Consider the following 263910-nt stretch of genomic DNA (forward strand, 5'->3'; position numbering starts at 1 on the left):
TCCACCAGGGAGGCTCCTCTATAAATCACGTGGCAGCAGCAGTTGGTTCAGGAGTTGTTCCTCCTCTCAGGGAAGAGCAAACGGAAGTAGCTGTGATTGTTTTACTCTCCTTCAATCCTGCACTGTTTCTCAGAAAGTGTTAAAAAAGGAGTCCCTACAGGAATGTATAATATACTCGGTCTCTTTTGCCTGCCAAACTCAGATTTCATTTGGTGAGATTCTTCTCCCACATAATTCCACTAGGGCTGACCCTCTTCAAGATCTCCAGGGGCACACTCCAGACCTGCCATTCAGACCCATAGCAGGGGTTTAAGGATGGGAACACAGTACAAGCCAAGCCAGTTGATGTCAGACCTGGGACATTTGCTAAACTGTTAGAAGAGGTACTCTATTTGCATTGAGTTCACTCAGATGGTAGAAGGTAAGCTAGAATGTCTAGTAATTATTGTTACTACTTCCTGGGTGCCTGAAAGGAAGTTCATACATAATAAGGAAGATCTGAAAGATGGAAATGGTATTATGTGAGGTCCTAGACCCAATCATGCTCATTCTGGCCATAAGCCAACAAATTTCCTTTTTTTCTCAAACTAGTGCTATTTTCTCGAGTTCTTGAGTGATATTTCTGTCACTACAACCCACAGAATCCTGATCACACAGCTATACCACAGAATAGCCTTTCTTTGACAATTAGAATTTCAGTAAACTATGGGCAGGGAGAATTGGGTAAGAGGAGTTATGCCAGGAAACAGATTAAGACTCATAATAATTGAATGCTGGGTGCTTTCGTATACAGGCAATTTGTGAAATATTGGAGATGTTGTAGGTTTGGTTCCAGACCACTGCAATAAAGTTAATATTGTGATTCAAGTGAGTCACTTGAATTTTTGGTTTCCCAATGTGTATACAAGTTATCTTTATACTCTTCTGGGATCGAGGCTTTCCCAGTGACTCAGCAGTGAAAGAATCTGCCTGCAATGCAGGAGACCAGGAGATGTGGGTTCAATCCCTGGATCTGGAAGATCCCCTGGATGAGGAAATGGCAGCCCACTCCAGGATTCTTGCATGGAGAAGCCCATGCACAGAGGAGCCTGGTGCACTACAGTCCATGGGGTCAGAAAGAGTGAGACACTACCAAAGCAACTAAGCCCTTCTGTAGTCTACATGTGCAATAGCATTATGCCTAGGAAAAAAAAAAAAAACTTTCCTTAATTAAAAAAAAAAATTTTGTTGTTGTTAAGTTGCTAAGTCATGTCTGACTCTTTGTGACCCCATGGACTGTAGCCCACCAGGATCCTCTGTCCATGGGATCCCCCAGGCAAGAACACTGGAGTGGGTTGCCATTTCCTCCTCCAGGGGATCTTCCCAACTCAGGGATCAAAACTGCACCCCCTGCATTGCAGGTGGATTCTTTACCACTGAGCCACCAGCAAATTGCTAAATATTACTGTCATCTGAACCTTTAGTGCATCATAATTATCTTTTTGCTGGTGGAGGGTCTTGTTTCAGTGTTGATGGCTGCTGACTGATCAGGGAGGAGGTTGCTGAAGTTTGGGGGTGACTGATGAAGTTTGGGTGCAGTTTTTTCAAATTCTCAAAGTAAAATGGTCAACGGTTGTCATCAATTCAGAGTCAGGGAAAAAGGAGAAGGAGATGCACTGATGGCAAGTGGATTTTTAGGATAGTTAAACTATCTATATGATTTTTAGGATAGTGAAACTGTTCTTTAATAATGAATATATGTAATTACACACCTGTTAAAACCCATAGAATATGCAACACAGAGAGGAACCCTAATGTAAACTATGGATTTTAGTTCATTAATAACATATTAATATTGGTTCATTAGTTGTAAAGAAAATTACCACACAATGCAAGCTGTTATTGAATGAGGAAATTGTTATGAGAATGGAAGATAGACATATGAGAACTCTGTACTAACTACTCATTTTTTCTGTTAATCTAAAACTGCTGTAAAGAATAGTTTATTAAAAATAATTTTAATGTGGCTCATGAGAACATATTAGGGAAGTCAAGTTTTGTTTTTTATTTAGTTTGCTTAATTTTTTTGGCTTTAAAGTAGTTCTTGGGGCTTCCCTGGTGGTCCAGTGGTTAAGACACCACAGTTCCATTGCAGGGAACATGGGTTCAATCCCTGGCACCGCTGTGGGGTATGGCAAAAAAAATTTTTTTTTAAGTATTCCTTTTGTAATATTCTTGTAAATTTTATGGCAAAATTATGTAGAGCAATGATTATTTTCAGGCTTATGTATATCTTAGAACACTTTATAGAAACATTCTTAGTTAACATTTTACTTTTAGCAATTTTTATTGCCTTTGAGATAGAATTTACTCAAAATTTGATCTCTGTTGAAATATATTGGTGAGTGAAATGGCAGGTTTTACTTAAATCTATATTCATTAAATTTTTAAATGAATGAAAAAAACCTACCTGTAAATATATTAATGGCTTCATAAAGCCTGCTTTTTAAAAATAATTCCTTTTTTCCTTCCCTTGAGTTTCATCTCATTCATTTGTAAAAACATCATCCACATTTTTCTATGGATCCTTATAGAACTGATATTGCCTACTCAACAAAGTCCTCAGGATCAAAACGTGATTGCCTTTTCCTTAGGCATTTTAGTGTTTCCATTTACTCTTTTTTTTGTTATTGCCAAGTTCTTTAGGGGAAAAAAAAAATGTTCTTTGGAGACTGTAGATCTTTCTGAGAGCTAATGTAAGGATCTATCATTGCCCATAAGAGGTAACCTACCAAGGTAAAAATATCAATGTCTAGGCAGGTACTAAAGACCTAGCTACTAACATTTAAATGAAACAAACATAAAATAAGCCAGGAAATAAATTGATTCTAGAGACAGGTAACATGAGAAGTATGAGATATAATGTAATAAACTATTCTTGACTGAAGGCAACTATTAAAAAATTAATAGCTTAATGATATTTCCCTGATAACTCTTCATTCATACATGCTCTAATTTAATTTTAAAAATTAATTAAATAGCAGCTGTTAAGGCAGATGAGTATGTTGGATCTATATACTTAATTTTGAGCTCAATGGGCTTGACGTTAATTTATTTGGTGGTCTGCAATTAGCGACCTAGGTAAGGGAAGGTGTTGGCCCCTTTCAACACCACCTTAGTGTGATCAGGTTCTCTGGCTCCTTCTAACCAATAGATTTAAGGTGGCTGCTACACCAGGTCCAGCACGCCTGACTCCAGCACTGCGCCCTCTGCTGGACACTGTTCTCCCATTTCCAAATCTGTGGGAACAGGAAATGAATGCGACTCACACCTTGGAGAGGGGCAAAGAACTCTTGCCTTGTTGCCCTGAACTCCTCCACTTATCCATTTCATTTATATCCCACCAATACTTCCAGAAGAAAAGATACCAGATACAAGAGATCTAAGTAAATCCCTACAACTGTTTCTCAACTTATCTTGAGTTTAAATACATGAAATGTCTCTAGCCTTCTCTGGGGATACCCCTGCACATGTTGTTAAGATAATAACATAACTGATTATCTTCAATGCCATACTTTGTTGCTCTACCTTTGATGACATAGTCCTTTGAGACTTGTGACCTGCAAAAAATGTATTCTTCTAAAAAACAATTTTTATTCCTATTTCCACTACACTTTGAATGGTAACAAACTCGTCAAACGAAAAAAAAAAAATCACTTGAATGTATCATACTTTTTGTAAATTCACCACTGTTTGAAATTTTTCATCCCTTTTTAAGATAGTGCTGCCACTGTTTACTCACTGTCGTGTTTGACTCTTTGGACTGTAGCCCGCCAGGCTCCTCTGCCTATGGAATTCGTCAGGCAAGAATACTGGAGTGAGTTACCATTTCCTTCTTCAGGGGATCTTCCCAACCCAATCTCCTGCATTGCAGGTGGATCTTTTACCACTGAGCCACCTGGGAAGCCCTTTTTAATAATACTGATTTCATTATTGTTTAAATAATTCCCAAATGAACAATATTAATTTTACCAATATCTCTAAAAAAAAAACTCATAAAACAACTTGATAAGTGATTATGTGTTTACTTTGTAGTAAAGGAAAACAAAGTCTTTTGTGAAACTTTTATTTGGGGATCATGAACATTGCCCTGTAATACTGGTTTCATATTTAAATGTTGTACATAAGCTTACGCAGAAAAGCCCATCACTTCCTTTTCCCATGGTAGATCAAACTGGTCAAGGACAGGGACTGGTAACTTAGGTGCCATTGCGAGGACACTCTTCAGACTGAATTGTCACAATACAAACAAACAAACAAAAACCTAGGTACTACTCCTCAGAAAACCAGGGAATTAATCCAGTCCAAAGTAATCAATTGCTCTTCACAGAAGTCAATAAGCAAAGCCAAATAAAGAATGAAAGTTTCCACAGCCCTTGTCCTCTTCCTTTTTTTTCTCCCTTATTCTTCCATTTTCTACTCTCCATCTTTATTCTCTAGCCCAACTTTTCCTCTATTACAGACTGAATAATTTGAAATATGTCCCACTAAATACTGAACAACTGGTAGTTATCACTCTATTAAAGACATGTGTTTACCTCTCCCAGTTCTCTCAAAAATTTTTAATCCCTCATTCTCATTTCTTTTCTCACAGTTTATTCTAACCTTCTGCTGCTGCTAAGTCGCTTCAGTGGTGTCTGACTCTGTGCAACCCCATAGACAACAGCCCACCAGGCTCCCCCATCCCTGGGATTCTCCAGGCAAGAACACTGGAGTGGGTTGCCATTTCCTTCTCCAATGCATGAAAGTGAAAAGTGAAAGTGAAGTCACTCAGTCGTGTCCAACTCTCAGCGACCCCATGGACTGCAGCCCACCAGGCTCCTCCGTCCATGGGATTTTCCAGGCAAGAGTACTGGAGTGGGGTGCCATTGCCTTACTCTCATATATTCTTTTCTCTCCTAAGTCCTGGCTGTTGATGTGAACAAAATTTACATTCAAATAAAACATAAAGCTTTTTCTTTCTTCAGATTTTTCTACCAGTTGACTGAGATTGTAAGCGTACCACTAGGGAATTAAAATATACCTGCTTTGAGTTTTTTAAAAGCCTGTTGATTTCTTGCCTTTACTCCCAGCGTCCCTCCAGAGAGGAGGATGGACTTTTCGAAACTGGTTTGAATTGATAAAACATTTTGCCCTTATTTAAAGAGCTCGTGTTGCATCAACCTCTCTTTTCATTCACTAAACAGATTCTGCAGCCCTCCTCATCAGAGAAAATTAGACTCCCTTGTCTGCTTTGATCCAAAATATCATGCTTTCATTAACACAAACATCTCCTGATCTCTGCCAGTGCAGTTTAGATTTTCAAATTATGTATGTGCATCATTTATCAAAATGCTGTCAGGCTTCAGGTCTGCCAGACATTCAAACAGGGAGATCCCATGACATATATGTGGATTCATTTTAAGGGAGGGATATTGTGATTGCAATCTTGGTCCCTAAAGTAGCTACAGTTAGCTGTGTAATCTTTAAGGAAAGAAATGTGGTAGTAAGGACCAAGGATGAGGTCTCACATCTTAAAAAGCAAAATGCAGATTCCCATCTACTCTTTTAAGCTACAGAAGAGATAAAACAGCATTTTGTATTGATAACAGTGTGACTTTGATGACTGAGTTGAAAACAGAGTAGTGTTATAAACATGCAGCAATGTACCAGTAACAATTTTTATATTTGGCAAGTGGAAACACATAGAAAGTTCTTTAATCTTAATGGAAAATGCCCTGAATCATTTGGTCTGTGTGCATGCCTTTTGACAATTTTTTTTCAAACTCAAGTCTTCAAAGTTATCTTCACATCTGTTTTCTTTGTCCATTCTAACCTTTTCTGAAACAGAGAAAGATAAATACCACCATAAAAAGTAGCATTTATACCACCCAGAGACTATAATTACAGACTGTGTCCAAAATTTCAATTTTAAAATTCTAGAGAGTAAATAAACAATATATAAAACTAACAGATGACCCAGATGCTAGAACTATCTAACATGGACTTTAACCATATTTTCATATTTTCAAGAAAACACATGACAAGTTGGAGGACTCAACCAGATAACAAGAACCTATAATAATGACCAAATAGAAACTCAAAGATTGAAAAAAGTACAATGACTGAAACAAAGGACTAAGTAGATAGGTTTAACAACAAGCATGAAGACCAGATACAGCAAAGAACTAGTTAACTAGAAGCTAAGTATAAAATACCATAATGGAAGCCTGAAGGGCCGAAAGAATAGAAAATTCATGTAAGAGTGAAAAGGACATGTGAGACACAACAAAAATCTCTAACATGTGTATAGCATCATCTCCCTTCAGAAGGAGGCAAGAGCAATATTTAAGAGTAAACGTCAAAAATTTCCCAGTTGATGAAAGATATCAAGCCATAGATTCAAGAGATGTCCCAAACTGCAGACAGGGTAATGAAAAGAAAACCACACCAGCATACATTACAGTAAAAAAGCTGAAAACCAAAAAGTAAATTACAAAAGGACCCTAAAAGAAGGGTACTTTATTTTCAAAGGAACAACCATGAAGCTGAAAAATGAATCTTCAACAGAAAAGACACAAGACAGGAGATAATGGAATGATATAAATATGATGATGTGAAAAAAAATCTGGCAACCAGTGAAAATATTTTTCAAAAGTAAAGCAACATAGAGATTTCTGGATCATCAAAGACTAAACACATAAATCAAGCAGCCTACATGAAAAAGCATGCTAAAAGTAGTCCTTCAGGCAGAAGGAAAAGTATTCCAAAGGGAAACACGGCAATATAGGGGAAATTATCTAGGCTAAATTTCGGGCACAGCTAAAAGAATACTGACTATACAAAGTAATAATAATATTTTAAGGGCATTAAAATATATGTAGAATTAATGACAGTAATAACATTAATGGCACCTGGAGGGTTGAGGAAGGTTCATAGAGTTCAGTGTCATAAAGTCAGCATTTGCTGGATTATGGTAAGGGAACTAATTTATGTTCATCCCAATAATCCAAGAACACATGTTTATTTTTGAGGTCAATTACTAAAAGAGGAGTGAAAGGATGTGCAACAAACATGGAAATAGAAGAAAAATAAATGAAAAAAAAAAGAAAAATAAATGGAGTGTTCCAAAATGCATTAGTTCAAACTAAGGAAGAAGGGGGAAAAGGTATCATAAAACAATTGGGAAGCATCAAGTTGAAAATAACAAATAATGTGATAAATACTAAATTAGTTTGTATTTGTGCATTCATTGATTATTTAGAAGTAGCTGGGAAGTGTGATGAGCGAACAAAATCTGTACTGTGCGCTTAGTCGTGTCCGACTCTTTGTGACCACATGGGCTGTAGCCTGCCAGGCTCCTCTGTTCATGGAATTTTCCAGGCAGGAATACTGGAACAGGTTGCCGTTTCCTACTGCAGAGGATCTTTCCAACCCAAGGATCGAACTCATGTCTCTTGTGTCTCCTACTTGGCAGGCAGATTCTTTACTACTGAACCACAGGGAAAGCCCAAACAAAATCTAATTGACCTCAACTGAAAAATTTGCTGTTGCTAATTCATGAAACAGTTTTTCTATAAGGAAATTTTAAAGAGTATCAATAGCTGAATTTTGCATAATTAATTATAATGTGAGAAGCATTATGTTAATATATCCCATTTTATCCTTTTGTTTTATAGACAAATATATATTTCTTTAAAGTGAGTTTCAGACAAGTTAAATACCAGCTCACACTGAAACAGCAGATCTGGGAACAGAAAACAGTTTTTGTTATTTTTATTGTTTTGTTTGATTATACTCCATAATTGATACCCCCAGTAATCACCATATATGTCAATTTTCTGAGAAAGAAAAACTTAATATTCCATGCAATATTCCATGCAATATTCCATGCAATATTATTCCATTCCATACTATTATTATTATTATTCCATACTATTCCATTAAGTATGTGTTATGTGTTATTAAGTATGTGTTTATTTAGTATGTGTTATTATGTTATGTGTTACTATGTTATGTGTTATTATTTTTGATTATATTTGTTTGTTATTTGTTTGATTATACTCCATAATTGATACCCCCAGTAATCACCATATAACATAACACATTAAGTATGTGTTATGTGTTATTATGTGTTATGTGTTATGTGTTATTGTGTTATGTGTTATGTGTTATTATGTGTTATGTGTTAGTATGTGTTATTATGTTATGTGTTATTATGTGTTATTATTTTTAGTATATGTTATTATTAGTAGTAGTAATAATAATAGTATTATTAGTAGTAGTATGTGTTATTATGTGTTATTATGTGTTATTATTTTTAGTATGTGTTATTAGTAGTAGTAATAATAATAGTGTTATTATATGTGTTATAATATGTGTTATTATGTGTTATTTAGTATGTGTTATTATTATTAGTAGTAATAATAATAGTATTATTATTAGTAGTATGTGTTATGTGTTATTATTTTTGATTATATTTGTTTGTTATTTGTTTGATTATACTCCATAATTGCTACCCCCAGTAATCACCATATAACATAACACATTAAGTATGTGTTATGTGTTATTATGTGTTATGTGTTATGTGTTATTGTGTTATGTGTTATGTGTTATGTGTTATATTATATTTGTTTGTTATTTGTTTGATTATACTCCATAACTGATACCCCCAGTAATCACCATATACCATAACACATTAAGTATGTGTTATGTGTTATTATGTGTTATGTGTTATGTGTTATTGTGTTATGTGTTATGTGTTATTATGTGTTATGTGTTAGTATGTGTTATTATGTTATGTGTTATTATGTTATGTGTTATTATTTTTGATTATATTTGTTTGTTATTTGTTTGATTATACTCCATAATTGATACCCCCAGTAATCACCATATAACATAACACATTAAGTATGTGTTATGTGTTATTATGTGTTACGTGTTATGTGTTATTGTGTTATGTGTTATGTGTTATGTGTTATATTATATTTGTTTGTTATTTGTTTGATTATACTCCATAATTGATACCCCCAGTAATCACCATATAACATAACACATTAAGTATGTGTTATGTGTTATTAAGTATGTGTTTATTTAGTATGTGTTATTATGTTATGTGTTATTATGTTATGTGTTATTATTTTTGATTATATTTGTTTGCTATTTGTTTGATTATACTCCATAATTGATACCCCCAGTAATCACCATATATGTCAATTTTCTGAGAAAGAAAAACTTAATATTCCATGCAATATTCCATGCAATATTCCATGGAATATTCCATGCAATATTATTCCATACTATTCCATTCCATACTATTATTATTATTATTCCATACTATTCCATTAAGTATGTGTTATGTGTTAAGTATGTGTTAAGGGTTACCCCCAGTAATCACCATATATGTCAATTTTCTGAGAAAGAAAAACTTAATATTCCATGCAATATTCCATGCAATATTCCACTGCATTTTTAAAATGCAGTCATAATGTGACATGGAGTAATCACAGCAAATGTGTGAAACAAATTTTCAAAGAGAACAAAAAAAGTATTATTTACATTGCTTAAATCCCAATAATTAGTCCAAGTGTTGATTCATTGAACAAACTTCCATTAAGTATGTGTTAAGTGTCAGGCTTCATCCTAAGCCCTGATGATATAATATTTATTAATGCAAAATGGCAGAGATTTGGTCCCTGCTGCATGGGGCTAATAATAATAGTAAATATAAATTAATATATTTCCTTCATTAGATAATACTAAGAGAAAACAAACATATAATCATACATTTGCTTGTTTTATAAAGACCTCAAAGAGATGCTCTGATAAATAATTATTTGTGAGGGCTCTTTTAAGTGCTATGATGAAGGAAAATTTCTCTGAGAACATGACCCTTAAGCCAGCAGATCTTTATAATTAGGGTAACTATTTTATATTAGGGGTTCCCTGGTGGCTCAGACAGTAAAGAATCTGCTTGCAATGCAGGGGACCCAAGTTCAGGAAGATCCTCTGGAGAAGGGAATGGCAATCCCCTCCAGTATTCTTGCCTGGAGAATCCCATGGATATAGGAGCCTGGTGGGCTACAGTACATGGAGTCACAAAGAGTTGGACAAGATAAAGTGACTAAGCATGCACAATCTTGTATTGCTCAGTCTGGAACATTATCGAGAATGAAAAGGGAGCAATTCTGATATATATATGCAGGGTGCCATGGCAAGTCAGAATATGTATTCATCCTCTTTCTAAACCAAAGAAAGGAGTGTGTTATGTCCTAAGTGCAATTGCAAGACACTGAAAGGTTTTATTGGGAATACTGATTGTCTGAGTTACATTTTTAGAAGTCCTCTCTAGATGCCAGGAGGAAAGTTGATGAAGTAAGGGGCAAAATGGAGGAAAAGAGACAAATTCTGAGAACATGGCACCCATCTAGATAGGACAGTATTAGTAGCTTGGATTGATGAAGCATAAATATAGAGAGTAGTAGCAAACTGAAAATGAATTTTACAGTGCATCAACAGCTAAGGTGAAGTTGTATAAAATATTACATTTGCATTTTAATTAATATTTTAATAAACACACATTATTTTAAATACTGTCAAGTGATCTGGAAACAGGGTTCCTAACAGTATTAACAGAGATATAAACATGAAATAAAAATTGTTCACTTGTAGCGAAAAACCATCAAGTTAAAAAAATTATCCACTAGGTAGTTTCCCCTTCTTCCCTACCAACTCTGTTTTTGAGTTTTTTATCTAATTCATAGCCACTTGTAAGTTTCTATACATCTGTTTATAAAAACTATTAATCTCTTATGCAGCAATATTTTCCCAGGCTATTGTATGTATTTTCACTTTGGGTTATTTTGGGGGATCTTTTGTCATTTAAAATACTAATTTTTTAATTTGTATATAAATTAAATATAAATTTATAAATATTGTATATAAATTTATAAATACTGTTTCCTAATTTAGAAAAGTCTGCCCCATCCAAAATATTGTATAAATGTATACAAAAATGTAATCTATTATTTTATATATTTACTTATATATGTCATTTAAATCTCTAATCCATTTGAAATGTATTTTTGTATATGATCTGAAAAATCTAGCATTATCTATCACATTAAAATGCATCATATTTTCCAATCTGAAGTTCCACCTTTGTTTTTATATAAAGTCCTCATTGTCTTAAATCAATTTCTGTATGCTCTGATATGCTCCATTATGTGTCTATTTCTGTCCCAATATATTTTACTTTTATTGGAATGACTTTAGAGTAAGTTTGGTAAAGGAAGTTCCCTGTACTCATCCTTCTCCCACCCATTTCTCTTGAAAAAGCTTTTTCATTACACACACTCACAGACACACGCACACACACACAGAGCAATAGCTACTTCTTTTAAATAAAACACACTGCAAAATGCATGACACAAATTGTTATAATCCCCATCCTCTAATTCCTCCAGTTAACCACTATTAGTATGTCAGTGCATCTCCTTCCAGTTTTTTGGCTAAGCATTTTTGTACATCTAAATACATTCTAGACTAATCTTTTTTTTTTTTTACTGATAACAGTTTAATTCAGGCCTACATTATCTATGACCTAAAATATTTATTACAAAGTCATGTCATAGACTCAATAATGGAACTGAATCAAGCATTAGGTAATTATCATAAAAATTTTCACAGTATCTTTTTTTTTCAGTCAAAATTCAATGGGTTGGTTTTTTTTTTTTTTTTTTTTTTTTTCTCAATGACCTCTAGCAAACAACTGAAATAACTAGCTTCAGTCCTGGAGTGTGTGAGCATGTGGTACTGAACAGTGGACAAGAGTTCAAATGCTGATTTTGTCATTTACAGGCGTACTTTTAAGTAGCACTATTTGCGAGGTAAGATTCTAGATTCTATCAGTTTGGCACTGAGAAAAAATAAAATCAAGAAAGTCCCTGCACTCAAGGAACTTACACTTTAGTGACTGTATCTGGGCTTGAATCCTGAATCCAGCATGTTTAGATTCGTCATCTTACACAAGTTGCTTAACTTTTCTAAGCCTCTATTCCTGTGGTGGTGTTGTTAATTTGCTAAGTCATGTCTGACTTTCTGCAACCCCATGGACTGTAGCCCACCAGGCTCCTCTGTGCATAGGATTTTCCAGGCAAGAATACTGGAGTGGGTTGCCACTTCCTTCTCCAGGGGATTTTCCTGACCCAGGGATCAAACCTGTGTCTCCTGCATTGCAGGCAAATTCTTTACCACTGAGCCACCAGAGAAGCTCATTCGCTTATCTAATTTAAAACAATAACAACAACAACAACAAGAAAAACATGGGGGACAGGAGGCAGGTGATATAACACGTATCATGTAGGCGTTTGAAGAAACAGATATTTGAAAGCCTGATAGCTCATGAGACTCATTCAGTATTAGCTTTTTTATTGACCTATATGGACCTGTCCTCTTTTTTAACTTACTTATTACCCCACATATTAGAGTTCATTTTGTTTTGGTCCGTAACACTTTTTCCAATGTATTCCTCAGGGAACAAGCTAAACATTTTTAACATTTGTTTTTTGTTTTTTTTTTTCCCATTTTGAAAACTTGTTGAATTTGTATCCATACTTAAAAATGAAGCAGAAATTGAAGTACTAAAAAATTATGAAGACTCTTCATCTGGGAATAAAATTGAAAATAGTAATAAATATGAAAATAACTAGATTTTGCTCTCTTTTATAATTATGTAACCAAACTCCAACATCCTGTTTTTCTTCCCCATATTAGTAGAATTTAAACTGAAAAAAAAAAAAAAACATTTCTCCCCTTCCCCCTTTCTCTTCTCTCTCTCCTAAAGACGCTTACTCCTTGGAAGGAAAGTTATGACCAACCTAGACAGCATATTAAAAAGCAGAGACATTACTTTGCCAACAATGGTCCATCTAGTCAAGGCTATGGTTTTTCCAGCGGTCATGTATGGATGTGAGAGTTGGACTGTGAAGAAAGCTGAGCGCCGAAGAATTGATGCTATTGAACTGTGGTGTTGGAGAAGACTCTTGAAAGTCCCTTGGACTGCAAGGAGATCCAACCAGTCCATTCTAAAGGGAATCAGTCCTGGGTGTTCATTGGAAGGACTGATGCTGAGGCTGAAACTCCAATACTTTGGCCACCTCATTCGAATAGTTAACTCATTGGAAAAGACCCTGATGCTGGGAAGGATTGGGGGCAGGAGGAGAAGGGGATGACAGAGAATGAGATGGTTGGATGGCATCACCAACTCGATGGACATGAGTTTGGGGAAACTCCGGGAGTTGGTGATGGACAGGGAGGCCTGGCATGCTGCAATTCATGGGGTTGCAAAGAGTCAGACACGACTGAGTGACTGAACTGAACTGAACTGAACTGAAGAAAGAAGAAATCTTATTGAGGTCTTTGCTGCATTTCTGGTCCACATTCAGTGGAAAAAGAGTAAAAAGTTTTCATTCAACCAATAATTACCAAGTACCTATAAAGGGTTTCCCAGATGGCGCAGTGGTAAAGAATGCACCTGCCAATGCAGGACATGGGGCTTCGATCCCTGGGTCGGGAAGACCCCCTGGAGTAGGAAATGGCAACCTGCTCCAGTATTCTTGCCTGGAAAATTTCATGAACAGAGGAACCCAATGGGCTACAGACCATGGACTCACAAAGAGTCAGACACGACTGAGCACAGCACAGCAGGGGAAAAAAATTCCCCTATAAAGCACCAGGAGGATTTTCCTGGATGTCCAGTGGTTAAGAGCCTGCCTGCCAATGCAGGAGACACAGGTTCGATCCCTGGTCCAAGAAGATCCCACATGCTGCAGAACAACTAGAGCCCTTGCACCACAGTAAGAGAACCCATCGCAATGGAGGCCCAGGTGCTGCAACTAGAGAGCAGCCCCTGCTCACTGCAACTAGCGAAAAGCCTGTGCCACAACAAAGACTCCGGCACAGCCAAATATAAAAATCAAACACACACACATATATATATATAAACATAAACACGCACACACGCACACACACACATATATACATATAAATGAAGTACCAGGAGCTCTTCCAAACCCCAGGGAAATTCTGGCCCCTGCTCTCAAGGAGCCTACATTCTCAGTAGGAAGCACAACTCTGCTGCAGCTACTGGGGTGGAGGTTGCTGCCTTCCTGTGAATGTACTTAAGAGTTACAGTTTATTCTGGAGATAATGGGGACAATTTTTAGCCTAGTACAGACATCTGTACAGTTGAGCATTTTTAACCAGTCTTTCATTCAGTCTTTTCTCAAATTCCTTCAGCAATAAGGAACTCAATACTTCACCTTTTCCATTTTTAATAGGTTCAAATATTAAGAATTCTTAAATTTTTTTCTGGTTTTTCCAATATTTAAAGGAAGCTTTATACCTCTCTTTCAACTCACAGCCACACAGCTTCCCTAAACCAGGCTAAAAACATCCAGTCTTTCAGTCATTCTAAGTGTAATATCATTATCATTATTGCCAATATCCCCCCAAGATTCACAGTGATTTAAAATAGTCTCTCTCTATATATATATACAGAATGTGGTCCACTGGAGAAGGGAATGGCAAACCACTTCAGTATTCTTGCCTTGAGAACCTCATGAACAGTATGAAAAGGCAAAATGATAGGATAATGAAAGAGAACCCCCCAGGTCAGTAGGTGCCCAAAATGCTACTGGAGATCAGTGGAGAAATAACTCCAGAAAGAATGAAGGGATGGAGCCAAAGCAAAAACAATACCCAGCTGTGGATGTGACTGGTGATAGAAGCAAGGTCTGATGCTGTAAAGAGCAATATTGCATAGGAACCTGGAATGTCAGGTCCATGAATCAAGGCAAATTGGAAGTGGTCAAACAGGAGATGGCAAGAGTGAATGTCGACATTCTAGGAATCAACAAACTAAAATGGACTGGAATGGGTGAATTTAACTCAGATGACCATTATATCTACTACTGTGGGTAGGAATCCCTTAGAAGATGGAGTAGCCACCATGGTCAACAAAAGAGTCTGAAATGCAGTACTTGGATGCAATCTCAAAAATGACAGAATGATCTTTGTTCATTTCCAAGGCAAACCATTCAATATCACAGTAATCCAAGTCTATGCCCCAACCAGTAATGCTGAAGAAGCTGAAGTTGAACGGTTCTATGAAGACCTTCAAGACCTTTTACAACTAACACCCAAAAAAGATGTCCTTTTCATTATAGGGGACTGGAATGCAAAAGTAGGAAGTCAAGAAACACCTGGAGTAACAGGCAAATTTGGCCTTAGAATATGGAATGAAGCAGGGCAAAGACTAATAGAGTTTTGCCAAGAAAATGCACTGGTCATAGCAAACACCCTCTTCCAACAACACAAAAGAAGACTCTACACATGGACATTACCAGGTGGTCAACACAAAAATCAGATTGATTACATTCTTTGCAGCCAAAGATGGAGAAGCTCTATATAGTTAGCAAATACAAGACCAGGAACTGACTGTGGCTCAGATCATGATCCCCTTATTGCCAAATTCAGACTTAAATTGGAGAAAGTAGGGAAAACCACTAGGTCATTCAGGTATGACATAAATCAAATCCCTTATGATTATACAGTGGAAGTGAGAAATAGATTTAAGGGACTAGATCTGATAGATAGAGTGCCTGATGAACTATGGACTGAGGTTCCTGACATTATACAGGAGACTGGGATCAAGACCATCCCCATGGAAAAGAAATGCAAAAAAGCTAAATGGCTGTCTGGGGAGGCTTTACAAATAGCTGTGAAAAGAAGAGAAGCGAAAAGCAAAGGAGAAAAGGAAAGATATAAGCATCTGAATGCAGAGTTCCAAAGAATAGCAAGGAGAGATAAGAAAGCCTTCCTCAATGATCAATGCAAAGAAATAGAGGAAAACAACAGAATGGGAAAAACTAGAGATCTCTTCAAGAAAATTAGAGATACCAAGGGAACATTTCATGCAAAGATGGGCTTGATAAAGGACAGAAATGGTATGGACCTAACAGAAGCAGAAGATATTAAGAAGAGGTGGCAAGAATACACAGAAGAACTGTACAAAAAAGATCTTCATGACCAAGATAATCATGATGGTGTGATCACTCACCTAGAGCCAGACATCCTGGAATGTGAAGTTAAGTGGGCCTTAGAAAGCATCACTACGAACAAAGCTAGTGGAGGGGATGGAATTCCAGTTGAGCTATTCCAAATCCTGAAAGGTGATGATGTGAAAGTGCTGCACTCAATATGCCAGCAAATTGGGAAAACTCAGCAGTGGCCACAGGGCTAGAAAAGGTCAGTTTTCATTCCAATCCCAAAGAAAGGCAATGCCAAACAATGCTCAAACTACCACACAATTGCACTCATCTCACACACTAGTAAAGTAATGCTCAAAATTCTCCAAGCCAGGCTTCAGCAATACATGAACCGTGAACTTCCAGATGTTCAAGCTGGTTTTAGAAAAGGCAGAGGAACCAGAGATCAAATTGCCAATATTCACTGGATCATCAAAAAAGCAAGAGAGTTCCAGAAAAACATCTATTTCTGCTTTATTGACTATGCCAAAGCCTTTGACTGTGTGGATCACAATAAACTGTGGAAAATTCTGAGAGATGGGAATACAGACCATCTGACCTGCCTCTTGAGAAACCTGTATGCAGGTCAAGAAGCAACAATTAGAACTGGACATAGAATAACAGACTGGTTCCAAATAGGAAAAGGAGTACGTCAAGGCTGTATATTGTCACCCTGCTTATTTAGTTTCTATGCAGAGTACATCATGAGAAACGTTGGGCTGGAAGAAGCACAAGCTGGAATCAAGATTGCCAGGAGAAATATCAATAACCTCAGATATTTGAATAACCTCAGAAATATCAATAACCTCACCTTTATGGCAGAAAGTGAAGAGGAACAAAAAAGCCTCTTGGTGAAAGTGAAAGAGGAGAGTGAAAAAGTTGGCTTAAAGCTCAACATTCAGAAAACAAAGATCATGGCATCCGGTCCCATCACTTCATGGGAACTAGATGGGGAAACAGTGGAAACAGTGGCAGACTTTATTTTGGGGGGCTCCAGAATCACTGCAGATGGTGACTGCAGCCATGAAATTAAAAGATGCTTACTCCTTGGAAGGACAGTTACGACCAACCTAGAGAGCATACTGAAAAGCAGAGATGTTACTTTGCCAACAAAGGTCGGTCTAGTCAAGGCTATGGTTTTTCCAGTAGTCGTGTATGGATGTGAGAGTTGGACTGTGAAGAAAGCTGAGTGCCGAAGAATTGATGCTTTTGAACTGTGGTGTTGGAGAAGACTCCTGAGAGTCCCTTGGGCTGCAAGAAGATCCAACCAGTCCATTCTGAAGGAGATCAGCCCTGGGATTTCTTTGGAAGGAATGATGCTACAGCTGAAACTCCAGTACTTTGGCCACCTTATGCGAAGAGTTGACTCATTGGAAAAGACTCTGATGCTGGGAGGGATTGGGGGCAGGAGGAGAAGGGAACGACAGAGGATGAGATGGCTGGATGGCATCACTGGCTCGATGGACGTGAGTGTGAGTGAACTCCGGGAGTTGGTGATGGACAGGGAGGCCTGGTGTGCTGCAATTCATGGGGTCGCAAAGAGTCGGACATGACTGAGTGACTGAACTGAACTAAACTGATATATATAGACTAACCTGCTCAGAATATAGTAAACCATTCCTTTCAATTTGGGTTTGAGCACTTGAGGATTGAAATACTATAACACTGAATGCCATGGTCACCCTTACTGGCTGGCTCATATTAAACTTTCATGTCTATAAGGATATTTCACATCTTTATTTCTCCATGGGCCTACACCTAAATCTTATGGGGTGGTGATAATGTGGACAAAGCAGGTAAGCAGGCAGCCTGAATGAAATGATATCACTTCTTGAGATGGAATACGGTGTATGTGACTTAGTGATTATCATTTAAATTCATCAAAATTTAGCTATCAACTAGGAACATCCTTCAGTCCCAGAGCCAAAAGTACAGTTTAAAGCTTATAGAAATCTAGGCAGTTCCATAATCATTCAAGTAAAATTATGGACACAGAACTTCATGTGATCAAGGATATTATATTACTATATTACCATGCCACTTGAAATATGGATATTTGCTGGCAGATAGGTTACAAAAACAGATTATACATAAGTATTTTGTTACTTCTTGGGAAAATGTGATTTCTTTCATTTAAATCCTGAATATTTATTTTACATAAATAGGTTCCATTCACTTGAAACAATTTGAAAGTTACTAGTAACACTCAAGAACTAGGTTTTTAAATTTTTAGGAAAATACAGAATATCCCAGATCACCACATTATAACCAATCGTGATACTCCACTCTAAAAGAGAAAATAAGCTACTTTTGCACTACCACATATATAATATGCATATAGTTTTGAAAAAATGATTTAACATAATTGTTTTTATTTCTAATTAACAATTTTTCAAAAGTGTTCAGGAAGGACTAATAAATATGCAATATAGTTCTAAGCAAAAGAATGCCTTGTTAACCCACAAAGCAAAGGATGTATAAAAAAATATGTAGGATGAGAAAAAAAATATTTTTAATATATGTTTTGACTATCTTTGTAAATAATTACAGATGCTATAGCAGTCAAAAGAAATTTCAGTTTCAATAAATGTTTAGAAATTTAGGACTAGATGAAAGAGTTAAAATTCTTGAATTTTGAAATTCCTCCTTAATGAGAAATAGAATCTAAAACAATGACAACAATAATAATTATAATATTTACAAAGGCTTTGGAATTTTCAATATTCCTGTGTCTCTGCTTAAAGCACATAAAATTAGAATGATGTAGTCACAATTTGTTTCTTGACTATTTTATATTCAGTAATTTTTAATGAAGCAACTAAATTAGGCATAACTTAGTTCTGCTTTAATGTAGTTATGATGAATATATTTTACTTGATTAAAAATGATAAAACTAGGGAGCCTTAAATATTATCTTAAAAGATTAACTACTGTGTCAATTACAAATCTAGGGGAAAGGTATCTATAAGGGAATAACTATTCTGAACAGTAACATCCTTTTGTTCATTTCATTTAATTAAAGACTCAATCAACTTTCACTCTTAATACTAAAATTTTCCTAAATTACACATTGGCTTGCAAATGGAAGGGCACATAGCAGGGCTGAGTTAATTTAACACTAGTGAAGATTCAGAAAGTAATCCATTTTTATTTAAAGGAGTCGGGGGGACTACTCAGCAGACTAGGGTGATTTATTTAACTAAATAATTGCCAAATTCTATGTTTCACTTTGTGTTACATGACATAAATAAATACTAGTAAAAATCAAATTATTCAGATATCTAAACAATGATGTGGCCTGCTCTTACCAACAGGTATGCTATAGAGTAGAAGCCTTAATGCCTTAAAATTGAGTAGATAAGGCAATTTTTTTTTCACCTCTGTGTCTTTTGGAGTGATTAATTAATCAAAGTATTTAAGAAATTCCCTGGTGGCTCAGCTGATAAAGAATCTGCCTGCAGTGCGGGAGAACCTGGGTTCCATCCCTGGGTTAGGAAGATGGCCTGGAGAAGGGAATGGCTATCCACCCAGTATTCTGGCCTGGAGAATTCCATGGTACAGTCCATGGGGTCGCAAAGAGTCCAAGAGGACTGAGTGACTTTCAGTTTCACTATGGGAAGTAGATGTGATCATCTGTTTAATATGCCCAAAGAGAGGAGAAAACTTGAAAAGGAACAGTTCTTCACCTGAAACTACTCCAACATACTCCAATAAAAAAAAAGAAAAAGAAAGAAAAGGAACAGTTTTGATATATATATATTAGATTTTTACCACAATACAAATAAGTGGTCATAGAGGACAATTTTTACCGAAGGAATACAACACCTACCTACGTTTAAGTGTCAGACCTCTCCAGACAAATGTCTTCTAGTAGCAACTAGAATAATTAGTTCCTCCCACCTAAAGCCCTGCGCCATCACTAGTAGCACCACACAATCAAACATTGTAGCATCAACCTTTTACCTTACATCACTTAAGGTAGCCACACTGCTACCTGGGGCTCTTATCCTTGAGTCCTGTGGCCCAACGCTAGTTAAATAGCAACTACAAATGCTAATAAAATCAATTTCTTCGATAAAAGAAAGCACGAACATTTTGTAAAATTATTTTAAAAGGCAAAAGAGATCTCATTGTTTTGTTTATTTATTTATTTATTTATTTTTAGGACTGAGGCAGGAAGCATGTAAAAGATGGTTTTAAAGGAAGAGGAGGGCTACTTGCATGGGATTGCATTTTAGTTGTGCTCTAAGTGATGAAAGTTGACTCTTGCACTAAAACTGAAGCGTCCCGCCCTAGGAAACCACCGCCAGGCACACGGAGTTTACCGAAAATGGACTCTGCGAAGGGCAGCCATAAATTCAAAACTAACAATCCGGGGTTCACAAGAGAGGGAAGCAATCTGGGACCCAGAGAGCCCCGAGTCTCTCCCCTCCAAGGACTATGATAGTCAGTACCCGCTCCCTCCTCCTGGAGTGGGAAGTGAATGTCACCTGCAGATCTGCCCCCATCTATCGGCCCTTCTCCTCCCCCTCCACCCAGTTCGGACAGTCTCTACTGTCCAGTTCCAGCCCCGGCCGCCTTAGGCTCCAGTGTCCTAACCCCCTCCTCTCACCTCGCCTTCAAGCCGGTCTCCCGTGGTCCCAGCCCTTCCAAGAGATGCCGGGCGCTGATTGGCGGCGGCTCTGACAGGAGGCGGGGCCTGGAAGTCCCAGCCAAACCCGCCCTCGCGTATAAGCCCCTTCTCGACTCTCTCTCTCCATCTCTTTCCTCTCTCTTTCTCTCTCGCTCCCTTCCTCCCTGTAACTGAACAGTGAAAATTCACATTGTGGATCCGCTAACAGGCACAGATGTCATGTGAAAACGCACATGCTCTGCCATCCACACCGCCTTTCTTCCTTTTCTGTTTCCTTTTTTTCCCCTTGCTCCTTCTCCCTCTTCTTTGTAACTAACAAAACCACCACCAACTCCTGCTCCTGCTGCTGCCCTTCCTCCTCCTCCTCAGTCCAAGTGATCACAAAAGAAATCTTCTGAGCCGGAGGCGGTGGCGGTTTTTAAAAACCAAGCGCATTGAAGAGAAAGAAAAAAGAAAATAGCAAAACAAAACCCAGGCATCAACCAGCCAGCCAGCACGCACATTTTTTTTTCACCCTTCCTGAAAACAAACAACCAAACAACCATCAAAACAGTCACCACCACCATCATCATCAAAACTGTTAACACAGCAGCGGCGGCGGCAAACGTCACCCTCCGGCCACGGCATCCACCTAAAGGGATGGTTTTCTCGGCAGAGCAGCTCTTCACCGACTACCTTCTTCACTCGTGCTGAGCGGGATTTTTGGGCTCTCCGGGTTCGGGCTGGGAGCACCTTCATGACTACGCGGAGCGGGAGAGCGGCTACACCATGCGAGGTAAGCGAGCCCGCCGTGTCTCCCCGGTCCGGCCAACTCAAGCCAGATGGTAAACGGAGGGGGGTGGGGGGGCGCACCCAGCCGAAGAGGAAAGAGGTTGGCGGGGCGCAGTTCCTGAGTTCGCGTTCGCAGGTGGGCTGCAAACGGCCTGGGCATAGAAAGTTGTGGGAAGGTGTTGATGCCTCCCGGGAGTTCCGGAGGGACGCGGAAAGGCGCTTTTTGGAGAGTGGGACGACTCTAGTTGCTTCCTCCCGGTCCTTGACTTGTACTGTACCGTTTTGGGGTGTCACTCTAGGGTGCGGATGCCAGCGCGGGTTGGAGGGAGAGCCGGGAGAAAGATGCCTCTGGGCAGAAGCCGCTAACCGCGCCGGGTGCGCGGCGGTCGCCGGCCGGGTTGGGCTAACTGGGCGCAGGGGCAGGCGTCGGGACGGATACACACATTCTTCAGGTTACGAGGCCCCCAGCGTCCAGGTCAGCCGACGTGTCCCTTCGTAGGAGTGGTAGGCAGAGGGAGCAGTGTCGGGCTAGATACAGATTCCGGGATCGTCCCCTGCGCGCGTCCCTCGCGCGGGAGCTGCGCCCTGGCCAGGTCCGCGTGCCCGAGCCTGCGCCGCCCAAGGACGAGCACCATTCTGAAAAAGTTTTGCGCAGAAAGTTCCACAGGATAAAAGCCCGCGCTGCCCGCAGCGGGGAAGGCTCCTTTGTCAAAGGGCCGCTGCGGGAGGCGGTGCTGGGTGAACCTTGGGCAAGGACCCACGGCAGCGACTGCTGTGGCAGGTCCCCTGGGCGAGATGGCGGCTGTGGGGTGACGCGCCTGGGACAGGGGCAGAACACCTGCTCCGGCTGCACTTTGGGCTACCGGGACGGATGGCCTGACCTGCTTTAGGGAATCACTTTGTCTTCTCCCCTTCGGTGCCGGGACGTTCAGGTTTCCTGCCCGCTGTGCCCAGACCCACTTTGCTCCACTTTCTGCTTGGCCACTTCACTCTTTTCTCGGAGAGTGGGCCGGATGCCCGCGTGCCATGAGGATAAGTGCAAGTCTCTGAGCACCCGCCCCACACCCCCACCCCGGGTTTTCCTCCTAGCCATTCTGCCTTCTTTGCGACGGGGCGGTGGCGGCGGGGGTGGGGAAGCTCTCCTCTCTGCTTTCCTCTCTGCTTCGCCAGTCTCTCTGGGCCCCGGCAACGGAAAGTTGGAAACGGCCGATTCCAGACCTTCCTACCTCCCTGATCCCACGCGACAGGTGGGCTAGCCAAGACGAACTTGGGAGAGTTGGGCTACCAACACTCATCACCTTCCACTCGGCTGTGTTCACCTCTCACCCACACTTCCAGCACCTCTTTAGGAGCGTAGGGAGAGGGCAGCGGGCATGTTCCCCCCTGCTCCGCTGGATGTGAACCCCGAACCTGGACGCTAAGGCAGAAACTGGGTTTAGCCAGCTAGGCGCTGGGAAGTGGCAGGAGAAGGAAGGAAGAAGAGGAACAGAGAGGCCGTCCAAGGAGCTGGGTGGGAGGGAGGTAGCTGAAGCTAAGGGGCAGGGACATCCTGGTGACACGGTCTTGATTGACCCACACACAAGTGGTGGGGCCGTTGAGCATGAGCTGGTTCCTGTTCAGTGTCCTGGTTGGGGGCTTCACTAACCAGATTCTTTCAAGAACCTATACTTAGGTAATTGGAGAGTGCAGAACCTTTAAGTAAGAGACATCCTAGTCTTCGTTTTCCTTTTTCTGTCCTGTCTCACCACCAACCTCTCTCCTTTCAGTTTCCCCTACTCCTCTCTGGGGCAGTGAGTTTGTCCAACTCTTACTTCTCTGCTTCCAATCAATACTGCTCCCATGGCTAGGTTCTTACATTCTGAATGAAGGCCTGAAACTACACACCCCCTCAACTCCAACAGGGCACTGGGACCTGGGGTGCAAAAGCCACTCACTCTCCCGTAAATTGTAGAGAAAAGTGTGGGACAAGAGTAGGCTGCAGCTTGATCACCCTGCTCCTGAAGGAGCATTTGCCAGTGACAGTCCAGATCCGCCAAGGTGCCCACTTGGGGGACTCAGGAAGTTTGAAGGTGCTGCCTCCTGGTCACCTTGAGAAAGCAGTGGAAGCCCACCTTCCCACCCCTAGTCCCAGAGGGCTCTAACTTAAGATGGCTCTCAAGGGGCCTTAGGGTATGTGCTGGAGAAAAATCAACCTTAAAATGTGGCGAAGTCCTCTCTACCTCCTGGACACTCCTTCGGTTACACTTTACTGTCTCTCCTCTGTCATCTCTGCGCACTTCCTACAGACTGTACCCTCCCACGTCGTCAGGGTTGATTGTTTTAAGGACTGAGAAGGGGCCAGGCTACTCAGAAGTCTTGTGGGAGTCACAGGCTGAACCTGAGTGTGAACTTGACAAGTGAGAGCGGAAACGAATCAACTTTCTTTTGTGCCTGGGCTACTTGGGGGAGGGGGCGGTTTTCGAACTCAGCTTTACAGTGTGCCCACTCCCTTTCCCCAAACACACCACAGAGCGCACGCTCAGACACGCGCGCGCGCACACACTCGTCCTCTGTCCGCAGTGGTCCCTGTCTGTGCCTCAGCCTCCTCTCCACGATTTGCATTTGGCAACTCTACTGAGTCAGGGCATTTGGCGCGATGCAAACTTGGTCCATGATCGAGTGATCGCCTTAGGGACCTACCCGGCAAACACACTCTGACCCCCAGCCTCCACCCCGCCCCCGCCCCCGCCCCCGCCAGTCTAGGAGAGTTAAGAGACTTTATCCTGAGGTTAGCTCTGGGGTAAGAAAGGGGTTAAGAGACGCTGATCTTTAGGTCATTGTCCTACCCCACAGATGAACAGAGTCCGGTCCCCAGCGCTGCGGCTTACTCTGGGCTGGCCTGGAGCGGAGAAGATTGTATTTGGTGGCGCACAAAGCCTTTCACCCTTTGTCTGCTAGAGGGTACCTACTACATGAGGTCTAGAGATGCTGCGTCCTAGATTGCATTACTGAAAAGGGTAACTTCTGAATGTGGAAGGGAGGACTTTTAATTGGGTCGGACCATAGGTGAGAAACAAGTGAGCCGAGGTGTGGATTTCAAGACTCCTTGCTGGGAAGCCTGCCAGCTGTTTATTACACAGGGGCACTGAAATGGTCGGATTTTTCAGCCCTGCCTCCGCAGAAAACCCTGCTTCCAAAAACAGGGGCACAGATGTCGTGGCAATCAATAGGTGATTGTGGCTCCCTGGGATTAGAAATCTGGTTTTACGCTTGTTGTAAGCAAGGATAGGGCTTGGCATTTCTAAAGTCTGGCTTTCAGCTATTATTTTCAGGTAGTTAATTTTTATAAACTGCTAACTTTAGAAAAAAGCAGCTTGCTCTCAGAAGTATGGCAATCCTTGGGAAGTCTGGAGCTCTGAATGTCCTGGCGGCCAGGCCTTTAAATTTCCTAGACTTGTTCTAGATCTTAATTTCTTCCAGAAATTCCAATTAAATATTTCTAACCAACATTCCACTTCCTACAAATAAAAAACATTGCTGGAAGGACATCTCTGTCAGTAGCCATTAGCAATTGTTCATTAAGTAATTATTACTAAACTGCCTTTATAATCCAAGAAAAGCAAACATTCAAACAGTTCAAAGAAAAATCCTAAAGCTATATTTCAAGTATTGTTGAAAACATATTTCACCAGAAAAAAAAATTTTTTTTCTTAGGTGGTTACATCTTGGGACTCTCTCCTTCCCCTACCCCCAACATCCTGAGTGAATTTATAGCAAGTATTTTGACATAGAGGTGCTTAACATCCTGGACTTCTGGAGTACATATTAGTACCTTTAAGGCTTTTAACTTTTCTATATTTTCAGATAATCAGAAATTGGAAACCAGGATGGAAATAGAAAGGAAGAACTTTGAGCAGCGGGCTTTATAAACATGGGGAATACAAGATTAAAACTCCTTTGTAGCCGTCATTTAAAACTCACAAGTCCTGGATTTTCCATCGACAGCAGTATAATTTGCTATACTGTTTATAAAACCCTTGAAGGATTTCTCACTTTATTATTAAAGTGGTTTATGTGCCGTTTTACTTTAACATAAAAACACATTTATTTTATACTCAAAAGAAATGTCCACATTTACTTATTTTGGTAACAATTTGTTAGACACTAAACTATTTACAACCTTAAAAGCAACTATTCTTGTGTATATGTAATGCAAATACATTGTATTTTAAATTTAAATGCTTCATACTCATGAAACTTAATTTTACAGCAACAAAAATTTTTCAACACCAAGAAAATATTAAGCTTCAGGGTTGGTCTTCATGAATATGGCATTCCAACTGTATAATAATATCTACTTCTTTTTCTAAAAGTAGCATTTACAGAATTAGCACCAGGATTTTTAAATGGTTCAATACAGGAAATTTTCCTACATAAAAGACGAGTAAAACTTTTTTTCAGCTTTATGTGTGGTTTTTATACTTTTCATTATAGTCTTAAAAAGTAAAAGTGTGAATCACAATGCATTTACTAAATTTTTTTCATTGTGATGCATAATATACCTCTTATTTAAAGTACATGCTATAGCATCCAATTAATAAAGAGTTAAAAATTACTCTAGTAAATTATCAAGTTTTAAAATTCTATATATGCTGGTGTTCTAAAAATTTATAAATGAAGCAAGGTTTTAAATTGTGAACAATAACATCAATGCCACTGTCCCTTGGAGAAATATAAGCCTTGCAAATAATTACATGAAGAAATTCGAGAATTAATATCAAAGTTAAGGCCATCAAATTTTGGCCTGATTAAAACAAATTGAAGTTATGAATACATATATTATTAGTGCAAAAGTTATTAGAGACTGAGATGACTTAAATTATATATATATTTATCATTCTAGTATTATGATGAGAATTTCTGAAGACTAAATCATTTCTGTGTCTATTCCATAAAGACAAAAAAGGCTTTAAATTATATTGCCATTAATTTTATGTAATTGACATTAACAAAACATTTTATTGTAATGTTAAAATACACAGAAAAGTTAATATTAGGAATGGACATTTTACTTAATAATTAATATGAGGCTTTTTCAATCTTAGCTGTAGTTTCACTATTCCTCCCATTCTTAGATAATAAGGGACAGAAATTAAGTAGACCAATGAAATAAATCTTTTTTAATGTAATGAATAATGACGTTTGATAAAATGAGCACTCTACACATAAAGTATTATTCCTATAATTTTGTAATCATCTTCCAATTACAGCTTCTTGCAAATATTTATCTTACTTTGAATAGAATCTCTGACTTAACAGAATCCCTAGCAGATAATAGCAGTCTTTGGAGGCGTCTGTTGATACACACTGATACACAATATGTATATGTATGTGCCTATAACCACCCACTCAGACAAGAAGAATGAATATTTGAGAGAGAAAATCATTCTTATCTTTGCTTTCACAATCCAGACTTCCAAATTCAAACATATTTAGAGAAACAGAAACAACTTTTCAGAGCATTTGAAAAGGAGAAATGGATACATGTAGTACTTCAGTCGCATAGAAAAGAAACTGTTAATAGCGTTTATTTATAAATAATCTACACAAAACTCCATTGTACTACCTAATGACAATTAGAGAGAAAAGGAATCAAAGAATTTAGGACTGCCAAATAAATAAAATTTTCCCTCTCAAATTCAGCAACAAATTCATAGATAACAAGGCTTATGCCATGAATTTGAAGGATGTCTCCTTTGTAGCACAAGACAAAGGGAGCATAGAGGAATAAATATTGATTGAACTAATCATCTGATGAATAGAAAAGAGATTTACCAGTGCACCAATATAATAGCTATGTTAACTAGTTCTTTCATAGCGCATATGCTGCCCTTTCAACCTCTGACCCCATCCATTTCAATTTTTAATGAGGGAAACCACAGGTGTTATAATGGCATTTATAGAGAATCAAGCTAAATATAATAATCATGTGGTTAACTAATGGCATTGGGGAATGGGTTCTGAGAGAAAATATTGTGATCACAGAGTCACAAAATTATTACGTTGAATTGCAAGCCACTTAGAATTTTGGCCTGTTCTATCCACCTTTAAAATAATACATCTATGTGGCCATCAATATTTCAAGTCCTAGATTTGTTGTCTGCATAATAGGTGCAATTTCATTAATGGTTATTGGGGAGTTAAAAATAATATTCAGTGTATATTTTACCTACGGTGTATAATACCTTGCAGAAGTAAGCATTTAAAACCTTTAAAAATAACTTTTAGCAAGTACAGTATTTTATATTAAATGTAACATGCATTTTTCTTGGTTAGGGCTTATTTTGTAACTACTAGAAATAGAATTCACTTTATGATAATCATTACAATAGTATCTTAATTTTGTTTTAAAGTTACATTGGGATGTTCTTGGTTTAGGCATATTCTTACAAAGGTCAATATAAATGTTACCTTTTGCCAAAACATGCGACTAAAAACTTGTTCAAAAACATGTTCTTATGAAAGAACATATGTAATTGGCTTCAACTTAAGCGTGTTTCCCTTTGCATAGTAAATATTTTATTAACTAGCTGGATATGCTGACTTTGTAAATTACCTAACTAAAAAGGGTATTTATTGGTGTCATTTTTTTGTGTGTGTGATTAGTTGTCACATCTTGTGGTCCTGGGTTATATTTCTCAAATTCCGTGGATTTACAGACAGAAAAAGAAGGGCAAATAATCTGGTTGATTACTGACTTGTGTTTTTTTGTTACTATCCTGCTTATTACTTTGTATTCATGTGAACCCAATATCCTGGTACATATACGAAAGATCTGGAATATGAAAGATATGGAATGCTTAAAGAAAATTGTTACATAGATTTTATCTCATAGTAAAGCTTTTCTTCCAGTGAATATTGCAACAAGTTGACTTTAAATTATATTTTTAAAATTTTCCATATGACTGCCTGAAGAAGCATCCTTCTTTAAAGAGAGTTACACCACTACCTGCATTTCATTAGGTTTATGTTATAATCATGTGACAAAAGTAGATATAAAATACTTTAATATTGAATTAGAAGTATAAAAGGTACTCTCTGAATTTGGGCACAAAATTATCCTTTAAAAAAGAAACAACAAAAGCTTTTTTAAAAGGCCTTGGAATATAATCATTACTTAGCATGAAATAAATCAGTATTGCTGGCTGCAAAAAATGAAGAATATTATTTTCTTTTAATCTTCTGGCTAGTTTTTTAATATAATTTTTAAATACAAATTTCCTTAATTGGAACGAATTAATCTTAATTCACCCCTGTTCTGAAAACTTTGTCAAACTCATTGATCAGCTCATTTTTAAGAGTGCAAATTAAGATATCCACTTCAGTATTAAGACCATCTTCCTAAATGTTTCAGTTTTCAGTTTTAATTTTGAAAGGGACAGACTTAAAGATTTCATCTTCTACAAGCATATATATACTAATAGAAATGCATGTGACTCACATTCATTTATCCGTGATTTATTGAGCATCAACTCAAACAGAAGCACAAAATTGAGCCTGAGGATGCCTACGTGGATAAAACATAGACAACTGGTGAGGTTAAATCTATGATAAAGTGAGAGGAGAACAGAATACAGTTGGGATGCTATTAAAACACCCAAGTAGCTCTCACAGGGGAAGTGATATTTGAGATGGGCCTCTGAGGATGAATAGAAGTCTGTCCTTCGGTTAATTTGTTCATCATAAATGAGGTTGTTTCTTGTATTGTTAGTGTTATGTGAAATTTAGTTTATGGAAGTAGAACTGATCCAAAAAGAACATATCCTAATATAAAATAAGTAGTAGTATTGTTTCCAAGTAAAACTTTTATTACTAAAAGAATTTACAAGTGATGATTTAAAAAAGAAAGCTCTAAAGTAATTCTTAAATTACAAAAAGAAAATGTACAGAATTAGACAATATCACAGTGAAGAAGAATGTAACTTGCAAAATAAAAAAATTACAGTGCTCTTATACATTTGTTTTTATAAGAAAAATTCTTGCCTTTGTAAAATAAAGAAATGTCTGGTAGATACTGAGTTTCATTTTCTTTACCGTTAAAGGCATTACCTTAAATACCTGGTGGCTCAGAGGGTAAAGCGTCTGCCTGCAATGCAGGAGACCCAGGTTTGATCCCTGGGTTGGGAAGATCCCTGGAGAAGGAGATGGCAACCCACTCCAGTACTCTTACTTGGAAAATTCCATGGACGGAGGAGGCTGGTAGGCTACAGTCCATGAGGTCACAAAGAGTCGGACATGACTAAGCAACTTCACTTAAATACCTGGCATTACCTGAAAATAGTGATATCTGCTCCAGAGAGTATCTTAGATTACTAGATATCAGAAAGAATAAAATCCACTGAAATAATAGGGTATGTTAGCAGTGTGTGAGGGCCATAGTGATAATCTTCAAACTTTTCCATTCCAGAAACTTGGATGTAAGATTGAACTCTGAAAATCAAACTGTAAAATCAACATAATAGTCTTGCTGACTTTTGAGTTATTCTATCCCTTAAGCATATTTCAAGAAGAATTCCTGGACTCCTAGGTAGCAACAGAAATGTGAGTATGAGACACAACTATTGGCCTTGTCCATCCTAGCACTGTCTGTCTATAGGTAAATTGCTGCTGGAGCTGAAAAAAAAGTATCCACTGCAATTCACAATTAGGCTCTTCATTTTGAAATGATAATTTGGCATTCCCGTATTATACATTAGCTCTTGTGAGCTTAGTTAACTTGAATCCTTGTACTAAGGTCTAATCTACTCTGAGACACTAGTGAGATCAAGTTTCTGAGCCTACAAAACTGAAAACCTGACTCTGGGCTGGAGAGAGTGCAGAAAAGTAAATGTCACCATTTGAGACTTTCAGGCAGCCAAACCACCACTCTTGGTCATAAACCTCCACATTAGCATAAACTTCATCTTCAAATTTCTACAAGTCATACATTTTCATTCTTGAAAAATAGATACATTTTAAGTGCTGATTATTAATCGGAATGTATTAGATTAAGGGATGTTTTTTTGTTGTTGCAGCGTACCCTGATAATATAATGGCTATTGTGCTTTATGTCATGGAACTGGAAAAATTCAGGAAGTGACTCCCCATTTTTTTGAGGATTTTCTGAAAAGGTGAAAGGTTGGAAGAGAGGGCACAGAATGGCCCCTCTAACTTTAAGGAGTTTTGATTAATCAGTTATTAAACAAAGCAACTTGTTTTCTGGACACTCCTTCCCTCACTTATTGTACTTTCTCTGGTGCTTATCTATGGTGTCACATGTTATGTGACAATGGACATATACGCCACTTCATATTATGCCTGTGCCAATGTGCTTTTCTGGGTGGTAAATGTTGATCAAACCTTTGGCAAAGAATGGTTTATATAAATGTTATATGAAATCTGAATCTAGATTTTTTTTTACTCTGGTTTTAATGGAAATATGCGTAGTACAAGTAAACATTAAATCACTATTTTGATCTTGCCCTTAAAAAGACTCTTTAAAGACAATCTTGTCATATAGAATCAGAATATGTTCTTGTTTGTAATTGATTCTGAGGATATGAAGTTCCAACAGTAGTATTATTTTTATTTGCCTGAATAGTGTAATCAAAATAATAAAAACTAGTTATTTATCAAAGCACATTTAGAATATGTTTAATTTCACCTGTACAAGGAATGGCTGGCAAAAGTGCTTCATACAGATTCCATAACACTGGATTAGCATAAAAGCCCACGTTCCAAGTTGCCCAGCAAAAGTTTCATTACAGAGCTTAAGCCAGAATGAACACTCGAATCACAGTTTACCACCCAGTGGCTGCTGGCTGCTAGATTTCAGAATCAAACAATAACACATCAGTTTAAAGAACTTAGGCATGTTCAGTTTCTAATGAATAGTTGCCTACCATTATCATCGTCAGGTCAAATAATATAATTATTACACATGGTATTTCCTATTAACTTGTACATGAATTGTGCCTGGCACCTAGCAAAGGAATTACATTTTTTTTTTTTTTAAGAAGAAACCTTGTTCCAAATTTCCACAGTTGTTGAATATGAGCAAATGCCACACAGTCTGGTTGAAGAGAGGAACATTTGTTCAGGAAAACACATTAAGGTGCAGTGCTTCTTGACAATAATTTAAATAAATATTTTGGATAAATTTATATAGAAATTTTTAGGATCCTAATCTATTCAGTTTGCTCTAAACTTAAATTTAAAACAAACAGCCCACCAATGTTCTGTTTTTTTTTTTTTTTTAAATGCTGGCTACTTTTAAAAGGCAATTCTAAGCACTTTCACCGTTGCATGTATATTTTCATTCCTGTCATTAAAAACAAACAAAAAAGCTAAGTACTAAAGGAACAGGGCTTTTGGAGTATCTTTCTGAAGACAGTTCAGAAATACCAATAATAAAGAATGCTAATGAGGTAACATTAATACCTTTTCAATTGTGTTTTGATTTTATTTTGTTTTATTTACTAATCTTACTAAAAGTCAGTCTGGCTGCCACTCATGTCAGAATAAATTAAAATTTATTTTATCAGTTTTAGATGTTCTTTTGCATTTAAATAAATTAATTCTGATTTTTTTCCACTGAAATTTCATTAATGATTTCCAAAAAATTATCTAACAAGGTTGACATGAATGGTAATCTAGAGTCAAAAAAGGACTTTCTTTTATCTTATCATATATATATACATATCATATCATATACAATGACCAAAAAGTAAAAGAAAGTATGTGACGAAGTTGTAGTTGACACTGTCTATAGCAGGTCAAATTTAAATGTGATTCAACAAATCCCAATTATTGAGTACTTACAATGTATAACAACCCATTCCTTCGAAGATAACAGTCTCAGACCCAACAAAAGTGGTTTTCTTTTAAAATTCCTAAAGAATTCCTTCAATAGTCTTTTGAATTTCTCAAATGTCCAGTGTTGACTATACCTCTTTTTTGTAAATATGAAAATATATGATTTGTCCATAATTATTTGTTAAGAGAAGTTGAGACCAGAATTTGACTTCAATCAAGGGCTTTCGACTCTGAGTCCGGTTCTGTTTTCATTACTCTACGCTTTCTCTTTTAGGCTGTGCTGTGCTATTTTCTACCATCTCTGTATCCACAGCAGACATCACTAATCAATCACAGCATTAATACTTGCTAAGTCCAGATGCAACCTGTACTACCATTTGACCAGTATTGGCCCTCAAAATAAAACTTGTACCAGATCTCTCATGAGTATTTTGGCCATATAAGTAATACATAATAGTGTAGTAAAACTTTATATTTCATCCAATCACAAGATCCTCTTGGGTAAACCATAGCTCTCCACAGGTTTCACTCCTAAAATAATGATCATGGCATTTACCAATCTCAGGAAAAATTAAATTAAGTATTATGGAAACAGGCTTTTCTGGTATCTCCATGGTAAAGAACCCGCCTACCAACGTAGGAGATGCAGGTTCGATCCTCGGGTGCGGAAAACCCCCTGAAGAAGGAATGGCCACCCACTCCAGCATTCCTGCCTAGGAAATCCCACGGACAGAGGAGTCTGACGGGCTAAAGTCCATGGGATCACAAAAGAATCAGACAGGACTTAGTGACTAAACAACAACAACAATAATAATTACGGAAACATCTACAGATTCTAAATAGAAACTGTCCAGTAAAAATAATAACAAAGTCAAATTACATACAGTAAGATTTTGTGAATATAACTATTCCCTCACAGATTCTAAAATTTAATTTCATTCATTTAAATATGTCTTATTTGTCAGAGATTTCTAATTTTTAGTGAAATCACATGTTTATAGATTTTCCTCCACTAAGATCCTAACCTAGCTGCATTTACTTTAAGAAAAACAATTTTATGGGAAGTAGCTATAAATCCTGTTGATGTCAAAATATGAAATTCCTCTTCAGTAATCAACATGCGTTCGCCTAATAGTTTATAATGCTAATTCATTAATTTGTCCCTCAGCTTGTCAATTCTCTCCTCTGGTTTTTATGTTTCTTAAGAGGAGGGTTATCTGTCTTTGGCCGTAAGCATTTCAAGTAAAGGAATGGGTTGAAGTGTTGAGCATACCACCATTTACCTGAGTTTAATTAATTTTGATTGATTGATTGACTGGGATTGAAAGTCTCATCAATATACCATTTATATCAAGGGCCTGTTATCATCCTATCCAACTCTCTATTTTGCACAAGCATAAAATATTTTCTTAAGGAAAAAAATCTTGACAACATTAAGAGGTTGCCATGTCTAATTGTGCCCAGCAATATAAAGAAAAAACCAATTAAATTTGACATTAATTCTGAATAAATGCAAAGCTCTGCTCATCTTTAACAATAAGGCAATTTAATGTGTTTTGCATTTTGGCTGTGTTTTGCATTTTGGCTGAAGCATAATATTCCTTACATCAAGCTATCATTTATATGATTGATTTTTTATGCTTTCACATTAAGTTCATTCACATTTTTTAAAAGCACATTTATTAGTGCACTGTTATTGATTTTTCAGGCCTCTTTCGTGTGAACTGTGCTATGCAAACATAGCTTGAAACACCAACCCTACCCTGTCATTTATTCTCCAGGACTTGAATTGATCTTATTATATAATGGTCCTGACTCCCACAATTCAACTACATTTGACCACAGATACTATTAGAAAGAAGATGGACTGCATATGAATCCATGCTATGTGGTCTTCATCTTACATTTAGTGTCTAGTATGTTTAATAATATCACATTGGGAAAAATGTAGGTTTATCTGATGATTCTCCTTTTTTTACCTCATATAAAAATACCTTCTGTGCTTACTCTGTCTTTTAGAAACAGTGGAATATTTCTTCATACTCATTAATTCTGTCAGTCCTGGCACTGTAGCTGAACTTAAGGAAAATTCTGAAAACATTTAAAAAAGGGATTTCATAAACCTGAAGAAGCTGACAGATGCAGTCTCATTGCTTTACAAATGTAATTGCAGGTAAAATGTATACTACTATCTTGCCTGTGTTTAATGCTCTATAGTTCTCAGCAAGAGTCTGTAGGCACCGTCTGCATGCTGCACACAGCATCCTGTGAGATATGCAGGACAGGACTAAATAGGAATGTGCCCTGGGTAGCTAAGCCAAAGGAAACCCAAAGTGATAAATGAAGTACCTTTTTTAACAGTTTAAAAATGCAGTTTTAACACCTTAAAAAAGTCCCCCAAATGTAAACAACTGTTTTATTAAAAGAAGAAATAAAAATGGCTTAATAAACAATTAGAAAGAAAAAGCTCAACTTCACTTATTAAATAATTAAAACAATATTAGTAGCATCTTCACCTGTCAAATTGTGGAGGGTGTGATGAATTGGATATAAATGCCTACTACATACTCTGTAGTTGGTGTTTATATTCATATTGGCTCAGTACAATCTTTGAGCCTAAACACTTAAAAATGAGCATACTCTTGGGCCCAGTAATTCATCATCTGGGAATCTCTCCAAAGGAAGTAAAGTGTCAAAAGAATTCGTTCCTCAAGTCTTATACCTAAAGATTTGTTATAGCATCATTACGATATTTTCAACCATATAGGGAAGCTTTGCTATAATGCTCTTTAGAGCACACTTTCATTTAGTAGGTACTTACTATAATACTAATATGTAGCCACTGTGATTAGCCTGGAGAAAGAAATGGCAACCCACTCCAGTATTCTTGCCTGGAAAATCTCATGGGCAGAGGAGCCATGGGGTAACAAAGAGTCAGACACAACTCAGCGATTGAGTACAGCCGCCATGTAGCTAATACCCTTCACTAGTATTAAATGTTTATATGTATTGGACAATGTGTTTTAGGTTCTAGAGAGAAAATAGTGAGCAAGGAAGACATCATCCCTGACTTCACTAAACCTGAAAACAAATAAAAAGTGAAAATGCAAAACTGTATATATTACATGATCCAAACTATATAAAATGCACAAAAAAGACACTGAAGCAAACATATAAAAATATTAAAAGTTACTTTGTGATATTAAGGTATCAGGTAATTATTTTCTTTTTTTTTTCTGTACTTTCAAAAATTTCCACACATTCTCTGTAGGTTAGTCTGTAGATAAGTGTCACAGTGACTGTGCAATTACTCTGGCATAGTAATAAGGCTACCATTTGTCTATGCTTCACTGTATTTTAGCTCAGCCATTTGCCTGAGGTCAGCTCATATGATAATAGGGTTAAGGTTGAAAGTTTAATAGCTCACTACAAAAATTAACTTATTTAATATTTTCACAACTGTTCACTCATTCATCACCAAGCATTTATTAAGGACCTATTATGCATCAAGCACTCTCGTAAGTGTCAAAAATACACGAGTGACTAGAATTCAGTCCCATCCTCTGAAGATCCTTAGAGTCTAGTCTTTTTGAAAGTCACATGCTATAATTTACAATAAGTACTAGAAATAATAATAATAATATACAGCTAAAAAACTTTCTCCATCACTGGAAATGAAGGGTCTTGCCTTATTAAATGCTTATAAAGAGTTGGTTAACATTGTTTTTTGTCTCTGAAGGCTATTATTAATGTGAGAAATTAATAATAAGTCTATTACTAATGTGAGAGGAGCCCCCCAGGCTCTTCTGTCCATGGGATTGTCCAGGCAAGAATACTGGAGCAGGTTGCCATGTCCTCCTGTAGGGGATCTTCCCAACCCAGGGATCAAACCCAGGTCTCCCACATTGCAGGCAGATTCTGTATTGTATGAGCTAGTGCTGCTGCTGCTCCTACTAAGTCGCTTCAGTGGTGTCCGACTCTGTGTGACCCCATAGACAGCAGCCCACCAGGCTGCCCCGCCCCTGGGATTCTCCAGGCAAGAATACTGGAGTGGGTTGCCATTTCCTTCTCCAATGCATGAAAGTGAAAAGTGAAAGTGAAGTTGCTCAGTCGTGTCTGACTTTTAGTGACCCCATGGACTGCAGCCCACCAGGCTCCTCGGTCCATGGGATTTTCCAGGCAAGAGTACTGGAGTGGGGTGCCATTGCCTTCTCCATGAGCCACTAAGGAAGCCCAATGTAAGAAATACATTACTTCAAATGTTGAGGGAAAGATCAGGATACTCATATTGAAAAATTAATCAACTTGCCTTCATTTTTCCTTCATTAAACTAGCCCATTATTTATCTCCTGACAACACTTGCGGGGACTTTGTAATCCATAGGGATGTTAAAGAGCACTGACACATATATTCAAGTCTCAAAATATAAGAACTAGAGGATGAAATGATACCTTCTGGTGGGGCTGTGGGAAGATTTTTAAATATTCCTATGCTCTGAGATAGATGAATCTCCATTTGCCCTTAGGACTGTTGTGAACTCATTGGTACTTAGTAGGACAGAATTCAAGTATGATGTTCCCTGCTAAGGAGTCTTCTTTCCTGTGTACTTAATCCCCTGGGGCAGTGGTTCAAAACAGGTGAGAATTTTGCCCCCAGGAGATACTTAGCAATGTCAGGAGCCATTTTTGGTTATCACAATTGAAGAGGTGCTGCTGGAATCCAATATGTGAATGTCAGAAATGCAGCTAAGCATTCTACAGTGTACTGGACAGTCCCCCCAAACAAAGAATTATTCTCCCCAAAATATCCGTATCCCTAAGATTGAGAAACATATAAAGGTTTTCTAAATGGAATCACTTTACACACCCTCAGTTTTCCAACATATTCTCTGAGAAAGTTGGCTCCTCCTTTGCTCCTCTACTTTCACAGTAATCTCACTGCTGCTGCTGCTAAGTCACTTCGGTCGTGTCCGACTCTGTGCGACCCCATAGACGGCAGCCCACTAGGCTGCCCCGCCCCTGGGATTCTCCAGGCAATAACACTGGAGTGGGTTGCCATTTCCTTCTCCAATGCATGAAAGTGAAAAGTGAAAGTGAAGTCGCTGAGTCGTGTCCGACTGTTAGAGACCCCATGGACTCCAGCCCACCAGGCTCCTCGGTCCATGGGATTTTCCAGGCAAGAGTACTGGAGTGGGGTGCCATTGCCTTCTCCGAGTAATCTCACTTCCATTCCACAAAAGACAAATTTTATTATGTCTGATTCCCAAGATGGAAAAACTTGCATATCACTGCAACAAAAGGACAATTTGAAAGTTTGATTTGGATGCTGAGAAAGTGAATAATTCTAATGAAAGGGCAAAATGTGCTTTTACAAGTCAGGTAGTTTCTATTTCTTTGCTTTCAACAAAATTGAAGGAAGACAACCAAATTGTCAGTTATAGATCATGAAGGTAGTTTTTGATGATAGAATGCTATTTTGAGGCATATATTTCAGAAGGAGTTTAAAAAATGATTAAACTGTTTTAGCAACATTAGTTCCACTTCCACCTACATATTTATTTGAATATATTTTTAACATTTTTACATTCCTAAAAACAAAAATAGGAATAGAAGTGGTGCTAAACCCCGTTACATTCTAGTAGTAAATAGTAGACAAGCATAGGTACCAGAATTCATTGGAAGGGAAAAAAGCCCCATCTGGCTTATTAAGAGATGAATTTCCCTTAAATATTTAATCACATGTTTAGCAAATACAAAATTAGTAATAAAATTATAAAATTTTTGTTGATTGTGACTTGGCAATAGTGATAATAATAATTCAATCCAGAAGGAAAGTTAAAACTCAGAACTTGTACTCATAGGGGAAAATTTTTTAATTTAAATATATAATATATTTGTTGTTCCACAGAAATATTACCAGGTAATTAATAAAAGACTTTCAAATATAAAAATTTTGACATTAAAATAAAATTCTATAGGGGTAGTGAAATGGAAGTGTGAATTTAAGGAGAAATAATATATACTGAAAATTTTTTGTTAAGAGCTTGTTTACGATTTTCTTTTTAAATGTGTGATATAGATATCAAAACATTTTCAGATTTAGATTCCATTAATATATTTAAAGAGAAATTATCAGTTTTATTTTAAAATATAAAATCTAAGATGCCTCAGGGCTTCCCTCACAGCTCAGTTGGTAAAGAATCTGCCTGCAATGCAGGAGACCCCGGTTTGATTCCTGGGTTAGGAAGATCTGCTGGAGAAGGGATAGGCTACCCACTCCAGTATTCTTGGGCTTCCCTTATGACTCACCTGGTAAAGAATTCGCCTGCAATGCGGAGACCTGGGTTTGATCCCTGGGTTAGGAAGATCCCATGGAGAAGGGAAAGGATACCACTCCAGTATTCTAGCCTGGAGAATTCTATGGACTATAGTCCACTGGGTCACAAAGAGCTGCACACAACCAAGTGACTTTCACTTTCACTATCACTTTTCAAGATGCCTCAGAAATTACATCCCTGGCAGAAATATAGTATGTACTATATAGTCTGCTTTTAGAATAGTTCTAGGATAAAGGGGAATGCTCCAGGTCCCAAGATTCCTAGTCTATGGTGTCTGCTTTGCTTTTTACAGGTTCATAGTAACTTGGGATCATAACTGCTTTAGTTCAGTTCAGTGGCTAAGTCATATCCACCTCTTTGCAACCCCATGGACTGCAGCACATCAAGCTTCCCTGTCCATCACTAACTCCCAAAGCTTGCTCAAACTCATGTCCATCGAGTCGGTGATATCATCCAACCATTTCATTCTCTGTCGTCCCCTTTTCCTCCTGCCTTCAATCTTTCCTAGCATCAGGGTCTTTTCCAAGAGTCAGTTCTTCATATTGGGTGGCCAAAGTATTGGAGCTTCAGCTTCAGCATCAGTCCTTCCAATGAATATTCAGGACTGATTTCCTTTAGGATGGACTGGTTGGATCTCCCTGCAGCCCAAGGGACTCTCAAGAGTCTTCTCCAACACCACAGTTCAAAAGCAGCAATTCTTTGGCGCTCAGCTTTCTTTATAGTCCAACTCTCATATCCATACATGACTACTAGAAAAACCACAGCTTTGAGTAGACTGCATAGGCTTGGACTGGGGCACCTCAGGCACCCTCCCTCCCAACACTGACTCAGGGCTCAGAGCTTCAGCAACACTTCTCGGACAGAAGACCTGGGGTTGAGAGGTGAGTGTTGGGGTGGTCACGGCTGTGAGCCCAGCACCCTCCTGGGGTAAGGGGTGGCTTGGGGGGTCAGGGCGTCCAGCTGTAGGAATAGTCAGCTTTGTTGTGCATCACCAGCTGGTCATATACAAAGTAGAAGCCGTCAGACTGTGTCTGTGTCTCATACAAGTGAGGGATCATCTAATTGATCAGCTCCTCAGAGAGAGTCGGGAAGTCGTAGATGTGCTCACAAGTGTTCTTGCTGCCGCCGGACCTTTGTCAACAAAGTAGTCTCTGCTTTTTAATATGCTGTCTAGGTTGGTCATAGCTTTTCCTCGAAGGAGCAAGCGTCTTTTAATTTCATGTCTGCAGTCACTATCTGCAGTGATTTTGGAGCCCCCCCCCAAAAAATAAAGTAACTTGATAACTGCTTAGGAACTTCATTAGATGGAGTACCTAAGTGACAACTGTTTCAAACTCTAAGAAGAACCAAGAAAAATCATCTGTTCTCCATTAACTTTTCTTAGATAATTAGGCACAACCATATGTGAGAGGCTTTGGACAATAACCAGCTATTTTTTAATTTCACCCAAGTTTCTCAAGTGCCAATTTTCTGTAGAAGTTCTGGATGACCACTGACCTCAAAATCAGCAGTCATGAGATAGAAACAATATCCTACTCAAGAAAGAGGTACCTCAGTACATTCTACTGGACCAGGGGTCCAAAAACTTTAGTATATATCTTAGACTGTATGGCCCATACAGTCTCTGTTGCAACTATTTAGCTTTGATGTTGATGCACAGAAGCAGCCATAGTTAATATATAACTAGATTATCATGGCTGTCTTCCAATAAAACTTTATTTATAAGAACAGGTGGTGGGCTAGAGTTTGGTGCACAGTTGTTTGCTAACCCTAGCTCTGAACTGTCAAGTCCTTGACAACAGGATTAGTGTCTTGAACTTAGTGTTCCCATCACCTAGCACAAAATCTGACATCTAGTAAATGTTGACTAAATGAGTGAAAGTATTCAAGCCTTAAGGGAATGATAGTATATTAAGAATATGATGAAATTCAGTGTAGTACCAGGCAACTTGGCCCACATTTTAATAGAATTAGCCGGTAGTACATTATTTACACATATCCCCATATTGAATCATCAATTAATAGTTAAGTGTAACTCCTTATATATTTATTTTCTCTGTATTTTATCTCCTTGGAGTCAAAAATCTTTGAATCCCCATCTCCAGACTCAATACCTTATCCATGCAAGTAATTGAAACTTCAAGTTAGTTATGGATAAGGAAAGGTAACTCAAGAAATGACCAATTAACCCACAAACAAATATTTTGCACATTTAGTATACTCTGAGCATTTTGTCATTGTGGGAGGCAATCCAATGAAGAAAATGTATTTATTAAAAAAATAAGTACCATATGGCATTTATCATGTGTTATGTTCATGTCTAATTTCTAACAAATATGATTCAGTTAATCCTCACGGCAACCTTATAATAAAATAGTGTTTATTATTTGGTTCTTTTGATTGGTGAGGAAACTGAAGTACAGAAGAGATAAGAACTCACCCAAGTCACACATCTGAAAAAACAGCAAAATTGGGATTCAGACCCAAGTGGGCTGCCTCTGGAGCCTATGTTCTTAACCATTCCAAAATGCTCTTTTCTTGAGAAGTGAACCCCTGAGGTTTAAAAAGGATAAATGTGAATCATTAGCGAAGAATACAGTGCAGTATGGCATTGCCAAAGGACCCCCATCACAGGTGAAAACTAGATGAGTCAAAAGTGATAAGGTCAATGTTACAGTGATTAAGATGAACTTTATGAGAAGTCACTTGAACAAAACCTTCAAATTCTGCAAAATTTTATCATCAAGGAATCACAAGAAGCTTTTCTGGTGGAAAGACAGAATAAACAATAGCAGAATAGTAAGGCACAAATTTTGTGTGTATACCACCCCAAATGAAACTGTGTAAGAGAAGAAACTAACATTTACTCCACTCTTACTATGTATCAGATACTGCCTTAGGTCTTTGACCTCATAGGGAACAATTTACATTCCCAGGCATTAAAGTGGACAATCAGGCTCCAATCCAGCCTCTACTAATTACTGTGTGGCCTTGGGGAAGTTACTTAACTTCTCTGAGCCTCAAATTTTTGTAAAATGAACATAAATACCTGCATGGGTTTATTGTAAGGGTTGAATTACATAAGTTAACATTATAAAGTACTTAGTGTAGTGACTTGGTATTTAGTCCTCATTGAGTGGTTTATTGTTATTCTTGATTTTATTTTATTGTCACAAAAATAGTGACATGCTGTTATCTCTATTTTGCAAATGAGAAAGCTGAGGCTCAGAGAATCTCAGATCAACATCTATAGTAGGTATATAATTTCCAAGTATAGCAGGGTTCCCAGAGAGTTTTCATTAGGAAGTAGAGATTTGGTTAGATAGGAAAGAATTGAGAGATGTTAAGATATCAAATGAAGTTTTGCTGTACTGAGTTGACAGTGTTGAGGATCCAGTGTTTAAACATTTGAAAAATCAAAATCTACAACTAGTTTTTGTTTCAAACGTATCTTTTGATGATTTAGAGGTCACTGGATAAAAAACAAAGATGTGTGGAGACTTGGTCTGGCATATGCCAGTGTTAGCAGGCCTAGGTAATGTCTCTGTTATCTCCCTAAAATCTACCTCATAATAAGTGTCCTCACTCTCACCTAACAGGTCCTAATATACCCAGTGAATGTGATTTCAACACATTGGCTAAGCACAGCATTGCATCCAATCTCAGAGAAGAAACACAAAGATTGTTATTATATTTTGATTATTTCTCCTTATATTTATTTATATTTGTTTAGCACGATCTCATTGGAAAACTTACAGACACAACAATTACCAGACATAAATTGCAATGTTTCCCCGCATTCCATCTCACTAAATATTATTATACCTATGGTGTTTTTTTCATAGTCATGCACGGTTGATCTGTTCTTGGGGAGTGGATTATGAAGGAGCTCACCACTTTTTAAATGGCAGCAGTACAATATTCTCTTACATTTAGCACACAACCTTTAAGATCTCACCAAGTATCTAAAAAGGTTGGCTCTTTTTTCTTCTTCCCAGTAAAAATTATGCTTTTTGTTAGGAAAAAAACTTCTCAAAAATACATCTGAATCTGTTTTTAAATATAAACCTACAAAATGCATATACAATTAAAGAAAAACAACCCTCAAATTCTCCATTATTTCCTCTTAAAACAAATGAATGCTTGTACTCATCATTTTGTTTTTGAGATTCCCAATAGGGAAGTCATAATTTCAGTGGCATTTCTGCCATAATGAAAGGTACTGACATCAAGAGATCTAAACTGAAACTTATGTAACTTGGACTCTACTTGTCCCAACATCTTAAGGTCTAATTAAATACAAAGTGAGTCAGTTGGCAGAAAAGTACAGTGTTTTGGTACAGATATTAGCACCTTGTTAGCAGTCCAAAACCTGCTTTCTCAGGCAGAACTTATTTCTAAATACAAAGGCATATATATACATATATATATATACACCTTTATATATCTATATATATGCTGTAATGTTTGAAAGGCATTTAATGAGCTTATATTTGAATCCAAAAAAATATATATATTTTCTTTCTGGACATTTTTAATTGCAAAAAATAAAAAGCTAGCCTAGTACTCATAAAAACAATGAGCAGTTTCCAAAGCATTATTTTAAGATAAGTGATTGTTTAAAGTGTGTTATAAGGACCATGTTCCCCTGGCATTTATCTATATTTTTTCATCATCATCATAGCTAATACTTTTGATCATTTTCTATGTGCCAAGCACTTTCATAAGCACTTTATACTAACTATCTCAGTTACTCATCAGAGTAAATCCTTGAAATTAGTAGTATTAGGGTGGCCAAAAAACTGAATGAACTTTTTGGCCAACCCAATATTTTTTAATCTTCATTTCACAGATGAAGAAAATGGAGGATGGACAGATTAAGTAACAAAGTCAACCAATTAGCACCTGGAAGAGTGGGATTTGAATCCAGGTTTTAACAGATATGTTCTTCCTCTCCCCTCACTCACTTATGGCCGCAGGATACTGCAAGCTGATTTCCTTCTCTTGGTCTGTTGTGTCTGTCTCAGAGACCCTCCCTAGGGAGCATGACCCTCACAGGCTGCCTGACCCTAGCCAACTCAAAGCTAGGTGACTGGTCTGGAGAAATGATCTGGGTCATCTTCCTTTTACATCTTCCTCAGCACCATTCACAGAACATCAGGAATGAGAGGATGATCATTCAAAATCACTTGAAAACATCTTTCTCCTATAAACATACATCTTAAAAGTGGCCACCAATCACCATAAACTGCACCTGGTCATGAAATAACTCCTCTTTATTTGAGAACGTGTGGGTCACACCCTTGTGCAAGCAGTATCCAACACAGTGACAATTTGCTGTCTCACCGAAGACAGTCCATCTTCTGGGGGTTCAGTGTAAAGAGTTCTAGAACTTACCCAGGAGGCATTTTGGTGCTCCTGACTCTGCACCTTTGAGAGTCATCTCTTATCTCTAAATAAGATTGCTTCCAGAGCCCCTCTAGCTTTCAAAGTCCATGGGCACATGCCTTTAAGGATAATACTTTGCTACATTGTTACCACTGTTGGTTCTCAGTTGTTTTATTCATGGAGGGATCAGGGGCTTTTATAGATTAAGTGAAGTAAAGTGAAGTGAAGTCGCTCAGTCGTGTCCAACTCTCTGTGACCCCGTGGACTGTATCCCACCAGGCTCCCCCGTCCATGGGATTCTCCAGGCAAGAATACTGGAGTGGGTTGCCATTTCCTTCTCCAGGGCATCTTCCCAACCCAAGGATCGAACCTAGGTCTCCCGCATTGCAGGCAGACGCTTTAACCTCTGAGCCACCTAACCTTCCCCAAACCAAAGAATTATGAGGTATACATACAGGGATTCCACTTCAGGATGGTTCAAAATCCTGAACTGAGATTTTCTTTGTGATTCTAAAATCCAATAAATCTATCTCCTATCACAGGCCTGGGCTCCATCTAATTAGAGTTAGAGTGAATTTTTACATAGTCCTGTATCTTACACTATACCAAAAATACAATATTCATTAGAACTATAATAAGAGTCACAAATCTCAAAACAATAGTTTGATTGTTCTTGAAGTCTATTATAAGGCATTATTAATATCACAGAAAAATTTAGCTTCAGTAACATTGCATGCATGCGTCATGCATTCAGTCATGTCTGATTCTGTGACCCAGGGACTGAAGCTTGCCAGACTCCTCTGGTCACGGGATTTCCCAGGCAAGAATACTAGAGTGGGTTGCCATTTCCTACTCCAGGGGACCTTCCTAGGATCAAACCCACATCTCCTGCATCTCCTGCATTGTCAGGTAGATTCTTTACCACCGCACCACTTGGGAAGCCCCAATAACATTGATATCCTGGTAAATGAGTTGACCTAAAGGAAATCAGTCTGGAATTTTCACTGGGAGGACTGATGCTGAAGCTGAAACTCCAATACTTTGGCCACCTAATGTGAAGAACTGACTCATTAGAAAAGACACTGATGCTGGGAAAGATTGAAGACAGGAGTAGAAGGAGATGACAGAGGATGAGATGATTGAATGACATCACCGACTCTATGGACATGAGTTTGAGCAAGCTCTGGGTGTTGGTGATGGACAGGGAAGCCTAGAATGCTGCAGTCCATGGGGTCGCAAAGAGTCAGACATGACTAAGTGCCTGAACTGAACTGAACCGAAATCCTTTCCTAGGAGTAGGTGTTCATAGGGATTTAAGGAAAGACCTCAGGGGCCTGAAAACTTGAAAGATCCCTCCATCCCCTCTAGAAGGAGCTGAGATGGGATGAGCACAGAACAGTTGTGCTGATTTAAGATAAATATCCTACCTACTGCAGAGTTTTGCCGAAGGCTAGTTGGAGTGTGTGTGTGTGTGTGTGTGTGTGTGTGTGTATGCACTCGGGAAGTATTTAGAGAAGTCTGGGTGGGTAACTTGTGTGGGAGACAGGGGAATTCAATGAAGGGAGATACTTCAACCTTCCCTTCAAGTACATCTCCCTTCTGAGTACATTTACTTCCATCACAATGGACTAGAAGAGATCCTTGCTTAGTCGTGCAGAACCCTTGAGACCTAATTTAGCTTTTATAGGAAATTCAAAAAGAGACAGCACAAGAGCAAGAGAACAGAACAAAGATATGAGTTTGTACAGGGAATATTGATACTTCTGGACTGCCTCTGTAACTCTTTTAAAAGAAATTTTCTAAGTAAATGCTGACTTAGGCTTTTCTGTTAGCAGAAGGCCTGAGCGCCTCCCATGAAACAATGTGCAGCCCGAATCGTCTTTACAATTCCCGACAGTCTGTTGTCTCGGAAGCTCGGGTTCATTGGTTTCAATGCTGTGAAGGTCAGCAAACATTTCGGAAAAATAAATTTTCCCTTTTAATTTTGTAAATGTGTCCTCACAAGGATGCCCAGAAATAGGAAAGTTACATAAATGCAAATTAAAAACATGCCTGACAAGCTGTGCCTGTTGGTCCCGTTGATCTTTTTTTTTTAATTCATGTTTCCCAGCAATTCCCAAAATCATAGCCACATCTTTGTTAACTACATATCAATTAAAATGACTCTGAGATACAGGTACAATAACACCTTATTTATTATCCTTTTTCAACAGCAAGAGGCCTACTTTTTATTAACTGCTGCACATAGCACTTGGAGAGTTAGAAAGAGGGAGAGAGAAAATAAAGCCTGCCCTTAAGGATTTCACAAAAGATGAAGAAAGATATTTTTTCCAATGCTGTAGGAAAAAAAAAAAAAAACTCAGCTGTTTAACCAGGCAATCATTGGGAGGATCAGACCAGAACCTAGACATTGTTATTCCTCCTCATCCTTTGCAGCCACAAAGTCTAATAAATTGTCATTCACAGGCAATTTTGCCACACAAACATAAGTTGTTAGTGCAAAGAGCCCAAATTACTTTGTGGATGGATGTAGCAATGTAGTAGCGGAAGGCAGAGAGATTTTAAAAAGAAAAAAAAAAAAAAAGATAAACATTGAGCTTTGAAACTAAAAGTCTTTCTGCCCTACTCATTTCCTGAGTCTACTGGGATTTTTCTCCTTCCTCTCTGAGTCTCAAGTTTTCTCACCTGTTTGATGGGAGACTGAGACCTACTTCACTGGATTAGAAACAGGAATAAAATGAGACAATAAATATCAAATCTAGCAGGTACATAATTAGTAGGATTATCTGACAGATAGCAATCATATGCAGTATTTACACTTCAAAAAGTTGGCCTTAAGTAGATCAGATCAGATCAGATCAGATCAGTTGCTCAGTCATGTCCGACTCTTCACGACGCCATGAATCGCAACACGCCAGACCTCTCTGTCCATCACCAACTCCCCGAGTTCACCCAGACTCACGTCCATCGAGTCAGTGATGCCATCCAGCCATCTCATCCTCTGTCATCCCCTTCTCCTCTTGCCCCCAATCCCTCCCAGCATCAGAGTCTTTTCCAATGAGTCAACTCTTCACATGAGGTGGCCAAAGTACTGGAGTTTCAGCTTTAGCATCATTCCTTCCAAGTAGATACTTTTCATATAACGTGTCACAAATATTTCTAGGGCCACCTTGCTTTTATGCCTACTAGAACCTCTCTGGGCTTCCCTGATAGCTCATTTGGTAAAGAATCCACCTGCAATGCAGGAGACACTGGTTTAATTCCTGGGTTGGGAAGATCTGCTGGAGAAGGAATAGGCTCCTCACTCCAGTATTCTTGGGCTTCGCTTGTGGCTCAGCTGGTAAAGAATCTGCCTGCAATAGGGGAGACCTGGCTTCAATCCCTGGGTTGGGAAGATACCTTGGAGAAGGGAAAGGCTACCCACTCTGTATTCTGGCTGGAGAATTCCATGGACTGTATTAGTCCATGAGGTTACAAAGACTTGGACAAGAACCTCTCTGTTCTGTTGATCTTGCATCTTGTTTGATGACGAGCTAAAGAGTGATCATTAACCCTAGAGTCTTTCATGTTCTTTGGCCTATTTACTATCTATAGCTCCACATCATTTAGGCTAGTTGTACATGAATACAAAATACATGGTAAAATTCCGTGATTTAACAGCTTAATTAATCAGGCAAGGTGTTAAATGGAAGCAATATCTTTATGTGACTAATGTATATTTAGTGTATTGGGCAACTGGATGTTAAGTTGCATTTCCTATCAGCTAAAAAAATACATCAACATAGCAACTTCCCAACTTCTAAACTCTGCCATTAACAAAAACTTAATTATACCACTGCATTAATCACTGAGCTTGAGCTGCAACTCCTGTTTTTTATTCTTGGAAGATGATTTATTCAAAATAATGTTTCATTTAGGGGTCTAATCATAAACTTAAGATGATTCAGATGGTGAAGTCCAGCTGTAACAACAACAGCATTATCCAGAAAACTAACCACATGTATATTGAATCCCTTGAAAGTTTTCCATAACAGATCTAGGGATGATAAATCATGCAAACTCATTCTATAATTAACTAAAGTGTTCCTTTTCCTTTACCATAATCCAAAAGGATTAGTCCATGGCCTTTTGTTGGATAAATCAGGGGGTTGTAGTTTACTCTGTTGTGCAAAATTAAATTCAGATTTTAAAATCTAATCCAAAGAATTGCCAAACATACACAACCGTGAGCCTTTTTTTAAAAGAAATCTTCACAGCAAATAACAGTTTCACTAGTGGACAATAGCTATATACTAAATAGCACAGGTATCAGTAGTCTACTTTAGAACTTTTTCATAGGAATCTCCCGAAACCTCATAATCTTGTCATCCAGTTACTGAGTCAGTAACATGGGTAAGCCAAGAGAGCCAGGTTTCTACAGTTTATCCCTAATCTTGGATTGTTCCAAGGCTGATTTTTCACCATTTTAGCCCTGTTGAAAAATATAGTACCCAACACAAATGTTGAATAAATGAGCTAGGAAATGGAACCATACATCGTTTCCCTATCTGTAATCGTTTTAAAGTACAGCTAACCTCCTGTGGATGGTTTACTATGAAATTACAAAAATGGTAAAGTGACGTAGCTGCAATACTACGATTTTTCATAAATATGCTCCTTATGTATTACCCCTTATGTCTCCCAATTCATGCTCCTGGCTGCAGGAGACCTTGGTTGTGTTCCAGTCTGGCTTCTGTTTTCTTTTGTCACACCACTGATACATTTAATATAAAACCATTGAGCAGTCACTTCAGACCATGTTGCAACAAAGCAGAAGATGGGTGGATGGATGAGTGGATGGATGGATGGATGGATAGACAGATAACTTTCTTTTTAGAGAACACTTATAGTTCCTGAATTTTAGCAGCTAGTCTTCAATTTTACATTTTTAGCTCTCTAAAGAAATGGATCATCTTTCAAGAATTGTGTTGTGCTGAACTTATTGACTTCCACTGAGCATGCTGATTTCAATTGAGCCCGTTACTTGATACATCATTAATATAATAATTGAGATCAAGTATTTTTAGATCCAAAGTAAGTGATATCAAAATTTTACAAGCATTAAAAAACAGAACTTAGAATTCAGATTCACTCTAGGAAATACTGACCAAAATAATTCTGTGCAGTATTTTATTGCACTATTTTCTGATTTATCTGTACATAGGTCAAATAAAGGCCAAGAAATTTAGTTTACATTATTAACCCAAGTGCTGATCACAAGCTGGTAATACAGCAGTGGGTGGATGTTTGCTTCAATAAGGATAAAACCTAATTCTTTGATTTTGCTAAGATAAATCATTTAATGCAATGCATTGTCTGTGACTTGCTTCCCTAGAGGATGGTGCTGATATTCAGGTCTTTAAACTGGTTGCCAAAAAGAGAAACAGCATCAATCAGAATCTGTGTGGGTTATTCTTCACAAGGAACAACCTGTAAGCTGAAGTCATTGTTTGGCTTTTCACTGTACTCAGATAATAAATGAAAGAATAGAAGGAAAATGTTTTGATGAATAGGGGCTTCACAGAAAATCACTATTAACCTAAAAAGGAGGGGGATGAAAATTCATGTGAGTGCCTCTTTTCTAGCTTTCAGCTCTATCTGTAATCCTTATTAACCTAACACACCATGCTGACTTACAGGGTAGAGTCAATGCCATGGAGTTAAGGTGTTTAACAAGCAGTAAGCATTTGACAGCTTTTTCTTGAGGTTTGACTCAAATTGTTAGCTTTGATTCTCTCAAATTTTCTTCTCTATAATCACCTTCTGATTTGCTGAACTCTTATATTTTCTCTTTACATTCTCTTCCAAATGTATATCTATTTGCTTTCTGCTATTTCTTAGTTTTTTCATCTCACAGCTTTCCACTTGAGGTTAATACTTTTCTCTCTTTTGTCATGGTCCTTTCTGTCTTTTCTACATCTGCCTTTGGCAAAAGTTTATCAGTACTATTGCACTAAGGGAGAAACAATTTCAATATCTCCATCTTGTACTCTGGGAAACAGGGTCAGATGCAAAGCATAAATAGGTATTTAGAGGCCATAGATCTTGTTTAAGAGAATGTCGCATATCTGTGTTGCTTTATATATATAAACATTCCACAAATAGAAAACTCTAGCCAGAGCATTCAAAAAAAAATCTTCAGCCGTATTGTTAGTGCCCTGTTATGAAAAGTTAAAACGAAAAATCACCTGTGATGTTTTCCAAGGTGTTTTTCAACTCATTCTAGGAGACTGTTAAACCAAACACATTTTAAACTTAATTCTTTTAAAACAATAAGTAACTTTTTGTTTCCTGTTGAATCTTCCAATTACAGTCCAATTAGTGTGGCCAGATAATTTAGATGTGTTGATTATACAGCTGAAGCTATTTGGGTTTATCAGTTCAATTCAGTCACTCAGTCATGTCTGACTCTTTGTAACCCCATGGACAGCAGCACGCCAGGCCTCCCTGTCCATCCCCAACTCCCAGAGTCTACTCAAACTCATGTCCATTGAGTCGGTGATGCCATCCAACCATCTCATCCTCTGTCGTCCTCTTTTCCTCCCGCTATCAATCTTTCCCAGCATCAGGGTCTTTTCAAACGAGTCATCTCTTCACATCAGGTGGCCAAAGTATTGGAGTTTCAGCTTCAACATCAGTCCTTCCAATGAATATTCAGGACTGATTTCCTTTAGGATGGACTGGTTGGATCTCCTTGCAGTCCAAGGGACTCTCAAGAGTCTTCTCCAACACCACACTTCAAAAGCATCAATTCTTCAGCATTCATCTTTCTTTATAGTCCAGCTCTCACATCCATACATGACTACTGGAAAAACCATAGCTTTGACTAGACGAACTTTTGTTAGCAAAGTAATGTCTCTGCTTTTTAATATGCTGTCAGGTTGGTCCTAATTTTTCTTCCAAGGAACAAGTGTCTTTTAATTTTGTGGCTGAAGTCACCATCTGCAGTGATTTTGGAGCCCCCAAAAATAAAGTCTCTCATTGTTTCCATTGTTTCCCCATCTATTTGCCATGAAGTGATGGGACCAACGTGCCATGATCTTAGTTTTCTGAATGTTGAGCTTTAAGCCAACTTTTTCACTCTCCTCTTTCACTCTCATCAAAAGGCTCTTCAGTTCTTCACTTTCTGCCATAAGGGTGGTGTCATCTGCATATCTGAGGTTATTGGTATTTCTCCTGGCAATCTTGATTCCAGCTTGTGCTTCATCCAGACGAGCATTTCTCATGATGTACTCAGCACATAAGTTAAATAAGCAGGGTGGCAATATACAGCCTTGACGTACTCCTTGCCCTATTTGGAACCAGTCTGTTGTTTCATGTCCAGTTCTAACTGTTGCTTTGCAATTGTGCAGTAGTTTGAGCATTCTTTGGCATTGCCTTTCTTGGGGATTGGAATGAAAATGGACCTTTTCCAGTTTTTGGTTTTATCCTCTATCTTTAATTCTTGAGCTAAGAAAAACTCTTGAGAATAACTCAGTGGTACTGCACACCAAGGTTTTAAATTGACAGCATGGAAATTATTGTCATGACCTCATTCATTGTGTCAACCCCATATTTTTTGGCAAATATTACATGCCAAGACCTGTGTTAGATTCTGAAGGAGAAAGAGGAATAAAGTAAAGGTCATATTATATGCAGAGAGTCAGAGATACAGCCAATCAGTAATTACAGTGCAGTGTGCATGCCACAGTGAGGTTTTATACAAAGGGCAAGGCAATGACACCCCACTCCAGTACTCTTGCCTGGGAAATCCCATGGACGGAGGAGCCTGGTGGGCTACAGTCCATGGGGTCACTAAGAGTCGGACACGACTGAGAGACTTCACTTTCACTTTTCACTTTCATGCATTGGAGAAGGAAATGGCAACCCACTCTGGTATTCTTGCCTGGAGAATCCCAGGGACAGGGGAGCCTGGTGGTCTGCCGTCTATGGGGTCGCACAGAGTCAGACATGACTGACGTGACTTAGCATCTTAGCAGGAGGTCATAGGAAAAGAGACTTAATCTATCTTGGGTCTGGAAAAGCCTGAAGAAAGGTGGGATTCATTCTGAGAGAGAAAGAATTAAGAATCAACCCAAGCAAAAGTGATGTCCAAAAAGGGACTCAGATTAACTAGATGTGATGGAGAACAAAACTGGGGAAATACTTGCTATAAATAATTGATACCATAGCTATATCATTATTATCTCTTGATACCAAATCTCAAGAGATCTTGAAGGAAATTTAAATGTCTTGATTTCTGCTGAAAAACTAATTAATTTTGTTTTTTGCTGACCTTTTCATTTCCTTCCCATAAGATGAGCTGGTGATTTAAATACATGCATGAAAAGGTTCGACTAATTTATAGGAGAAGATAATGTTTAAATATTTATTCTATTGTTTGCTCAAACAACTTCTGTGGTCTCATCTCTATTTGCATAATGTATAAACATCTTTTAAACTACTATTGATTCTTCCCTTGTCTGGTAATCAAAACTTAGATCAACCATCATAGCTCAAATATGTAAGGCCGAATTCAAAAAACTATAATATTTGCCTTGATCTTATATTCAAACAATAAAAAAGAAAAAAATAGTCTTATATATCAGACTGTAAAAAATCACATTCAGAACCTAATGATCTCTCAAAATTTTTTTTCAGAAAATATATCTTTGGTTCTAATTACGTATATAATAAGGGAGACTTTTAGAAAGGGAAATGATTACCTTTTACCTTGGATTTGCTATAGTGCAAAACTAAGGGTATACAGGGTATTCAAAAACTACTCAACTAAGTTATATTTAAGGAGGCTTCCCTGGTGGCTCAGAGGTTAAAGCGTCTGCCTGCAATGCAGGGGACCTGGGTTAGATCTCTGGGTCGGGAAGCTCCCCTGGAGAAGGAAATGGCAACTCACTCCAGTATTCTTGCCTGGAGAATCCCATGAATGGAGGAACCTGGGGGGCTACAGTCCACGGGGTCACAAAGAGTTGGACACGACTGAGCGACTTCACTTTCACTTTCAAGTTATATTTAATTTTACTCGAAGCTGAGTGTACTTCGTGATCTACATTCCAAATATTGGTAAATAAATACAAACGATAAACTCCTGATTTTCAGAAAACAAGCATTGTTTCAGTTTTGTCCACTGAGTGGAGAAAGAAGAGTGTACTATGTACCATAATCCCTGCTGTGACTGATTAAATCCTTTGTAAGTAAAATGTAGAAGTTATCAAGAGTTGAAGGGTATATTGATTTTTCATTACTAGCTAAAGGCTTGCATGCCATATGAAAGAAATTCTAACATCAAGGCAGGGAGAAGTTGTGTTTCTGAGATCCTTTTTAGAAATCAGTAGGAAACCAAACAGTTGTATAGCCTAGTTAATAAATCCAGGCAATAGGATGATGGAATTTTGTTTTTACTCTTTCTTAGAGAAAGCTAGAAAAATTGATTTTCTTAGAAAAAGCAATTTATTTTTATAATTTGTCAAATAATCTTTAGTTTTCCGTCTTGCATTTCACATATTATTAAACCAGCCAGGAATTTCTTTCTAGGTCCCTCTTAAAAGGGAAAGAAGTCACCACACCCACACATTAGAATGTTCACTCTCAACACAGCAAGTGAGCCGGTACGTGGGAACTCTTATTTCAGTTCACATGTTTCCATGGGAAGATAAACAAATCGAAGAACACTTGTTTTCAATTTTTATAATAAACATAAAATTCTACTGGTTTTATTTTCCATCCCCATTCTGGCAGCACCCTGATGAGTGTTCCCCTTTGCTTCTTGAAATTTTGCAACTAAATTAAAATCTCTATTAATAGTATCCCAGGTGATACCAACACAGACCAGGGCTGAGAGACATTGAGAAAATAACTGCAAACCTGTTCTAGTTGATCCATAAATTTTCAACATAAAGGAAAAAAAATTTGCAAAAGTGAGAAAATATAAGATGTGGTACAGTGACATTGAGAAAATGTAGAGTTTGCTCCTATCTAATTTACAAATCACACCTACTCATTTTCACAATAAGAAAATCAAAATGGACCATCAAAGACTTGCCTGATTTGGACTCAGTCCAGTTGTGGGCAGCTCCTGGCTTGCATCAGAACTATCAGGGAATTTATTCAAAGTGCAGATTACTAAATCAGAATCTAACTGAGGGGCTCAATAAATTAACTATCCACTGTTAACAATGACCCCCAATCTTTCTACACTATGACTTGTAATTCATTACTTTTGTTAAGTCACACACTTTCCCCTTAGGAAAATAAAAACTTACTGCATTTAATTTTTCAGTTCAAGCAACAAAAGAGAAGAAGCCTAAAGATGTTTTCAGACTCAGTTGGACAGTCTGTCATGGTAATCCTTGCAGGGAGCTCCAGTTTCTTATGCGTGGGGCATCTGCTTTCTCACCTCTGCAGACCAAAGGTGCCACCTTTCCACGGGTCCATTTTCTTCCAATATTCCTTTCTCTGAATTTCTCATGACTTTTTCATACAACCGAGAGTTCACATTTTAGACATCCAATACACGTGTCTTGTCTACTATCAAAAAGTAAAGTTTGTGCCAGAAATTTGGAGAAGGTATATTACCTTAGATGTGCAGTGAGTTGGCAGCCATGATCTGTGGTCCTACTGCCGTGATTTCTGTTTCTTTAAAATTATGTAATTATGATCAGTTTCAGAATATACATCAGCTATTATAAAAAAAAGAGACACTTAGGGCAAAGGTGAGAGATTCATGGCTGATCAGAAAAAAATGCAGACAAATATATATATTTCAGAATATATATTTTACATGAAATATATAAGTATATATAAATATACATTTATATAAATATATTAAATATTTCATATATTTCAGAAATTTATGCTTTAAAACCCCAAAATCAATCAGGACAGTAAAGAACAGCAACATATACCAACCAATTCCCACACCAAGTGAAAAACAAGACAGTAAAGATTAAATGTTAGACAGAAGACATTCTGTGACACTCTGGTAGAAACAGGGCTGCTGGGTTGAAGTTCTTAGAAAGCAAATTTCCACTCATAGTAAGGAATAATGGTCTAAGAGAGTTGTGTTGGGCGATATCGTGCTCAAGCAGAGCTTGGAATGGCTGACTTCCCAGGCCGTTTACAAACATAAGCCTCACTGAGTGGAAGACTGAGATTGAAAATCTAAAGTCCATTTCAGTGCTTATATTCTTGAAAGAAAAGAAAGTGTCCGTGGCTCAGTCCGACTTTTTGCAACCCCATGGACTGCATCCAGGCTCCTCTGTCCATGGAATTCTCCAGGCAAGAATACTGGAGTGGGTCTGCCATTTCCTTCTCCAGGGGATCTTTCCAACCTAAGGATCAAACCCTGGTCTCCTGCATGGCAGGGAGATTCTTTACCATCTGAGCCACAAGGGAAGCCAGCTTATATTCTATGTTGACATATTTACAGCTGTTCACAAAAGAAAATTTGGAAAAGACATTGTAATTAATTAAAGCTGTCCATAAAAACTCAGGAGAATTTGGACCTAGAAATCATAAGCTGCCAACCATTATTTGTTACTAGTAATGCAAAGTGAAATACTATGAGTATTATTCAAATTTTAAATTAGAAATTTATTCTTAAACATTTTTCAGATAGAAGGCAAGGAGAAACTTCAATTACATTACGCTGCTACGAAAAACAAGTTACTAAATTATGAACAGTTATAAAACTCATTTATTCCATAAAAGTATTTACTTGGCGCCCTATTATGTGCTAGTCATTGTTCCAAGATCTGGCAATACAGCAGTGAACAAAAGAGACCAAAAATCCCTGCACTAATAAAATCTACATTCTAGGAGACAGAGACAAGACAATTTTTTAAAAAGTAACATCTATAGTATTTGTGATAGTAGTAATTTCTACAAAGCAAGGAAGAGAGACAGAGGTATTAACATAAGAAATTGCAGATAATCACTATTTTTCTGTTTATATAACAGAAGTATGGGCTTCCCAGGTGGCTCTAGTGGTAAAGAACCCACCTGCCAATGCAGGAGACTAAGAGACATAGCCACATTTATTATTGCTAAGAATGATTTTGGAATTCACAAGTTTGGTCATTTATTTCAACCCTCCTGACTCTGCAGAAGAGAAAACAGAGCCCACAGATGTTCCAGTTTTGTCTAAGATTTCCAAGGCCTGAGTTCAAGTCTATTCCTACTAATGCACAATGTATCCTATGCATTTTTTACAAGTTTAGAAATTGTCCTTCAAATCCATTTTGTCACTGCAAATGAGGCCAGACTTTGACTAAGAATATTTTCACTCTTCCAAAATATTTCTCTGTGTGTATATCTCCCCAGCAGCATGTTTATAGGGTAGCCAGTCGACTTCATGCACTTGAAGATAGATGGCTGCTAACACCATGTTGCAAGTGATGACGTAATTTCACATGATTTCCAAATGGAGTTTCAGAGCTACTCTTCCAAGACTGAGATCTATGTAGACTATCAACAGATGACCATAAATATACTTTGCTATCATATATTTTTAAACTATCTATCTGCTTTTAAAAGACACTCCAAATCTGTCACTTCCTTTTCCCTAAACTTCAGTGACATAAAACAAGAGACCATTTTTCTGTGGAGGCAAGGACCCAAGAGACCTCGAAGGAAAGGGTAAGCAGGAAATTACCCTGCTTTGAGTAAAACCGTAATCTACATAGAGTGGGCTCTGTCCCTTATCGTCCAAGTGTTGAAAACACTTTTAAAGTGCAGTTATTATAGAAGTGACTGTGAAAATACTCTTCTCCTAGTGCAGCTGCTCCCTTCGTATTTGCTTTACTGAAAAAAGAGAAATGTTTATTATGGTTAGTAATGCAGGCCCCAGGCATCAATGTATCAAGCGTCTCCTAATCTCACCTCACACAGAAGTGTGTCTGGCGGTGGGGTAGGTGCAGCCCTAGATGTTTAACCCAGGATTTAATGTGCCTGGCCCATGTCTTGTTACTCTTTCTACCTCTAAATCATGAACAAATGACAGCAAGACAGTGATAGGCTGTGGATACACCGAAATCAGTTTTACACTCTACAGGTACAACTGGGCTTTCAATACCTTTTAGGGACAAGCTGAAGATGATTTCTTGAGAATGTAGTATGTTCTTCTTATGCAGTATTTCTAAAATTATTTTCTTCTTCATAGGTAATGTCATACTAGCACTGATCTAAGAGCTACCAGGTACTGGTTCTGTTTGCTTTGTTTTAGGTTTTGTTGCACTGGTGAGAATATAACATTTATTGTGTGCCTGCTCTAATCCAAGCACTAGGCTAAGAGATTTACATCTGTTATCTCATTTCATCCTCCCAACTGTCAGATAATGTGGATACTGTTATTGCTGCCATGTTTTAGGTGAATCTGTGAGATTAAGAGAGGTTAAATGACATTCCCAAGGTTACCTATTTAGTGAGTGTTGGAGCTGGAATTTCAGACGAGACCAGCAGGATTCAAATTCATGAAGCTTCTTCCATCAAAATGTTGACTGAACTCTCTTTAGGTGACCACTTTTTCCAGGGGAATTGCCATGTTTTCTACCCATAGAGATGGTTAAGGAATGGAGGAAACATTTTTGCAAGTATCAAGTATTTCATAATTAACAAAGATTTATTTATGCTGTCAGAGAATTTGTATGCATGTACTTTTAGATAATATTTCTTTTCTTCATAATAGGAAGAAATACTGTAACAAGGATTTCTGGAGATTGATTTTTTTCTTATTTGAAAAATGACGGGAAAAGGAAAAAAGGGTAGTTTGTAGTGGCAAGAAGACTGAATAGAAGAATGAAGAAGATAGATAAGATAAGGAACCAAGCTGAGAATGGCTAATGCAAAGCTGGAAAAATATAACACTAAGGTCCCATTTAACAATTTAGTGGTTAACCATAAAGAAATGAAAACCTCTCCCTTGTCTCTGCTCCTTGTAGAATTATGGCATATTTCACCGAGATTTAAACACTTGAAAGTTGAGCCATCCTTTACCTCAACTTCTCATCTTTAAAATGGGTATAATAATAGTAGCTGGCTCAAGCCTACTGTGAAAATTAAAATTGTAAATGCATTTAAAAGATCTAATACAAAGTATTTTTAAGTGGTTTGAGTTGTGCCTAGCACATAGTAAGCACTCAGTATTGGATCCTGTAAGTTTTATTATTGTATTTCAGTATGTAACACAGTATGATACCTAAAGAAATGAAAGCTAACTCCCTAGTTTCTATTTTAAATATGAGGATTTCTTATCAAACTGGTATAATATTAATTTAGTAACACTTAAGAGCTGTATCAAATGAAAGTGTATGAGACTCCTGGCAAGCCTAGCCAACAGTTTAGTGTAAATATTCTCTCACCCCAAACTTATAGGCACTCAATATTTCCACTGAAAACTGAGCTTCCCTTTCTGTTTCTGCAAATCACTGAGACAAATCCAGATTCCAACCCGAGTGTGTTGAAGGTCAAATACATCTTCCAAATATAAGTAAAATCTTATTGCCTATTCTATTTTGATGGTTAGAGAAGAAAATATGATTCTATTTGCTCCTTCTGAGAATTGGAGTGTATTTACAGTTGACTCCATGTTTTCTTTGGGTTTAGCAAGATCAAAATTGTCATGCCTGAAACACCCTCAATTTGAAGCCAAATAAAACCCCAACAATTAAAGTGAACCCCATATCATTAAACATAATACCAACCAATTTGTGGATGCTGTGGTGAAATCTCATGGTGTTCGGCAAGTAAAATTGGCCACATGGCCTCCTGAAGGGGAAATTTGTTCTTTCTTGTCATGTAGATCCAGGGACATTTGGATCACACAGATAGATGATGTCAAACCATGCTATTTATGCTAGTAATCAAAGGGCACTCATCGACCAGTCAGAAAACCATCAGGAAACACCTGATGGCTTGTGGCCTGAAATCATTCATTTTCCTTTATCTCACTCTTCCTGGTAGTAAGAAATTAAGGTCATCAGTCCTTCTACCTGGCCTTAAGGTGACTCGATTTCTAATATGGACTAATTGTTTATTTCTCAATGAATACTTGAGACATTTTTAAATGACATCTTCCTTCTCATCATCCCCATTTAATGTGGTTCTTATCCCAGAAATCTATTTATAACTCTTCCTGTCTTTGTTGTTTCATAAATTACTAGAACTATTATATTATTAATCTCAACATTTGTCCTGCAGCGTAAAATAGTGCTCCCCTAAAGACACTATTCATCTCATGAAGAGAATCCCAGTACACTGGGATCTCAAAGTGTACACAAAGGAACATTTTGCTGGGCAGGAAGTTTACTTCGAAACAGATTTGTCAGTCATTGTGAGTGAGCTCACACTTTGTTGTAGGTGTAAACTGACAACCTAAACACGGGGATTTCACTGATTACTGTATCAAAGTGACAATGACTGATCAAGGTTAAATGCTAGTTTCAAGCTTTCTGCTTTTTCCCACACAGCCATAACCCCAAAGCTGCCAGCTCCAATACCTGCTAGATTCTACCTTCAGACTAGGCCATAGACACAGCCAGATCAAAAGTGCCCCCAAAGCTCTCAGTTGTCTATGTATTACATCCAAACAAAAAGATCTGAAAGTCCTGGGGAAGCTGAACTTCTCCCCCTGAGTGAATGGCGTTCTATTTCAGAAATACCAAGCTTGAACTTACGCCATTTTATCCCCCCTATAAAATGCAGTTCTGTCATGAGATCAGTTTAGAGGGCTCAGACATTTTAGGGTGAGACATCTGAGTTTCAGATATGTACAACCACTGCATAATTGCCTCTAAATAGAATGATAATTACATTTTATTGTTATTTGGCTTCTTTAATACACAAAAGAAAAAACAGGCCCTACATTTTTTGTGGAATCTTCTTTTGAAAGAGAAAACAGATAGGTCAACTCAGAGATACTTTTCTGTCTACACTCTTCCTCACTAAAATTCGAGTGTAAACATTTTAAACCTTGCACAGGAACTTTTTATAAAGATTGCTAAGTCTTCTTGCAGATGGTGTGCAGGTTTCTGTGGAGGGGGTGATGAACTCCTAGTTTTGAAATTCACAGTGTTAAAATCATTGCCATTTAAAGTCATGTCTTGAAAGTTTTTCATTGGAATTAATGTTATATGGTGTCTGAAACCCATGAGAAACCTTCAGCATGCCTTTTCATCTAAGCTGACACACTGTCACGCTGAATAAAAATAAAACAACGTAAATAATGCTGCAGAATTGTTTGCAATCAGAAATTTTCTTTCAAACTTCCTATTCTTGATCAGCTATCCATGATGTCTATAGTCAATATTAGTTTCTAAAAATTGAAACCTGAATATTTCTGTAATTCTTTCCTGTGCTTTTTTGCACATAAGGGAAATGACCAAATGTAAATGCAGTCCTATTCCAACTACAGTCGCTTTAGCTAGAAATGTATATCTGGGAAGATCACTCAAAATCTGATTTTTCACCCTAACCTTTTTTTCCCTTTTATTTCCCCAGTGATCAGGTCTGATATTTACTCCAAAGCATCACTCTGAACTTAGGTTTTATTTTCTCTCCCCAGCTTCATTCACTCCTCTTGGTCTTTACTCCTCGAAAAGTCTAATTAACTCATTACTATTAATTAAAAGGAAGAGTGCAATGCTATACTATACTTTTCTAGGACTGTTGGAGGGCTGTTTGCATGACTTGGTTTCCCAGGTACACATCGTACTCTTTGAGAGTAAAATTCTTGATTTCAAGATATACAGTGTCCTTCAGAGCATCAACAATGAACTTTATGTATGTTCAGGAAACCCTCCAGAAACATAGATAGCATGATAACAAACTCCATAAATACAAATGGCACCTGGTGTGGTGAATCTTACCAAGATTTTGTTGTTGTTAGTTTACGGTTTGGGCCCACTTTTTAATAAATCGTCCTAATTTTAAAAGCAGAAAACTGCAAAAATCCAGGTGTCCAGTCTCCGTTTTAAAAATCAGGAGCGGGACTTCCCTGGTGATCCAGTGGTTAAGACCTGGCCTTCCAGTGCACAGGGTGCGAATTCAGTCCCTAGTTGCGGAGCTAACATCCTACATGCCTCATGGCCCGTAAAACAGAAGCAATTTTGTAACAAATTCAATAAAGGTTTTAAAATTCATCCACAATCAAAAAATCTTAAAAAAAAAAAATAGTAACTAAAAAGGCAGGCACTTGGGGCCTCCATTCTCACAGGGTGACCACTGGAACCAAGGAGTGACTTCCCTCCCTAGATGGATTTGCACTCTGTAGTCTCAGGGGGGTCACTATGTTTCTTCACTTACTACACTAGTTACCTAGCCATTTGAGTTTGCTACTTCTGCTCTGCACAAACATTGTTCAAAGTCTTTCTAATTCACTTTATAGAATTATCTCACAAGTGCAATTTCTCCATGAGGCACAAAATGATAGATGCTTTCCACTGATAGGATCCAGTTGGTATCAAAATGTTCCTGTGGTTTTCCTCACATTTATGCAAAATTTTGTGGGACTTTTCTTTACAGTTCTACAGGAGTCCTCATTCAGCTGCTCACACTCTGGGAAAATGATGAGATCTGCACTTTTGAAATGTTCTGCAAAATGTCCTGAAAAATTACTAACAGTGGCAGTGACAACAACATCTCTCCCTGGAAGAGCGCTAATGGTACGCTTCCAGATGGTAGCAGCGTACTTTCAGCATCTCTGTTCTCATCACCTCTGTTTTCATCACAAGGCCGTTCTCCAAGGGTTAACAAACACTGATGCTTAGTATTTTGTTGTGTTTATTTTTTAAAATCTACCCCCTAACTTTAAAAAGATTCATTTAATCTGGATGGGCCTATCAAGCTTATTTTAAATGGTTGCAAGGTTGAATGTCCTTTGGGAAGGTAATGGCATCAGCCCTGACAAGTTTGGCTATGTTATTATATTCATGAGCTACAGTGGTTATGATTCTTTAATTAGGAGAAACTTGGAAAAATGGTTTAAAAATCTTTAATGTGGGTGTTGCTGCCAAAATTTCAGACTTTTAAGAATTCTGATTTTTGTTTTCTTACTGAAAAAAATGGGAATTTGATAAAAGTGTTGCCCAGTGCATTTGGCCGAGGGCCCATTAAAGATGGACGCTTTTACACATTGACTCATTGATTTGTCTGGTAGTGGCAAGAACAATCCACCCAAAAAGTGGGTGGCCTCTGTGGCACCCAGATTACTGATCTGTTGACAAAATTATTCATTTTTTCTCTGGGTGTTCTCCAACAGACTGAATGTCAATGGGACTGTCCTGATGAAGTTCCTCCTTCTATTTCCTAAGTATTCCTTTCCTGTGTTCTCTGTTTTCCTCCTGTTATTAAAATGGCCATGTTCCTAAAGGGATAAAGAATAAGCAATATGCCTTTGAGTACTCTCTTTAGGGAGTGAAGAGCATTCTGAGAAAGAAGTTTCCTTCAGATTTGGAATGCTGAATAGAGGTTGATTGTCAAAGGGCACCAGTTAAATATGATTGAGAATGGCTTGATATTATTTCTTTGATCTTATTTCTTTTTCCTCCCTTTAATCCACATGAATAGTAATGAACACAGCTGAGTGAATGAACACAAAGGCAGATAAGCTACAGCGCGCATTTTATATGCTCCAATCTAATGAGCACATTGTCTTTAACATCCTTAATGAGTTTTGCAAAATCTGTAATATTTTCATAGAACACTATTGCAGCTTGTTTAAGGGTCATTTGACCATATTTTGCCCCTGGCACCAGAGTGCTGGCTTAATTTTTAATTACAAATGCTAATTCTAATTAGCAGGCCTGGAAGAAGTCAGAATGAGTTCTGTGTGACCCTGTCCACCCACTTCTACCCCAGATGCTAACTTGAACCCCAAAGCCACAATATCTGAACTCTCCCCAGGGTGCCTGAGAAAAGATGCTGACATAGCTCCTGCGCCCAGCAGGGCGGATACAGAGTCAGTGATTTTGATGTAATGATGACAATAATGTTTTTGCTCTGCAGTTACTGTACCCCAAGTGGCTATGTCAGGACATCATTTCGTCTTTTTCTGTTTCCTCAACCACAAAACCGGGCTCACAATTGGCTTTGGCAGCTGCCGAGCTACCCTAATATAGCAGCAGACGAATCCAGGCAAAGAACAGATCTATCACTGTATCTGACTGATCTTTCTGCTTATGCACAGTGACAAATTCTCACCTCTCCATATAGATCAGCAGGCTCTGTAACCAGTCAGTCACGCATAAGTTGTGACAGCGCGTCACAAGATTGGCAATTCGGAGCCCTGGAGAACAAGGTGAAACATGCAGTTATTTTACATGAAAACTGCCGTCTTTCCCAGAGCAACATAGGAGTGTGTGCGCGGGTGTGTGCATCTTACAAAAAGAGACACATTGTTCTATTCACTTTATTAAAATAGAGAGAGGAGATGGGAAAAAACCAATCTTTGTGCCGCAGGAGCAGGATTTACATTGTCCATTGGCTGATGACTACCCAGATTTCTTTTCCCACCTGCTTCTAAGTTACTCAGAGAGACTAAACCAAGGGAACCTCTGGCTAATGAGGACCTGTGTTCATGTCTCTGAGATTCCAGTGCTGTGGTTAGGATGAGAGATGAAAAAGTCCAGGGATAAAATTTCCAGTCTTCACCCTCCTATTTCCAGTGAAATGCGCTCTCCGGAGCGCATTCTGTTTACCCTCATGAAATCAAAATCTCCTACTTTTAGCTCTCCACTAACAAACTTTGAAAAGTGATTTTGATATTTACATGGATTTTAGAGAAACTCCCTTTGTTGTTTCATAGTAAGCATAGTTCACAAAATAAAATGCCTGGCTGCTTCGGGAATGTTTCAAGGGATGAGGTGGAAATCATCTTCACGAGCTATCCAAATTCGGAAGGCAGTAACTTGCTAATGAAAGAAATCTATTAGTAATGTGCATATGTTGGAATTTGTAGATTAGAGGTATATGAATTAAATGTATTTTATCATTAATCATTTAGAAGCCACTAAATCTAGAAACAAATGACTTGAAAAATAAATACTGTAGGATTTTAGGATTGTTGCTGATTATCTCAAAAGGAAGCAAAAAATCTGATACCTTAGAAATAAATTTATTGCAAAGTTTCATAAAATATAACAAATTTATCTTGTTACATAAGTACTAAATTTACTTTCACTAAGAGAAGACAAGACTTTATTCAGGTTTGTTCTGGTTTACATGGTTAGCCCCTTGTTAACTGCTTTGTTTTTAGGTTTAGAAAAACGGGGAGTCATAGTTATTGTGCTTTAAGGAAACTAAGATACTACATTGAAATTAAGTAGAAATTCAGTATTTGATAATGATGATGATGAAGGAGAAGAAGGAAAGTAAGAGGAAATAAGGGAAATTATATTAACTCTGGTGTATTTCTGTAGGATAATATACAGAGAGAACGCTACGCTAGCATACCAGTTTTTTGAGTTCCCCTAAGTTCTTGGTAATACATAAACCGAAATCCTTCACCTCTTTCAGGGACTTTAAAATACAGTTTGTTCAAATATTTGGTCAATTAAGATTATAAACAACTCAAAATCTCCTTTGCTGTCCCTTTCAGTAGCAAATCCAATTGACTATAGTATTTTGATCCAATTGCTCACTCTGATTGTCCTGCAGTAGTAATAAGACCATTTCAGTAACTTCAAGATTCCAGAAATGGATTGTGTAGCTGGAGTCATTTATTAACTTGTTCCCATAAGATGAAAAAGGAAAAAAAAAAAACCCTGAAATTCTTAAGATGTAAAAACTACAAAGGGGAAATATCAGCTGACTAACTAGCCCAAGGTCACCTGGTGAGACAGTGATAAAGACAGCAGTTTAATATCTGCCATTCAAAAAGCTTTTAACTTGCATAGAAAAAGGAGGAATTTTTAAGCTTTCCTAAAATGTGTGAACATCTCTGTGACCCACATAAGGAAGAATTCTCTGTTATATTGATATTGAACTTCTTTCCTTTGCACATGCGGTTCACTTATTTGAATTGATTCCCAGAAGCATTTGGAAATACATATAAGGCAGGTGAAAGACCCATTTTACAAATAAGGAAACTGAGCTCCAGGAGGTTAAATGACAAGTTATAGAACCAATTAAGAGCAGAACTGAAAGAATTCTCCTGATCTATTGTCTTCTAGAACACCACCATAACTCCTTCATCGTTACCTCTTCCCCATGCTTCCTGACCCAAAATTCTGTTTTTGCTTAGAGGATATGAAGAATAGAGACTGTACATGCTCTTACTTGTTTAATAAACAGAGGTGAATGAAGCATTAATGTGTTAAGCCTCTGAAAGCAAAGATATTTTTCTGCAAGTGACTTTCTAGTTTTTAAAGGATTTTTTTCCCCTTAGCTTTCGTCTACTCAAAAGAAAGTCCCCATAGAGTCTCCTGAAACTTGAAAAGGCTAATTTGTTTCCTCCACATAAAACCCTCCACTCTGGTTAAGTATACGAAATCTTCAAGCAGGTGTTTATTTTCTTAAAAACAAGAATGACATTTTAACTTTATTCATTCTTCTTCAAAAGTAAGCATTTTGTTCATTAGTTCAAAATGAAACATTTTCAAAGACCTTCATTGCTGACTAGTTTCATGCCATTTGAAGTCTTAAATGTCATTTGATAAATTTTAGCAGCATAGACACAGAATAAAAAGATTTTTGTTAACTGGTGAAACACGCAATAGTCTTAGTCTCAAGCACACTTGGATAATTTTAAGTAGTGAAAAGCAATATTAACACTAGAGAAATTTATCTGCATTTGTCCACTGTTCACCCTCTCAATTAAAAAATTAAAGATGAACAAAAGAAAACAAAGCAGGGAAAACAATTTCAAGAGGCCATCTATTTGTACAAGTTATTGTGAAAGTGCTTCCTCTGTTAGCGGGTGCTTCAGCAATACTATTATAAATACTGTGTACTTCAATTGCTATTTCAGTTATTTATTAATAATTATTAATTATTCAATTAGTATACAAATAAAATAAGACTTTGGGGGGCATTTATAAATGTATACATGTATTTTTTATGTGTAATATACTTAATAAAATAATTTTGATTAGCTTACAATAAAAGATAAAGATGCAAACAATATATAAATAAAGTTAAAAGGAAAAGTTAAACAGTGAAAGGGAAGTAATCCAGTTGTGATTAAGAATATGGACTTTGGAGTCAGATAAAACAGTGCTTGAATCCCAGCTTGACTGACGCCCTTGGACAATCTATTCAACCCTGATTCCCAACTCCTTCATCTGTAAGACAGAGATAATAATGACCATTTCAGCAAACATAATGGTGACTGCTATTGTTTTTATTCCTGAAATGTCTTTACTAATAGACTCTATTGCAATTAAACACAAAAAGAAAGTTCTGAGCTACACTCTCCTCCCTTACTCAGGATTATATAGAAACATAAAAATAAATACTGAACTAAAGTTATTTTTCCTGTGAGATTAGAAAGATCCAGTCATATTGTAGAACAAATTCTGTAGAATGGTATCCAGGAATACATTCCATATGTTGTCAATATTTATGAAAGTAAACAATTGATTAAGAGCTCAGCAGAAAAATTTAAGTAAATGTCAGAGATAACCACATACATTTATTCTAGTTTTGCATTAAATTTCATATAGAGGTTACTGGTTTCTGTTTGTAACACCCCTCGAAAGGCAATGTCCTTAGAGAAACTAATTCCATAATACCATGGAAATGAATGCACTGCATTCCAAGATTGGTTACAATTTGGATGAGAATAAAAGAAATAGAAAACAATGTGAAAAAAAAAACAACCTTCTCCCTCTGAATGTATATATTTATATAGAGAGATTAAACTGGGACTTTCTATGATAACATCAAGAAATATCTGCTGAAAGGGGGCCACTGTTTCTAAGTGTGTTGAGTTAGAGCATCAAAAAGCAAGTCAAAGTCCTCGTCTTCACAAAGCATTTTATTCATTAATTCAGTAAGGGAGACAGACCATGAACAAATAAACATAGCAACAAAAATGACGCAAATGGCAATTATTGATAAGTGCCGTGCGCTAAAATAAAGCAGGGTAAAGGAAGAAAGCATGGCAGGAAACCAGGGGCAGTGAGATGGAGCCAGATTTTACCATGAATTCCATGTGTGGATTAAAATAAAATACCATTTTTCGAGCACAATTCCAGGAAAATCTTGAATTTTCTGGTTAAATAATCAGAACACCTATCCATCTCAACCCCTCAAAAAAAAAAAGTTTTTAAAGAAAACAAAGCAATTTTACTTGTTGGAGCCCTTAAATCATCTCCCAGACACAAAAGCTATCACCATTTTCTAACTTAAAATGGTATAGGAAAAAGTATTTTATTAAAATGAGAAGATCCTTTTCATTTCTGTGTTAGAAAAGAAAGGCTGAAATAAAAAGGATTTACAAGCTAGCCTCAGAATTTCCTCTTCCAGTGCTATGGCAAGCTAAATATCTTCCACTGAAAACAACACAAAATGCTAGATGGTTTTAAAAATTATATATTCTGCTTGTCCAAATATATAATTCATCCACACAGTTTGAAAACAAAAAATGTAAGAGGGTACACATAGCGACCTTTATCTTACCTCTGCCCGCTCCATCTACTCCCAATGTGCTCCATCCTTTATCCTTCAGCTTATCATTTGTATCTGTTTCTTGTGTATCCTTCCATTTCTTAGCTACATGACCTTGGGCCTGTTACTTAACCTTTCTATGCTTCATTTTCTTCATCTGCAAAAGTGGGTTTAATGGTATCTGCCTAAAGGGCCTTACATGGGGACAAATTGGTTTGATATTCATTAAAATACTTAGAAGAGTTCCTGGCAATTGCAAGTGCTAGGTGCATATTTGTTTAAGTAAATAAATCAACACATACGGCAAATAAGAAAATATATTAGCAATTTTCTCTTTGCTGTACAAAAAGTAGAATGTAATATATTCTATTTTGTACTTCACTTTTTTTCAGGTAATATATCTTAAAGTATTTTGTGATTAGTACAGAAAACTTTCTCTCTATTACCAGATCACCTATCTGTTCCTTTTTATAGCTGCATAGTATTCCATTGAATAGATGGAATAGTTGGTTCAATTACTCCTTCATTGCTGATCATTTGAGATGCTTCCAGTCTTTTGCTTTTACAAACAATGCTCAGTGAACAACCTCACACATTTGTAGGTTTTCTGAGAAAAGGATATTTATAATTGTGAAATGTGTTTAAATTGTGAGAGAGATTTTCAAAGTTATATATAAAGTTTTGTGTGGAAAAATATGCTTTCTCTTCAGTAAGTTTATAATCATACCTAATCCAGAACAAGAGAGAGAGGGAGGGAAGCATTTAAGTTGTCTTTCATCCCAAGTCATCAGCCACCCTTCATGAGCTTTGAATTTGATGGCTGTGTGAGGATGGGAGAGAGTTCAAGAAACAATATTTAGGACTTGCCCAAAATAGGGAGTCTAATGAGAGACGCCCGCAGAAAATTGGGAAGGGCCAGTAATACCTCAGCCTTCACATTAGTGGCAAAAATATCGTTCTTAAGGATTAACAACCAACCACAAAGTAATCCTCTGGTAGATTTGCAGCCCAGATTTATAATGCTTACAGGGGTGTGACAGGGAAGCCCAATCTAACCTAAAAGTGTATTTTAAATAATCAGGAGTACCCTCAGGTACCTAACAAAAGCAAATGAAATCCTCTCTGGTAAATGAGACTTCATTTCAGACCTCAAAGAATTCACACAAATGAAGTTCTAGGGAATATAAGTTAAAATAAATAATTAAACTACTGAAGGAAATAAGATACTCTTGACAGAAACATTATGCAGAAAAACTATTCACAGAGACTTTGGATATTGCAATAATAATGTCCAAAATATAAAATTAGTGTGTTAACTATGATTCAAGAAATAAAAAGTGATACACAATATGTGAGTAATAAGTGAGTGACAATAAATGAGACTCCTGCTGCTGCTGCTGCTGCTGCTGCTAAGTTGCTTCAGTCGTGTCCGACTCTGTGTGACCCCATAAATGGCAGCCCACCAGGCTCCCCCATCCCTGGGATTCTCCAGGCAAGAATACTAGAGTGTGTTGCCATTTGAGCCTATTTGAAAAAAACATAAAACCTGTAGACATGAAAAAAATATTGATTCAGAGGTCCAAGGAATTTTAATTTAAAAATAAAAACCTTATGATCAAGATTATATAATCCAATCTACTCACTGATTTTATGGTTTTATTAAAGTGCCATTCTCTTTTAAAAAAAAGAAAAAAAATGTGGACAGCAATAGAAATGAAAGGATTATAGAATTATGAATTGATCATTCATATTAGTGATATATTGAATCAATCCAAAAGATGACGATTATAGCCAATGATGTTTACATATAAATGTACCTATATTGAAATAGCTCAACTGGAATTCCATCACCTCCACTAGCTTTGTTCGTAGTGATGTTTTCTAAGGCCCACTTGACTTCACATTTCAGAATGTCTGGCTCTAGATCAGTGATCACACCATTGTGATTATCTGGGTCGTGAAGCTCTTTTTTGCACAGTTCTTCTGTGTATTCTTGCCACCTCTTCTTAATATCTTCTGCTTCTGTTAGGTCCATACCATTTCTGTCCTTTATCGAGCCCATCCTTGCATGAAATGCTCCCTTGGTATCTCTAATTTTCTTGAAGAGATCTCTAGTCTTTCCCATTCTGTTGTTTTCCTCTATTTCTTTGCATTGATCGCTGATGAAGGCTTACTCATCTCTCCTTTCTATTCTTTGGAACTCTGCATGCAGATGATTATATCTTTCCTTTTCTCCTTTGCTTTTGGCTTCTCTTCTTTTCACAGCTATTTGTAAGGCCTCCCCAGACAGTCATTTTGCTTTTTTGCATTTCTTTTCCATGGGGATGGTCTTGATTCCTGTCTCCTGTGCAATGTCACGAACTTCCGTCCATAGTTCATCAGGCATTCTATCTATCAGATCTAGTCCCTTAAATCTATTTCTCTCTTCCACTGTATAATCATAAGGGGTTTGATTTAGGTCACCCCTGAATGGTCTAGTGGTTTTCCCCACTTTCTTCAATTTAATCTGAATTTGGCAATAAGGAGTTCATGATTTGAGCCACAGTCAGCTCCCAGTCTTGTTTTTGCTGACTGTATAAAGCTTCTCCATCTTTGGCTGCAAAGAATATAATCAATCTGATTTCAGTGTTGACCATACAGGACTGGAAAAGGTCAGTTTTCATTCCAATCCCAAAGAAAGGCAATGCCAAACAATGCTCAAACTACCACACAATTGCACTCATCTCACACGCTATAAAGTAATGCTCAAAATTCTCCAAGCCAGGCTTCAGCAGTATGTGAACCGTGAACTTCCAGATGTTCAAGCTGGTTTTAGAAAAGGCAGAGGAACCAGAGATCAAATTGCCAACATCCACTGGATCACAGAAAAAGCAAGAGAGTTCCAGAAAAACATCTATTTCTGCTTTATTGACTATGCCAAAGCCTTTGATTGTGTGGATCACAATAAACTGTGGAAAATTCTTAAAGAGATGGGAATACCAGACCACCTGACTGGCCTCTTGAGAAATCTATATGCAGGTCAGGAAACAACAGTAAGAACTGGACGTGGAACAACAGACTGGTTCCAAATAGGAAAAGGAGTACGTCAAGGCTGTATATTGTCACCCTGCTTATTTAACTTATATGCAGAGTACATCATGAGAAATGCTGGGCTGGAAGAAGCACAAACTGGAATCAAGATTGCCGGGAGAAAGTTCAATAACCTCAGATATGCAGATGCTGCTGCTAAGTCGCTTCAGTCGTGTCCAACTCTGTGCAACCCCATAGACAGCAGCCCACCAGGCTCCCCCATCCCTGGGATGACACCACCCTTATGGCAAAAAGTGAAGATGAACTAAAAAGCCTCTTGATGAAAGTGAAAGAGGAGAGTGAAAAAGTTGGCTTAAAGCTCAACAGTCAGAAAACGAAGATCATGGCATCTGGTCCCATCACTTCATGGCAAATAGATGGGGAAACAGTGGAAACAGTGTCAGACTTTATTTTTTTGGGCTCCAAAATCACTGCAGATGGTGACTGCAGCCATGAAATTAAAAGACGCTTACTCCTTGGAAGGAAAGTTATGACCAACCTAGATAGCATATTGAAAAGCTGAGATACTACTTTGCCAACAAAGGTCTGTCTAGTCAAGGCTATGGTTTTTCCAGTGGTCATGTATGGATGTGAGAGTTGGACTGTGAAGAAAGCTGAGCGCTGAAGAATTGATGCTTTTGAACTGTGGTGTTGGAGAAGACTCTTGAGAGACCCTGGACTGCAAGGAGATCCAACCAGTCCATCCTAAAAATCAGCCCTGGGTGTTCATTGGAAGGACTGATGCTGAGGCTGAAACTCCAATACTTTGGCCACCTCATGCGAAGAGTTGACTCGTTGGAAAAGACCCTGATGCTCGGAAGGATTGGGGGCAGAAGGAAAAGGGGATGACAGAGGATAAGATGGCTGGATGGCATCAGCGAGTGGATGAACATGAGTTTGAGTGAACTCTGGGAGTTGGTGATGGACAGGGAGGCCTGGCATGCTGTGATTCATGGGGTCAGAAAGAGTCGGACACAATTGAGTGACTGAACTGAACTGTACCTATATTGCCACAACACAATGCATACTTTGCATTTAAATTATTTTACACATATACACATACAAAATAAGACTGATTATGATTAAATTTCACCTTGAAGTATTTTATTAGGTAATAAAAAAGTAGGTGGCACAGAATACAGTGAAGAGTACCATCTATTGTCTTATCACCCACTTATAACATGAAAACATATTGAATAAAGATACAGTGTTGTATTTATAAAAATAAATAAACAAAAATAAAAATCTTATACTGATAGAAGAGGAGGCCCAGGAGTTGGAACTGGTGAAATGATGCATGTATGTTCAAATAAAAACAAATTGAGTCTGAAAGTGATATGTCCCTAATCACTTGTATCACAAAACTAAGATATAATCTTTTATCAGTGAATTTTAAAAGAGAGTTGGGAAATCTTTCTGTTTGTAGTAATGTAAATAAAATGAGTATCACTTCATCAGAGCATGAAAAGAAATCATTGAGAAAAGTCTCAGCTAAATACATATGATATGAAGCCTCGTTTCATCTATGTGTATATACTAGGGTGTGCAGTGGGCTTGCAATTGAATAGAATACCTTGAAGCTAAACTCAAACTGCTAGAGGATTTTGTTTCCAATTCCTTGACCTAGGGCTTAAATTGGATGGAATCTTTCAGAATATTGTGCTAGTGGCTCTCTTTGGTGGAGATGAGCCAGTGAAACGTACTGTCAACGGACACGATATCTTTTCACCTTCTTATTTTCTCTTCATTACTCAGCCTCTGCTCTTACCTCCTCCAAACACTCTCAGGCTTGCCATTTACTTGGGTGCCTCTGTTTGCTCTATTCTCTATCATAATTGTTCTGATTTGAGGACACAGCTGTTGATGTTGATTTCTGTCTGGCCATGTGAGGGAGGCGGAAAAGGCCCACACCGGTACAGCAAGCCCTTTTACTTCACACACATGCACACACATTCAAGCACACAAAGATTATTCTTCAGTTTCCTGTGACCACAGGATGTCTATGCACAATTCCATCCTGTAAATTATTAAAACCAAAGATGGGAGAAGAGATGTGCTCCCTTATTGCATTATAATTTTCTAATTTGCATATAGTGGGTAATAAGTAAATAAATACAGACACTATGGGAGTGATCGCATTTTTAGGTCTACTGCATTGGCAGGCAGGTTCTCTACCACCAGCACCACCTGGGAAGACCCCTTGAGGCCTGCTGCTGCTAAGTCGCTTCAGTCGTGTCCGACTCTGTGCGACCCCATAGATAGCAGCCCACCAGGCTCCCCCATCCCTGGGATTCTCCAGGCAAGAACATGGAGTGGGTTGCCATTTCCTTCTCCAATGCATGAAAGTGAAAAGTGAAAGTGAAGTCGCTCAGTCGTGTCCGACTGTTAGCGACCCCATGGACTGCAGCCCACCAGGCCCCTCTGTCCATGGGATTTTCCAGGCAAGAGTACTGGAGTGGGGTGCCATCACCTTCTCCGCCTTGAGGCCTAGGTTTGTGCTAAATTACCCTCGTCTAGAGAGCTAGAATCTCTTCTCCCACCTGCCTCCGTGCTTACTTTGCTTTCTCCAGCCTCTGCATCAGCAGACCTTCATGTGAGGCAGTAGCTCATAGGAATCCTTCAGTCGGGGCCCCATCACCATCAGCTGTCCCCTAGGTTCTTTACCAGGCATATCTTGGCAGGAACAGATGCTGAGATACCTGTCCTGTGCACGTTGAATGTCCTAAGGGAGGAAGTCTCCCCTCACCCAGCCAACTCGACCAACTGAGTCCACCCAGCCTGCAGAGTGGCAGGTGTCACAACTGGCTCCCCATTATTCAGAGGAATAAACATAAACTTTGAAGACAGATCTTCACAAGCTGCACTCAGCAGGACCACTAACTAATTGTATGCAGTAGGCGGACAGGGGGGCAGCATTTAACTTCTCAGAAACTCACTCACTTCATCTTGAAATTGGGATTAACCATACAGGAAATTGGGCTTCCCAGGGGGCACTAATGGTAAAGAACCCACCTGCCAATACAGATAGATCTAAGAGATGCTGGTTCAATACCTGGGTCAGGAAGATCCCCTGGAGGATGGCATAGCAACCTACTCCAGTATTCTTGCCTGCAGAATCCCATGGACAGAGGCACCTGGCAGGCTAGAGTCCATGGGGTCACACAGAGTTGGACACGACTGAAGTGACTTCACATGCAAATACAGGAAATTGTGACGTTTAATTGTGGAAACACACCAAAAGTTCTTTGGAAATTGTGATGTACTTTGCAAATGTGAATTCTTCTCCTCTTCTCCATCTACTAGGAATGATATGTAGTGACTTTTGTATCCATGAAATCTGTATTATTTGATACAAAAACATAAATCTAACCCAGTGGATTCTTTGAAATAACCCAAGGCAATGTTTATTATCAATATATCTAACATGATCATAACTATCTCATTCTCTGTTCTTGTAGATACACAAATCCAATTCTCCAATTTAGGTGATCAGGAGAAATTTTGTAAAACAGATAATGTCTGAGAAAAGCCTTTGAAAATCAGAGAAAAAGGTGAAGTACCCTTAAGAAGAGGAACAAGTCAGGGTAAAAGCAGAGAGATGAAAAAGTGTGTAAGTTGGAGAAAAATACTCTTATTAAGTTGAGAAGTTCCTCTAAAGAGAAAAAACTTCCCAGTTCAAATGTTTTGAAACACTTCATACATCCTTTTTGGAGACTTACAATGAACTTGAGAACAATAGCCTACAATATGAAAATTAGGATTTAGTTGTATTGTACCTCAAAGTCATTTTTTCTCAGGGGATATATGCCTATTATCATCAGCATGAACCAATGATAAATAGATTATTGACAGAGTTTTTCAATCAGAGAGATGAAAAATTCAATATTTTATTTCAGACGTATTCATCTAACAGAAAGTAAAGACATAAAAACAAAAAGAGAAGAACAATACAAAGTATTTGCAGATTGTTGTATTTAGTCCAGAAGGATGGTAGTAATGAAATTTTAAAAGGAGAGATCTAAGTATGTGTGTAAATGGGTAGAAAAAATGCAAACTTTAAGCAAATACATATAAGAGGAGATCCCTGGTGAAACATGGCCCAGAGGAAGGGAGGAAGAGATGGAATTTGAGCATGGGCATAGAGCATGAGTTTAAATAAGAAATTTTTAATCTCCCTTGGAAGAAAGAACAGAAAAAGTAGGTGAGACATATTAAGATTTAGAGGTAAGAGAAGCAAGAAGATAACGTTAGCTAAGCTTTAATAATTACAAATGTTGAAATAAATTTCTAGACTCAAGATGGAGTCACTCATGCCAGGGGTACAAGGTCAGCAAACCAAAACCATGATAACTTTTATGACCCTATAAATCCTCCTTAACTAGGGACTAGGTATATCCAGTAAGCTAATTTCCAAACACCAAGCCAACTCTGGGCTCTATTCTTATTTCCTTCTCACCCCAAACAAGATTGACTCTGAGGCCTCTGTCAGTCTGATATTTTCTATTTTTCTCTTCCTTGTTCTTTATTCTTTATCCTATAAAAGTCTCCTGCCTTCTGTCCTGTCTCACAGTTCTCCAAATGGAGACCATCCACTTCATGAAGTATTGAGTAAAATTTGTTTGTATCACCTAACCTGTTTTCTTTAATCATTTTTTGAAAACACAAACCTGCCAGTTAACAGAGAACAAAAGATCCTCTGCTGACAGTGAGGGAGATAAGATTATGATGGAAGAATCAAGATTAGAGCAGGTGTGTCACAGCTGATGTGGGGAATTCTAATAGTAGACCCTAAAGGCTTATGATTTTAAATAGGATGGTCAGGGAGACCTCACTGAAATGGTGACATTTGTGCCAAGATCTCCAGTTGGTGAGGGAGTGAGGGATGTGGATATCTGCTAGAAAACATTCCAGTGGGGGAAAGAGCAAGTGCAAAAGCAAAGTGCATCAGTGACAGAACACCTGATGTGTTAAGTGAACAGCAGTGAGCAAGGAGATAATGTCAAAGATTTAACAGGGGGAGGAGAAGTAGTGATTCCTATAATCCAGGATTACATAGGACCTTGTACACCATTGTGAGGAATTTAGTTTTATCTTGTGCAAAGTGGGAATCCATTCCAGGGTGGAGCAGTTAGGTGATATGATCTGACCTACATTTTAACAACATCCCTCTCTATGCTGAGAATAGGCTGAAAGAAGGGAAGGAAGGAAGCAGGGGCTACCAGCTAGCAGACTACTGCAATTATCCAGGTTACAAAGCAGAGTGACTTGGACCAAAAGTGTAGCTTTGAGAATGGCTTGATTTTTTTAATGTTCATTTTTCAATACACTTTTAAAAGAAAGAGCCAAGAGAATTGCTGATAGAGTGAATGTAGGGTGTGAGAGATCAGACAAGGAAGACTCCTCATTTTCTTAGCATGAGCACACAGGGCAATAGCATTACCAATAATAGAATGACCATGGTGGGTGGGGTGGGATCAGCTTACATGTATGAGGTAGGTGCTGTTATTGTGAATTTTCTTACCGTCACGTTGTCTACTCCCAGACATTAATTTTTGCACCAAATAGTATTACTTTTATGTATTCCCAAAATAGTATTCCCTTATGGCAGAAAGTGAAGAGGAACTAAAGAGCCCCTTGATGAAAGTGAAAGAGGAGAGTGAAAAAGCTGGCTTAAAACTCAACATTCAAAAAACAAAGATCATGGTATCCGATCCCATCACTTCATGCAAATAGATGGGGAAATAATGGAAACAGTGACAGACTTTATCTTCTTGGGCTCCAAAATCACTGCAGATGGTGAATGTGACTGCAGCCATGAAAGTAAAAGATGCTTGCTCCTTGGAAGAAAAGCTATGACTAACCTAGACAGCATATTAAAAAGCAGAGACATTACTTTGCCAACGAAAGTCCATTAATCATGTAGGGATGTGAGAGTTGGACCATAAAGAAGGTTGAGTGCTGAAGAATTGATGTTTTTGAACTATGGTGTTGGAGATGATTCTTGAGAGTCCCTTGGACAGCAAGGAGATCAAACCAATCCATCCTAAAGGAAATCAGTCCTGAATATTCACTGGCAGGACTGATGCTGAAGCTGAAGCTCCAATACTTTGACCACCTGATGCGAAGAACTGACTTATTAGAAAAGACCCTGATGCTGGGAAAGATTGCAGGCAGGAGAAGGGGCTAACAGAGGGCGAGATGGTTGGATGGCATCACTGACTCAATGAACATGAGTTTCAGCCAGCTCTGGGAGATTGTGAAGGATAGGGAAGCCTGGTGTGCTGCAGTCCATGAGGTCACAAAGAGTCTAACATGAGAATGACTGAAAAATGAGAAGTATTACCTTTATGGACAAAATATGTTAGGTTTTTTATATATTTAGGAAATATTTTTACAACTTCAACTTCACTGAAACAGCAATTTCCATTGGCTGAGAAGTGTAAAAAATATGTAATTCCAAGATAACACAGGGACAGACCGTATACTGGAAATGAGCTTTCAGTTAGAAAAGATTTTCTTTATCCCATGGAATTCAGTATTTTTTGTCCAGATTCATTGTTTTTAGTATTTCTTATTTTGCAATTTATTTTTTTTATAATAAGTGGATTTACAACATAATCTGCACTGCTGCTTACAGCTACACAAACAGTGCACTGCTCCACTCCGGGGCCTCTATTGACACAGGGAGCAGGGCCTTCTGCTCCCTGAAGTGGCACCAGGCAGCTACCTTGAAAATGTCGGCTGCAAAAGTAATAACTGATTGCAGAGAATGTGGACAATGCAAAACGTATAAAGAAAAAATTTATGAACACCTTGAAATATATTGGTGAATTTTCTTCCACCCATCTTTTTTTTGCATGCTATATATACTTTTTTTTTTTTTAATTTGAGATTATACTGTAAACAAACAATATACTATTTACTAGCCCACTTTTACATCTAAAATACTCTAAGGATCTTTTTCTATGGTCTTAGTTTGCATTGTGGTCCATACTAATGAAGACATCATATTTGTTAAATAATTACACTTGTTAAATATTTGCATATATGCATGCTAAGTTGCCTCAGTTGTGTCTGACTCTTTGCAACCCGATGAACTGTAGCTTGCCAGGCTCCTCTGTCCATGGGATTTTCTAGGCAAGACTACTGGAGTAGGTTGCCACGCCCTCCTCTAGGGGATCTTCCTGACCCAAGGATTGAACTCAGGTCTCCTGTGTTTCCTTGCAATGGCAGACAGGTTCTTTACCACTAGCGCCACCTGTGAAGCCCATTAAATATACTTTTTCAAATAAAATGTACTATAGTCTATTTTCATCCTTTATTTAAACTTCAAATCCTCTATTTACCTCTTTGACCACCCCAAAATGGAAATGCTAGACTAAATAGCATTAGTATTTAAAGACTTTTGAAATCTACCATTAAATTGTTTTCTGTGGAAGTTGTGCATGTTCACCTTCTCATCCACATCCTTTGAGACTGCTTGTCTCACTCTCCAATTTAAGATCATGTGCTATTTCTAATTCCCTTTCTTCAGGTCACACTAATGTCACCAATTTATTATATAGCCACCAATTCAAAAATCATAGTTATCAATATTTTCTTTAATATTTTGAAATATTTTATACCTTCCCACTGTTAATTCACTTGAAGTTTTAAAGGCAGGATTTGTTTTTAATCTCAAGTATTTTTCCAAGGAAAAGGCAACCCATTCCAGTATTCTTGCCTGGGCAGAGGAGCCTGGCAGGCTATAGTGCATGGAGTCACAGAGTCAGACACAGCTTGGAAACTAAACAGCAACAAATTTTTCCAAGTAGAAAAAAAAATTATGTTTTTAAAATACAACAAAATAAAAGATGGCAAAAAAAGAACTCACTTCTGAGAAATATACCTTTTTAACCCTAACCACTCCAGGTCAAGGGTAGAGTTTGGGTAACTGTAAGCTTTGAAAGCTCTAACCGTGATCCTTTCACCTAGCCAGAGTTGAGAACTACTTTTCTGTTAGTTTCTAACGGAGGAGAAGCCTTTATTTCTAGCTCTCTGCAATTTCCTCTTAATTGGATAATGCTAACTTTGGTCCCTTCCACCTTTCAATTACCACTTGACAGTACATTTGACAGAAAGGGATGTCACTTCAAATCATTTTCTCTCCTCTTATTATATAGCTACTCTGGAAGAAAGCAATTGCTAGATCAATCCCATATGCTGGTCATAAACAGCAAAATCTAAAGGGTAACCTGAAGAATAAATATCTGTTGGACATTATCTCTTGTATGAACATTTAGAGCTGCATTGTCCAATATGGCAGCCACTACCACATGTGGGCTGTTGAGCACTTAAGTGTAGCAAGTGCAAACTGACAATGTTCCGCAAATGTAAAATGCACAATGGATTTTAAAGACTATCAAATAATGTAAATTAGCTCATTAATAAATTCATTAGTAAATTTCATGCTGCATGCTCAGTAGCTTAGTTGTATCCAACTCTTTGCAACCCTAATAACTGTAGCCCACTGGACTCCTCTCTTAGGGGATTTTCCAGGCAAGAGTACTTGAGTGGGTCACCATTTCCTCCTCCAGGGGATCTTCCCAACCCAGGGATCAAACTTGCGTCTCCCTGTGTCTCCTGCATTGGCAGGCTGGTTCTTTACCAGTAAGCCAGCTGGTTACTTGCATGTTAAAATGATGATTTTTGGTTATGTTGGGTGAAATATTATCTTTAAATTTCACCTGTTTCCTTCTACCCCTTTTTAAAATGAGACTGCTAGAAAATGTTGAATTATATGTGAGGCTTGTATACAATTCTGTTGTACAATGCCATCTAGAGATAAAACAAGCCGCTGAGGCAAATTAAATTTATTTTCACATTATTGAAAATATTGGCATCTAAAAGTATACAATGTAGTTAGAGACTTAAGAGTAGATAATTTAGTTTGGTTTAACCTTAGCAGTATTTATGGTATGTATAAAAATCTCTCAGAGGAATAACAACACAAAGTGTTTGTCCTGAAAAAAAGTGTTACTGGTTACTCGTTGTTTGATTTTCAAGTTTATTGTGGAGCTTTTTTCACAACATAAATATTTTCTAATTGACTTGATAGAACTAGCCAAGATTTTTTTCGTGCACAGAACTTAATTGTTATTCAAAGTGCATTTAAAATAAAACTTTTTTTTTCTTTTTCTGTTTCTTGTAATGCAAAGTGGCCACAGGGTGGCCCTGTCGTAGCCCAGGAAGATAGAATACTGTTAAAGGCATATTAAAGTGCTGTTTCCAGGATGGAATCTCTGGGAAGCCAGAGCAGGCAAACAAGCCAGCCCGGATGCAGTAAACCTGACATGGTTGTGACAAAACAAACTTTGGATGAAACTCAATCCTGACAACTGGGGCTAGTGGCAGACTCTGCAAGCAGTGACAGCATGGCAGTGTGGCAGGCTGTCTGTTGGACGCTCCTGGGCACACAGCAACAGTCACCATCAGTTGGTGTTCCCAAGCCCTGACTACTGTGTCAATCCAAAGGATAATCCATGGTGCAACTCTGGAAAGAAACAATTGTCTCTTTGAGGTATAAATCTCACCAATTCAGGGCTATGTAGTTTGTTTTCTTCACAGGTATCTTTTCTTCAATGAAAGCAATACCTTTCCAATACAATATATAAGAACATTAACTCTTCAGTATCAATGTTGAATTACAGGATTATATAGAACATCAGAACTGGAAAGGGCTTTACTAGATCACCCAGGGGTATTGCTTAGTGTTATGGAGAAAAAAAAGTGCTGAGGAAAAAAAGACAGGTTTGAATATTAAGAGAATTCTGTTTTTTGTGGATCTTAGAAATAATACTATGCAGTATGAATCTTCAGGTTGAGGGTATGGTAAATGACATTTTCCAAAGCTTTATACCACACTCAGTGAACATTGTTCTGAACATCACCATTTGGACAAGCTGAGCTAGTTCTACCCACTTATTTTCCAGATGAGGTAACTGAGGCCCAGAAGTGTGTAGCAATTTGTTCACAATTAATAAACAGGTGAACTGGCAGAGTCCAAGGCCCCTGTCAGCTTCACCAGGAGAAAGACAAGCAGGTGTCAGAACTATGCTCAGTAAGAGATTTAAATATTGCTAACTAATGTTGCTACTTATTAGTTTCTTTTTTAAACTTTTTTTGACTAGGACGCATTGTTTAAGGTTTTCCACATGAGCCAGTGCATACACACACACAAACTATGCACACAAATGAAACTAAAGTGTCATAAAATTGTGTTTACCTTTACTGTGTGTGCTGTATTCTGATATTTTATTTTCAATTTTTTACATGTTAGTTATACAGACAATATATTTGTGAGAATCTTGAAAATTCGAATAATGACTGACCATATGATGACACTGAGGAATTTATTTTTAGATTTGACAATAATTTTATAGGTATATGTAGAATGCTTATATTAATATTTTCTTAATTTTAGGTGAAATGATATGATGCGTGAAACTTGTTTCACAATAATTCAGGAAGAGATGGATTAGGTGTGGTATAAGCTGAGATGAGATTGGCTATAAAATGATAATTGCTGAATCTAGGTGGTGTACACATGTTGGTTCATTATTTTCTTTTTGTCCTTTTTTCTATATTTTTTACATTTTCCATAATAAGTTTTTAACTTAAGGAGACAAAACACTATGATCCACTAAGAAGATTTTACAACCCACTGTTTTGATAGTAACTCACAGTTTGAGGTAACGTTATTTTAAAAGCTAAAATCTTGTCAAGGTGCCACTTTTCAATGACTAACTTGCTTGAGAAATTAATTTTATTTAAAAGCTAAAGTATAGTACTAACACAAAGTTACACAATAAAGAAGAGAGAATTTGCAGTATTGCAAAATAGAAATTTCAAGTGAATTAAATTTTTCAAAGCTTCCATACAAACTTTCTGTTTGTTTGTTGAGGAATGAATTAATGCAAAAGTCCCAGTAGAAGTTGGAATACTGTTTTGGCTATCAGTGAAGTTATTACTTCTTCTATTAATCTCCATTCATAAATTCTGTTAACATTCAGTAGTGGAATTATATTATTAATAATGATGGAGAAAATTTGCTCACTCTTTTATGTCAGTCAGACCATAAGAAAAATATTGTATTCAATACTGGGACCAAATTTTTAGAGGATATAGAATAGAACAGCAACCAGAATAGTAGAGGGCTAAAGTGTTTCTATATAGGAAGCCACTGAAACAATAAAGGGATGGTCAGATAAGCAAAGAAAAGATTTAGGGAAGCAATGATAAGTAGCTTCCAAAACTGGAGGATTGCCATGTGGAAGAGAGATTAACCTTGTTCTATTGGCCTCAAAGAGTAGAACTGGGACCAGGGAGTATGGGAAATGTTAGGAGAAATTTGGAGTCACAGAATAAGAGAAATCAGAGCTCTAACTATGTGCTGATCCTGAGGTAGTGAGAATCTCATCAGCGGAAGTGATTAAGCATAAACCAGTGGTCTTTTGCCATGAATTTTTTGGGGGAGGTGAGGGACGAACTTATCTTAGGAGCCTCATCTTATCACCCATAACATAATGATTAAAAGCACTTATTCTGAAAACAACCCAGGTTTGAATCCTGATCACGTGCTTAATGGATTCCTGACTTTAAGAAAGTCAATTAACTTCTCTCTTAGTCAATCTTCTCATTTGTAAAATGTAAGCTATGATAATATATTAATAAATTAAGCACTTAGAAAAATGTCTAGGATGTAGTATGTTCAACATACATGTTTAGCTAGGTTAATGTAGGCTCATGTTTCTATACAAAGTAAATGAATTTCCCCTGTATCATGTTTATAATATCATTTATCCTTGAATATGTTGAGCATCTATCATGCGCCATACACTCTGCCAGGCTCTAAGGACAGGGTGATCCACAGAGAGGATTCCCTCCATAAGAGAACTTACATTGTCAAGAGGAGATGGATGCACACACAGCTAATGGAGATATAAATATCTAACCAAAAAAGTAGCCAATAACAAGTGCTATACAGTTGACATGAGATGAAGTGACTGAGTAGTCATGGATGGTCTTCAAAGATCTAAATCAATGGAAGGACTCAACTTAGCATGTCTAAAAAATTAGGGAGAGAGTGCTATTAGTACAAAGGCCCTGAGGAAGAAACTAACTTGGCAAGTTCAACGATCAGAAAGAAGGTCTCTGTAGAGTTTAGACAGCCCTGGAAAGATGATCTAAAGAAGATGGGGCCGGTGAAGGGTAGGAACCTGAATAGAGAATTTGAACTTTTTTCTGAGAGCAGCAGGAAGCTGGTGGAGGATATTACAGAGGGATAAGGAACAGAAGCAAAAGCAGGAAAACCAATTTTGAGCAGTCCTGGTAAGAGAAATGGTTTAAACAATCACTTTTAATCCTTAAATCTACCATTACCAGATGGAGCTTTCATAGTCTGTCTCTTTTTTCATTTATATTTTGGTTCTAAAACAGATTTATATTTCATGGACTTACATATGTGGAAATCTAGAATCATAAACAGATATCGTTCATTTAAGAATGCTCTTATTTGACAGATAAGAATTTTGAGACCCAGAGTAGTGATATGACTTTATGGTCACATTTTGTCAATGACAGAACTAGAACCAGAATTAACCTCACATGATTTACCAGTGATTATGGAGACCAGCACTTATTTACGAAGAACTAGTGTCACATTCAAACAGTGATTATCAAATTTATGTAAACAAACATGTTTTATTTCATTATTTTATTATCTTTATCTTTTCCAGCTTTATTGAGATGTAATTGACACAACATTGTACAAGTTTGTGCACAATTGTGCAACCTTTTGCAAACCAATATGTTGATTTGATACACTTCTATATCACAAAATGATTGCCACTATAGCATTAGCACACCACTTATGTGCTATTTTTTAATGGTGAGGGTATTTAAGATCTACTCTTAGCAACTTTCAAGTATATAATACAATATTTTAAGCTATAATCACTATGCTGAAATGCATCTGGCAGACATGATTTTAAATGCAAGAAATAAATGCAAAGATTTAACACAGATTCTATCAACATGAATTTCTCAACAAATGAATTTCCAACTATGTTTTTACAAGTCAATTTGTACAGCTATAGACACTGCCCATTTTCTTAAAAAATTGATCTTGCACTTTCAGAGAACACTTGTCATCACCTTCTGTTTTAATTATTAAGCAAATGACTTCATGAAAACTGAAATCTTGTGATTTTCTACTAAAAACCCAGGAGGATGAGTTATGACCACTCCTCTGTTCTCTTGACCCAGGCATAAACAACATACAACAGCTTAGAGCTATGAGGAGCCCTTCAGAACTTGCAGATCCTTTAGAATCATCCAATTCAATAGTTCTTAGGAGTGGTTCCCTGTCCCACAGCCTTGGCATCACCTCGGAAATGGTCATAAATGCAAATTCCCAGGCACCCCCTTCCCACATCACAGCCAGACTTGCTGAATCAGAAACCTTGGAGATCAGACCCAGACCTTTGTACTTAATGCAAGACCCGTAGGTTATCCATCTTGACCTACACTTAAGTTTGAGAACTACTGATCTGTTCAAATTCTTTATTGCAAAAGTGAGACAGCTGAGAACCAGAGAAGTAAAGTGATTTGCTTGAGATGACCCAGCTCGTCAGCATCTAAACCGGCTTAGAATCTGGACCTCCTGCCGCCTGGTGCAATACATTTGCATCTTGAACTGAACTTCCTTCCTTTCTCTGCAGCTGCAACCTGAGAAGCTCAGGTTGGGCCCAATCGTCATTGCTTTTTGTCTGTGTCCTTCTATCCTACATCAGGGAAAGGTATGTTTCACTGAAGCATCTGGCCTCTTTCGTTTCTTTTTGGACAGTTGCAGGCATTTGTTGTTTGGAAGCTGCATAAATAATGAGCAGGCACAGCCAGTCCTGTTAAGCCTCAGCTAAACCTTAGAAGGGGGTGTTGAGCTACCCGAAGTCCAGCCTCTTCCAGATGCAATTTGAATAACTTAAAAAAACAGAATAGTAGTCCACCTATCTGTTTTCACAAGCATTTATCTGATCATAGCTTCAATACAAGCTTTCTGTTTGTTTGTTTTTTGAGGAATGAATTAATACAAAAGTCCCACTAAAGTGGAAAGATAGTTGAAATACTAGCCTGAAAATCCAGATGACCAGTGACTATTTGGTAGAAACAGGCCATAGCAGTGTACCCTCTGCTTTCTTTGCTAGTAAGATGGTATTACGAATTCAGTTCCCACTAAAAAGAGATCTGGTCATCCTAGAACTTTACCTGGCATCTCCTTTCTATAGTCGTTAATATAGCCAAATACGATACAGTTACCCCAATGGTCGGGTGATGTTTCTGGTAGGTGTGATTGCGAGTGTAGCAAAGGAGTGAGACAGAAAACTGGGCAAAGGTGCAAATCAACATTGGGAATTGTCTATCTGAGGAAATCAGTCATTAAAACTAAGCACATGTTAATCGTCCAGGCCTGGCCTCCACTCATCCTCCTCACGGCCCCTTCCCAATCCAGTTTATTCTCCTAAGCACTGAGGCTCCAGCCCCACTGGCCTCTTATGTAAGTCTGAAATCAGATCTGGCGTGCAGTTTGTTTTAGCCTGTCACAGACGCAGGGCACTGTGTTGCCCTGACAAGGCTGTTCAGCATAGCATATGACTGTAAATCTTCTTTTTTATGCACCACAGTGGGGACCTTTGTCCTAGCTGTGATTTAGCAGCTTTTATTAGCCTGAGAAGCAGCCAGTAATCAGGAAACATTTAAAGTGGGAGCTGGCTCATGGTGAGAAATCCAGAAACCAACGGCTTTTTAAAAATTACTTTTGATCAAAGAGAAATAAAACTTTAATAAATAAATATATGGTACATTTCCATTTTAAATCTGTTATTGCTCAAACCAGTACACACATGATTTAGCAAAGACTTGAACTCACAACTGTTAAAGTACCTTAGAATTCTACATCCATCAAGTCATGAAGTGGTGGTGGGGGGCGGCTGCATTTATTTAACTTTGAGTTTTCAGAAGTATGCATTTTAAAAGAAAGTGGATCTTGGACGGCAGCTCTGTATATGTTATTCAGATCCTGGAGTGGACGCTGCTTTTAAATTCACTGTAATTCCAATTAGAGCTTGGGCTCAGAGGTTGGCAGCAGCTGCAAATAAGAACTAATAATGTTTCATTCCACTACTTATGTATTCTGCAAATGTGTTCTTAACATGGTAGTTTGCATATGATGTCAGCGTGGGAAAATAAGACAGTATTAGCATCTGTAAGCCCAGCAGAAATTTCTCAAGAGAAGTCACCACACAAGCTCTTACAGCTGATTCCACAATTTAGGTAGTGTTTGCATTTTTTTTTAATGTGATTTGGTGATTTCTTTAAATTAGTTGAGACATGAAATATCAGTGGCTCTTTATTTGCATGTATTTGCAGTTTTTGATTCACTTTCATTGAGATCAAGTTTTCCATTACAAATTGGTGGTCTTGTTGTTTTCTGCCATTGTAATTTTTATACAGATATACAAATAATTATTCTTAGAAATTTAAGCATATATGTATAGTCAATCAATGTGAAGGCATTTGTTGAAATGATTTTTGTAAGTTCCTAAAACTATTTGTGGGAAGACAGAAGTATTATGTGAATTCAGTTCATTCATATCTTATACTTATTACTGATATATGCTATTATAGAAACACAAGGGCCTCTGCTGTAGGTCTTAGGACCCTCTGGGTTAGTGAAAGAGTGTCATATGACTCTAAAAGAGTAAAATGAGCCTTTCAAAAAGAACTCTTGCTTTTAAAATGTGGTATAAATGATCTTATCTCCACAGCAAGGAGTTTGATCCTGATTCACAAAGAGCTGGAGTTATGCAGCCAAAGAAAAGTGGAGGCCTGTCCATTTATCTGAGGATTTGGGGGCCATCACAGTGACCAGGCAGGTTGTTCAGGAAACAAAGCCCACCTTCCCTGCTTTATCTGATAGCATAGATGGTCTTATATTTCCCAGATAATTGCACCACACACTGTTTTGCTTTGCTGGGTCATAGCAATTGGCTGATTTGCCATGAGATAAATGGAGGAAAAATCACCAGGAAAGTCATTTCTTTAAAAGTATTTACCTATATGCTGTAGTGGGTGCTTTGTGTGCTGGAGAGCAGGCAGCCAGGATGGGGGAAGGGAAGGAATCAGACTGAGTAACAATCTGATAATAGAGCTGAGTGGGGCCGTGGAAATATTTTTGTACCAGACTGCTATTGCTACAATAGCTGAAACCCAGAAATTTTGTGACTCTTTTCCAATCAAATGGTTTGTTAATGTTAAAACCCTGGAATGAATTCCAGGGGGTTCTGATTCTTTTTTTTTTTTTTTCATGATTATACAGTCATGTAGTAGATACTGTTCCTTGCCTACCCAGTATTTATTGCCCCCCTTTTATTCTGCCTGCTAGAACCCCACCCCACCCTATATTTTTTCCTAGAAGCAATCATCCCATGTAGTACAGAAGACTCAGGCACAATTGATTTTATTCTCATTGTGTGTGTGTGTGTGTGTTTGCTTAGTTGCTCAGTCGTGTTCAACTCTTTGTGACCCCATGGACTGTTGCCCACCAGGCTCCTCTGTCCATGGAATTTTCCAAGCAAGAATACTGGAGTGGGTTGCCATTTTGTTCTCCAGGGGATCTTTCTGACCCAGGGATCAAATCCACATCTTTTGTGTCTTCTGCATTGGCAAATGGATATTCTTTACCACTGAGCCACCTTGGAAGCCCTATTGTCATCCAGAGTCTAAATCAATCACGCAAAGCCCTCCTTTTTGCCTGAGTTTGGCTTCAGAAACTAGTCTTAAGCCAGTCATCACAGGTCACTCTCTAACATCATTATTGGCCCAAACAAATTGATAGAAAGGACTTTTGTCTCATATATGAGGGAGAGATTCTCTTGTCCTTCCACAGACATGAGTAAGGAGGCAAGTGGCCCCAGTTGCTGCTGGCAGCCGTCTTAAAACTATCAGGAGCACCAACTTGAGAAACAAGCCTTCCACACAAAGGAGGGCAGTGCCAAGAGAACAACCTCAATCCTAATGGTATTGTACTTTGAATTTGTTCTGCTTTGGAATATTTTAAGTGACAGTAAAGTTTTTTATTGTTTCATCCAAGTTAAGACATGGTTTCTATAACTTGCAATTGAAAACATCCCATCTAATATACACTAATGTGTTCAGATATATGAATGCACTCAATATATGTCATTTATACTAAGGAAAGGATTGTGCCTTTTTGAGAAAATCCCACCATCATCGTTAAGACAGCCTTCTAGAACTTTGTCCTTAATTATGGTAATGGGCTTCCCTGGTGACTCAGATGGTAAAGAATCTGTCTGCAGTGCAGGAGATCCAGGTTCGATCCCCAGGTTAGGAAGATCCCCTGGAGAAGGTAATGGCAACTCACTCTGGTATTCTTTCCTGGAGAATTCCATGGACAGAGGAGCCTGGCTGACTACAGTCCATGGAGTCACAAAGAGATGGATATGGCAGCAACTTTCACTTTTCATGGTAATGGCAGAGAACTCTTCGTGACATCTCTCACAACTCAGGTAGCCTTGATACACAAATTGCAACACACAGAAACATAGAGACCAGAATTCTCTCTTCTTCCTTATTTTTAGTTTTGGTGTTAATTTATATAAGAAGGAGAAAACACTATGTTTGATGTTTTTCAGATTACTCACATTAGGAACATTTATTGGCCTATGTTATATTTTCCTATAAACTTCAAGTTTCTAGAACTTAAGATATGATAACCAACTATTGGGCATCCCCAGTGGTTTAGCATTAAAGAATCTGCCTGCAGTGCTTGGAGAATCCCATGGACAGAGGAGCCTGGTGGGCTACAGTCCATAGAGTCACAAAGAGTTGGACACAACTGAAGTGACTGCACACATGCCCAACCATTGCACACAATTTTAAAAAATATTAAAATACAAAGAAAATAAAAATGACTTATCATAGTTTCACCCTCCAGAGCAAACCATTGTTGGCATATGATCACATGTGCTTCTACTCTTTTATCAAGGGGTACATATTTTCCTTAATATTTACATAAATGCTATTTTAGCTATTTTATCTCCCATATATGATGGGCATCTTGATTAATGTTATATTCCCATCGAATTATAACCTCCTACAAAACTGCTCAAGTAACTGCATCCAGTTTGTGTGCCTACAGATTCAAAGGATATCTTGTTGAGCCTAAGCAGGAGTGGGTGACTCTCATAGCTGGGAAGTGCTATTATTCACCACTGAGAATCTGCTGGCCTAGGACTGGCACCCCTTGGAGATATGCGCATCACCTCTGTCAGTTTTCCTTTTTTCTATTCATCTTTATCTTACTCTCATTCCCACTTTAAGACTATATTCAAACAGATACATAGGGTGGTTTTAGAACACTAATGAAAAATGAAGATTCACTTTTTATCTTCAGCTGCATTCATTCCCTCACTCAGCACACCCTTGTATGGAGTGAATGGATAGGAGTACCTAACCTCCAGAGTTCCCAGTCCACTGAGGGACATAGACTATGCGAACACCATGGCAACACAGTGCAAGGTAGGTAAGAACCCAGTGATGAAAAGAAGTAGAAGAGGAAACAGCTAGGATCTGCAAGCCGTTCCTCTCTTTAGGAGCTGTGCAAGTTTGTGTTGTAATGTAGTTTTATGTAAGGCTTAAGATTGGTTACCTGACAATTATCCTCGAAGTTGAGCTCTAGAAAGATAGAGACAGAGAAAGACAAATACCATACGATCTCACTTATATGTGGAATCTAAAGACAGAAACAAAACAGGCAAAAACTCAGCTCATAGACCCAGAGAACAAACTGGTGGTTGCCTGAAGTAGGGTGGGGTAAGGGTGGGGAAAATGGGGAAAATGGGTCAAAAGATATAAAATTCTAGTTTTAAAATAAATGTGTCATGGGGAATGTCCTGTACAGCAAGGTGACTCTATGCTTAGTAATACTATATTGCATATTTGAAAGTTGCTAATAGAGTTGATCTTAAATTCCTCATCATAGGAAGAATTTCTTGTGGTTATGTGTGGTAATGGGTGTTACTTTATTGCAGTGATCATTCTGCCATATGTATGCAAATATCATACCATTATGTTATACACCCAAAACTAATGTTTTATGTCAACTATACCTCAATAGAAAACAAAGACTGGTTGCTCGCAAGTTATTCCAACTTTAGATCTAAAAAGGATTTGAGCACTTGTCTGCTGTAATAAAAACTCCCCTTGGAGAGGGTAAATAATCAGACACATGTAAGTGGTCATTGTTAGTAATAATTATTAAAAGAAAATTTGGGGGAGAGCATGACTGGCCCATTTAATTAAGACGTCAGTCTCTTAACTTGGAGCATGATTGTCAACTTTAAAACATAATATTTGGTAGTCATATTTTCCAAACTCAGGGCATGGGATTTGCTAATCACCATGGGCTAGTGATCAGAATAAATGAAATTACTACTATGTCAAAAAATCCAAGGCACAGAATCTCTAGGAACCATATTCATTTTGAACAAGCCGTTTTACTTACCTTCTATACCAGAATGCCAAGTAGTGGCTTTTAAAACCCCCAAAGAGATAGAAAAAGTTCCCAGACATGGATTCCCGAACTGCAAGGTGCAGAAATTAATGGTAGGCAGAAACTTTAGAGCTGCTCCTTCCAGAATGTGAAAATAAGGCTGGAATTGTATGACGTTATTGGATACCAGTCCCCCTAGCTCTGGCTCATGAAACCCATTCCCAGTATCTTCACCACCATTTTTCCTTGGCTCTTTTTCTCTCTGGGAGTTATTTTTTATTTTTAATATAGCCACAGTTTCACCTTTGACTTTGCACATTATTGATAGAGTAAAAGTTGATAAAATTTAAAAACAAATCTAAATCTTTCAGGCTGGAGTTATATATAGAAAGACAGGAACTTTGGACTTTAAAGTTTACTCAGGCTAGATGAATACATCCTGATAGCAATATTGAAGTATTTATAACATTTCCATAAAGTGGATATAATACTGTTATCGTACCTTATTTATGGGGAAACCAAGAATTGCTTCTTTTAAAGGCACTGTTCAAGAACAAACAAAGTGACTAAGTTGGGACTTTCAGGGTCTTTAAACAGGAACACTAAGGAAAGATTAAAGAATTCTGTGTAAATGAACACAACCACATTGCAAACTATTCACAAAATCTTATTTGAATGTATTCATATTGGATCGTCATATGCTTGAAATTCATGTCTTACAAAATTACAGCAAAGGTATTTGAAAAAAGTTAAGAGAACTGGAGCCTTTGTTTCGTCTAGTTCAACCATTTCTTTTTTCTTATTATTGATTTATTTACATATTTATTTTTGGCTGTGCTTGGGTCTTCATTGCCTCAGGGACTTTCCTCTAGTTGTGAGCAGGAGCTGCTCTCCGGTTGAGGTGCATGGGCTTATCACTGCGGTGGTTTTTCTTGTCGCTGAGCATGGGCTGCAGTGCTCATGGGCTTCGGTAGTTGCAGCTCCCAGGCTCTAGAGCACAGGCTCAATAGTTGTGGTGCACGGGCTCCGTTGCTCTGTGACACATGGGATCCTCCCACATGAGGGATCGAACCTGTCTCCTGCATTGGCAGGCAGATTTTTTTTACCGCTGAGCCACCAGGGAAGCACTCATTTAACCATTTCTATTCACTGTTCTTCACTGACATATGGGAATCTCATGGTTTTCATAGATCATCTCATTTAAGAATAAGAATCTATTTCTAGAAGTCTCCTTTGGCTATTTCCCTTACAAATTAGTCTACCAAGTTCAAATTGCAGTTTACAACTTCAAAAGCAAGATATTGTTAACCTATTGTGTACTTGGAGTATGGTAATGAAAATACTCAGAATCCAAGGTAGAGTGTAAAAACCATGTCTAAGAGCACTGTGCCAAAATCCCTTAAATTTTCTAGCAACGCAAGAATGTTATCTTATACAGAGTATCTCAAAGAGCTTTGTAGCACCACGTATTAATAAATGCTATGCCTGACTCACCTTCAAATTCACCTACAATTTTTAAATTTCTTGCCCCACTACAAATCAGAAGTAAGACATGTAAATGGTTCATTTCTACATGCTGTCTTCATTTTCTCTTCCATGATCCTCTCAGAATCATAGAAATGTATACTGTTTGCCATGATGCTGTCTGAAAATACATCTGTTATCAGGATTAGGCCTGAAATCCAGTATGAGACAATGGTCTTAGCTTTCAATCTGTGAAGCAGATATATGAAGCTATTATTCCTCAGCCTCTGAGTCAAATTAAAGATGATGTTGCCTACGATAGATACAGTTTCCTTTCCATTCTTGTGAAAGAGAATAAACCATGCTATTCAACATATTTCCAAAGGATGGAACCAAAAGACTCACATAACAGCAGTGGAAATCTCCAGCTCCCTGGGACACCTTCAATGACTAGAAATATAAGAAACAGAGTATTTTTGCTCGTTACCCCCCTCAGCATTGTATGTTTTTCTATCTCCTGTTCTAAATGACAATCAAAAAGAGAAATGAAATATCAGGTGAAATAGAGAATAAAGTACCACATTTCCTTGAGAGGTACTCAAACTAAATATCTTATTTTCACATAAATACTATAAGCCTAAAGAATCGTGCTTTGACTTTGGTCTGTAAATACCAACTAAATGAGTACAAGTTTAAAATCTGAAACCTTTTATGTCTGGTATAAAACAATATTTTAGGATTTAATGTGCCATGTTTATGCACAGAACTGGAAACATTCAAGAAAGAATTGTGATAGTTTTATTAGGAAGAATGAATTCCTAGTGGGATTTTATTTTCTATTTTGAAATAATTTTAGACTTACATAAAAGGACAAAAATAGTATAGAAAGTTTGCGTACACCCTTTACTTAACTTCTTCTAATGTTGACAATTTACATAGTTACAGTAGTGTGATCGGAGAAGGCAATGGCACCCCACTCCAATACTCTTGCCTGGAAAATCCCATGCATGGAGGAGCCTGGTAGGCTGCAGTCCATGGGGTCGCTAAGAGTCAGACACAACTGAACGACTTCACTTTCACTTTTCACTTTCACGCATTGGAGAAGGAAATGGCAGCCCACTCCAATGTTCTTGCCTGGAGAATCCCAGGGATGGGGGAGCATGGTGGGCTGCCGTCTATGGGGTCACACAGAGTCGGACACGACTGAAGCGACTTAGGATAGCATAGCATAGTAGTGTGATCAAAACCAGGAAATTAACATGCATACAATACTATTAACTAAATTACAGACCATATTCAAATCTCACAGGCTTTTCCTCTGTTGTCCATTTTCCTTTCCAGGATCCTATCCAGGATTCCACATTTTATTTTGTTGATATGCCTCTCAGTGAGAGTCTCTCAGTCTTCCTAGTCTTTTGTGACCTTGACAGTTTTGATGATTGCTAGTCAGGTATTAGGTAGAATGTCACTCAACTCGATGTGGGTTTACCAATGCTTCTTCATGAATAGATAAGTGATATGTGTTTTTGGCCAGAATATCACAAAAGTGATACTGTGTCTTTGTCAATGCATCGTATCAGAGGCTGGTGCATGATGTCAATATATAATATTGCTAATGGTTTTCATCTAGATCTTTTAAGATGGTGTCTTCCAAATCACTAGTAATCTTGACTCCATATCCATGACCCAATGAAACCTACTGCACCCAAATGTGCTTCATATTCTAATCTGCTATCCTGCTATATACCCAATTATATGTTAGATGTGACTCCATATTTTATCTATAAGGGTCTGCTAAAATATTACTCTTGGTATCTCAAACTCAGATTCAATGGAACAGGAACTTAAGTGAAACTTCATCATGTACTGTGACCACTGCAATCTGTTATGTGTGTGTGAATAAATTTTTTTTGAGATGGTCAGCACTTTATTTTTTTTAACAGTTTATTATAAAACAGGCTTTATGTTAGATAGTTTTGCATGACTGTCGGCTAATGTAAGTATTCCTAGCATGTTTAAGGTAGGTTAGGCTAAGCCATGATATTTAGTAGGGTGTTAAATGCATTTTTTATTTAACATGATATTTGCTTTTTTGAATAAAATTTTAGCTATGTAATACATGACATTGTGTGATACACTTTGTGCCATGATATCAAGAAATTTATAAACTTCCATTTGTTTATGATCCTATCTGAGAGCAAAGATGGGTCTCTGAATGCTTTAGGAAGTACCTCGACCACTCTCCTGCGGGTTTACTCCCAACTTAGACCTGATGAGCGATGTGGCATGTTTTCTTCTCATCCCTTGACCATGATGCCCATGTGGCCCTGAAGTAATGAAAGCGTTGAATGGTGGGATAATCATTTCTTAGTAGATACAGTTTAACATGGAAATTAGAATCCTTATCAGTGAGGATCCTGGCAGGAATGAGACTGTACACTCAGCTAGAATTCTTGAAAACTCATTTTAAAAGTTTTTTGTTTGTTTGAAGAAAACCTAATTTACAGCAAAGTTTCAAGAATAGTACAAAATACTCCTAATGTACACTTCATCCAAATTTCCCAATGACCACTTCATAGTGATTGCTTTCCTATTCTGTCTCTCTCTCAGTGTGTGTATATATATATATATATACACACACACATTACTTGGAGAAGGCAATGGCACCCCACTCCAGCACTCTTGCCTGGCAAATCCCATGGACGGAGGAGCCTGGTTGGCTGCAGTCCATGGAGTCGCTAAGAGTCGGACACGACTGAGCGACTTTCCTTTCACTTTTCACTTTCATCCATCGGCGGAGGAAATGACAACCCACTCCAGTGTTCTTGCCTGGAGAATCCCAGGGACGGCGGAGCCTGGTGGGCTGCCGTCTCTGGGGTCACACAGAGTCGGACACAACTAAAGTGACTTAGCAGCAGCAGCGTACACATTACTAATTTTTCCTGTTCTATTTGAAAGTCAGGTGAAGACATGAGTTCCTTTACTTCCCTAAATATTTCTAAGTGCATTTACTAACAATAAGTACATTATCTTAATAACCACAGTAGAATCATCAACATCAAGAAATTACCAGTGATATACTGCCATTACCTAATACACAGACCTTAATTATATTTCACTTATTTTATCAAGAATATTCTTTATGACAAAATATAAAAATCTCACTTGGACTCCCATCCAGGATCACACACTGCGTTTAGTTAAGTCTCTTAGTCTCCTTTAATCTCTAATATTTGCCCAGTCTGCACTTTTTTTCTTTCGTGGTCTTGACATTTTGAACTGTAAAGGCCTGTTATCTCATAGGATGTCTCTCCATTTGGTTTTGTCTGATGTTTTCTCATGATTAGATTGAAGTTGTGCATTTTTGACCGTGATGTATCTTGACGAGAGTCATGATGAAGAGACAATGTACACAGGTAAGGGCAGAGCTAAAGAAATCAGCAAGGGATGCAGAGGCATTTAAAACCAGCAAAAGTGAAAGTAGCTATGCCCCTGGGGGAGTCTTTTATAAGCTAGAGCTAGAACACTGGGCGTTGGCGTTGGGGGCACTTGAGAAAAGCTGTGATCGTAGAGGAAGGGAAGCACTGCCAAAACTGTGACAAAGCACAGTGGGAACAGAAGTAGGTGCCTCCCAATGGGTGAACACAAGGAGAAGCCAGATGAGAAAGACTGGTGATACATAGTTCGTAAATGCCAGCCACTCTGTGACCCAAACAAGGCAAAGACAAGCAGAAAATAGATCTGGTAGGCAAACAGACTAGCCACTCCAGAATTTAAAACTCCTATTTCTCCTTTCTCCTCTTTTAATCAAAACAGAGCATTGAGCTTCGATGCATAATGTTCTATACAATAAAATAGAAAGAATCCTAATCTATGAATTAGAAAGTGAAAGTGAAAAATCACTCAGTTGTGTCCGACTCTTTGCAACCCCATGGACTGTAGTCCGTGGAATTCTCCAGGCCAGAATAATGAAGTGGGTAGCCTTTCCCTTCTCCAGGGGATCTTCCTAACCCAGGGATCGAACCCAGGCCTCCTGCAGAGCAGACAGATTGAGACACAAGGAAAACCTGAACTCAATTACTACCATCACCTCCTCTGGCCAAGTCACCTTGGGCCAAATGCTTAGCTCCTCTGAATGTCTGTAAAGTCAGCATCCTAGCCTCTGCCCCTCTCCTCCCTGGTGTAGTTGTAACAGTTGCAGATATAATTATCATGCTGTATGATAGGTGTATGGCTATGAAGTTAGCCACAAATGTTTCACTTAGAGCAAAAGTAAATGAAGCATAATAATCTCTGTTTATGTCTCATGTTCAGTGACAATGCCAGTGCCTCTTTAATACTATGGATTTGTTTTCTTTATTATTGTAGAATTGTTTTCCAAGAAAATCATTTTCTTGTTTAGTGTGCCTTTCTTTCTTTTTTTGTTTATTTTGACTGGGCTGGGTGTTCATTTCTATGTGTGGGCCACTCTAGTTGAGATGTGTGGGCTTCTCACTGAGGTGGATTTTCTTGTTGCAAAGCACGGGCTCTAGAACATGTGGGCTCAGTAGTTGTGGCCCATGGGCTAATTGCCCCATGGCATGTATTAAGAGAACCTTTCTGGACCAGAGATCAAACCTAGGTCCACTGCATTGACAGCAGATTCTTATCCACCATACCACCAGGGAAGTCCCTAGAGTGCCTTTCTTGCATCTACTATATTACTACTTCTGAGTTTCCTAAGTCATAAATATTAACAGCTGTAACTTGCAAGCCCACCATTTTCTCTCATTCAGAGATACTACAGAAAAGAATTGAACTTGTTTAAACTGCTTTTCTCTTGTCTTCTCTGTTTTTTCTTGCTCTTTTGCATTTCTGTGGTATTACTTTGTAGTTGACTACAATTCTTTCAATAGTCAGTAAATATTTGGTTGGTGAAAGGTAGATACAATGAATGCATATATGACTTTTGTGTGTCATTTTAAAGAAGATAGAATCCACCAGGATTTAAAAGGAGAATGTAAAAATGGAGGAAGATTTTTAAAAATTGGATGAGAAAAAGCACTGCTAGGCAACAATTAAAAGGACCTCAATCTCAGTTCTAGTGCTTTTTTCTTTTTTTTAAAGAGTGTCACTTCTGAAGGAGATCAGCTCTGGGATTTCTTTGGAAGGAATGATGCTAAAGCTGAAACTCCAGTACTTTGGCCACCTCATGCAAAGAGCTGACTCATTGGAAAAGACTCTGATGCTGGGAGGGATTGGGGGCAGGAGGAGAAGGGGATGACAGAGGGTGAGATGGATGGATGGCATCACTGACTCGATGGACGTGAGTCTGAGTGAACTCAGGGAGATGGTGATAGACAGGGAGGCCTGGCATGCTGCAATTCATGGGTTCACAAAGAGTCGGACACGACTGAGCAACTGAACTGAACTAAAAGATACAAGGAGCTTAGGCTTAGGCTGCTTTTTGGTTGGCAGCTAACATTCAGAACATCTTTCTACTTCATTTTCTCAATGTGGGTTGAGTTAATCTTGGTTCACTATCATCTTCAACAGTGATGACTCTCATGTATCTTTAATGTCATGGGCATTTGTCAGATACATGGAAAGAAAACAAGGTGTCTCTTTAAAATTTCCTATGTTACTGATAAATCTCTTTTCATAGTCGTTCCTATTTTGTGTTATTTGAGTCTGGTGTTCAGGACCTAATGACATAAATACCATATATCAGGATAACTCTCAGCTGAAAGCACCCACCATTTGCAAAGACAAACCACAAGATATGGACTCAGAAGGGAGCTTCTCTGTAAAAATCCATTGATTCGAGAAGCTGTACAAATAAAATTACTGTCTGAAAAGTTCTTGAGAAAACCAAAAGCTTCCTCTTAACTATTCCATCTTTGGCCTAACATTTTTGGGTGGAATAAGAATGAATTTCTGAGGCATATCCACGTCAAAATAAAATATTGATTAAAACCACATAAATGATGAATGTGGTCACTGTTCAGTTTTCACTTTCGCAGGCTCATATCAGCATCAGACTACATCATAAGCTCTCTTTATCTTAGCAATCAGTGTGCTTTTATTACTTTTTAATATTTATTTATTTGGCTGCATTGGGTCTTAGTTATAGCATTTAGGATCTTTGCTACATCATGTGGGATCTTTCTTTGCAGTGCTTAGACTCTCTAGTTGTGGCACACAGGCTTAGTTGCCCTGGGGCATGTGAGATCTTAGTTTTCTGGTCAGGGATTAAACCCACATCCCCTGGATTCCAAGGCAGATTCTTTACACTGGACCGCTAGGAAAGTCCCTGATTTTGCTTGTTTTTAAAGACACTGCACTTTATGGGCATTCACATGGCATCTAAACAGTTAAATTTAGAGAATGTGAAGTCAAGTAAGATAGAGAGTATCTTTACATTTCTTCAATAAATGGAATGTAAAAACATCTTAATATCTTTAAACATGACTTTCCCTAAAAAGCATCATCTTTTTCATACATTTTTATTTAAGTGTTTCTGCTTATATGTTGCCAAATTAGTCTCTTTTGGGTTATATAGGACTGACCTATTCTGTCTGCATGATCTCATAGGTTTATCCTTTATATTTAGGCCTAAGTCACAGGTCAGGAACCCCTGGAGGAGGAAATGGCATCCCAACCCACTCCAGTATTCTTGTCGGGATAATCCCATGAATAGAGGAGCCTGGCGGGCTACAGTCCATAGGGTCGCAGAGTCAGACACTTAAGAACACACAGAGTCCCCTTGATGACATTTTCTTACATGAATCCCAGAATTGCTTAATCTGGATGAAACTTCCCTGATTACTAACAAGTGCTCTTTAAATGAAATGTTCTGATGATCTCCAGCCCTAAAATTCCCTGTTAAAAAAGTTCTGTAAAAGTACTTCATGTATCATAATCTTACTCTCAGCCACTGAAAAGCATTAATGAATGAGAAAGACCGCAGCCATTTATGTATTTATCTATCAAGGAAGGTGGAATAGTACCTTAACCAGGGGTGAGTCTGCATCTGTTCTCATCTGTCCTTCCCCAACCCTTATCACAATGTTCTTTTTAAACATTGAAAAAAGAGTGAGAAAATGGTAAAATTCAAGATCAGGGGAATGCATTAGCCAAAACATCCTCTTCATTAATGTTTTTCTTTGAAAGCTTTTACGGCTTTTCAACTTTTCCTAGCTTTATGAAATCTAAACTTTTAAGGTTAAAATCTCAAAATAATCGTATTTCACACAATCGTTGCATGTGCATTTCTTGTCATGTTTTAAGAATATTTTATGTTATTTTCCATTATTTTGTTATCAGTATTAGTTTTGTTATCTTTTCTATACTATTATCCACAGTTTTCTGTTTCTACCATGGTTCCTCGTAGCTGCTGCTGCTGCTGCTAAGTCGCTTCAGTCGTGTCCGACTCTGTGCGACCCCATAGACGGCAGCCCACCAGGCTCCCCCGTCCCTGGGATTCTCAAGGCAAGAACACTGGAGTGGGCTGCCATTTCCTTCTCCAATGAATGAAAGTGAAAAGTGAAAGTGAAGTCACTCAGTCATGTCCGACTCTTAGCAAGCCCATGGACTGCAGCCTACCAGGCTCCTCCATCCATGGGATTTTCCAGTACTGGAGTGGGGTGCCATTGCTAGCTACCTCCCCTCATATCTTCACCTTCTGTAGGTCTTAAAGGCTTCCTAAGCTTACTGAAGAAAGTGGGATAAGATATAAGGTTAATAGCCCCAGTGAAATCAAAGAAGTTATTAGTATTTCAGTAATTCATCCATATTGATGTTGTCACTTGATACAAATTATCTTTCTATGTGGGAACCTAAAATAATCTAGAAGATTCTGCATGAAGGGATGGGTCTGTGAGTTACTTTTGGTTTTACAAAAGCTGTTAATTACCTGCCTCATTTGGGACAAGGAATTGTCATTTGGGACAAGGAATTGTCAAATAGGTATCCTCTATTTGAGGAGACCCTAAAGTCCTGGGAAAGCTGGATGGGTTCCAAAGAAGGTGAAGCAGAGGTTAGTCTGAAACCAAATTGAACTGGACCTTCTTGTTTTCTTCTTAGTAACTGGGCTCTCACAATCAAAAGAGGGAAAAGGGGAAGAAGTTAGAGCAGGGAATAGCAAGGAATGCAAAGTAGTTTTCTCTAATATGCTGGTCCTCAAGAACAGATAAACGTGGGGGAAAATGATGAGGGTCTCCACAGAAAATAGTTTTGATGTGCGCCATCTTTTCCAAAGTAGTGACACATATGAAACTTAATTTAGCACCATACTTTCCCTCTTTCTGAAACTTTGCTGCCGGTCTTAAGGGAAACGACACCTCTCATAAAATATAAAGACTCAGCAGTCCTATTTTCAATACTCTGAAACAGCATATTCCTTTATTTGAGTGAATAGGTGCTTCTTTTCAAATGTGTTGCAAATATCTGTGCTTCCTTTGGAATGGAGTGTCATGAAAGAAAACACATGTTGGCCAATTACAGGGCAAATATTAAGAACTGTCAGATGACTTGTCATAAAGTTCTTAAGTTTAGTGTCACTTTCTTTTTACAACTCAGGGTTTTAACAACTCAGAAGCTTTCTGTGTATTCATTAGCCATAAAGCTATAACTTAAAGGTACAAATTCTCCGGTTTAATAATCTAAGACATAATTTCCATTAAGTATTTTCAAGTTCTTCCTGCTGTCAATAGTCCAAATAGAGTCAAACTATTCCAAACTCTTATAGCACTTTTCACATATTAAAAAGTTTGCAGTTTTGCTGAATAAAACAAAATAAAATAAAATTCAGCACTGGACAGCACTCCCCAAAGCTGCTTGAATCAGGTGAAATGTATTCTGTTTCCATATTGGCCTGTAGCATGTATTTATGTAAATTTTCTGAAAATAAGGACTTGACAAAATTATGTGATTTTTTTTTCAGGTCTTTACATTGGGGCTAGAGAGATATCACCTAATAATGATAAAAATTACCAAAATAAATATGACTTACAAGAGTAGCAATCACTTAAAAAAAAAAAAAAAAACTAGCATGTTGTCTTTAAAATTTTAGAGTGATTTTAAATTAGCATTTTCACCTAGAGTGCATGGACATTTAAAATCGATATCTAAACTGATATTTATAAGTCAAAATATATATTTAAATAATTTTGCAGTTACCTCTGGATAGTTATAGTGTAGCCATTCTCCAGCTATGAAAATCCTTCTTTTTTTTACCAAATTTATGATATTGAAAATCTTAAAATTTCAAAAAAGTCCCTATCACAAGAAATACTTTTCAAAGAACACATAAGAGATATACCTCCAGCTAGAGATGTTATATTGAATGTATCAGTGTTAAAGATATTGTTAGTTGAAGACAATCTTAAAATATATATAAACTATTGAAATATTATTGTATAAATAGAGCACACATAAACCTACTTCAGTCACAATAGACAAGCGGAAAAAATTTAATGGGCCACAATAAAATGAAAATGTTATTATTCAGTTCAGCTCAAAAGCTCACTTGCGTCCAACTCTTTGCAACCCCATGGACTGCAGCATGCAATGCTTCCCTGTCCATCACCAACTCCCAGAGCTTAGTCAAACTCATGTCCATCGAGTCGGTGATGCCATCCAACCTTCTCATTCTCTGTCATCCCCTTCTCCTCCTGCCTTCAATCTTTCCCAGCATCAGGGTCTTTTCCAATGAGTCAGTTCTTCATATCAGGTAGCCAAAGTATTGGAGCTTCAGCATCAGTCCTTCCAATTAATATTCAGGACTGATTTCCTTTAGGATGGACTGGTTGGATCTCCTTGCAGTCCAATGGACTCTCAAGAGTCTTCTCCAACACCACAGTTCAAAAGCATCAATTCTTTAGTGCTCAGCTTTCTTTATGGTTCAACTCTCACATCCATACATGACTACTGGAAAAACCATAGCTTTGACTAGACAGACCTATGTCGGTAAAGTAATGTCTCTGATTTTTAATATGCTGTCTAGGTTTGTCATAGCTTTTCTTCCAAGGAACAAGCGTCTTTTAATTTCATGGCTGCAGTCACCATCTGCAGTGATTTTGGAGCCCAAGAAAAGAAAGCCTGTTACTGTTTCCATTGTTTCCCCATCTATTTGCCATAAAGTGATGGGACCGGATCCCATGATCTTCATTTTTTAAATGTTGAGTTTTAAGCCAGCTTTTCACTCTGCTCTTCCACTTTCATCAAGAGGCTCCAATTTGTCTTGGTTAGATTAATGAATATAATGACATAGTCACCATTATTTCAAGCATTAGCTTTTAAGGTTCATCTTTATTTTTCTTAGTTTTTATAAATATATAATAATTTATATTTTAATAAATATAAAAATATTTTTAATTTTGTTGTTATAAAGACTGTATTCAAAGGTATTATTAAGAATGTGTATAGAGTAGTCATAGCCAAGATTTATTAGAAACTTTGAGCTGTTTTTGCTAAAGTTTATTATGATAGCTTAAAAGTGAAGCCAATTCAAGAGTGTTTATTGCATAGGAAAAAAGGTAATAACTATTTATATTATACTTTATGATGTCTGGGGATAAGATTATTTCACAAATTTGATGTGTTGCATTGAGATAGCGTGGAAAGACCAGTCACCACAGATACTTGACCTCAGTGGTAAAATGTGTGCTGTTTTTGAGAGCCCCCACTCATTCTTGAAACAACCTGAAGATCTCAAAAATAATGTACAAAATTAAGACTTTTTGGTTATAAATAAATTTTAAATACCTCAGGGAACATATGAAAAAGAAAACTATGTACAACATTTTTCATGAGTATGGCTCTTTGACAACCAGAATACAAATGCAAACTTCTTTTTTTTTTTTGCTATATATAAATAAAGCCAAACATCCAATATATTCAATCAAAAATTCAATTATATGTCCTTTCTGCCAAATATTTGGAAACATTTGAAATTTGTATTCCTTTCTCAGATCTCATTAAAGTATTTGATTATCTTTTTTTATTCTCCCTCCAACTCCCACACAACTTAAAAGGGAACAACATAAACATTCCAATAATATAAGACTTCAGTTGATTTTTTTTTAGCTAATAAAACTATATCAATCTTATACACTAAAATCCTTTCTTCCTCAGAATATATTTTGGTAATGACATAGTGAATAACCAACAACATAAATATAATTCCTTAGAATTAGAGTTGTTTCTAATAACAAGAATTTCTACCTAAGCTTTTGTCAAATAGCTTTGTTCCAATCTTTCTCACTTTCTAATGTGTCATTACATGCCATTATTTGTTAAATTAATAGAATTCTGCATACAGGCATATATGTGCTGAATGCGGAAATGAATATGTATTTGTCATCTTTAATGTATTTGAATTTGGCTGATGGGCCCATAAAAAAGCCTCCAGCATATTTGCATAATTAATCATAATATTATGATAAGCCATTTCAAGGGAAAAATTGGTCTTACCATCACAATATGTTTATTTTTTTAACTTGTATATTCAGAATACATTTGTGAAAAAGAAATGAAGGTAGAAAAGACTGGCTATGTCTTCATGAAGAGAGGTGAACTTTATTTTAATTTAACCTGGTGTTATGCTAAAAAGAGGATTTATGTAATAAACATTAAGTATGACTGGTACAATTTTGAGGGGTAAGAGTAGTCTTTCCTTTCTAATTGTGTAAGAACAGATTTATAGAAGGCAATATTAATTAGGTCTGTAGTATATTATACATAGCCCATGTATTCTGTATGTGTGTATGGCTGTGTTATAAACATGCCTATTTTTGTAACTCAACAAATTGTTTATAAATAAATAGTATTCAGTACACAGTCTCTGACTAACTCTTTTTATTAACTCTTTGACTAATTCTCCCAAATTCTCTTTTAATTATATCACCATAACATATGTGAAGGTTAATAAGTAAATGGATCTTTTGAAAGGATATTTTAAATATTTTACAATATTTAAAAAGTAAATTTAGAAATATATACATGCTAGGAATCATACTATAGGTACAAAATAATAATAATAATTTAATAATAAATTAATATTAACTTTTTAGATTGATGGATAGGAAGAAAATTCTAAGAAAACAGAAAGAAAATAGAAAATAATTTAACCTATAGGGAAATGCATGCATTAAAGTTCTTCCCCAAGGCTGTAAGTCCGTGCTGTAGTTATTGGTGACATCGTGTGGTTGATGTTGGTATCGACAGCAAAGTCAGAGTTTCCTAAAAACAGTTAAATTACTCTCTTAGCAAATTTCAGTTATGCAATAGTGTTATCAACTATAGTCCTCATGTTATACATTAGATAATCATATCTTATTCATCCTATTAAATTCATCTTTTACCAACATTTCCTTATTTCTCCCACCCTCGATCTCTGGCAAACACTTTTCTACTCTGGTTCTGTGCTTTAACTATGGTCACCAAAAAAAAAAAGATAAATATGTGAGGTGATGGATTAAATGAAGGGAATCTTTTCACATTGTATAAGTGTATCAAATCATCATGTTCTACACTTTAATCTTATAATTGTATTCATCAGTTAAACTTCAATAGATCTGGAAAATAAACACTTTTCAACAAAATAAAAGACTCTTACTATAAATTAGGGGCTTCCCTGGTGGCTCTGTTAGTAAAGAATCTGTCTGCAATGCAGGAGATCTAGGTTTGATCCCTGGATCATGACAAATAATTTGTCCCTCAGATTATACACTTCCTTTAGAGTAATGTGATGTGCAAATACTTGTAAGAATTGTGAGAATTGTGACTACCATGTGCAGAGTACATTGAGACCGTATTTTTGCTACAGCATTTGCTCCTTTCCATTATTAAAAATAAACCTGAATTTTTAATTAATGGGGTTGAGAAATAGTTGTTCTCCTCAAAAAGAAGGGTAGAATTCTCCATTCACTATCTCAAATTTTTACTTGAAAAATGCCACTGCTATTAAAAACAGAAAACCAAATTTTCTCTCTTTTTTGCTAAAATTACCTATGATATTTTAATCAAATATTATTTCTGTAGGGAAGATCCCCTGGAGTAGGAAATGGCAAACTGCTCCAGTTTCTGCTTAGAAAATTCCATAGACAGAGGAGCCTGGTAGGCTACAGTTCATGGTGTCGCAAAAGAGTTGGACGTGACTGAGCACAGTTCACAGCTAGACTACACAGAGCATATAATGTCACCTAAGGCTGAGAAATGTTTTGCCATAATTCCCTTTTCAGTTCATAATGTAACGTGATTTTTGTTTAAACCTTGAAATTGAAAAGTCCTTAAATGAGAGTGCTGGTTACCAGCTTTCGGTGTCCTGCTCCTGCAGTTCTGCAGTGGAAGGTTGCAGCCTGGAAGATGGCCCTTGGCTTTTTGGAGGAAAGGCAGGGCTGAACCCCAGCCCCCTATAGCACAGGTATGGTAAGTACTCACTGAACCAGCCTCCTCCAGCAGAGCTCAGAGGTGATGATTCCTTTGGGTGCTATTCTCAGCCATCCCCATCTCTACCTCTCCCTCCCTCCAGTGGCTCTTACCCAGTTCCCACCTCCCATTATTATGAACAACACAGATCTCTCTCAGGATCCTTCTCGCCCTACTTGGGGAAGGATCTCAAAGTTCTACTGTATCTCCACCAGAGATATCAATTTGCGACTTTTGCTAGGGTTCAGTGAAAGAGAGTTACCCGGAGGAACTCTCATTGTGCCATAGGATTGTAAGTGAAAAATCTCTCTCTTTCTTTAAAATTCAAGCTGCTAACTTGGGGGATGGGGAAGCACAGAAAACATTTACAAAGGTGATTGTCACTGGTTTAAAAGAAAAATAGGAGTGATGGGAATGGTATTAAAGAAAAGACCAGAGTCCTGGGAAACGCAATCTTTAGTTGACTGAGAAAGTGTCTTGAAGTAAGCAGAGGGATAGAGAGTCATTTTCCTGAGCCTGGATGATTGGGGAAATCTGGGATGTGCTAGGGACTGTAGTGCAGGCTATTTTTGGAGAGAGCTGAGACCTCTTGTTGCTGTGCATTGAGAAAGATGCCCCACAGTGATAGCTGGTTATTGCACTGGTGGCATTGGCAATTGATGAGGAGATGGTATCATCCTCTAAGTGTAGGTCACAGGAGGAAAAAAGGATGATCTTGAGGGCAACGAGATACAAAACCAGAGGAATCACACTGCTATTACCCAGAGCTAAATTAAAACCAGTAAGGAAAAACCTCTTGGAATATTTTTCCTTCTACACTTGGGGCCAGTCTTAGGACTAATTAGCTAAATTCAGCTGAAATCCTCTTTTTTTCTCAGTAGGTTTCACTTAATTACCTCATATGTTTTCTCATCCAGGTGTGACATAACAAGGTTAAATTCAAGCAAGTTCCAGTGCCACTTTCTAAAGTACATTCCCAATTTTCCCCTCATAAATGTGATATACAGGACAAGAACTTCTAGAACATGAGGAAATGGCTTATAGAATAACTATTTAAAAATTAGCAAATTGTAGCTGAATTTGAAGGAGTAATTTTCACCCTTCAGAACTTTTTGATTGTAAATTACCAAGATCTCACCTCTTTCGTATTAAATTCTTTTGGTAAGAATTTAGGAGCACCGCTTTTCCCAATCTCTAAAATATGTAAATTGAGATAAAAGCAATGAAAGTTTCTCCTGTATTTTGATTACTATAAAGATTGGCAAGTTTTTAAATGCACTTTTTCACATCTTAACTCTATTGGCCTTTTTGTGAAGAGAGTTTGAGGTGCCGTTTTGGACATTTAATTAGCTGGTACATCTTGTAAAGAATTCAAGCGTGATCTGTGTAACTGTTTTAAAGGGGACTGCACATCCCACACCGATGGACCAATCAGCCACTTGTGAGTGTCATTGGTACAAGTGGGCTTTCCCATTCAATTTTGGTTCCACTTTAAATGATGACTTGGGTGCTTGAATGTATTCCGTCCACGGAAGGCCAGGAAAGCACTGTATTCCCAGAGCTTCATGCAACAACCTTCAAAGGCTGAGTTTTTGTTGTGAGAAAAACGGGGTCTAATGATTACAGCAAGCAGGGTTGGGATTTTATTGGTGTACTTTATTTATTTATTATTTTTTTAAATTTTATTTTATTTTTAAATTTTACATAATTGTATTAGTTTTGCCAAATATCAAAATGAATCCGCCACAGGTATACATGTGTTCCCCATCCCGAACCCTCCTCCCTCCTTCCTCCCCATACCATCCCTCTGGGTCGTCCCAGTGCACTAGCCTCAAGCATCCAGTATCGTGCATCGAACGTGGACTGGCAACTCGTTTCTTACATGATATTTTACATGTTTCAATGTCATGTGAAGGTGACAGTGTTGACATTAAATCAAATTCAATTAGCATGGGCTTGCTAATGACTTACACTGCTTCAGACAGTAGCAAGGACAAAGCACTTGGCAAAAAATTTCCTGGTTACTGTCTGGTTTCCACCTCCTTTTGTGGCTTTCTAGAGCCACAGCAAACTGCCAGCTTGTCTCCATAGATGAACATCAGAGAACTTCACTAATGAAACCCCTGACACTATCTGTGTGTGATGAGAGAGAAGGGGTGAGGAAGGCAGGGGGACTTCTGTCCTCAGGTGCTCTCGATGCAATTTCGAATACCACTGTGGAATGCGTCGAAAGAAACAGCAATTGCGTCCCTCGAGGATAACTTGGCTGGACAGGGTATCAAAGCTGCAAGGGGAAATAAGGTCTGTGGTCAGGATAGGGTTTCAGTAAAGCTAGAGGCACCCTCCCGGAATGTGTGGGAGGCCAGGCCATTATCTGAGCAGCATTTTAAAGGAACAGAGGCTCCATTATGATACCTGCACCACCCCAGCAAGACGAAGACGATGTCCATTCTAGATAGCCATGGCTTTGATTGACTGCCTCCCCATTGTTCCCCGATTGTCTGGCGAGCTCATTTCATATGGACCCCCCTCCCCCAGAAGGGGGCAGACAACATACACCTCCCGTTTTGCTATCAGCAAACAGTCCCAGCCTGAGCCAGTTTCAGGAATCCTCTGTAAACACAATATTGAATAAATAAAATATGATCTTAATTTAGAGAATGAGTTTGTGAGAGAAAAAGCCAATATCCTGGCATATTGTTATCTCACTTTAATACCTCAAGCTTGAATGTTTATCCTCAAATTATCTTCTCCCTTTCATCTCATAGACATTTTCCCCGACTATCTTTTTTCTATTCATTTAAATATACTGTTAATAACAGTTGCATAAAGTAGCATTAAAGAGCTCTGAAAAGGAAATAAAGCATAGTTTCTGGTGAAAGCATCCGTATTTGTTTAGTCTTTAGGCATAAAACATTGCCCACATTATAGTGCAACTGGATTATTATTTAAAAAAAAAAAAAACAAAGCCTTCCAAAGTCAGAATTGGGCAAAAGCATCAGCCGTCCTGGGTTACATGTCCTGATAGATTACTTTATCATGTGAAATTAGAACTTGGAAACACCACACAAAAAAAGCCCCGAAGTCCATACAGTTGAGAAACAAAGCCTATAGTGAGGTGATTTTGATATTATGAAGAAAAGAAGGAATCTCCCAATTCTAGTGACTTTTGAGATTATGAACAAAGAGAAAAGATAGGAAGCAATGTTCCAGAAAGGAGTTTTCCAGTGCCAGTCACGCTTAGTACTAAACTCATCAGGGACTGAAGCCTGGCGTAAGTTGGGGGCAAAAGAGTACTTGTACAAGAGGAATACAAAGTACAGAATGAAAACAAATTCAAATTCCTCTAAGTGTGTCGTGATCCTTGGAAAAGTTGATTTGAGCCCTGTGGAAAATGGTCTGGAAACTTCAAATACCTGGACTGGAACAGAAGGCCTCTGTCTTAATGACAATTGCAAGATGACCTTCATTATGCCTCTACTTGAAAGCAATCATCTTGTTAACCCTTTAAAATTACTTTGTAAAATAGATATTATTCCTCTCATTTTACAAACAAGGATGCTGAGGCTCAGTGGCAGTTCTAGGATTTCTCAGTGGACACATCCCCCTGGAAGAGGCAGCTGAAGGACCTGTCGGGCTATGCTTCCTTAATAGGCACATTCCTTTATCTTAAACAGATTATTTATTCACATGGCACTGGCTTAGCACTGCTGCTCCGCTGACCAGAGAAGGTGATAAACTTTTTCAAAATCCACCAGGTAATATCGGAAGTAGAACAAGGGTGATTTGAATCTATCTGCCTGACATCAAAGTCTGCTCTAATAGAAGGCTTACAAAATGCGCCACCCATAGTAACTTTATTCACTGTTGCAGGCTTCCAAAACTATGTACGTGTCTGGACATACATCCAGGAATAGGCTAACTGTTCCGAAAGGCCCAATTTTTAAAAGATTTGACTGCTCCAGCTGACAGGGCAGTTAACACAGAAAAAAAGTTACACAGTTTCCTCTCTACAAATTAGGGATTTGCCGCCTCAAGTTTTGCACACATTAAAAGTCAGAAGGGGGAGGGATAAAGAGCAGTCTCCCTATGGAGTGGTATAGGGAATATTATATTCCACAGAGTAGGACAGACAAATTGGACACAGACTTCTATGAGAATCACATGAGATAATGTGTGTGAACACATTTTGTAAATGAATGGCACTGAGAAATGTAAGCTTGTGTTAGTAATAGCATTATGATTTCTCTGCCTCCATTCTTAATGAAATAATGGTCTCCTTCAACGTCCTTAGAAGCCAATCCAACGAGTATGTTTCCAGAGAAACAAAATGTAAAGGTAATTGTGGATGTTCGATAAATATTAAAGAGCCTCACTATTTGTGGGAAGCTTCAAGTACATGATTAAGTTGCAGGTGATGGTAAAGGAAACCAGCATGATCTTTAATTATAAAATACTTGTTAAGTTTGATTCCAGTAAAATGCAATTACCTTGAAACTTCTGGTTATATCTCACAAGAGGTTATGTTCTGAAGATGAAAGCTTTTGTGGATGGATGTTAGACTCTATTGTTTGGGACTACCTACACCGGTCTGGGCCCCCTGTCTGCAGCAGCTAATCACCATTAACTTGGCAAGCCTTGCAGGAATTCCCAGTTGTGTGCCAGCCATTCTGTGGCCCACCTTGAAGTATGGAAACATCACAGAGTGGGGATAAGGGCAACAGTGGCAGACCAGAACATTAGCTAGGATTAAGGAGAAAGGGACTTAAAGGGAATTCAAGATTTCATAGTGGACAAAAGAAAACTCAGTAGGAGGGAGAAAACGGAACTGTCCTTGTACATGTCACCATGATTATAATACAAATATATATATATAAGACTAACAAGGAAACCTCTGAATATCAGTTTAGAAAACTATCCATTAGTTTTTACACCTTCATTTTAAATTGAAAATTTTAATCAGTGCCTGTTTTTTTTACCTTGCCTATGGAAGCAATTGATGGGCTAAGGAAATGCTATTTTGAAAGTCTTTTTTTTTTTTTTTTTGGTTTCAGAGTGGTAGTTTTCCAAAAACCTTTTATTAAGAACATTCTTATGTGGTAGTGATAACTAACATTTAAGCAGTGCTTACTACATGCCTTGTACTTGCAAATATATGTTTGTGTGTGTGTGTGTGTGCATTCGGTACTCATGGTGAACCCCTGGAGAAACTGAGACACACTAAATCTGTGTGATTAGTCTCACTAATGTGATTGTCTCTGGTCACACAGCCTATAATGAGAGGAGTCAGTTTCTGTGACTAGGTGGTCTGGATACAGAGTCTGTGCTCTTATCAATGACACTCATCACCTCCCAGGTTAGTGCCATAGATGCTTCCAATATATACAGGTTATAAGACACCTATGTCTATATGATCTGTGTATCTTATGCGCTGACACAACTGAATTGTGCTGGCTTGTTTCTATGTTCATCAGTTTCATCCTGTACAACTGGATTTAGTTTCTTCTCTAACATCAAAATGGTCTGTAGAAGAGTCCCATCTCCTTTTTAAGAATGTTCAGTTCGGTTCAGTTGTTTAGTCATGTCCGACTCTTTGCAACCCCATGCACTGCAGCACGCCCGGCTTCCCTGTCCATCATCAACTCCTGGAGCTTGCTCAAACTCATGTCCATTAAGTCACTGATGCCATCCAACCACCTCATCCTCTGTTATCCCCTTCTCCTCCTGCCTTTAATCTTTCCCAGCATCTGGGTCTTTTCCAATGAGTCAGTTCTTTGAATCAGCTGGCCAAAGTAATGGAGCTTCAGCTTCAACATCAGTCCTTCCAATGAATATTCAGGATTGATTTCCTTTAGGATTGACTGGTTTGATCTCCTTGCAGTACAAGAGATTCTCAAGATTCTCCTGCACCTCTGTCCAAAAAAAAGTACTTGGTATCTTTTCTTTTGCCTTCAAAATTATTTCTATCTTAAATTAGAATTGAGAGCTTAAATGCAGGGTGACCATCAATCTACTTTTAGGAATCCTCCTTTTTTCCACCTCATCCTGCATTTGCCTTAGGGAGTAATGGCAGGCTTCAAAGTCAACGAATCTTAGAAATCCTAAAATATTATCTGGCCTGGCTAGAGAAGCTATTAATCCATACCCACTCTCCCATTATACAAATAAGGAAATTAAGGACCTGGGAGGGTACATGGCTTTGTGCAAGATCATACAGCTAGCAAGTGATAAATACAAAATTGGAACCAAATATTTTGCCTCCTTTAGGGGCATTTTTTAAATTACAGTTGTTGCCTTTCTCCGTACTGAAAGTCTTAGGCCAGTAGGGGTCAGCCAAGAGCAATTCTCTTTCTAAATGTTCAGCCTTGATTCCAGGGACCACTAAGATCATAAGATAAACATAGGGTTCTAGGAAGAACAGGGGCTTCCCAGGTGGCTCAGTTGTAAGGAATCCACCTGCCAAGCAGGAGATTCAGGAGACACGGGAAGATCCCCTGGGAGAGGAAATGACAACTCACTCCAGTAATCTTGCCTGGAAAATTCCATGGACAGAAGAGCCTAATGGGCTCCAATCCACACAGTTGCAAGAGTTGGATACAACTGAGCACGCAAGAGATGAGGAAGAACAGGAAAAGTTTAGATTATATTAGGCCATCAAATGTTCACATAAGAAAGTGAATGGTAACAGTTTACAGAGAGTGCGATTAAGACCCAAGCTGAATGTATTCTTTGGGAACAGTCCTTTCAGCATATTATGTGGTTAGGCTTCCCAGGTGGCTCAGTGATAAAGAATCTGCCTGCCAGTGCAGGTGCCACAGAAGACACGGGTTCTATCCCTGCATCAGGAAGATCCCCTGGAAAAAGAAATGGCAACTCACTCTAGTATACTTGCTAGGATAATCCCATAGTCAGAGGAGCCTAATGGTCTATGGTCCATGGGGTTGCAGAGTCAGACATGACTGAGCAAGCATACGCGAAATGTGTTCAGGTCCAGGGCATGAAAGAATCTAGGAAGTAAGTAGGTTATGAGACCCAGTTGATACAAGGGTCTCATGAATCAATTCTTAAAATTGTGCCATAAAGTGCAGTAAAAAGATTTTATTTTGAATACTAAAATTTTACTTGAAGTAATAGACTCTTTTAAAGATACTTTCAGTTCAATTCAGTTCAGTTCAGTCACTCAGTCGTGTCTGACTCTGCAACCCCGTGGACTGCAGCACATCAAGCTTCTCTGTCCATCACCAACTTCCAGAGCTTACTCAAAGTCATGTCCACTGAGTCAGTGATGCCATCCAACCATCTCATCCTCTGTTGTCCCCTTCGCCTCCCTCCTTCAATCTTTCCCAGCATCAGAGTCTTTACAAATGAGTCAGCTCTTCGCAGCAGGTGGCCAAAGTATTGGAGTTTCAGCTGCAGCATCAGTCCTTCCAATTAATATTCAGGACTGATTTCCTTGAAGATGGACTGGTTGGATTTCTTTGCTGTCCAAGGGACTCTCAAGAGTCTTCTCCAACACCACAGTTCAAAAACATCAATTCTTTGGTGCTCAGCTTTCTTTATAGTCCAACTCTCACATCCATACATGACTACTGGAAAAACCACAGCTTTGACTAGACAAACCTTTGTTGGCAAAGTAATGTCTCTGCTTTTTAATGAACTGTCTAGGTTGTTCATAGCTTTTCTTCCAAGGAGCAAGTGTCTTTTAATTTCATCGTGGCAGTCACCATCTGCAGTGATTTTGGAGCCCAAAAAAATAAAGTCAGCCACTGTTTCCACTGTTTCCCCATCTTTTTGCCATGAAGTGATGGGACCAGATGCCATGATCTTAGTTTTCTGAATGTTGAGCCTTAAGCCAAATTTTTCACTCTCCTCTTTCAGTTTCATCAAGGGGCTCTTCAGTCCTTCTTCACTTTCTGCTATATGTCACCTGCATATCTGAGGTTATTGATATTTCTCCTGGCAATCTTGATTTCAGCTCGTGCTTCATCCAGTCTAGGATTTCTCATGATATACTCTGCATATAAGTTAAAAAAAGCAGGGTGGCAATATACAGCCCTGACATACCCCTTTCCTGATTTGGAACCAGTCTGTTGTTTCATATCCAGTTCTAACTGTTGCTTCCTGACCTGAATACAGATTTCTCAGGAGGCAGGTCAGGTGGTCTGGTATTCCCATCTCCTGAAGAATTTTCTACAGTTTGTTGTGACCCAGACAGTCAAAGGCTTTGGCATAGTCAATAAAGAAGAAGTATATATTTTTCTGGATCTCTCTTGCTTTTTTGATGATTCAGTGGAGGTTGGCAATTTGATCTCTGGTTCCTCTGCCTTTTCTAAAACCACCTTGAACATCTGGAAGTTCACGGTTCATGTATTGCTGAAGCCTGGCTTGGAGAATTTTGAACTTTACTTTACTAGCGTGTGAGATGAGTGCAATTGTGCGGTAGTTTGAGGATTCTTTGGCATTGCCTTTCTTTGGAATTGGAATGAAAACTGACCTTTTCCAATCCTGTGGCCACTGCTGAGTTTTCCAAAGTTGCTGGCATATTGAGTGCAGCACTTTCACAGCATCATCTTTTAGGATATGAAATAGCTCACTGGAATTCCATCACCTCCACTAGCTTTGTTCATAGTGATGCTTCCTAAGGCCCACTTGACTTCACATTCCAGGATGTCTGGCTCTAGGTCAGTGATCACACCATCATGGTTATCTGGGTCATGAAGATCTATTTTGTACAGTTCTTCTGTGTATTCTTGCCATCTCTTCTTAATATCTTCTGCTTCTGTTAGGTCCATACCATTTCTGTCCTTTGTTGTGCCCATCTTTGCACAAAACGTTCCCTTGGTATCTCTAATTTTCTTGAAGAGATTTATGATCTTTCCCACTCTATTGTTTTCCTCTATTTCTTTGCATTGATCACTGAGGAAGGCTTTCTTATGTTTCCTTGCTATTCTTTGGAACTCTGCATTCAAGTGGGTATATCTTTCCCTATCTCCTTTGCTTTTTGCTTCTCTTCTTTTCATAGCTATTTGTAAGGCCTCCTCAGACAACCATTTTGCCTTTTTGCATTTCTTTTTCTTGGGGATGGTCTTGATCACTGCCTCCTGTACAATGTCATGAACCTCCATCCATAGTTCTTCAGGCACTCTGATACCTTATTACAGCCATATACATCATTGACTTAGATGAAATGGGACAAGCCCTTGGTCTTTCTACTTGATTTCCATGTGAAGTCTGTTACAGGGCTTCCCAGTTGGCACTAGTGGTGAAGACCTGCCTGCCTGCGCAGGATACATAAAAAGATGCAAGTTATATCCCTGGGTCGGGAAGATCCCTTGGAGCAGGGAATGGCAACCCACTCCCGTATTCTTGCCTGGAGAATCCCATGGACAGAGGAGCCTGGCTGTCTGCAGTCCATAGGCTCACACAGAGTGGGACATGACTGAAGGCACTTGGCATGCATGCATGCACGAAGTCTGTTGTGGTTAAAATCACCACTAGGGTTCTACCTTTCTTCTGAAGTCCACCTAACTTGTTTGCGTAAGTCCCCATCACCAGATAAATCCTCTATCACTTGATGGTGTGTTTTAGCATGTCCTTCTCTGTTTCCTTCTGCCTGTGCCGCCTCACTTCAGCTCAGTAGTCAGCGATCATCTGCAGGAGAAAACAGAGCACTCCTTGACCTTGATTTTATATATATGAGTAGATGAAAACCTCTTGCCAACAAGCCAGTTTATAAACTATATTCATTTTCTATTAATATATATAAATATACACATATATAGAATATAAATATTTTTAGCTGATCAAGTTATGTTTTGTGGTTTTTCTAAAACTTACTCCACTGTTTCCTCACCTAGACTAACAAATAAAAATTTACATTTAGTACATAATACTTTCAATTTTGACTTGTAGCAAATCTGGCATGGAACTTAAAACTAGATAGATGGAAATTGCTGAGCAATAGCAAAACTACTGTTTATTTACTGATACATTAATGATGATTTACACATTGCAAAGCATACTTTACTTTTCCCTTTTTAAGTTTCTTTCTTTTTTGCATTTGTCTGTTTTAGATTGCTGGCAGCATCTTTTAGCATTGTTAAAGGGCTGAATTCCCAAAGGCTTTCCTCTCTAAATCGTAGCATTGTTAACTGAACTCTGCTGGTTGGGCCTTTCTCTTCTTATAAAAAGCTATAAGGTGACCAAGCACAAGAGTTTAATTGAGGCACCAATTAAAATGTTGATGGTAAATACTTTTCCATGGGAGATGGAAAAGTAGTTCTGTTTGCTTGAGAATGTAAATTGCGTCATGAACTTGAGAAGCATTTTTCCTATCATGTCACATTCACTGCAGTAGAAGAGAGTATTTTATAAAACACTGACTCTTTTGAAAATACTAGATTTTGATTTCAACTTGTGTCTATCAGCCTTTGCTCACTTCTCTCAGTGGAGTCTGTGTTCCATCTGGGTAGACTTATTTGTCCAAGAAACATTGGAAGGCATTTCAGAATCACCTAATATGGCTTTTGTTTAGAAAGCGAAACTTGGAAATGGCACAATTGTAGTAAGCCTCAATAAGAGTGTAACCAAAGGGATAAGGAAATCATCAATTTGAGATAAACTTTCCTGTTACACCAAAGAGTCTCAAAAAAATGCATGAAATACACATGAATTTTTCTATGCTAATTCGCTAAGCCAGTGTTACCTGTTGCCAAGATTTGCATGAGTATTCAAAAAAAAATGAAATTATTCTGGTATCTTGCCCCTTTGTTCTCCTAGTTTTGAGATATAAGTGACACATGTCAATTGTGCAAGTTTAGTGTTCAGCTCAGTCACTCAGTCATGTCCGACTCTTCGAGACCCCATGGACTGCAGCGTGTCAGGCTTCCCTGTCCATCACCAACTCCTGGAGCTTGCTCAAACTCATTTTCTTAGATTCAGTGATGCCATCCAACCATCTCATCCTCTGTTGTCCCCTTCTCCTCCTGCCCTCAACCTTTCCCAGCATCAGGGTCTTTTCAAATGAGTCAGCTCTTCGCAGCAGGTGGCCAAAGTATTGGAGTTTCAGCCTCAGCATCAGTCCTTCCAATTAATATTCAGGACTGATTTCCTTTAGGATGGACTGATTGAATCTCCTTGCTGTCCAAGGGACTCTCAAGAGTCTTCTCCAACACCACAGTTCAAAAGCATCAGTTCTTTGGCGATCAGCTTTCTTTATGGTCCAACTCTCACATCCATACATGACTACCGGAAAAACCACAGCTTTGACTAGACAGACCTTTGTTGGCAAAGTAATGTCTCTGCTTTTTAATGAACTGTCTAGGTTGTTCATAGCTTTTCTTCCAAGGAGCACGCATCTTTTAATTTCATGGTGGCAGTCACCACCTACAGTGATTTTGAAGCCCAAAAAATAAAGTCTTTCACTGTTTCCCTGTCTATTTGCCATGAAGTGTTGGGACCAGATGCCATGATCTTAGTTTTCTGAATGTTGAGTTTTAAGCCAACTTTTTCACTCTCCTCTTTCACTTTCATCAAGAGGCTCTTCACTTTCTGCAGTAAGTGTGGTGTCATCTGCATATCTGAGGTTATTGATATTTCTCCCGACAATCCTGATTTCAGCTTGTGCTTCATCCAGTCCAGGATTTCTCATTATGTACTCTGCATATAAGTTAAAAAAGCAGGGTGGCAATATAAAGCCTTGACATACTCCTTTCCCGATTTGGAACCAGTCTGTTTTTCTATGTCCAGTTCTAACTGTTGCTTCTTGATCTGCATACAGATTTCTCAGGAGGCAGGTCAGGTGGTGTGGTATTCCCATCTCTTTAAGAGTATACAATGTGATGATTTCATACACATATGTATTGCAAAATTATTACTACAATAAAGCTATTTAACATATCACATTATTATTATTACATAATAATTATTATTTACATAATAAATTATATAATTATTATTTTGTTGTTATGGTGAGAATGTTTCAGATCTACACTGTTAGCAACTTTCAATTATACAATACAGTGTTATTAACTATATCCATCAGGCTAGGCATTAGATCCCCAGAACTTATTCATCTTATAACTGGAAGTCTATAGCCTTTGAGCAACATCTCCTGCATGTCTGTAACTCCCCATCTCCTGCAGCTACCATTTCAGTCTGCTTCTATGAGCTTGGCTTTTTTAGATTCCATATGTAAGTGAGATCATTCAGCATTTGTCTTTCTCTGACTTATTTCACAGATCTTGCCCCTTGATTGGTACCCAGAATCATCTTTCCAAAATTATTACCTAGAAAACAGTGTAAAACCAACACTGAAGTCCTTTTAGTATACTAATTCCCTGTGGCTATGGGCTTCCCTAGTGGCTCAGACAGTAAAGAATCTGCCTGCAATGCAGAAGAATAGAGGATTCTATCCCTGGGTCAGGTAGATCCCCTGGAGAAGGGAATGGCTACCCACTCGAGTATTCTTGCCTGGAGAATGTCATGGCCAGAGGAGCCTGATGGGTTACAGTCCACAGGATGGCAATGAGTTGGACACACCTGAGCAACTTCCATTACTTTCACTATGGGAAAATTAAAAAGAGAATGTTACTGTCTTCCTGTTACTGCTAATCCTCCAAAAGAATTCTATAATAATTTTTAAGGAATATACTATTCTTCCAAGAAAGGAATTAAGACCACCAAAGTTTATTCATCAGGGATGGTAAATCAAGCAGCTGTTTGTATCCTCTTCTGGGGACTGAAAGAAACTCCTGGTCCTAAACATTTTTCAGAATCAGCTCAGGAAAGTGGCAAGAACACTCAATGTACCAGTGATTTATAAGGATATTACACTCCCTTGGGAAAGTCCCTGAAATAAATCATGCCTCAGTTACTTTGTGCAAAGTGAATTTTTATAACAGCTATAGTAGAAGAGAGGAAAATTTCTATAGTAAGTCTGGAAATAAGTAAGGGAACGTCATGGGCTTTTTAGAATCAAATATTCCATTGAATCTCTAGAAGTGAATGAAGTTTTGTTCTGTCAAGCTGTGGAAAAGGAGCCAGATGTTCTGGTGGGCAAACAGCTTGACTCCTTGCCTCTACCCTAGAGACTCAAGTCTCTGACCTTGGTAACACAGAATTCCAAAGAACCTGCACATCTCCTCTGGGTTCCTAAGTGAAAGTAAGGATGTATTACTAGCTTCTGTCTTGCCTTATGAAAATTAACCAGCATCTTAAGAATGTCAGCTCATTCCTTCCAAAGGATCTATACAGTAAAGTTTCATGCAGTCTCAGGCATTTAAAATGTTACCACACCATATAAATCAACTATACTTCAATTGAAAAAAAAAAATTGTTGTCAAAGGTGGGGGCAGTGAAATAGGATCCAGAAGGCCTACTCTTTCTTGAGCTGTAAACAAGCATTTTCTATGTGCTCCACTCCTACATCAGCTGATTAATAAAACTAAGACCAGTTTCAGAATAGAGATGGAAAGAGATCATTTACTAAGGAAACCAGATTTGTTTTGTTTTTTTATCTCTTATCCCAGGAACTTAAGATCAAAGGAAAGCTATTAACAAGTGAGGTTTGCCAGCAATAAATTGATTGCCTTTACAACCTCACCAGAATGACAAGAAATAGCTCCATGGGCTTGAGAGGGAAAAGTTTGCAGACCTCAGCCCAAAATGCAAAGGAGCAAGAGGCATTAACAATAAAACATGAGCCCACATGCACCTCTTCAAATATTCCACTCTCCCTACAACTGTATCTGTATCAGTCTATTCAAAGGCTCCAGTCTGTGTAACTCTCGGTGAAATTCTCTCTTAATGAAGTGATGCCCCTGAGAGCCAAGCATTATTTGATATTGAATTCATGACTACCGTTAGGCATTAGAACACAGGGCATCCCTCTAATGGATTATTTGATTGTATATTTTATGCCACTCTTTCTCTAGAGCTTTAGAAACTCAAAGACACCTGCAATACACTTTATGCATGTGTAGATTGTTATTTTACATCTTAAAAATAGCACTGTTATTTTATTTCTTAAAGCCTGTACTCATGAAGCGAAATAAAAAATTCTCAGCCATATCAATCAGTTGAAAAAAATCAGATTCCTTGGATTTGTAGTGACAATATAAATATTCTATCGTCTATTCAGTGTCTATTTATATCTCCTCTTGAACTTCCCAGCATGGATGAAATATTTCATTCTGTCAGAAGAAGTAACACCCAAAATAAGATTACCTTTTAAGGAGAATGGGAAAAGTTTATGACTAGTTTGCTTAAGTTGTTAGGCTATGATATTAATACGACCAGGATTTCAGGTTCAAAGTATGAACCTGTTAGCTATCTGGGTTAATTTGCCTCCTACTTATTCTCTAAAATCAGCTTCCAGATGGCTTTTGTTATGTGTACAAAAAAGAACTCGACCAAGAGGGTAAATGGACCAGTGGAAATTGTCACTGATATGAGAAAAATGGCTCAGACCCCATGCCCTACTAATGGCAGGTAACAAATTCCAGTGCCACTTAAAAATGTGAGCACATTATTAAATTGAAGAGAACCCTACAAAGGTTACAAATTGGCAGACTGCCTGCCAAATGCTCCCAACAATATTATTTTGTTTTGCCCCTATAGTGTTTTTAAAACACTTGAGTCAGTTACCAATGTTCAAAAATTGGAAGATATCACACAAAATCCTGGGTTGCTTCTATGTCTACAGTCCTACTCAGTAACTTCAGCTGGATCTGAGCAGCAGCTGCTCCTTTGGATAGAGTGTGTGCTTTCTAGTTCACTACAGTCCCCACCACACCCCACTCTTGTGCTTATCTCCCTTCTACTATATATGTTACCTCCCCAAGCCTCAGACAGTACTGGTACTTGAGCTTATGATCTCCTGCGTGTCTCCTGCATGCATGTGTGCTAAGTTGCTTCAGTTGTGTCCAATTCTGTGAGACCCTATGGACTGCAGCCCACCAGGCTCCTTGTCCATGGGATTCTCCAGGCAAGAATACTGGAGTGGGTTGCCATGTCTTCCTCCAAGGGATCTTCCTGACCCAGGGCTCAAACCTTCTCTCTTATGTCTGTTATGTCTCCTGCATTGGCAGACAGGTTCTTTACCAATAGCACCACCTGAGAAGCCCATGATCCCCTGAGGTTCTTATATACACAATATGAACAGTTGTAGGATCTGAATCTGGAGGATGGCATGGCAACTCACTCTGGTATTCTTGCCTAGAGAATCCCCATGGACAGAGGAACCTGGCAGGCTAGAGTCCTTGGGGTTGCAGAGTTGGACAAGACTGAGCGACAAAGCACAGGATCTGAGTAGCTTATTTTGGAGGGGAAAAAGATCCACTCATTTAGTTGATGTCAATATTTGATTTGAAATTATAGAAAAGTGAGAGCTGCTGTATCTTCAAGGAAAGACTCAAGAACTTGAACTACTGTGGCTGTCTTGCTCATATCTCTGCCTGGGATTGTTTGTCTGAAGGTCTCTATGCTTGCATTAGCAGCTGTGTGTCACACAGACTGGGCCCTGTTATGTGCAAATGAATGGTGGAGAATGTATCTCTAGCTCCCCCTACCCATCCTCTTTCCCTAAAAATCTACAAGGCTTACATTACACACTTCCAGATCAGACACAAACCTACTTTCCAACCCGTAGATGTTCCTCTAGGGCTCAGGCCAGTGTTTCTGTAAAGAAATTTGCTGTGGCCTCAGTAGATGGCTAATAAAGCAGTTTATGGACTAAAGGTCCAGCTTGCACCACACAGACAATTTCCAAAGCTGCACATGTCCCAACAATCTTCCCCAAACATCCTGACAGTCTCTGTGGACCTATTGATCTGTTTTCTGTACCTAATCCTGGAATTGTTTATATTTCCAAGTGCTCATTATTTTATTTGATTTACTAATTCTGCAGATAATCATTTATCTGCCAAAAAAATTGTTTTGTCTAGTCAAGTAGACTTCTAAAATGTACCCTTAGGTTGATGATCTGTCAGTTACAGAAGACAAGCAATTCAGACCACAAACCAGCTTTATCCTTCCTGAGGCATAGCATCTAAGGAGCAAATACTATTTAGCTCTAAACCTCTCTGCTTTTTGAGCCAGTGTTGGCTGGGTTGCAATATGCTATGTGTCAGTTCTGGTGGGCAAGTCTACAAGTTAAAGATGTCTCTTTCCTCTGTAAGGCAGAATTCAGCATTTGCTCAGCTGGAAAAAAAAACTCATTAAGAAATAGGTTGAGAACTTTGATGGCATTGCTTAAGTTTATGCAAACGTTGTCTCTGTGTAGAGCAGGTACATATTGAAGCTTACCTGTCAGGAATCTTATGATGGCGAGGAAACCTTGCAGAGGACTTAGCTTGTGCTGTCCCTCTGTGTGCCAGTCTTTATTTATTTATTTTCAATTGAAAGATGATTGCTTTACAGTATTGTGTTGGTTTCTGCCATACATCAACATGAATCAGCCATGAGTACAAACATGTCCCCTCCCTTTAAAACCTCCCTCCCACCTTACACCTCATCCCATCTCTCTAGGCTGTCACAGAGCCCCAGTTTGAGTTCCCTGAATCATACAGCAAATTCTCACTGTGTGTTCCTGTCTTGATGATCATAAACTTTCTCTGTAACCTTGAGACTATAGCTGGACAGGCTGAGAGTTAAAAGCCACTGATATCACTAAATGAGCTATTACTGGTAGATTCAGCATAGTGAATCATATAGAAGTCTATTCCCATCTTCTGTGTAGTCTTACTATTTATATGAGCCTTGCCTTATTTTTTTTTAAATTACTTCTGTGTCATTTCAGCAGCCCTGTAGACAGTATGATGGAGTGGTGGAGAGTTTCTTTGGAGCCAGTCTGTCTGGGGTTGTATTGGCTGCATGATCTTAGGCAAGGCAAGATATTTCTCTTCTCTATGCCTCAGTTTCCTCATGCAAAATGGGTATTAGGAAAATATAACCACTTATAAGGTTGCTGTGAGGATAAATGAGATGATAATGAAACAGTGACTAACTCAGTATAATGACTGGCATGTAAGTAAACACTCACTTAAATGTTGATTTCTTATTATTTCTCCAGGAAGCACAGTGTGCTAGGCTCTAAAGAGAGCTGTCTGGGAGTTTCATGGTGCCATTCAATGCATTGAAAAGGTTTTCTATTGATTCAAGTGTCTACTGTTCTTCATGTCAGCTCAGTATCACAGAGGATAGCATTAAGAACACACTCGGCTAGACATTACTTTATTCCATTTAAAGTCATTGTTTATTGATAATGGAGACACATGCTCTGCAACAGTTTCAATTTACTCTTCAGTGACTATTGTCACAGACCTTCAAACTAATGGAGCTTTAAACAAAAGGGAAGCAGAAGTGGAACGAGCCTGGGGGCTGCCTTCAAAGTGAGATCGCTGGGTAAATGGCGAAAGCTTCTGGCACTGGAACTGGCTATCAGTAGATGTGAAGCTGGGTTGTTGCATACGCAACAACCATACATAAAGTGTTTTGTGTTGAATACATGTATCTATGTGGCTCAGTCCCTTCACTGTTCACCTGAAACTACCACAACATTGTTACTCAGCTATACGCCAATAAGAATAAAAAGGTTTTTAAAAAAGTGCTTCTTGCTGAAAATGACAATACTCCCAGGGCCCTGGTGAACTAGGGTCTCATGCCCCTCTCTATCTCAGCATTAATGTGGTGGTCCAACCAGAGACCCCTGGGGTAATAACGGAAGAGCCATACGATCTATTTATGCACAAAGTGTTGCTTGAAGACTGAATAAATATGATCTCATACAGATACTGGGTTAGCCAAAAAAATTCATTCAGGTTTTTCCATAAGGTCTTATGGAAAACTCGAGCAGACTTTGTGGCCAACCCAATACATTTAGATACTTTATTTAGGGTATTGTAACTGGGATTACTCCCAATCAACAGATTCTGGAAGTACAGCTTAAGACGATCAGAAAACCTGCCTGACCTGTGCGTGTGTGTATGTGTGTGTGTTCAGTCGTATCCGACTCAGGTGAACCTGTAGCCTATGAGGTTCCTCTGTCCATGGAATTTTCCAGGCAAGATTTCTGGAATGGGTTGCTATTTCCTACTCCAATGTCTTTTTAGTCCAAATTTTGGAAACCACTCTCCTTAGGCTAATTTCAAAAAATACAGGAGAACAAAAGAGTAATATATGAAAAACAACAGTGTATGGCATTCCTCAAAGGTTGAATAACCACATTTTATAGAGAGCTTGAAGGCAGGAGGAAAAGGGGATTACAGAGGATGAGATGGTTGCATGGCATCGTCGACTCAATGAACATGAGTTTGAGCAAGCTCTGGGAAATGGTAAAGGACAGAGAAGGCTGGCGTGATGCAGTCCCTGGGGTTGCAAAAAGTTAGACATGCCTGAGTGACTGAATGACAACAACATAAAGAATAGAAGCAAGTATCTGCTCTTGGATTTTTCTTAAGCAAAATTATAAATTATTGGGAGGTTATGAAATTGAATATCTCTTGCTATTCAGTAATCTTGGTAAGCCTCTTCCTTTCTCTGAATTTTGTCTTAGACGGAGTGCAGCTGACAGCTAGAGACAACTCTTAGTTTGTCCTAGCCACTAGACTATGAAGAATCTCCTCATGGGTACTATCCTGTCGGTCACTGCTTCTGCCCCAATCCCATTAGAAGTTATTCACATTTGGCTTTCAACTAATTCTTTTAGGTTTGTGCATATTATCACTCTATGTAAGTCTGTGAGCATTTGACTCTTTTAAAGTATCTACACCTCACCCTTTTTAAAAAAATTATTTTTAGAACAATTTTCAGTTTATAGTAAAATTGAAGGGAAGGTACAGAGATTTCCCCAATGCCCTCTTGCCTGCACGCATGCATAGCCTCCCTCATTACCAGCATCACTCACCAGAATGGTACATACTTTACCAAGGATGAACCCACAGTGACACATCACCCAAAGTGCATAGTTTACTGTAGGGTTCACACTCGGTGTTGGCTTGAATAAATGTATAATGACATGAATCCATCACTATAATATCATATAGAGTATTTTCACTGCCTCCAAAATTCTCATCCCTCCTCACTCATTACAGACACAGCACTCTTTTTCCACAGAGGATATTAGCACCGAAGATATCCATAATGTATCAAAGTGTCAATGATCCACAGATCCCAATGGCATATGAAACTCTAGAACTAATAAAGTAACTTATATTGTAAAGAAATGCATTTAACTTATTTTTATTTGTACTATTGACTCTGGAAAAATAGAATTGTATGTGTATGTGTGTGTGCATGATTTACATGTGCATTTTCATAATATTTTATTTTAGGAATACTTATTTCTGCTTCTGTGTTATACCACCCCACATGGGCAAAATTGAAATCTATCTGCATCTGGCAAATGTTTTTTATTTATGTTTTGCCATGTACTTTAAGATTGAAGTAGAGATTGTGACAGAAACCCTGATAATATGTACTAACATCACTCAGGAGATTGGTCAAATTAAACACAATTTTTAACTTTGGTTTAATCATAAAATTAACAACATACCCCTCTCTTACCTATGTCAGAGAAGCTGCATTGTCCTGTTTCTTTATCCTCTGCTCCGTATCAAAAGTCTTGTCTGACATCGACTCCTAACCGACGTGTCCGTTGTCTTAATACCAACATTAGCTGGTAATACCTTGAAGAGCAGATTGTTTAACTTTGGGTTTTACTTTCCCCATCAATAAAATTAACCACAGCATCATCTAAGCTATCAGTGGTGTAATGAAAGATAGGAATACTTATAAATTAATAAAGGTGAAATTATTGAAGGCGGATTTTGCCTCGGTTGACTCACAGTACTCTGAATGGACAGTTTCAGGATTTGGGTTTGCACTGGTCAGAACTTTAATGCCGAAGTCAGATAAAATTCATATCAGCTCTCCTGACCACTTCCCAGTGGAAGAAATGAAATTCTATATTAAAAGTTACTATTATATGAGACCATCTGTCACTTCTGAAAATGAAATAATTTGATTGGTTTTTATTTTTTGAATGATTCAAGTATTGCCAGACTACCTGGATGAACTTAAAATGAACCACTTATCTATTTTATGTTATGTTGCTTTCTGTGTTTTTCAATCGTATCTGATTTAACTCCACAATGGATCTCCAAGTATCTCAGTTAGCCTTACGGCCTAACAAACTAGCCCAACAACTTTGTTATTGTCTAGTCACTCAGTCATGTCTGAATCTTTTGCAACCCCATGGACAGTAGCCTTCCAGGAGCCTCTGGCCATGGGATTTCCCAGGGAAGAATACTGGAGTCGGTGGCCATTTCCTTTCCTGGGGGATCTTCCTAACCCAGGGATCAAACCCTTGTCTCTTGCATTGGCAGGTGGGTTCTTTACCCCTGAGCCACCAGGAAAGCCCCAAAACTTAGGGGCTTTCAAAAACAAATATGTGTTATTAATTGTAATTCTGTGGATCAGCTGGGCAGTTCTTTTGTTGAGCCAGTTTAGCTGATCTTCAAAGTCAACTGACAATTCAGCTGAGAAAGGATGGTCCTGGATGGCCTTCCCTGTCTGGTGTTTGGGGAGTTGGGTGGTCAAGGGGACCTCAGCTGGCCTGACATCCTCCAGTAGGCTAGCCTACTAATCAGCAACAGAGGGCAAGTCCCAGCACATGTCAAGCCTCTGCTTCTGTCAAATTTGCTCTTAACCCATTAGCCAAAGCACGTCACATGACCAAGGCTAGAGTTAGTGTGGAAGACACTCCCCAAATGTGTGTGTATATAGAGATATGAAACTTTGGTTGCCATTCCTGCTAGAATTATAAACCTGTTCAGTCACTGGGTCTTCTTTTTTGAAAAGCCATTCTAATATAATTCTGTATAAACTGTCAGAAGCTTCTGATCATTTCTCCCTTTTCACCAGGGCTCCTGAGCTACAGGAGTCTATGTTGCAGAATTTTATTTATAATAAGGTTTCTTTGAATTTAGAAGACCACTTTCAAAATATCTAATGAAAGCAGGAGGATACAGTGGCAAAAATATGGCACTAGGCCTAAGCAGGCATGCTTTCTCACCAGCATGATGTGGGGTGAGTGAGGTAATTAGGACAAGTCCCTCCCTTTCAGTGAGAATCAATTTGTTCACCTGGAAAATCAGGGACTGGAGTAAAGCCTCCACCTGACTTTGCTATTCTACAACTCTAAAAGGGCCTGATATGTGCAACAATACAAAATTGATTCAGGGCCTCAATAAACATATGGATATATTTCTCTATAAGGAAAATATTGACCTTGGCAAACTCAGGTTAATAAATTTTGATATTTGCCTCAAAATAAATCAATACCCACTTTTTATCTTCACATAAAGTAATACTTTTATGAGCCAAAGCTAGTGATGGAAATGAATTTGCCTCTAATCCTAATAAATGCATTATATATAATGTAATATTATTACAGATCATCATTCATTATGGCTGGACATTCTTTGATTTAGAACAAGGGTATTATACTCTTAATTCATCATTCAGTTAACTTTTCTTCTAAAGGAAAGATTAAAAAAACATTTCTCATTCTTTTGGGACCATTAGTACATGAAATAGTATATTCATTACATAAGAACACTCAGAGCTTTTAAGCTATCAATGGAATCTTGTTTAGTCAGCTAAAGTACATGTATTACCTCGTTGTATGGGTACAAAGTGATTCAAAGCAAGATACCTTTTAATCCTCTGAGGAAAACAGTTGCATATTTCTCTGGCCTGCTTTCACTGTTAACGTTTCCTATTTCTTCTTGTTTTCCTTTGGATCTGGCACTGACCATTAGATGAGGTTTTTTTTTTTTTTTTTTTTCTAAACAAGGAACTCAGAAAGAAATGAAGGCTCTATGTGCCTGCTTAGCAAAAAATTAGTCTGACTATAATTTTTCTCCAAAATGAAACACAATATTAACATTCACAGAGTAGCACAGGTAGAACTCATTGACCATTCCACTATAGAGCTCTTAAAAACATCCCTTTAAAAAATTGCTAATATTTGAGGTCAGAATATTCCTTGGAATCATTTGTCCTCAGACTTAGTATAAGGAATTAGTAATTTTCTAAAATTAAAAAAATGTTGTAAAAAAAAAAAAGGAGTATGTCAAGGCTGTATATTGTCACCCTGCTTATTAAACTTATATGCAGAGTACATCATGAGAAACGCTGGGCTGGAAGAAGCACAAGCTGGAATCAAGATTGCCAGGAGAAATATCAATAACTCAGATATGCAGATGACACCACCCTTATGGCAGAAAGTGAAGAGGAACTAAAAAGCCTCTTGATGAAAGTGAAAGAGGAGAGTGAAACCTGGCTTAAAGCTCAACATTCAGAAAACGAAGATCATGGCATCTGGTCCCATCGCTTCATGGGAAATAGATGGGGAAACAGTATCACTTTATTTTGGGGGGCTCCAAAATCACTGCAGATGGTGACTGCAGCCATGAAATTAAAAGATGCTTACTCCTTGGAAGGAAAGTTATGACCAACCTAGATAGCATATTCAAAAGCAGAGACATTACTTTGCCAACAAAGGTTCGTCTAGTCAAGGCTATGATTTTTCCAGTGGTCAGGTATGGATGTGAGAGTTGGACTGTGAAGAAGGCTGAGCGCCGAAGAATTGATGCTTTTGAACTGTGGTGTTGGAGAAGACTCTTGAGAGTCCCTTGGACTGCAAGGAGATCCAACCAGTCCATTCTGAAGGAGATCGGTCCTGGGTATTCATTGGAAGGACTGATGCTAAAGCTGAAACTCCAATACTTTGGCCACCTCATGCGAAGAGTTGACTCATTGGAAAAGACTCTGATGCTTGGGAGGGTTTGCGGGCAGAAGGAGAAGGGGACGACAGAGGATGAGATGGCTGGATGGCATCACCAACTCGATGGACGTGAGTCTGAGTGGACTCCAGGAGTTAGTGATGGCCAGGGAGACCTGAGGGCTGCAATTCATGGGGTCGCAAAGAGTCAGACATGACTGAGCAACTGAACTGAACTGAATTTTGTAAAATAGACAGGAAGGGCAAAAAGTGAAATTAAGGAAGTGGGGGACTTCAGTAGTAGATGAATGAATTGGCAATCCTAATTTTAACTGTTTTTTTGTGTGTGTCTCTTTACTGTTTCTTCCATTACTGGGACATAACTGCAGAGGTCCCCTTTTTCAACATGACTTACATTTTTTTTCAAAACAGAGTCCCCTTCAGCTCAGTAATAAAGCCCAGACAAGGACTGGATTCAAAGCCTCATTTTGTTAACTACATATTCTAGGACTTTGGACAAGTCACTTTGAGAGCTTCAGACTTCTTCATTCTTTAAATGCTGTCAAGATCTATCACACAGGACATTAGTTAGAATCAAAAATCATTTTTTGTATGGACTGCATCTAGCAAAATGCCTGCTGCTGCTGCTGCTGCTAAGTTGCTTCAATCGTGTCCAACTCTGCGATCCCATAGACGGCAGCCCACTAGGCTCCTCTGTCCCTGGGATTCTCCAGGCAAGAATACTGGAGTGGGTTGCCATTTCCTTCTCCAATGCATGAAAGTGAAAAGTGAAAGTGAAGTCACTCAGTCGTGCCCGACTCTTATCGACCCCCTGGCCTGGAGCCTACGAGGCTCCTCCGTCCATGGGATTTTCCAGGCAAGAGTACTGGAGTGGGGTGCCATTGCCTTCTCCGGCAAAATGCCTAGTACTCAGTAAATATTAGTTTTCTTTTCCATGCTTTCCTTCTGTATCTCCATGTCCATTAAACCAAAGTTTAAAGGAAAGAAAGAAACCATAGGACAGGGGCATCAGGGGGTCTTCTCACGTGCCTTCCTATCTATCCCACTCTCTCCTCTCTCAAGGATCTGCTGCAGGTGGGGTGGTGGGGATCTCTACAAGCATCACATCTTCCTCAGAGAAGTATTTTCTAACCAGAAGCCGGGGTGGGTCTCCTACTATGCACTCCCTGTTCTTCTCTGCACTTTGCACACTTGCTACTCATTCATTACAATGATTGACTTTCTGTTACTGCTAAGAACATAGACTTCTGTGTCAGACTGCCTAGATTCAAATTCCACCTCCTCCACTTATTATCTATGTGACCTTAGGCAAGTTACTTACTCTTTCTGTGCCTCAGTTTCCTCATCTGTAACATGAATATTACCTACCTCAGTGGGCTGTGGGTGGGGGTGTAAGAAAGGCTGATCAGTTCTGAGCAATGATGAAAATGTTTTACTACTGACCTTTATAGCTATGAAGATTTCTATACTTGATCTGAGCTCAGAATTTAAATTTTTAAAAAAATAAATATGCTGTTGATAGACTGATTACTTTTGGATCAATCACCAGTCCTAAACTGGAATATAAAATATTTTATCAGTTATGTATAACAGTATTTGCTTCTAGTCCAATAACTGTGACACTTGAACCTCAGCTCGATCTTAGCTCAATTCCTGATTCTACCACTTACATGTTATGTGACTCTGGGAAATTTTCTTAGCCTCCATAATCTCACCTGTAAATGCTAGTCATACAGATTTGCACACAGTAAGCTCAGTCCACGGTTTGCTGTCATATGAGTGAGACCTCTGGCCCATCCATCTCTGTATTCTGTCCCTCACCAGACACCAAAGGGTATTTTGGAGAGTACAGTGTTGCCCTTCAGGAGTTAATTGTAATTTCACTTTAGAAAGCTTCCTATTCTGCATGACTTGGGTATTTTAAAAGAAATCCCAGCACCAACTGAATGGCAGTGAAAGAAGGGAACAATGAAGGCACCTTCCACCAAGCACTAGAAAGCACTGAAATTTCTAGCTGTATTCAGCTCTTGTAAAATGAACTTTAATGTAGGCTGGACTTCTAAAATTCAACTATCCCAATAAGGCCTTTAAAAAAATATTCAAATCTTCAGTTGGGACCATGATACTCTAGGCATGTGAATGAATGGCTTTCCATTGTGTGTCAATGTCTATTGAATGGGGAAAACATCATGCTCTTCTCATTAATTCTCTTTTTAAAATAAGTCCCTTTGCTTTAAAAGATGTTTTGGGAGGACACAAACCTTGTGCACACTCTAGGTACAAAAAAAAGGGAAAATTTAGATTTATGATGAAAACATAAAATCAAGCTGTAAGCATTCTAAATTTAATGTGGATAGCGGATACTATACTAAGTGGACTTAGATCATAAAGTCCTGATGACTAGTCTGATTATTCATCTTACTTTCCAAAAGTGCTGTGGTTGAGATAAAAGAAAAAAAGGATAGAGAGAGATGTTCTTATGGAATTTTAAATTGTTTGTCACATAAAGCATGTTTTTCTCAAAGCCGGATTTACCTAAATTCACTGACAGCTGGAAGTCAAATGTATTCACATTAAATTGTCTACATCACAAGATTCCAGTAGATAAAATACATTTCATTCATTAATGTAGAAGAGACCCTAACTCCTGTATTTAACCAAATATGTTTCTCATCATTTCTAATGCTTAGAGAGGGGTGTGTGAGAGAGAGAGAAGAGAGAGAGAGATGATGGTCGGGTTTTTTTCATTTGACAGTGTATCATTTTTTAGGTTTGCTTTCTGTTTGGTTTTGCAAAATAGGAAGAGGCTGACTATCTACAATGGCCCAGATTTTGATAGTTCAGGAAGTGACCATAACCATCTCCACTCACTTTCTCTGGAGCCTTCCATCTCCTGCTTCAGTGTTCCTACATTCCTGGAAAAAAAAAAAAAAAAACACAAAACTTTAAGAATAGTAAGACAAGGGTTCCTTTTATTGCTAGAGAGAGCATAGTACCTAGAGTAGAAAAATTTATTCAAGATTCTCAAGCCCCACCCCAGACCAACTGAACCAGAATCTGTATTTTAAAAAGTGATTTGTGTGAACATTAAAGCTTAAGAAGTAGTGCCCTAGGAGGTCGCTCACACTGGCCACCTCCAACCCCAGGGTCTTTGGAGAATCCCTGTAACATTACAGTAGAATTTGTAGAACTGGAGAGTAAGAAACAGCCAAGGGTGTCAAGAAAACATTCATAGCTCACTACTCATTGGACAAATTCTCTAGGAATAGGTGACTTAAGGGCTGTGAAAGTGGAGGATTTCAAGGAGGAATGCAGATACTACCTGTTTGTAATTGGAGAAACCAGACCACAGGTGTATAGCGATAGTTAGGACCAAGTCTCAAAACCTATAAATGATGACAGGAGGCACTGGTGAGCCTGTTCAAAATCCACAGTTGAGGGGTGAAGAGAGAGAGGAAGCTGGGGGATGCTATAGTAGCAAGTCTGTGAGGAGCTTGCCAAACCTTAGGAAAGTTGTGTGTGTGTGCACAGACTGATTCTTGAACTGACAATAGTCACACCAGTTTTCTACCCCTTCAGAGGTCTGGCCAGCTTCTTGCAGTGACCAAGTATAGCCCTTCATTCATCCATAAGTCAACTATCTGGCAATGTTATTTCTCCTGATATGCATCAGAAACTTTGCTTAATTCAATTCAATATGTATTTATTGATTGAATATATTAGGCACCATAACTATGACTCAATTTTTTAATTCAAAAAAAGAACTTCCAAATAGTCAAAATCGGTGACCAAGTTCATCAGTAAAGCTCATAATTCTCCCATGTAGAATCAAGGTAGGCCTAATTCTGAACCTATGTTTATTTATCTATTTTATTCCACTGTACATACAATTCTGTACACACATGAATTTGAGCAAACTCTGGAAGATAGTGGAAGACAGAAGAGCATGATACGCTGCAGTCCATGGGGTCGCAAAGAGTTGGATACGACTTTGTGAACAACAACAACAACACACAATTCTAGCAAGCCTGGTTATCTGGTTTCCAAGTCCTCCATGGAAGGCGTAAAGGGACAGGGCAGTCAATGCTATTGCTACAGGAAATTGCACTGATCCAGCCAGAAGAGCAATAGATTGTCCATAAAGAGAGGACCAGAGATGTATAAATAGACACGAGAGCTCAAAAAGCTCCGCTGTCTGGAGTCTTTTTTTTTTTCATAGCTATTACATTTCCATGCACCTCACAGGACCTGGGCCTTGAAATGTTATACCAGTGCAATTGATTCTTAAAAGGGAGTCAGTCTTCACAGAAAGTTACATCATATTCCCAACACAATTTGGAAAAAAATAAATGAAAGAAATTCCCTGGCTGTCCAGTGGTTAGGACTCAGACTTCACACTTTCATTACTGGGGGTCCAGGGTTCAATATCTAGTCAGGAAACTAAGATACTGCAAGCCACCTGGCATAGCCAGAAAAAGAAGAATGAAAATTATGTAACATATTGTAGGAAGCTGTCCATGCAGAGAGGCTCTGGAAGAAAAATCAGGGTGCTTGAAAGAGCAGCCCAGCATTTTAGAGGAATTTGCAAAGGCTCAAGCTATAAAATTCGGGATATGGGCGGCTTTAATATGTTTTCAAAAGGATCAAACTTACCTGGGATAATATTAATAAATTGAAATAAGGAACACTGCCTCTGATGGACTCTAATTTCCACTATCTGCCTTTTACGTGAATGAGACGTTTGTACAAGCTTGTACATTCGTGAATATACACAGCATTTCCCATCACATCTGAGGACACAGAGCTGTCAGCACACTCCTCATATTTCAACCCCTGTTTCTAGGTTCTTGAGCCTTATTTCAATTAAGCCTCCAATAAGCTGCAAACAGAAGAATCATGGCCCTTATTTGTCTGCTCCTTAAGAATATTCAGAAATAGGGGTATCTGGGCGGGGGGCGGGGGAAGCTGCTTTAGTTAAACAAAATATGCAACAATTAATTCTCACCGAAAAATTGGAATATCTGTTTGTAAAGTATCATGGAAATTATAAACACAATCAACATATAGTAGTATATTGATTTGGTGTATTTAGTACAAATATGTGTATTATATCATGTTATTGCACCCATAAACTAGAGAGAGAAAGGGAGAGAAACAGAACTATGTCAGGAAAAATTCTTAAAAAATACACTAAATATTCAACAGTGTTTTTTCTCCTCTGGGAAATAGAATTACTTGCATATTTACTTTCTTCTTTACATCTCTGCATTCTATGAAGTTTTTGCAAAAAACACAAGCATGCGTGTGCACACACAAACACACACACACAATACCAGTACTTCTGTTCGGAAGGAAAGGAAGAAAAGACGAGAAGAGGGAGAGAGAGAGGAAGGAAAGAAGAAAGGAAGAATGGGAGGGAGAGATGGAGGATCTGGTGAGGAAAACTGGCCCACTGATCCCTGAAGTGCCACTTAGCCTTGCAAGTTCCCTCATCCTTCTCAATAGGAGTACCCTGCCCCTTTTTATTAATGACACTTCCCTGTCGCTCTCATTGATTATTCCACACACCCAGTCCCTGAGACTGTCCCTTTTTGGTAGCTGATAAAACCAAAGCATAAGAATAAAGACATGCAAAGCCACAAAGCTAGCTGTGGTACAGCCAGAGGCTGGGGACACCCACCAGGTGGATCACTCTGCCAACAACTCAAGGTTCTCTGTGACTCTCTTCTGTTCCATATGTGGTCAGGTTGTTTTCCAATTTGGAAACACACCTGTGAACCAAAAACCAATCCTGAGCTCATACTGAAGATCATCCCGTCATGAGTTGGGGCAAATTAGGACAGGCTGGAGAAAGAGAAGACATGGGTGCAGGCAGCTCATTTGAAAAAGCTGTCCTGCAGCTCATTCATTGCTCAAAATAAGCAGGGCATTCATCATCTAAATAGGTAGTTTTATTTTCTCTCTTCTAAACATGCCCTTTCTGTATATGCTGTTTAAGGCTAAACAGTATAAAATAGGATTGACATTATGTAATTACTTGCCTTTTACACTGTGCTAACTTAATTTACTTTTCATTCTCAGGTATTTAAGAGACCATTATTTTCCCATCAGACTTTACTCTCTGCCAATTAAAGGGTTAGATGGATGAGGTAGAAAGAGAATATTGTTAAGGAAGGTTTCAGGTAGACATATTGAAAACAACAGCTTTATACCATTTTCCTTTCATTAAAGTCAGAATTTTTTTTTTTTGGCCAGTTTGCCAGTTTATGTGATACCCTCTGTGCATAATATGTTGTTTTTTGGTTCCACTTATAAATGAAAATGGCATGGTCATCATATACCTTCTAACATTTGAAGCAACATACAAGTCTCCCTTTCTGTGGGAAAAGTAAGCAGCTGGGGATCACATTTAGCACATGGAGTTGTTTTAAGGTCACACTTACTCCTCTGGTGCACCAAAATTACAAAGCGTGTTTTCATAACACCCAGTGGTCTCATGGAGCTATGCTGTCCCTCTGCTTTGCCAGGTAAATTCCAGCAGGAGCCACATCCCAGCTCCACAGATTGCTCTTCAGTCACATGATCAAAGATGCTTCACATCCCAGGAAACATTGGGTTTGAGTTGGTTTAAGTAAGGTATAAGATGTAGTGACCCAAACAAAAAATACAAGTCACTTTTCTTCTTATCCACTCTCATTTTATGTAATAAGAGTTGTGACACTAAGGTTTTTTTCACCTTGTATCTTGAAACCCAGTCATTTCCTTTTTCTCTGTGTCATTATGGAAAACATCTGTATTTTCAAAGTCAAGGAAATCATAGTAATTTGCTCAAGAACTGTGGTGAGAGAAAGGGTCCAGGACAAAAGTACAAACATTTGTCAGTTCCAGAAAGGATTTTCCAAAGAAAAAGAATTAGCAAACCAAAAAGGTCACCATAAGTACAGCCAGATAACCTCCACCATTAAAAAAATTTTAATTGACTGTAGGTAATAACTCAGGAGGCAAAGGCCTTGCAATTATTAATTGCAAAATATGATTATTGTGTGTCATGGCCTCCTTGTCAGAATTCATGGTTCTACTTATGACCTGGAAGAGTAAGTCCTGGGTCATGAGTTGACAGTAGGCTATAGGCTGTTTGAGTTACCCTAATCCTGGGCTTAGAGCACACAGCAGTTCAGTGAATCTGTCTCCTCTCTGTCCTGAGAGAGCAGGCATGGACAAGACAAGATTGTCACCTATCAGATTCTACCTCCACCTTAACCCTGAGCTCATTCTGGATTCAGGTCAACAGTCCCTGCAGTCACTGAGCTCCATGCTTATTTGTAAGAGAGGTGTGTGAGAGAACCACATGAGGCTGTATGAATTTAAATGCAAGGTAATTAAAATTGAATAGAATTTAAAACTTATTTTCTTATTTGCATTAGTCACATTTCAAGCCTATATTGTTCAGTACGAGCGTGGGTTTTCAGTCACTCAGTTGTATCCGACTCTCTGCGACTCCACAGACTGTAGCCTGCCAAGCGCCTCTGTCCAAAGGATTTTCCAGGCAAGAATACTGGAGTGGGTTTCCACTTCCTCCTTCAGGGCATCTTCCTAACCCAGGGATCAAACCTGCATCTTCTGCTGCTGCTGCTGCTGCATTACAGGTGGATTCTTTACCAGTAAAGCCATCATAGAAGCCCATTGTTCAGTACAGATATAGAATATTTCTATCATCACAGAACATTCTGCTGGAGAGTGCTGTAAAATTAGAAATGCTTGTTCTCTTAGCATCTCCCCACCTCAAGGAAGAGCTGAGGAAAATAGGACTCCTTTAGACTCTATAGCTCATCTTTGCATGAAATGTTTCCGTGGTATCTCTAATTTTCTTGAAGAGATATCTAATCTTTCCTATTTTATTATTTTCCTCTATTTCTTTGCACTTATCACAGAGGAAGGCTTTCTTATCTCTCCTTGCTATTCTTTGGAACTCTTCATTCAAATAGGTATAGCTTTCCTTTTCTCCTTTGCTTTTCACAGCTATTTGTAATGCCTCCTCAGACAGCCATTTTGCTTTTTTGCATTTCTTTTTCTTGGGTGGTCTTGATCCCTGTCTCATGTACAATGTCACAAACCTTCCTGCATAGTTCATCAGGCACTCTGTCAAATCTAGTCCCTTAAATCTATTTACACTTCCACTGTATAATCATAATGGATTTGATTTCGATCATACCTGAATTGTCTACTGGTTTTCCCTACTTTCTTTAACTTAAGTCTGAATTTGGCAATAAGGAGTTCATGATCTGAGCCACAGTCAGCTCCTGGTCTTGTTTTTGCTGACTATATAGAGCTTCTCCATCTTTGGCTGCAAAGAATATAATCAAACTGATTTCAGTGTTGGCCATCTGGTGATGCCCATGTGTAGAGTCTTCTCTTGTGTTATTGGAAGAGGGTGTTTGCTATGACCAGTGCGTTCTCTTGGCAAAATTCTATTAGCCTTTGCCCTGCTTGATTCTGTACTCCAAGGCCAAATTTCTCAGGTGTTTCTTGACTTCCTACTTTTGCATTCCAGTCCCGTATAATGAAAAGGACATCTTTTTTTGGTGTTAGTTCTAAAAAGTCTTGTAGGTCTTCATAGAACCATTAAACTTCAGATTCTTCAGCATTAGTGGTTGGGGCATAGACTTGGATTATTATGATATTGAATGGTTTGCCTTGGAAACAAACAGAGATCATTCTGTCGTTTTTGAGATTGCATCCAAGTACTGTATTTTGGACTCTTTTGTTGACTAGGATGGCTACTCCATTTTTTCTAAGGGATTCTTGCCCACAGTAGTAGATATAATGGTCATCTGAGTTAAATTCACCCATTCCAGTCCATTTTATTTTGCTGATTCCTAAAATGTCGATATCCACTCTTGCCATCTCCTATTTGACCACTTCCAATTTGCCTTGATTCATGGACCTAACATTCCAAGTTCCCTTTGCAATATTGCTCTTTACAGCATCGGACCTTGCTTCTACCACCAGAAGCAGAAGATATTAAGAAGAGGTGGCAAGAATACACAGAACTGTACAAAAAAGATCACGAACCAGATAATCACGACAGTGTGATCACTCACCTAGAGCCAGATATCCTGGAATGTGAAGTCAGTGGGCCTTCAGAAGCATCACTAAAAACAAAGCTAGTGGAGGTGATGGAATTCCAGTGAGCTATTTCAAATCCAAAAAGATGATGCTGTGAAAGTGCTGCACTCAATATGCCAGCAAATTTGGAAAACTCAGCAGTGGCCACAGGACTGGAAAAGGTCAGTTTTCGTTCCAATCCCAAAGAAAGGCAATGCCAAAAAGGCTCAAAGTACCACACAATTGCACTCATCTCACATGCTAGTAAAGTCATGCTCAAAGTTCTCCAACCCAGGCTTCAGCAATACATGAACTGTGAACTCCAGATGTTCAAGCTGGTTTTAGAAAAGGCAGAGGAACCAGAGATCAAATTGCCAACCACCACTGGGTCATCAAAAAAGCAAGAAAGATCCAGAAAAACATTTATTTCTGCTTTATTGACTATGCCAAAACCTTTGACTGTGTGGATCACAATAAACTGTGGAAAATTCTGAAAGAGATGGGAACACCAGACCATCTTACCTTCCTCTTGATAAATCTGTGTGCAGGTCAGGAAGCAACAGTTAGAACTGGACATGAAACAACAAACTGATTTCAAATAGTAAAAGGAGTACGTCAAGGCTGTATATTGTCACCCTGATTATTAAACTTACATGCAGAATACGTCATAAGAAATGCTGGGCTGAATGGAGCACAAGCTGGAATCAAGACTGGCAGGAGAAATATTAATAACCTCAGATATGCAGATGACACCACTCTTATGGCAGAAAGTGAAGAAGAACTAAGAGCCTCTTGATTAAAGTGAAGGAGGAGAGTGAAAAAGTTGGCTTAAAACTCAACATTCAGAAAACTAAGATCATGGCACCTGGTCCCATCACTTCATGGCAAATAGATGGGGAAACAGTGGAAACAGTGGCTGACTTTATTTTTTTGAGCTCCAAAATCACTGCAGATGGTGACTGCAACCATGAAATTAAAAGATGCTTACCCCTTGGAAGGAAAGTTATGACCAACCTAGACAGCATATTAAAAAACAGAGACATTACTTTGCCAACAAAAGTCCATCTAGTCAAGGCTATGTCATGCCTTTTCAACAGTCATGCATGGATGTGAGAGTTGGACTATAAAGAAGGCTGAGCACCGAAGAATTGATGTTTTTGAACTGTGGTGTTGAAGACTCTTGAGAGTCCCTTGGACTGCAAGGAGATCCAACCAGTCCGTCCTAAAGGAGATCAGTCCTGAGTGTTCATTGGAAGGACTGATGTTGAATCTGAGGCTCCAATACTTTGGCCACCTGATGCAGAGAGCTGACTCATTTGAAAAAACCCTGATGCTGGTAAAGATTGAAGGCAGGAGAAGAGGGGACAACAGAGGATGAGATGGTTGTATGGCATCACCGACTCAATGGACATGAGTTTGGGTAAACTACAGGAGTTGGTGTTGGACAGGGAGACCTGGCGTGCTGTTGTTCATGGGGTCGCAGAGTCAGATACGACTGAGCGACTGAACTGAACTGAACTGAACTGAGACCCTATAGCATTAGTCTCAAACTTCAGCGTGCCTCAGAATCATTTGGAGAGCTTGTTAAAACACAGATCTGGGCCTCACCCCTAGGGTCTCTGACTGAGCAGATCTACGAAGAGCCCCTAAGGTTTGCATTTCTAACAGTTCCCAGGTGATGACAGATGCTCCAGTCATGGGGTCCACATTTTGAGAACCACTGCTCTGTGAGAAGTAGGAATAATACCTGGAGTGTAACTGGCATGCAAAATGCACTCGACTAATAAATGAGAATACTCAAATCTGTCTCAGTTCAGTCAGTACACATTTACTGAGTACCTCCTATATGCCAGGCACCAGGTTAATTATAGGGCTACAAGTATCAGGCCTTGATTCTATAACTGAAAAGGAGAATTACCTAGAACTGCACTGTCTGGGTCAATAGCCACTGCATGTGGCTGCTGAGCACTAGAATAAGGCACCTAAGAAACAGAATATTTAATGTTTATTCATTATAACTTAAGTTGAAATACTAAAGTGGTATATAATATTTGTCCATTAATCATAGCTATATAGTTTTGATAGGACTATATTTTATTTGAACTGTTGAAAATTTGACATCCAAATTGGTATATAAGGGAAAATGCACATCCTATTTCAAAGATTTAGTATGGGTAAAAAAAAGTTAAATATCTCATTATGTTGATTACATATGATAATATTGGGACCTATCTAGGTTAAATAAAACATGTATTGAAGTCGTTTTCACCTGTTAATTGTTACATTTTCAATATGACTGCTAAAAAAAAAACATTAAATCACATGGTTTGCATTATATTTTTATTGGACTGTGCTGATCAGGAATCTAACTTCAGTCTGTTAGACTATTAATTGCCCATCGATCAGTTGGAATCCTGGAGTAGAGGGGAGGAGTAGTAGATTAGTGATCTCTAAAAGCCCTGTAGGCTCTGAAATCTGTGATTCCTGCAAGTCAGAGTGCCAGAAGATAATCTTTCCTTTCTGCTTTCCTCCAGCATTGGGCAAACCTGCCAAATATCTCCCTTTGAATGCCATGACAGCCCACTCTCCATCTGCAGTTCAGAGAAAAAGATGATGATTGAATCTCCTTAAGCCACAGAGGACTACATCTTAGGCTCACATACCAGTACCATACATTTTCTAACTGGGCTGCACTTCTTCCACGTATCTCCATAAAACCAAGTGAGAACAGGCTTGTTTTTGTTGTATATAGCAAAATTCTGGCCTCCCTTCCAACTTTAAGCATCCTTCCTATCAGACAAAAAAATGTCATGAATTGAAATGCCAACTGTTTATTAAATGGCCTCCAAGGTCAAAAAGATGAAATTTGCTTTTGCCATGTACAAATGAAGTTTTAAAAAATTAAAACAGCATTCCCATGTTCTTAGCAGCATTATTCACAGTCACCAAAATGTGGAAGCAATGCGAGTGTTCATCAATGGATGAATGGATAAATAAAGTGTGATGTATACATACAGTGGAATATTACTTAACTTTAAAAAAAAGAGAAGGAAATTCTGACACATGCTGAAACATGGATGAATTTTGAAAACGTTATGCTATGTGGAATAAGCCAGTCACAAACCAACAAATGGTGTATGATTTTACTTGTATAAGATTGTTGAATTTATGGACACAGAGAGAATGGTGGTTTTGAGAGACTAGAGGGAAGAGGAATGGGGAGTTTGTGTTTAATGGGTACAGAGTTTCAATGTGAGAAAATGAAAAAGTTCTAGAGATCAGTGGTGGTGATGGTTCCAGAACAAGGTAAATGTAGTTAATGCCAAAGAATTTTATATTTAAAAATTATATGTTCTGTATAAGTCACCACAATTAACAAAAAATGAAAACAATCTACTAACATTATGAACCTATCTTCTGTCTCTTTCACTCTACTATCCCTGAAGCTTGCAAAATCCTAGAGAATTGTTAATAATGCAACTAACAGTAATAGTCATTCTATATTTTTAGAGCATTTTAACATTTATAATACACTTAAAATATGATTTCACTTGAAGTAACAGTTCACTGCCAATTGTGTTATAGAAACCTGTAACTAACTAGACTGAGGATTAAGAGTCAATGATATGCCCAAGGTCATTAAGGCTGAGTTGTAGCAGGGCCAAGATTATGTCTGCATGCTCTGACTCTGCATCATAGCAGATCTTTATTTTGGGTTCTGAGCCAGACCATGGGGTAAACTTCAAACATTCCAGAAACCCAAGCTGTTTTAGAAACAGCTAGCTATAGAACTATCTTGAACCAATTAAGGAAAAAGACCAGTCCCAGACAAATTGTGGTAGGGTTGAAAATTTTCTTTGGCAAATTTCTAAATTCCCTTCTTATCCTTCCATCTCTTGCCTGGTCTTATGTCACCTCCTAAGACAGCCAACACTTTGCCACTGCTTCAAAAAGACTACTTTCCAGTAATGGCACTCAGGACAGCTCTAGACATACCCCTGTCCCCTTCTCCACTAAAACTTACCCAACCCATGTCTCTGTCACTGCTTTGCTAAATTCTTGACTGATGAACAATTAAGTCACATTCAGAAGAGCAGTACCCTCCTGTGCTCAGTCGCTCAGTTGTGTCTGACACTTTGCAACCCTAGTGGTGCCCCCCTAGCAGTGGTTTTATTCTTGAAAGTAATTCCTTAGAGATGTACATGTGTGCTAAGATGCTTCAGTCATGTCTGACTTTTTGCGACCCTATGGACTGTAGCTTACCAGGCTCTGTCCATGGGGATTCTCTAGATAAGAACACTGGAGTGGATTGCCATGTCCTCCTCTAGAGTATCTTCCCAACCCAGGGACTGAACCCATGTCTCTTACATCTCCTGCATTGGCAGGCAGGTTCTTTACCACTAGTACCACCTAGGAAGCCCTCCTTAGAGATAGCAGTGTCTTAAAGGAATAAACAATCAAAGGGGAAATTTCAGACACAGGGCAGATCAGAAATGAGGTCATTTCAGACTTGATGTCTTTAGTCAAATTATGAGAACAACTGTCTGTTCATTTATAGGTGAAGGTCCTATTCAAAGTGAATAAAGGGAAATCTTAATTCACCACTGAGGAGCTTTGGCCACAGTCCTGAAAGTTAGGATGTAGAAATCTTCACAGAGTCATCAAGGGCCACATGGCTATCATCTGTAGTCACCATTTCGGTCATCCTGCTTGTTGCAGATCTGTCACTTGGTTCTCTGTGAATGGAACCACATTGAGGGTCTCATGATGGCTTGGTACAGTTTGCTTACTGAAATAGACTCATGTATCAAGAGAGTAAAAGATTTCAAAGATGAATTACAAACTAGAAACATTAATAAACTGAAATCTTACAGTATCTTTTGTATTGACCATAACTCTATCTTCCATCTAGTATAAAACTAAAATTGTACAGATTTTACCAAAATCATGGAAGCCCTAAAGACTACTTGTACCTAGGGTTGATCAGACGTCTCTTCAAAACTATAATTTGCTCAGAGTAATGCTTTTGGTGAGGAGGCACAGCCACCCACTCCAGGCTGTAGTCCATGGGGTAGCAAAGCACAGCACAGTGTATTTGGTAATTTTCATTTTGCAGATACAAAACAAATAAGGGCTAAAAATTCATGTTAAGTAGCAGGTAGAAGCCAATGTGGAGTAAGTCTGTTTTCGTATTATAACATTGAGGGATCACAAGGCCATTTTTTACTTAGTTTTTGCTATTTTGAAAAAAATAACAGTCAGTGTCAGAAAGAGATAAGCATTCTCATAGCCTGCTCAATGTTTCCAAGAACCTTTAAAATAACTAGACTTTTCTTTTTTAGTTATATCTTTTGTCAGAATCTAAGAGAAGTAAACAGAGTTGTGCATTTCATAGTAGAGAAAAGAGTCTTAGAAACTACTTAAAATATCCACTTATGATGAAACTGAATAAATTAAGGCAAGCCACATGAGGAAATATTACATATCCACTAAAAGTAATGTTTCTTTGAGAGTATTTTACAATTTTTATTTTAAATTTAATTTTGCATAGAGAATATTTTAATAACACATATAATATTTAATGGTTCAGAAAGTATTCAATGAAATGTCCTTACCTCTAATCATTCCCTTAGCGATAAACAGTATTGCCAATTTCTTATTTATCATGCCAGAGATATTTTATACATATTCAAGTTCTAATTATGTGAGTAAAATATTTGTTTTCCCTTGAGGGCACTCATATTGAATTTGTAGCTTTTAAAAGAGAGCAGTACTCAATTCCAAGAATCTCAGTTCTTAGAATAAAGTTTCCTATGAGATTTCCAAAATTTTCATTGAGAAGAACTTGTAACATTGCTAGAAGTCCTATTTACCCACCTGTATATAGAAACATTCAAATTAAGAGCAAAAGAGATAAGGAATTATAGTTATGCAGGCAGTTTCCCTCGAAACTCCTAGTAGTTTAATGGGTGAATAGGAATGAAGAGTTTTCCCCTCTCTCAGCCTAGCCTACGGCTCCTAGAAGACTACACTTCTGGCATAAATGTGCACAAGCAAAGAACCCCCCAGTCTTGGCACGATGACAAGGAAGAACCACATTCTCACCTTAAAAGCAAGACTAGATCTTATGCTTAGCTTAGTTCATGGTCAGCAGAACAGTCTGCTGCCCACTCCAGCACCAACTATTCCCACTTCCATCGTGCTGAGGCAGGGGTCCAGCTAGCCCACCGCAGTGCACTTCACTCCCGTTCTAGCCCTCCTTCAGCACCACCACCTCTTGGTTCTTAGGGGAAGCTTCACAAACCCGGGAGAGCAACCCTGCCCCACTGTCTGCCCCAACAGAATAAAATGTCTTCCACTGTGGCTTTTTTGTTGAGATTTTGTACTTTTTTCCTCAGATAAAAATCCTAAAATGTGAATCTTATTATATAAACTATTCATTGAATTTCTGGATCCAGCATATAATAAGCACTCAATAATTTTTCCAAGAGCTGCCTTAATGAATGAATTTTGCATTGTTTCAAAGACTGTTTTTTTAAAGATGTATGCATGATGCCTTTTGGCACTGCATGTTATAGTAAATAAAAGCAGCACAGGTGGAAGTTCTTGTGGCAAGAAGAGAAGTTGTGGAGCGGTGCTTGAGAAAGGTTTGATGCAGCATTTGGTTCTCAAAGCACTAATGATGACAAGATACAGGGCTTGCCAAGTGGTGGTCTATCCATTGCGGCTGACCTTACTAACGGACTGTTATGTCCCTAAGCTGTTTTGTCTAAACTGACCCAGACATGCAGAGTGAAAAACAAACAATAATAATAATGACACTTGAATTATATAGTACCTTTTTTTCCCCTGAAGAGCCCCAGTGTTTGGCCAGCAATTCCTTTCCTTGTATCTGGTTATTTAATACCTTTCCTTCTGTTTTATGAAGAAATTCTTCATTATGTAAATTGGTTTCATTTCTAAATGGTGAACATTTTCAAAGTTTTAACTGTGCATGGTAATGTACATTAAAATGTGCCATACAAAGTGCTGTTATTTATGATAACTATTATTGCTATTATAATTAGTATAAAAAGGACAACATTTATAATGCTCTCCCGAAATAACAGGCAACTTGTGAGCTAGATAACTGTGAGTATAAAGAAGCACTGGCCCAGGCAGTTAGTGTGCATTTGGTAAAAATTTATCACTGAATTAATTGGTAGGTGTAATTTTACCTGTCACAGAATTACATGGAGTAAGAACCAGCATGCGAGATGAGGTCCCATGTGTGAAGGCATGCTCTGTGGGACAGCTTTCTTGACATATGATGTGACAAGTCATAAGAGTTTCAATACTGAGCCCCAAAACATAGATGTGGGTCTCTGGGAGGACTCTCAACCTCTAGAAATGAGGACAATACACATACCCAGCATGCTTGGGTTTGTGGCTCTTTTCTGGCCTGGGGGAGGCAGCCTTAGCTATGGGGTAGGCAGTTTTCATGTTTAATAATGACCACCATTTGCTGACTACTTTCTATCTGCCAACCACGGGCCAATTACCTTACAACAAAATTTCCATTTTAGTCTTTTCAGCAGCCCTGTGAGGAACCATCACACTAATTTAATAGATGGGGAAATTTCGATGCAGACAGGTGGATCGTCTTGACCAAGTATGCATCTCTTAAGTGGACTAGAGCAGGAGTATAGGTCTGAAGCCCATGCCACAGACCAGGGGTGGCTCAAAGTGTGATCCTCAGTCCACCGGGAGGGCCTTGAATTCCTCCAGACCAGTTCTGAGGTAAATATGACAAGCCCTTCTTTATAGTTCTTAGTATAAGCAAATGGCAATCCCACAGAGTTCATTTTTACATAAAACTAAGGACAACTGCAGTCTTCCCCTTTGGCTCAGTGGTAAAGAATTTGCCTGCAATGCAGGAGCCACAGGAGACACAGGTTCAATCCTTGAGTCAGGAAGATCCCCTGGAGGAGGGCATGGCAATCCACTCCAGTATTCTTGTGTGGAGAATCCCATGGACAGAGGAGCTGGTGGGCTACAGATCTATAGGGTCACAAAGAGTCGGACACGACTGAAGCAACATAGCAGGCAGGCACACGAGGACAAATCCACTAGTAACTTAATTGGTGGGATACAGGGAGTTATTAAAGTGTTGATACTCAAAAACCAAAATTGTCATGGTATTATATATAGTTTATAGTTAACTCTAACTTTTTATTCTATATGATAAGATTTCAGACTAAGATCACATTGTAAAGTGAAAGTGAAGCCTCTCAGTGGTGTCTGACTCTTTGCGACCCCATGGACTGTAGCCTACCAGGCTCCTCCCTCCATGGGGTTCTCCAGGCAAGAGCACTGGAGTGGGTTGCCATTTCCTTCTCCAGGGGATCTTCCCAACCCAGGGATTGAACCCAGGTCTCCTGAATTTCAGGCAGATGCTTTAACCTCTGAGCCAGGGAAGTCCCTCACATTGTAAATTTGATACTTTATGTATATTAGTGAGGCTTCCCTGGTAACTCAGTCAGGGTTCTCCAGAGAAACAGGACCAGCTGGATATATAGAGAGGAGATTTATTATAAAAATTGGTCCACACTGTCATAAAGACCAAGAAGTCCCACAGCGTATCATCTGCAAGCTGGAGAATCAGGCAAGTTTATGGTATCATTCAGTCCAAGGCCAAAGGCCTGAAAAGCAGGGCAACCAATGGTATAACTCCCATTCTGAGGCTGAAGGCCTAAGATCTGGAGGGCCAGTGATGTAAGCCTGGAATCCAAAGCCTAAGAACCAAGAGCTCAGGTGTCAGAGGGCAGGAGAAGATGAAAGAAGAGAAAGGGAATTCGCCCTTTTTTGCCTTTTGCTCTCTACTCAGGTTCCCAATGGGTTGACTAATTCCTGCTCACATCGGTGAGGGCAGATCTTATTTACTTAGTCTACTAAATCAAATGCTAATCTTCCAGAAACACCTCAAAAACACACTCAGACACAATGTTTTACCAGCTGTCTGGGCATCTCTTAGCCCATTCAAGGTGACACATAAAAATCAACCATCACAATACATAATCATACAGATAATTGGAAATCCACTAGAAGGTGGAAACAGGTCAAGTGGGAGAATAGTGCGAGATCTTTGCCTTGCTCTAGTGTGTTACAATAAAAACCATTGAGTACCACTGTCCCAGGGCTTCCTTGGTGGCTCAGATGGTTAAGATTCTGGCCGCAGTGCAGGAGGCCTGGGTTTGATCCCTGGGTAGGGAAGACCCCCTGGAGGAGGGCACAGCAACCCACTGCAGTATTCTTGTCTGGAGAATCCCCATGGACAGAGGAGCCTGGCGGGCTACAGTCCATGCGGTTGCAAAGGGTCAGACATGACTGAGCAACTAAGAACAGCACCACTGTCCCAACTATTATGCTAAACTGTAAGGGGAGAAGGGTTTGTCTTCGTCCATTCACTCTACTACAACAAAATACCATACCCTGAGTGGTCTATAACCAACTGGAGTTTATTTCTCACATTTCTAGAAGCTGGGAGTTTGAGATCAAGGCACCAGCATAGTTGGGTCAGGGTGCTCTTCAGAGCTGCAGACTGCCAGCTTCTCACTGTATCTTCACAGGGTAGGAAAAAAAAGAGCTAGCCAGCCCTCTGGTCTCCTCTTGAAAGGGTACTAATCACACTCAAAAGGACTCCACTATCTACACCTAATTACCTCCTGAAGTCCCCACCTCCTAATACTATCACATCAGGGGCTAGGATTTCAACAAATGAATTCTGGGGAGACCCGAACAGTGAATCCATGCAAAGTTTATTCCTCTACCTGTGAACTGAACAGAGCATGCTGGTGTTATTTTCCTATACATGAAGAGAAATCTTAAGAACAAAATGTTATTTTGTTTTTCTCATATTCCTATAATTTACATAAGATCCTTTTTAAAATGCCCTATTGTTATTTTTTGAATTAACGATCTAGAATCTCAAATAAGACAGGACACATCCAATGCTGATGCTTAGCTCTGTTTTCATTTTCACATTGATTCATTTTTGAGTAAATATTATTTGTATCCTTTCCTGTTTTAATGTGTCCCAATGATTTTGTCTTTTTCATACCATAAGCAATATCAGCTTCTTAGTGAGGTCATTTAGTCTCTCTTCAGAAAATCAGAATAAGCACTTTTCTGAAACCTACCTAAGGGAGCTGCTATTCCAACACATCACCCGTCAACTGCCTTTAGCAAACAAAAGATAATTTTTAGATTCTGAGCATTAACTTTTCTTGGGCCCATTAGCTACAAGGGCATGGGTAAATTGGGTTATTCAGTCTCTGAGCATTTCTGTCACAGAGTCAAAGATGTATATTATTGTCCTTTATTTATTGAAATATTCCCTAAGTATTCATGCCCTACTCATCTGAAAACTTCCTTAGCCCCTGGGATATAGTTCTTACTTTTCAACCATAAGATAATAATTCAATGTCTTTTCCTCCAGATCATCCAATTATTATTTGTTAGTAAGTGTGGTGGTGCTAAATAGCTTTATTTCTACTTGGCGATTTTATCTCAGCCCAAGAAAAAAAAAAAAAAAAACTTTTTCAAATAGGGTAAGAAAAGAAGTCTTTTAAGTCTTTGACATGACATTTATCACTGAAAATTCCCCAGGCTTTGTTGACCTCCAAAGCCACAGTATTTTGATACTGCTTTTTAAACAGTTTGAAAATAACTTTATCACTTAATAGTGCTTAAGATTGCGAATTGAACACCTAATAAGTATCAAGGATAAAAAAGCAGAATATAAATAAAAAGGAAGGGCAGATGGGAATGTATTCACTAAATTGTATCCACATTCAATATTTTACCCTTTGTTCTGACAAAATAGGGTAAGCCTCCAAGTTTTATACAGTAACCCTTTAATCTTGGGAAGCAAAGGGAGCGATCATCATAAACATGTTTTTTTTGGTTGTTGTTCCTTTTTTCTTTCTTCAGAGAGACTGGAATTTAAATCTTTCATTCAGTCCTGAAGTAACAGTCAGCACGAAGCACAGCAAAGGTACTAATGATACTGAGTTAAAATAGTAATGATGAAATGCCAACCCAGACTAATGTCATGATGAAAAGGCAGAAAGAGAAAATAAGCGACAATTCTTTTCTCAATCAGACACACAGATTTATGACAGGTGATCAAATTTCATGGGGGTTAAGAGGATTGTAGATAGATTTTAGAACCAAAAAAATCATGGTAGTACGTCCCATGGACCAGCAGTGTCCCTGGAAAAAAAAAACATTCTATGGAAATTTAACCCCAACAACTGTGACATGCTGTATTTTCTATAGTACAGACAGTCAGTCCACCAGATTGCCCCCAGCAAAGAGATAACCCATTGTCTGTCTGTTCCTTAGAACTAGAGAGGGAAACGCTTGCATAACATGCAGTTCTTCTTGGTTTGCAGGGATCATGTGCTGAAATTACCAGGTCCAGAAACATGGGCTTTCGGGACTTCTTCAAATAGATGAAACATGTAGTATTTAATAAAGAGTTAAAAAGTATGGCTTTCTTGAAGTGCTCCCAGATAACACTTAATCTTGTGAACAAGCTACATACTAAGTATGTCATTTAGAGGTTGGGCTTAAAGGCCAAAACAGACATGGATACATCATTAATTGAGTGATCTAAACCATTGTTCTCAGACTTTATTATTCATTAGAATCAGCTAGAGCATGCGTGCATGCTCAGTTGCTGTGTCCAACTCTTTGCACCCTAATGGACTGTATCCTGCCAGGTTCCTCTGTCCATGGGATTTTCCAGGCAAGAATACTGGAGTGGGTTGCCATTTCCTTCTCCAGGGAATCTTCCTGACCCAGGGATCAAACCCATGTCTCCTGCACTGGCAGGCAGATTCTTTACCACTAAGCCACTTGGGAAGTCCAGAATCAGCTAGAGGGCTGCTTAAGACACAGACTGATATAGTGTTCACTCGTAGAGTTTCTGGACCACATCTCAGTAGATCTGAGGTGGGCCAGAGAATTTGGATATCTAAGAAGGACAGGGGAGTGGGAAGTGATGTTGCTACTGCTCATCCGTGGACCACATACTGACAACACGGCTTTAAGTTTCCATCCCTCATCCCTGCTGTGCCTCAGTTTCTTCACCAGCTACTTGAGAATATTAACACCCACCTCCCCGAGTTGTGATAACCAAATCAAGTAATGTGTTGAACCCTCTTAATGAAGTGCCTGGCACATATGAAATTCTCAATCTGTGCGAGCTGTTATAACTGTTTAATTCTATGGACCCTGGAGGATTCCAAAAATGAAAACAATGAATGGTTAGTTATAATTGCTTTGATTTTCTGGATTTTCTGCTTTTAACTTTAGATCAGAGTAAACTCCTGTTTTCAATTTTGAGTTAGAAATGAAAGATTTTGTTCTTCAAGGATGCTAAATTCACATTCAGTTTGGCAACGTGATTTGTTTATGTGGTTTTACATTCTTCATTTGTTTCTCACTCTGTTCAGTAAAATATTCATGATTTCAGTTGGCTGTGAGATACCATAAAATGTCCCAGGATAAGTGAGGGAAAAGAACTGTGCATGGTTCTAACTTGTAAGATACATCAGGGACAAATTTCCTTCTACTAATGCACACTTGGACTGCAGGCAGAGATAATGCTACCATTTCTGGACTTTCACATTTTTAAGTAATTTACTGTCTCTGGTAGTTAAGTTGTCTCTTGGTAAAGATGTTCCTTAGACAAGATGAGAAACTCAACTCCTTTGCTGACTTGGAAACAAAACTGAGTTGGATAGCATTAATGACTGTCTGTGAATTCTTTCTGACAGAATTACCTGGTTCTTATGTAAATAAAGGTATGTTGTTGGTGCCTGTGTACAGAAAGGAAAAAAAAAAAAGAGTAGAATGTAAGCAATAGCAATGAATGACAAAACCTAGAGATTGAGGGTTAAAAATCACTGATGGTTATGAAAGAAGAAGTTATTCTTTTTACTTGATGAACATAATGGGGGAAAACAAGACTCTTGAGTGGTGGAAATGGTTTTGCTAGAAGATTCTGAGCTAGTATGGATGGAAGCTCATCCAAGAGTATAGAATAATATGGGTCTCTGGTGCAGCAACTTATAGCCTTGTGTCCTGGATTAAAACAATCAAAGCTCATCATGTGGTGCTGCATATTCAGCACTACAGTGCAAAATTACTGCTGTCTCCCTTGGCACCAGGTAATAGTAGTCTTCATCATATATAGACTTATAAAGGAACTTATTGGAAGTCAACGTCCAAGTTAAGATACCTTGGGAAACATTCTTATGGTATCGATTTCTTTGCATATTTTTAAGACCAGTGTCTCCACCACTCAGGAGAATGACTTTCAGATTAGAAGGTAGAAAAAGAGTCATCAAGGCAGAACCGAAGTTCGCCACTGAATGGGGGGTACGAGGTGAAGTTTGCCACTTTAAAGAAGTGCTGAAATCTCTAGATGAATGCTGTTAGGGATTACAGATGTGTTTCTCCTATGATGGCTATATTTGAGATTTCTAGTGAGCTGAAAAGCTTCCAGAAGATTAGAAATAAGTAAAATATCCCACATTGAAAAGCAAGCAGAGAAATATAAACTGTAGATAGACAAGTATTTATAACAGATAGATAAATACACATATACATCTATATATATATGTATAAATATATATGCATATACACATATATGCTCTATTGATATTCAACAGCAAGACCTTAGAACAAATTATAGACTAGAGTCATAAGACTAGGGAGGTAAGGTGGTGTTACTGGCAGTCCATCTTATATACACAAGGTAATAAACAATGACAAACTAACCTCATAGCTCTTTTTGATAGTGTTTAATACACTGAAAACTCCAGTGGAACAATGCAGACATCATATTTTTATTTCAGCAAGGCTGTGGGCATACTATAGATAGGAGAAAATCATAATTGATTGTTCAGGAGGAGAATGCAATAGTGAAATCAATTGTCTTGCAAAGTGCTGAACCTCCCATCATTGAATGTAACCAAACAGATGCTAAATGAAAACCAGGGAAATCTCTTACTCTTCCTGCATAGTAGGCTTACATACTGTAAGTTCCATAAGGGAAGGCATTTAACTCAGTTACTAGAATATTTTATGCACTCAACAAACATGATTTGGTTTGTTTTGGGGTTTTTTTTTGCTGAATAAATGAATGTCAAGATTCAAGAAGGAATTGGATTTCAGTCTTTCCTAATGTTCACACCTCAACTCTTAAATAGCTTCGATTTCTACTGAATTAGGTATTGTTTGCTCAATGTAAAAAATATTAAAGGCGAGATAATGGAGATAACAAAAAGATTAGTTGTTGCTGGTTGAAGTGGGAGCAGGGGAGATGAATAGAGCACAGAGGATTTTTAAGGCTGTGAAAATATTCTGTATAAGATTACAATGATTGCATAAATGTCACTATACACTTGTCCAAACCTATAGAATGTGCAACACCAAGAGTAAAGTCTAAAGTAAACTACAAACTTTGGGTGATTGTGATGTGTCAATGTAGGTTTATCTTTGTTTTAAAAAAATGTACCATTCTGGTGAGTAATGTTGATAATGGAGGAGGCTACGCATATGTGTGAGCAGGAGATATAGGGAAAATGTCTATCTTCCTCTCTATTTTGTTATAAACTTTAAACTTCTCTAAAAATATAAAGTCTTTTTTTAAAAATTCAGCATTTTTAAATGAAAATAATTACTTGTTCCCCCAAATCTACCTTATATATTTTATCAATCTAATAACACTTATAATGAAAGGAATCTAATTTTACTTGATATTGGGAAGTTTTTGTTGTTAACTTTCTTAAAGCTTGAAACTTTATATGTTGGAAGGAAGCTTAGGAATGTGTCAGTGAATGAGCAACCAGGGTTCAAGACTTCTGCCACTTGAATTTTGGATTCTACTATTAATACTAATGTCATCAGTGAGAGTATTGAAAATCTGAAGGTGATATTGTCTGTATAACCTTCCTTTGAATGGAAAGTAAGTAAGAGCACTGGGGGGAGATGCTTGGAAATATTTATAATATGGGTTTGAACCAAAGTTAAAACATTTGCAAGCTCAGTTGCCAGAATAATTTAGCTACTGGTCAAGACACTAATCACTACTCTACTCCACACCAAAATTAAATGGCTAAATGTTCTTAAATGGATTATACAAGATAAGTATTATCTCCCAGGAAATATTTGAAAATCTGAAAACCTTTTTGTTTGTCATAACTGGGGGGTGATGGTGGCATCTAGTGGATAGGGACCAAGGAGGTTTACAATTTTTGCTGTTGAGTAATAGCATACATGATGCATTTACAAAATCATCAGTAGATTAACCCATTCCTGCAGCCTTCTGAAGAATGTATAGTTTTGACTAAATTAAAATATATATTTGATTTAACTAAATACCCTTCAGAAAGCTGAAGCAAATGCACTTTTGACAGAACAAAATGTTAACATGACAGGAGAAACCCTTTTCACCACTCGTCAATGTAGATCAAATGATGTCATTCACGTCCATGGTGATAGGGATTATGCCTACCTTGCTTCCTACTATGCTCTCATTGACTATGATTTTAAGGGAATTACATGTTTATTAAGTGCCTTCTGTATACGAAGATACTGGCTTATATGCTTTCCCATATGTTATCTAAGTTTTATAAAAAATGCATGAAATAGAAATGAATTTTGCTACTTTATAATTGAGGAAACAATGGTTCTGAAGGATTAAGCCACTCCCTAAAAGTGCATCACTAAAAAAGGGTGGAAATAGAACCTTGTTCCAATGATTCTGACACCCTCTTGCTCTTCTGTCTCCACACCAGATGTAGACTCTAAAAGGTATATAGGAGAATTTAGTCTTTCTGATTCATTATTCAGAAGATAAACTGTTGAACAGATACACAAATTTTGTGTAAAGACTTAAGGAGTTTTCTCAGTGGTTTGGAACCAAGATAAGACTATGTAAATTCATGATAGCTGACATGATCTCTACTCAGGCTGCTGTACCAAAGTACCTCAGACTGATAGAACAGGTGGATGATAAACAACAGAAATTTGTTTCTCACGGTTCTGAAGGCTGGAAGCCCAAGATCAGGGTGCTGGCATGGTTGGGTTCTGGTGAGAACCCTCCATGTTTCAGACTGCCAACTTCTCACAGTATCCTTCTGTAGTGAAAACAGAGGGAGAGAGCTCTCTGGGATTTTTATTGTTGATGTGTCCGACTCTTTGGCAACCCCACAGACTGCAGCCCGCCAGGCTCCTCTCTCCATGAGATTTCTCAATACTGAGCTGAGTTGCCATTTCCTTCTCCAGGGATCTTCCTGACTCAGGGATCAAACCTGTGTCTCCTGCATTGCAGGCAGATTCTTTACTGCTGAGCTATGGGGAATTTTTTTTTTTTTATAAGGGCATTAATCCCTTTGATGGGGGCTCCACCTTTTTATGGGGCTTCCCTGGCGGGTCAGAGGTTAGAGCATCTGCCTGCAATGCAGGAGACCCAGGTTCAATCCCTGGGTCCGGAAGATCCCCTGGAGAAGGCAATGACACCCACTCCAGTATTCTTTCCTGGAGAACCCCATGGACGGAGGAGCCTGGTAGGCTACAGTCCACGGGGTTGCAAAGAGTCAAACAGGACTGAGCGACTTCACTTTCACTTTCTACCTTTATAACTTAATCAACCCCAAAGGCCCCACCTATTAATACCATCTTATTGGGAGTTAGAATCTCAACATATGAATTTGGGAAGACATGAACATTCAGTCCTGGCATTTGCTGTGCTTAAAATACTGTTCTCAGTGCTTTCTAGGCATTTCCTCTTTTATCTGTCAAATCACATAACACAACTCACTCACAGTTGAGTACTATTATTACCTCCACAGGAGTGCAGACAAAGGCACAGAGGGGTTAAGGACCTTGCTCTAATATAGCTGTTAAACAGTAAAGCCTAGATATGTATCCAGATATTGAAACTCTAAAGCAACCACAGTTGTTAGCTGGGGGCTATTTTCCCCAGGAGATATTTGGCAATGTTTGGAAATCTTTCTGGGTTGTCACAACCATAGGATGATCCTGGCTTCTAGTGGAGAGGCCAAGGATGTTTACAGTGCACAGAATGGCTCCCAGAGAAAAGGATTATCCAGCCCAAATGTCAGTCATGGCAAGTTGGGAACTCTGCTCTAGAACCTACAATTTCAGCATTTCTCTGTGCTTTTTTGCCATTGAGTTGGGGCAAAATCATGGAAATAATGAATGTGATATCTGACATCACTGATGATTAATTCTCACCTATATTTAATCTTACACCACTTCTCAAGGCAATGTTGATTTTAATATATAACAGCAGTATATTATACCATACATCAAAATTATCTCGGCATCTTGTGTAAAATAAAAATGTCTGGTCTCACATCTGAAAATTCTTACTGAATTGGTCTGCAGTAAGTCTCCTATAGGGCTTCCCTGGTGGCTCAGAAGTTAAAGCATCTGCCTGGAATTCAGGAGACCCGGGTTCGATCCCTGGGTCGGGAAGATCCCCTGGAGAAGGAAATGGCAACCCACTCCAGTAGAATCCCATGGAGGGAGGAGGCTGGTAGGCTACAGTCCATGGCGTCATAAAGAGTCGGACACAACTGAGCGACTTCACTTCACTTAAGTCTCCTGTAAATCACATGTTTGTTTGTTTGTTTTTTTTTAAGTTTCTCATGTGATTTTTTTTTCTGTATACTTTTTTTTTTAATATTCATTTGTTCATATCAGTTTATTTGGAGTTTCTATTTCTTTTTTTTTCACATTCTTTTTTTTTTTTTAACTTTACAAAATTGTATTAGTTTTGCCAAATATCAAAATGAATCCGCCACAGGTATACATGTGTTCCCCATCCTGAACCCTCCTCCCTCCTCCCTCCCCACACCATCCCTCTGGGTCGTCCCAGTGCACCAGCCCCAAGCATCCAGTATCGTGCATCGGACCTGGACTGGCAACTCGTTTCATACATGATATTTTACATGTTTCAATGCCATTCTCCCAAATCTTCCCACCCTCTCCCTCTCCCACAGAGTCCATAAGATTGTTCTATACATCATGTCTCTTTTGCTGTCTTGTACACAGGGTTATTGTTACCATCTTTCTAAATTCCATATATATGCGTTAGTATACTGTATTGGTGTTTTACTTTCTGGCTTACTTCACTCTGTATAATAGGCTCCAGTTTCATCCACCTCATTAGAACTGCTTCAAATGTATTCTTTTTAATGGCTGAGTAATACTCCATTGTGTATATGTACCATAGCTTTCTTATCCATTCATCTGCTGATGGACATCTAGGTTGCTTCCATGTCCTGGCTATTATAAACAGTGCTGCGATGAACATTGGGGTACACGTGTCTCTTTCCCTTCTGGTTTCCTCAGTGTGTATGCCCAGCAGTGGGAACTAATATCAAAAATATACAAGCAACTCCTACAGCTCAACTCCAGAAAAATAAATGACCCAATCAAAAAATGGGCCAAAGAACTAAATAGACATTTCTCCAAAGAAGACATACAGATGGCTAACAAACACATGAAAAGATGCTCAACATCACTCATTATCAGAGAAATGCAAATCAAAACCACTATGAGGTACCATTTCACACCAGTTAGAATGGCTGCGATCCTAAAGTCTACAAGTAATAAATGCTGGAGAGGGTGTGGAGAAAAGGGAACCCTCTTACACTGTTGGTGGGAATGCAAACTAGTACAGCCACTATGGAGAACAGTGTGGAGATTCCTTACAAAACTGGAAATAGAACTGCCTTATGATCCAGCAATCTCATGTGATTTTTAACATGCAGCCAAGTTTTGGGAAACTTAAAAAGAGTGGAGATTTTTAAAGTATGAAATGTTTTCTATTCTCCATAAAGTAAGATAATGATGGCCCACAGTCATTGAGTGCTTATCTTGTTCCTATGACAGAGGGGAATACTTTACAGGAATTACCATATTTTGACTCACTGGAGAAGACCCTGAAAGATTGAAGGCAAAAGGAGAAGGGGGCATCACAGGATGAAATGGTTAGATAGCATCACCAACTCAATGGACATGAATTTGAGCAAACTCTGAGGGATGGAAGACATCTGGGGGATGTCATAGTGGAGGACAGGAGAGCCTGGCATGCCACGGTCCATTGGGTCACAAAGAGTCAATCACAACTTAGCAACTGAAAAACAACAAAAAAATTCCTCAACACTTATATCAGGTACCTGGTCTTACGGCCATTTTTACAGGTAATGAAACTGAAGCATCAGAAGATTAAATAACTTATTCAGAGCACACAACCAGGATGTGACAGAGCTGCCAGTTAACTCTGGATCCTTCTTCTTGGAAAATCCATGCTGTAAACCAATGACTCTGAGAAAGGAGCATAACCAGGGCCATCTGGAAGGTCATGAGGACCCAGATGGTTGCCCCTACTCCCACACACCCGCATCAGAGGTTCTAAGTCAATAGGTCTTGGAAGGGGCCTGAGAATTTACATGAATTGAAATGAGAAATTCAAACAATTCCTCACAAGTTCCCAGGTTATGCCACTGATCCTGCTGCCCTGGGTAACTATAATTTGAGAACCACAGTAATAAAGAGGGACATTTTTTTGTTTATATTTATTTATTTGGCTGCTTTGGGTCTTCTTTGCAGCATGCATGATCTTTAGTATGTGGCATATGGAATCTTTAGTTGCAGTGTGCAAACTCTTAGTTATAGCGTATGGGATCTAGTTCCCTAACCAAGATTGAACCTGGGGCCCCTGCACTGGAAGTGCAGAGTCTTAGTCAATGGACCACCAGGGAAGTCCCAAAAAGGAACAGTTTTCCTTTATTATTTTTTTAATAAAATCAAGTTCCCTCTCTTTTATGACACGTTTTTCATTTAAAAAGCTTCAGCTCCTATTTAATCCCTGAATATTAGACATTTTTAAAGGAACTTTTTAATCCCACTAGCTAAATGTCTTGTAACACCAGGGACGATCTAAATACCACATTGGTATGACAACTGTATAATAGCTACTACCAGGCAATGTCAAAGAATGCTCAAACTACCGCAAAATTGCACTTATCTCACACGCTAGTAAAGTAATGCTCAAAATTCTCCAAGCCAGGCTTCAGCAGTACATGAACCATGAACTTCCAGATGTTCAATCTGGTTTTAGAAAAGGCAGAGGAACCAGAGATCAAATTGCCAACATCCACTGGATCATCAAAAAAGCAAGAGAGTTCCAGAAAAACATCTGCTTCTGCTTTTTGACTATGCCAAAACCTTTGACTGTGTGGATCACAATAAACTGTGGAAAATTCTGAAAGAGATAGGAATACCAGACAACCTGACCTGCCTCTTGAGAAACCTGTATGCAGGTCAGGAAGCAACAGTTAGAACTGGACATGGAACAACAGACTGCCTCCAAATAAGAAAAGGAGTACGTCAAGGCTGTATATTGTCACCCTGCTTATTTAACTTCTATGCAGGGTACATCATGAGAAATGCTGGGCTGAAGGAAGCACAAGCTGGAATCAAGATTGCCGGGAGAAATATCAATAACCTCAGATATGCAGATGACACCACCCTTATGGCAGAAAGTGAAGAGGAACTAAGAGCCTCTTGATGAAAGTGAAGGAGGAGAGTGAAACAGTTGGCTTAAAGCTTAATATTCAGAAAACTAAGATCATGGCACCTGGTCCCATCACTTCACGGCAAATAGATGGGGAAACAGTGGCTGACTTTATTTTTCAGGGCTCCAGAATCACTGCAGATGGTGATTGAAGCCATGAAATTAAAAGACGCTTACTCCTTGGAAGGAAAGTTATGACCAACCTAGACAGCATATTAAAAAGCAGAGACATTATTTTGTCAACAAAAGTCCATCTACTCAAGGCTATGGTTTTTCCAGTGGTCATGAATGGATGTGAGAGTTGGACTATAAAGAAAGCAGAGGGCCGAAGAATTGATGCTTTTGAATTGTGGTGTTGGAGAAGACTCTTGAGAGCCCCTTGAACTGCAAGGATATCCAATCAGTCCATCCTAAAGATCAGTCCTGGGTGTTCATTGGAAGGACTGATGTTAAAGCTGAAACTCTAGTACTTTGGCCACCTGATGCGAAGAGCTGACTCATTTGAAAAGACCCTGATGCTGGGAAAGATTGAGGGCAGGAGGAGAAGGGGATGACAAAGGACGAGATGGTTGGATGGCATCACCAACTCAATGAACATGGGTTTGGGTAGACTCCGGGAGCTGGTGATGGACAGGGAGGCCTGGCATGCTGCAGTTCATGGGGTTGCAAAGAGTCAGACACGACTGAGCGACTGAACTAAACTGAACCAATGGTGGAGTGGGGTCAAGGGAGAGCCATCAAGGGGGAGAGGGGGAAGATCAACTCCTTCTTCCCTCCAATGTTATTACTTCTAACCAGAGAAAAAGAAATCCAAACAAGACAAAGCAAAGACCTAATGCAATAGGACATCTCCAAAGTGGCCATTAAATGCCTGACAAAGAGGATGAGGGGGAAGGTAGTAGATTAGAGGAAAACAGGAAATCAAGAGAAGTTTTTTTGGTCCAACTTCCTTGTTCCTAAGAACCAATTATGATTCAATAAAAAGCAAAAAGAGGGAAGAGATTTTTTTTCCTTAATCTTCTCTCATCTCCACTGAGTAGCAACAAGTAAATAAGCCAATAAACACCAAAGATGAGAGCTCAAAGTGAAACACAGGTTACAGGAAATGGTGGGAGTAGGTGGTGAGACATACATGGCCCCCTCGTACTACAGTCAGTCAGCAGGAATACACCACCCACTGATGGACTCTATATGTTTTATTGAATCTCTATGCTAGATGTTGAGGGACACACAAAGAGAAGGTTTTATCCCTAAGGAGCTTACAGTCAAGGTGAAAGGTAAGCATATAAACAGGATTAATGTAGAACACCAGGACCAAATAAGTGGCAGAGACATAGGAGCCCAGGGTAATCACTGTGGATGGAGCGGTCAGGGGATGCTTTGCAGAGATAATGGGAGTTGAGCTGGGTCTCCAAGAATAGGACACATATGCGTAGCTAGAGCACAGTAGAGAGAGGCCCTCAGCAGGATTGAGGAAGAAAGAGAAGTGTCATGGAAAAGGCAGAAAAGTGACGAATTTGGGGCAGACATTGAGGTTAGATGGATGACTCTGGCCGTGATCACAGAGTAAGTACCTGAAGACAGGGCTGCCCCAAGCTGTAAAAATCCAAACCAAACAGGAAATTTGGTTTGTCTTGCGGAGGGCTGGAAAGTTTTGATCAGGAAAGTGGTGTGATAACGCTATAACTCTAGAGAAATCCCAACCATTTCGTTCTTTCTTTTCTGATCATTTGCCCCTTATTCAGGCTGAATTTACTCTTCATGCATGTGCTTTTATCTCCAATCCTGCCCTTTGTTTGTGGGGAACATGCATGCTCTGTGCATCAAGGTGCCATTGAGTCTGTTTCGATGGTCTTTGGTACCAATTTCCTGGCTCACCAGAGCAGGAGCTGGATTTATTTTCAAGGCTCAGGAGGCATGAGGAGTATCAGCTTCTAACCCAAGATTTGGCTCCCAGCATCCTGTGAACGGTGCCTATATTCTTTGTTCCACACAAGGTAGTATTGACTAATGTTTGAGTAGTTCACAGAGAATTCAGCCTCTGCATTTAAATGTTAACACACAAAACATTTGGTATCCCCCAAATCTGTTTGTTTTCTGACTTAAAAAGTGGTTTTAAATAGCTTTCTTACCTATCCTTATTACCAACAAGTCTTCTAAAATATTATTTCTGCTACTATATAGAAAATTACAATGGAAGAATTTAAATAGGATTAAATCCATAGGTTATTTTGTTTGTTTGTTTGGCCACACTATGTGGCATGCGGGATCTTAGCTCCTCACAAGGCATTGAACTTGTGCCCCCTGCATTGAAAGAGTGGAGTCTTAATCACTGGACTGCCAGAGAAGTCCCTAAATCCATAGGTTTTAAATACACATGAGAGTGTGAATTCCATCATATTTATTTCCCAGAACCTTGTACAAATAATATTAATAATGAATTAATATGTATTGACTGAACAAATAATAACTAGAGTCAATGGTCAAAATGCATGTCTTGGAGATAAGCAAAGGCAAGCCGATTCATTTTCAAGTATAGTTAATGTCCAACTGTGCTAAGCCTTTCACTTTTCCTCCTCATACAATTCAGATGGGCAGGTGTTCTGATCCTATGTTGGACATGTGTAATCTGATATACGGAAAAAGTTATTAACTTACCCAAAAACTTAAAACCAGATATTCTGATTCAAAAATGTTTTAGTAACTTACTAAAAGTTTAATAACTTACCCAAGAATTCAAGACCAGATATTCTGATTCAAAATCCAAGATTCTTTCCTCAAATTTTCCCCCAATTTATCTAATTATAGTAAATTGTTGTTGTTGTTGTTGTTCAATCACTAAGTTGTGTCTGACTCTTTGTGACCCCATGGATTGTAGCCCACCATGAAATTTTCCAGGCAAGAGTACTGGAGTGGATTGTCATTTCCTTCTCCAGGGTATGTTCCTGCCCCACAGAACTCTCCTGCATTGCTGGCAGTTTCTTTACTGCTGAGCCACCAGGGAAGCCCCAATAATAATAAGCCCCAATCCCAGGGGCTTATTATTCTAGCTTCCAGGCTCTTCCTCAGAAGAACTCTGACTCAGTAGTTGGTGAAGGTCAGGAATCTATACAGTTAACATATGGCTCTTTTAATTCTGAGAGACATTTCAGGGATCTCTAGTCCTGGCTGCCCATTAGAATCACTGTGGAAGTGTTTAAAACTCCAGATGCCTTGGCCCCACCTCAATGAAGCAATTTGTTTATCAATGGTAAATAAGAAAGAAATCCCAGGGTATCAGTATTTTTTAACTCTTCAGATTATTCCAGTGGGCATCCAAAGCTGAGAACCACTGGGCTCAGCTCTACTGTGCTGACAATAATATTTAATGGGTTTACCCAGCCTCCTCTAAGCACTTCTCCACCCCTTGCCTTTCTTCCCATACAATGTGGGCCAGGAAACAAAGCAGAAATATTTCCATGAAGACAGGAACAGAAAGGAAGGAGATCAAGAGATCATTTGTGACAAGTGATTAGGGAAAAGAAAATGAGAACTGTTGAAGGTGGTCGGGGGAAGTGAGGGGTGAAGGGAAACATTTGAGACTCATCATGGAAACAATTTAGTAACTCTAAGCAAAAGTTAAATAAAGCTGGCACTCATGTGAGCATATTGCTCTCAAATAAAGATCATGCTCTTTTCTATGGGAGTCAGAGCAAGTTTTACATTCTCATATATTTATCCTTCCTCATGACAAGTCTTGAGGATCAGAAATTCTGTATCTTTATTGTTCTTATTTTGCAAGTGGGAGTCCTGAGACATGCTTGGCGAATGAAGTCCCCGACTGGTTCCCAGGCTTTGTTGCTACCTCTGCTGCATGGTGTGCATTTTTTCTCTGCCTGTGCAATACTCACGGCATAGACAATTACAACCCAATATTTGGGAAAACAGGAATATTGACTACCTTTATGCAGTCTTCCCTCCCCGGACTTCACTCAGTAGAGGATCCAAAATAATTGGAGCAAATTAATCGGACAGAAACTTATATTCTACTTTGATAATCAGAAATAACTTCTATGACGTGGCATCTGCCTATTGGATCTGTTTCCAAAGGGAGGAAAGCAAAGGAGAATTTTGAAATGCAGAAATTGTAAGCAGCTATATACTTCTGGCGGGAGAAAATGATGTTCTTAAACTTCTGATTGTGATCTAGCAAGTGCTGCATTCTTTTGTCTCAAAAAAGAAAAACCAGTGTTCCCCCTCCTGCCTTCCTGGCCTGGGTAGCCCTTCACCCTCTCTTAATGAAACGGAACAGTTGATGCCTCTAACTCCTCTTTCATTTAATCTCATTAATGCAGTCTGTTGGGATTCTCGTTGTGGGGTAACATAGGGACAGTCGTTAGACCTCTAGTGAAAAGTGCAATATTTTCCTGTTAGACTTTTAACTGCAACATCAAAATGTGTGAGAACGAGCTCAAAACCAAAGCTGACGCCACTGGTGAGTTTTGCATTTTCTTCTTTCTTCTGATGCTTAGCTGTACAAACTATCCTTCAGCCAAGACAGTAAGCATGTATAAGCTCTCGGCAAAATAAAGTGATGGCTAAGTGTGGGAACAGTGAAATATTTTGACTTGAGCATGCATATGATAAACAAGTGACTCAAGCTTTATTTTACACTGGAGAACATCTTTGTATATAAATATTATCATATCCTAGAGCAAATAACCAAATGCATAAGTTTTGAGATTGAATTCGTGTGGCCCATTACACTAACATGAGGTTAACAGTGTGAACATCCATGTCAGAATTTTGTCCCTTTGCCATTCGTGTTGTTAAGTTCATTTTACTTTTCTAATTAAAAAAAAAAATCAGTTTATCAATATATAATAGCAGGCACTTTCTCAGATGTAAGAAATCTGTTTTCAAAACAATTCTATTTGGTTGAATGATTATTAGCAGTCAGGTGAATTATGTTTGAGTTTTTCTTCTAAGTTTTTCATAAGTTAATACATAGTTCCCTAAGCACATATCATCTCATAACATAGATTATGTGCATTTATTTTAAAAATATTTCAGGGCAATATGATGCATAATTTGTTGCCATTTTTTTTTTGCTAGTACTAGAACTACAGTTGGAAATATAAAAATGTAAGTTGATATAATCATTTGTTTCAAATAATATAACCTAACAACTGTTCCAAAAAAGTTACTAAGCAAATTAAAACTCCTAAAATATTATATTAACTCAGAAGTACATTTTTTCAAATACTAGAGCTTTTTAGTGCCTGTATTTTTAGAAAAGAATAGATATTGTTTCAAGGCAGTTATTCACTGATGTCAAAATATATATTTAAGGACTTTATTCATGACATAAGCCATTACAAGCAGATTGTAGTTCTGACATCATTGGAGTCTTTAGACAAATATTTATCCTTCCTACTGACAGATTTACTCAGGATATTGTTGCTATTGTTGTTTAGAAATTAATAACACTGGACGTATTAACATCTATGTACTTAATCCTCTTTGGGTCTGAATTACAATTAGAAGAAGCTAACAGGTAAACATAAGTGTCCCTTTCTCCCTTGATTTGGTGTTTTAAAACAACATGAACTTGTCCTCTATTGTAAAATTACATCAAACACAGAATTTAATTTTGGGAGCTTATATGTGTATGGGTACTTACACACACACACATATACACACACACTTCATTTTTTAAATGAACTATATGAAAAAAATGTGCCTTACATTTTGCAAAGAGAACCAGATATTTTAATTTTGTCTTAAATTTTAGTGGAATTAAAAGGAATATTCCAGATTAAACCTGCAGGGTGTTTTGGTTTTTTTCCAGTTACTACAGTAGAAAATTTTGGTGCTGTGCTTAGCAACTGGTTTTCACCAGTATTTTTCCTCTATTATTTCCCCCCAAAATACATATTTCTGCCTTGAATAATTCAAGCCTCTAAAGAAAAAACACTTTTTCCTACCAATTTAGACCACCTGGTAGCATCAAAATGCCTTTGGTAGAAATTAATGTATAAGAAATACAGCTAACAAATGGAGCAACCATAAACATCTCCATGAAAATACTGTTAGAAGCTATCAAGCAATGATTATGAATTTGCTGCTTGTAGAAAAACAGTTCAAAAGAAACTTGTGAAAATGGAATGTGAAAATCACCGTGTCTGTTCTTAGTACTTGGTCATCGTTGTTCATGGAACTCCTTCACCAGCTTACGTAAACACTGAATAAAGCTGTTAGGGATTACGTGCAGCATGCTGGATCTGATGAGCTCAAAAATAAGATAGCTTGGGTCCTATAATATTTAGGATTATGCTGGTAATCTCTTTAGGGAAAGTGTGCGGTATCAGCAGAAATGCACTTCAGTCTTCGAGGGAATGGGTACTAATAATTCTACATTTGTTGGGTAGCTAAACCTTTGCCTACCTTGATGTAGGGGCTTTATGACATTTATAATAGGATGAAATCATAAGGGAGAGCTTCTGGAGTAACATCTTAAATTATCATTTTACCTCTAAAATAATTCCTGGTGCTACATGCAAATGAGAATACATTCCTTTACATTCTAAGTGTCTCCCCTTTTGAAACAGGCTGCCTATGTAAAGATGAACTAAACCCAAAGATTTCTTTCTCCAAAACCTCCAAACTTGTTCTCATCTCTAGAAATAAAAATTAAGGTTGTCTTTTCAATTCTATAATGTTTTTTAAGATTCAATTCAGAAACAATACAGGCTTAATTGCAAGTTTGCTAGGACATAAATGATGTTTATGTAATCTCAATGCAGAAACTTATAATGTATTTTACTTTTGTAGCACTATGTTAAAAACAAAATCAAATCTCTTGAAGTTAATCCAAAAAATGAGTTCCTAAAATCTTAGCTCTTATAGGATTAATGATCACTGATGTCCAAGTGTCCTCCCTTAAGTGAAAGATCCCTCATGACATGTTGGACTGCCTATTCATACAAATTTTCCCCTACATCAATCCTGTGATGACAAAGGAAGTCTTTGGGGCTACTGATAGTAATTGTTCTTCATCCATTTCATCCTCTTCTCCTCCACACCAACACACACAAAACTGGTATAAATATCTCATTTACACCATGGTCTAAACTTTATGTAATTATTTGCTGTATCTATGGCTAAAGGTATGTTTGAAAAACACATTGTGTGTGTGTGTTTAGTTGCTCGGGTGTGCCTGAATCTTTGTGACCCTATGGATTGTAGCCCACCAGACTCCTCTGTTCACAGGATTTCTCAAGCAAGAATACTGGAATGGGTTGCCATTTCTTCCTCCAGAGGATCTTCCCGATCCAAAGATCAAGCTCTCTAGTCTCCTGCATTGCAGGCAAATTCTTTACCCACTGAGCCATCTAAAAAAAACAGAAGTGTTTGTAAATATGAAAGAGGGATAAATTATACTACTGTTCAGTTTTTGACTATCCAAGCAACTTGTAGGACATTATGTGCCAATTAAATCAAGCTTTTATTACATTAGTAAGGAGAATGTTACTATGATGCCAACATTCTGCTCTTACGTGGACATCGTCCTCATGTAGGACAATAATCCTCAGGTATCTCATGAGAGACAAGATGAGATGCCACATTTATTTCGAAGTTTTCTCTTTTCAAGAACAAAGGCATTGAATTGGATTTTGGTCACTGTATTTTAGACTTTGTCTTCATCTTTTCCTCTGTAGTCCTGCCTTGTCTTTTTTTTTTAAAACACTTTAAGGGATTTAGTCTTTACCATTATGCAGAAAGAAACATGTTTTTCTTATTTTTGAATTCTCTGAAAAAGTTCTGAGAACTTCAGGAATAGTCTTCAGTGTTTCTATCAATGGAAAGAGTGAGAAACTAATATCATGTTCTTTCCACCCCACTGTGTACTTTCAGTTGCTTGGGGTTTTTTGGGTGTGTGTGAGTGTCTGTATATGTGTGTGTGTGTATTTAATTAGTGTTGTTTTTTCAAAATTTGAATCCCTTACCTTCAAATATATATGTGTATTTTTTTATTTTTACTTATTGATTTTATTTTTGGCTGTGTCATACAGCATGTGGGATTTTAGTTCCCCGACTAGGGGTCGATCCTGCATCCCCTACATGGGAAGTTCAGAGTCTTAACCACTGGACTGACAGGAAAATCCTACCTTCAGATATATAATTTAGTGGCTTTATTTTTATATTTCTCTAATATATATCCCTTTTAATTGGCCTTTTCAAATATTCTTGAAAAGAACATGGTATAGGAACCACATCTTAGAGCATACTGAACAGTAAAACTGGGTTGAATCACAAGGAACTGGCAGTGTTGCCTGTCTCCTTGCACAAAAGGGTGGCAAATTTATGACTCAACCTGACATATGTGCCTACAGACAAAAGCATAATTATTTGATAATCCTAAAAGAATTCTGCTACTATTTATTTTTCATTTAACTCCATTAACTACCCTGCTCTCTCTCTAAGACCTGGCTCAAAAGCCACCTCATCCGCCAAGTCTTGCCAGTTTTCTCTGGTTGAAACCAATGTATTTCTTCTTCCAGGTTTATTTAAGCATTCTTCTGTCTGCCCTGTGTTAAGGTCATGTAGACCTGTGTGCGGCTGTACAATCATTGTACTCACTTTGAAGATAGAAAGTTGGTTTGCATATATCTGTGACCTAAAACAAATGTTTGCTGAATTGCCTTTGCTGGGCTGTCTCAGACAATTCTCACCACCTCCATTAAAAGAAGCACTTTTCAGTAATTCAATTATTTTTAATATTTACTAGAATTTTTAGTGCAGTTTTAGATTTACAGAATAATTGAGCGGAAGTCTACCCACCCTCTCATATACAATTTCCTCCATTATTAATAGCTTGCATTAGTGTGATATAATAAAGAACCAATTAATTAGTCAACCAATACTGACTTGTTATTAACTATGTCCGTAGTTTAGATTAACGTCCATTCTTAGTATTGTACTGTTCTGTGGGTTTCTATGAGTTTCAACAGATGCATAGACATGTATCCATCATTATAGTATCCCATAGAACAGTTTCACCACCCTAACAATTCTCTGTGTTTCACCTATTTATCTTCCAAAGCTGGGATAACTGCTGTTGTTTTTGTTTGTTTGTTTTTTACTGTCTCTAGAGTTCTGCCTTTTCCAGGCTGTTATATAGTAAGTAGCCTATTCAGACTTTCTTTCACTGAGCAATATGCATATAAGGTTTCTCCTTATCTTTTCATGGCTTGATAGCCCATTTCTTTTTAGCCACTGAATAATAGCTCATTGTCTGGATGTACCATAGTGGGTTTATCCACTCACTTATTGAAGGATATCTTGTTTGTTTCCAGTTTGGGGTAATTATGAATAAAGTTGCCATAAACATCCATTTGCAGGTTTTTATGTAGACATAAGTTTTCAACTCACTTGTAAATACCTAACAGAGGAATTGCCGAGTCATATGGTAACATCATGTGGCTGTGTAAGAAACTGCCAACCTGTCTTCCAAAGTGGCTGTACCATTTTGCTTTCCCATCAGCAACAAGTTCCCTTTATTCTGCATCCTTACTGGCATTTGGTATTGTCTTTTTTTTTTTTTTTTAGATTTCAGTCATTCTAACAACTGTGTAGTGGCATCTCACTGTTAATATTAACTAATTAATATTAAAATATTAATTTGTAATTCCCTAATAATATATGATGGGCTTCCCTGGTGGCTCAGATGGTAAAGAATCTGCCTGAGACCCAGGTTCAATCCCTGGGTCAGGAAGATCCCCAGGAGTAGGAAAGTGAAAACCCACCCCAGTCTTCTTGCCTGGAGAATTTCATAGATAGAGAAGCCTAGCAGGCTAGAGTCCATGAGGTTGTAAAAAGTAGGACACAGCTGAGTGACTAATACACAACATATAATATTGAGCATCTTTCTTTGGTGAGATGTCAGTTTTGACCTTTTGCCCAGTTTTTGAGGTTTAAGAGCTCTTTGAATATTTTGCGTACGAGTCTTTTATCACATACGTATTTTACAGTATTTTGTCTCAGTCTGTGACTTCTCTTCATTCTCTGAATGCAATTAGATTTTTAACATAGAAAAGTTATATTTTTTCATCTTCTGAATGGAGAATTTTTTGAATTTTTCTCCAGGGAGTGAACTCTGCCTGGTCACTCTGAATCATCCATGTGACCTGGTGTGTGGAATTTCTCCGTCTTGCCAGCCATCAGTGAAGCTGGTTCTACATAAACCTGAACTTGCTATTGAAGTTTTCAGTTAAACAAAAACTAGAGAAAAGGGCTCAGAAAAAATTAAGGAACTGAAGAGAGACAAGTTTTTTCACTGAAGCAAAATGCTGTTTTCTTCTTTTTATAAATGGAGAACAGCTATCAAAACAGATAACATGCCCTTTTTGTCTTACATAAAGTTCTCTTCACAGAGAATTGTAGCTTAGGAGACAGACACCCTGAGAGTTAAGTTGTAGAATATCTTTCCTTTCTCTCTTTCAGAATTTCTCAAAGTGTGCTGTGCATATGCATCACAGTAATTCTTTAACAGTGCAGATTCTGATTACATTGGTCTAGAGTAGGACCTAAGTGCCCGCATTTCTATCAAGCACTCAGGCAACGCCACATCGCTGTTCGTCAGGGACCGCACTCTGAGTAGCAAGTCTCAAGACAGCGTTATGATAGAGGAGAGGAATGTGATGAGTATCCATCATGACTGTTGAATTCTGTGTTAACTAATCTGCCTCCATGAGATGGGGCAGCTTTTCAAATGTTTTATTCCCAGAATTACCATGGGTAGCTAAAATGAGTTCGTTTCTGTTTCAAATGTCACTTGACCGTCTTACCTTTCACAAAAGAAGCAAACTTGGTGTGATTCAATTTTTAAAACAGAAAAACTGTTGTTTCATCTTCTCAGGCGAGACATTTTTGAACTGAGTATTGGGAGAGTAAAACTAGCAGCCAGAGCAACTAAGAGCAAGTCCACAGTAGAGGGAGAACACACCACCACGCAGTGTTACAACACGCAAAAGATGCAGGCACAGCCGACAGTCGTTAAATCTGCAAAAGAACCTGAGAAATGAACACTGGGTATGCATTACAGTAATGCGGGATGTTTCTGGGAATACACATACACTGGCTTTTCTTTCTTCTGCCTTGTCAATTAATGACCAGTGTTTTTTGTAACTAATCCTTCAATTGTCCTACTGCCTTTTGAACAAAAGAGAAATGCCTAAAAGACAATAGCAGAATCTGCTTTCCCAGAATCCTGTGTAGTTTTTAATTTCCCATAATGTCAGGGAAATTAAAAATTCTATCAGTTCTCATAGTACCTACAACTGTAGTTACCTGGACATCATAGAACATTTGTTCTCAAACTTGAATGCTGTTCTGGAAGCTTGTTACAAAGCAAATTCTGTTGCAATTGGCCCGGGCAAGTCTTGATAGTCTGCATTTCTAACATGCTCCAGGTCCTTCCACTGGTCTACAGACCCCACTGTGAGTGGGCATGGGACACTTTAGCTGTATATTTACAGCTGGACACAATTAGCTGCTTTCAATCTGAATGATGTCAGGTCCTACACACACATTAGCTCATTATAATTAAAACTTTGACAGGACAAGATGTACTTAATGGAAATTAATTGAAACCACTATGACTTATAAAAGTGATTTGCTTTGCTTCCAAGGCGATATTTAACTTTTTATCAATAACGCTACTAATAATAATACTAATTTCTTTCTTCGTTCTTTGTTGGTCTCGTTCTCTCTTGTTTCACTCTTCTGGGGAGTCTGAGGGCAAGTAGCTCTTCAAGGATAAGTGCTCAAATGCAAAAGATAAATCAACTTCCTTCATGATAATCCTATAAATTATGCCTTTGAAAAAAATCACTTTTTGCCATTATCATATGATAGTAAGGTTTTTGTAACTCTAGCTTCAGTGATATACAGTTTAGAGAAATACAGTGATATAAAAGTAAATGTCATCTTTAGATCATTCAAAAGCTGTCTGTCAACTGAATGGAACTGAGGGCTCACAGAGACCACCACGCAGAATATACAGAGAAGAGCTTGAGAAGAAAGAGGAACCCCGATGCTGATAGATGTGAGGGCATTCCAGTAGGAACTAAAGTACACTGAATTTCACGCACTATATTTGGTATTTTAGCAGGATGCTGGGATTAAGATGCTGTGTGCCCTGATGAGATAAATGAGAACACAAACCTGATCTACTATCAGGAATCTCTTCAAATCACCACATAGCATGATGCAAAGACAAAAGCTCAAAGGCTTTTACTCTTTTCCTGAGGGTGTCATTTGTCTACACTTTCATCCCACCCCAATCTTCAGGCTGTTTTCTGATAAATCAAAGTTACAGTGGAACCAGATTTCAGGAATACCAGCTTCATCTTTGGGGATTGTTGCTATCTGATAGCAGAAAGTTTTGTACCTATTAGAGGTAAATACTTAATCTGCCAGTGAGAGAGAAGAAGAGTACAAACAGGGATTTTAATTCAGATTGGCCACATATGATAGATGAGATATAATTTGAGTAGGAGATACAACTTGGGCTACTGAGACCATCTGCAAAAAGATTTTTAACCAAAATGGTCATCTTTATTGGAAATTTTTACATATGCAAATTGGGCTTCACTCAGGCATTAAGAGTTCTTCCTGCACTGTCCAATTTTAACATAACTGTAAAATTCTGGGAACCAGGATCTGACAGGCAAACCTAGTGTCCAGAACTGCAAGTTATCATAGCCTGGGTAGATGATTCTTATTTCCCTTAAGAAAACAAAAGATGCTGCAAGTATAGCCCCCAAATGAAAGCCAGAAAATACAGAGAGAATTACGGGTCACTCCTTAGTATTCTCAGATTCTGGCCTTATCCCAAGATTTTACTTCCTTTGCCGATGGTTTATGTGCTACAAAGAATACCTTGTTAATAATTTGATTCATTTAATTCTCAGTGGGAGTCTTTTATCATATCAGAATCACCTGGGGGCCTTTTTCAAAATACATACCCACTTCAATCTTGAGAGATTTTTATTTCTTCTCCTCATCCCAAATACAGAAAATCAGTATTACTTAAAGACTCTTTCATAAAAGGGCATGTTAAATCTGTTGGTTGTATTGAAAGAAAAAAATTAGGACTAACTGCTTTAAAGAGTAAGAAAAATTCTCTTTCAGGGTCCATAGAAAATATTTAAAAAGAATTATGACCTGGAGTCTGTCCTCAATGGATTTTAAATGCCCAGAATATAAAAATGGCTGGGTTGAGGTATAAGAGTTGGCATGGTAGAAAGGAATGCCACAGGAGTACACACAGTAAAAAATGTTGCCTCCAAACAGAGAGTACCTAAAAGGCCCATTATCACTATGATTCCTGATGGATGCTTTTAACAGTTAAGGTATTTTGATGTATTAAAGTGATTCATTTTTCTAGTTAATTCATTAGCCTGGATTAGTTTATTTAACCTTAATACCTGGTATTACAGCAGGGGCTTCTGAAGGAGAAGAACTAAAGATATGTACATTTTGAGAAGCAGGAAGAATGAAAAGCATGGTGACTTTGAGTGGTGTTGCGGTAAGGCTCCCTAGGAAGGACCCTCAGGAGTATGCCAGGGTGAGAACTGCCATCTTCAAAAAGGGAGACAAATCTGGATTACTACTCGATTGTTGAATAGGGTTTGCCTGCCAACTCAGGGGATATTAAGTTAGTTGTACATCATAAATTATTCTAATATGAAGTAAAACATAAAATTATATAACATCTCCCCTGGCATTCTTTTGCACTATAAGAATATCATTTCCAAAGAAAAGATATAGGATCACTTTTATAAAGAAAAAAGTTTAATTGGTAAATAAAAATTAACTCTAATCTCCGCAAAGCTTTACCATAGAAAAATGTAAGTGAAAGGACAATATAAGAAATTGAAAACCTGATAAATGTGCATGTCTCAAGCCATCTCTCAGGGCATTTCAACCCCTCTAAATTTGTCTCTCAGAAGCTGCTGTTGAATTAATCCACAAATCCAGCAAAAGTATGGAAGTGAACTTCCTCCTCAGTCTCTATCACCATCATTGTCACAGCTGGTGAGGTCCAGGCCACCAAATCCTCCCTAGATATCCACTTTGAAACCACGATAAATAGTTTGTCATTAGATCTGCAGCCACTGCAAGAGAGTCACACAGGAAATGATGGCAAGTATAGCAGCAAGATGCTTAGAAATGGCAAACACTGAAGCAATGATCTGATGTGTTGTCCTAGTGTCTGAAATACCCTGCCATGGAGCTGTGCTTTATAAAACACATAGTGTGAACTATGAAGCTGTAGCTCCAAAGCAGTGCATTTTAAACGAGAGAAAAGGAGAAGGATTCATGCTTTAAATTATTGAAATTCACCTTCACCTATAAAAACCTCAGACGATCTATTCTACCATAGTAGATAAAAATGGTCGTAGGTTTTCCAAACTGGTAACTCCCTTCCCACATACAGCTTTACACAAATACACTTTTCAGGGACTTCTTTCTCTTTAAAAATACCGTTGAAATGTTTATGGTTCTTCAGGATTACATGTTGAGCTAGAATTATAAATATGTATAAATATGCAGATGCTCTATCGAATCATTCCTTATCCCATTTGTATTTCCGAAGTTGTGTAAGATAACCTTTGTGGCTTTCCAAAACATCTTCTCTCACCCCAGGGGGCAAATTACCTCTATTTTCATTTCCTTTAGAGTTAGATCATTTTATAATTAAGAACTTATTGAAGCAGATTCTCCCCACGTGTAAGTTACTCCCTGGGGAGTAATTTATGCGAAGAGTGCCTCTGACTTAATATCATATAAGCCTAACAACTGTACAATGGATACCTGGCATTTTTAGTCAGTTTTTCAATCACTGAAAAAAATCCGCAGATGGAAATGTTACTCAAAAAAAAAAAAAAAAAAGTACAAATAACTTATAGTGTCATTCATTTGGGCTTTTTAATGGTAAGATTTTTAATAAAGGAATGTGTCTTATATTTTTTGTTCAAAAGCATCAGAAATACCAGCTAAGGATGATGTTTTTGATTGTGATGAAGACTGACATTTTGTAGCTCTTTATTATTTACAAGGTGAAAATAACTCATTTAATCCTCACAAATCTATGAAGTTTGTCAGCTAAACTTTTCTAAACCAAAAAATGAGATCAGAGTTGTTTTTTTTTTTTCCCTTGGTCCAGTCATTAACAGATTAGGGACTGGAATCCAGGGGAACAGAATAGAACAGAATGATATAAAATCTCACATTTTTTTCATGTCACAAAATTTTGAAAACAAATACTAGTTCATATATAAGAAGAGAAGGAAATAGAAATAGTCTAGTAAGTTTTTTTTCTTTGCATTTGTCTCCTCTTCTGATATTTTTATTTTTATCTCTTTAACTGCTATATTTGAATAATATAGGAATTCAAAATTGTGTTTGTATTTTATCTTTGTGGGAGGCAGTGAAAGGGTTACTGAATGAACTATCAGGACAAGCAGCTAATTTCCATATTTTTTTCCCAAGTCACCTTAAGAGCATCATTAATGACCTAAATCCTCAGTATTCTCATCTGAAAAATAGAGACATAACACTGAATTTTTTGCTTATAAAGATGATTTGAACTTATTCTGAAATATTTAATTTAAAAAATTTACTGTACTTCCCTAAAGCTAAGTATTTTTTAATACTTAAAGCTACATTATTTTTTAAAGTAGAATGGTAAGAAAAAGAGGGTTATGTCATTGCATATTTGTTTTGCATATTCAAGGGTGAGAAACTGCATGAAAGCATCCAAGTGGCAGATTGATGTATAAAGCATTTTGAAGCATACTTTGCATAATTATTTTAAATTGGGAGTGGGAATAGCAGATCTTCCTAGTGTGTATAATTTTAACAACACTGAGAATACTATCAGAGACATGGGAACTACTACCTTCTAAATAAAGTTTATATCATGGATTCATCCATAACCTCAAAGATGATGACTTAAAATCATCTTTCTAAGAGGTTCTATACGTGTTCTGTAAGGCATGACACTAAATTGCACACGTGCAAAATGTAAATCCTATGCCCTACCATATTCCACAAAGGAATTGCCCTACCAACCACCCATTTATGTCAAGTCTTCTATTTAATCCTACACTGAAGGCTAGGAAGCCATAAGTCACCTTTGATTCTTCACCAGTCTCCACCTCTTTCATTATCTTCTCACTTCTTCTATTGGTCTATCTTTCTATTTGCTGCTGCTTCTGCATTTGTCCTGCTAGTAAGGTAATCACGCTTTGCGCTCCTGACACCCAGCTTGGGAAGTTTAATTGTCTTCCATTTGTTTCTGGTCAGCCTGCCGAACTTACCCTTCTAAAGTAACCAAACCACCACTTTTGCCACTTCTTCATTCATGTCTTTGATTCCTTATAGCCAGTGATGTCAGGTGAAAATTCTTCTGCCTGATCCCCAGGAACTTCATAATCTGATATCACTCCCTCTATCCAATTTTATGACCCAAGTTTCCATTAAAGGCAAGTTGCTTGTCTCAGTGATCATAAGCCACAATCATTCGGGGCCATCTCAGTTCCATCCTGCTTGCAGAAATACCTTTTGCCTCACACTTCCTACACAGTTTTCAAAATCAAAATCTCTTTATCTCCAGTGAAATTGTTTCAGTCCTATTGAAGTGATAGTACCCACATGCTTTGGGCTTCCCAGGTGGTGCTAGTGGTAAAGAACCTGCCTGCCAGTGCAGGAGACTGAGAGACTCTGGTTTGATCACTGAGTCAGGAAGATCCCCTGCAGGAGGGCATGGCAGTATTCTTGTATTCTTGCTCCAGAATTCTTGCCTGGAGAATCCCATGGACAAAGGAGCCTGGTGGTCACAAAGAGATGGAGACAACTGAAGTGACTTAGCATGTACCCATATGCTTTATCATTTTTTCCTTGATATCTCCATGTATTAATTTTGGTTTATTGATTAGATAATTGGTGTCATTAGTATATCTTATGTCAACAGCCTTTATTATTTTAGTGGATATATAGATACTCAATAAATATTGGACAGATTCTTCGTTGGTATTTTCACAAGTAAACCTCCAGCCATTTAGTGTATGAAATCACCTCTACCCCTTCCAGTTTTGCTTTATTTGCTCATTTAAAATATCATTGAAAAAGGTAATGTGATCATTCTCAGTGACTTAAAGTTTGAAATACAAAAAGAAAACCAAAACCACAGGTTCAAGAGATTTTTAAGTCACACTACATGAAGTTTGAAAAGGAAAAAACAATGAAACCAAAAGTTTAGAAAACTTCTAGTCCCCGGTTACATTTTCTAGGTTAAGGAAAACAAAACAAACAATGTAAATCGATGCCCTTTATTTAGAAAGGGATTCCCAGGTGCCTCAGTGATAGAGAATCCCTCTGCCAAATATAGGAGACGCAGTAGACACAGGTTAGATCCATGAGTCGGGAAGATCCCCTGGAGGAGGAAATAGCAACCCACGTAAGTATTCTTACCTGGAAAATCCCATGGGCAGAGGAGCCTGGCAGGCTACAGTCTATGAGGTCACAGACTCAGACATGACTGGGGGACTGACAACCACCAGGTTACTTAGAAGAAGCTTAGGGAAGCCATTCAGATAGAATAGATGACCCTACAGCCCGCCCACCCCGAACACTGAGTCTTCCACACTGAGTCATGGGAGAAGTGAGGAGGGAGATGTGGGGGTGAAAGGAAGACAACTCTGTAAGCTCAAAACTGTCTGTTTTCCCCTTTCAGCACAAATTGAAGTGATACCATGCAAAATTTGTGGCGATAAGTCCTCTGGGATCCACTACGGAGTCATCACGTGTGAAGGCTGCAAGGTACGGGCACTAACAAGGCACAGCTGACAGCGTCTGTGCTGGCCTCAGGCGTCTGTGTGCTTCACGATGCAAGAGGTGACAGCTCTTGAAAGGCCTGCTAAAGGATTCTTATCCTGCTGCTGACACTCAGGAATTCTTGCTTGGTGGTGGGTGGGTTGATTTTCTGTTATTTGGCCTTTCACCTTTTTGTCATTGTCTAACTCATCAGGAGCTGCTTAGAAACGGATTGCTATTTAAAAGCCTCAGTTATTCACATGTACCAAAATATAAATACTGATGTGCTGTATTAACATCTTGTGTCCAGTAAACTCCAGCACATTTATATCAACATTAAAATTTAAAATAAAGATTATAAGTTAATGGGCCTGTATTTATTTATCTGCTTGAGAAAGCAGTCAAAGTAACATTTGCAATATGCTTGTGACTATCCTTTATTCTCATATTTCAGAAAAAAAAAAAAAACTAGAAGTATGAAATCTTAAAAGTGGAGCAGATAACCTCTTGTCAGTTAAAAATAATCTGCCTCAATTTCATCAAAGAGGTCCTGAGTTATTAACAAGATTCTGTCATATGGCCAATATCACTGATCTAGTTCATGAGAGAACATGAACAAACTTTTTCTTTTTCATTCTCAGTCCAGTGTTCCCCTCCATGACAAATCCAACTAATTCTTCCAATTCCTATAAGCAAGGTGATTTTTAAAATCTTAAAACTGGAGGAATAGCAGTTAATATAGACTAATCCGAAATAAGAGAAATTTGAAATTTAAGAGTAAATGTTTAAATTCAATCCTTAGAAGGTAGGAAAGATGAGAGACTAAATATCAAGGGGAAATGAAAACAGTTCTACAACTAATTTAAAAGGGCACTGTGTAACCAGAACAAATGAAATGAAGCTACAGTCCAGGAAGGGAAATTGATAGACTGGCAAAGTTATTGGCAAAAGCAATTATATTTTCAATCAAAGATGCAAGCTGAATGAATCATTAATTTAAGGTCAGTAGAATGAAGGAGATGTGGCACAATCACAGATTCTAAGAACCACCCTTAATCTTATAAGACGTTCAGATATAAATGAAACAAAATGTACTGAAACTCAGATAGTCATGCTATGTGAAAAATTGGCAGTATCTTCATAACAGTCTCGAAGAAGTATAATTTCTGGAATTGAAACTGGGAGGAAAGGGGAAAAAAGGAATAAATGAAAATAAAGTCAGGAGAGGGAATGCAGAGGGGGAAGAATAACACAAATGTACTAACGCAGCAACATACCAACCTGCTTTAGAGGTGATAAACAATAATCCATATTTGAACATCATGAGATGTGCCTTTTATTCTGTTCTTCTGCAGGCCTATAATTCAGAATTGCATGCTATCCACCTTAATGTGCCTCAACTTATCTCATGAAATAATAAAGCAAAATTACAGATCAGCAATTTTTTTACTCTCTTAGAATAAGTTATTACTTCCTGCAAGCAGATAGACAATTTTCTTCATAGAAAGGAATAATTTGGGAATCAGACCCCTCTCCAGTGAAATCAACCCCACTGTGTTGGTTTATTATACAATTTTAAGAGCTCTGGTCTAGTTTACACACTATCCATGGAAAAAAAATAAAGGACTTCCCTGGTGACTCAGATGGTAAAGAATCTGCCTGCAATACCAGAGACCCAGGTTCAATCCCTGGGTTGGGAAGATGCCCTAGAGAAGAGAATGGCAACCCACTCCAGTATTATTGCATGGAGAATTCCATAAACAGAGGAGCCTGACAGGACCCAGTCTATGGGGTCACAAAGAGTCAGACAGAACTGAGTGACTAACACCATCATCATGGAGATGGTGATTTTAGACCACTGTCAAAGTGGAAATGTTTTGTTTCATTGTTTACAGCTGGATTTAGAAAATGTCTGATTTCAAAATATGAATCTGTGGTCATGCTAAGGAGCTAAACAGTTTTAGGCAGTAATTTTTAAACTATTGAACTACTTAACAAATATATTCCAACAGGTTAATAGCCAAGAATGAGTGTTTAGGTTCCTGTCATCCTTTCTATTTAAAGAAGGAACCCAGATTCAAAGAACTTGTGTTGTTATTTTGAAGCATATTCTGAGGTTTTAGTCAAAATGACATTGTACATTACACAAAGTTTTTTATTTCATGGAAAAACCCACATTTGTAAATATGCTACATTTTTCTCCAAATAGCAAACTCAAGAAATTCTGCTCAGAATAAGATATCAATGTCAGCACATTTAGTATCAGTCTCTGAATTTTCATAATCCTGTTTTCAGGTCAACATAAGCAACCCACATTAAAAAACATCATTTCAGCATATGCACTTGTTCAGATTCCTTTTCATTCAATAAAAATTTAAAACGAAATCTCCTTTTCATGCCAAAAACCTCATTTGCAATAATGAGCAACAGATAAGCAAGAAATGCCTTACAATTAATGTCAAATTGGCCTTAAATTAGGGCTGTAGCTGTGACTTCAAAAAAAAGTCTTTTCTGTCAACTCCTTTGCTAAGTGGCACTTAGAGTATCCACAGATAAAAACCGCACACTTTTTTTGTAAAATGTAAATTCCAAGTCATCTTTAATCAGGACCAATGGACTGAGGTTATGCTTTCTGACAGCTTTCACGGTAGATGAAGTACATCATTTCAATCCCTGGGGGCTTGGATGTGATCTCTTGTTTAAGGGCTCCATGAATTCTTTCAAACTGGACAGTTGGATATCTTATTTTGCCACCACTGGTCCATTAAATAAATAATACACTTGGAACTATGGGGGCAAAATTAGTCCTTGTTGTTGAATGGCTTGGGGCTTATAAATACAAAACCTTAGAGAGGAGATACTTGGCCACGCTTCATTTTCTGAGTTTTTCACAAGATTGGCCAAGCTCTCTGTTGCAGTGCTTTGCCAAGCCATATGGAAGCCCAAGACAAAAGGAAAATCGATAATTTTAATTCTGCTTTTATTTAAATTTTTGAGGGGTGTGCATTAATGTTGATTCTTAACATTTAAAATCAGTGTTAAAATATTTATTCTGAGTGCCACATCTTTGGGCAACCCTTAAATATGTGATCAGGATGGTTGCCTCACCACCCTCACCCTAGTCCCAGCCCTGCTCTATCCTCCCGTTGATAGTTGAGGAAACATGGAAGCTGTTTGACAGAAGAAGTCAGGTGTCCACTTCCAGACCTCTCAGCAAGATGGGCATCGTGGGCATTGGTCAGCCCTCCTGAACCTTTTCTAGGCTTCCTGCTTCCAAGAGACAATACTATAGGTTATCTTTTCCTGACATTTCTCTTGGTTAATCTATTTGTTTGTAGCACTTTGCACCTTTGCTGTTTTGCAATTCAAGAGCAAGGAGTGATGGGGAAAACATTAAATAGGTAAATGAAAGGGTGAAGGAAACTTTCGTATCTCTGGAGAAAATGTTTATTTAGGATTTTTGCTAAGATAACTAACGTGGATTGTAGCCAAAGAATTAGACAAAATAAATAAATAAATAAACTCAGCTGGCTGTGGATTTATTTATAAGGGTGATGTATGGTCCAAGGCAGTTCATTTTGTACCAGAAAGACCTAAACTTACTTGCTTGAGGACCTCCTATTTCACTATAGTCTCAGACAGTAACCGGAATGGGTTAATTTTGACTCCATACTGGATCTACTTCTGTGGCTTTAGTATTTATTTTGCCCCTTTGTTATTAGAGGCATACATAATGGCCTGCCTCAGGGAGACACACCTTCCTCACCAACACCCCCCACCCTTGGGCCAGGGTGCCTTTGTTTGACTCACAGGAAGATAGCCTGACCCTGCCTGCCTGTGAAGGACTGGGACAGTCTTGAGTTCTTTGCTTGGGAAATGGCCACCAACATGGCTTGGCTCCGAAATTCACATTTGGGGGACCAGAATCACAGAGAACTGTGGCATGTTTGTTTATTGATATGACAGGAGATATTCCATTTTACACCACCCAAGAAATGACTGAAAGGAAGTGAAACTAACACATCTGCCTGTCTGAGGCTTGCCAGTCTAAGAGATAGCTGCAAGAATTAAATTGCCTTCTTACTTTGTTTCCTCACCTCCCCCCATCTCTGATCCATAAAAGAATCTGGCATCCAGGCCCAACAGGATGGTTATTTCAAGATGCTACTCTACCGTCTTCTCTGTTAGCTGGCTTTCCAAATAAAGTTGTATTCCTTGCCTCAACACCTCGTCTCCTGGGTTTATTGGCCTATCTTGCTGCAAGCAGAGAGAGCTTGGACTCAGTAACTAGATCAAGCAGAGGGCATTCATTCAGCTTTTACTTATTGTTTATTTTTTTTAATTGGCAGTTTATAAACCGTATTTCCTTTATTCAAAAGATGTGGTTGACTCTAAGGTACATCATTGGTTAGAAATACAACCTTCCAGATACATTCTGGCCAAACACAAACATTTCCAAATGAATGAAAAAGCATCTGAAAAACTAAGAAGATAGTGGTATGTGTTGAACCCACACTCTCAGTACCCCAAGTTCCTCACTCACACAGCCTTGACATAAGCCTGTGTTATTGTCCCAGGTGGTGCTAGTGGGAAAGAACCTGCCTGCCAGTGCAGGAGCCTAAGAGACATGTGTTCAATTCCTGAGTCAGGAAGATCCCCCGAAGGAGGGCATGGCAACCCACTCCAGTATTCTTGCCTTGAAGAATCCCATGAACAGAGGAGCCTGGTGGGCTATGTCCCGTAGAATCATAGAGTCAGACACAACTGAGCACGCACGCATTATCCCCAACAAGTTTTGCTGTATGTGACACTCTCCTCTGCCACTTTTTTCCCACCGCTCTCTGGAAGCAGGAACTCGGTTCTGTTTTACTTCACACAGAACAGCAAAGATGTCTTTAGTAAATATTAATGAATGAATGAATGAATGATACCTTCATATCTTGGCAGAGTCCAAGTTTTCTCCAACAGAAATGTCTGGAAGCTGTCCAAGGAGAGGTAGCCAAAGAGTTTTAAAAATTGAAGTCAGTTACTTTCACTGTAGTATATATTAATGGTCCCTTCTCATAAATCTACCTCCCTCCCATTCTCTCTCTCCCTCTAGGGATTCTTTAGGAGAAGCCAGCAGAACAATGCCTCTTACTCCTGCCCGAGGCAGAGAAACTGTTTAATTGACAGAACCAACAGAAACCGTTGCCAACACTGCCGACTGCAGAAGTGTCTTGCTCTAGGAATGTCAAGAGATGGTAAGGCGTTGCCTTCCTGTTTCTTACTTAAAGGCTTTCAAATGGGTGCTTTGCTGGAATCTGTTTAAAGGGTTGGAAGAATTCTAGACAAAGAGAATTGGGGATCCAAAGTAAAGAAAGCTACATGCTGGCAGTGTATTACGAGGAAAAGTAAGAGCATATGAATATATAATTTTGCCTATGAGATAGGAAGAAAGGAAAGACTTTCCTGTATCTCACCGAACAACCTGTGCTAACTGGATTAGGTGAAAGGTGACCACTTGTCCAGGTTTCTCTGTGAATGAGGGATTTCCTGGGATGTGAGAGTTTCTGAGCTAAAACTGGAAAGTTCCAGGCAGACCTGGCCCACTTGGGTAAATCTGACTAGTGCACAAGTTGCTTATTATGTGGAGATGCTAAGGAACAAAACTTGCTTCTATAGGAAACCCAAAAGCTCCATTATGAATGTGGCCTACTCAGATGAAGATAGCAGAGGCTGTAGCAGAACTCCATGTCTTAGAAGGGTTGTGTAGATGGTGTCCTTCTCAGAATAGACTCAAGTGCGCACTTTACCATCACACCCAACCCAAATGGGTGGCTTGGCACCTTCTTAGATTAATGAAGAGGACAAATAAGCTCACACAAAGAATTTCATCTAGCTTTGCCTCCATTTTTAAGTATTCAGCTAAACAAATTCTTTTCACTGACACTGGCCATAGCACTCCTATACTGGATTATGAACAGCCCTGAGTCCTGGGGTCATTTCTGTTTAGTTCCCACTGAATCCTCAGGATCTGGGTAAAAGCAGGCACCTAAGTGTTTGCTGAATGAATCATGAAACTATTTTTTATGTAGAGCCTGAGACCAGACAAAGTCCCTGATACTTATTCTCTTTATGTGAATCGTTGTGATTTCTGTGTCTCTGGTCACACTCCCTCTAATGAAGTTCAAGGTGGTATGGACCAAAAAAGGAAAAAGCAATATTTCTAGATTTTAAAGAAATTTAGCTAATTGCCTTCACTGTCTCTTAGTATAATGGGATTTTATAAGCTATTAAATAAATTCAGGGCTTTTAGTCATTTGGATACATTTAGCTCTGCTTACAAGATATCTAAACATATACACTGTTTACTTCTTAGCTTGCCTTCTCCAGATAGTTGCATCTTGATTTTTTCTTACCATTTCTCTAATTTCTAGCTCACCTAAATTTGCCTTGCACAAAAGTACACCAATAAGATATATTTGACTCAAAAAATTAAAATAATCTGATATTGAGTCCTTCAGTTTATAGGTAGATTCTAGAGCTACAGAGATTGTTTGCAAAAATTTTCCATTAGCCGATCTTTTTGTCTGTTTTTCTAAATTTGCTAATCACATACATTTACTCTGTAGGGTAAATTTGTAGCCCTGTGTACTTATACATTACTAAAGTGAAGAAAGTATAAGGTAGGGGTTAAATGATTTTTAGAATTTATTTAGTGAAATTCTGTGGGAATTTGAGTTGATGATTTTGTACTTCATTTTTATAATTTGAAAGTGGCATAATAATTGACAGCATCTGAAAAGCTCCATTAACAATTATACAGACAGACTAACCCACTGAGAAACAGTGCTTCTTCCCACAATATAAGGAAGTATGTATTTGGAATGAGAGATCACGTTGGTGTGGGCTAGTGAGCAGAATCATGGACAAGGGATGGGTATTTGGTCCAAGGCAGATTTAGTGACATCAGCCTACAAAATCTAAGAGATTATCTGAATCTCACAACATAAAAGAAATATATTGGTAGGGGAAGGACTGCTTGTGGATAGAGCCACAATTCCTTCTCAAGGGGGAAGAAATTTACTGCAGCATAAACTTCTATGCAAGTAAAAGCAATACAGTACCTAAGGATGCTAAGGTTTAAGAATAATGATTCTTCTTGATTTTAAGTCTAGAAACAACCCTGAGGCTTCCAGGAACATCATCCAAATTGCCTCCTAAACATGTCTTATGTCAAACTGATGATGAGAAGAAATACTAAGGGGTGATAGAAGTGGTTGGGAATGAGGAGAAGGAAGTACAACAGAAGGAAAAAATGATTCTCTCTAAGGGAAAACAAATTCTTCTTTATCATTTGTATAGAGGGAGTTTGTTATAAGCCTTGAATATAAAGGGTACTTTATAAACTAAGTAAGTCACACTAATACTTGGAAATGGACTTCCCAGGTGGTACAGTGTTAAAGAATCAGCCTGCCAGTGCAGCAGACACAGGAGACATGGGTTTGATCCCTGGGTCAGGAAGGTCCCCTGGAGTAGGAGATGGCAAAAATTTCAGTATTTCTTGCCTGGAAAAGCCTATGGATAGAGGAGCCTGGAAGGCACAGTTCAGGGGATCGCAAAGAGTCAGACATGACTTAGCACACACAGGTCTATCAAGTTCAGTACCTGGGAAGCTAAATAGGGTTTATCTCCTATTGATTGATAATGCCTAGTATGTGGTATCAAAGGATTACAAAGTCCTGAGGTTATGGTTGATTAGCCATGTCTATAAGGGCTCAAGAATGAGAGGTGGAATGTCGTCTGCCACTAATTTATTATAGCTACCTTCTGCAGATGAAGCAAGCATTTTCAAAGTGCTTTAGAAGTAGTACCAGCAGCCACAGTAAGTTGTCTCACATCAAACTTTTTTCTACCTAACACCCCATTCAGCTTCCCTGAGACATAAAGTGGCATCTTCATTTTTATGTTTTTTCATTTACTCTCTATAAGTTATGCTTGTCTCTAAGAATATTTACTTCACTATAGCCGGTCACTGAAGCAACATGACTACTAGTAGACAGCTGGATATAACTGTTGACTCCACTGGACTTTCACTCTCTCCTGAATTTCAGCTTTTATAGTGGTGGATTAGCCACAGCAGGTTTATGAGTAGAAGACAAACTCAGCAGTAACAAATTTGCTCAAATTTAGCATTGGCAAAGAATCAAAAGTCAAATCCACTTGGCAAACACAGATGTGTTTATGTGTATTAAAGGGGGAAGGTATTGCATGTACATGTGTGTGTGAAGTGATGGCATGTGTATACCCACTGAATCTTCTCCACCATTGTATTTATTTCTTTTTTAAAGTGGACCCTTCACAAATGTTAGCTTAGGAATCTTCAGTGTAAACTATTTCCAGTTGTATTAGTACTACTTAAAAAAAAATGAACAGAAAAAGTTTTTGTATCAGTAGGAAGAAACTGCACCCCAAAGGGAAAACATGGTAATTCCCTTGCAATAATTAAGTATGTGTCCTCCAAATGGCATGAAAACATGAAAGCTGCCTACAGGGGCAGGTGTCACAGGTTTGGCTTCTTCTTATCCAGCATGGCATTGTCCAATATGGTATCCGCATGTCACTATTTAACTTTAGATTTGTTAAAATTAAATAAAATTTAGACTTGTGGACACAGCAGGGGAAGGAGCAGTGGGACGAACTGAGAGAGTAGCATGGAAACATATATATTACCATATGTAAAACAGAGAGCTACTGGGAGGTTGTCATATAACACAGGGAGCTCAACTCAGTGCTCTGTGACAACCTAGGGGGTGGAATGGGGTGAGGGGTGGGAGTGACGTTCAAGAAAGAGGGAACATGTACATAATCATGGCTGATTCACATTGTTATATGGCAGAAACCAACACGACATTCATTGTAAAGCAATTATCCTCCAATTAAAAGTTTTTCAAATGAATTTTTTTTAAATTAAATAAAATTCACAATTCAGTTCTTTAGTCATACTAGCTATATTTCAAGTGCTCAAAAGCCACATTCGGCTTGTGACTACCACACTCAAAAGCACAGGGAACATTCCATCATCACAGGACGCTCTATCGAAGTAGAACCTGAGGAGGATGAGAAAGAATATTTCAAAATTATAACTAGCTTTAGGTAGACAGAATCAGATTATTTCTACAAATCTTAAAGCACTACAAAAAAGGCATATCCTTGACATTTAAATGTTAAATTAAGACCGGTTTCCTTGATAAGTAGTGTGATATAAACATAAAGAACTTTACAGCCAAAGATAAAATAATTTTAAAAATGACTATGGAAAGTCATAGATGATAAGTTCAACAACTGAATTCCTCTTGAAACAAAAAAGCTTGTGTCTAGTTGTGTGGTAGGAAGCAGCAGTCTTTGAAGAAGTACTATCTTTGTTTTATCATTGTTGTTCAGTTGCTGAGTCCTGTCTGACTCTTTGCAACCCCATGGGCTGCAGCACACCAGTCTTCCCTGTCCTTCACCATCTCCCAGAGTTTGCAACTTTGTTTTATAATTACTCCAAAAAACTGACATTTCATTTGGAATCCTACCATTTCAGGTAGACCTGAAAAAGTTTCCGATATATTTGCATAAAGTTGTTCTTTGCTAGTGTGGGATCAAAATCAGGCTTAAGAGCACATCACAAGCAAATACTATCATTGTTGAATATTTATGAAGCACTTGCAATGTACACAGAACTGTGCTAGTTTCTTTGAGAGCTAGCAGTTTAACAAGAGGCTGCCTCCATACTCAAGTGAATCTCATTAATAGAATAATTCAAATTTGAGAGGGGCAAACATTTAAAACACGTGTTGTACTGATTAATGGGTAGTGGAAAGAAGAATGCTGCTGCTTGAAAATATAATAGTAATATAGCCTTTGCTAAAATAAGCCTATGAATACAATAAATGTATTTACAAATAGTGAGAAGGAATTTTTTATTTATCAGGAAAGTTCAGTAAGTTTATTTTGCCAAGTGCTGTAATTTTTTTTCCCCAAATATGTCACCACTTACTATAGAAAGGGACATAAAACTGAAAATTTGGCTCATCTGTGTTTCTGAAATGAATGGAAAATTTATTCTAAACTAATACTGAAGTCATTGTCAGCAAAATCCTTGATTTAGGATGAAGCCTGATAATTTCAAAATGTAGTGGAACTTTAAGTTTTTTCTTTGAAAATATTTAAGTTGTTCAGTGGCTTGATAAGTCAGTTTTTTGGAAGAGGAATAACTATTCACCATTGAGTGAGTTTTCAGATATTTACCAGGGCAAAGAACTCGGCAGCATACTTATTTGACACTGCTAGCTTTGATTGTGAGGTCCGTGGTTAACAGCAGAATTCTGAACCTAAAATTGACAAATGTAGGGTCTTGTCTGGGTTCGTTCCCACATCTTTTATCAGCTGCAGGTTAGTTCTACAACCCTCCTAATTGTAGCTGGCTTTGACTGAGATGGCTCTGCTGTGTTTCATATCTCTTATCCTCCAGCAGTCTAGTTCAGGCGCTCACACAGGCATTGTGTAAGTCTCTGCTTGCATTGTGTGCGTGCATGCGTGCGTGCTAAGTCGTTTCAGTCGTGTTCGACTCTGCGACCCATGGACTGTAGCCTGCCAGGCTCCTCTGTCTATGGGGATTCTCCCAGCAAGAATAGTGGAGTGGGTTGCCATGCCCTCCTCCACAGGATCTTCGTGACCCGGGGATCAAACCTGTGTCCCCTGTGACTCCTGCATTGTAGGCAGATTCTTTACCACTGAGCCACCAGGGAAGCCCTCTGTTTGTGCGTGTGTATGCTTAGTTGTTCAGTTGTGTCCAACTCTTTGTGACCCCATGGACTGTAGCCTGCCAGGTTCCTTTGTCCATGGGGATTCTCCAGGCAAGAATACTGGAGTGGGTTGCCAGGTCCTCCTCCAGGGGATCTTCCCAACCCAGGGATCAAACCCAGGTTTCCCACATTGCAGACAGATTCTTTACCACCTGAGCCACCAGGGAACCTTACATACATCAATATCCCATGGGCCCAGAGCATGACCCTGAGTCAAAGGGGTGGAGCAGGATGCCTGCACAGAGTGAAAGGGCATTGCAAATTTATATGAGAAAGAGAAGGCACATAGGCAAAAAGCATCAGGGTCATTAAAGCAGGCAATCCACTACAGTACCTGTTTCACCTAGTGTGCTTAGATGCTCAGGCTCCTCTGTTCTTGGGGATTCTCCAGGCAAGAATACTGGAGTAGTTTACCATGCCCTCCTCAAGGAGATCTGCCCAACTCAGGGATCAGATCCAGGTCTCCCGCACTTCAGGCAGATTCTTTACCATCTGAGCCACCAGGGAAGCCCAAGAATACTGGAGCAGGCATCCCTTCTCCAGGGATCTTCCCAACCCAGGAATCGAACTGGGGTCTCCTGCATTGCAGGCAGATTCTTTACCAGCTGAGCTACCAGGGAAGCCCGTTTCACCTAGAGTGTATAGAAATCTAAAGCAAGGAGGTTTGGAAAGAGGTTTGAAAGATACTACAATTACAGCAGTATTTACAATAGCCAGGACATGGAAGCAACCTAAATTTCCATCAACAAAGGAATAGATAAAGATGATGTGGTACATATATACAATGGAATATTACTCAGCCATTAAAAGGAACTAAATTGTGCTATTTGTAGAGACAGGGATGGACCTAGGGACTGTCATACAGAGTGAAGTCGTCAGAAAGAAAAAAAGCAAATATTGTGTAATAACGTTCCTATGTAGAAAAATGATACAGATGTACTTATTTGCAAAGCAGAAATAGAGACTCAGACGTAGAGAAGTGAAGGCAAATGATGTGGTTTACTTAAAATTGTGTTTCTCACCCTGTTCTACATCCTTGGTCTTACCCAACCTGCTATTTAGAAAATAGTGAAATAATAGGGTCTTAGCTGACAATCCAGAAATCCTAACACTTAGGAGGAAAGTTAATGATGAGTGTTGGTTGGCATTTGAATAGATACTATGTGGTAGTTTGAGATTTTTGTGAATTTTATTTTCCCCACAAGTAAGAAAGAACAAGGAAATGTGTAATGGTTTATGTGCATAGTGAGAACTAAGTCTAAGCTAGGAAGACATTTAAATACTCATAGATGTATTTCTCATTGCCATGAGGTTAGAAGGCAGACACTCCTGAATATAACCTTTTAGCAAACGTGGAGTGCAAACCAATGGACTCAGGGGCTCTGGGACTTGGACTTTGTGCATTTTATATTGAGGAGACAGTCATCGTGAGCTCTTGAACTCCCAGTGGTTAATGAGAGAGATAACCACAAGTGCCACTTTCTACTTTTGTCTCCCGCCAGCTGTGAAGTTTGGGAGGATGTCCAAGAAGCAAAGAGACAGCCTGTATGCTGAGGTGCAGAAGCACCAGCAGCGGCTGCAGGAGCAGCGGCAGCAGCAGAGTGGGGAGGCAGAAGCCCTCGCCAGGGTGTATGGCAGCAGCATCAGCAATGGCCTCAGCAACCTGAACAATGAGGCCAGTGGCACATATGCCAATGGACACGTCATAGACCTGCCCAAGTCCGAGGGTTATTACAACGTGGATTCCGGCCAGCCGTCCCCCGATCAGTCAGGACTTGACATGACTGGAATCAAGCAGATAAAGCAAGAACCTATCTATGACCTCACGTCCGTACCCAACCTGTTTACCTATAGCTCTTTCAACAACGGGCAGTTAGCACCAGGGATAACAATGAGCGAAATCGGTAAGTAGAAATCTTCCAGAACATTTTTGGAAATTCTACTTTGAAGTGGCCTTGGTCCTATTTCATAAGATCATTTTCTTAGGTCTAAGGTGAATTACTTGCTTTCATGACTTCTAATGAGAAAACTAATTGATTTTAAAATATAGTCTGATAACTGTCATTGTTCCCAAGGCCCATAAAAGTTTATTTCAAGCAAAGGAAGAAAGAAGAAATTATAAATAGATGCTATGTGTAAAGAACAGATGCTATCTGTTGGATTTGGGTTCATCACTGAAGGAAAAATGTTATTGGTATAAACAAAATTTCAGCAAGTGTTCAAAGTGATGCTATTAAAAGTGAAATAGCTAAGGGATATAGAAGCAGTATGTAGAAGAAAGTGAATGAATAGGACTCCAACTCTCTAAGATAACTGGGGACAAATGTCAGTTTCCTTCTGTAGAGAGGCAGAAGGATAGACCAGAAGACCTCTAAGGCTCTTGTAAATCTCAATTCAAGAATTTTACATTGGAATAAAGTCCGAATTACTGGCAATAAAAAGAGTATAGTCCACCTTGGATCTGGAATGTAAACAGGACTTGAAAAACTTGGTGGAATCCAAATAAAATCTAGAGTTCAGTGAAAAAAAAAAAAAGACTGTAGTTACAGAAGAGCAACAAATAAGCCCCACTGAGCAGGGCAAGTCCCAGGCACAGCTGCCTGAGCAACACTACCCTCTTGCTTTGGCAGCATCCTTGCAAAGGAGTGGTGTTCAAGAGTGCATCTGCCTATGTGCTCTGTCTTCTCTCCTCACAACTCTTTTACCCTATTAAGCTTAAGAGTCTGTTAAATGTCTAGTTGGTTGATTTTATTCAGTAATTGCCATAAAAATATGGATGTAAGTTTAACACATTACCTCCTGGGTAACAGAGCTGCCTGTGAACAGTGTCCCGGAGGAGCTCACAGGCAGTGGCTCTAGCAGGCTTCTTTGCAGTATTCAGTGCGGGGAAAGCGGTGTGGAGCTCAGAAGTCTGAGGCCTCCTCAGATCTCTCCCTAAGAGGTAGCAGAGAAGAGTGGTTAAGAACCAGGCCACTTGCGGACTCCTGGTGATCTAGTCATTAAGACTCTGCTGTTCCACTGCAGGGGAACTTCCACTGCAGGTTCAATCCCTGGGCGGGGAACGAAGGTCGCCCCTGGCATGGCCAAAAAAAAAAAAGGTACTAGGCCACTTGAATTCAAATCCTGGATCTGTGGCCTATTATCTGAGCTGGAAAGCAAGTTTCTCAATCCCAGTTTGCTTATTCTATTTGTTTCTCAAAAAGTACTAGCTCATAGATCTCACCATTGTTGTAAGAATTCAACGAGTTCATACATGTAAAACAGAGCCACGTTTGGCACTCAGTAAGCGCTCAGTAGCTCTGAGCTGTTTCCACTTATCCACCACGTGTTCAGTCACCTTCTCTGTCTAAACAGTGAGTAGGAGCCCAAAGCCTACGAGTGTTTTAAATAAAGTTGATGTGAACACATAACGAAGGACATGCCATATGTATCTTGGCTACTTCTCCCATCTGGCTGAGGAAGACGTGATGTGACACAGTTACAAAACCTGAAACGTTATTTCTCTCTCTCAGCAATTCAGCCTATGGCAGGGAGCAAAGAAGTGGTTGACAAAGCCCTTGTAACAACATCCACAGCTGAGGGACGTAGAAAACTGCCCATCAGCGTTGATAACAAAAATATTCATTAGATTTCTCTACTTCAGCAGGGACCATGTCACAGGCACTTCACACACTTAATTTTCACAAACATAAGTAAAACTGTTATTCCCATTTTACTGATGAGGAAACATAGGCTCATAGATGTCTTATGACCTGCCCATATCCTTTGATTACTAAAGGATAGAGCCAACTTCCATCCCAGGCTATCTGATTCTGGAGTTCTTGTGCTTATCTATTACCCTACTATTTGCTCTGGGCTTAATGTTCACAAACTGCACTGTCAGTCAATAGAGGACAATCTGTTTAAGTAGAGTCACTCAGTCTTTCCAAGAGGACATGTTAAAAGGAAAAGAACTAGGCACCATTTTTGGCTTTTATCCTACTTAATATCTGAGTGCCTGAGTTTGCTACTGATCTGGAACACATGTTTAAAACATACGGAAGCAGAGACAATTGTTGGGCAGTCTTCTGTTCCATACAGAAAAAGGAAAGATTTCTAAGAATTCAAAAATCTTCATGATTTAATTTCTAAATCACAGTTTCTTTGCGATTTAGAATCAGTAGGAGGTATTACAGGAAGAAAACTGCAGCCAAAAACATGAAGTTCAGGTAACTCTACCCTGGTCATTTTCCTTCTGGCCTGAACTAGAGAATCTCGAAATCTATCCAGATAGATTTTCTACACAGACATTAACCCCAAAATAAACTAGCATTTATTTTTCTCATTTCAAGATACTATTAGTCTTTCGAGATCCCTAGATCTGCTGTAAATTTTGGAGGTTTCTTCCATCCGACTTTTACGGATGTGATTAGATTGTCCTCCGAGAGCTCTCAAATTTAGCTGGCTCCTAAGCCTAAGCATCGCCTTGGTTCCCATTTCGTTAAAACGGCAACGCCATCTAGTGGACACAAACTCCTCCGCGCGTCGGAGGGAGATACCAACCGGAGCCACGACAATGTGTCTGACTCTTTGCGACCCCATGGACTGTAGCCTATCCGGTTCCTCCGTCCATGGAATTTTCCAGGAAAGAGTGCTGGAGTGGATTGCCATTTCCTTCTCCAGGGGCTCTTCCCGACCCAGGAATCGAACCCAGGTCTTCCGCATTGCGGGCAGACGCTTTCCCGTCTGAGCCACCAGGAAAGCCCAAGGCAATGCACAGTGCTTCCCTGCACCACCTAAAAGACTGCCATTCATTTCACTAAAGCACCATAACCGTCTCTGTGGGCAGGAGGGCACCAGTGATGCACAGTAGTTAAGAACTTTGATTCTACAGTCGGACTGCCTGAGTTCAAAACCTGGCTGCGGCTTTCCCTTCAGTCAGTTTACCTAAGCTGAGTCTCAGTCCTAAACCTGAGACAAGAATAACCCCAACCTGTGTATGTGGATTAAATTAGTTAATATTTGAAAATCCTTAGAAGAGTATCTGTCCTGCATGAGCCTTATCATCATCATTGTTATTATCAATATAATTTATATCATATAGGTGTTCATCTCCTTATTACCTAATAACATTCCTAGTCGTTACAGGTTATGTAATTACCTTTTATTGAGCACTTACATGGTGCCAAGCAATATTTAATGCTTATAACAACCCTCTTATGCCTGTTATATAAGTATTTGTATATCCATTTTGCAGGTGAAAACATTGAGTCTCAAAAGTTACAAAACTTATTAAAAGCAGAGTAAGCCAGTGAACCCAGGTCAGAATAACAGCAAAACCCTCTCTTAACTATGTTTCTTCCCATCAAAGGGAGCCCCTCACTAGCTAAGAAAAAGGCAAAAGGAAGCTGCAAATTAATAATTAGGCATCAGGTTTACCTGATTTTAGCAAGAATTTCATCTCAAGCTGGCATGGTGCATGTGTTTATCTTTACAAATAAGATTTTGCAGCGCTTGGTGGCAGGGAGAGGAAGCTTTCTAGAGGCAGACTGGCAAACAAGCTGAGGAAGAAAGTGGAAAGTTGTGCATTAGCTCCCTCACCACAGCCTTCAGATGAGGTGAAAGATTCTGCAGGACTAATACTCTTAATGAAAGCTCATTTAAGCTCACAGATGATTGACAGTGTATCTGTGAGGTACCAGACAACAAGACAATTCACCCAGCCAATCAATGTGCTTTTAAGAATGGGGGGAGGGGAATCCATCAAATTAGCTTCAATGCTAATGGTATAGACTGCCTTTTACATATATCGTCTGAGTTTGCTGTTCAGTAATTTTCTCTCCAGATGGACAATGAAATGTGAATTCATTGATCCCTCCTATATAATCTTAACTATAGATTTACTTTCCTATTCCTTTTGTGTTCTATTTATGAAACCTGGAATTTTAAACATCAAAAAATAGAAATAAACCTCTTTTTAGCAAATTCTTCTATTCAGAAGCTGTGTATTAATACAGAAGTTTACAAAAAGGGATTGGCCTAACGGTGCTCTAATCCCTGTGATGTACTACTTTTTCTTAATCAAAGCTAAATAGACACATGGAAGATATTTCTAGTGCTGTTTTATTGGGGAAAATTCTATAAAACTTGATCGTGTTTCAGTTGTTCTTTACTAAGAACACCATGAAAGTGCTATAGTCATAAGGCAGCATTTTCAATGGCATAGGCTTTTTGAGGTAAATATTTTATAACTGTTTAAATCTATTATGCATATTCAACTGCTCATTCAGAAATGGTACAGAGAATAGAGTTTAACTCCAGCTATGTATTTTCTATGTCTTCTGGTGGCACCTGTATCAAACACACATAGGCATTCAATTTAGGAGCAAGTGCCTAATAAGTCTTTAAAAATGAATGAAAGTAGACTAAATCAGTGAGGAAAACCATTCAAGCAGGTTGCTGCTGCTGCTAAGTCGCTTCAGTCATGTCCGACTCTGTGCAGCCCCACAGACGGCAGCCCACCAGGCTCCCCCGTCCCTGGGATTCTCCAGGCAAGAACACTGGAGTGGGTTGCCATTGCCTTCTCCAATGCATGCAAGTGAAAAGTGAAAGTGAAGTCGCTCAGTCGTGTCCGACTCTTAGCGACCCCATGGACTGCAGCCCACCAGGCGCCTCCGTCCATGGGCTTTTCCAGGCAGGTTAGGGAAATGAAAATCCAGTGTCTTTAGTTTTTCCTTTTTCGCCTTGATGGAAGACCTCTTGTGAACTTCCATTGTTATCGGACATTCCTGTCACCCTCACCCAAACACAGTTTAGGAAATCCTTAGTCCACATGCTAGCCATGTGAACTTGTTCAAAATTATTCAGCTCTCTGGGGCTCAGTCTCTTCATTTGAAAAATAAGGCCGCTGGACTAAATGATTTTGAAGGATTATGGTTCTCCCACCTCCTGGTGGACACTCTGGGCCTATGCACAAATATCCCCTTTTTTACAGCCGCTTCCCAAGGAGAAGGGTACAGTGGTGGAGAGAAAAGGACTTATAGGCAACTAAGCAATCCTGAATGATGCTGAAATAACTGTCTGTGGTGGGAGTTTCCATAGGAAGTTTCCATGGGTGAAATGGTCCTGTCAACTATACAGTTAATAACCACAGTCACATCAGAAGTGTGCACCAGCCTCTTCTCTTCACCCATGCTCTTGGGAAAAAAAAAAAAAATCAAAATCAAGGACAACCTGGAGCTACCCAAGGAGAGGGTGGTGACCAATCCCAAACCATCCCAAGTTTATGTACAATCAAAGTAAAGAGTAAGCTTTTGTATGGATACAGCTTCAGGGTCAATCCACCTGTCCTCCCTGGCCCACTTCTGATCACCTCCCTGACTCCCTCTTGAAAGAAAAAAATGGACAAAAGACTAAGATATGTTCTTAGTTGAGCCCCAGGCCTACCCAGGTGACCTTGGTTACTTGAGAGGGATTTACTTGACACCTCTGAGTAGCGAACTATCCATGCACTACATCCCAAGAGGCTGCTTATTTCCAGAATCCCATCTTCTATCTCAAAAAGAAAAAAAAAAGAAATTGCATGAGTGTGGGGGCTGGGCTATGCAACTCAATTTGTCACATTTCTGGGATCTCTACCATGGTCATAACTATATTAACTAGTCAATGGTCATGAATTATTTTAGACCATCCCAGGACAAAGGACACTGTAATTCTTTCCTGTGTGCATGCTCTGTCGCTTCAGTCATGTCCGACTCTGTGACCTCATGGACTATAACCCACATGGTTCCTCTGCCCACGGGATTATCCCAGCAAGAACACTGGAATGGGTTGCCATTTCCTCCTCCTTCTTTGGCAGGTGGATTGTTTTTACCACTGAACCACTTGGGAAGCCCATAGTTCTTTCCTAGGTTTTTATTCAAATCCATATCTTTCTAGATATCCTTAAATAATACGTAAAAAATCTCCAAGGTCACCTAGTAATGTGTTGTAGTCACTCACCTATCATGCTCAGTGCAATGATTCATATATATATATATATATGTATATTTATATATGTGTATATATATATATAAATGATCTACATCATAAGAAATACATACCTCTATGCTTAATTGAAGTACTTATAAACCTGTGTATCTACTCATAGCATATGTATGCACATTAGCCATGACATCCTCACACCTCTGTCAGTACAGCTTTCCTTGCATGCTAGCATTCACTACCTTAGGTAAATCACCTTTTCTGTTTTGAGTTGAAATTGTGTGAAACTGACCTTCCTCAGTAGATTTCTCCTGGAGATACCAGTTTGGAATTAATTTTTGACTCAGGACATCCTAAGAAGACTTTAAAATCCACCAATCAAAAAAAAAGTGCTATTGGGAAGCTATGGGAAAACCAATTCCATTTTCTACACTCAGTTTCAAAAGCCATAATAGACATAAAATATTCTGCAATAAGGAAGAGGAAAGGAGATTTCATGAGGTTCTGCTTCTGACTTATTGAAGGATAGAGTGTTTATGCTTATCAGACAGCCTCTGAAACAGCCCCTCTGTTCACTAGTACTTCCCAGCACTGCAAGCTTGACACTGACTCTCAGAAATAGCTCTGAATAGCTCTTCCACTGATTGGGGTGAATAGGTCCTTCATTGGCCACATTTTCAAACACCTATTTTGGGAAGAACTGGCAAGAGTTAAAATACCACATAAGCTATGGAACACAGAAATGTTGTTCCATAACAAAAGTCAAATGATGGGTAGGAGTTGTTGGAGCTTGATACATTTTGGTTTTCATTACCATACTGCTGCTACTGCTAAGTCATTTCAGTCGTGTCCAACTCTGTGTGACCCCATAGACGTCAGCCCACCAGGCTCTCCTGCCCCGGGGATTCTCCAGGCAAGAACACTGGAGTGGGTTGCCTTTTCCTTCTCCAATTTTCATTACCATAGTACACAACCAACTTAACAGGCTCTCTCCCAACCAGTACAGAATTTATTTCTGTGATGTTTACAAATGTGGGGAAGCCTGTTGAAAATGTTTCTAGCTGGAAAGACTTTTATTTTAGACGTAAGCTATAGATAAGGATATGTGACAATATACCCTCGCTACTGAGAAAAAGAAATTTACTTTTTAAATCTGAGCCCTGTTTATGCAGACTATTGTGGAACTGCTATTTGGTTTTCAGACATGTTTGTTCTAGGAACATTTGGTGCCAGACTATTTAGAAAATACTTACTTTAAAACATTAGTCAATGAATGAAATGTATTATTTAAGCAATCAAGTGACTTTTAAATATTTAGATTAAATGTTTGAAAGTGTAGTAATTGCCTCCAAAGATGTCTTCTGATTTAGTTATTCCTAAAGGTCAGAATTATATTGGCTACATTTCTAAATGGGGGATAAAGTTGGGGAGGGATTGCTTCTGTCTAAATTAACGGTCAATCCATATGTCAGCAAAATCCAAATAGTAAAAGTCAATCCTAATGATGGCCCTGGGCAATTTTCATAATTAGGCTTCCATCATCTGTGACCTGCTGAGTGTCCTTTGGGTGATGTGGAGAGGGAGGTGCACTTTCTAAAAGAGAGTGGTAAAGATTTTCATGGGCTCAAGATTATGTTGTTTTTGCTTGTTCTAAGTCTCTTTACTTTTAAGACTGTGAGCTGTACTCCTATCTTCCATAACTCTGCAAAACTTCTCCTTCACCAGTCAAATCAAAGAGAAATTCCTATTTAGCCCCTCAGACTCAAGTCTATGCTTTTACACAGCCCTTAGAAAATACCACTGCTGCCAAAACTTTCTGTGGATGGAAAATCAAGCCCAAAGAAACTAAGACTTTAGGATGTTAAGTGACTTCAAGCCTAAAGGGGTTCATGTTGGCTTCCTCCATCTTAACAAGACACTTCCTTAGAACTCCCCATTTCTAGGGCATTGAATCAATCTTTTCTGATTGTTCTGTGAATGAGGTCTTTTACTATGAAACTTAATTTTGAATGATAATGATTTTATAATAAGTTCTTTCTTAATTTTTTTAGCTAGTTTGAAGAAAGGGAACTGTAATTTCTCTAAAACTAGACATGCACTATTGCAATGAAACAAAACACTTGTGTTCCAAAACAGCTTTCCATTGTTAAATTATTAAGAATTCACCCTTTTAGACAGTTAATTTGTTTTGCTGCTTATGGTCTTTTTTCCCTTTGGATATACTCCAAATATAAATGCCATATGGATTCTTTCAGTTTTTCTTTCTGGTTTAGTTTCTGTTTTCTTAATTTTAAAATGCTCTCACCTGAACTTTCTGAAAGTTGATAAAATTTTAACCATTTTATTTATTAATCTGTTTATGCAGTCTTTGCCCAGGTATTATTACTTGTAGCATTAATCCAATTTTTTCACTGTTTTTCTCTGTGTTAATGTTTTATTGAATTGTGTTTTAAAAATGTGATAAAACATTTTTATCATTTTTATAGGTAATAACATAATCTTATATTTTCTTAATATATCTTTCTAAAGAACCTTAAAAGCATTTTGCTTAAGACCTACATGAAGTAAAAATCAGTTATGCCATTCTCTGATATAATAATTGGCTGTAGAATTTGTTTGAAAAGGAGACCTGAAGCTTTCCTAATTCACTGGTAAGAGAGTAATGAGTGATTGGACCTTGAAACCGAACAAACAAATGAGTTATGGGTTATTCATGGCCCCAAATTCTTCTTTAAAAAATTTAAAGAACTTGAAATATGTGCTGAAAATCTTTCCTTCCTCCTATTGAGGTTATGGATCACTACTAGATGGCTGTTTTAAGCTTTAATATTGATGTTTCTATGCTGGTAGCACATTTCTACTTATGCCCCCAAAATACTCATCTCTAAATAGAGATTAGAAAAATCAGAAAGGCCTTAAAAGTAACATTGTCCTCTCTGACACTGTCGCCTGTTACACCCTAACCAGTAGACTTGTTCTATTTAATGACAGAAAGCTTATAAAACCGTGAGTCTATTGTCAAAATGACAAAATGCACACTTGGTTAAATGTTCCACCTTTAAACCAATTGTTCTAATGTATTAGAGTTACTGCCTCAGTGTGTGGGTTCAGAGGAGTCTTGATATTCTGAAAATCTAATGCAGGCACTTAAAACTTGCCTTGAGCAAGTCCGTAGAGATATCCTGGCATTAATTCAAAGCGAATCCCCTAAGAATTCCACTTCCACACTAGTAGTATAAACTAAACAGGGAATTGAGCGGTTCTCTAGATCCTTAAGGCAAGTTATAAATTAAAAATTCATTAATCATTTCGATTGAGGCTGATATATAGTATTTTAAGAAGAATACTTCCAAGTTTTTTTTTGTTTGTTTAATTCCTTATGGAGAAAAATGAATAGGGGCTATAGTTCACAAAGAAGAAACCATCCTTTCTCATGAGAAAAAAAGGAGGAAGAGAAAGAATTAGGAAGTTCAGATGCAACTCCCTCTAGTACTATATATAGCTTTGAGCCTCAGCTTTCTCGCCTTGATACAGTTGGGCCACGGGTGCTCTTGGTAATAACACTGAAAGCAGCAGTTTTTAAAGATATACTCAACTTTCCCTGCTCCCAGGATGTGGGATTCTAATGAAACCACCCGTGCAATCCGTGTCTGAGACACTGTAGCCTTTGGAGCAGCCATTTGCTGAAATGTCTAGTGAGAGCTAAAATAAGCCCCTTTGGTGGAAAAAACCCGCTGAGTGGTTGAAATCAGAGATGCAGAAGGTCACTTGCTATTTTAGTAGCTGCAAGCTGGTCCTCATTTTATAATATTGCGGTTATAAACAAGAAATCGTCACCCTACTTGTCAGTATACTTACTTCTCATCAAAATAAGCAGATGTAGCCTTTTTTCTACATAGTACTAGGTAATTTAAATGACTTCTTTCCAAACTTTGCTTTACTATATGGATTAATACATAATAAAAGTTATTTTTCATGTATTTCTTTAAATATTACTTCAAAATATTGTTTTTATACTGTCTGATATGATTAACCTTTTAAATCCATTGACCTGTGTGTCTCATGTCCATCCCAACCATTTGTAAATACCTTAAGGAGGGACTTTTTTCATACTTCTTTGATTTATTCCACAGATCACAATGAAGATTGACTGGGGTTGGGGTAGGGGAGGGAAACTTTACAGTTTCAGAGAGAGAGAGACAGGTGACCCAACTAACTTCTGGAATTATTTAGATACAGTCCTTTTGGAAATAGAGGAAGGAAGTTAGTTCCAGTCCCAGTGTTCTACAATTTTTGCACACCCTATTGAGAATTACCATCAATTTTATTCCAGTTTTCCTTTCAAAAATTTACTTTCTCTCTTCTCTTTGCTCATAAGTGGATCTAAGATTACTTCTAAAGCTTCTAGGGAAGTGTAACAATTTTAACTGAGAAGGCAATGGCACCCCACTCCAGTACTCTTGCCTGGAAAATCCCCTGGATGGAGGAGCCTGGTGGGCTGCAGTCCATGGGGTCGCTGAGGGTCGGACACGACTGAGCAACTGCACTTTCACTTTTCACTTTCATGCATTGCAGAAGGAAATGGCACCCCACTCCAGTACTCTTGCCTGGAGACTCCCAGGGACAGGGGAGCCTGATGGGCTGCCGTCTGTGGGGTCGCACAGCGTCGGACACGACTGAAGTGACTTAACAGTAGCAGCAATTTTAACAGTATTTTTCATCAAAAAACTATAAAGTACATTTGCCTGCATCAGTTATTTCTTAAATCTCTTTATTGAGGTAATAATTGACATACAAAAATCTGTTCATATTTAATGCATACAATTTAATGAGTTTGGAGATAAATATACACCCATGAAACTATCACCACAATCTATGCCATAAACATATCTCTATATCTATTATTTTAAAGATTTATAGGATTATTCTTTCATTTGAAATATTGTCTTTTGTATCTTGTAAAGATACTTAACACATGAAGTTACAAATTCTATTAATTGGTTTTAAGTCTTGGGTTCTAATAAGCTTTCCTTCAAGGAAAGTGTAACAGTAAAAGTCTAAAAATAAAACAGGAATTTTATGGGGAAAAAAAAAGAGATGAGAGAGAAAGTGAGAGCAAGATTTTTTTTTAATTAGCAAATAAAAAATGAGAAGGGTGGACTTACTTATTAATTTGTAATTATATACCCGGTTTTCCCTTGCCAGTATCAATATTTACTTTTCTCCTCATCATGATTGAAAAGGAATGACCTGGGCTGAGCATATGAAATTGTTTTTCTCATTCCTTGATATCATTTTATTAACTATCAAAGCAGCCCACGTACTCTTAGTGAAATGGACAAACCTGTGTCTCACTGACATAAACCAAATCTTAACTACTGAGAAGATGGAGTTGCATTTTCAGATCCACTTAAGAAATCTCTAGCCTCATCCCTGGTCTCAGGGATAGGAGAGTATAGTCCATGGGCATCATCTCTGAAGGTGGTAGAATTTCCTATTATTCAGTCATCAGGGCCATACATCTGTGGACCCAATATCCCAGCATAGTGTGAGCCGACTCCTTCCTCAGCATGTGCGGTCTGCAACCCAAGCTGGTTAAAGGATCCGACCAAACCTGGGCTTTGAGAAGCAACTGCAATCCAAGTCAGGGAAATGGATGAAGGATGTGTGATTGCCCAGAAAGATTCCACATCCCCTGCTCTTTTACCTCAATCTCTTTGTCTGGACTTTCTCATGTGGTTGGTCCCTTGAGATCATACTGTTTACTCTTACCTTTTCTGTTTTTCCAGGCAAGGACTCTTGAAAGTTCCTTTGGCGCCCAGCAGGAACTTCGCATACTGTATTCATTGTCTCTCCCTTTGTCCCCTCTTTTTAAATCCTTCTCCCCGTTTCACAACTGCAGACTCTCAGTTCAAACAAAGCATCTCCTCTGATGGTCATGCATCTTTCTAATGGACAGAATGAGTCTTCTGGCCTTGCTCCCTAGGCACCAAGTCTAGCTTTACTGTGTGGTTTATACAGACGGCACCCACCCCCTGCTGAGCCTTGAGCGGGTCAATTTGGCTTTTGCACAGGGTCACCTTCGACTGAGCGACTTCACTTTCACTTTTCACTTTCATGCATTGGAGGAGGAAATGGCAACCCACTCCAGTGTTCTTGCCTGGAGAATCCCAGGAAAGGGCGGGGAGGAGGGAGTGGGTGGGGGGAGCTTGTGGGCTGCCGTCTCTGGGGTCACACAGAGTCGGACACAACTGAAGCGACTTAGCAGCAGCAGCAGCACCTTTGATCTGCAGACCCAAGGAAGGAAGTGGAAAAGGACTGCTCCTGCTGCTGCTGTGTCTTGGCCTTTTTTGATACAGGTCTTATGTCAGAAGGAGATCTGCCTTGTATTTCTCACCATGAGGGTGTGGGAAATAAACGCTCATGTTTACTGTTTGTCTTCAAAGCTGTCGTGAGCGCTAATGCTTTAAGATCATCAAACAAAGGGTCAGTGTTAGCTTACTAAAATCCTTTGTCAAATAAAGCAGAAAACGAGGGGATCAATGGATAGATGGATATTTTCAACATTATCTTTACTAACTAAACATTGGCTGAGTACCTACTGTAATGTTCTCTCTCTCATGTGCATGCACACACACACACACTCATACTCCACTTGCTGATCCTGTGCATCCTTCTTCAGAACTGTCCTAAATCTAGCCCCTCCACTCTGTCTCTGTCATTCTCACCTTGTTCAGAAATCCCTCACATTGCCTGTATTTTTCACAACAGCCTGGTTAATCTCACTTACTCCTTAGTGCCATCTCATCTTCTTTGCCGTGGCGAGGATAACCCTTTAAAAACAGAAGACCAACCGTGTCACTTCACTCTCCTGCCTCACAGCTTCCGCTAACTCTGAATTGCTACAAGATAAAATTCGAACTCTTTGGCCTGGCTTACTCAGCTGCTCCATCTCCAGTCACAGCGTCCATCTCTAGTCTCTTTTTTCCCTCTTTTCATCTCTTCCATGCACTCTACATTGCCAAAAATATAGACGTTTTGCTGGGAAAGAGAGCTGATTTCAAAACACCATTTGTTACCTTTGTGAAAATGGGTCTAAAGTCACTCACTCTTTCTGAACCTCACTTTTTTCCTCAGTCAAAGAGAAGTTGTTTGTAAAAGGTAAAGATTGTGAAGATGTAAAGTATAATGTCAGCAGTTATCCAGCTCAGAGCTAGTTTTCTCTCTGTGCCTTTCCATCATCCCCTCTACCTGAGGTCTGTCTCCCTCTTTATGTGACAAACTCCTGTTCAGACTCAGGTCAACAGGCATCTTCTCTATGGATGTTTTTCTGCCTTCCCCAGACTGAGTTAGACATTTTCTTCTTTGGGCTCCCACAATAACTCATGGTATTTGTTATATCAAGATATGACAAGATATTATTATAAGATCCTTTACAAAAAAAAGGGTCTTTTTTAAAACTCTGTATCTTAGCTAGGCATGTAATACTGCCTCAAAAAACACGTGTGAACATGTGAATGAATATATGAAAGCATTATGTTGGGTTCTGCAGTCCAGTTCTTGAAAAATTCACAATCTTGAAGTGTGTAAAAACATCCACTCAAATAAGCATAATGTGAGCCTGACTGGAAGTAAGGCCTGGTTGAGTGAGAAGTAAATGTAAAGGCAGTTGGCTATTCTACCTGAGGACACAAGCCATTCTTATTTGAGCTGAGTCCTAAAGCATCCACGTGGAGTTACCTTTCCATTGTGCTTAATCTGCCCATGTGTTTATTATGTTCACTTCTCTCATATCCCATAGAACCCTAAATTTTGGTGGCAGAGAGCTAGAGAATTCTTAAACTTTGGCCAGCAATTCTCAGGAAATGTTGTAAAAGAACAGATAAAAAGTTTTTCATACTGCAATTTTGAGTGCAATTGTAATTTTGCTTATAAACCCTGAAGCCTGTAAATTACTGACAAATCGTATATCTTTGAAAATGAAAACAGACTACACCGAGAAGATAAAGGTTTGAAAACTATAGAGCCATAAAAATCTTATGTTTTCATTATATACCTACTGAGGAATAGATATGTTTTTTTAAGAGTCTTAGTAATTAGACTGCCCAAGTGAAATTGAAAAATGATGAACCATGACATACCAATCTATTTTAATATGATGTATAGAATATTTCCTGCCCTGTTTTACAACATAGGAGGATGTTCAATAAAATTTTGAATATAGGATTTTTTTAAAGAAAGGATCTTTATAATATGATAAGCAATGAAAATCTAGAAATGCTCAATGCTGAATCCAATAGAGCATAACAATAATCATAAGTTAGAATTTTGTAGCCTCTTCTATATCCATCAGCTTATGGTTCTGATTGAACAACTCTAATAAATATTGAAATATCTTCCTTCAGTAGCACTGATTCCAAAATTAAATATCTCTGTTTTGTCTCCATTGTATGGTCAGATTGCTTCCCTGATGAAAAACTATATAGAATGTCCCAATAATGACAATTGTGGCTACCATTTATTCAGTGTATATAATGTGCCAGGCAATGGCTATATGAGATTTTTTATTTGGAAGGTTCATTAGAAACTTAAACTTACCTTTTTAATTCCCTACATTACTAAAACTCAATTTATTTCATGACATATAAATCAGAAGCTTAGCAAGGTAAAAAAAAAAAAAGGTACCTAAGTACTGCTTTGAGATTTCTCCTGCAGAAGAAATAAAATATAGCTACTTAGAATGACAGAAATTGCGTTTAAAATGGCACAACCTGCAACATAAGAGAAACTCCACTTCTCTATGAGCCAAGAACAGTTACTAGGAAAAAAAGTTGGTCATCTTCGTTTTACTCACATCCCACTTACAGAATTCCTAAGTACTTTGGTTTCCCGAGGGCTTCCCTGGTGGCTCAGATGATACAGAATCCACCTGCAAGGTAGGAGACTGGATTTGATTCCTGGGTCAGGAAGACCTCCTGGAGAAGGAAATGGCTATCCATTCCTGTATTCTCGCCTGGAGAATTCTGTGGACAGAGGAGCCTAGTGGGCTACAATCCATGGGGTCACAAAGAGTCAGACAGAACTGAGTGACTGACATACTTTGGTTTCTCAAGATGTCACCTTCATGTGTTCAAATAGCAGAAGGGATTATGAGGGGACCTTCCTCCAGCTCCATCCAACTTCGGGAACTCATAGCAGCTTGTTAAATAGAATTCTTGTGTCTGGTGCTATGACTCAACTTTCATACCTTGAAACTCAAAATGATCAATATTTAAGATACAATGCCATATATAACTCATTTGGACTAAATGCCCCACCAAGATTGTGTTTATTTCTACTTTTTTATGAATAAAACTATTTTCTTTTTTTTAACTTTTTCAGAGAAAAACTTTATCTTATGAAAAATTTGAAAGAATATAAAGACACTAATGACCTAACTTCAAAATTATCACCTCATGAGTCAATATTATTTCATCTCCCTCTCCTGTTATTTACAGAAGATATCTACATGGTTCCAAAGTCAAATCTACAAAATTAATACTATTGGAGAAGTCTGACTTCTATCCCTGCCCACTCCCCATTTTCTTCTCTTTGCTCTATAGAAAACTATGTTTTTAGATTATTGTTAAATCCTCCCTTATTAAAACATAAGCAAAACATTTATATTTCAACTTCTCCTTTCTGAGATAAACACTGGTGATCTAGTGATTTTCAAAATATTTTAAAGTATTTGGAGCTTAGGCCGACTGTTACAATATAGCAAATGTTACAAGACTGCTAGCAGACTTTCAGGCCAAAAAGCAAGAAACATGGTAATTTGTATCTATTTCAAAAATAAATATTTATTTGAACACTATAACTTTAAGACCCCAATTTTGTGACCAAAAAGAGGAGGAGAAGGCAGTTAATTTTTATTAAAAGCATGATATTTGGGGGGAAAAGCAATAAAGAGTTTGTCTGGAGATGTGTAAATAGATAGTAGTGTTAAAGATATGTTCATACAAGTGGAGTATCTTCAAAATGCATTCCTTCAGGAAACACATTAACAGCAGGTTTCCTTCAGCAGCTCCTGCTGTTGCTGCTACTTCAGTCGCGTCCAACTCTTCCCAACCCCGTGGACTGCAGCCTCCCAGGCTCCTCCGTCCATGGGATTTTCCAGGCAAGAGTACTGGAGTGGGGTGCCATGGCCTTCCCCGTCCTTCAGCAGAGTGGGATTTTATTCACAAACCCTCAAAGTGGTCTTCTTTCTCACAGATCGAATTGCACAGAACATCATTAAGTCCCATTTGGAGACGTGTCAGTATACCATGGAGGAGCTGCACCAGCTGGCATGGCAGACCCACACCTACGAAGAAATCAAAGCGTATCAAAGCAAGGTATTCTGGGAAACGAAAGGGTTTTCTGTGACTTCTCTGACTTTCTCAGCCTCAGCCCTATTGACATTTCAGACTGGACAATCCCTTGCTGTAAGGACTGGCCTGCACATTGTAGGATGTCAAACATCATCTTTGGTCTGTACCTACTAGATGCCAGGAGCATGCCCTCCCACGTAGCTGCGACAGCCAGAATGTGTCCAGATATTGCCAAATCTGGAGGCAAAACTGCTCTGACTGAAAACCAGTGCCCTACTCGAGTGACAGAGGAGACTGGGCCCACATTGGATATGTTAGGACATCTCTTGGTGGCTTCCTTGGTCCAGGCAAGGAACGAGAGCAGTTGAAAATCATAGCAGTAATATTTGCAAACTTACTCTAGAAAAATATTAAACAACACATTCTGAATGTTTTCTTCTTGCCCTACATGTTAAAAAATGACCAGAGGAAAAAGGGAGAACTCATCCCACGTTATTATAATTGGGATGTTGTTTTTATTATAATTATTATGATTTTGATTATTTCGTGTACATTAGAGAAGGTTTTAAGAGAAGGAATTTGTTGTTGTTGTTTTGACTCACATTATTTACAAGACTGAGATCCACAATCACAAAATCTACCAGTAAATTAACTTTTAGTAAAATTTATAAATGTGTCTATATCTAAATATATGACTATAACATACTGATTTTTCTCCAGTGGAACAATTAAATGTTACCACTTTTACATGAATAAGGAGACAAAAGCATAGGTATTATTATGGTCAATAAAAAAACAGAATTAACATACTTAGATTTCCAAAGAAAATAACCCAAGGATCAAAATACATTTCTGGATTCTGTTTTACTTAAGACAGTGATTTGATCTGATGTCTTTTCCATTGAAATTCTTTTTGTACCAAAAAGCAGTCTCCATAAGTTCTGGGAAAAGAACACAACATAGAAAAAACTTAGTGACAGTCGGATACACACTGAAAATAATTTTGTGGAAGTCTGTGAATGAAATTGCTATTACTGAGTGTAAGAGTTTGATTTTACAAAACAGACTAAGAGCTTGAGTTTGTTTAGGTGAGGAGAGGAGGAGAAAAAAACGATTAAAAAAAAATCTGTAAATATCGATCTTTATGTACTATTGCAATATTTCCATTATTTTAGCTTTAGTACTTTGATAATTGTGGTGTATCGAGGTCCAAATAAATCAAAACAACATCTTAGAAAATATCACCTCTCTTCTAAAGGGGGGTGAAAGCCCACCATTAACCCCCAAGTGACAGGTAAGCGCCAGTTAGAGCAACCTTGAGTATTTCACTGAGTCTCCAAGTTGTTCTTGGCTCCATGTCCATTCTATGTTTTCTCTCTTGAAGTCCAGGGAAGCACTGTGGCAGCAATGTGCCATCCAGATAACCCACGCCATCCAGTATGTGGTAGAGTTTGCAAAGCGAATAACAGGCTTCATGGAACTCTGTCAAAATGATCAAATCCTACTTCTTAAGTCAGGTAAGCAAGAAGATTCATTGCTGGGCGGAAGAGGGTCTATTTTAGACCAGGATGTGGTCCACCCTTAGCTGAGGTTGGTTCTAGAAAATCCTCCATCTGCTATGTAGCTCATTTTTACCACCCACACTGTCAGCCAACTCCCAAAGGAAACACTCAGTAATAAAAATGCCCTGATACTCATTCAGCTCGCCTTTGAAGTCAAATACAATTTTGCTTATTGAAAGTGGAGCTATTAATTGCGGAGGTTGAGATACCCAGCTTGACAGGCAGTGCAAGTAATTAGCGTGTCAAGGTGGCTGAATTGCTGAGCTGGCTCTAAAATGTACTACTTGTCTGCTGTTGGGGGGCTGGAATCCAGGCTAGCTGAGCTCTGCCTCTGTGGTCATTTCCAATCATTTTAATGAGGATAGCCTGCAGCAAGAATACACTGGGAAAAACTCACTCTGCTCTAATCTTTCCTCCCCCTTCTCTCACACATACTCCCTGATACATGCACAGTCACTTAGGAAGTACCTCAAGAAACTGCACGTGGTTCACTTTGCAGCTGCCATTACCCAAGCAGGAAAACTATTTACTTGTCTTTCTCGGCCCCCTTTGAAAATAAAAAATAAGAACCACTCTGGTGTTTACATAAAGGGCTACAGCAAATAATAATAATATAATTTTATATATGTAATAGTGCACATATACATGTTTAAGTTTACCTATGACATCTTTTTTTAATCTCATGTGCTCAATATGGTTTCCATCTTATAAATGAGGAAGCAAAGATTCGAAGAACTGAAGGGCTGTGTTCGATACCACCTAGCCAGTACCTGGCAAAGCTGGCTTTTGAACTTGAGTCAGATAAAATGATTATTCTAAGTTATTGCTGCTTCTTTACCAAATGATTAAAAAGGAGGTGCAAATCTTGACTCAAAGGTGAACTTGATGTATTTGTTGCTGGGTTAAAAATCACCCTAAAACTTAGTTCAAACGACAATAATAATTCATTTTGCTCCCAAAGCTGATTTGAGCAGGTCTCAGTGAGGGATGGCTTGTCTCTGCGTCCTGTGGTGTTCACCAAGGCAATGTGACTGAGGGCAGGAGGACCCCCTTTCACGTTGGCTCAAGCACAGGACTAGCAGTTTGTGCCAGTTGACAGCTCAGAGTTCAGTCAAGGCTTTGGGCTGAAGGGCCTCAGTTCCTATCCATGTGAGCCCCTCCACAGACTGCTTGGACTTTCTCACAGCATGGTTGCTGGCTTTCAAAAGTTAGCATTTCAAGAGAACAAGACAGAAGTGCATAGCATTTTTCTGATGTAGCTTCCAAAGTCTCAGAGTGTTATTTCCAACTGACTAATAAGTCAAGGCAGTGATGAAATCCACCTTGGTTTAAGGGTAGGAGACACAGAATGTAAGGGGTCAGGTAATGTGCCTTCCATATTGTAGATACTGAATAAGTGGTTCCTATTATTATTTTAGTCAGAAAAGCATTGTGTCCATTAATATTTGTGAATTCCCAATATGTAAGCCCCTATGCTAAGGTGACAGATGAGGGAAAGCAGAGAAATCAGCAGAACAAAGAAATACTACACCAGACTAAGAAAGACACCAGGGATACCTCGGGGTACCCCACATGTGTAAGCAAATCATCTGTGTGACGTTCTCATGCAAATGTGTGACTTCTGACTGTGGATGTCACTTTCCTCCCCATTGTGGGGCAAAAGCCCCATGCAGTCATTCCTCAGAATGTCAGTAAGTATTCAGAGGGACAAGCGGAAGTAGTGAACTAATTCAGTTAATAAAGATTTATTAAGCATGTACTATGTGCCAGGGACTTTTCTAGGTCCTGGAGATATAACAATGAATAAAATAGGCCACAATTGCCTATGGCTACAGACAAGGGCCCTTGCCACTATTGAACTAACAGCAAATTCAGAAATGTTAGGCCCATCAAGGCTGAACAAACTACTTCTTGATGGGCTTTCAATAAACCTTTGATCTGTGAATGTTGATTATAACTCCCTGGAGTGGATAGTGCTCAGTATTTTGCCAAAACTTGTTTGACCTCTTTAAGAAACCCTTGTGTCAAAGACATGAATACATAAACGGCACCCTCAGGAAACATCCTGAAGGTGTCCTTAGGTCATCATATGCAGAAATATAAACAGACCGTGTTAAAAACTGAAGTAGTGTGAAAGTTTTCCCAATACCAAACTTCTACAAAAAGTTAACAGACGGCAGTTGCCTGCCACAAAGCTTCTTTCTGGGCCACTTATCATCACCTGTGAATTTGAAGCTAACTTTAATATTAGTCAAAAATGGTGGGGGAGGGCAGAATGCATGCTTCCAAAGAAAACATTGTTGCCCTCCATTTTAGTCACCTTTAAAGTATGTTTTATCTTTCATTCCTCACATAGGCATCAAGAGCTTTATTTGTAACATGGTTCTTTTTTACTTGGGAAGGAATCTTGAGATGTTTCTGAATGTGTATGTCTATGAGTCTGTGTGTATTTTAAAGTTTTTTGATGTCTCTTGAGCTACATGCAGTAGTAAGGTCTTTATTATTGTATTATATAATACATATATATTATGTATATATACATAACTTTTTTTCTCATAGGTTGCTTGGAAGTGGTTTTAGTGAGAATGTGTCGTGCCTTCAACCCATTAAACAACACTGTTCTGTTTGAAGGAAAATATGGAGGAATGCAGATGTTCAAGGCCTTAGGTGAGTTCACCTTTGGTGATGACACAGTTTTATTACTACCATCAGTTTCTGCACTTAGATAATAACTGGTAAAAGAAATGTCCTGATTCTCTAATGAGAACTAGTAACTCATTCTTTGATAAGGGTTGTACTAGGTGAGCCTCCAATGTTTCATCTAACTCCTCTGATTTTACAACTGTGCCTCCAAATATCAAAAGAAGGAAGGGAACATGGACTCTCTTGATACCAGCCATGCTTCATTCAGAAGTCAATGAAAACTGACTCTAAAGAACTGGGATGCATTCTAAGCACTCTATAGGATCAGGCTTTCTTTTCCTTTCTAGCTTACTGCTTCACAAAGTATAACATATAGACCACTGGGGGTCCATGGGTGACCTCTTAGTTTCTTATGCAAGTTTATAATCATGAACTAAGGTGTTTAAAGGAGAAAGTCTTTCACTTGTTTTGCACCCAGAGTCACGGGTTCTCCCTGTTAATTCATGAAGTTCTGAAAGCACAAACAGCATGGGTGCCAACTAGCCCTAAATGATCCCCAGACCATTCTAGTGGGAGGGCAGGATAGAGTCAGTCTCTGGAAGTGTGTCATTCACTTCCAGCCATCAGTGTATGGGGTGGATAAGAATGTTAGCAAAGATGGACGGATGCCAGGAAAGGTTTTAACTATTGGCAGTGTCATTTGTTCCATATCCTGCCCACAGACATCAAAGAAGGCCACTTCCCTTTCACCTTTTGTGCTGTTAGCTGATATGGTAGCCAACAGCAAGTCCACCAGGGCCGGCAGTGTTTCCCTCCTGTAGCTGATACACATCCATGTCATCTCCAAAGCTAGATTTTCAAGAAAGGAGGAAAAACATTGGCAAGCAACTTGGGTATATTTCCAGCTTCATAAAATAAACATTTACCAAGGATCAGTGTAGGGATGAAGCATTGTTTTGTGAGGATCCACAACGGCTAAGCACCTGACCTGCGAGTCATTCATTAGAAGGTAAAAAGGAATGAATGTTTGCTCCTCAATCAAATTTGCAGGAAATTACAGGCACTTTATTGACAGGCACTTTATCTCCATTCTCTTAGTTTGAGGCCCATGGACATCCTACATCGCCAGTGACATCCTATAAGTGCCACTAAAAATGACAGCCCTTGGCCCGTTATACATAATATTTTAGGTTTTCTGTGAATGCTATCTCCGTACTAAAGGATCCTCAAATCACTAATTTAAAATTTTTCAGTTGGAACTAATTTCAAATTTACAAGATTAAAGTGGGATTATATAGTCCCAGTTGGATATTACAATGGGTGTATACTGTTTCTATCTGCCCTTCATTGGTAATTTTTACTTTCATTACCTGGTCAAGACAGTGCCCACTTTTCTCACTCACAATGATCACTAAATCACTTCTCAGGTTTTCCTGATGGTTCAGCAGGTGAAGAATCCACCAGCAATGCAGGAGACACAGGAGATGTGGGTTTGATCCCTGGGTTGGGAAGATTCCCTGGAGAAGGGAATGGCTACCCACTTCAGTATTTTTGCCTGGAGAATCCCATGGACAGAGGAGCCTGGTCATAGGGCCCCAAAGAGTCAGACACAACTGAATGACTAAGCACACAGCAGAGTACAAATTATTTCTTCTGGTCAGCAACTTGGAAATATTTTTCTTTTGTGCTTATTACACAAGACCTTAAACAATTTCTTGATTATGGGACTTTTTCTTACTGTTATACCATTCTATTCAAATATTTTCACTTGATTTGCCTTCTTTTCTAGGTTCTGATGACTTAGTGAATGAAGCATTTGACTTTGCAAAGAATTTGTGTTCCTTGCAGCTGACTGAGGAAGAGATTGCTTTGTTCTCCTCTGCTGTTCTGATATCTCCAGGTAAAAAAAAAAAAAAAAAAAAAAACCTGTTTTGCTATCTTTAACATGAATTGCACCTACCCAAGCCAAGGTTCGCTGGTGAAACTTTCAAAGAACTATATTTTCTTTAGCAAGCTTGTGCTATTTTTGGACAATTCAAAGAAAAGTACCCTCATGTTAATTTGAATGATCCATTTTGTCTCAAATGCAAGAATAGGGTGTGTGGTAAGGTTGACTCCAGATTCAGAAAAGCATCATCATTTCTTAAAGGATAAATGAAGACAAATAGTGGCCTGAGTTATAACTAAGATCTATTTTGATTTTAAGAATAAAGGACACATAAAAAATGTCCAATAAGGTGAGACTTAGAAATATACTTGAATGAACAAGCCAACATAGGCATTAAAAAAAGTAAAACACATACTTTCTTTTCTTTAAATATCTGTTTCACTTGCCTCTCTATCCAAATTATTGTTAGCGTTCTTACTTCAGGCAAATGCTGGCACCACTTTGTTGTTGTTTAAAGCAATATTAGAAGCTTTAAAAGGAGGTAAGGACAGCAGAGGAAAAAATGGCTCCTACTAAAGACTGGAAAAGGAAGAACCTCTGATGTGGTGGTAGACACCCTAGAACAGGTTCTATCATCAGGTATCTGGGTGACCTTAAACACTTCACCCCTCAGAATCTCAGTTTCCTCACCTGCAAAGAGGGTTGAGTTTCATAATAATAAAGACACAGTCTAGCTCTGAAATGCAATAAACAGCGGAAAGCTTTCAAAGCAGGTTAAGGTGTGACATTTATAGATCAAATGGCACTATAGTCATTGAAATTCTTTTTAAAAGCATGTGCCAGTTTGAAACTGTATAGAATCCTCATAAATGCATGGTTCCTTCCTCAACCAGAATGAAAAGTCAGAGCTGCTCATTCAGTCATCTGTTGGGTTAGATTTGAGGTCAAGGAATAGCAGTGTCATTAACATTTCTCTGTAGAAAGAAAGACACATTCCTGGTCATTTTTATGGTCAAGAGACTCATTCCTTCTATAAACCATTTATCTCTACAGACTTGCTCTTTTCTCTTTTCTTACACTTAGCACATTTTTCAGTGAGGCTGGAAGAAATTAATCTTCCTGGTGATGAGACTTGTTGACATACCACTCTAGCTATGTGTACCCATAATACAGCCTTTACACTTTGTATCTGGTAGACTTTATTTACTTATTTTTTAATTTTTTAATGATTTAAAAAATTTGATTCTGTCTTTTTATTACTTTATCAAAAATGGAAGTTAGTTATCAATTGGTATCTTATTACTAACAGTTTCTCTTGTGGCTCTAAAATAAAGTTGTTCCTCCAAGCTTTTCCCTTTTTTTTTTTTTTTTAAACCCTAGAAGGTTTTCCAGAATTGGCAGCACAAAGACAAACGGAAGAAGTGACAAGAAAGATCTATTTCTGGCAGCAACCAAATGCCAAATAATTTTCCTCCTGCCATTTTCTCATTGCATTTGCTTCTTCCTATCAATTACAGTTCAGTTGACTAAGCCTGCAAGTCTGTGATGAGGCAGGTGGTTTCACTCTGATTCCTGCTTCCTCAAAGGAAGCAATACAAAATTCACTGTCCTCTTAGGAATGTGTGTGGCAAATCAGTAAATTCCTAGCAGCAAATATTTAAGACACAATATATCAAATTTAAACAATCCATGAAGATAATTGCCCCATTTGAAAGGCAAACATGCTTCTTATGAGTGAAAAATCAGCTGAACTATGAGCCTTTTTCTAGGAAGAACATGCTAAAGCCATCAAATTCCAGAGTATGGAAGCGACGCATGAGGTTTAGCTTATTCTACCTGGTGGGGAATGTTCCAGCCCTGGTCACAGACCCACACTCAGAGGCTTTTAGAAGCAACTCCAAGATACCATGTTTGCCACCTTGGCATAGTGTCATATTCAGAGGGGAAAGACAGTATTCCAGCCTGCGGAGGCTCCATCTCATGCCAGACCCACCCTTCCGCCCAGGTTCTTGCCATAATAGTTACTGTCTATTCAGCTCCGGATGGTTTAGGGAAGGGAGAAGCAGGGAAACTTAATGTATTCTGATTGACAATGGTCACTAAAGGTTTTTGTGCTCACTTACGTAAGGGTTTGCTTAACTGTTGGCTAGACTTGTCCTGGCCCTGTCTAGGATTACAGAATTGAGTTTCTCACCTGACCTGAACTGTGTTCAGAAGGATCATGTGAAGTTCTTTTCCATGAGTATTTGTTCAGCATTTGGACACTCCAGGTGTCTCTTCACTGAAGTTTCAACCTAAGGCATTGATGCCGGACAGAATTTTGTCACCACGGTATAAAGCATCTAGGAAGAAAGAAGAACGAAATGAAACAACAAAGAGAGGGAGGGAGGAAAGAAAAAAGAAAGTAGGAAAGGCTAAAGGAAAGGAGGGATTATCCCAGCCATCATTTAAATATTCAATATAGAAAAAGAGGACACGGGATTAATTGTTATGTTGATTCATTTTGATAGTGTATAAATTATAACAGCTTATATAAAAGAAGAGAGATCCTGAATACCAAAAATGCTCCTTTACAATAGATTTTCTTCACTTCTATAATTCATTTCTTCACAAATCATTGACTTACACTTTGAAAGAAAATCTAAGCATATGTCCAGAGAATGAGTTAGAGATGTAAACTGTCACAGACAGTAAGACACATGCAGGGTCTTTGAATCACTGTGTCCTTACCTCCACCCCGATTTCCTGTCAGTGTTTTGTACATTACTGTCCTCATGGCGTTGCTTATAAACTATTTGTTTTAGAAAAATAATTACATGTCTTCAGAAGCAATTTAGACTAATTTGAATTAGGTCTAAATCTCAGCACTTACATAGGTAGGTGAAATACAACGAAGCTTACCTTCTGTCCCCTTCCTACCCACCCTTTTCCTTTCTTAGACCGAGCCTGGCTGATAGAACCAAGGAAGGTCCAGAAGCTTCAGGAAAAAATTTATTTTGCACTTCAACATGTGATTCAGAAGAATCACCTGGATGATGAGACCTTGGCAAAGGTAGGTCCTCGAAGCACAGACCCCCTGTCACTGACAGAGCCCAGTGAGCAGGGGAGGGCTAGTCACATAAGGCAAGGGACATTTCTCATCAGCAACAAGGTCTGAAGGTTACCAAAGGTGGCATAAACTTCAAGTGTGCATTTTAAAAGGGACACTGCTGCTGCTAAGTCGCTTCAGTTGTGTCTGACTCTGTGCGACCCCAGAGACGGCAGCCCACCAGGCTCCCCTGTCCCCAGGATTCTCCAGGCAAGAACACTGGAGTGGGTTGCCATTTCCTTCTCCAATGCATGAAAGTGAAAAGTGAAAGTGAAGTTGCTCAGTCGTGTCCAACTCTTAGCGACCCCATGGACTGCAGCCTACCAGGCTCCTCAGTCCATGGGATTTTCCAGGCAATAGTACCAGAGAAAAGGGACACTAGGAAACTATAATAAGCTGAGAACACAATAACTTCTTAGTCAAGGATGATACTGATGGGTCTGAACTCCAGATAGAGGAAGACACATTATAGGAACTGAGGGTGCTTATCTGAAGAACAAAAGCAAGGAAACAAGTCTTCAAAAATCACATGTGAAGAAAGAGGAGACTTTGCGCCACTTGGGAGTCTGGTCTGGACAAAAGAATGGTTAGATTTTTATTCAAAATAAGGAAGAACTATAAAAGGATGAGAACTGCTGAACAGAGAGTAGACCACTGAGTGGAGTGAGGTCCCTGTCTATGGTCAGATTCTTAGAGATTCTGCCTTGTTTCCTTTCAGATATGTTGTTAATGGCAGTCCTACCCAGAGTAGAAGATTAGACTGATGCCTTGTAAATTTTCCTTCAACTCTAATCTCCTCACCTCTAATCTGGGATTCTTTCAAAATGAAGTATCTCAAGGGCAGACTGCATGCACAGCGCTTTGCATTTCATTCACAATTCAACTTAATTAAAAATAGTGATCCTTTAGAAGAATTCTGGAAAAAGTTATGTACCAACATAAAATGATCATAAGAGGAATAAGGAGTTTTCTAATGATACCTAGCATTATTTTAGATCCTAAAGTATCTTAAATTTCTTAAGAATTGGAGTTTTTTTTAGAGGTTAAGCAACGAAGAAGTGGAGCTTATCCTCAGTTACAGATGACAGTTATCCGACTCTATATTTTTATCATTAAAACTCTCCCACTCTGCTCTTGAAGTTCTTTATTTTAAAGGGTGGAGAGGGAAGGGGGACTCTGCTAGGAATACTATCAGATTTTACTTTGCACATACAGAGTACTACAATAAAAAACCTCCATGAGTTAAGTATGCTGCTTCATTATAGTAACATTTTGCTAAAATTAACACATCACTAGGAAGAACATTTCTACACCGTAGAGTGATAGTCTCTTTGATGTAACTTGTCACTTATCACGTGGGCAAGGACAAATCCTATGCTCTTCATACCTCAATTTTCTCCCAGATAAGAGCAAAACTTCAACATGCTTTCAGATATACTAGGCAGAAATGGTGATACTGTGGGTATATGCATCTGCCTTTCTGTTGCTGTGCAGCATGTATGCATAAATGCATCTGGTTAGTTAATGTTGGCAGGAAGAATGTTTCTTGCATTTGGATCCCCCAAAGACTTTATTCCCCATATTTACCACCCTAAAATCCAGAGTTAGACAAAAACTATTCCACTTCAGGGGATCATCTTCTTATCAGAAAACCATGGTTCTTTCGTCTGTAAAATGAAGATTATAATTTCTTACTCCTATACAGAAGTATAGGTTCAAATGAGATACATACACTGCATAAATTCTAACACACTGCGACATGGTGATTATTACTTCCCCAAGACAGTAACCCTTGTGCTTATACCATTTGCTACTACTTGGTTGGTATCCTGATGGTGATCTGAGGTATTTGCGGGTAGGAAGAAGACAGAAATTGAAGATGAAAAATATGTAATAGCAAAAAAAAAAAATTAAAACACCAAGTAAAGTCAGCTTAACTCTCCTTTTCCCATCTTTAGTGGGAAAAGTATACAATTATTTTATTTCTTAAGAATAATTAACATATAACATTATATTAGGCTTAGGTATATAACATAATGATTCAATATTTGTATATGCTGTGAAGGGTCACGTCCGACTTACAAAGACTCGGACATGACTGAGCAACTGAACTGAACTGATATGTTGTGAAGCGAACACCACAGTAAGTCTAGTTAAATCCATTCAGTTCTTTGCTTATGGAAAGAGAATGTTGTAAATCTGGGAATCAGAAAAAGTGTTAGAAAGGATAATTTCTTATATAAAATTCACTGGAGTCAAATGACAAAGCATTGCTTCCACTAGTCATGTGTGGATATTGAGTTTCTGTGTGGCCCTTTCGCTGTAACGGTCATCATTTGATAGGAAGTTATGTGAACCAGGGGCTTCCCTGGTGGCTCAGAGGGTAAAGAGTCTGCCTGAAATGCAGGAAACCCAGGTTCATTCCCTGGATCAGGAAGATTCCCTGGAGAAGGGAATGGCTACCCACTCCAGTATTCCTGCCTGGAGAATTCCATGGACAGGGAAGCCTGCTGGGCTACAGTCCCTGGGGTCGCAAAGAGTCGAACATGACTGAGCGACTAACACTATGTGAACTAATGTGGAGGGACCATGAAATGGAATGAGAATTGGGTTCTCATTTCTCCCTGCTCTGGACCGTGTGGTTTTGCATAAGTCACTCCATTTGTCTAAGTCTCAGGTTCAAGTGTGTTGGGGAAAGGGAAGGGACAGGCAAGTCTCTTGAGTTCCTGACTGCCTTCATACTCTAAGGACAATGGCGCCATTGACATACAGGGACACCCACTCATCAAACCCATGCTCTCCAAAAGAAATAAACAGCTTTATTTAAATCCAAGGAAAACTATTCCGCCATACCACAGATACTTTTCCTATTTTCAGAAATTTATTCTTTCACCTTCATAGCCATGGAGCTCTTCTGCCTCCATGACACCCCTAAAAGAGTGACCCCTCTGGGCAATCGGGTACACAGTATGAAGCTTATCTCCAGAAAAATGTGCACATATGCAACTGCTATATTCAAGTCCAGGGGTTTGGGTTATAGTCTCAGTAAGTGGGGTGGATCTGCCTCTGTGCAAATGACAAAGACTGTTAATAGCCAGCCAGTTTGACTCTGAACAGGTGTAGCCGGCTTCAAGTGAGGTGCAGGGTTCAGACATAATCATTAGATTTCATCTTGAAAAAACTGTCTCCAAAACACTTTCTGCATGCCCAGTTCCTGAAATTAAAGTTCAAGTAGCAATGCCTTATACTTTTGACCAAACTTGGACCTGGAGAGGATTTTTAAATCAGGAATTTTAATCCATTAACTAAAAGTTCTCAACCCCTGTGTATTAATCAGTTTATTTATTTTTTGGTTTGTTTGGGGTAAAAATAAATAATCTAGTTTCTTCTTTTCATGATCATAATGATAATATGTACCATATATATAATGAACCATCAGACTAGCTTAGTTATTCTGCACAAGTGACTTGACCTCTGTGTCTCGGTTTTCTTATTTGTAAAATGTGATTAAAGATAGTATTGATGTCATACGGTTATTTTGAGGACTGAATGAGATCAAATATAAGCATGGTACATGATTCATAACCAACATGTAAGTGCTGTTGTTGTAGCTGCTGTGGACAGAAGAAACTTTGTTTCTGTAGGGAAATGTTTATCCAAGAAATGGGTATATTTGAACTAATAGCTGATGAATGCTGTTTCAAAGGATGGAAGTTAGAGGTTTAGGGAGGTGAAGTATGGCATTCCAAGTGATGGGGGCAATGCTATATGTATAAGAAAATATACACTGTATGCAGACCCTGAATAATAGTTAGATTTGGCTGGATCCCGGATTGGAGAAATGAGGAAATGAGATAACACTGGTCATTCTCACTAAAGCTCACAAAAGAAATACATATATATTGGAGAAGGACATGTCAACCCACTCCAGTATTCTTGTCTGGAAAATCCCATAAACAGAGGAGCCTGGCAGGCTACAGTCCATGGGGTCACAAAGAGTCAGATACCACTGAGCAACTAAACATGTATATACATATATGGGCTTCTCTGGTGGCTCAGACAGTAAAGAATCTGACTGCTGGTTCAGGAAGATCCCCTAGAGAGAGGAATAGCTACCCACTCCAGTATTCTTGCTTGGAGAATTCTATGGACAGAGAAGCCTGGAGAGCCACAGTCCATGGGTCACAAAGAGTTGGACATGACTGAGTGACTATCACTTACTATGTATATATATGTATATGTATGTATATATGTATATGCATATATACACATATATTTTTAAGCCCCATATGACTAGGGGAGGCAGCCCATCTGTTCTCTGGGCTTCACTTTTTTTTTTGTCTCCTAAATAAGGAGGTTGGACTGGATGGTCGTTAAGGTCCCTTCAGTATAACATTCTTTGACTCTAGAAGAGAAAAACAAAGGTTGCTTCTAACATCTTCTTTTGCCTCCCAGTATTCAGTCCTGTGCAGTAGTTTCAAGGACTCTTTAGATGTTCTGCCACTACAATAAGTGAATAAATAGATTTCTCCAGGTCTTGCAGATTCAAATGAGTACTCTATGCACTACACTACTGAATTTAAGGTGATATTCTAGTCCCAAAGCATACACTGTTTATAAACCCCACATCCAGGGGTCAGCATTCCTATCAGGCTTTCTCTTTCTGGCAGAACAACAAAACTGCCATCAACACAGAGAGGGGAATTTTTCTAATGTAGCAGTAGCAAGTTTCTAAATAAAAGCTTATATGAGGGAAGGTTTACACAGCCCTACTTTACAGTGTTAATAATTGAGATTTTTATCTGAAAGAAATCACTCCTAGTCACTCTCACTTTAGTAAGCACTATTAGGATACAGATTTAGGAAAAAAAAAAAAAAACAGCTGTGCTGACTCATAGATAGGGTCTATGGAGCAAGCAGACACTGATGGAAAGATCATTGAAAACTGCCAAGGGTCATTTACAATGAGTTTCATTGCTGTCTCAGTAAGATCAAGAGAGACTATGTCATGATTAATAATGGGATGTTTACTCCTGAAGCCTGCTTATTCTTTGTGGAGAACACTAGATGTCACATTAGAATTCCTAGCAGGTGGGCCTGGGATTCATCAGTTTAATCTTGAACAGCACAGTCTGTCCAGTCACCGCTTGAGTCCCTGCTCAGATGATGTGGCCTCATGGTCTGAACCTCCCCATTCTCCTTCATATTTAGTTACTACTGCTGCTAAGTCGCTTCCGTCATGTCCGACTCTGTGCAACCCCATAGACGGCAGCCCACCAGGCTCCCCCGTCCCTGGGATTCTCCAGGCAAGAACACTGGAGTGGGTTGCCATTGCCTTCTCCAGTGCATGAAAGTGACTAGGCTCCTTCATCCATGAGATTTTCCAGGCAAGAATACTGGAGTGGGGTGCCATTGCCTTCTCCGCATATTTAGTTAGGAATTTGTTTTATATTTAATTTTTTTGTACTTTATTAAACTACAACATACGTGCGGAAAGTTCTTAACTCATCAGTGTTTAGCTCAATGAATCATCACGCAGTTAACATACCAGTGTAACCGCTGCCCAGGTTAAGACCAGGCACCCCAGAAGCCCTGCTCAGCTTTCCCCAAGTGGGATATACCCTGTAAAATAATGTAAGAAGAGGCAAGATTACAGAAAACAGTTCAACAGATCATCCAAGATTTCTAATTCCAAATCAATTCTCAAGAAACAGCTTTCTTAGGGAATAGTTTTCTACTTCAACCTACATGTATAATGAGTGTGTATTGTGTGCCAGATGCAGGGGAGGGAGCAAAAAATAATACACAGTCTTGGCCCGTGAGTGCTTTCCTTGAGGAGTCCCTGAGAGAGATCAGATTATTTCAACTCATGTTAGTCATTTATAGTTTGCTGGCATACACCATAGGTCCCACACCCAGAAATTTTAGGGATTGTCTGTCAGACTAATAGTCTATAAGAAGGAGAGAGGTGGTCTTTGTTTGTTTTTTGGCTATTCCACAAGACATTCAGTATCTTAGTTCCCTGACCAAGGATGGAACCTGTGCCCCCTGCCAGGGAAGCTCTGAGCCTTAAACCACTGGACCACCCGGGAAGTTCCAGAAGAGAGGTTTTGATGTTACTCCTCACTCATGAAGTTGCAAGTTGATGTATTGGTTAGGACTCTTGAGTTACAAGGAACAAGAACCAACTCCCACTAGGAAAAGCAAGAAGAAAATAATAAAACTAATGGAGAGAAATCTGATGGAACCTATGGTCAGAAATCCAGCCCCCTTTCAGGAAATGCTGGGACAAGAAATTGGGAAGCCTTCAGAATTCTTTATCTCACAAGTTTCTCTCTCTTTAGGAACCTGCTTTCTTCTTCTCCCTCTCTGAATACCAGTTTTCTCTGCTTCCTTGGTCTTGGTGAAATATGGCTAGCTCTTAGCTCCTTAGGTCACTACAAAGTAATTTAGAAAGTACATTTAGAAAGTAAGTTGTTACATTTAGAAAGTAATTTGCTGGCTCTCCATCTGATTCCAGATTCCAATCCCAGCTGAACCAAGTGTCTGCTTCCACTTTAGTCAGCCATTCCCAGAGTAGAGAAAACATCCCATACAGCATGGATGTCAGGTGGACTAAGGATGGTGGAAAAGTCTAGGCCAAATATCTAGATTTAGCTAAACAAAAACTCCAAAAAGAGTGAATGGAGAAGACGAATGGATGTGTAGCCTCACTGGGTATTTCCTGCCTTTATCAGTGCTTCTGCAGTTTCTTCTTCTTTAATCAAGCCATTGTTGACTTCCTGCTTCATGTTGAAAGGCATCATGATGGCTTGAAAGCCCACATGAACACAATCTCTAGTTTTCACCTTTGCATGTTCCATTTGTTCAACATCAAATGTGCCAATTATAAAATTGTGGGTTTTCTCATAAAACCACCCTTTGGAAAGAAGCATAGGATTATTATCTCTTCTCAAACAGCTATTTTTCTTCTTATAGACCCCTGTAGGTATAAGCTAAATCTTCCTTCTTACAAGAAATGTTTATCATAAGAGAGTGAGATGAGTAGATGAGTGTGAAAATGCCTTTTTCTAGACCCTCTGTCTACTTCTGCCATGGGGATTATTTAAACATGATGAAATCTCATGATGATTGGAAATCAACTACCCCTTCCATCTCCAAGTGCTTTTAGATCACCACCCCAGCTATTTAAAAAGTTGTTGAGCCTTCAACTACTGCTGAGGCTTCTCTGAGCTCCTTTTGACATTGGGTTTCCCAGCTGCAGTACATAATATCTTCTCAACCCAGAGTTTGAACCCACTTCTCTTGTGTCTTCTGCGTCGGTAGGAGGATTCTTAACTACTGAGCCTCCTGGGGAAACCCCAACACACAATATGTGTGTGTATTCTCAGTCACTTGTCATGTATGACTCTTTGCAACCCCATGGACTATAGCCCATCAGGCTCCTCTGTCTGTGGGATTATCCTGGCAAGAATACTGGAGTGAGTTGCCATTTCCTCCTCCAGGGCATCTTCCTGACCCAGGGATCAAATCTGCATCTCCTGTATTGCAGATAGATTCTTTACTGCTGAGCCATCTAGGAAGCAAACATACAATATATAGAGAATCAATTTTGGTTGCTCGTTTAGGGGCTAAGCTGGTTTCTTGTCCTCCATGTTACTTGGCTGAACAAACATGACCTTGATTATTTCTTTCCTTGAGGGAAGCATTACAGTCATAGATGGCTTGTATTGACTCACTTAACCCTCACAACAACTCTCTGAGATAGGGATTGTCATAATTGTCATCTGACAGATAAAGAAGCTAATAGGTTAAGTGACTTGTCCAAGATCATACAACTGTAAAGAGCAAATCAGGGATTCAAATGCAGACAGTCTGGCTCATTGAAAGCCCATATTTTTATCACTAGACTAATCCTCTTTATATAGTATTTGTGTTTTATAGGGAACTCAGGAAATTTCATTACTTGTCTCTCACCAAACTAATAGAACCAAGCAAATGAAACCTTCCCTCTCTAGATATGATAATTTCTTAACAGCCTCCAGAAAAGAAGCTAACTTGACACTCAGTTACCAGGACTATTTCTTACATGATAAAGAATTTGTCAATTTTTAAAAACAGCTGTAAATTTATAAGATTTGAATCTCTTAACAGTGCTTCTCAAAGTCTATTCTATGGACCCAGTGCACCAGTATCCTCAGGATATGTATTTCAAACATGAAATCTGAGCTCCCCATCTAGGTTTCATGAAACAGAATCCCTACAAGTGGATTGCAGTAATCTGCATTTTTAGGAAGCACCGAGCGATACTTGTGCACACCAAAGATTGACAAGCATTACAGAGTTGCATCTGGGTGTTTTAGGAACTCTGCACATCATCAGTTCAACTGCAGATGATTATAGAAAGCTTTCAAAGCCTCTATGCATTCAGTAGCTATTTCAGGGAGAATTGTAATGTGTAAGAAGTTTTCCGAAATTGTTACAGTCTCCTTCTGTGTGAACCAGCTGGTTAAGAAAGCTTGAATAATTTCCCAAGGGACTCTAGTTAGTGGACATTTGTACACTCTTTACCTATGAAAATATAGAAAAGACACTGCTTTCCACCAGGATTCAAATCAAATCTTTCAGAATGTGATTCTGATTATCTTTCTTAAAATTCTTCCAAAGACCTTAACAGAGACCGTGAGACCTAGCATAACCTGACTATGCAGCCTCCCCAGCTTTATCCTTGAACATGCTCACCCACTGCTCCAGGGACACTGAACTTCTTTTAGTTCTAATACCACATATGGTCCTGGAACATATTATACACCCCCCAGCCCCAGCATCTGGTTAGCTCTCTCTCTCTCCCTTCAGAGCCCAGCTTAAATGGTCCTTTCTCAGAAGTGCCTACCTTACAGAAGTCAGAGCATCCTATTATCTACCACTTCTCCTAGCAGTGTTCCTCCATGGCACTCGCCACAGTTTTTCAGTCTGCTTTTGATTGTGTGGTCATATTCATCTGTCTTCTCACATAGATTATAAGCAATAACACTACTGTTTGTGAACTCTGGTGTCTAGTAGAAGTGTCTGCTACCAGTTTAAGTACCTCATAATGTTGAAAAGTCCTGATTCTCAGTCTAAAATTTAACACCCATTCTGTAAAGATTCTACAGTTGTTTTTTTTTCTTTTCATTTCTATCCCTATGATTAAATAGCAGTGAACTGAAAATTCTGAACGCCAAACTTCTTTGTGTGTTCTAGATCCCTTTAATGAATATGTCAACAGCTCTAATCCTGGTGCTATTTTTAAATGGCTCATAGTGTGGTTATATAGTCATTAGTTGTTAAAAGGAAAGTTAATGAAAGAGTGGAAATTTCTGATTTTGAAAAGTCACAAAGTAACTAATTATCTATTTCCTCCTTTACTTCAAAGGCTGAAATGGTTTCTTATTATTGAATAGGGTAGGGAGAGCGGTGAGCCTAATTGGTGATTAGATGGGTTTATTTTATTTCATCATTGCTTTCAAGTGTACCTTTGGTCAACTATATGAACCATCAAGCTTATCTTTTGTAAAAGTATTACCTATATGAGAGTATTTCTTATTCCCACAGTAATTTGATCACAATGATACATGGTTTTAAGCAATTTTGACACTAAATGATGGATTCTAAGTGTTTCAGAATTATAAGTGTGTTAAAAGCTAGAATTGTCCAGAACCTGATGACATATGTAGCGTTTAACAAACTGTGGGTATTTTAAATTATTAAAACACCGTCTTCTGGGTATTTAAATTTACAAAATTATATCTTACATGATACTAACATATCAAAACCTAACAGTTATAAGTGGATGTTCTCAAAAAAAAATAATAATAAGTGGATGTTCTCCCATGACTTTTTAAAACACCTCCCCAAGGAAGCTGAGTGCCAGTGACCTCCCAAATTCTCCCTTGATTAAATATAGGTTTCATCTTATGCATTAAAGTGGGAAAGGATTAGAGAGATAGTGGCAGGCTAGTGACCTTGACAGCAGAGCAGCCCAGATCATTGTGAATTACACCTCATATGATTTATGCTATACCTTTCTAACACTGTCATCTTCCAAATCTAAAAATCTGATATTCATGTTATAAAAATCTATGGGAAATGGTAGATAAGGATATTAGCTAATTGTGTTTCATGCCTACAGTATTCTTAGCACTTTCATATTAATTTCATCACTTGGTCTATACAACAACTCAATGAAATAGATGCTATGAATAAGTCCATTTTACAAATGAGAAAACTGAGACATAGAGGGTGTCACAGACATATAGCCATTTAGCTATTTTAGAACCAGGATTCCAACTTCGTCAGCCTGCCCGGCCAACACCTCCTCCTAATGATTAGACTAAACTCCCTTCCATACATACTTTCTATAAGAACAATGAACTAGGAAGCTTGGTCCTGCTTTCTTTCCTGCTCTTTATTTTCTCTTTAGAGAGTGGGGGAGGAAGGTGTTTTGTTTTGTTTTGTTCTAAAGGAGAAGCTGAAAGTGAGCCTTCTTTCTTTTTGAACATCTTTTTCCAAAGTCGGTTCCCTTCATCTGGGGCCAGGAAGGACACTGATTCAGGAGACCGAGCACTAATGAGCTTCCCTCTTTGTCTCCTTCCCTGTCTCTCCACTCTGCAGCTAATAGCCAAGATACCAACCATCACAGCAGTTTGCAACTTGCACGGGGAGAAGCTGCAGGTATTTAAGCAATCGCATCCAGACATAGTGAATACACTCTTTCCTCCGTTATACAAGGAGCTCTTTAATCCTGACTGTGCCACCGTCTGCAAATGAAGGCGACGAGCGAACTGTCTCATAGTCGTGGAATGCATCACCATTAAGACAAAAGCAATGTGTTCATGAAGACTTAAGGAAAACGTCACTACTGCAACATTAGGAATGTCCTGCACTTAATAGAATTATTTTTCACCGCTACAGTTTGAAGAATGTAAATATGCACCTGAGTGGGGCTCTTTTATTTGTTTGTTTGTTTTTGAAATGACCATAAATATACAAATATAGGACACTGGGTGTTATCTTTTTTTAATTTTATTCAGGTATGTTTGGGGAAACAACTGTTTATAGAATTTTATTGTAGATATATACAAGAACAGAGCAGTACTTTACATGATTACTTTTCCTGTTGATTGTTCAAATATAATTTAAGAAAATTCCACTTAATAGGCTTACTGATTTCTATGTTTTTAGATAGGTGATGCATGTATAAATTTGTAGCTGTCTTGGAAAGCACTGTGCAGGTATGTGATAAGTATATAATATCTGAGAATATTATATATGACTATTACTTATACACACACATGCACTGTGGCTTAAAATATCAAATATACTAGCAAAGGAGGTTCAGTCAGGCGCTCTTACGTTATTTACCTTCTGTGTTATATGTTACCTTTATGTTAGACAATCAGGATTTTGTTTTTCCAGCCAGAGTTTTCATCTGCAGTTAATAGCAGAATGGTACCAATTCAGAAATAAGTTGACAAAGGAATAAATATAACGCATGACCTCTGTAGAAAAACTCTGTTTCGATCAATGACATCAAAGCCTTGTCAAGATGGTACATATTGGGGAAAAAATTAACTATTTGGAGTCATTTTCCTGTTTTAAGAATTAGGTCACAGAAAACATTATGGAGTCCAGGGCCTTTTGACCAAAAAACAGATAGTTCCTATTTTTCACCAGGACACAAAAATCATCTTTTTTTCTTTGAATTTCAAGTTGTGAGAGGAACTTGATTTTGGTGCTTGTTGTATCAACAGAGAAATACAGTCAGTAGATTACGACCACCAGCAGTTTTTTCTAAAAAAAATTGGAGTAAAAGAGCAAATCAGAACCCAGGGTCCTAATACCATTTCATGTAAACATTTTATCTCTTTTGCAAAGAAGTAGAAAGAGAATATACAAAGCAAAGAAGTAGTTCTTTATGTTCATTCTCTTTAATAAGTTTGTTTAAAAAAAAAGCAGCAATAAATAAAGGGGGAGGCAGGACTTTCTATGTTCTTCTAGTCTGGGACCTCTAATTTTTTTCAACTACAAAATGTTATATTATAAAAATTTAGTAAAACCTTGATAGATTAGAATAAAAGATCTGTGTTATTCTACAGAACAAATGCACCCCAAAGCCAAAACTATTTCTGGTGCCGTTTGAAATTGCATTATCCATCTACCCTGGGGTTATTCTTTTAGCAACTTTTAAAAGTACAGAATGCCAGAGTTGAGATCAGGATTAGACAACTTGGATTTCCTAGTACAAGATCTCACTTTTCCACTTGCTCTCCAATCAAAGTGATCACCAGAAAAACATAAATTCCAAGAAGCTTGTTCTGCCTGTGTTTTGGAGGCCTTGTGCCTTTAGTCTCATTTGATCCCAAACAAGAGTTTTTAAAAGGGATCTAGAGAGGAGCTTTGTGTATAAGACAGGGAAAATTATGATCTGTAAGTGTAGCCTGGCCATCAACTCATGAAGACCTGCCCTTATCTCATCTAACACTCACACACACACACGCATATACACACACACAAATGCACACCTACTTTGTGAAGTTTCCATCAGTGGAAACATTGTTTTTGATCTTATGCTCTCCTGAAGTTGGATGCTTTGACAGCCATCTCCATGATACCACAGCACTGCTCACTGATGATCAAACAGTAGTGTTCATCTTGTCTTTTAGAAAACAGAGCCTTTTCCCACCTCATGATTGATGAATTCCAAACCAATGGAGAAAAAAGGCTTTAAAATAATGAATCCCTTTCTCAACTACTGTTATATTCAATTAATTTAACTACACTGAACCAAATTACCTTCAGTGTCTAAGAAGACAGCTGTAGACTGCTTATTATGCTGCTACAGGGACTCAATTCTTTTTGGTGTAAATGTCACTCCTGTTAGCTCTTTGTATAAAGAATTAATTCCAAGAGTCATATTTCCTTCTAATGGAAAGATTACTTTACTGATTGCTAGGAAAACAGGGTAATGGAAGGCACTCAATTAAACCAAGCTGTTTCCAAATGCAATGTATGTTTTATGATTGGCTTGTGATAGGCAATGCTTAATGTGTCTACTTGGCGTTTCCCTTTGAGCTTTGAACTTATGTCAAACTTTGCTTTCATTGTTCAGTTGGACTAGTGTTTCCTATTGTCAGCCTGTAATTCCTGCTCAGTTGCAAAGGGAACCATTTGTTTCCTCCAATTTACCTTAGAGGATTTAAATTGACTCAATTGATGAAGTGGCTGAGAATTTTCCCTCCCTTGTCCCATGGGTGAGGTAGGAAAAAGATTGTTCCCCACATCTGCCTCAGGAGGTCCTGGATTTGAATTTGTGTTGTTTCCACTGGTGCAATCATTTCTTTGGGACGGCATGAACCTTTTGAAGCGAGGGGACAGGAAACAGCTAACAACTGAACCAGAACAAAACAGTGGAAACCAGTAGGCACTCAGCCCCTTGCAGTTGAGAAAAGAGATTTCCAACTTTTGCCACAGTTGCCAAATCTGTCCCGTGAAAGACAGCCAAGTCATGTGTTCAGTGGTAACCAAGTACCTTTAAAAGCTGCCCTTTGAATGTCTCCTGTGACTACCTCTGGAGGTATTTTGAAATTTTGGTTAACAACTTTCTTGACCACATGCAACCTTTGTCCCTTCCCCATGAAGACTCACAAGTGTTTGCAACACATTCATAATAAGGTGGGCACTGGAAGAAAGGACCCAGGATCTGTACTTTTCACTTCATGCTTCGTAAATGACAATCACTGCTTGATGCAGATGTTGCACTGTATCCACTCAGGGATGTTTTGTTTTGTTTTTAAAAAAGGTACACCAAGAAGTGGGGGGACAAAAAACAGGAAAATGACAATAAAATGTAAATGACACAAATTAAATATGCCAGTGAGAGAACCACTCTGACAAGGCTTTCGGACCAGTGAGGGGTAACTTCATGCTGTAAGCTGGATTTACTTCTGTTTGGACTTGCTGAAAAATTGCTCATGAGTAAGAACAACTTAGCTTCATTTTCTAAAATCTCCTAAGAGCCAAATGATCCAGTTGCCCCATTTATAGGAATATGTATCTCCCAGAGAACCCTGGCTTCCTATACAAGTCCTATACAAGTCAGTGGCATTCACCACCTGACAAGGGAGGTGACTTGTGGTCTGTGAAAAGAAAGGAAAAGTTTGGAGGGAACATAGGAGAATAACGAATTCCACATCTGGCCTAGCATCTCATCTCTAGCCCTACTGTCTGCGACTCTGGTCCTCTTTGTATTCCTTTTTCTGCAGCTCTTTTACCCCCCAAAGATTGAAAACTGAGGGTGGAGATGTATTTAACAAACAAACCCTTTCTGGATTTCCCTTGCTTTAAAAGTGTCTTCAGGAATCTGGACCACTGAGTAGGTAAAAACAGACAATACAGAGGTCTCTTAGGTAAACAGATTTCTTTGATAGAATCTAAGAGACTCTGGATATTAACAGTAGGTGCCAGGAGGCATTAGTTCATGTCCTATCACAGCTGCCTGCTCCACACACAACTTCCCAGCAGTCAAGCTAAACTGCTTGTAGAAAACCTTGCACATGGATAGTCAATTCACGCTCACTCTCTACAGTCCCATGTGTACCAGACTTGACTGCAAAAGCAATTCTTATGTTCCAAGGACACAACTTAACAGCTTTTTTCAAAGCCATCAATCAGATGCAAATTATGTCAGTTTTGTTCTATATTCTGTTTCCATTTATCATAGAAGCAAGGAAAAATTCTACTGCTATTGGAAATTAGAAGAAATAACATTTTCCTGATTCCTTTCTCTCTTGAAGCTACTACAGTTGGCAGTAAGTTCAGACAAGGGCATCTGTGCCCTGACAGAACCACCGTTTAAGAGAACAGCAGTAACTTGAAAGTGTGCATCTGTAGTGACGCTTTGCACAGAGTCCCCTCTAACGAGAGCGGAAGTCCCACCATCTGCTTTAGATGAAGTGGTATTTGATTTTCTGTTCCCAACTGCTCATCCAAACAGCAATCTGATATGGGCAGCCACGTGCGTCTTTACACAAGAGTTGGCATCCTTTTGGGGTTGTTGGTAGAGGAGTATCTCAGGACCAGAGAAACATGTTTGTTTAAAGCTAAGGTTAAAAATTCAACAGTCTAAGAGGGCCAGGGAGTTGGTGCAAATGAGTGAAGCAGTCTGGTGGGAAGCTAGCAAGGAAATGCCCCAATGAAAAGGGGCATCCAAGAGTCAGCTAAAGCTGAAATATTGCTAAAGTTTCTAAATCTTATGCAATCTCTTGAGTCGTAAATGTCAGTTGATTCAAGGCTTAGTGCAGACCAAACATGTCTCGGAGCAGAAGGTGGTCACAACCCCTGAAACTCCAATGTTGGGGCCTATCTGACTGCAGCAAGTCTGAGCAGATACAACTCTGGGTGACATTAGAGTCAGGGGTTCAGGGGCAAGAGGTCTTGCTCTTCTGACACTTAATTTGGTTTCCATATTTGACTAGAGGATATAGTGAGAGGTCAGCTTTAAAAATGGCAAACAAATCTGAAAATGAAAATAATTTCATGATGGCTTGTAAAAGACATTGTTTTGCCCAAACTTTCAGCTTCATAGAGTCAGGTGATTAGATTTCTTGCCACTTTCTTGTTCTAAAAGTCCAATGCACAATTTTTATGCTTTTGAGTCTCGGTGCGTTTCTTTAAATATGCGGTTTCGTGATCTGCAAGTTCTTATTTTTCCCTTGGTTGTGTCTAAAGAGTTTATTCCACAGTCACAATCACGTAGTCCTCCATTGTTCTGAAGTGAGGGCCCATGGATTTCTTTGCAGTGGATAGGGGTTGTCTGTTTGTGCACTTTTTTCCTTAGCTGTTGAAATTCCTCCGAAGCGAATTGGCCATATAATCTTTGCCTCCTGCATGACTGTAAGCACGACCTCCAGTGGAGCAGACAGAGCAGCTCAGTGATTGTTCTTATGGCCAAAAATAAAGCACAAGTTTACTGAGATTGAATAAACCCAGGAGGGGGAAGCGCAGGGGATGTGCACCCCCACTGGGCAGCGTGATCCTTCTGTTAAACCATACTCTTCAGGCAGTGGCTGATGGAGGGCATATGCCTGCCTGGGTCATGACCGAACACAGACACACACTAGGTATGTCAGAGAAGCTCCGGACCACACCCCCAAGCACGGTACCGTCTGCTTCATCTGATTAACACACACATACACACACACACACGGGAATGAAAACTACACCTATAGAAAATTGAGTATGTATTGTAGAAATGTAGAGGAAAATAAAAATATTTTTTCAGATGTAATTACTTTTAATATATGCTTGTGGAAGGTCTAATATGATGTATGCTGTCTCTGTAATTTTTGCTGTAAATAACTGGAGACAGTGAATACACTGATTTTTCTATGTCTCTGTTTAAGCATAAGACTTTGTAATGATTTTTTTAGAGGGGGAAAAACCAACAAAGAGCAAATATGTACTTGCTTCCTTTCTGCGTGTTACGTACTTCTCAGAAACTGGTTGTAATGGTTTAAGCATCTTGATGGGTCATTGGTGTTAAGTGTACGCTTCCTTTTGTAAGACAGCTGAGAAAGGGACAGGGCTGTCAATTAAATCTGCTCCAAAGAATCTGTATTGAAGATTTCCCTAAGACCTGTAAACTCTATCTGAACCAGACATGAAAAAGGAAAGTTTTTTTAAAAAGAAAAAAAAATGCTGCCTGAGTAAGTCCTCTTTCCTTGTAGCAAATGGCTTAGTCCATATCCTTTCTGCAAGGAACAGCTTAAGGAAAACAAACTCTGCTTTCTGATGAACAAAATATTTTTGTACACATTTATTTCGTATTAATAACTTAAGGTCAGATCACTCATTCGCTGAAGCCATAACTGACCTTTACCAAATAAATGTTGTCAAGAACCTGGGGGAGGGTGGGGGGAGACTGAGAGGGAGGAAAGTTGGAGGTGTCATGAGCTGTAACAACACAGGCAGGAGCAAGTCTGAGGAGTCTGATGCTTTTCCTGCATCCCAAACACAACTTTAAAAGGCTAATATTTTATGATGATTGATTTATAATAAAAAAGATATTTAGATTTAAATGAGACTTTCCAATATTTTTGAAATCCCTGACAATAATTCCTTGCTTTTAGGACTGAGAGAAATAATTTTCATGTATTTCCAACATTCAGAGATTTAATGTTTTTACCTGAGCTCCAGCCCACACGTGTCAAGTAGAGAGCAGAGGTCTGAGTCCTCCAGTGTTGAAACCATGTGGTGTGGGGCTTGGCTGTACCTACCAGCCGCCACTGCACCTGCGATGTGCAGCCTGCATCTCTTACCAGCACGGGTGTCATTGTTAGCAACGCATACAGCCTGCATTGCCAGACTATGTAAAATAAAAGTATTCACTCTAAAAAGCGTAATAATTATATTCTTTTTTTAAAGAAATCATGCCTCCTAGAGGCTTTGATTTTTCTGGAGCTTAACTTACATTATTACATGCATTATTATTGGCTGATAGGGGCAAAAGGCAAACTACAAATAAACCCAGTGACATACGTAGTTTTAAAATCTACACTTTTCTGGTCTCTCTCTCCTTGTTTAATATGTAAGCCCTAATTTCTGTGTACGTGAGTAAAACTGCAGCCTGAGTCATTTAGGAAGTAAGCATTGAGTTTTTTTATTATAAATATACTAGAATAAAACAGCACTCCCTAACAATTAAAAAAAAGAGTTTTATATTACTTTAGAATGTAATAGGTTTTTGTCCTTATTTTATGTCCTGTAAATTATTAGTTGAATACTGTTAGCATTCCCTGGATAATGCACACATGATTTCTGAATGTTTTCTGTAAATGACAATCAATGTTTATGAAGTTCCCTCCTTTAATGCTGAACAAAATTAAAAGAAGAAAAAGGAAAAAAGTCTGGCCTCATTATTTTCTTTTTCTCACACAGGAAACAAGGAGGCTGTAAAGTAGATAGATAGATTTGGCTTTGAAAATATTATTCCATGGGTTCCAACTTACAAAATTGCCCTTTTTTCCAGTAAATACTTTTTTTCCTGGAAAGGCTTGTGTCCTCATGGACCTAATCTGAGTTAGAAATGCTCATTGAGAAAAGACCCAGGCCTCATTCTAGCCAAACAGCTTACCAAGTTGCAATTAAGATAAGAACAACACCTCTCAAAGATAGCAACTAAAATAATGCTAATAGCCCTACTTTTCTAGAACTTTCATAAAACAAAGCCCCAGCTAGCTGATCATAAGCAACTCCTTTGCTGTTGAAATGTTATAGTACATTTGAAATAGATGGAAGTTTCCAGATAATAATTAATAATTAAGCCTCTCATCTGATTTTTTTTTAAACAAAGCATCACCAAAATCAACACTCACCAACATAGGAATGCTCTGATTCTTATTTGAAACTGTAGTAAGAAGTGATTGAGGCTAATCCCAGACTCACAATAATGTTTTTTAAAAAGCAGTTCTAAGAGATGACAGCGATTTTTCAGGTGCTCGGAAGCTGTTGCAGGTTGAGATCCCTAGAGCTGGCATGTTCTGAGAAATGTAGTTTAAGGCAAGATTTAATAGATTTTAAAACTAGAACCACTGGCCCATATGATAGGATAAGCATCTGAAAGCCTTTCTTCTATAGAGTCTCTCCCAACTTCAGTCTTTGAAATCAGCAGAAACCCTTGAAATATGTATGTTTCAACACATCCAGATCCCCTGTGGGAATCTTAACTCAAGATCATCCCAGATCTCTTGAAACAGAGAAATACACTGATGTTGTCCCTTGGTTTCTAATCAAGTCTTCAAGTGACTAATTAGAGACATCAAATATATTAACACAACCTATCCCAGGCTCATGTCAATTGTCACCAACAATAGATCATAGAATTTTAACTATCATCTCGAGTTTTGCTAGAAACCTAGATTTAAGCAGGATTGAAACACAAGATGAAATTTGCTATTTTTAAAATTGAGGTTGGATCATATAAGATGATGATTATTAACCTTTGATAGCATTACTAAAATTATGAATTAAGCCCTTTTTGTGCTCAAAGCTTTGTTTCATTCATAGATCCTCTTTTTTATTTAAAAGTAAGAACTGGCAGCATGTTTCCATAATCACACCAGGAATGAGGCATTTCAGGTATCAAAGATGTAGCCAGGGTTTGGCCTCATACTCCCAAGTAGCAACAGCTCCTTGACCCAAATAAAGATGAGGCAGAAGTGAAGCAAACCCTTTACTGTCATCTTGGTAGAGAGGTGTCTCAAATTACCAAACTGTGCTATAAAAGTTTTATCTGTTTTCTAAATTTGAACTAGCCGAAGATCATGGCATCCGGTCCTACCACTTCATAGGAAATAGATGGGGAAACAGAGGAAACAGTGTCAGACTTTATTTTTCTGGGCTCCAAAATCACTACAGATGGTGACTGCAGCCATGAAATTAAAAGACGCTTACTCCTTGGAAGGAAAGTTATGACCAACCTAGATAGCATATTCAAAAGCAGAGACATTACTTTGCCAACAAAGGTTCGTCTAGTCAAGTCTATGGTTTTTCCAGTGGTCATGTATGGATGTGAGAGTTGGACTGTGAAGAAGGCTGAGCGCTGAAGAATTGATGCTTTTGAACTGTGGTGTTGGAGAAAACTCTTGAGAGTCCCTTGGACTGCAAGGAGATCCAACCAGTCCATTCTGAAGGAGATCAGCCCTGGGATTTCTTTGGAAGGAATGACGCTAAAGCTGAAACTCCAGTACTTTGGCCACCTCATGCGAAGAGTTGACTCATTGGAAAAGACTCTGATGCTGGGAGGGATTGAGGGCAAGAGGAGAAGGGGACGACAGAGGATGAGATGGCTGGATGGCATCACTGACTCGATGGACGTGAGTCTCAGTGAACTCCGGGAGTTGGTGATGGACAGGGAGGCCTGGTGTGCTGCGATTCATGGGGTTGGGGTCGCAAAGAGTCGGGCACGACTGAGCGACTGATCTGATCTGATCTGATCTGAAGCTTAACTAGTTAAGAAACTACAGAATTCTTGATGGCTGTGCCTCATAGATCCTAAGTCTCCCGAGTTCATGGAGTAGAACATGGCATAGTGTAAGAATTCAGTAAATGTGGCAACTATGCATTGGGGTTCATTCTCCTTTTGTAATTTTAGCTTCCCAATGGTCTATCCTCCTGTCATCTCACTGGATCATCCAGCAGAGGCACAAGATACAGACATGCTTTTTACCATAAGCAGTAAGAGGGAAACAGTAGCCCACTGTCAAAGAGCAGTGGAAAGCTCTTTCCCTTCCTTTCTACAAAGATTTAACCAAAAGCAATAAGGGAAGAAGTCTGAGCGGATATCAGAGGTTAGACTTAATTTTCCAGACTTTTCACAGAAGACTCAGCTAGGCAGGAAGCAAACAGAGAGACCAGGGAGCCATAAAAGCCTGGCCTAGGAATATTCCTCTCAAATCCCAGTCTGGTTTCATCAAATCACAAAGTCTCATCAATAAGAACAGAATCTGGAGAACTGATGAGTTCTTGAGCTATGACACTGTACAAATAGGAAATTTTAGAGAAGATACTGCTTTTTAAGAGATGGAACCCATTATAGCTGTATAACCATGTGTTTCTGTTGCAGCAGTCACAACAATAGGCCAAATGTCATCTTAGATGTCATCTTAATCACTGGATACTTTGCATGTGGCCAGAGATGAGGCGAGCAAGAGAGAGCTTGCAGGATTTACACAGGAAATTGGATGGGCCAGGCCTACACACATTCCATGAATCAGAATTAACCCTACAGCACCACACAGTAAAGGTTAAGGGAAATGCAGTCTACCTGTGTGCCCATGGGTAAAGGGAAACTGGACTGAGAAACCCTCGGCAGTTCTGACACAAATGTGAAAGGAATCCACAGAAGTCTCTAACCTGATTTCCTATGAGATACTGCAACAAACATTAATTCAACGAATATTCATTTCCACTAATATATGCCAGGCACTATGCACTGGGAATATAATTGTGAAGTATGATAGATATAGACTCTGCCCTATGACATCTATGCTCTAGGTCCAAGAAAGGTACTTATATAAGAGGGCAAAAACATAACACAAATAACTATAAAAGATAGTTTATTACAACTGTTATACTAGCTACAGGGGCCAATACCTTACTTGTATATTAAACATGAACCAAGAGAAGGAAAGTTATGACCAACCTAGATAGCATATTCAAAAGCAGAGACATTACTTTGCCAACAAAAGTCCATCTAGTCAAGGCTATGGTTTTTCCAATGGTCACGTATGGATGTGAAAGTTGGACTGTGAAGAAAGCTGAACACCAAAGAATTGATGCTTTTGAACTATGGTGTTGGAGAAAACTCTTGAGAGTCCCTTGGACTGCAAGGAGATCCAACCAGTCCATTCTAAAGGAGATCAGTCCTGGGTGTTCTTTGGAATGACTGATGCTAAAGCTGAAACTCCAGTACTTTGGCCACCTCATGCAAAGAGTTGACTCATTGGAAAAGACCCTGATGCTGGGAGGGATTGGGGGCAGGAGGAGAAGGGGATGACAGAGGATGAGATGGCTGGATGGCATCACGGACTCGATGGACATAAGTTTGGGTGAACTCCGGGAGTTGGTGATGGACGGGGAGGCCTGGCGTGCTGCAATTCATGGGGTCGCAAAGAGTCAGACATGACTGAGCGACTGAACTGAACTGAAGAGAATTATACCACTGTCTCATAAGCAGCTAAAAATATTTAACCAGGAGGATGGAGAATGGAATTAATCATCACTTTAGAGCTCCAAGTAGCAGCAGAAGGGATTTACCAAATGGCAGGGAAGTTTTCCTGGAGCCGTGCTCCCTATTGAGCTATCATGTAGTATCATCAAGTATTTGTTAACAACTTCCTCCTCTGAACGTTCCATCCTTACCACACTTCACAAGTCTGAAGCCCTGCAGTTCTCTAACATGCTCAGGTAAAATGCCATTTGAACTTTCCCTTTGGGAAGATAAAACATTTTTAAGGTGGGATGGAATTGACTGACGGTTGGGGTAGGTTAGAGGGGAAAGCAAAGTCAGGAAAGATTTTCCTCAAATAAATAGTAACTCTTATGACCCTCAATCTAAAGAAATTTGAAATGACACACCTACACCATTGGTCAGGGAACTTTTGTTCATTACACGGTGAAATCCCCTGTGTACATACTAGACAGATTATATGAAAATATGATGTGTGTAGAAACTTGATTTTTTTTGGAGGATCTTAAGTACAAGAAAGGGGGGTCTTGTACTTAAAGCCATTGAGCCCTAGATGTTTCTAGTTTTCGAAGTCATAATAATATTATCTATTAAAATAATTCCTCCCCTCAAATAACCTTTTGGCACATATCTAAATTCTACATAGGGATTCCCTAGTGGCTCAGTAAAGCCACTGCCTGCAATAAAAGCATCTGCCTGCAATGCAGGATACCCGGGTTCAATCCCTGGGTCAGGAAGATCCCTTAGAGAAGAGAATGGCAACGCACTTCAGTATTCTTGCCTGGAGAATTCCATGGACAGAGGAGCCTGGCAGGGTCCAGACTATGGGATCACAAAGAGTCAAACACTACTGAGCGACTACCACTTACACTTTTACTTAATTCTATATCATCCAAATGAAATAATATCTTCATCTTTACTGATTCTTTCCATTAAAATTAATTATTTCAGCATAATAAAAAAAGGGGAGGTCTCTCTAAGATCTTTCACTAAATTCCCCTCTCCAATACACTGTTCCTCCCTGAAATTAGGAATTAAATTCTTAAAAGTACTCTCTATGAACTTGTGGAGATTCAACTCTCAGATAGCTAAATGGCACTGTTCTGTGGAAAATACTCTGATACTTCACAGCAGAATTTAAATCTCTTATCTGGACAGGTTCAAGGTAGCAGTAGGATTGTACTTGCTAATTCCCATTCCAGATGCTATCTAGACACTTTCACCCAACTTCCAGCTTTTACTTCATTCACACATCCATTCCCCTTCACCCTGACAAGAATAAATGCCCATCTCATTGCCCTCAATGGACTATGCAGTAAAACACTCTTTAAAAATAGACTCTTCAAAGAAAGAGCCCAGACATTTGCTCAAAACAAGCAGTAAATCTTTTTCACAATAGTTTTTCACAAAGATTGTATTAACTATTTTTCTGCTTGTCCCCAAAAGTCAGGGATAACAATTTCCAAATGCAAGGCATTGCGATAAAATGTAAAAGAGAAATCTGAGAGGCAAAGCAGAAGGAAAGGTGAGCTCAGGCCCTACATCCCAGAATCATGTCCCTTTCCCTCATCCATTCAACAAATATCAAGTGCTTTGTCGTTGTCGTCATGCTTAGTCGCTCACTCATGTCCACCTCTTTGCGATCCCATGGACTGTATGTAGCCCACCAGGCTTCTCTATCCATGGGATTCTCCAGGCAAGAATACTGGAGTGGGTTGCCATTCCCTTCTCCAGGGGATCTTTCCAACCCAGGAATTTGAACCTGGGTCTCTTACAGTGCAGGCAGAGCGCTTACTATCTGAGCCACCAGGGAAGCCCATTCAGTGCTTATTATATGCTAAGTATTTTATCAGGTCTAAAGTATAGAAAGATGAGTAACATGGTCCCTATCCTTGAGGTTCTTATAGTGTAGAAAGACTGGCAGACCAGCAAACAAATGCAGTGACACACATCAAAAGAGGTGTTCAGAGAGAGGATTTTGGTGACTGTAAAGGAGGAGAAATGAAATCAACTAATATTTGAAAATAGCTGTGGGAGCAAAATGGAAAACAATGCCGTCTGAACTGAGCCTTGAAGGATGATGAGATGTTTTTCTGGAGAAAGAGTATTTCTAGTAGTGGAAAAAGCATATACAAAAAGAGAGAGAGAGAGAGAGATGTCTAGAATATGGAGCAACTGGCAGCTGCATTCCAAATATTACCCTCAGACATGTTTTGTTTGGTTTATACTTAATTAGGAAATTCCATGTGAAATTAGACTCTCCAGATTCTTTTATAAAAAAACAGACGATCTGGCAATAATATTCCCACATTCTCACATGGAAAAATTGTTCCTTTTAGGACACGTTTTCTCAAGTTTTGCTCTTTACCCATGTTATACGCATCTGGCTCCTTAGATGACTAGGTATATGAACAATGATGGGAGATCAATAGAGAAAGGGTAAAAGTAGGCTAATTATGAAGGGTCTGGAATCCTGCCTGAAAAGCTTTCTGCAAAACTTACCTTTAACTCAGTGTTACTGTGACTATGCCCCCACAGAACTGGTTATCCACAAGTTGGGCTTTCCTTTTAAGTCTTTTTTTAAATATCAGGACTGGTTGCCACTCATCTACATTGATGTACTAGGGGGAAAAAAATCCGTTATTTATAATCACAACTACTCGCTCCGAAAGGCAGTTTCTGTTAAGTAGAAAATGCTCCGTTCTATTCATAGACTTAATAGTATTGGAGAAGAATTCAAAGTTTTCAGGGCTCTTCAAGAAGGAGAAAGTATATGAGGAAATAAGGGGAGAAGACACAAATAAGGAGCGAATGAGATCATGGAACTTGGGTAAAGATAGGCCAAAGAATTGATGAGAAACTCTCAGAGGCAGGATTTTAAGATCAGGGATGGTAATGTATGATTTTAGATTGTTTGGTGCTCAATGGCACCACTACCACCACCAAGAGCCACCATCCCCAGGCTCCTGATTTTCAGTAAAGTCAATCTCAAAATGGTTTATGTAACCATGAGGATTCAAGTACAAGGAAACTCACAGAAATCTTTAGAGGATGCTCAGATTTCTTTAGTTAGAGTAGCTAGAAGGTAGAATTGTGTGCTTAAGTTAGATCTCATAAAACAAGAAAGCCCTACTCAATATTAAGTTTATACTGGAACTTAATCACTGATGAAATACTATGTAAAACAAAAATTGCTTATTAATTTATTTTATGACTAATCTTAATATTTGATAATAATGTATTATTTTCTGTAAGGAGCCACATGACTCTCAGGAGCTCTGACACGTGAAACACATCTGATGAGCAGGAAGCAAGAGATTTTCTGAGGCTCTTGGGAAGTGATTCATGGAACTCAACCTAGGAGAAACCAGAGGATGTTTCCTCTAAGCTTCCTCTTGCCTCGTAGGGGAGACAGTGCCCTTGTGGGCAAAGGCCCTAGAGAGGTCTGTGCCAGCTTGCTTGCTTGCACTTTGTTGGTGAGCACAACTCTTTACCTGCAATGGAACTGAATAGCAAAGTCTCACCAGCTGGTGAAACAGCTTCAGCCTCTAATTCACTTCCTGGCTTGTGGTTCTTGTGTCTGATGAATGCAAATCCCCAAGCTACTCATTCTGAATGGTGCCTATGGTAAAGCTTGAGTCTCACAGTAAATCATCAACTCATAATCCTCCCTTCAGCTGGAATTAAATGTGTCCCTCAGATTTCTCAGTCTGGAGACCCTTGCCAAGACAACAAAGGGCTGCCAGGTGGTTGGGGCTCAGGCAAGCATCTGCCAAGCTTCATGTTTGACCAAAATGACCACTGGGACACATGTATTCTGCAGATGTGTTGTCAGAATCAGCAGCAAAAAATGAAAAAGACCCCTATGTCTGCCTTTCAAATAAACCTGTATGCTGTAATTTATTTCTAAATAAATAATTCCCATATATCCACTGTCCCTGGGTATAGAATCTCACATCCCTTTTGAAAAGCACATAGATAATTGAAAAGGAAATATGTGGTGAAGGTGGCCAAGTTAGTATCAAATCAAATGAACATATTAATTGGATACCTACTCTAATAATAGTGAATAACAATTGTAGAGTTCTTTACATCTTACGATATGCCTCATGTATATTCTTCATTTGAGCATCACAACAGCCCATTAAAGATAAAACATGCATTATGGATCAATATTTGTAAGCACTACTTCCAAAATTCAGCTATGGAATATACTTTTCCACCATAAAATCAAGTAAATATAACTGAGAAATATAAGAAAGACTTTCAGATCTTAATATTACTAGAGATTCAAGATTAAGGCCATTCATCAAGTTATTAAATTATACCACTAAAGTAAATTATATGTCACATTACATTATTACTATAGTAATATTATACCTTTTTACCTGTAAAAATTTTCTTTGCCAAGAAAAATGCTTCCTAAAAGTTATAAACTAAGCTTCACACCTAATAAGTTTGGATTCAAATAAATGTTACATAAAACTAGATTAAAGGAGAAAAGTTTAGAGTTTTACTAATAGCTGCCAAAAAGACATTTCTAATAAAAACTCTATGGGATATTTGAATAGAAGGAAACTATGCATACCTATCAAAGAGAAGTAGATTATCAGTGAAAATATTAGGAAAAAAGAAATAAAGTTATGTTTATATTTAAACAATATAGTTGTATATTTAGAAAATCCAAAAGACTATTTTCAAAACTCTATTCATAAAGGATAATTTCATTAGATAGCTATATGGATGATAAATATAAAAATATATAATTTTTAAAATACTGTATCAGTAAGAAATTAAGGGGAAAAAAATATTACTACAATAATAATACTACAAAGTTCCAGTAGACAAATTTAATAGTAAAAGTACAGAACCTATGTGAACAAAATTATAAACTTTTACTATAAGGCAGAAAATAAAAGACCCGACACACTGCATTTGTAGAGGAAAAAGGAGAAAAGAAACAATAGAGAGCATAATATGTATAAAACATATAATAAAAGCCCCCCCAAAAAGTTTATATACATTAACAATTTATAACCAATATGTTATTTCCCCATTATAAAAGTTGAGGCACAGATCATTTTTTGGTAAAAATTTTAATGTATAATATTTTTAAAAGAGCTGAAAACAAATTGACACAGGAAAACTGAAAATAAAGACATGAAAAGAGGTGATCTAGATAAAAACTAACAAAGATTTTAAGGGATGTAGAAATAGTAACAAAATAGAATTTAAGAATATTATAGTAAAGACTATTAAGTATTTCGTTTAAGTTACAAATCTACCTAGAAGATTCAATGAGTGAGTGACAGTCGTTCAGTTGTGTCAGACTCTTTGCGACCCCATGGACTATACAGTCCATGAAATTCTCCAGGCCAGAATACTGGAGTGGGTGGCCATTTCTTTCTCCAGGGGATTTTCCCAACTCAGGGGTCGAACCCAGGTCTCCCAAATTGCAGTCATATTCTTTAGCAGGTGAGTCACCAGGGAAGCCCTAGTCATGTATTTTTTTATGTACCTAACAATGTGGTTTTGAAATATATAAAGCAAAATTTATTTGAATTTCAAAGAGAAATTGAAAAAGCACAGTGGACAAAAATCACAGAGATCTCAGATCGTAGAAGATTAAATAGATTTTTTTTACAGAAAATTTAGAGATTTTAATAACAGTTAACAAGTTTGATCTCAGATAAATTTAGTTGTGTACCAATAAACAAAGAAGTCACTTTATTTTCAAACACATGGAACATTCATAAAAATTGACAATGTAATGAATCACACAAAAACTCTCAGTAAATACCAAGAAAGAGAAAAATACTCATCACAATGGAAAAATTAGAAGTAAAACCACATTATTAAGACCCTCTCCCACCACATACACAAAAAGTCAAAGCATATGAAAACTTAAAAATAAACGTCTAATTCTTGGATTAAAGAAGAAATCAAGATTTAAATTACAAATGATTTAGAAATAAAAGGTATGTGAGATCTTAATACCAATACTTATGGATTGCAACCATGCAGAACTATATGGAATATATATATATATATATAATATAAATGTACAGATATATATGTTCTAGAAAACAAAACTAAACTTCCAGCCCAAGAAACTGAAATAAACACAAATAAAATTGAAAGAATGTTAGACAAAAGCAGAAATTAATCAAAGTTAAGTAGATTTGTTCAATAAGTCAAAAAGTTGACTCTGAAAAAAAGCTGTAAAACAAATTTCTAACAGGTCAGAATCTGGGAGGCAGTGGGATGGGAAGAGCTACAAATAGACATCATCAGTTAGTAGGAGAATTTCTAAATTTTATATATATTTTTCTATCTCCATAGATCTTGCTTCCAGCAGCAGGGCTGTCTGAATCCTTTTTGCCAACTCAAGGAGCACCTGCTGCTGCTGCTGCTAAGTCGCTTCAGTCATGTCCGACTTTGTGCGACTCCATAGATGGCAGCCCACCAGGCTCCCCCGTCCCTGGGATTCTCCAGGCAAGAACACTGGAGTGGGTTGCCATTTCCTTCTCCAATGCATGAAAGTAAAAAGTGAAAGGGAAGTTGCTCAGTCGTGTCTGACCCTCAGCGACCCCATGGACTGCAGCCTTCCAGGCTCCTCCATCCATGGGGTTTTCCAGGCAAGATACTGGAGTGGGGTGCCATTGCCTTCTCTGAAGGAGCACCTATAGGACCGTTATTATCACCTTTGACAAGTAATGGTCAACACCTCCAGCTGTTGGCCAGCCCTGATTCCAAGGCCTGAAAATCAGTCTACTGAAAAGTCGGGCCCAGGGTTGTTTTTGCCAGTTTCCCTGTCTGTCCCCAACCCCAAGGCTGTGATCAGCCCTGACTTAGAATTGACCACCTACCTGAATGTTTAGCCCCCTAGGGCCACCTTTTGAGACTGCAAAAAATGAAAATTCCTGGTTAACAAAGCAAACAAAGAGAGAGACGAACCTGAGTAGGGTTTAGAAAATGCAAGGAAAGGAGTGATGAAATTTTCAAAAATCATTTGAGAAAAAAATAAATCAGAAAGATCTGGTCAATGAAGACAGAAATCAGAACAACAGAATAAGGAATAAATAAGGACAAACCTCTCCAAATATTTTAGACTGAGCGAGGTCACTCTGCTCCAGGCAATTTACTAAGAGATGGTCCGTGCCTAAATAAATGCACTAAATGTTTACATTTTAAAGTAAAGAATCCAGGCTCCAACCTGTTACTAAATCCTGATTATTTTTCACTTAAAATATGACATATCCAGGATCCACCCATTTTTCTCTATTTGTTACCACCAACCCAGCTCAAAGACTTTCACCTCTGCTCTTCCCTATTGCTTCAGTCCTTTCTTTTTTCATTTTTCAAGGTTAAATTTACTTATAATACCTTCTTAGAAGGCCTTTTACTTTATATTCTGCATGTAAACATAACCACACAGTTAGGAAACACAGACTTATATATGTTGATTGTGACATAATTTTTATCATGTCATATACGAAGTACCCAAGATTTCAACTTTAAATACAACACATATTCAAAAAAGAGGGAAAAAACAGTAACATTTACTCATACAGTTCAGAATTTCAACTGAAAATTGATTCAGGTGATTACTAAATCAAACTTAGAATTCAAGAATTCTTTGAGCTTGTTATAGATGTGATTTAAAAAGTGACAACCACCTCAAACTCTTTTCTACCTAAATAATAGCTTAAGAGCAACTGACGATCGGTTTGTTTACAAACTATATAGGCTTGGAACTGAGCTCTTTGCTTCCGCTCTAGCTCCCTACAGACTACTCTCCAGCCAAGACCCAAAGCAAGCCTTTTACAGCTCAAATCATAGTATGTCTTTCCTCTGCTCACATCTTTCTAGTGGTTTCCCATCATCTCCCCGAGAGAAAATACAAAACATACAAGGTTCTGTAGGATCTGACTGCCTCTTCCCAAACCTCTTTTGACCTTCACTCCTGCCACTCACCACCTCCCTTAGTGCCCACATTTTAGTCTTTAACTAAAATGACCTCCTTTCTGTTACTTCCCAATTATGTGCCACCTCAATCCCTTTGATCTTGCAGTTCCCTCTGCCTACACTGCTCTTCCCCAGACTTTCCCAGGGCTGACCCCTTCTCCTTCAGGCTTTAAGAGAGGCCTCACCATCCTATCTACAAAAACCACCTCCACTTTTCTATCTCCCTTTTGGTTATTTAGTCATTAAGTCATATCTGACTCTTTTGCAACCCCATGGACTGTAGCCCAACAGGGTCCTTTGTCCATAGGATTTCCCAGGCAAGAATACTGGGGTGGGTGGCCATTTCCTCCTCCAGAGGATCTTCCCAACTCAGGGATCCAACCCACGTCCCTTGCATTGGCAAGCAGATTCTTTCCCACTGAGCCATCAGGGAAGCCCCATCTCCCTTACCGTCCTTTATTATTTTTCACTGCATTTGTTGTATATTTATTGGTAAGTAGAAAAGAAAGAGAGGTCTCACCCAACAAGAGGTCTGGATTTTGTTCATGGTTGCTGAGAGGTGATCTCCAGGCCCTTGGAATGTACTGTCTCATGGGAATGTCCTTTGTCTGGAGGCTTTGATCACTGGACAGACTAACAATCTGATTTATGATGGGGGCTTTGGACCATATCAGTTCTGAATTTCAGAAGAACTAGAAGCTAAAGAGTTAATCTCAACCTCCAAAAGAAAAGAGATTAAAGACAGCTAGGTAGACAGTATGCAATCAAGCCCAGGAAAAAAGGCCAGACACTAAAAGCAAGGTGAGCATCCCTGGTTGGCAATATTCCATATGGATTTGCACACATAGTGGTGAGGAGTAGATCATATCACCATGACTCCATGGAGTGCGGACAACTGGAAGCCTCATATTTGGACTTTTCTAAGACTCTACCATATGTGTCTCTTCCTTTGTCTGTTTCTAGTTTGTATCCTGTCCCTGTAATAAACCATATTCATAAGTATAATGAATAGCAAGCCCTGTGAGTTGTTATAGGAAATTATCAAATCTGAGGACAGTTTTGCAGCTACCCCAAACCTGCAATTTGTATCAGATCTGAAGGTAGTCTTGTGGGAACTGTTCCCTTAGGCCTTGCAGCTTAGCTAACTCTGGGTAATTGGGTTACTGTCTTCTCCCCACCCCTATCCCAATCAGGCTGCCATCTTCACAAGGTTTGGCTCACTGCTATATTCCTAGAATCAGTACAATAAATATTTATTGAACTAATTAATCTAAGAAGATAAAACAATTCACCTTCAAGGGAAACAAATTGCATCGTCTTTTGCAACCATCAATGCTAAAAGATGATATAATGTTCTTTACCAGCTTTCAGGGAAAAATTTATTACCCAGGAACCCTGCTGCTGCTGCTGCTAAGTCGTTTCAGTCATGTCTGACTCTGTGTGACCCCATAGACGGCAGCCCACCAGGCTCCCCCGTCCCTGGGATTCTCCAGGCAAGAACACCAGAGTGGGTTGCCATTTCCCTCTCCAATGCATGAAAGTGAAAAGTGAAAGTGAAGTCGGTCAGTCGTGTCCGACTCTTAGCGACGCCATGGACTGCAGCCCACCAGGCTCCTCCATCTATGGGATTTTCCAGGCAAGAGCACTGGAGTGGGATGCCATTGCCTTCTCCTCTCATTCCTATATGAAGATGCAAAAAAAAAAAAAAAAAAATCATATTCAAATATGCAAATTTTCAAAATAATAGTAAGTATATACCCTTCCTGGATAAAGAAGGGACTTTCTAAGACATTTACAAAAACTGAAAGATGAAGCAAACACAAAGAAAATAGTAATAGTTGATAGTTTACTATATACAAGCCACTCTCCTGGGTGCTTATAGTAGTTCACTTAAATGTTTTTCTGAAAATCAGTGAAGTAGCAACTATTATTATTCCCCATTTCCAGTGAGGATGATGAGACAGAGAAGTTCACTTTCCTGCTCAAAACCATACAGCCAACAAGAGATGGCACCAGAACTTGAACCTTAGCATCTGGCTTCAAATTTCACACTCTTAGCCTTTACACAATACTGACTTTAATAAACCTTTAAACACAATTACAAAAGTTAACTGATGAAGCTAAATACTTATTTCAATGGCAGAAAGTGAAGAGGAACTAAAAAGCCTCTTGATGAAAGTGAAAGTGGAGAGTGTAAAAGTTGGCTTAAAGCTCAACATTCAGAAAATGAAGATCATGGAATCTGGCCCGTCACTTCATGGGAAATAGATGGGGAAACAGTGGAAACAGTGTCAGACTTTATTTGGGGGGCTCCAAAATCACTGCAGATGGTGACTGCAGCCATGAAATTAAAAGACGTTTATTCCTTGGAAGGAAAGTTATGACCAACCTAGATAGCATATTCAAAAGCAGAAACATTACTTTGCCAACAATGGTCCGTCTAGTCAAGGCTATGGTTTTTCCAGTGGTCAGGTATGGATGTTCGAGTTGGACTGTGAAGAAGGCTGAGTGCCGAAGAATTGATGCTTTTGAACTGTGGTGTTGGAGAAGACTCTTGAGAGTCCCTTGGACTGCAAGGAGATCCAACCAGTCCATTTTGAAGGAGATCAGCCCTGGGATTTCTTTGGAAGGAATGATGCTAAAGCTGAAACTCCAGTACTTTGGCCACCTCATGCGAAGAGTTGACTCATTGGAAAAGACCCTGATGCTGGGAGGGATTGGGGGCAGGAGGAGAAGGGGATGACAGAGGATGAGACGGCTGGATGGCATCACCGACTTGATGCACGTGAGTCTGGGTGAACTCCAGGAGTTGGTGATGGACAGGGAGGCCTGGCGTGCTGCGATTCATGGGGTCGCAAAGAGTCAGACACGACTGAGCGACTGAACTGAACTGAACTGAAACACTAAAAAAGAGTTTATCTTTCAAATGATACACTGCAGAATCCAAGAAAAAAACAATGATGATTAAACAGTAGAGAATGCATCTTTAAAACAAAAATACTAAATTCACTTCCTATAAAGCAGAATCAAAATTAATTGCTTTATGTATATTACCATATGTGAAACAGATCACCAGTCCAAGTTCAATGCATGAAACAGGGCATGCAAAGCCAATGCACTGGGACAACCTGAGGGATGGGATGGAGGGGTGGAGGTGGGAGGGGGGTTCAGGATGGGGAACACATGTACACCCATGGCTGATACATGTCAGTGTATGGCAAAAACCACTACAATATTGTAAAATAATTAGCCTCCAATTAAAATAAATGAATTAATTTAAAAAAATTAATTGTTTGATTTTGATATGATGATTAGATAAATAAAGGCTTAAGAATGTTCTTTTAAAAGAGCTTTAATGTAACCACTAATAAAATATTTAAAAGAATGTCTGGCTTTAATTCAAATCAAGCTTCCATGGAAGGCATCTAAAAATTCTAGTAAGCTGGCAGGGCAGGAGCTCCAGGGCAACAGAAGCAGCCCCTTGGCCCAGCACGCCTGAAACACCAGTCTGCCCTGCCTGTCCCCTTCCTTGGTCTCTTGTGAGGTAGAAAAGACTCATACAAATAAATTTCTTAGAGTTCTGGTTCAAGATGGTGAGATAAGAGGCTACGGTTCTCCCTGCCTCCCCTGGATACACAATAATCTACAGTTATAGAAATCAGTATCATGGTAGGGGCTGGAGACTGCCTGGAAAGAAGCATGAGAAAACTTTCTGGGGTGATGCCAATGTTTTCTATCGTGATCTATATGAGTGTGTATATATGTATACTCCTATATATCATATATATTTGTCATACTCATATATATGTCAAAATTCATCAGTCTGTATGCTTATATATATGTCAAATATATATATATATATATATATATTTGTCAGATTCATCAGTCTCTATGCTTAAGATTTTGCATTTGACTATATATAAATTATACATCAATAAAAGAATATTCACTTTTTTTAAAGGCTAAATAAGATTTAGCTATCAAAGAGAAATTGGGGAAAGAAGACTCCAAGCCCAAGTGGCAGCAGAGCAAAGACAAGAGGAAGAATAAGGTAAAGAAGAGCATGACCTGCAAGTGGACAGATGGAGGCCACACTGTATGTCACACTTGGGTATCTGTCTATGATATTTGCCGTGGAAACCCTCCTGTGAAAGAATGACACTCATAACATTGTCAGATCTGCATATGTGATATATGGGTTTTGGGAAAGACTGGCTATTTACTGTAGCTGAAGCACAGGGACACAGAGTGAGGAGGTAGAGGTGTCTAGTTCAAAGAAGATGGATCACAAGTGTGGAGACCTCGATGCCACTTCAAGGAGTGTGACGTGATCCCAGTTGAATGAACGAGAGGAAACACAAAAATAAGCAATTACAGAGCACATCCTGTGTGCCAGACTGTTGCTAGTTACCTAGTGTGAATTCCCTTCACCTTCATGAGAGCCCTAGGGCATAGCTATCATTAACCCACTTTACATATGAAGAAACTAAGAGACTCAGAAAATAAGACTGAATTTCCTAAGGCCACACAGCTAGTGACCATCACAGCTACAACACAAACACAATTCTATCTAGATTAAACATCTGCTCTTTCCAAAATATCTGTCACCATATTTTTGAAAAACATAAAAACATGTGATAACCCTAAAACATAGTTTCATCCAGACTGAATGCAGGAGTCAGGAGGACCAATATGAAGCTTACTGCAATAATCCAGGCGAGTAAGGATGGTACTAAAGATGCTGAGATGTGAGCCTGCTCTGAGAGCTGAGAGGATTTGTGAATAAACTAGAACAAACAATAGGAATCAAGGATGACTCCACAATTGAGGGTCTTATTAACCAAAAGGCTGCATTCCATTAACTGAGATGGGAGAGGTTACTGAAGAAGTAGATTTGGGGGAACATCAGGTGGTTAGGTATTAAATCAACTGAGATGTCTGGTAGACTCCAAGTCTACAAGTCAATGCCAAGCAAGCGTGTGGACATAAGAAACTGATACTTTTTAAAATGTTTTGTTTAAATGTGTGTGTTTGTTATCCATAAATGTGATCATATTTTCTACATTGTTTTAACAACATTTAGATTTGCTTGCAGGAACGGCCGAGAGGAGCTACCCCGTGTCCGAGGTCAGGGGGCGGCCGAGAGGAGATACCCAGCGTCTGAGGTCAGGGGCGGTGACGAGAGGAGTTACCCCATGTCCGAGGTCAGGGGCCGCAGCCAAGAGGAGACACCCCATGCCCCAAGCCCAAGGCCAGGGGCGGCGGGCTGGAGGAGCTACCCCACGCCAGAGGCCAGAGGCAGTAGCCGGGAGGTCTAACTCCACATCCAAGGAGCCATGGCTGCGCGGGCACAGGAGGGCCTAGAGGAGCTATCCCATGTTGAAGGTCAGGAAGGGCGGCGGTGAGGAGATACCCCTCGTCCAAGGTAAGAAGCAATGGCTGCGCTTTGCTGAACAGCCGTGAAGAGATACCCCATGCCCAAGGTAAGAGAAACCCAAGTAAGACGGTAGGTGTTGCAAGAGGGCATCAGAGGGCAAACACAATGAAACCATACTCACAGAAAACTAGTCAATCTAATTACACTAGGACCACACCCTTGTCTAACTCAATGAAACTAAGCCATGCCCGAGGGGCAACCCAAGATGGGCGGGTCATGTTGGAGAGATCTGACAGAATGTGGTCCACTGGAGAAGGGAATGGCAAGCCACTTCAGTATTCTTGCCTTGAGAACCCCATGAACAGTATGAAAAGGCAAAATGATAGGATACTGAAAGAGGAACTCCCCAGGTCAGTAGGTGCCCAATATGCTACTGGAGATCAGTGGAGAAAATACTCCAGAAAGAATGAAGGGATGGAGCCAAAGCAAAAAGGATACCCAGCTGTGGATGTGACTGGTGACAGAAGCAAGGTCCGATGCAGTAAAGAGCAATATTGCATGGGAACCTGGAATGTCAGGTCCATGAATCAAGGCAAATTGGAAGTGGTCAAACAAGAGATGGCAAGAGTGAATGTCGACATTCTAGGAATCAGCGAACTGAAATGGACTGGAATGGGTGAATTTAACTCAGATGACCATTATATCTATTACTGCGGGCAGGAATCCCTCAGAAGATGGAGTGGCCATCATGGTCAACAAAAGAGTCCGAAATGCTGTACTTGGATGCAATCTCAAAAATGACAGAATGATCTCTGTTCGTTTCCAAGGCAAACCATTCAATATCACAGTAATCCAAGTCTATGCCCCAACCAGTAATGCTGAAGAAGCTAAAGTTGAACGGTTCTATGAAGACCTACAAGACCTTTTAGAACTAACACCCAAAAAAGATGTCCTTTTCATTATAGGGGACTGGAATGCAAAAGTAGGAAGTCAAGAAACACCTGGAGTAACAGGCAAATTTGGCCTTGGAATACGGAATAAAGCAGGGCAAAGACTAATAGAGTTTTGCCAAGAAAACGCACTGATCATAACAAACACCATCTTCCAACAACACAAGAGAAGACTCTATACATGGACATCACCAGATGGTCAACACCAAAATCAGATTGATTATATTCTTTGCAGCCAAAGATGGAGAAGCTCTATACAGTCAGCAAAAATAAGACCAGGAGCTGACTGTGGCTCAGACCATGAACTCCTTATTGCCAAATTCAGACTTAAATTGAAGAAAGTAGGGAAAACCACTAGACCATTCAGGTATTACCTAAATCAAATCCCTTATGATTATACAGTGGAAGTGAGAAATAGATTTAAGGGCCTAGATCTGATAGAGCGCCTGATGAACTATGGACTGAGGTTCCTGACATTGTACAGGAGACGGGGATCAAGACCATTCCCATAGAAAAGAAATGCAAAAAAGCAAAATGGCTGTCTGGGGAGGCCTTACAAATAGCTGTGAAAAGAAGAGAAGCGAAAAGCAAAGGAGAAAAGGAAAGATACAAGCATCTGAATGCAGAGTTCCAAAGAATAGCAAGAAGAGATAAAAAAGCCTTCTTCAGCAATCAATGCAAAGACATAGAGGAAAACAACAGAATGGGAAAGACTAGGGATCTCTTCAAGAAAATCAGAGATACCCAAGGAACATTTCATGCAAAGATGGGCTCGATAAAGGACAGAAATGGTATGGACCTAACAGAAGCAGAAGATATTAAGAAGAGATGGCAAGAATACACAGAAGAACTGTACAAAAAAGATCTTCACGACCCAGATGATCACGATGGTGTGATCACTGACCTAGAGCCAGACATCCTGGAATGTGAAGTCAAGTGGGCCTTAGAAAGCATCACTATGAACAAAGCTAGTGGAGGTGATGGAATTCCAGTGGAGCTATTCCAAATCCTGAAAGATGATGCTGTGAAAGTGCTGCACTCAATATGCCAGCAAATTTGGAAAACTCAGCAGTGGCCACAGGATTGGAAAAGGTCAGTTTTCATTCCAATCCCAAAGAAAGGCAACGCCAAAGAATACTCAAACTACCGCACAATTGCACTCATCTCACATGCTAGTAAAGTAATGCTCAACAGTCTCCAAGCCAGGCTTCAGCAATACATGAACCGTGAACTTCCAGATGTTCAAGCTGGTTTTAGAAAAGGCAGAGGAACCAGAGATCAAATTGCCAACATCCGCTGGATCATCGAAAAAGGAAGAGAGTTCCAGAAAAACATCTATTTCTGCTTTATTGACTATGCCAAAGCCTTTGACTGTGTGGATCATAATAAACTGTGGAAAATTCTGAAAGAGATGGGAATACCAGACCACCTGATCTGCCTCTTGAGAAATTTGTATGCAGGTCAGGAAGCAACAGTTAGAACTGGACATGGAACAACAGATTGGTTCCAAATAGGAAAAGGAGTACGTCAAGGCTGTATATTGTCACCCTGCTTATTTAACGTCTATGCGGAGTACATCATGAGAAATGCTGGACTGGAGGAAGCACAAGCGGGAGTCAAGATTGCCGGGAGAAATATCAATAACCTCAGATATGCAGATGACACCACCCTTATGGCAAAAAGTGAAGAGGAACCCAAAAGCCTCTTGATGAAAGTGAAAGTGGAGAGTGAAAAAGTGGGCTTAAAACTCAACATTCAGAAAACGAAGATCATGGCATCTGGTCCCATCACTTCATGGGAAATAGATGGGGAAACAGTGGAAACAGTGTCAGGCTTTATTTTTCTGGGCTCCAAAATCACTACAGATGGTGACTGCAGCCATGAAATTAAAAGACGCTTACTCCTTGGAAGGAAAGTTATGACCAACCTAGATAGCATATTCAAAAGCAGAGACATTACTTTGCCAACAAAGGTTTGTCTAGTCAAGGCTATTGTTTTTCCTGTGGTCATGTATGGATGTGAGAGTTGGACTGTGAAGAAGGCTGAGCGCTGAAGAATTGATGCTTTTGAACTGTGGTGTTGGAGAAGACTCTTGAGAGTCCCTTGGACTGCAAGGAGATCCAACCAGTCCATTCTGAAGGAGATCAGCCCTGGGATTTCTTTGGAAGGAATGATGCTAAAGCTGAAACTCCAGTACTTTGGCCACCTCATGCGAAGAGTTGACTCATTGGAAAAGACCCTGATGCTGGGAGGGATTGGGGGCAAGAGGAGAAGGGGACAACAGAGGATGAGATGGCTGGATGGCATCACTGACTCGATGGACGTGAGTCTGAGTGAACTCCGGGAGTTGGTGATGAACAGGGAGGCCTAGCGTGCTGCAATTCATGGGGTCGCACAGAGTCAGGCATGACTGAGCGACTGATCTGATCTGATCTGATAAAATGAATGAATGAAGCAATCAATCAGTGTACATTCACAAAGAAAGATGACAAGATAAAGTTTTAATAATAGGGGTCTCTAGGTGGTAAGAGAGTGGGTGGCTCGTATTTTGGATTCTTAACTGCATTTTTTTAACTTTTTATAGTGAGCACTGGATTGTTCTTCCAAAATACAATAACACTATTTTCAATAGATGTTAGAAGAAATTCATTTTACATATAACAAATTCCTAGAGTGAATATGATCTCTGACACAGAAAGCATACAATAAGTAAACCTGAGCACTTGTCTTCTGTTTCACACAAAGAGCTAAAATGAGTATGTGTGGACACAAGTTCTAAACATTACAAAAAATTTGATTTCAGGTCATTTTGACTAGACCAGATGCCCTTTTATATACTGGTGATCCTAGTTGGGCTTGAGCCTGTCTGTGGAGTGGGAACATATGAGTAGTGTATGTGTCAGCTTATATGAGTGTGTGTGTGTCTGCAATCTACATTAGTATGTGGCAGGTGCCTTCTGCACCCGTTCTGTAAGACTCCTTGTGAAAGAACCCTGCCTTTTAATGAGTTTACCAGTAAAAAAAAAAAAAAAAAAAAATGGGACACTGCCTGGTTCCACGGTGTTAAATGAAAATAACATTCAGAGTTGAGTTAATCTGATTGCATGGGATCTATTTTCCCCCTTGCTGCAAATCAGAGCAGTTTTCAGCTAACAAGAATGGGTGCCCTACTTGAACGGGCAGCGGGTACTGCTGCTAGTCAGAGCAGCACTTAGCATGGCATTGCCATCATTACATCCCTAGGTTCGAGGCAATGAAACTCCAGGAGCAGCAAAGTCAAATCAGTTCAATTGTCTGATTGTTCATACTCATAAAGTGGGGAAGCTGGCAGGGGTCCGGCATAAAACTTGGAGTTCTGCACTGGAGCTCCTTTAAGGTAATTCATGGCCCTCTGCAGTAGCTTAAATCAGAAGGGCCAGCATGGTCACAGTAAATGCAGCTCCCCACACTGCTTGAGAGCAATATCGCAGATAGCCGGCTGCTATGCCAGATGTCAAAGGTGCACTAAAAGCACTTGTTTTTGATCTACCCCATTCCTGAGAAGCACAATGGATGGGCCTTTAAGCACTGCCATAAAAAAAGATTGTGATTAATGAAGCAGCACAACTTAATAAACCAAGTTGACTCCCGCTTCCTTCTCCTAGGCATTTCACTGTCCACAAAGCAGTTCTTTTACTTAGCAGCAGGGACATGTAAAATGTTAATCATCAATCTGTGGGCCATTAAAGAAGTTGCTTTCCCTTTCTCAACTTGAAAACCAAGGGGGAAAGATAATAGGTTTGGTTAACAGAGCTGTTCACATAATGGAGATGTGCGGAGGAAAGCTTTGATAGAGGCAGCGTGGGAGCCCTGAGCACTAATCCATTCTGCTCTCGGGACCAGGAGTTCAGAGCCTAGCTGAGGCTAAGAGGCTCAGGATGGAGGCTGGAGGAAATGTATTGATCTGGCTGGACCAATGGGAGGTTACTGCACCTGAGTGAGGACCAAAATAAGATGAGACGGCATGGAAGCTTTCTGTGTCATGTACTGCCTGATCTTATTTGGCCTTCTTCCTTGCAGAACAGAGGACCACGGCAGCCTTCCCAGGTGAGCAATGGCTGTGAGGGGAGCCCTGACCGAAAGAGCACTCCCTTGCCCAGACAGCAACAGAGTTTTTGGCTAATTCTCCAAAACCCAGTGAAACATTTTCTCTGCTGGAGTCAAAGGTGTATCAGTCAGAAACAAATAACATTTTACTCATGATTTAGGAATTGCTTCTGGCAGAGGCAGGAGTCAGAGATGCAAGGATTGAGCACATGGCCCACAGATGTTTAATATAGTCAATCAGTTAATACTGGCAAGAAAAAGAGAAACTACTAGAAGATGGTGTCAGGACATTCTGAAATGTCCACAGTTAGGAAAGTTGATGCTAAAATTAAGAACAGTTCATTGCATCTCTTTTCATTCCTTTAGAGAAACTCTTGGTCTTATCTTGCCTTGGTGAAGAAAACTTAGACAGTAAGCATGAGGAGATGCCTCTTGCTCCTGGAGAGAGCGTGTGTTGGATAACTCCAAAGAGAGGAGGACCAAGAGTCCATGACATTCTGAGAAACTCTATTTGATCAGCAAAATGCCACTTCTCTGTTAGAAGATTTAACTTTTGGATTGAGGAAACTTCCATCACTCACATCAAAGATAATGATAGTGCTAATGATAGGATAAAGTGAATTTGGATGGGGCTGCTGGTATGAGCAATTAAAAGCCCTTCCAAAAAAACCTCTACCAGTTGTAATCACTCACCAAATTCCAAGCTCCTATGGGCAATGTCTATGTCATAGTGTTGTAAGACCAAGCAGGTCATACTCAGGGGATGATTGATATGTGTCTGCTGAATTAATTAACCTAGAATTGATTATGTTTAAAGCATTTTCTAATTTCCTTAGCCTTCATAATAAAACTTCTTCCTTAAAATTGCATGAAAGGCTTTTAACAGTTTATCCATTCTTCTCAGCTTTATCTCACGCTACCCGCTACCTTATTCCAATACATGATATAAGAACTAGCTAGAACTAGCTATTCAGCATTCTCCAAACATCTCTCCCAGCTGCTGTTCCCTCCACCAGGCAAACTCTATGTCATTCTCTGTGAAGCCTTCTCTTCCCTCTTGAGATGGGAGTGAGTGAAAGTCACTCAGCAGTGTTATACTCTTTCAGCTCCCACAGACTGTAGCCCATCATGCTCCTCTGTCTAGGCCAGAATACTGGAGTGGGTAGCCTTTCCCTTCTACAGGGGATCTTTCCAACCCAGAGATTGAACCCAGGTCTCCCACATTGCAGGTGGATTCTTTACCATCTGAGCCACCAGGGAAGCCCAAGAGTACTGGAGTGGGTCACCTATCCCTTCTCCAGTGAATCTTCCTGACCCAGGAATAGAACTGGGGTCTCCTCCATTGCAAGCAGATTCTTTACCAGCTGAGCTAGAGGGTCCCTTTTTCACTTGAAATAAAGGCATTTTGCAAATGCCTCAATTGCAGCTTCTGTTGCAGCGAGGTTGTTTTCTACATCTGCTGCTGCTGCTGCTAGGTCGCTTCAGTCGTGTCCAACTCTGTGCAACCCCAGAGACGGCAGCCCACCAGGCTCCCCCGTCCCTGGGATTCTCCAGGCAAGAACACTGGAGTGGCTTGCCATTTCCTTCTCCAATGCATGAAAGTGAAAAGTGAAAGTGAAGTCGCTCAGGTTGTCTACTTGAAAGTTATACAGTTGTGTCCGACTCCTAGCGACCCCATGGACTGCAGCCCACCAGGCTCCTCCATCCCTGGGATTTTCCAGGCAAGAGTACTGGAGTGGGGTGCCATTGCCTTCTCCTTTCTACATCTACCTTCACACAAACCTGTGAGTACCTACCTTACTAATCTTGGCAAACAGTAGGCACTTAACAAATCCTTGTTAAGTCAATAAATCAATGACTGAACCAACAAAGTAATGGAGCAGCCACTGAGGAGTTACCAAAAAAAAAAAAAAAAAAAAAATCACATGTTCTGTCTAGTCTGCCTATGCTCTGTCAGCGATGGTTCTTGAACAGATCATAAATTTTCACAATAGTACTCTAAAAATGTCTTCAATTTTAAATTTTGATAAAGTGATATATTTCATGAAAATGTTTCAGTTCCCCACCCACTGCCCTTCAGTAAATGGCCCAAGATGACTCTTAAAAATTATTTTCAAGTTTATGAATCCAAGCTTTAAAATCAGAGCACAGTTTAAAGTCTGCTTTGTGGGAAAAGTACATGATAATAAAATCTCATCAGAAAATTTAGTTAATTCCCATCTCTTATGTATATCCAAGTTTTCCACCTCCATGTTAGCTCTTGCTGGGTGAAAATTTACAGTGATCATGACCATTCAGTGTAGGAAATGAATTAACATTCTCCACAGGACCCTCATTTGTATAGTATATTAATAGGCTCCTTATGTAAATTTCTACTCTTACCTCACTGCTTATATGCCTGCTAGCTGGTGGCATGCAATTTAGAAATGAGGGCAAGAAATGTTTGATTTCATGAAATGTCGCTTAGAGGGATGGTAAGGAGGGAAGTGGGTAGAGGTCAAGCAGTGAAAGGCTACAATGGACATATTTTATAGCTGTCATCAAACTAACAGTGCTCAAGAAAGCCAGCTCTCATTCCAGTAAATTATGGGGAAACAAACAGCAATATATCTGATGATATTTGAGGACACCTGGTGCAAGAAGATATGCAGTGTTAGTCAAAATTGTGCCATGTCCTAAACAAGGAGGACTTTGTAGTAAACATTTCCATGGAAAGAAAAAACCCATTCTCCAAAGCCATATCAAAGAACATTCCACTTTCCAGAACCACTTTCAATTAAACGAGTATTTGGACCAGATTAAATAATCCCTAATTGGACAGATTTTTGTCAGCTGTCCATCAGACTCCTTTTTCTCTTTTATGTGGGTACACTTCTAGACCACAGTTCTTAGCCTCTTTTGCAGGTAAGCGTGACTGAATTCTAGCCAATAGTATGTGAACAGGAGGACGTGTGCCATTTCTAGGGCTGGCCCATAAAGCCTCCCATGTGCTCTCTTTCCTTGCATGTTATTTTCTTTTGGGTGCCCATTTGTTAAAGATGATAGAACCTGGTCAGCCTGGGTCCCAGAAAGGCTATGTGGAGAAGAGAGCACAACCACTCAGCACAGTCTGCCCTGCAGTGTTAAGTGAAAAGTGTCCACGGTGTCAAGTCATCACACGGTTGTGTCTATTTACTGCTGTTGTCCAGTGTCCCCTAAAACAGAACCACCTCAGTGCTATTCTAGGATCAATGTCACTCACTATTACTCTTTTGTTTGAAAAGAGAAGCAGATGGAGGCCCATGAGCATATGTGGGGGCAGAGAATATATGGGAAATCTTTGTACATTTTGTTCAGTTTTGTTGTGAACCTAGAATTGGGCATTTAGAAAAGTCTATTTTTAAGTAAGAGAGAAGCATCTCCGGCTCCACCAATCCTGGGTGGGAAATTGTTTTGGTGATGAAATAAGAATATCTTAAATAATAACTAATAACTTCCCAGCACACTTATTGTGTGCCGGACACTGTACTAAGTGTTCTGTGTACAGTCTCTCTTTCTCAAGAGTACTCCTTCCTGGTAGACATTAGGTTACAGAGATGAATTTGCTCTACAACACTGAGGTGCAAAAAATGGCATATTACCTTATTTTTCTAAATCTAGAGAGAGGTCTGCTCTCTCTACAATGATAAAAGAGTTAGTCTCGCCAGTCATGTTTGGGGATTCTAAAACAGGTAAGAACAAAAGCAGGTCACTGAGTGTTTGGAAAACAGAGAAGGGCTTCTTAACTTGGTCACTGGGCCCAAAGGATCTGTTCACAGGTAGGTGGCTCCCATTCGATCCCTGACTAGCATGGATACAGATTGCTCCCTGTGACTTCCCAGGACAGCTCTTAGTCAGTTTTCTCGATAAACACAAACTGGCCCTTCACAAGCCCTATGCCTCTTACCCAAAACACCATCATCTTCCCTGCCTCCAGGAATGAGTTTCTCTTCTCTTGTCAAGTTAGGCTTCTTCTGCTTTATCAACTCCAAGTTCCAATCCCCATCAATTTTCCAGATGTCGTGGTGAGAAGCTGTCATACTGGGACCTTGTAACTTCTGCAGTAAGCCATTAATGTCCTGAGGAAAAGGCACCCACCTACCTTCTGCGATGGAGAACAGTGAGAAGAAAGACAAGTCAGTATATTAACAGATTACCTGCCATAGTCAGATGATACGCTGCGTTCAGAGAGGTTAATCGGCTGCCCAAAGGTTACAAACTACTCAGTGGCAAAGCTTCAGATCAAACCTAAGTCCATCTGGCCCCAGGGTATAGAGACTTTCCTACTGTTTCATGTAGACCCATCTGGGAAAATTCAAAGCATGCCACAGGCCTAGGTGGCCTTTGATGACAATAGGAAATAATCATAAATCATCCTAAATAAAATAAAATATCTGAATCTTTTCACTTGAAATCTTCAGCAGATATCCAAGCCTGGTATTCAAAGAACTACCTTCTATTTATACATACACACATACACATACACATACAAATAAGCAAAGTGCAATATTAAAGTCATCAATCATTAATTTGCAATAATATTTTGTGACTAGAATTCTGAAATCAGAAATCTAATGTATTATCCTCTTTGAAAAGCATAGACAAGTACATTTTATTTGATTATTCTTAATGAGTCTTGGGGGCTTCCCAGGTGGCTCAGTGGTAAAGAATCTGCCTGCCAATGCAGAAGATGCCGTTTTGATCCCTGGGTTGGGAAGATCCCCTAAGAGGAAATAGCAACTCAGTATTCCTTCCTGAAAAATCCTATGGACAGAAGAGCCTGGCGGACCACAGTCCATGGGGTTGCAAAGAGTCAGACATGACTGAGCACGCACACATGAATGACAGTCATGTAAAGATTTCCAAGTTAAAAAACTTAGTCACAGAAACATCTGAATATTTTTCAAGAAAACAGAGAAAATTTTAATACAAGACAAGCATTATTTCCCTTAACCCAAATTCAGTCATTATCAAGACAAATGATAGTGACTTGGAAGACCTGAGTTCTCGTCCCTCCTCTGACAATACAGTTATATTAACTTTGAGTGAAACACAGCCTCTTCCAGTTACATTACTTTTATGTACTCTTTTAGTTCTCATTTTTTCTAATTCTGTATTTCTGGAAAAACTGGTACTGCACTTATAAAATTAAAGACGTTTCTTGATCCACATTTGCAGCCAGCTTAGTATAAAAACATGTAACAGAAATACAGAGTCAGAGAAAGAAAAATGAAGAAAGAAGGTAGAGGGAGGGAGAGAAGAGGGGAGGAAAAGGGGGAGGAAAGAGGAAGGGGGGAGAGAGAATGGTTGAGAAAAAAATTCTCATTATCATCCATACTTTCCAAGGCCGATCTAAGAGTCACTTTCAGTACTTTGGAGTCAGTCTGAAATATTGCAGACTTTGGGTATTCCACTCCCACTTAGCAGACCCATTTCTCTGGAGAAGATGGGATGAAACAGGAGGTCTTAGCCTGACACCATTAAATGTGTGATTTCTAACTCTCTTTGTTCTGATTCCATGCACCTCATGTAAACCTTTGATTATAATCCAGCTTCCAAGGCCTCCAGGGACACACTGTGATGGTCAGGCTGATAAAGGTTTTGTAGTTTGCATAGATTCTATTTTTCACTATAAATTGATAAACTGGAAGGTCACAAGATGCTATCAAATAGTTAGCTGTTGTATTATTGTTAATAACAAATAGTTATTTGTTGTGACCAAACAAATATCTGATTTTCTAGGAAGACATAAAAAGAGGACAGAAATGCAGTGGAAACAGAAAAATTCATTGGCAGACACAATGCCAGATTCAGAAAAGAACCCACTCACCAGCCTGCACTTACCTTGTGATGATGTCACGAGGGAATGGCTTTCACATGGACTCACAGATTATAAATGGCCATTAACTGTGTGTGGAAGATTTCCTTGACAACAACATATATGGAGAGGACACAAGGTAACATTCCACAGGTGACAGTTTGGAGCTTCTCATCCAGTGGCCTAAGTTAAGTCCTGACTTTCAAATCTGTGTTTCAAACCATCGTAGGGATTCAGGTGCTAGTAATTCTGAGTGTGCTGGTTAGTACTGCCTAGCATCTATGCCATGGATTGGATGGAGCTTTAAATTCTGGCTCCCCCTTGGGTAGCTGACTTAACTAAGCTGCCTAACTTATAAGCAGCTTTTTCAAATCTTTGTAATGGGCATTTAGCACAATGCCTAGAACATAATGAGTGTTCAACACCCACTGCCTTATAATGATATTAAAAAAGTTATCATTATAACCATTATTATTGTGGGCAATGACAAATCAGTATACTGTAAACCCCTTAATTGTCTTGGAGACCCTCAAAGACAGAAATGGATCTTATTTAACAAGTCTAACGTTAGGGTCAGGACATAACACATGGTAAGGCTCAGTAAGTATTTCTTAAATAGGACAAGTACTGACCAGTTGTAGAAAACTAAAGTCTACATTGTCGTCCACACTTCTTTTCCAGTCCCCTAAGATGTCTCCTTCTCAAATGGCAACCCACTCCAGTGTTCTTGCCTGGAAAATCCCAGGGACGGGGGAGCCTGGTGGGATGCCATCTATGGGGTCGCACAGAGTTGGTCACGACTGAAGTGACTCTGCAGCAGCAGCAGCAAGATGTCTCCAGAAGCCTTTTAGCAGTAGACAAACATCTCATCTCATGAAGCCCAGCCAATGTTTGTTTTCATCTGTAACACTCAGATGATCTCCAGAACACATCAGTCTCTACTCTCTCAATAAAATCACTCACCCAGTCCTGCCATCTGTGATACTCTCTATCCTCTGCCGCAGAAGATGGTCAGTGGTCATCTCCTCCTCTCCATTGCTATTGCCCTCATCTCTTCTCCCCAAGTCCCTTTCTACAAAATTCCAGGGTCACATAGGCAATTCCAAAGCATGGCAACAATGTAACAGTTTCCTAGGGCTGCCACGACAAAGCAGAAGGACTGGGTGACTTAAACAAGAGAAATTTCTTCCCTCCTGTTCTGGAAGCTGTGAGTCCAAGATGTCAGTGTAACTGATTTCCTCTGAGGACTCTCACCTTGGTTGGTTTGCAGATGATGCATTCTCTCTGTCTTCACATGGTCTTCACTTTCAGTGTGTCTATGTCTCAATCTCCTCTTCTTATAAGGACAACAGTAATATTGAGTCAGAGTCCACCCTAATGATCCCACTTAAACTTTATTACCTCTGTAAATACCTTATTTCCAAATACAGTTACATTCCAAGGTACTTGGGGTTAGGATTTCCACATGTGAACTTTGGGGAGACACGATTCAACCCAGAACACATACCAAGGATTTCTTTGGGTTACGAAAGCATCCTGAGGTTCTGTGACCTCTTATTGGTGACCAATATGGAACAGAGAAAGAGATTCATTACAAGCCAAAGTGCAATCACATGACACCAATGATGATTCCCACCAAATTCCTCCAATGAAATGCAGTTATTATTATGTTCACATTTGGACAGTCATTAGCCAAAGGTTTTCTACCATAACAATTGCATGAACTTTCTGACTATTAGTAGCAGATGGAATTTTTAAAGGTTCAAAGTGAAACAAACAAATGAACAAAACCACTAGGGGAAGATGAGAATGCTGAAGGGAGTTAGTTACTAAAAGATGTACAAGCCATAGGCCAGAATTTTCCTGTTACTAAACAGCCTTATACTGACAAAATCTAAATCAGCATTAATTAAATTGTTTATAAAACATCAGGCCTTACAAATACCAAGATTCTAAACCTGCTCTTTTTTCATTCCTAAAAATATCATCAATGATGGTTCCAGATTTGGGCTTTACTTATCCTGGAAGGCTTTCTTTGGGCAGAGACTTTGGCTGTGTAAAACCCAAATCCATCAAAAAAGAAAATAAGTAGGAGACACTGTGAAATGGTGAACATCAAGATTTTGAACCACTTAATTAAGCTTGAAAATAAAAAGGGAGCAATGAGCTTTTTCCCCTTGGAAAGAGAAACAGCAGAAACCACTTTTGTGTTTATACTAGAACAAGTCCACTGAGCATCCTCTGTAAACATTAAATAATGATCACATAATATCAAAAATGAAAGCCCCTTATTATTTACTGAACTGGATCCCATGCTCACAAGAAGGCTTTTAAATGAGATTCTCAAAAGACTTTATAAAAGCTCCCTCATTATTGTTCACCTTTGTTTGAAGAGGTAAGTATCTCATCCTCATTTCAGAGTTAGGGACTAAAAGAAAGGTTAAAAGAAATATATAAAATTAAACCAAATCTGCCAATGCTAGAGATCAAGGGTTGTTATCCCTTGAGGACTTAAAGTTCCTTTTGAAAAATTAAGCAACTTCACTAATTATTTTCAGGAGGGCATTTCACTAAAATATACTTTATCTGTACATCAAGGTCTAAGAAGAAAACTCACAAAATAATAACTGTGCTAAATAAAAAAATCAGTGTGGCTTCCAGAACCCTTTCTATTCTGTGTACCCACCCATGTGGCTGGAGATTTGAAATGCTATTTAAGTCTCATTTTCCTTCAGAAGCTAACCTCTGTGGAATAAAATGCTGTTAAGGGGGAAAAAAAAATCTTTTCTGTCATTTGACTTTAACTTATGATAAATTAGCTTCAACTAGTTTCTTAGAAAATTGCCCAAGAAATGACTACAGAAAATTAAATACCAAGACTTCAAAGAGGCAAACACACAGCCTTCAAATTCCGACCTCAGAGAATAATCCTTCCTTTCTCATGCTTTGGAGAGATGTGAGTAAAGAAATCGTACTAGGGCATGGTAATGAACCATCTTTCAAATGACTTTTCTATCAATCTTCTTTTCAAAGGGTAATAAAGTGATGATTATTTCTAGGCAGTTTCTGGGAAGTTATCATCTCATTTCAATAGTCACCAGTAAGAAGGATGGTACTCTGGTATTATTGCCATGACGATAAGAGCAAGAACTGGTTGAGAATTCAATAGACAAGGTGTAGGTTGTTAAAAGCTATTTCCTGGAAAATTAAAACAGAGAGAGATCAAAAGAATTGTGTTGGGTCTTAAGGAATTGGTAATCATTCCCTTCTAGATTAAAAATGCAAATCTGATTTGTTAACTAGTAAATGAAATCCATTATCATGGGAAGGTTTTATTATTTCTTTCAACAAATAAAGTTCAACACTTATTACATGCCAAGCTTTGTGGTAGATGCTCGTGGCTGATGGAGAAAGGCTGCAAACCATGACGGGAGCATCTATGACATGACTTCTAGAGTGTGAGTGACCCATCTTCATCTAAAACAATAACAAACAACAGCAACAACAAAATTTTTTTTTTCAACTTTTCATTAAATGGTTGTTAGGGAAGTTTTAGTCACCCAGAACTTGTTTTGCAGAGTCACAGAAAATAGCCTGGTGAGAAAGACCCAAAACTATATCTGATCTCATTCCCCCAGAGTTGTTACTAGAAGCTTTAAGATGTCATGGGGCGAAGTTACCCCAGGAACACACAGCCCCAAAAAGGGAATGCCCATGCTCAGGATGCCTTCAGGAAGGACTCCCAGGAACCTAGCTGTTTCTCTGGTCCCCAGATTCAGATGCCATCTGTGAGATGGGCTTGCTGCTGCTGCTGCTAAATTGCTTCAGTCATGTCCGACTCTGTGCGACCCCATAGACGGCAGCCCACCAGTCTCCC

At 38.8% G+C, this 263910-nt stretch overlaps 1 protein-coding gene and 1 non-coding gene across 2 annotated transcripts; both read left to right on the forward strand.

Moving 5' to 3' along the window:
- The first annotated feature begins 20856 nt into the window (after positions 1-20856).
- RORB (RAR related orphan receptor B) lies at positions 20857-225570 on the forward strand. Its single transcript, XM_086415536.1, has 10 exons — positions 20857-21514; positions 175620-175705; positions 180801-180942; positions 188037-188438; positions 204751-204872; positions 206233-206365; positions 208970-209077; positions 210843-210953; positions 213881-213993; positions 224683-225570. Exons 1-10 carry the CDS (start codon positions 21508-21510, stop codon positions 224836-224838), a joined length of 1380 nt encoding a protein of 459 aa, XP_086271662.1. The 5' UTR covers positions 20857-21507; the 3' UTR covers positions 224839-225570.
- On the forward strand, positions 129478-129547 carry LOC147367039 (small nucleolar RNA U2-30). The gene has a single exon (XR_015132213.1). It is a non-coding gene; the product is annotated as a small nucleolar RNA U2-30 (small nucleolar RNA).
- Positions 225571-263910: the final 38340 nt, after the last annotated feature.

Source organism: Bos grunniens, chromosome 8, assembly GCF_055505025.1.
Source record: "Bos grunniens cultivar Pamir isolate PY7600 chromosome 8, Bosgru_T2T1.0, whole genome shotgun sequence".
Classification (NCBI taxonomy): domain Eukaryota; kingdom Metazoa; phylum Chordata; class Mammalia; order Artiodactyla; family Bovidae; genus Bos; species Bos grunniens.

Bases quoted from the DNA above. Each gene is read 5' to 3' on its own strand.
- RORB (XM_086415536.1), top strand. The intron at 175,706-180,800 runs GTACGGGCACTA...CTCTCCCTCTAG, and splicing joins TCACGTGTGAAGGCTGCAAG to GGATTCTTTAGGAGAAGCCA. The intron at 213,994-224,682 runs GTAGGTCCTCGA...TCCACTCTGCAG, and splicing joins ATGATGAGACCTTGGCAAAG to CTAATAGCCAAGATACCAAC.